General features: G+C 40.8%; 10 protein-coding genes, 1 long non-coding RNA gene and 2 pseudogenes across 19 annotated transcripts; 10 read left to right on the plus strand and 3 right to left on the minus strand.

Moving 5' to 3' along the window:
- The first annotated feature begins 23,128 nt into the window (after positions 1 to 23,128).
- Positions 23,129 to 110,767, plus strand: ptpn13 (protein tyrosine phosphatase non-receptor type 13). Of its 6 annotated transcripts, none has more exons than XM_080418680.1 (49): positions 23,129 to 23,429; positions 33,134 to 33,253; positions 44,751 to 44,917; positions 48,846 to 48,911; positions 52,127 to 52,312; positions 54,102 to 54,189; positions 62,575 to 63,207; positions 75,345 to 75,437; positions 78,733 to 78,832; positions 81,117 to 81,339; positions 81,448 to 81,522; positions 81,935 to 82,109; positions 82,406 to 82,556; positions 83,132 to 83,270; positions 83,660 to 83,812; positions 84,163 to 84,345; positions 84,462 to 84,624; positions 87,351 to 87,828; positions 88,710 to 88,807; positions 89,374 to 89,433; positions 90,983 to 91,072; positions 91,264 to 91,371; positions 91,920 to 92,051; positions 92,315 to 92,892; positions 93,662 to 93,793; positions 95,022 to 95,115; positions 95,652 to 95,737; positions 95,900 to 96,065; positions 96,704 to 96,918; positions 97,227 to 97,325; positions 98,282 to 98,676; positions 100,332 to 100,491; positions 101,160 to 101,315; positions 102,129 to 102,300; positions 103,838 to 104,048; positions 104,269 to 104,354; positions 104,468 to 104,523; positions 105,270 to 105,425; positions 105,558 to 105,723; positions 106,450 to 106,539; positions 106,990 to 107,078; positions 107,326 to 107,381; positions 107,484 to 107,587; positions 107,835 to 107,983; positions 108,086 to 108,176; positions 108,354 to 108,691; positions 109,184 to 109,399; positions 109,516 to 109,578; positions 110,158 to 110,767. In XM_080418680.1, the coding sequence occupies exons 2-49, from the start codon at positions 33,139 to 33,141 to the stop codon at positions 110,233 to 110,235; spliced, it is 7,878 nt and encodes a 2,625-aa protein (XP_080274806.1). In that variant the 5' UTR covers positions 23,129 to 23,429; positions 33,134 to 33,138; the 3' UTR covers positions 110,236 to 110,767. The 6 variants fall into 6 exon arrangements, with proteins under 6 accessions (XP_080274806.1, XP_080274807.1, XP_080274808.1 ...); XM_080418681.1 differs by having other exon boundaries at positions 107,487 to 107,587; XM_080418682.1 differs by having other exon boundaries at positions 93,662 to 93,778.
- Positions 110,768 to 111,491: 724 nt separating this feature from the next.
- LOC308078947 (eukaryotic translation initiation factor 4 gamma 1-like) lies at positions 111,492 to 114,703 on the minus strand (the record flags this gene model as incomplete). Its single annotated transcript, XM_080420288.1, has 2 exons — positions 111,492 to 111,608; positions 112,535 to 114,703. The coding sequence occupies 2 exons, from the start codon at positions 114,701 to 114,703 to the stop codon at positions 111,492 to 111,494; spliced, it is 2,286 nt and encodes a 761-aa protein (XP_080276414.1).
- Positions 114,704 to 116,624: 1,921 nt separating this feature from the next.
- Positions 116,625 to 148,125, plus strand: LOC308078948 (uncharacterized protein; the record flags this gene model as incomplete). The annotated part of the gene is made up of 9 exons (XM_080420289.1): positions 116,625 to 116,714; positions 117,990 to 118,059; positions 118,990 to 119,130; positions 119,833 to 119,982; positions 124,102 to 124,242; positions 124,653 to 124,724; positions 124,908 to 125,057; positions 125,384 to 125,461; positions 147,364 to 148,125. The coding sequence occupies 9 exons, from the start codon at positions 116,625 to 116,627 to the stop codon at positions 147,423 to 147,425; spliced, it is 954 nt and encodes a 317-aa protein (XP_080276415.1). The 3' UTR covers positions 147,426 to 148,125.
- Positions 120,232 to 122,329, plus strand: LOC308077927. Its single transcript, XR_013932472.1, has 5 exons — positions 120,232 to 120,289; positions 120,615 to 121,065; positions 121,369 to 121,504; positions 121,735 to 121,884; positions 122,198 to 122,329. It is a non-coding gene; the product is annotated as an uncharacterized lncRNA (long non-coding RNA).
- LOC308078222 (eukaryotic translation initiation factor 4 gamma 1-like) lies at positions 128,529 to 130,722 on the minus strand (annotated as a pseudogene). The gene has a single exon. The product of its transcript is annotated as a eukaryotic translation initiation factor 4 gamma 1-like (transcript).
- On the plus strand, positions 137,989 to 147,368 carry LOC308078223 (annotated as a pseudogene). The gene is made up of 17 exons (XR_013935042.1): positions 137,989 to 138,078; positions 139,109 to 139,238; positions 139,573 to 139,713; positions 140,129 to 140,200; positions 140,384 to 140,539; positions 140,870 to 141,010; positions 141,438 to 141,509; positions 141,692 to 141,841; positions 142,169 to 142,309; positions 144,043 to 144,114; positions 144,298 to 144,447; positions 144,777 to 144,917; positions 145,345 to 145,416; positions 145,600 to 145,749; positions 146,087 to 146,227; positions 146,802 to 146,951; positions 147,288 to 147,368. The product of XR_013935042.1 is annotated as an uncharacterized misc_RNA (transcript).
- A 2,148-nt stretch (positions 148,126 to 150,273) lies between the features above and the next one.
- LOC308078949 (eukaryotic translation initiation factor 4 gamma 1-like) lies at positions 150,274 to 152,445 on the minus strand (the record flags this gene model as incomplete). Its single annotated transcript, XM_080420290.1, has 1 exon — positions 150,274 to 152,445. The coding sequence occupies one exon, from the start codon at positions 152,443 to 152,445 to the stop codon at positions 150,274 to 150,276; it is 2,172 nt and encodes a 723-aa protein (XP_080276416.1).
- A 2,260-nt stretch (positions 152,446 to 154,705) lies between these two features.
- On the plus strand, positions 154,706 to 164,208 carry sdad1 (SDA1 domain containing 1). Its single transcript, XM_080418975.1, has 22 exons — positions 154,706 to 154,893; positions 155,157 to 155,261; positions 155,408 to 155,506; positions 156,221 to 156,331; positions 156,585 to 156,656; positions 156,980 to 157,080; positions 157,547 to 157,604; positions 157,691 to 157,765; positions 157,888 to 157,989; positions 158,737 to 158,806; positions 158,921 to 159,024; positions 159,688 to 159,745; positions 160,357 to 160,415; positions 160,551 to 160,627; positions 161,162 to 161,259; positions 161,657 to 161,733; positions 161,826 to 161,937; positions 162,458 to 162,549; positions 162,647 to 162,834; positions 163,390 to 163,474; positions 163,733 to 163,894; positions 164,011 to 164,208. Exons 1-22 carry the CDS (start codon positions 154,804 to 154,806, stop codon positions 164,056 to 164,058), a joined length of 2,043 nt encoding a protein of 680 aa, XP_080275101.1. The 5' UTR covers positions 154,706 to 154,803; the 3' UTR covers positions 164,059 to 164,208.
- Positions 164,209 to 165,883: 1,675 nt separating this feature from the next.
- On the plus strand, positions 165,884 to 170,275 carry LOC308078461 (sodium-dependent organic anion transporter-like). The gene is made up of 6 exons (XM_080419633.1): positions 165,884 to 166,158; positions 167,415 to 167,533; positions 168,215 to 168,303; positions 168,444 to 168,619; positions 169,331 to 169,488; positions 169,882 to 170,275. Exons 1-6 carry the CDS (start codon positions 165,902 to 165,904, stop codon positions 170,070 to 170,072), a joined length of 990 nt encoding a protein of 329 aa, XP_080275759.1. The 5' UTR covers positions 165,884 to 165,901; the 3' UTR covers positions 170,073 to 170,275.
- Positions 170,276 to 180,148: 9,873 nt separating this feature from the next.
- Positions 180,149 to 188,921, plus strand: LOC308078950 (transmembrane protein 144-like). Its single transcript, XM_080420291.1, has 12 exons — positions 180,149 to 180,267; positions 183,701 to 183,811; positions 184,691 to 184,858; positions 185,031 to 185,153; positions 185,480 to 185,579; positions 186,122 to 186,233; positions 186,451 to 186,545; positions 187,195 to 187,313; positions 187,428 to 187,547; positions 187,937 to 188,034; positions 188,228 to 188,281; positions 188,692 to 188,921. The coding sequence occupies exons 2-12, from the start codon at positions 183,736 to 183,738 to the stop codon at positions 188,779 to 188,781; spliced, it is 1,155 nt and encodes a 384-aa protein (XP_080276417.1). The 5' UTR covers positions 180,149 to 180,267; positions 183,701 to 183,735; the 3' UTR covers positions 188,782 to 188,921.
- Positions 188,922 to 189,288: 367 nt separating this feature from the next.
- Positions 189,289 to 209,421, plus strand: klhl8 (kelch-like family member 8). Of its 2 annotated transcripts, XM_080420450.1 has the most exons (12): positions 189,289 to 189,389; positions 192,529 to 192,751; positions 194,192 to 194,253; positions 195,109 to 195,274; positions 196,496 to 196,816; positions 197,651 to 197,837; positions 198,665 to 198,808; positions 199,596 to 199,707; positions 200,251 to 200,419; positions 201,616 to 201,775; positions 203,814 to 204,015; positions 205,634 to 209,421. In XM_080420450.1, exons 2-12 carry the CDS (start codon positions 192,551 to 192,553, stop codon positions 205,755 to 205,757), a joined length of 1,848 nt encoding a protein of 615 aa, XP_080276576.1. In that variant the 5' UTR covers positions 189,289 to 189,389; positions 192,529 to 192,550; the 3' UTR covers positions 205,758 to 209,421. The 2 variants fall into 2 exon arrangements, with proteins under 2 accessions (XP_080276576.1, XP_080276577.1); XM_080420451.1 differs by lacking the exon at positions 189,289 to 189,389 and having other exon boundaries at positions 192,680 to 192,751; positions 195,126 to 195,274.
- A 19,844-nt stretch (positions 209,422 to 229,265) lies between these two features.
- LOC308078951 (C-type lectin domain family 17, member A-like) lies at positions 229,266 to 230,471 on the plus strand (the record flags this gene model as incomplete). Its single annotated transcript, XM_080420292.1, has 4 exons — positions 229,266 to 229,336; positions 229,616 to 229,767; positions 230,151 to 230,348; positions 230,461 to 230,471. 4 exons carry the CDS (start codon positions 229,266 to 229,268, stop codon positions 230,469 to 230,471), a joined length of 432 nt encoding a protein of 143 aa, XP_080276418.1.
- A 1,214-nt stretch (positions 230,472 to 231,685) lies between these two features.
- On the plus strand, positions 231,686 to 235,583 carry LOC308078952 (macrophage mannose receptor 1; the record flags this gene model as incomplete). Its single annotated transcript, XM_080420293.1, has 7 exons — positions 231,686 to 231,743; positions 232,396 to 232,565; positions 233,610 to 233,680; positions 233,894 to 233,994; positions 234,360 to 234,476; positions 235,139 to 235,276; positions 235,402 to 235,583. The coding sequence occupies 7 exons, from the start codon at positions 231,686 to 231,688 to the stop codon at positions 235,581 to 235,583; spliced, it is 837 nt and encodes a 278-aa protein (XP_080276419.1).
- Between the last annotated feature and the right edge of the window lie 33,258 nt (positions 235,584 to 268,841).

The raw sequence follows: 268,841 nt of genomic DNA on the forward strand, positions 1-268,841 counted from the left end.
GCATAAATGTATTGTAATGCTAAAAGTCAGTTCCACTCTGCAAGCCTCCAAGAGAATGTTGAACCACAGCTGTGTGTTAGGCACGGCTAACAGTACCGCCACCACATTAGCACAGCTCAATATTTGCTGTTAATCCAGCGGGTCAACATTGACTCCACACACAGCACCATGTGTGGACATAAGATATTGAAACTCCTACATTGCTTGTCTTCCAAGATTATTAACTGGGAATGATTCAAATTACCCCCTGAATCATCTCTGGAGGAATCCCCTCGCCCAGCGGGGTCTCAAATTTGTCCATTTCACAAACAAACAGAAACTAAATGTGATTTATGTCAAATTTGCACTTGCATAATATAATCACAAGAGGGGACGATTATTGGCTTTGTATACCAAACAGAAGTATTTTCTACCATCGTTTGACAAGAGCAACGTTGATGTGTTCTGTACGACACGCAACATAAAGATGTTTTTCTAAACTTGTAGATCAGCTATTTCTGCCATTTTTGATATTTTTTGAAAGTATAAAATGATTAAATGTGTCAGTAATTTCTTTGTATATTTAAGTCATATCTGCCCAGTGCAATTTTTTATTACGAAGCCTAAAAGGCCAAACAGAAATTACGTTTTTATTCATAATGTTCCAATGTTCATGCCAAAAACAATTATTTGTGTGACAATTAAATCGTCAATTTATATTTGTAATCGTGACAGCCCTACCCTACAGGCTGTGCAAGGCCATTCTTTTTTTGGGGGGCTTTTATGCCTTTATTGATAGGATAGTAGTCTGACAGGAAATGGGGAGAGAGATGGGGGGGTGACATGCAGCAAAGGCCGTCGGGATCAGGACTCGAACTTGCAACGCGCTGTCAGGCTACTTTGGAGCCTATAGGTGCCTGGACCACTACACCAGCGGTCCAGGCCGTACAAGGCCATTCTTTGACCAGTAGGGTTCATCCTCCATCACCAGGAAGTTGCAACAATTCCATGACAATCCAACCAGTAGATTAAGATTATCTTGTTTGGACCAAAGTCTGAACGGACCGACCGACCGACCGACCGACCGACCGACCGACCGACCGACCGTCATCACCATCCCTATAGAGCCCTGCTTCTAGCAACCTATCGCTTCAAACATCGGATAAAATTAACCAGTGTGGTAATACAGAATATGATTACAGGGTGTTAATGACCATCTGAAGTCGTATGACATTCTGCTCACACTCTTCTTCATGCTATATATCATCATCATGACATGATCCTCCCATTGACCACAAGGTCATCATGGACATTTACATATCTGAACTTGTAAGGCTGACGTACAACGTGACATGAATACTGATCAAGAACATGAATACGTGGATACTTTTCCTAGAATCCATAGAAAAGTGAATTTGGAGATCAGGAAAGCACCGATTAATGTTCACAGCCATAGATAGGAGGTATTGATGCTGTATATCACCCTATAGATGTTTGATGTTAATACACAATAAAATAAATTAAATGGACTTATTATGGACAAATCCCGCTTCTGAGGGGATGGGGCAAACAGTTAGGAGAGAAAGGCTGATGCCGCATGAGGATCACCACTGTAAGGAATTCAGTGGTGGAAAGTAACTAAGTACATGTACTCAAGTACTGTACTTAAAGGTAGGGTAAGTGATATTTTTTGGTTTAAACAAAAAGTATTTTGTTAAAAGGTTAAAATACTATATTCTGATAGTAATCATTGCTATAGAGTGTTTGTTCAGTAGCAGGAGTCTCCCCGTCTCTCCAGCTCTTTAATTAACAGAAGAAAAAAAAAATCGGTAGGTGTCAAAATCTCAGCCAATCAGGAGAAAGTACCCATTTTTAAGCTTAATTTGTATAGTGTTCCAGTTCCAATTTTGCCTGCTCATTTCTTAGTGTCATCACTTCCAATTTCACTTGTTTAATCTGTATCCTGATTGAGTTCTCTGTCCTGGTTGGATAAAATTGGAACTGAAACTGAAACGAAAATGCATTTTCTGTTTAATAAAGAGGTGGAGAGACAAGGAGACTCCTAATACTGAACAAACACTCTATACTATAGCAATGAGTACTATCAGAATTTAGAGCTATTTAACACTTATTTTAACCAAAGCAAATCACTTACCGTACCTTTAAGTACAATTTTGAGGTATCTTTTTACTTTACTTGAGTATCTCCAAGTAACTTGCAGTACTTCTACTCCACTACATCTCAGAGGCAAATATTGTGCTCTTTATTCCACTACAATTATTTTAAATCTTGAGTTACTAGTTACTTTGTAGATTATGATTGTTAGAAAACATGCATTAACCACTTCAGCCCTATATTTACTTTGGCTATATGAAAATAGCCGATCTACAAGCTTGTAGATCTGCTATTTTCAAAAGATTTTTATACATTTTGAAATGGGACATTCTGCGTAATGAGTACTTTTTGTATGTTTTGATGCCAATACTTTTGTACTTTTACTCAAGTACATTCTTAATACCAGACTTTTACCTGTAACAGAGTATATTTCTACTTGTGGAATTGATACCTTTACTTAAGTAAAACATCTCAGTACTTCTTCCACCACTGAAGGAAATGCACAATGCACGAATGTGTCCATGATCAAAGGTAGGTAGGGAATCAAACCGGTGAATGTGCCGGGTCTTGAACCTGCATTTGTGTTGAGCTAATTGGCAGAGCCGTCAATATCCCTGAAGAGTACAGAGTCATCTTTCATAAAGATCATTCCCAGAGCTCTATGTCTGTTCAGATTCATATCTTTAGTCCAACCGTATGGATAATATTTTTGTAGGGCCTGCTACCTTACATCTGTTTATCCTAATAGATCACAATGTTATGGACTGATGGAATTACACACCGTGAAGCTGGAATAAACGCTGCTACACAGATCATCATCTGCTGCACTAGTCTGAATGCACATTTTAAAGTAGGTTAGGACGACCTAGTAATGACCAAAACACTGTACTGAATGTATATTTGATCTCTGGTATGAGACAGGACATTGTAAAATGCTGTGTTCATCCTCTTTGCACACCAGTAGCATGGTACAATAGACTCATAGCGCGGCACAGAGTGCCGCACTATGAGCTTGTAGATCTGCTATTTTTTTTAAATCGTGAACATTTTAAAAACTTTATACACTAGTGTTGAGTTGTAACTGGTATCATGTTGCTCAGTTATATGTTGGAGTATATCCCCATAGTATAATATAATATCATATCATATAGTATAGTATAATATAATATACTGCATGTGTATACATTATACTAATAAAGTTCAAGCTGTCTGTGGGTTTGTCTACCCGTATTATGTCCACATTTGGACACACACCCATATAAGGAGATGCCCCATGCCAGAACAAATCGTCCTTGTTGACATGCAAAAGTTTCTGTTGTGTGTGACGTCAGAACAGAGCTCGATCAGCGAGAGAGAGGAGGATACAGGATAGGGATAGAGAGAGGGCCAATTCTGGGTACCTAACCCTGACCATGGTGATTGTATGTTGCTTTGCAGATGCATTTTTCAGAACAATAACCCTGCAATGCTGGGCAAGCTGATACGAAATGAAAAGATAAATAACAGATTTTGCAGTGTGCTATTTCTGGAATAGGTACAATCCTAATGTTTTATCAGCTAATTCTCTCCATGTCTCACAAGATACAGAATGAAAAAATAAGTACAGATAGGTACTTTCCCCCCATTTTTTTTAAATCACCTATCTATCACCTTTACAGGATGATTCATTTGAAGCTTTATCACTAAAATAGGGTCTCTACTCAACAAAAGAGCCTGTTCATCATCCAAAGCATTCTGGAGATGTACAACCCAACACCCATTCATCATTCCCCACGCTTCAATCTCATGACAGCGTTATCTTCCCTCCCAAAAGCAGCTTTATTCCCAACTCAACCAGTCCCTGAAGGTGTCTGATCCAGACCCTAATGAATATGCACTAAAATACAGAAGGAAGGCAGAAGGTTTGCCATGAATTAGAGTAGGTATGAATTATATTCACGAATCGATGGCAGTTCTGGTGTTCCTGTGATGTGTGCCAGTGAGGATGACTCTCAGACTGAAGTCCCATTTTAATCAGAGACTTCAGAGTTTTTATCAGCCCATAGCTCAGAATGTGCTCTAAAGACATGTCATAATGATGGAGGTGTGCTATGGACTTGGGGTGGTTTAAATCAAAAGTATGTCCTCACTATAGACCTGAAGTTGATTCAGATTCTGTTTTTGGCAGTGGTGTAAAGTAAAGTGCTGTACTTAAGACCAATTTTGAGGTGCTTTTACTTACGATACTTTATACTTCTACTCCACTACATCTCAGAGACACTTTTTACTCCACAATTATTTGAAAACTTTGGTTACAAGTTATTTTGTTGATTTAGATTATTACAAAACATACATTAACAAATTTTGCCCTATGTTATACTTACTTTGTCTAATTCGAAAATAATAATCTACAAGCTCACAACACTGTCATGCAATGCAGTGAGCTTGTAGATCGGCTATTTTCGACTGTAAGTATAATTTGATGCCAATACTTTTGTTGTTTTACTCAAGTGAAATTCTGAATACAGGACTTTTACTTGTAACAGAGCATTTGTACATATGCTGGTATTGCTAAATTTACTTGAGTAAAAATCTGAGTGCTTCTTCCACCACTGTGTTTTGGAGGGGAACAAAAGGTGACGCAATTCCACTCTACGACAAATGATCAGCAAATTGATGAATCGTCTTGTGATCTGCTTTACCAGGATATTATTAACTGAGATAATTAAAGTACAAAATCATGGCCTATTATGGACTATTGCCCACTTTGCAATTTGAATGTGACCTTGACAGGTGCTTATTGTTTACACCTCTGCCCAGCGAAAACTGCATCAAGACTTAAGCGTGAGAGAGAGAGAGAGAGAGAGAGAGAGAGAGTGAGTAGAAGAATTAGAATGGTATTATTCCGTTACCTCAAATTAAACATTGTACCTTACTTTATAGTCATGACAATGTATTTTAGGGCTTATGGGTTTATGTATAGCCGGTCTGTTTTGGACTAGATAAATAAGAGAATGGGTTTATATGAATCTATTATATTGAGCATGCGTGCAGTGGGGTCATGCTGGTCAAGATGGAATCCGTTCACAGAGAGCAATCATTCAATACCAATAGATTAGCAGCCCTCTATGAATATGTAAAAACAACAAAGTACAGTGATCAGCAGCCTAGAGAGTAACACAAACCATTAAGGACAGCTCAGGCTGTTGCTATTTCCTCCACCAATTTACCAATATTGGTTTTATGTAAATTAAGCAGTATGGTGTAAAGTAACTAACTACATTTACTCAAGTACTGTACTTAAGTACAATTTTGAGATACTTTTACTTTACTGGAGTATTTCCAATTGTCTATACTTTTACTTTACTTATTTTCACAATATTTATGTGTAGAACCGAGTGAAACTAAATGTAATGCCTCTACTCAAATATGATTAATTTGGAGGGTCCCCAGTTCAAATATGATTATTTTTGGGGGTCACGGCCTGAAAAGGTTTGGAACCCCTGTTCTAGACGGCTGTAAGAGCCACGCAGTAAAAAAAATGCTAATTTAGCACTGTTTAATCCATTAAGGCTCGTAAAGCATTTACTAGCATACAGTACACACAACCGCACTTTGTTTACAAAATGAAACCAACGAGTGGATTCATTTGGTTATGGGTGATATTTCATCTCGAGTACATAATAAAAGCGACGATTCATAAAACGCCTGTGATTGTGAGAAGCTGTGCTGAGACCATCCCAAAACCATCCAACTCCACCATTTTAGAATGATGCTTAGGGAGGATTGATGCTTTGGGATGAGAAGTGAAGTTAGTTACATTAAGATGTTTCACAATAAATATATTTCAAACAATGACAGCTATAATTATGTCTCACGTCTCAGGTATAGTGACCTGCAGACCTAGTTTCTTTCCCTCCTAATGCTGATTCAGTCTCATCAAAACACACCAGGTGGCTCGTTTATCCCTCCCTGAACTAAAACCCATGCTGACTATTGTCAGAGTTTAAGTGCTGGTCTGGTTCTCAGCACCATGCCCCACAATGCACATTCATCATTCTGATTACACAGTGTCTAATCAGGACAAGCTGAGTAAATATAAGAAATTACAAATTAGAATACAATAGCCAATCTAAAAGTTCACAATGCGTCGTATCGCTATGCGCTGTGAGTTTGTAATTGGCTATTTTTGCCCCACGACACCATCGTCAACAAAGTATAAAATATGGCTTATGAGAAAAGAGACTGTTTTGGCTAATACAGCTATTTACTATTTAGAGCTACAGCTATTTACTTTTTCTCAAATCCCACCAATCTCTCCTCTCTCTACTTAAGATACAAACTTCTATTAACATTGGCTTAAGGGCGGCCGGCGGGCGGACGGACCTCTGACGTCACGCTCATGTCACCATGAGTCATGACTCAGCCATTACCATAATAAGGAGCTCCCAATGCAGCTACGCCCAAATATGGAGTGTGTTGTCTAACCTCAATGTGTATACTGATGACATCAGGGATCTCCATATATGGGCATAAAAGAGACAAGGACTGACAGATACAGAGATCTCCATATACAAGTATGGGCATTTCAGTCGGTAGTTTATATATGCGATGAGATGCGAGAGTGTGGACTAGTCAACACCGACTCCTGGATCGCTGTCCTCCACTCCCTATATCAAGCATCAGCCTCCGGAGCTCTGCAGTGTTTCTAGCTCCACTGTCACACTGAAGTGGGTCTACAGTACGTAGGTGGGGCGCCTACATGTATTTCCCCTCCAAGTGTTGGCTCCCGGTGTCAGTTTGCTCGTTACCAGTTCCGGGTGCCTGACACAGTGCCCTGCTAGCCTCATCCTTCTCTCTCTGACCTCGTCTGTGACCTGTGCCGTGGAGAGCCTCCGTGGAGGTCCGCGTTTCTGATACAGTCCGCCCATGTGACATCAAGTGTATTAACACACTCTGTCTACAGTATACAGATTGGTTAAAATACATTTTTTGTCACTAAAAAGTTATGGATTGCAGGAATCCCCTGAAACGTGTAAAAGAAAGTGAAGTTAATCAAAATGTCATTATGAAGAATGCCTATATCACCAGCATGAGAGGTCAATCACTGGGATCATTACCCCTCTGCCACACCCCCCATGACTAAATGGGATTTCTTCATAATCTGTCCAGATGGAGGAATTTTTTTTGATATAATCACATTACTAGATCAAATATAAAATTATACTGCCCCCAAATCCTCATTTGGTTTGGAAGGTCATTATAGTGCTTAATTATTCATCACATTATGTAACTCTTGCTAAACTAAAGTAAATCTTTAGAAATGGACGATAGAATTCAGAAAAAAATGAGAAATGTGGAGAAACTGCCATATATATACCAGCAGCATGATACTGAGGTATGCACATCCTCCTATAATTTGACAAACCTCTGTCGTCATGGTGTCATGGTGAGGCCAAAATTGTTCTGCCCGGTTCTCCTCAGTGGCTGGAGCAATTGATCTGAATTTGCACACAGCCATTGACCATTACCATGTGCACCTAACAGCGAAGCCCGTTTTTCCGCTTTCACCAAATCTCAGCTGTTTATTCGCGTTTTTATGTAAAAGAAAGTCGCCATGGTTACTTACGGCGGCTGCCCAGAACTGCGCATGCGTCGAATCTACAGCCCCACTGCGTTACACTGTTGCACACACAGAACGTGCTTCGACCAACCTACGTGTCTCTGTGTGTGTGTGGGGGGGGGGGGGGCATATCCCCCCACGGGTATGGACTAGTGGAATATAACTTTCCTTTATATAAAGGAGCTCATTCATTAAAAGATTGAGGACGCGCTAAATCTTTTATGATGAAATTCAGAAGCCTAAAGACATACTGTTTGTTTATGAAAGTCTGAAAGTTTTAGCAAAATTGTGAAGAGAATGTGCTAAATAAGCTTTGTAATTACTTGTCGAGTCTACAAACAACCACACATAGCCAGAAAGATCAATGGGCACTCAGAAGCCCAAAAAAGAATTAACTATGCTACTGTAAAAGTGATCCATCCATTTTGAAATAATCATGTTAATGCAGGAACAATTTAATATTGCCGGTCCTAACAATTGCATGCCAAAATCTGTATACACTGACAAGTGGTCGTGGATTATGAGGAATATCATTCATTCATCAACCGCTTTCACCCTGGTTGCTCTACTGACGGCATGACATAGGCGAAAATGTAAAAGTGTTAGCTCGTAGATTAGCTATTTTTGAGGCCGATAAATCAGTCTGAAGTGGTTCATTCATTCATTCATTCATTCATTTATTCATTCATTCATTCATTCAAGAACATACTTCAGTCACCCAACCATTCCACTTCCAGAATGTAAAGACAGACACACACACACACACACACACACACACACACACACACACACACACACACACACACACACACACACACACACACACACGCACACGCACACGCACACACACACACCTTTTATAATAACGTCCCAGGATGCATTCACCCATTGATAAGACAACAGCTTTTGTACGGAGTAAAATAAACTGAGCGAGAATGAAGTGAAAAAGATGAAGGACCTTTTAATGGTCCTGGATCAAGTCAAACCCTATTACTAATGGAGAGGCCCATTAATCTTTAAGTGTAGGCCTGCCAGTGCTGAGTAGCATGTCTGTGAGAGAGAGAGAGAGAGAGAGAGAGAGAGAGAGAGAGAGAGAGAGAGAGAGAGAGAGAGAGAGCGAGAGAGAGTGTGAGTGAGTGAGTGAGAGAGTAGAAGGATCTTGGTTACTTGGTTACTTGCTATTCAGATTCTGTCCTTGCTAAAGAGTCTAGGAAGTAAACACCAGGGAAGGGAACAGGACACTGCGTTACACCAGCGCGCTGCAAACACCATGTCATAGCATGGCTGAAATATCACAGTGACCTAAACCAGTTATCCTCTATCTATGACTTTTTTGCATAGTAAAGAATCATTGGGTCCATTGTAGGACATCTGCTGATTAATCTAATTACTGTATATACAATGTACAAGACACAGTACAAACATCTATAATATATTTGATTTATTTTTCCAATCTGTCTCATAATAGAAAACAGTGTGGTAACAGTGCTGCCATTCATTAGCAGCATTCAGGTTTATGACATTCATAAACTGTTAAGTGTGTGCATTCTGCACACATTTAGCAGACTGTCTCTAACACAGTTTGTCGATTAGAATTTTGTCAATATCTTTGTCATTGCCAACCACTCTGGGGTTTGGCAATCAGATGATTAGAGTAGTACCATACTTTACAATACACTATTTCAGCTTTATTAAAATCACTGTAATTTATACTCGTCGTACAATGAAGTATGAATCAGCATGTTACTGTACCCGGCCGCTGAGCATAGCCAGTCAGCTTAGTCTCTGCAAGACAGACAACTCTTCTACAACCTTCAAACGCTACAGAGACTTTGTAACTAGGCCTCCCGAATGACACGAACGGAAGCTGTCAAATGTTTGTAATTTTCGTTCAAATATCTTATATATATATTTTGGAATTTCCATTTCTGCTAAGCAGCAAGCTAGATATTCTTTGACTAATTTGATTTACACAAAGATGTAATTACGCGAAGACAAACCAGACGTGTGTGTGTGTGTGTGTGTGTGTGTGTGTGTGTGTGTGTGTGTGTGTGTGTGTGTGTGTGTGTGTGTGTGTGTGTGTGTGTGTGTGTGTGTGTGTGTGTGTGTGTGTGTGTGTGTGTGTGTGTGTGTGTGTGTGTGTGTGTGTGTGTGTGTGTGTGTGTGAACTACATCCGCTGTAGTTTCTGTTTCTTTGCATTTTCAGCTCTTCCGATGCACAAACTGTTAAGCGGAAAATTATGTGAGCCAACATTCTGTCTTAGTAGACTAATATCAGCTTATTTATCAGCATGTCAATCGATCGTACAAGTCTTACGTAATGTTGTTCTTAGACCGTAAATAAGCTGATAAAGTGCTAGAAGGGTGGAGGGAAAGCACACTCACACTGTCTATTCCAAATGCCTGATATCAATTCTGCAAGCTGCATGTTGTTTTCCTCCTATCTTCTCTGTTCACATCCCTCCAAGCTCTTCTCTCTCTACATGAGTGAGTGACAGACACGCACGCGCACACACACACACACACACACACACACACACACACACACACACACACACACACACACACACACGCACGCGCGCGCGCGCACACGCACACGCACTTGAGGCAGAGGCTAGGCTCAAAGGCAGCCAGCAACACATTATTACATGAATGTCAAAGAATGTCCCCGGCTACATTCTCATTATTTATTTCTTCATTCATTCATCCCTCTCTTCATCCACAGCTCCACACAGAGCCTCTCCCTTTGCCCACCCCCATCCCACACCATCCCACACCATCCCAGGTCCCAGCTTCCACCCCTGACTGCAACAACCCTCTCTCTCTCTCTCCCCTCCCCCCCTCGCTCAGCATTCCATTGTGAGTGCTTGGTTCAGCAGCTCTCCTGCAGTATGCAGCCTTCCCCTTCCACTGAGTGTGCAGTCTGTGAGAGCAGAGCCAACCGCGCCGCACAGCCTCCCATCTGGGCTCAGGGGAGAGGGGAAAGGGAAGGGCTTCATCAAAGCTGTAGGGCCCAGTCAGGAAAAACAACACACATAACACACTGACACTCACAGTTGCTTGCTGCCTCATCTACATGCCTACATGAACCAGAATGGCCGCCATGCACCGAGATCTATTGATTTGTTTTGTTTATGAGTGGAAGAATAACACAAAGCATGACTGTCTTCCTCTGTTCCATCCTTTTGTTTTCCGCTTACAGTAATTAACCCTTTAAGACCGGGAACGCGTCTGCGTTTTAGATTTATTTGGCTATTAAAAAATAGAAGATATACAAGCACCGAGTGCCGCGCTATGAGCTTGTAGATCTGCTATTTTTGAAGAATCGTGAAAATGTGTGCAAATCTTTGAATATATATATTCTTTTAAAGCGAAAATGTTTTACTCAAATATTTGCTTCTGGGGGTCCCTGGAACAAAATATTTTGAGATGGGGTCCGTGGCCAAATACATGGGGGTCCTTGACATGAAAAAGTTGGAGCACCACTGATAATGCAACATTTTATTTAAAAAAATCAGAAAACTGTATTTAGAAGACATTTGTAGAACCGGCCTCGGGTCTAAAAATGGGTTAAAGGATTTGTGAGATGAAAACTTGCTGACATTGCAGTTTCCAGATGGGTTGGATGGTTGACATGCCGTGCACAGTGGCAGAGGAGGAGGATGCTTGGATTCATTTATCTAGTATCTAATCTGCAGCACCTTTTTAATCAACAACAAGTTGAGGAACACAGATTACGCAGTGGGAGTCGCAGGCATGGTGCTGAGACTATTCAGCCCCTTGCTGGCCCTGCTTCTCAAAACAAAGATGCACATTTCTTTATGTTTTGATTGTGTACTAGTGATTTTTGTTTTGCATGATTGCATGTACTCAAACAAATCACAGTAGATAATGCATTCTAAAGCAGTACTACCACAAGGGTAAGGTGCTTTGGTATTCAATCGCTCTTTTACTCATTGGGCTAAAATTCTTATCGGACTGTGGTATGATGACACAGATTACATTTTCCCAATTAACTAAGGAATGGTTAGACATTCATACAACACCCAACACAATTAGTAAGCGCTGTATCACAGCTCGTTCAGATACACTGCAGTAATACAAGGTAGATTAGGATTAATACTCCCCGACTGATAAATCCTTTGATGGCCTCGGATGTCGCTACATTGTTTGACCCTCGGTGACTCTTAATTCTCTTTACAGATGTGCTGCTTTTTGCAAAGGGAGTAGGGACTGAGCTTGATTTTGTATTAGCAGCACAAGCTTAACGTCCAGCCCTCAACTGACTACAGAGGAATGAAAGCCAAACATTCATCGGATCAAATCCATTTATGTAACTATGCGTCTGACTCTATATAGGCTGGGTTTGTCCATCGCAGTAAGCTGACCTAGACTACATTACTATACAGACTGCATTACTATGCAGTCTAGGATAACAGTTGCATGTCGTATGATGCAAGAAATTAATTTAGTTTGCATGCATTTTGAAAGTGCGTATTAACATCATAATGATATGGTAGAGTTTAGGCTATACAGCAAATCAGGCCAAAGATTGTTGTGTAGGATGTTCATAATATGACAATTTCAACAGAACCGAACTTTGAAGGCCAATCGGAATGGAATCTGAAAGATCTGACAGATACATCTTGATCACTTGACCACAGAGATAAAATGTACAGATTTGTGTGAGTTATGGACAGAAAATCTTGTCAGGCGGAAATGGGCGTGGCCTATATAATTAATAGCGTCATGAGCCAAGGAATCCAGAGGATTGTACGATTGTACGCGCTACGGAGAGTTATAGGCCAAAACGGGAAGCGCCACCATGAGGCCAATTTGAAAGATTTAGAGCAGAGACTCTTCCTTGGCCTACTGGGAGTGTGCGTGCAAAGTTTCATGCTGATCAGTCCAACAGTGCCAGAGATTAACTGTTCACAGACACACACACGTGCGCGCGACGGACGGACAGGAGTGAAACTGAAAACATAGTTTCCGGCCTTAGGCAGAAACTGTGGCGGAGACATTGATATTAGGGCAGGATAGTCGAAACTAAGATAAAACACTGTTCTACTGTAAACAGCAATGTTATGAAAAGATGTATCGACGTCCATCATTGATACGTTGGAAAGCACACATGAAAGATAATGAGCCTTATATTAATTACACACACACGCAAGTACGCATGCACGCACACACGCACAGTGTTACAAAATACAAACAATATTACATATATAACAGACCTATAATACAGTATCTATGGACCTGATATGACCTGACCATGATGGAGCTGCTGCTATGGGATTAAAACTAATATTAATGCCATTCCGTTGAAAAGCAGCACTTAAGTTTCCTTGTGTATGAATGAATGCTTTGTAGGTACAGTATACTGTGTGTTAATGCTCCTTTCTCATTCCCTATGATTGCAACCTTCCTTCCCCTGTAATGCTCACAACCTCTCCAATGTGAACGCTAAAGAACACTGTAGCACCAGCTAGTAGCAGAGCATCAACAAAGTTTGGCCTGCTGTATAGGCGTGCAACAGTTAATCAAACTAATGATTTGATCAATTATTTAAAAATAAATGTTAATTTTATAAAATAATCCATAACCCTATTTTGGGCATTATAGGCAAAAAGTCTCCAACATTTCCCCCCAACCATTTGCGGTTAAGTGCATTACTTTCTTTTTACATTTTTTTTTTAAATGTCTGCTTTTTGCCCTTCTCTTCTCCCCAATGTAGTAGTTATGCAAATGGTTTCTCACCTCACACCTCTGTCCTATACTCCTCCCGCCCATCAATCCCTGCTGACAGGTGCCGACTTAGCCCGTAGGAGTACGTTCAGTGACAAATATCACCTGCTCGGCTTCCCTGCTCCCCCAAACACGGGCCAATTGCGTTCCTATATAGACCCTCGACAAAGCCGGATGCACCACAGTGGATTCAAACTCCTAAACTCTGTGGTGTTGGGCGCTACATACAGTGGATTCCTTACAAAAGTGTTAAATGATGCCTCTCTACATATGTGACATTTGACTTATATTCTATTATTCCAGGACCATACATCTGATCTTTGCTTCACTCTATGCATCTATCCCTATTCCTTTCTTTTGGTGCCTACCAGACTGTTCATGGCAGTGCTGTGATTACTATATGAAAGGTAAAAACATATATCAGTGGTGGACAGTACTTAAGTACATTTTTGTTATTTACTTACTTACTTTACTTTCACTCCACTACATTTCAAAGACACATTTTGTACTTTTGACGTGTTTTGACGTGTTTCAAATATAGTGAAAATAGCCGATCTACAAGCTCTTGTAGATCTGCTATTTTCACTATTATTGATATATTTTGAACATTTCTGGAAAATCTTTGACTTTTTCAAAATTGTAATAAAGCAATGCAGTGATTAAAAAAATTGTACTAAACAAGAACTAAGTAAGTATATTTTTTTTAAAGTACTCCAGTACTTTAACTCAAGTGCAAATTTGACACAGCAATTTTCACTTGCAGTTGAGTAATAGGAGTATCTATACTTTGACTCAAGTACTGGGGTTGAGTACTTTGTCCACCACCACTGAATGTCATACAGTTAAGGGTATTCAAAGGACTATGGGGATATTACGGTCAGTGTAATACGTAATAGCTATGGAATGGAGATTGAGAAATGCTATAATATGCCAGGATTCTCAGTCCCTGACCCTGTGTAATCATCCCTCTCTAATGAGCGTCTTGTCATTGCATCCATTATACAGCTGCACAGACATCTATGTTGACACCCAATTGAGGTCTTGATTGTTAGTAAGTAGTGTGAGTTGAAAAGTTGTCGCTGTGTTCCGAGACATTTTTATATAACTTCTCAAACAATTACACAACACATCAATGTTTTACTGCTGCCTATCTACTCTACCGATGAAGTTCCCCTCACTCTTTAAGCAGAACATGGGGGGAAAAATGCATTATTCATGTATTGCGCTGGCTTGCATCCTCCCATTCCATCATTATGCCATTTTACAGGCTGCATCATATTATTTTTGTTATATAACAAAGCATTAATATTGCGATGATTATCCCATAATCCTGATTCCCAGCCAAAACACAGGCCTTTGACTACTGTGAGACAACAACAGTCAACAACAGTCTGATCATTTTCATTGATGATGCTCCATTTGGTAAACAAGCAGCCTACCTCAAAATCAATATCAGTGATCAACAGATGTTTTGTATAAACCTCTGAAGACTAGATAATGTAATTTTTTTGCTGAAATACTTCAACACTTTACCAGGCAGTTAGATTTTTCTGCAACACAACTGATGATAAATTCAGAATGAGGATGGTGTGAATGAAGAGGAGGAGGAGGAGGAGGAGGAGGAGGAGGAGGAGGAGGAGGAGGAGGAGGAGGAGGAAGAGCTAAAACACATATTTGCTCAAGCTTTGTTTTAACTCGTTCAATCCGGGAACGCATCTGGCTATCTTGGCTATTCAAAAATAGCAGATCTACAAGCTCATAGCGTGGCACTCTGTGCCGCGCTGTGAGCTTGTAGATCTGCTATTTTTGAATAGCCCAAAGAAATCTAAGAAATTACACAGATGCGTTCCCGGTCTTAATGGGTCAATTGTCAAGGGTGTTTGTTACTACAGCTTAACAGTTACGGGAGCCTTGCTTCTCAGTCAATTAACACACAAGGTCACAGTTAAAAAGAAAACCTCTCTTTTAACAAAGGGGTTGGTGACAAACACCTTGAAACCCTTCCTGACTTCGTGGCATCACACTCCATAGGTTTATTTATTTGTGAATGACTTTGGGCATAAAGCAATGGTTCTGTGGGGTCTAGGGAGCCCCAGGGGTCCTTGAAGCAGTTCCAGGGGGTCCCCAGCAAAACGAGAAACAGCTTTAACCATGTAGGGCCTAAGCCCTACTTTGTACTTAATCAAAAAATAGAGAAAACAGCCAATTTTGTGAGATTGTCGGTTGGCTATTTATTTCCAAATAGGGATGCCAGACTGAAAGTGGTTTCATTATTGTTTCACTGGCTAGAAGTTAGTTCAATGAGAGAATGTATAAGAATGACTTCTCTCTCTCTCCACCTACAGTTTGACAGCTGTATTCTCTACTAAATCTAATCTAACAACAAACATCTTCTCTGATGGGGGTTTCCCTGGCACAAAATATTTTCAAATGGGGGGCAGCGACCTAATAAGAATTGATTTGGGAGTCCTCGACATGCAAATATTTGAGAACCACTGTCACAGAAAAGTGGTGACAATGTTGAAATTTGCAAACGTGTTTTAATCAGCTAAACAGAACCCAGATGTCGTTCTGTTCAGTGTTCCTGTTCACATACCTGTGCAATCTACATAATGGCTAATGACAAACTGTCCTTCCTATGCATGTTGAGCAGGATTTTGAAAACCAAGCAATTGCCAAAGTCAGACTTGACTCTTCCTTAGCATTTGAATGTCCTGTGGTTGTTCCATATGGTGGTGCATTAGCAGCACTGGGTATTATTAGGCCTATGTAGATCTTATCTGGTCTGCAGTGTGTTAACTTCTACCTCCTTTAAATAATTTTAAAGGCAGCTCCATCCCAAAATCTAGCTTCACTTAGATTTTGATGAGGTTCACAAGAAGACACAGCCTGGCACTTTTTTTCCCTTTCTTTTTTTTCCTCCTTTTTTTATTACCTATAAATCAAGCAAACTTTACTTTTCTTTACAGGCCCATCATGCAGTCTTATCACCAATATTAACCAATGATGCCAATGATGATGAATGATAACTAAATAGATCGGAGTCCTATGCTATATCTACGTTTATGCAATGAGTTAGAGGCTATGTAGGCTACATCTTCCTCTATTTAAGGTGAGATGGGACCGGGAGAAATAAAGACTGCATGATGTTCAAGAAAGATACGCAGCTGACTTGTGACTGTGAGGGGGAGGAGGGAGGAAGAAGACCTTGATGGAAACGATGGCTGCATGTTGTTCCCTTTTTATGGAACAAACTAAAGGGTCGTATGGCTGCTTATGTTTTGGAAGAGCATCACATTCTCCCACTCATCCACTGCTACCTATACAGCAATATGCACATTGCTTATAATAACGCCAGGCTTCATAACATCCTAGGAACATATAGGCCTAAAAAAGCATGATGCAAAATTCAGGGGAGCAGCCAAACGAAAGGTGTTGGGTTTCATTTTGATGAGAAATACTAGAGACAAAAACCAAATTCCCAAAGTGAAATAAATAACTAACACAGCCCTAAAAAATGAAATAAAAATCCAAATCAATGTCTCATCATCATGATGATATTTGATGTCCTGGATGTTTAATGAAACATGTCAGGAAATAGCACACTAATGATAATATAGGCTATTTTATGAATATTCAGCCTTGTCTTTATAGGATGGATAGAGATTGAATAAAGCACTATTCTGTCTGCCGGGTCAAGACAGTTCAACGCCACCCTAAAATGTCCTCACACTGGTCCTTGTTGTTGCAATAACAACATAATCTACTCTACGCGATGGAGTTATCAAAATGGGGGTTATTATTATTGCCGCTGTCCCTTTCAACTGTCAGCCGACTTCATTAACCTTCGTTGTAATCAATATTCATCACCCCACCCTCCTCCAGCCAGAAAGGCTATACCGCATCTAGCTCTGGTCCATAGCGTTAGAAGGAGTTCTCAACGCTATGTTACTTTCCATGCGTTGCCCGCACGCCCCCGGTAGCGCAGCGGCCGCAGCCTCTCGTATGTAGTTAAAATAAAAAGTACACTTTCGCTACTCACCAAAACAAAGTCGGTTTTAAGATGTTGAAAGCCTACTTTCCTTGGTGGGAACACTCGGAGCCCCCCACCTCACGTCTAAAATACACTTTTTGGCCAGAAAATAAAACATTTCACTGGAAGGAAAAAATGTTGTCAATAGAAAAGTCCTATTGACCAGATCTGTAGGGGGTGCAGTGGAGTAACTAAAACATTTTTTCCTTCCGGTGAAATATTTTCTTTTCTGGCCAAAAAGTGTGTTTTAGACGTGAGGTGGGGGGGCTCAGAGTGTTCCCACTAAGTAAAGTAGGCTTTCAACATCTTAAAACCGTCTTTGTTTTGGTGAGAAGCGAAAGTGTATTTTTTATTTTGACTAGAGACGCGAGGCTGCGCAGCCTGCGCTACCGGGGGCGTGCGGGCAACGGCTGGGAAAGTACCATAGCGTTAAGGCGAACTCCCTCTAACGCTATGGACCAGAGCTAGGCTATGTACCGCATCCACGGACCGACCTACCATTCCGTGCCAGCTGGTTATACGATCCGGAGTCCGGTGACAGAGTCCTGCACGTTCAAAACATTCCGACGGGAAACATGTTGGAGGAAAAAAAACACTTGTCTTGTCTTCTTTGAATTTGAAAAAGCAACAAAAAGATGGAGAAGAAACCCGGAAAACAAGTAAAAACGGCGACTAGTACGAAACAAAAACGGATGAGGGGAGAGAGAGGAACCTACGCGATGCTGAATCACTCCCCGCTGCGCTGCTGCTTCTGCTGCTCACACCACCTTGCAACCATTGTGCTGCTGCAAGATGCTGGCGGCGTTGCCAGGTTGTGCAGAAACAAGCAACCAGGTCTAGGGAAAACAAGCCCAAAATCAATCAATCAATCAACTTTATTTGTGTAGACTCAGGGGTCCATTAAGGAAAAAAAATAACAACCAAAAAAAAACTATACAAACAAAAGAAAAGAAGCAACTTAGGCCACATGAGTACTTTAAAGTAAACCTATGCGTCGGCTATTTGAAAATAGCCGATCTACAAGCTCACAACACGTCGTGAATGATGCGATGCGTTGTGAGCTTGTAGATCTGCTGTTTTCAATAAACTCTACTCTTTATCTGCAATAAAACGTGGAATATTTGGAATGTTTTTGAAACAGTCAACACAAATGCTCCCTGGGCAAAAAAACATTTTCATGAAAATATCTAAGAACCACTGGTTTAAATAATAATTAAACATTTTGGAAGCAAGCCTACATAAGCAAGTAGACTTTAGAAACAAGCCCAAAAAACGCAACCCAATATTTACAACCGACTTTACAGAAAAATAAGCCCAAACTCGCTTATAATAAGCCGACATGGCAACACTGGATGCTGGCTGGACCATTGTGGAGCTACTGGAGGAGAGAGGGAGGGAGGGAGGGGGGGTTAGGGAAATATGTTGCCATGGCAACCGAAAAGGGAGCACATTCTGACGTCAAAGCCCTGGGAAGAGGAGGTAGAGATCTGTGTGGATTGGATGGGATGGGAGGGCAGGGAGAAGCCTCTCTCTGATCCTATACACACACCGTCCCGCTGAATGTGAACATGAATGCATTAGTAGCAGTCTTCCAACGTTTTTCAGGCCAAGGACCTGAGAGACAGATGAAGCAGGGACGCCCACTACATATATTGTATAAAATGGTGTCGCAGATTAAACCTTTTCATCTAGATTTCATAGATAGCTTCATAGACTTGTTTGACAGCATCAGTGTTGGTTCATCATGTTAATGTATATATTCAGACATTTAACCACTTAAACCGTCAATACTTACTAAACTTGACCTTTCACTGCTCTTTTTTCCCTCTTTTTACACCAAACCTCTTTGCCGAAAATAGCCGATCTACAAGCTCACAACGCCTTGCAGTGCGAGGCGTTAGCTTGTAGATCTGCTAATTTTGGCCAATGTTCCCCTCAGAATAGGGATGCTAGGATTCAAGGGGTTAATGTAAAAAAACATCCTATCACCCAAAGATTTGGCAGACCCCCTATAGTAGCTCTGAGGACCCCCTTGGGGTCCCGTACCCCCTGTTGAAGACCCCTGGCCTACAGTAGCATTCGCAACCTTCAGTTTCAAGGACCTCCAGTTTGATAGGCTATATGCGTTGGGCCACTGGCTGACCCCCATTTGATACGATTTGATCTCTTGTTTGACCCCAATCTATCTATACTGTGTATAGACCTATATAATCACTATTGCTTTAACTCTGAGAGTGTAAAGGCAGGTGTCTGAGAGTGTAACTCTCAGAGTTACAAGGTCCCTTAGTTTCCTATAGCTGACAATCATTTAGCTAGATGGGCCCCTGGAGGAACTCTCAAGGGCCTCTTGGGGTCCCCGAACCCAATATTGAGAACCACTGCCTTGGCTATACTACCTTTTACATTGTCCATCACAGGAGCAATCCTCAAACGGTAGCCTACGTGCACACACCAGCTAGTCCATTAACACATAGAGAAGAGTCAAATCAAAATGAATCACAGCATAACAAAAATTCACTGACATCAAATGGAAATGTTTATTTTTTATTTTTTTACTTACAACAGAATTGACTGATAAGCAACCTTACCACATCAATAATGTTTTCATTGTGTGCTTGCGATATTAATATTAATATGCATATCAAATCATGTACCACTGCAACTCTGCTGATGACAGAGGGAGGACATGGACTCTCACAACAGAGGGCGAAAGCTCATTCACTCACTACCACGAGCAACTGGTAATAACGTTTATATAATCCACTGAATGCAATGCTGTGTGTTAGCCACTAGATGGCAAAGGCTGAGTAAAAAATGGAAGAATGGGACAGTTACATAGCTGCATGGCACTCCAAGAGGAAGGAAGTACTCAGCAGTGAATTGCTTCCTGACTGCCGGGATGGGAACTTGCCTGACTCCCAAACAACAAAGGCCCTTGATGTGGTTTTGTGGTATGCCTTTAACATGGGCAGTGTGCTTGTGTTCTATTGGGGTTGAACGATGGGGAATTTCCTTATACAGCTTTCCTTTAGATATATAAGTACACTTGTTGTCTAATACAACTTGTTTATTTTCACACCCTGTCTTGTCTGAAAGGAGTAATTGTAAACAGTTCAAATGCTTGTTACTGCAATATTGTAAGATAAATCATAATATCAGCCCTTACTGAGAAAAACCTTAGTATTAGGCGTATTAAAGGCATTAAGGTTAAGTGTGAATAACACTGAAATTCAAAAGACTTAAGCTTCTTGTGTTCTTACATGATCACTGAATAAGAACAGACTAAGTCCACTCATTAGTACTGTGCAAGGAACTCTTATTTATTCATTTATTTATCTATGGGGGCGTCCTTTCAGCAGCAAAATAAGTCTATATACCAGCCTCGGTCACATTGTTCAACAAAAAACAATACATAATACTGCACAGTTTTCTCTACATGTGTAGTACACCACACTGCTCAAGCTCTGTTATGTTTAAGATTCTTACAAGAACTGCAAGGTTGCAGAGCTCACAGCTTAATACTGGAACAAAAACGCTGTGGCCTCCTGCTTGAAAAATAGCCCAGACTTTGCCTCCCAGTCTTAACGTTTCTAACAAAGAAAGTGTAGCAAGGGCTTAACAAAAACTGTCGGACTCGGGTGTATTTCCCCACCAAATTCCATTGTTTGTGGTACAAAACAAAACAAAAATCTCCTCTGAAGTCATAACTTTAGTGAAAACTTGAACAGTGGACTCTATTTAATGCTAGTCACAGCAGACCAAAAACATTTGTGCCACTATAATTATGTCTTGCTATGACCCATGATTATGTGTATGCCAGTGGAATGAAGGGAGGCTAAAGGAGATTGGTGGGGGTGGGAGGTGAGGCATTTGAGGCCATTTGATCAGGGGAGATATTTCATTTCAGGCAGTACTGTTTGTTAACCACATGTGTCATTGTGTCCTACATGACACACAAGGGTCTACATTTCTCAATGGAAGAGTATGTGTCATTTTGACCAGATTGGTAAAATAATTATGCTGTATTCATTAAAATAAGTTCCCGGATTGCAGCTTTAATTTATCCATACACTCTCAGAGTTAAATTAATAACAGTGACAAACTGACTATCTTTTTTTTTACTGTGTAGGACAGGGGTCTTCAACAGGGGGTCCAGGACCCCTAGGGGGTCCGCAGAGTTACTAGGGGGGGGCGCCAAATCTTTGTGTGATAGGATATTTAGTTTTTTACATTAACCACTTGAACCCTAGCATCCCTATTCTGAGGAGAACTTTAGCCAAAAATAGCAGATCTACAAGCTCACAACGCCTTGCAGCGGGAGGTGTTATGAGCTTGTAGATCGGCTATTTTCGGCGAAGTGGTTTATTGGTGTAGACTATAGAGGGGAAAAAAAGAGCGGACCAAAAAAGTGGACAGAAAGGTCAAGTTTACTAAGAATTGACGGTTTAAGAGGTTAAATGTCTGAAAATACACATTATCACAACACTACACAATGACAGTGCTGGCAAACAAGTCTATGATGAAGCTATCTATGAAATCTATGGAAAGGTTTAATCTGCAACACCATTTTCTACAATATGTAGTGGGGGGGGGGTCCCTGCTTCATCTCTCTGTCAGCTAAAGGGGTCCTTGGGCTGTAAAACGTTGAAGACCCCTGGTGTATGATAAATACAGGACCAGGCTCTCTCAGTATTATTTTCCTCCTGGTCGCAGGTTACTATAGAGACGCCACGCCTCTTGTAATACGCTCCTCCCCCAGCAGAGAGCCAATGAACGGTGGTAGCGGGGTGTCTGGTTACTCCCAGTCACCAACGAGTACATTGAACAAGGAGAGGTCATACACGTCACGTTTTAGGCCAGTGGTTTTCAACCCTTTTCATTTCAAGGCAAGGTCCTAGGTCATATTTAATTAAATAATTGATTTTTTGATCAACGTTTGCCTGTTATTTCTCATATGGTACCACATCAATACAACATGGAATTGTGGACAAAATCGTATCCAACGATAAGAAAATATAATATAAAACCAATTTGGTTTGATTTTACACTCTCAAGAGTTAAAGATCTATAAGGGTCCATTTGGTTACCAACTCCATCATTTAGCTGGGGACCACCTGGAACCCCCTCAAGAACCACTGGTGGTCCCCGGACCACTGGTTGAGAACTACTGTTCTTCTAAGCACTGGGAGCTGTCTCCTCGGAGATGAGAAAAGTCTGGGAACGAGGCAAACTGGCGTTATAAGTTTGATGGAATACATTGAAGTCAGTAAGTGAGGACAAGTGCACGAATAAACACATCTTTGAATTTAAAAAAAGGGAGTAAGCTACAAATAATTGGCTACTCTAAATACATTTATTTTAATAAAAAAAAAATATATATATATTAATTAATAATAATATAATATAATAATATTAATTCATAATAATAAAAATAATAAATAATAATACAATATTGTTTACACATGTCCACTTCCAGGTCCAGTTTGCCTCCCATTGCCTAGATAGAACGTGACGTCTACGTGTCCTCTCCTTGTTCAATGGTACTCCCGTCTGCAGTCAGAGATGCAGTCAGACGTTCCAGAGGGAGGGAGCGGGGAGGGAGCGGGGAGGGAGGGGTTAAATGCTACTCAGAAACGCAGCGGTAATGGGAACTTTTGCTGCCAGAGGAGAGTAGCTCGCTGTGTTTAGAGCTCTAAAAACTACTTTTTTATTCAAAACTAAAGACTTTTATTCGGTTTCGCTCGAGCGAATACTAAAAACCATAACAGCTTAAATAGAATATATTCTAAAAACGCTTCCCGGCGTTTGTTTTTAAACAGCCGAATGTGCTCACGAAGAAGGTAAACCTGTTGCCTGTTCCAAGATGTTTCATTGTGGTGGATGGGATGGCGCTGCGCAGCATTCCTCCTCCTAGACGAGCAGCGCTTCTCTGAGAACATTACTTGCCTGGTAAGTTTTGTTTTCGTGCCAAAAAGTGTCAAATAATTAAAGACGAACCACTTAAAGCTCCCTTTAGTTTTTTTTTTGGAAGGAGTTCCATTGAATCTGCTGTTGAAGCGAAACCGCCTGCTGGCTGCCACTTGGTAGGCTATAATGAAAACACACAGACAGACAGACACAGTGCTGCTGTTGCTCTGTTGTTGTAATGTTGATAAACAATGCCTTTAATTATTGGTGTCTTCGTCAGAATTAGAGCTATTATAACGTGCAGAATAAATACTGCAAGCACAGTAGGCATCACAGAATTGACAAAAGCTGATGTAATGTTTTTTTATTTATTTATTATAAAACAGGACAGCAGCTGCAATACAGTTTTCCTAAGTTTTACCAAAGCCGAAATCTTAAATGTAACTTTAAGTAGCAATTGACGTCATACTATTGTATTTGCAGTGTGAGTTAATCAGCCTTCACAATTATGAATATAAAAAATAATTGATGGCAAGTTGGTTAATTTATCAGTAGACTGTGTGTGTGTGTGTGTGTGTGTGTGTGTGTGTGTGTGTGTGTGTGTGTGTGTGGGGGGGGGGGGGGGTGTAAGGTGCCAATTTGGATGACCCCCCCCCTTCTTCTCCATTAACATGGGAAACTGATAAAGTTATTTGGAGCCAAAGGTCATTCAGCTATTGGTCTATTTTTAGTCTATTCAATGCTAGGTGACCATGATGAGATGATGGCAGTGATGAGATGATGGCTGTGACAGACTAAAAAGCACAGGTTTATACTGGACATAATAAATGAGGCATTAGATGTTTTCATCTTCTGGAGTGGCTGCCTGCACTGCGATGAAGACTCTTGTGTGAGTTGGTGAAGAAAGAAAGGGGAGTTGAGGAGGAGTGTGGTTGTGGGTGGAGTTTGGGGGGGTCGGAGTGTGGTTTAGTAAAACCATGCTGTGCATGTCACGGTCCCCATAGCAACCCTGTGATTAGCAGGAATTGGGCGGATGAGGTTGAGACCAAAATGGGAGCTGCAGAGGGCTGTCAGTCCAGAGCTGCTGGGCTGATGGGGTTAGAATAATCCTCGATCTGCCTTTGACTGGCCTGACCCGGGCTGCCCTTGAAAACACAGGGAGACACAGGGATGACACTGACCATCAAGATGTCTCCCTTTTCTATTGGGGGGGGGAGGGGGGGTAGGGATGCCACTATGTGAACGTGATGTTCTTCTCTCTCTTCCCTTTTCAAGATGACTAATCCAAAGAGCGTTCAGTCAAACAGAGACAGGAGCAAGTTCTCCGCGCAGAATATACATTTAAAAGTGAATCGTATTCTTTGTTGAAAAGGCACATTTCAGTAACAACAAGCTTTCATACCGCCAGTCATCTTCTTCAAAAGATAATGCTTTGTGTGTGTTTTGAATTTGAAGAGATTGTTTGCAGGCTGAGGCAGCATTCTATCGTTCTGGGAATAGAGGTTCACTCAGAGTGTGTTGCTGAATTTTCCTGGCAGGAATGACTTCAGGGAGATTTTCACCTCAAATCTGGCACATAAGAATTTCTTTCTTACTGGTTCCTCCTGGCCCAAATGTCTTTGCCAGCTGAGACCACAGCTCTAATGTATGGAGGAAATTAACCAACTCTCTCTCTCTCGTTCTCATATCTTGGAATTATGCTGTTGGAAATAGTCAGTTGGGAGCTTTGCTTTTTCACAGCTGATTGTTTCAGGAGGAGTTGTGGCTCCTTAAAGTTCTCAAGCGATGTTGAGGTCGGAAAAAAAGAGGATTTGGAGAGAGAGCGTGGTATGTGAGTTTCCTATGTCTTTGGTCTCGGAGAGATACAGTACAGAGCGGTGGGCTCTAGAAAGAGGACTGTAGAAAATTAGTTGCGGTAACTTTTCATGGGATGCTCAGCCAAAACGCAATTTCTTTTAGAGCTTGTTTTCAGATCCATTTCATGTCTTAACGGCTGCATCATCATAGAATCGCAGACTTGGGAAGGAAATGTAACGAGTACCATCACGTTTCCAGGATTATTTTTTCTTTAAAGTCCTTGTGACTGTGGCCGAGACTTGGAACACTGAGCAGCAGCAGCCTAAAGCTTTGTTTGTGAAAGAAATCTGTTAGTGCTGCCATGCGTGGGTTGTATGACTGTCTCCCAAGGTCTGTTTTAACATGCACATGTATTGTTTTTTATATTTGTTTCATCATCAAGTAGCCATCTAAATATAGGTATTTTTACTTTTTTTTGCCAGAAGACTGGCTTGGATCTTTTGTCTGTTGTTGCACTTTTGGATTCCCTACCAAAGAGCTCTTTCACACGTATTTGGATTTACACTAAAGAGATTTTCAGTTTTTCTGACGTTCATATCTGGGAACAACAAACAAACCAATTGCAGGAAAATGAAAGGCGTGAACGATGTCTGGTCTTTTGGTCCACTGCTCCCTAAAGCCCGATTTATATCTAGTTGTACAATGGTGTCCCGCGTCGAAAACAGACGATCTACAATCTCAAAAGGCTTTGCACTGCAGACGCGTTGTGAGCTTGTAGATCGGCTATTTTCGGGCGCGGGACACCGGCATGCAACAAAGTATAAATCACGCTTAAGCCCCCTTCAATAATGAGCAGCACCGCACCACAGGCCAATGTGAGACAAGCTGGCCTCCACACCGCAGCAGCATCAGTGTGGATAAAAACATTCCACTGTAGGTCTCTGTTGAAATAACAAGGGCCGCAAAACAATCAGCCTTCACAGCGCCCCGCTCAGCCCATTCTCATGGGTAATGAGCCGGATGGGTAGTAACCCACTTTCACCCTCACTCCTCACTCACGCCTCCCATTGACCAGAGTGGTTAACATGCATTCCTGCATAAACATGTATGACATGCTTATTCATAAATCTTCTAAACTCAGAATGACCTGTAGGGCGGCTGGTGTTGTCCCATCTCACTCGTATAAAAGAAAGACGGCCTACATGGGAATGAATGAGAATCGGGGAAATTAGTCCCAAACTTGGTCAATAGGAAGTTTTATGTCCAGAACTTTGATTGTCAGAATTAAAGATCCACTGTGGTCAGAATATATTAAGCCTACCATTGTAATCTTTTAAAAATGTATATATTATTTACCTCATTTAAAACCTCAGTCAATCAAATCATAACCTATCTGTTCCGCATGGTTCTCCTCAGTGGCTTGAGCAATTGATCTGTACTTGCAAACAGCATTGACCATTAGCATATGCACACAACCACGACGCCTGTTTTTCACTTTCCCAAAACTTTTGCTTTTTTTTTTTTACAATTCTGTTGTAAAACCGGAGATTCAGAGTCCGGGCTATAGGATCTGTCGTCATGGTTACAGCCCTGCAGCCTATGGGATCGTAGCCGCTGGCCTGGCCAGGCCACACAGAGAACGCCACAACACACACACGCTGCCAACTTAACAACAAGGGGTGAAACAGCGAGACTACAGGCCATTCATATGAACTGTCACATTTCCTATATAGCCTCAATTTACAAGCCGGATGCTAGCCCCTTGGTCCACACACACAGACTGTGTTTTAAGAGCGGGAGGGCGCTTTGGATATCATCTTCATAGCACTAGCACGCAGATTGACACGTGCAATGTTCGAATCCAGGTTGTGTTATTAGCACACATGGCTTAGCTCAAACAGCTTAAACATCAACTTCTCATGGTTGTGGGAGAGAGAGCACATCCCCGGGTATGGAATAGTATATAATGTAATTTAAGATGTGATTTCATACGTAATTAGGCTATTGTTTCATACTCTAGGTTTAAGAAACTGAACACCGTTATAGCAAAGGCATCATGTATGTGAGTGAGCGAATGTGTTTGCTTGCAAGTGAGTACACTCAGTAGTGTGTGTGTGTGTGTTGTGTGTGTTGTGTGTGTGTGTGTGTGTGTGTGTGTGTGTGTGTGTGTGTGTGTGTGTGAGAATAGTGTATTGTTGTATTTGTTGTTGCATTGTTTGTATTTGTGTGTGTGTGTGTGAGACTATGTGCATGCATGTGAATGAGTGTAGTCTTTTATTGTATCTACCATTATGTACCTATTGTATGCTTTAGTACTGTATTTATTGTCTATTGTGCACGTTTTACTTCTACTCTACTTACTCTCTGTGCTGCTGTACCCCCCTGAATTCTACCCTGGGGTAAAGTGTTATCATATCCTATAAATCACAATCTACAAACGACACACTAATCACCAAATTCATGGCCGGTAATTTACAGTTTACTTCAAAACTCATTTGGCATACAAAATATTATCCGTAAGAGTTTTTTGTATGTGCGTCAATTGCCTGAAATGTACATGTGTACTTACCAGTCCAAGTATAAAAAAAAATCTGAAATAATAATTCATGAAGAATTATTAGCGTGTTTAATTTTGTGAATTCCCCCAAAAAGCTTCATAACACCTACACATAAATTTGTCATTACACCGTGGCTATTTCTAACTTGAAACTGTGTCAACATTGGATAACACATGGCCACGTTGTTTAATGTAACATTCTAACTGGAAAAGTGCCTACCCAGGGCTGAGTCAGTTGTTGGGTGCAGCCGTCAAGGTCAAGACACGAGGAAGCCGAGATCAAGTGTACACAGATAGACACTTAGACAGACAGACACACACACACGGACGGACAGGGGTGAAAACACTGTCTCACTCTCTACATTCACTTAACCCTTCAACCCATTTAGACCTGAAACCCTGGGGCGGCCATAGCTGAGTGGTTAGTGAGCCCGCCTAGGGAGCCAGAGGCCCTGGTTGCCCCAGGTACTATTCCAGGCCACGCCAGCATATGTGTCGATGAAATGAAATTTGTCCCTGAGCAAGACTCTTAACCCCTAATTGCTCACAGGCCCTCATTGGAAACAAGCCCGCAGTTAAAAGGAATTATCCTTACCCCATTACGTAACTATACCTTTCAAGTTGTTCAGAAAACTTAGGTCAGAATTTAGAAGGTGTTTTTAGAATTGGCCTCGGATCTAAATGGCTTAAGAGTAAGACCTGAGGCCGATTCTACAAATGCCTTCTAAATCAGTAGTTGTCACACTTTCAAGATAAAAAAAAAATAGCATATGTACAAGCTCGCTGTGCTATTTTTGATATAGCCAACACTAATCTAAATGACACGGATGCTTTCCCGGATTTCATGGGTTACGGGAAACGAATCACTAACTCCTAGTCAATTTGACCACATTTTCCTGACACTGTATTTTTAGATTATGCTCATGTTCATGTCTGGAGATGTTTATTACAAAAATGAATAGCCTACACTTTTGACCTCCTCCTCTACAGTGATCACCAGGCTGTCAACATTATGACATGTATGTATTTAACCCCTTGCTATCGTGACCGTAAATACCCTCCCATTGCGAAGCCATGCCGGTGATATGCCCCCAAAAGTGAACATTTCTCACCACCACACTGCAGTAGTACACCACCAGTAGACCATCAGAGAAGCAGCCCTGTGACACACACACACACACACACACACACACACACACACACACACACACACACACACACACACACACACACACACACACACACACACACACACACACACACACACACACACACACACACACACACACACACACACATACACAGAGACGCACGCAGCTATTTAGGCTAGGTGCTGATGGGTTTTTGCCTAGTCAAATGTAATCCTTTAAAACCAGAGCTTCCTATTCCTCCCTTGCATCCCGTCACGGTGGGATTGGGTGGATTTCGACATCATTGTCACCGCAAGCACGGCAGCTGTTGTGTTTTAGGGCCACGCGGTGACAGATGAGGGGTGAACATATCTCGTCTATCCCCATTCCATCATCGCACGGCATTTCATGGTTGATTGACTGCCTGGTTTAAATGGGCACTTTTTTAGTCAGCAAATCACTTGGTAAACATGGGCTATTTTAGCTTATCTTCTAGGGCAGGGGTCTTTTCAGCTCAAGGACCCGCTAGCTGAGAGAGAGATGAAGCAGGGACCCCCTCTATATTATATAAAATTGTGTTTCAGAATAAACTTTTTTTTTTTACTTGGTCAGCTCTTTCCCCCTGTACACCTATTACCTCTTTGCCAAAAAATAGCAGATCTACAAGCTCACGACGCCTCGCAGTGCGAGACGTTGTGAGCTTGTAGATCTGCTATTTTTGGCTAAAGTTCTCCTCAGAATAGGGATGCTAGGGTTCTAGTGGTTAATGTAAAAAAGAAAAAATCATATCGCACAAAGTTTTGGCGGACCCCCTGTAGTAACTCTGAGGACCCCCCTAGGGGTCCCGGACCCACTGTTGAAGACCCCTGTTCTAGGAAGATGAAGGATGAATGCCGAAGCTAAAAATGTTGGATGAATTTCTTGTGTCTACACACTAGGTCAAGTCTTATAGAACAGCCTGCTGTGGGGCCTAATGAGTGAATTCAAAGAGATCTCTCCCTTGGAGCACAGCTTGTTGTGGCATGCCTGTAGTCTGAAGGTGTGTGACGGTGCTCCTGTAAATAAAATCGGGGGCTTCGCCTCCTTTCAGCCAAACAGAACAACAGAATTGAAGCTGCTGTATTATTACTCTTCTCTGCAAGGAGATAATTGCGCTTAGTTTAAACACGTGAGCCCTGTATACTTTATCACGCGACAAATGGCAAAAATAGCTGATCTACATGCTTGTAGATCAGCAAAATAACTGACTTATTGAAAGCAAGTTGAAACGTAATAAACAGTGTTCGTTAGGATGTTTAAAGGAGTAGTTCAACCAAAAAATGACTTATTTTCTATCAACTACACACCCCTTGAAGCATTGAATTCACTGATATTTTTTTGTTTTTGTCGCATTCCTATTAAGCCAATAATTTGATCACCGGCAGTCTCTCCTTTTGAGTCTCCTACCAGATACATTAGCATCTTTCCGCCGGTAATCAAATTATTGGCTTAGGAGTGTGACAAAAACTAAAAAATCTCCATGAATTCAATGCTTCATTGGGCGTGTAATTGATAGAAAATAAGTCATTTTTTTGGTGAACTACTCCTTCAAGTAAGTGGCAAGATGACATTGTAACTTCTTCTAAGGTGACTCCCAAGAGTGATAATCTAGGCTGTCAAACTCATGTAAACAACAGTAATGTCCTCTGTCGTCAGGGATCACATTTGTAATATCTTAGAAGATATAGTCATTTCAAATATCCGGTTAAGTGAACTGATAACAAAAGAAGCACTGTTGGAAGCTGCTGTCTTGACTATAGAAACTAGCTGGAACTTAGAATAAATAATGAGCAGTTACTAAAGAATCTATGAGTACGGTAGTTACTAAAGAATCTATGAGCAGTTACTAAAGAATCAACGGAGTTACTCAAGTAGAATTGTGCAGTGGTGTAAGTACATTTACTTTAAGTACTGTACTACTACTTTAAGTACTGTACTACTACTAAGTAACATTTTTAGGTATCTTTACTTTACTGGAGTATTTCCAATTTTCAGTACTTTTACTTCTACTCCACAACACCTCAGAGGCAAATATTATACTTTTACTCCACTACAATTGTTTGAAAACTTTTAGTTACTAGTTACTTTGTAGATTTGATTATTATTACAAAACATACATTACACACTTCAGCCCTATATACATTTCGGCCATTTGAAAATAGCTGATCTACAAGCTCACAACGCACCGCGTTGCGACACATTGTGAGCTTGTAGATCGGCTATTTTCAAAAGATTTTTTAATACATTTAAACTTTAACTTTTGGTACTCTAACAACTGTACTTTTACTCAAGTCAATTTTGAATTCCGGACTTTTACTTGTAACAGAGTACTTCTACATTGCAGTATTGATACGTTTACTTAAGCAAAACATTCGAGTACTTTTTCCACCACTGGAATTATGCTGTACTGTATGTGTGTGTGTGTGTGTGTGTGTGTGTGTGTGTGTGTGTGTGTGTGTTACTTTGAATGTGTGTGTGTGTGCGCACACACATCATGTGCTTGCACCTCCTCAGCTCCAGAGCATGACTCAGGGCTCACGGCTCAGATGTCAAGGTGGTGGGAGTTGGCCTTAGAACTGACATTGCGAGGATTTTTTTCTTTCTCGGAAATAACTGAATAGTCTTCTTTATCTTCTTTTATTAACAAAGTAGCTTAGCCTAAATGCCTAAGACTTGATAACCAGAATCCCAGTTAGTGATAAATGTTGGTGTGATTGGAGTTTTTGTAACGGTATGCCATTCCTAGGTTATCAGACGGCATACTGTAAGGTTTTTCAGACATCAGGCCCGATAGTGTTGTTGTTGCGAAAATGCTGTACATTTGTTAACCCGATTCAATCCGGCAACGCATCTCAGTCATTTTAGATTTCTTTGGCTATTAAAAAATAGCAGATATACAAGCTCATAGCGCGGCACCGAGTGCCGCGCTACGAGCTTGTATATCTGCTATTTTTTTTAAATCGTGAAAATGTGTGCACATCTTTGAATATATATATATATATATTTATTTTGTTCCAGGGACACTCCAGAAGCAAAGATTTGAGTTCGCTTTAAAAAATACATATTCAAAGATTTGCTCAAATGTTCAAGACTTTTTCAAAAATAGCTGATCTACAGCGCTATGAGCTTGTATATCTGCTATTTTTGCATAGCCAAATTATAAAATATGACAAAAATCTAAAATGACACAGATGTGTTCCCGGATTGAATGGGTTAAAGGTGCAGTAAGTGATATGTAAGTGTTAATATTGTATAATAGTGTCTATATTTAGTTCAGTAACAGGGGTTGGGTCTCTCTGTCTCTCTAGTAAACAGAAAAAGCATTTTCAGGGTTGGTATACCAATTGTATAGCCTGGTAAACACCCCCTCCTTCCGGAAATCTCATGCATTGCATTGCATTTGGTTTCAGGAAGGAGGGTCTGGGATTGCTCACAGAGTAAAGCTGCCCGAACCGCTGCGCATACGAACCAATCAGCGGCTGCTAGGGGCGGGATCATCCAATCACCTGCCTAGCAGCTTGAAAAAATGAAACTCCGTCTGTCATCGATTCTGCGCCCGAAGTCTCAGATGCAAGTACGCTGTGAAACAAAATGTGTGTCGCAAGCTTCTTCCATTTGACTGAGTGAGGTTACCAATTGTATCCAATCAGGAGAGAAAATTCATACAGGATAAAAAAGTTAAATTGGAAGGTTATGACTGACTAGGCAATGTGCCAGACAAAATTGGAACTGGGACACAATCAAATTGAAGCTGATCTTGGGCACTGTGTCCTGATTGGATGAAATTAGCTAGCAACCCATCTGAAAATGTAATATTTTCTCTTTTCTGTTTATCAAAGATCTGGAGAGATGAGGAGAGACCCCGTGTTATTGAACAAACACTGTAACAACGTTTCTTAATTGCCGATTCTTATGAAAGGTCGTTTTGAGTGTTTTTGTTTTTAATGTCCAACAGACAATTATGAGGCATTCTTGAATGTAATGCGTAGTTTATACTGTCCGCCACAACAAATAGGCGCCGCAGATCTACAAGCTTCCGCAAGCTCACATCCGCACATCAGTATTGTGTGAGCTTGTAGATCGGTTTATTCTGATGAAGCTACATCATCGCACGACAAAGTGTAAATCAGGCTTTCAGGGTATGTACTGTAGTACTTCTGTGATGTACTACTACAGATGCTATTATTTTTCATGATTTTCACAATCTCTTCATTTGCACACAGGGAAGATGCACGTGTCCCTGGCAGAAGCTCTGGAGGTGCGAGGGGGTCCGCTGCAGGAGGAGGAGGTCTGGGCGGTCCTCAGCCAGAGCGCAGAGAGCCTCCAAGAGCTCTTTCACAAAGGTATGCACAACTGTTGCCAGGCCAACAATGGACCGTATTCACATGATGGCAGCCATTTTGCTCTGGAAATGAGAAAAAAAAACGGTGTTCCAATGGATCCAATGGAGTTACGAGATTTATTCAAAAGCTCTTGTTATTAATTTTCATTAAATATTTGTGAAACCCACAGACGGACATAAAGGGTGACCAATGATTTAGGAATTGATTTATGAACACATTTAATGAAAAAAAGACCCAAAAGAAAACCTAGGTTTCTACCCGACAGCGATGACATAATATTAATGATATCCCCGTCATATTGCATTCTTATATGGAGTCTCCTGCTCTCCCTCTTTCTCTTGTGGTTGTGAAATTAAATTGCTGAACAAGAATCTGGCTCAGCAGCAGCAACCATGTTGTCCCTCAGGTCAGCAGAACTGGTTACCTAGTGATACGTATGTAGCTCTAGACATCACACAGGGACTAATGGATCTGACACACCACCTCTCTCCATTTGGCCCTGTGTTGTTGTTGTTGTGTAGGGCATTGGTTCTCAAAGTGGGGTCCGGGGACCCCCAGGGGTCCTTGAGGGGGTTCCAAGGGGGTCCCCAGCAAAAGTAGTTAATTTAGCGTCACAATCATTTTAACCATTTATACGTTGGCTATTCAAAAATATTTGAAAAAATGTCTAAAATGTTTGGAAGAATTTGAATTATTGTTGATTTTTTTTAACTCAAATCTTGTCTTCCGTGGGACCCTGGCCGCAAACAATTTTCAGATCTGGGCCTGTGACCAAATACATATCAATTTGCAGGTCCTTGTCACGAAAAACGTTGATAACTATGGTGTAGGGAACGTGAATAAAGGTCATTCAGGCTGTAATGACAAACTCTAACTCTACCTCTCGTTTCTTTCCCCCTTGTTTTTGCTTGTTTGAAAGTTTTTATATGCTTAATTCCTGAAATTCTAACCTTTTCAGAGATGGCTTTTTTAGAGATGTTTATGTGTCAACAATAGCATGTGGTTCAGCCTGTCTCTGGCGGTATGCCACATAATCCTGTTCCCTGTTTAGCTTCCGTGTTGTTATTGGATGAGAGAAGTAACAATTTCAACCCTCCTAAATGCGTTGGTCGCCATCCGTGACGCCTTGATTTATCTTAGCGTGACGCCATGTCGCCATCCACACCCACTCACACTTACAGTATGTGTCATCGGTGTGGTTCTTTTGAATGGACCAGTGTCACCTGACTCTGAATATTTAGACAGGCTATAGGAAAACAATTCAACTCTGTCTTTGGATTCAGAGAGTGACGTGCGAGTTCACTCCGTTTCTGTTGCATCAGCTTGATATAAGATCTCTGTGTATTTCAAGGCAACTGGTTTCTATAGGTAATCTAGTTGTTTTCTATATTGTGGGAAAACATTTCGTCAAGGAAACTTTCCACATCCTGCATTTTGTGAGGCAAAAGGTCCACACTGATTTGTAGGATAACCATTGTTCTGTCTTGTTCTGTCTGAGAGAGAAGTAATCCTTATTCCTTAACCCATTAAAGGTTTCATGACGTTCAGTTTTACCACACATTAAAAGTCTTTGTCATGGTCCTTCAAACGTGTATAGAAAGTTTTAACAAAAAATTCCACTCCATTGATCCATGGCAGGTGTTTTTCTGTCACATTTCTAAAGCCTTTTCAACTGCAATGAAAAAAGAAATCTTTGCCTGCGGGTGTCGCTGCTGAGGGATTTTGCCTGTCAATCTTCGCCTCTGCTCCGCCCCCCCCAAAGGAAAGGATAGGGGATGGGAGGGGCGAGGAGGAGAGTGGGCGGGATTAATCAGCTGTGACCTCACTGCCGAAGGGCCAAGCTCAGATTACTTTTCAGCCTAATTATTCAGAAAACCCCAGACCACAGAGAATCCACTGAATGTTCAAAGTTCCGATTTTTTGGGTGTAATTGAGGTCATAAAACCCCCCAAAAAACATAATAAATAAAAAAAGTGAAAATGAATGTCATAGAACCTTTAAAACCGGGAACGCATCTGTGTAACCACTTTAAACATTATTTTATACTTTGGCTTTTCAAAAATATCAGATATACAAGCTCATTGCGTGGCACCGGGTGCCGCGCTATGAGCCTTGTAGATCTGCTATTTTTGAAAAATGTTGATGTTTTTTTTCAAGTCTTTGAATATATGTATATATATTTAACTCAAATCTTTGCTTCTGGGGCGTACCTGGAAATGGGGGTCCACGGTCAAAATACATATCATTTTGGGGGTCCTTGACATGAAAAAGTTTGAGAACCACTGATTATAGCAACATACCTTTTTTTTCAAAAAACTTTTAGGATTTAGAAGACATTTGTAGAATGTAGATTTGAGTTACAAATGTTCACTTTAAAAACATATATTCAAAGATTTGAAAACGTTTTTTTTTTTTTATTATTTTTTTAATCTACAAGGCCATAGCGCGGCACTCGTTGTCGCACTATGAGCTTGTATACCTGCTATTTTTGAATAGCCAAACTATAAGATAATGGTTAAAGTGGTTAAAATCTAAAATGACAGATGCTTTCCCGGTCTTAATGGATTAACTGTTGTGTGAACTTTGAGGCTAATCAGGGAAGGTGTTGAACAGAATGTGTCAAAGGCATTACCAATACTCAAATGTAATGTAAATAAGCAGACTGCAGCTATGCTGCCTGACAGCCAACCAGAGTAACCTCGATACTGTATTATTGTACAGTCGAAATATTTGACTCATGCGTTGCTAAATAATTGCCCCGTTTGAGATAGCTTGGTTATTGTGGCGTTTGAGTCTTATCTTTCACATGCCTCTTGTGGGGGTTTAGAACTATTTGCTTCCTTTTTTAATGGATTTTGGTGTTCAAGGTATTCACTGTCTTTAGGCAAAATCTTCACGGAGACCTACACCCCGAGATTGGTGTATATTGTGTATTTTTGACATTTGACCCATTTGGACCCGGTACGCCTACACGCTGTTATACCTGTTCAATCCGGGACAGCATCTGTGTCTTTTTAAATGTTAGATGAAGTTTTTCAGAAAACTTAAAGGTTAGGATTTAGAAGACGTTTTTAAAAATCGGCCTCAAGTCTAAATGGGTTAAACGGCAGTGTAAAGAGGAAAGAGGTGTTCTAGAGACGGGATGATATTTTACACAGGTCATGAGACAGTTAAATATAGCAAATTAACTCTCTGCCTGCCTGCCAAAAACGCTTATAAACGTTTTTAAAAATAAAATAAAATAAAAAACAAAATGAAAACATTTCTAAAATTATTATTTATTTTTTCCGTTCTTCACAAAGAACCAGGAGATAACATTTTCCAAAAAGTTGCAGCTCCATTCACTTCAATGTAAAAAAAAAAAAAAAAAAGTCCTATGTTTTACCATGTGCTGCCAGTTTTTGAGTACTATTTTTGAAAAACCCTGGCAGTTTAAGAGTTAAGTAAAAACCTGTAAAAAAAAAATCTGCCTGTATTGACAACGCCAGATTGAAGTGTAAACCGATTGGAATCCACAAGCGTGCAACCATCTAATTTATTAGATGACAGAACTTAGTGACTGCTTTAGCCACCAGGCTTCCCAAAAATGACCATTTCCTCAACATGAAGCACGTTGCTGTCCAGTCATTTTATTCAATGAGACGTATTGTAGCTCACTGTCTGACTCAAAGCTCTTACGCAATAAATGGGAGCATTGAGCATTCATTGTCTTTTGATTTATACCCCAAGCTGTTCTGCTGGACAACGCAGTGTCCAGACTGGGTTCCCAGATAAGGCTTTAATGGTCATGGCTCTGGAGTTAGCATGTTAATCTGGAGACAATGGCTTCTTTATTGTTCACAGATGGGACAGGATTCTCATGGAAGACGTTCAAAGCAACCAAAACCCTCTTATCGTTTAAGGTTCTTCTAATCTACGGATAGCAGCCATCTCAATCTCAGATTGCTCACATTTGAGAAGAAGTCCCTCACGACAACCTTCAATAGTTTCATCTACAAACTCGTAATGCATCGCCATGCGTTGTGAGCTAGTAGATCTGCTATTTTCGCAGAAAGTTGCCCAGGGGTAGGAACGCTAGCGTTCATGTCGTTTTAATTTTCAAACTGTAAACTTGACTGGAAAAAGTTTCATGCCTTCTGATCTGAAAGAGAATTGGGCCAGACGGGACCCAAAAGAATACATAAATCATAAAAAAAATCCTAGTGTTTTGAGATCAGCATGATGCATTTTGTACTAGGAAATAATATATATTAGCAAAGCTGAAATGTATATAAAATGGAGGTTAAATACATGAAATAATGAGCCATCACACTTTCCTCAATACCCATCAAGCGCATGTTCAGGAGGCACATTTGAACTTTACATAACGGAACAGGATTAAATACTAGGAGAAGGCTACTAAGTGTCCTTTAGGGAAAATAATAATCCTTGTTTTGAAATCTGGAAATTGACTACTGTACCCTAGTGCTATGCCAACTCTGTGTTAACCAGGGAACTCATTATTGTGGATGTGTACTTCATTCCTTTTTCATACTTTTAATTCAGAACATTTTCTGTCCAGTAATATCAGGACATCTTAGTTCAACATGTCTAACCTACCGACCCCTCGCTTGAATTGAGGGATTTTGCACGTGCGCAGGCACACACACACACACACACACACACACTGTCTGTCTGTCTGTCTGTCTGTCTTTCTGTCTCAATCATATACTGTATATACAGTACCGTATAGTGCATGACAAATGACATCACGTCACCCAAAAAGAACACACACTTTGTGTACAACTAGACCCAGCAGCAGTTTTGTTTTGTGTCTATACTATTGCATCGATCGTCGTCTCTTCCTTCCGCGTGTGTGTGTGTGTGTGTTTGATGATGCAGCAGTAGCAGGCTTGGCATGAACATAAAGATTGCCACTATCCTGAGAATGTTGGAGCTGGACTCGGGCCAATAGCTCCCAACTGGTTCTACTGCAGACATCCTTGACATACACTCTGACTCTGGACTATGTACTTTCTGCTGAGGTCACAATTTTTGGTAATTAAGGATTCCACTCCAAGGCCTAGTATTTCAGACTCAAAAACCCAAGGTTGAGTCCTTGGAGCATTGCTTTGAAAGTCTTCACTTCAAGGGCCGTTTCCCAATAATGTTGTTTACATGGCATTTAGCATGGTACTGCATTGATTGCGTAGGCCGCTCTGTCAGCTAATATTGTTAACTTATGTTGTTGCGTAGCCATATTGAATAGATTGTGGTCTCTCATGTGCACGGTTTAGGAATGCTGAGTGAAGCTTAAATGTGAAAAGCAGATGTCAGAAGCAGTTCTTTTCATGCAGCTGCTTAACTATGTTAAGGCATTTGTACCTACAGAGTAAATTAACAGAAAAAAAAAGTTTTTAATCATGTAATATCATTTTTTGTGATGCCATTTTAAGTTCTGTGAATATAATTTCTGTTGTCCCGGTCTTACTTATACAACTTCATTTATAGTACGTTTCAAATCCTAATTGATACTTTCAACATCTGTCTTGAGACATGACATAAATGCTATAGCTTCTGCTATATCCAAGCCATTCCCACTCTGTAAAGTCCTCAATGTTAATTTAACTGTTAAAGCTGCAATCCGGAAGTTATTTTCTTAAATAAAATGTTATTTATATGTTACTACAACACAACTAACACAACTGCAGTGGCTGTGTACTGCAGTGGCTGTGTTCCCCTGAAAACATTAAGCCCTGGTGTTTGGTAGGACACCTACTGTGTTGACAAGCAGTACTACCTGAAGCTCATGAGCGCGATATATATACTGTATATCCCCAGGCCGAGCAGGTATTCAGAGATGTAGGATATCATCATGTCTCTCACGTGGGTCAAATCCTGGGTAGGACATGCCACTTACGGAGTGCAGCTTTAAATTTTTTTTTTTTTACTGTGCAATATGACTTGGCAGGCATGCATGTGTGTGGATGACACCCTGTGGGTGTCACATTGTATAAGTATTAGCCTCACACTGTCCAAACACTAATCCACCACCACAACGGTCATGTGTAAATAGCAGCGGTTAGCTACTGTGTTTGTGTAAGAATGATTTGTTTGAATAAGTTATGTCCCGAGTATTTATGATTCCGCAGAGAAATGCCTATCCATCCATAGTCTCCGCTGTAGTCTCCTCTGGTTCCTATGTGAAACCAAGTGCCTTTCTTTCACATGATTTGCCTGTACAGCATGTTTGATCTTAGTATTTCCTTGTCATTCAGCCTGCAAACTAAGATCTTCTATGTTCATTTAAAGCTGTAAACCATAGGTTTTACACCCTTCCCAGTGCCCAGGTTTCAAAACTTGGGTCTCCTCATGCATGAGAAACCTTATTTCTACCGTTCATCCAAGACGCAATCCCCACTTGGCCAGGGGGAGTTATTGCACATACTATGAGCTTCAGGCAGTACTACTTGTAAACTAGTAGGTTGTCCTGCCCGACGACACCAGGGTGAAAGTTCTCAGTGGAAGAGAAGGAGATGTGCTAGTTAAATAACATACTGCTATTTTTCAAAGTGAAGTGAGTTTCATATCGGAGCTTTAATTATTATTTGTTTTAATTATTACTGTGATTATTACTATACTATGATTATGTTTTTCTACATAAATGGCTTTGGTGCAGGTGAATATCATTACATCACCCTCATAGCCAGGGATAAGAGAGCTTCAGATTCATAAGGTTTAAAATAAAAATACAATCGTTTTGTTCATTAAAATAAGTTCAGGATTAATTTAACTCTGAACGTGTACAAATTGAGCCATAATGCTTGCTTTTCTGTGTCGCTGCCTGATTCTCTACTCTGCCCAAAAACTGTTGCACCTCTGCCTCCCTGCCTGCCTCCCTGCCTGTCTTTCTGTTTGTCTGTCTGTCTCTGTAATGCTGGCTTTGGCTTCAGAGATAATGCATCCCGCACATTACAGTTTGTATATCTATTTTTAGAGGACAACTCCCTGGTCTAGGGGGCTGATAGTAAGTCAGAGAGTCCCCTTATAGCATTGGTTCTCAAAGAGGGGTCCTTCCTTGGGGGGGGGGGGGTACCGGTGGGTCCCCCAGCAAAATTAGTTAATAAAGCGTCACAATCATTTGAACCCCTTTATCCATATTTTATACTTTGGCTATTCGAAAATAGCAGATATACAAGCCCATAGCGCTAAGAGCTTGTAGATCTGCTATTTTTTTTAAATCGTGAACATTTGTGCAAATCTTTAAATATATATTGCTTAAAGCGAACATTTGTAACTCAAATCTTTGCTTCTGGGTGGTCCCTGGAACAATATATTTTGAGAAGGGGGTCCGTGGCCAAAATACATATCATTTTGGGGGTCCTTGACATGAAAAAGTTTGAGAACCACTACCCTATAGCAACAAGTTAGTGGGGATTCACATGAGCTTGTTTGGAGCTGACAAATATGCAAACTATAGAGTGCTGTTGTTGGATTTATAAATTATTGATGCAAGGAACAAGTAATTGAAGCAAATAGTCATTCTAAAGATGGGAGTTTGCCCCCAAACCATGGTTGGTTGTTTTAATCACTTAATCGCTATACTTCGTCATATGTTGAACAGTGAAACTAGCCGATCTACAAGCTCGTAGATCAGCTATTTTAGCAATTTTCAAAAATGATGAAAATGTCAGAAAACGTTTGCTTATAAAGACTTTCACAGTAGAGTGGATAATATATTCCATTGCCAAAATGAGGTGTACAGCTTGTACTTTTGTCTACATTTTATTGAGACCTTTCGACATAATTTGAACATCAAAGAGCGATATATATATATTCCCCAACGCTCTGGATGTGCAGTGTGAGTTACGTTTAACAGAATGTGTGTAACCCCATCCTTTTCTTTGGAGTCGGGTCTCCTCAAAAACGTTCACGGTTTTTAAACAGGAAACATTTATTTACTTGGTAAATTCCAGCTTTTGAAAACATTATTTTGGTACCTCAAAACCCCCTTTTTCTGTTCCTCGTTCTGTCCCCGTTTCGGAGTGAAATATCAGTCAAAGAAAGGAATTTTTGCAGAGCTGCTCAAACATTCCTTTGTATATTTTTAAAACGCTCGACTGTAACCATACCACTGACTGTGGCTTCTTAGGAGGAAAAGAGAATGACTCTTGTTTCCCTGTGTATGATCCACTCCTCTCTGTGTCCGATGCCTCTTCTACAGTTATTCTTATGCATGGCTAAAGGAAAGGGACATGTGTTTTTTGTTTACTTCAGTCATCTTAACCCGTTAAGACCGGGAACGCATCTGTGTGTCATTTTTAGATTTCTTTGGCTATTCAAAAATAGCAGATCTACAAGCTTACGAGCTTGCAGATCTGCTATAAAAATCTTGAACATTTGTGCAAATCTTTGAAGATATATTTATATTTAAGGTGAATATTTGTACTCAAATATTTTTTTCCGTGGGGGGGGGGGGGGGACCGCTGTCAAATACATTTTGTAGAATCAGCCTCAGGCCTTTATGGGTTAAATTCCCATAAAGCCTTCGCAAGAAATGTATCTGCTGTGGTTCGACTCGTCTACAGTCACTGTAGTCGTGTGTGTGTGTGTGTGACTGTGTGTCACTTTACAACTAGTCTTATCATGTTGTTAATCTAGAGCTTTGGATTTTGTACATGTAGATTTACTGCACTGCATGCAGCTCAAACCATGCATACAGCAGTAACAACAATGTGTGTCAGGGTTGTGTCTGTTTTTAGAGCAGCTGGAGGTCCTGTTCATTTCAAGGACCTCCCAGTTTGATTTGTATTTAGGCCACAGACCCCCATCTGATCAAATGATTTTTGACTCTGGGACTCTGATCTACACTGTAAAATCCTCAGTGTTAATTTAACTCTGAGTTACAGACACACAAGGGTCCATTCAGTTCCTAACTATAAGTAATTTAGCTGGGGACACAATGACCCGCCTGGAACTGTGTGTGTGTGTGTGTGTGTGTGCGCGCGCTCCCCCTCCCTCCCTCCCTCTTCCTTTCCAGAATTATCTTTTCTTCTATTTTAAAAGAAAGCAAAAAGGAGTCTGAATAACTGGTGATTCAATAACAAATATACATCCAGCCAGGTTTCTAACTTTTGTATCACCCGCAGTAATGATATCTTTATTTATATAGCACCTTTCATACAGCAGCTGGAGGTGAATCAAATGAGGAGAAAACTAAAAACACACCAAAAAAACACAGAATATCTATCAGATTAATCATTGAGATAAGCAAGGCAAAATAAATAGTCTTAAGATCACGCTTAAAAATATCTACTGATTCAGCCATTCTGAAATTGACTGGCAGGGAGTTCCAGAGTTTTAAAAACTAAAAGCTGCCTCTCCATGTCTCTTAGAACTGACATCTCATCTCAGAGGATCTCAGCGACCTACTAGGTTTATACCTAGAGATCAAATCTGACATGTATTTCTGTGCATAACTATGAAGTGATATCCAAGTGAAATCTTCTATTCTAGATGTGACAGGTAGTCAATGCAGAGATCTTAGGACCGGTGTGACGTGTGCTCTGCGCTCTAGTCCTGGTGAGGACTCGAGCTGCAGCATTCTGTATTTCTGCCATTTTTTTCTTTGGCAGACCAGCTAAAAAAAGCATGGATCAGCTTTTCAGTATCAGTCTGACGGAGAAACTGCTGCACCTTAGCAATGTTTCTGGTTATATTTTGGTTATATTCATTACGAGTCTCAAAATTTCAATCTGAGTCGAGTATGACCTACTAGATCTCTGGCCTGGCTCTTGGTGTTAAGAAGAGCAAGGGTTTTTAGGTGTGCAGACAAATTTTCTCTCTGCTCTTTCTCACCAATGACCAATATCTCTGTTTTATCAAGGTTAAGTTGGAGAAAAGTCTGTGACATCCATGTATTTATATCAGTGATAACTTATAGTTATCTGGTGTTACTGAAATGCAGGGGCGGCGTTACGCGGGGGCTTCGGTGGCTATAGCCACCCATGTTTTATCCAAAGCCACCAATAAAAAAAATAATATCATTATTTGATACACGCTAGCATTAAAAAAAAACAATCTGGGGTCTAATAACATCTTTGACATCTGCAGCTTCTGGTGTTAGTTTTTCTGCGTCAATATTTCAGTACTGATTTCAGCATGATTTGACTAGCGAGATATTGTTTTGCAGGCAAAAGATTATATTAAAGGCTCATGCACGAACAGTCACACACACAGATGTACGTACATACACAGACAGACCCTCTTCTAGATGGTTAGCTCCCACAGACCCATGCACACTGTAAAAAGGGTCTTTTAGAACAGATGTGCATCAGAAAGAAACCATAAAGGAACAAAGTACCAGATCGTGTGTGTTGGCTTGAGCTTACAGCATAATCCCAATTGTTCTGCTCGGTATTGAGATCACGATTATTTAACACGATTACTCATTGGCTTTGGAAACGTGCATTTGAACCAATAGTGAATTGTCTTGAACACTTTATTGTTTGGTCACAGTAGACCACTTTAAAGACCATAGACCATTTTAATTTCAATTTATTTAAACAAATTGGTTGTATTGCCTTGTGGTGTAGACACCACAGTCTATCTTACACAATATTTGTTGCTGTTCCACGTCAGACTCGAAACCAAAGTGTTTCCAAACTGAATTGGTTTTACATTTCACGTTCATGACCGAAGGCTCTCTCCCTCATGTTGGCTTGAGCTGAACTAAATAAAAACCTGCCACAGTCTTCAGGGAGGGACAACTACAGTAAGTGCACCCGCGATCGAAAACTCCGCGAGGGTACAGATGGAACCAAATGGACCTGTTATCCATGTATTTGCACCACCTGCCCATAAGCATTTAGCCAAAATATGTTGCTTGAAGTTTAACATATTGCAACTCCGGTGGTTCTAGCCTAGTGATCTCGTGTGTGTGTGTGTGTGTGTGTGTGTGTGTGTGTGTGTGTGTGTGTGTGTGTGTGTGTGTGTGTGTGTGTGTGTGTGTGTGTGTGTGTGTGTGTGTGTGTGTGTGTGTGTGTGTGTGTGTGTGTGTGTGTGTGTGTGTGTGTGTGTGTGTGTGTGTGTGTGTGTGTGTGTGTGTGTGTGTGTGTGTGTGTGTGTGTGTGTGTGTGTGTGTGTGTTTTTCTCTTTCTCCTTTTCTTTTGACCGTTTCTTGATTAAAAAAAAAAAATTTGATTGCCAATGCGCGACCCCAACGGCACGTTCCCGCGACCCCACTTTGGGTCGCGATGCATAGTTTGAGAACCGCTGAACTAAAACAACCCTAACTAGAACTATATCAACCAATAAAACCCTATGTACTTTGTAGGGAAAGTAGCCGATCTACAAAATTATTAAAATGTTGCTATTGCGAATTTGCCGAAAAGAGGGATGCCACGTTTCAAGTGGTTAAGACAATACATTTTGTCTAGTTGTAAAGCTCAACATGATGTGCAGGATTGTGCTTCCAGTCCTGGTACTTAACTGTTTTATGTTTGTGTTCTCTCTCCAGACCCCTCGGCCCTGGGCTTCATCATCTCCCCCTGGTCCCTGCTGCTGATGCCCTCTGGAAATGTCTCCTTCACGGACGAGAACGTCACCCAGCAGGACCTGAGGGCCTTCACGGCTCCAGAGGTCCTGGAGGGGGTCGCCCTGGCCTCCCTCTCTGACATAGAGAAGGTATAGGAGCCAATTCATTGATAGAATGGTCGCTCAGAGTATATAATTGATAGTTGTAGCCCCTAGTTTACATCTAAAGTGTGTGTGTGTGTGTGTGTGTGTTTGTTTTTAAACGAACATTTGTAACTCAAATCTTTGCTTCTGGCGGGGGGGGGGTCCCTGGAACAACATATTTTGAGACTGGGGAGGGGGGGGGGGGGTTCGCATCTGCATCCCAAGGTCCCCCAAAATTATGTTTTTGGCCACGACCCCCATCAAAATATGTTGTTCCGGGGACCCCCCCCCCCAGAAGCCTAAACTTCAGTTAAAAATGTTGTTTCGAAAAATATATGTATTGAAAGATTTGCACAAAATGTTCAAGATTTTTCAAAAATAGCAAATCTACAAGCTTGTATGTTTCAAATATTTTTATTGTGAAGCACAGGATAGGATTATACATTTCTGTTCACATAACATGGATCATGGATTGCTTCCTTTTTTTTCAAAAACAAACAGACATTCAGTATACACAAAATAAACCGGTAAAATGAAAAGAATACACTCAAACTTAAACAAAAAACAAAAGGACCCCCCCGCCTCCCTCCCCCCTCCCCAGAAGTGCTGCCCCAAATTACGTGCGACACGGGTCATCCACAAGGATTAGCCTAATTCAACCTTTAAGAAAGGAGACTAAAGGATTCCAAATCTTTCCAAAATCTTTCAGTTTGTCTTTGAGTATAAATCTGATTCTTTCTAAATGTAAAGATTCTGTCATCTCGTTGAGCCAGAGTTTGATTGTGGGGGCCTCTTTTTTTCTTCCAAAATAAGAGTATAATTTTTTTTGCAGCGATAAGGCCGTATGAGAGCAGGCGCTGTTGAGTTATTTGTAATTTCTTCATCCCTTCTGACAGATCTACAAGCTTGTAGCGCTGCACTCGGTGCCGTGCTGTGATCATGTCACCAGATTAGATCCATGTCACCAGATTAGATAATGTCACCAGATTAGATAATGTCACCAGATTAGATCATGTCACCAGACTTATCTGTAGGCGAAGATCTCTGATCGTCTGGCAATGTGAGACTACACTCTTCCATGTGACTGCTTAGTAGGGCTTAAAGCTTCTGTGATTGGATTTTTGTAAAGCAACAAAGTACATTTACTAAGTAGTACAGCAGTACTTTACAAAGTACTGCACTTAAGTACAATTTTTAGGTACTTTTACTTTACTGGAGTGTTTCCAATTGTCTATACTTTTACTTCTACTCCACTACATCTTGGAGGCAAATATTGTACTTTTACTCCACTACAATTACAAGTCAGGTTAAAAAACTGCTTTTACCTGAAGGCCATTAGACCGCTGAACAAGGAACAACACATACACAAGAATTGTCATCTAAATCAGTTTTCTGAAAAAACTATTGTTGCTATATCAGTGGTTCTCAAACTTTTTCATGTCAAGGACACCCAAAATTAGATGTATTTTTCCGTGGACCCCCATCTCAAAATATTTTGTAATGGGGGACCCCCAGAAGCAAAGATTTGAGTCAAAAATGTTCACAGAAAGATATATATATTCGCACAAATGTTTGGGATTTTTCAAAAATAGCAGATCTACAAGTTCATAACTTGTATATCTGCTATTTTTTAATAGCCAAAGTATAAAATATGGATAAAGTGGTTACACAGATGCGTTCCTGGTTTGAATGGGTTAGAATAGTATGTGCAATACTGTGAAATCTTATGGGTCTAAGGTTTTATTTATAATTTATGCGGAATACTTACAGTCAATTTGAATATACCGGTCTATATATATTTTTGGAAAGTTATGAATGACAATAAAAGGAACTTGAGAACCCCAAGAGAATCAGTTTTCCACCCTTGGCCCTTTTTGGCAGTTTGCTGAGTTCTTTCAGTTTACAGATGAATTATCTATCTTTTACAATACATTTATATATTTTTCTCATAATCAGAGACTGCGGTTGAATACGTGTCATCTTTGATCAGTTCAAAAAGCATTTCTCTGTGCAAACAATTGGGACGGTGAACTATAATATGGGCCGGCTTTAAATTTCCACATTTACCGAATGCGAATGTGCCTTCGGTAGTTTGTGGGGTGCTCTCTGTTCCTGAAAGACCTTGAAGGCTACGTTGCATTCTTTGGCAATCCCTGAGTTATTCTTTCTCCTACCAAGACCTACTTACAGGGGAAGTGATTTCTCTCCCATGCACTCGGTGCAGAATGGCGAGGGAAGGAAAACGGAAAAATGTTTTGGGATTTTAACCCATTCAATCCGGAAACGCATCTGTGTCATTTTAGATTTCTTTGGGCTATTCAAAAATAGCTAGCCCAAGCGGCTAGCAGCTTGGTAACACGCTATGAGCTACAAAAAATGTTGTGCAAATCTTTGAATATATATATATACATTTTTTAAAGCGAACATTTTTAACTCAAATCTTTGCTTCTGAGGATTCTACAAATGTCTTCTAAATCCTAATTATTATTTTTTTAAACTTATGTTGTTGCTATAATATCAGTGGTTCTCAAACTTTTTCATGTCAAGGACCCCCAAAATGATATTTATTTGGCCGCGGACCCCCATCTCAAAATATGAGGTTCCAGGAACCCCCAGAAGCAAAGATTTGAGTTACAAATGTTGGCTTTAAAAATATATTCAAAGATTTGCACAAAGTTTCGAGATTTTTCAAAAATAGCTGATCTACACTACACGTTCATATAGCGCGGCACTCGGTGCCACACTATGAGCTTGTACATGTGCTATTTTTGAATGACCAAAGTATAAAATAATGACTAAAGTGGTTAAAATCTAAAATGGGTTAAGAGAAAAGGTCTGCTTTCAGCTCTCTGAAGCAGATTGAATTGGACGTTCCTTACAATCACAAAAGAGCTTTAAGATGAGACCCATGTTACTTCATCAGCTACGTTAAGGTTCAGAATGGTGTTGCATCACCTACCCCCTAATTTTGTCACCAACTTGACATGCTGACCCCAATCAGCATCAACGTCCAACTAGGGCCGTCACCATTACAAATGGAAGTTGACGATTAATTGTCACACAAAAGGACGATTTAACGATTTTAGTAGTTTTTGGCGTTGAATATTGGAACATATGGAATGCAATTTGTATTTCTGTTTCATAATCACACATTGCACAGGGCAATGGAACATAGATATACAAATAAATTACTGACGCATCTAATAATCTTATAAAATGTTTTTTAAATAGCGGAAATAGCTGATCTACAAGCTTACAACATGTCACAAAGCAGCCTGATCTCCAGAGATCTCCGTAACATTGCACGGATCCAGTGCACTTCATTCCGTGGATAGTCGCCTAGAAACCCCGAAATTGCGTGCATATGTACGGTGAGTCCCACGGTGGGCGTAATCAGTCGCAAGCAGTCCCCACAACAAAATTTACGATTCTGTGCCTATCGGTACATAACTCAAACGGCGCTAAGTAGGCACAGGCGAACGTCACACCGTTCAGGACGGCAACTCGGTCGCCTTAGCTCCCTCGGTGGTCCTTCACGGGGTGACAGTTCGCCTGTGACTGCGCGCCTCCGTCATGGTTTAGTCACAATGGGGGAGATGCAAGGCGGCTATGCACGGAATTTCGGGTTTTTCCGTGTCTATTCACGGAATTTCAAAAACTTCAAAAACGTTCAAAGAGAACGTTTCCTCTGGAGATCGGGTTGCACAAAGTGACGTGTTGTAACCTTGGAGATCAGCTATTTCTGCTATTTTTTGGAAAACCTTTGAAAATGTATGAAATTTTTTCAACATGGAAACGCTTATGACGATTATGCAAAATAATTGCAATTATCTCAAATAATTGCGATTAGGCGATTATGTAATAATTGTGACAGGCCTACATCCAACTGATCTTATGGTGCTTGTTTAACCCCAACTGGTGTTCATTTTCACAGATGCACATGTACTCTCTGGGGATGACTCTGTTCTGGGGAGCCGACTACCAGATCCCTCAAAGCCAGGTACAGTAGATCCACTACAGCAGATCAACCTGTCCTGATATAACACCCATAAGCCGTTACATTATATAATGATATATGTAATGCCTGCGTGATTTTACCGAGCATTACGGGTGGAGAGATAACTTGTACAGTGTGTTCTGGTTATTAATCCTTGTGTAATGGTGAGGCGATGATGAGGGCAATTTACAACGGCTGACAAAATAAGATGTTTCATCATTACATAATTGTAAAATCTTGATTTTCGATTATTGTCTTCGCCAGGCCGAAAGGCATGGCGAGAGAGTATGTTTTACCCTCCGTCCGTCTGTCCGTCCGTGTGTGTGTGTGTGTCCTGTCCGTGTTTTAGCAGCTAATCTCTGGCACCGTTGCCCCGGTCGCTGCGAAACTGTGCACACACACTCCCTGGATGCCAATTCAGAACCTCTGCCTCAACTTTTTCACATGGGCCTGTTATAGCGCCACCTGGAGGCCGATTTGTGCAAAACCCATTTTCTTTACATTACTCCTACAGATTCTATCCAAATGTCATGCAAATCGGTACACAGTATCTCTATAGTCATGTGATCAACACGGATCTGTCCGATTTCCCATAGTCCATCCTCATTGCCTTAAGGTTCGCTTCCAAAATTTGCAGGATTGGTCCGTTTTGAACAAAATGCCTCAAATCATGAACGCAGCTTGCGATTTTCGTGAAATTTCACAAACACATTCCCACTAGGCCAAGGAAGAAATGCCACCCTTTTTCACATTGGCCTGTTATAGCGCCACCAGCAGGTCTAATTTAGCAAAACACATTTTTGGAACAAAATGCCTCAAATCATGAATGCAAGGTCCGATTGCCGTGAATGACCTAAGAATAAATGCCACCCTTTTCACATTGGCCTATTATAGCGCCACCAGGAGGCCACAATAACGTACCTGACCTGGCGGAGACCTGTGCTCCAAGGAGCACTTTTTCTAGTTTTTTTATATATCGTGCAACCCAGATAAAAATATTTAGATAAAAAACCCAAATACATGATGCCCATCCAGGTCTGTCCAGGTCCTAGCTAAGCCAGCTAGCATCTGTACCAGTCTCTGGTTGTGTTTATTAGTATTATAAATATGTTAATTCTTAGCATTTTTCAGACTGGTGACAGTGTTGACGGGCTATGAGTTTCTACCTTGCAAGTTTTGGCCCCATTTCTCCTTGTGTATCTATCTACAAGCAACACAAAAATGTCAGCCAAATCACAAATCATCATGGGACTCCTGAATGAGATTATAGTATGCTAAATCTAAAGGTAAATTTGTCAAACCACCCTGAAAATGTCAGTGCTTTTCATTTCAACCCTTTTTTCAGTTGAAAATACATTGTTTGACATAAGCTTTGGGGCGGCCATGGCTGAGCTGAGCCGGTTCGATCCTCTGCTCACCCAGTTTGTGTCAAAAGCTGAATTCCAATACCCCAAATCTCCGAGCAAAAAGAGGGACGGGTCAGGATTCCATTCATAGTTTGCGCATCATGGCGATTCATTCACTATTTCAGGGATAAATGGCTTTGCACAACAATGTTAACTATAAAGGAACATTGAGGAATTGTCTATTCTTCTATTCTATACCTGCATATTATTCTATGCATGTATATTTTCATCCACGGCTCATGGTTCCAGTGATCCAGCTGTGTGACACGTCATAAGTGATCGTGGAATTTGCCGTCGTTTTCAAAATGACGCTTGAGTGCATTCCGATCCTATGAGGCCAACCGGTCGACCACTCCGTCCTCGCATTTAATCCTCTCCTCCTCGCAGGGGCGGGGCTTAGGCGGTAGGTGCAAGTGGGGGACTCGAGGAGAGTAAACCGAGTGTGAATTTGGAATTCAGCTAAAGTGTTCCTAAACACGGCACTTAAAGGGGAATTTTGGACTAAAGTTTTCTTACCTTTTCTATGACGTTATGATATCTTAGGATGAATGGTACAGTAGAAACATTTCATAACTCCACCCCTGAGCCACCACAGCTTAAAAGGTGCGCGGATAGGCCTTAGGTTAGATCACATATTTTAATAGCTTTTTTTTTCTTTTTTTTTGGTGAGATCTGACGTTCATAGTAACAGAACACTGTCCCAAAAAAAAAAAAAAAAAAAAAAAAACAGAAGTCTCGCTAGACGAGATTGAAATCTCGAGATTTCAATCTCGTCTAGCGAGACTTCTGTTTTTTTTTTTTTTTTTTTTTTTGGTTGCATAGTGTTCTGTCACTATGAACGTCAGATCTCACCAAAAAAATAATTAAAAAAAGCTATTAAAATATGTGATCTAACCTAAGGCCTATCCGCGCACCTTTTAAGCTGTGGCGGCTCAGGGGTGGAGTTATGACATTTTTCTACTGTACCATTCATCCTAAGATATCATAACGTCATAGAAAAGGTAAGAAAACTTTAGTCCAAAATTCTCCTTTAACCCCTAACTGCTCCCTGGGCGTTGTTAAAAATAGTCTGCTGCGTGGCGCCCGCTGGCCTAGCGGTCCAGGCGCATACCACATACGCTGGTAAACCAGCTTGACAGCGTGTCGCGGGTTCGACTCCCGATTCCAACGACCTTTGCTGTGTGTCACCCCCCCCCAGCTCTCTCCCCATTTCCTGTCAGCCTACTGTCCTGTCAAATAAAGGCATAAAAAGCCCTGCTGCTATTAATTAGGGTGGCTAAATGCAGAGGATGAATTTCAGCTTTGTGCAAATGTATTTGACAGAAATTCCCATAACTAAACAGGGCACAATTATTATTATATTGAATAGAGATATGCATGCACATTGTTACATGTACAAACTCAATTCAACCTTACAAACATTACAAAGTTACAGGTGTAAAATGGTGGATGAAATTCTTTCTCATACAAGCTCTGTGGTTAAAGAATGGAGAAAGAAGCAAGGGAAACAAGCAAGGGATAGCAAGAAGTCGGATAGCAAGAAGACCCATTGTCAATTATACATTGTGTGAAATATATATAACTTGATACATGGTCAAAATAGAAATAAAATGGGGCAGAAATGCTTCTTGTGCGAGTAGAGAAACATTTGCAACAGATATAAATAGCAGCAGGTATAGAATCACAGTCTCTTGTGCAGCAGGAGAGAGACATCACTTAGCAGCAGATATCAAACATTTTAAGTGTACTGTATATGTAAGTGATAGTGTATTGATGATTGTGATGTTTTTTTTCTTTTCATGCACAATGCAGCCTATGAAACTAGGTGAGCATCTGAACAGCCTCCTACTCAACATGTGTGACGATGTGACGTTGAGTCGGATGTCGGTGCGTACCGTTCTGGACGTCTGCAGCAAGCACATCAGAAACTCCAGCTGTGAACCCCCTTTCACCTACGTCCGGAAACTGGTTCGTCTGGTACTGGGCAGCCTTTCCCAGGTACAATGCATATACCATTTTGTACTGTGCATGTATTTAGTATGTACGTATAATAATTAATTGTATATTGACCCATTAACTCATTGACTGCCAGTTAAAACATTGTCTACCGTTCCTTTGCCAGCGAAAACGGCAATTTTACTGTACCTCAAAATCATGGAATATTCTCCGTCAACTCCTTCCTCATGGAGACCGGCTCATTACACACACAGGGGTCCGGCAGAATCGGGGGGGAGGGGGGGGAATTGGTTGGTCGCAATCCTCCATTCCAGCGCTATGGCCGTTTGAATGTGGCTTGTTTTTTGAAAAACACTGGATCAGGCCCCAAAAAACATTTAGGATTGAGAAAGATTTTCACAGATTTTCACGATAAAAAAAAAATAGATCTACAAGCTCATTGCGCGGCACTCGGTGCCGTGCTATGAGCTTGTATATCTGAAATTTTTTTGAATGGTCAAAGAAATCTAAAACGACACGGATGCTTTCCCGGTCTTAATGGGTTAATAATTAATAGTAATCTGAAGCCAATGGATCGGGAATCGGCTAATCACATTATATGAATGCTTAATTGCGAACGCAGCGGAAGGAGGCGCGCCGCAAGTGGAGCTTACTATGAAACCGTGCTCGGGTTGTGTCTCTGTATCTCTGTGTGCACTGCCTGTGTGCAGCTCCTCTGAGATAAGTAAATGTCCAATATAGACGTACCATACATCAAATGAAAGGTCTTTGAAAACTGAACACACCTGTCAAGGTTGCGTTTAAGCCCGCCCCTTCCCCCGGAAGCCACGCCCCGGAGAAGGCTCCTAAAAACTCCCCATTGAAACCCCATGTTAAATGAAAAGTGCCCGAATCGCTCCGAAACTTTTTCTAAGTGGGGGTCTACGAACAAATACTTCGGGCTCGGATTTTGGCTCCGCCCCCCGGAAGTGGGTGAAACAGGCACTTCAAACACTTTGTTGAATTGTTCAAAAACATTCAAAGTTTTTTTTTTGTGAATTTGTATTTTTCTAAGATGCTCCTTTTAACGCAGATTTAAAAAAAAAATTATTTTCATTTTTGTATTGCTTACTTTTTTTTAAAATATTTTTTTTTCTTTTTTTTTTTTCGTTCGCTTACCGCGTTCGCGCGTCTTACTTGTTTATACTACATCGTACTGATGAAAGAAGAAATGAGGCTTAATTCAGTTGTTACGCAGGTTCCCATTAAGCACTCAATCTCATACCGTCTCTGAAAGTTACCATATCTGATTTATTTGGCTATTCAAAAATAGCAGATCTACAAGCTCATAGCGCGGCACCGAGTGCCGCGCTATGAGCTTGCAGATCTGCTATTTTTGAAAAATCTTGAATTATTATTTTTTTGATTTTTTTTTCAAAAAACTGTTAAGATTTAGAATTTTTTTCAGAATCGCCTCAGGTCTTAAAGGGTTAAGCTGGTGTGTTGCTCAGGTTTCTGTGCCACGCTGCACGGCATTATCTCAGTAAAGTAGTTTTCAGTGGAGGAGGTCAAACAACCTTTATCTGTCCCATCAAAGCACAATAGGCATATGACAGCACGTATATGAATTCATTTTTCGTAATAGATCATGTCTCAAAACAACCACAACTAAAGACATGATCTCCCCCTCAAGCTAGAAGAGGAAGAATGAGATCCTTAACCGTAGCTTTTGTCAGTATTCTTTCTCCCTTGTTTCCGTCTCTATTCTTCTCTGACCTTTTTGTACTCTGCCTCTTTTATACTCTCTCTCCCACCTCACTTCGTCTTCATTTTTGTCCCCCTTCGTTCTCAGCTGGATGGCCTGCTGACTGACAGAGAGTCTCTGCCAGAGCGAAGTAAGGAGATTCGAGAGAGGCTGCGGGGCAAAGGACTTCCTTCGGGTAAGTCGAGTGCAGCTGACATAACCTTACAATAAAGCCCTTACTGAAACACACTGAAGTGGGTATATTCTCTATTTTCTATTAAAATCCTAAAAGAAATCGGAAAAAAATATTTAAAAAAAAAAAATCACGATTTTTCAAAAATAGCAGATCTACAAGCTCGTAGCGCGGCACTCGGTGCCGCGCTATGAGCTTGTATATCTGCTATTTTTGAATAGCCAAAGAAATCTAAAGTGACACAGATGCGTTCTAGGTCTAAATGGGTTAAGAAGCCATGTTGCAAAGGCTCCCTCTTGGTGTTTTTCAAAACTTTTTGTCTCCTAGAGCAAGGGTTCCCAAACTTTTAAGGCTACGACCCCCCCCCCCCCCTGAACTGGGGACCCCCCACCCTGACAAGCACTTGGAATTGTTACATTTTACATTGTTACATGTTACATTACATTTAGTTTGACTCAGTTCCACAGATAGATATTGAGAAAATAGCCGAACTACAAGCTCACATCATCTTGCACTGCGAGGCGTTGTGAGCTTTCTTACGTAATAATAGCCAATTTGGTTTTAAAAAGGTCTTAAAAGTCATTCAATTGTAACTTTAGAAATGTGCAGTGTGGCTGTATACACTTGTAATGTATGTTGGTTTGTTTACTGTTGAGTGAGAAAACAATGTTGCACATTAAGCTAATTATCTGGGGACCCCCCCCCCCCCCCCAAATAATTTTGAGACCCCCAGTTTGGGAACCGGTGTCCTAGAGCAGGGCTGCACAATGGACAGAGAAATGCATACAAAATAAAACTAAAATAAAAATGTTCACCCGCATAAACGTTTCCATTGTTAGATATGATTTATTATGGAACCGTATCATTGTCTATACCTGTAGGGTTGGTAGATAAAAGTGGAACCTGATCAGGAGAGTTAAGCAACTACATTGCCTTGGGGTGTTTCGTATTGAATGAAATATTGCAAAAATTGATTAATCTTTTCAGCAATAAATTAGCAATCAATCTGTGTCATCCACACACACCCAGCTCTCAAGAGTATAATGTCTTGGCACCCTGCTTGGGGAGGGAAATGGTTAACCTCTCCCGGTTGATTTTCCAAAACTCCACTGATCGTGGCCATTAGCGCAAGTGAAGTGCAGTGGGCATCATGCTTTTTTTTTGGTAACGGGCAGCTTTTTTTTCGGTGTAGAATATACACCATACACCTGATGAAAGAGAGCCTGCGTGGGCTTTATTCTGTTAGAGCAATGTATCACATTTCAACTGCAAATGGTCTGTTTTACGGTCTGAGTGATGAGCGGTAGGACTTATAGTGCATTCAAGACAGCTATCCACAAGTTTCCTAGAGTGTTGCGCGCATCACTTCCTGTCGATTTGATCCCTGATACCTGATCAAATTGTCAGGAAAGTGATGCCCACAACCCCCTAGGAAACTTGTGGATAGGATAACTCTTTACTGAACATATAGCCTGATCCTGATGTACGTAGGTACATGTCAAATATTTATCGCTCAGTCAGAGTGTGTCATTTTCTAAGATTTGATTTTAGTCGAGCTCTTTGCATGTTAACCCATTCAATCCGGGAACGCATCCGTGTTATTTTAGATTTGTTTTGGCTATTCAAAAATAGCAGATATACAAGCTCATAACTCGGCATCGAGTGCCGCGCTATGAGCTTGTAGATCTGCTGTTACATCTGCTATTTCTGCCGTAACAATAATCAAAATCTACAAAGTAACTAGTAACTAAAGTTTTCAAATATTTCTAGTAGAGTGAAAGTATAATATTTGCCTCTGAGATGTAGAGTAGTAAATTTGAAATACTCAAGTGAAGTAAAAATGCCTCAAAATTGTACCTCAGTACTAACGGTACTTGAGTAAATTAGTACTTAGTTACTTTACACCACTGTAAGTATGCACAAGGGAGGAAGTAATTGAGACTATCGTTACAGTAGTTTAGTGTTTCACCAGGTTCAACTAACTCTAACCCTAGCACTGCCTCTGATCAGATCAATGTACAACAGGGTTTGTAAAGCCGTCTTAAATCCGGAGGGAGCAGGAACCCTCTTGGAAATGTTGTATTTTGTTGTTAACTCATTCAGTGCCTGACTTATTTCTGGCAGTTTGGCTCTGAGTGCCAGAGCCAAAATTCATTGAAAAAAAAAAGTGCTTAGGAGCCCAGATACCGCCTTTTTCAGTAAGAAGTTAAACGAGAAGTGAATGGAGCAGAACATTTTCAAATCATCATATCTTGGGTTCTGAACATTTTTTTTCTCTAAAATAAATAAATAAATAAAATAAAAGATTTTTTCTTTTTTTTGGGACGTCTTAGACGTCCAGTGGCACTGAATGAGTTAAGGTTAACCACTTAAATCCTATACACTTTGTTGATCGTAGTCCCCAGGGGTCTTTACTGGACCCCCTCCTCCCCTCTACACCAAATTTCTTTGCCAAAAATAGGCGATCTACAAGCTTACAACACGTTGCAACGTGTTGTAGATCGGCTATTTTTGTCGAATGTTCGCCCCCAGTGTAGGTACACTAGGGCAGTGTTGATTTTGACAGCAAATTTTGATTTACTTTTAGTCATAGTCTTTTGACTATTTAGTTTCAGTCACATTTTAGTCATCTGAAAAGTTGTAGTTTTTGTCAAGTTTTAGTCTACTAAATATCATAAGATTATAGTCGACTAAATATACAGTTGATTTAGTCGACTAAAATGTATTTTGGCTGGCCTTGGTGGTGTCGTAATGGCAGATTTTACACTTGGTTGCATGCTGAAAATAGCAGATCTACAAGCTCGTTGTGAGCTTGTCGATGTGCTATTTTCAGAGCGCAACACCCGAGCGCAACCAAACATAAAATGACATTTTAGTCTGGTTTTTATTTGTTGACGAAATTGTCAATAGTTTTTATTTAGTTTTCGTCAATGAAAAAAAGGTAGTTGACGAACATTTTTTGTCATAGTTTTAGTCGACGAAATCAACACTGCGTCCATGTGGTTAAGCTAGAGAGACTACAAAAGTAATGAGAAGTTACTGCTTTCCACTTGTGTGAACAGGTTACAGGGGGTGTGGTGGCAAACATCAGGGCCCATTTTTCACAGATCAACATGAGCAGCTTTAGTTTAGTAAACAGGATTAGAAGTGTTTGGGATCCTAATACAAGTTACGTTGCTATAGACCATTACTTCTGAGCTGTGAAACAAGAACAGTGTTGTGTGTTGTGCGTCGCGTCCCGTGACAGAAATAACATTTTCTTCTGTTGAGGATAAATCAGGCGTTTAGCTAGGATACAGACCAGGAACATTGTACATGATTGCTAGTACGCTATCTTGGCGTTTTGTCGATGTCAGCACCCAGGGAGAAGCTCTGGCAGACTATAGCGTGGGCCTGTGGACAAGTCAGAACATTACAGAGGGAGTTTTGAAGATAATGCTTCTGTTTGACTCGCCTATTGTTCAGCTAAATTCTGGCCTGGTTTGGTGCTACAGTACCAATGGGTCCGTTTTTTTTTTTTCATGCAATCTGAATGGTTCTTACTTTAGGGTGGAAAAGATACTCACATTGTTTTCTTACCTATTCAATGTAGAAAAACTCTGTTACAAGCAAAAGTTCCGGAATTCAACATTTACCTAAGTAAAAGTACAAAAGTATTGGTATCAAAATGTACTTAAAGTACAAAAAGTAGAAAGTACTCGTCACACAGAATGGCCCATTTCGCAACTTTTCAAATGTATAAAAATCTTTTGAAAATAGCAGATCTACAAGCTCACAATGCGTGTGAGCTTGTAGATCGGCTATTTTCAAATGGCCAAAATGTGTATATAGGGCTCAAGTGGTTAATGTATGTTGATAATTATCCAAATCTACAAAGTAACTTGTAACTAAAGTTTTCAAATAATTGTAGTGGAGTAAAAGTACTGAAAATTGGAAATACTCCAGTACTTGAGTAAATGTACTTAGTAACTTTACACCACTGGTGAGCTGTAGTTTCAGAATTGGTTTATGTATCTATAATTCATGTATTCAGGAATAAGTCGTTGATTCATGCATCTCAATGGCTCTGGAAAATCTCTGCCAGCCTATGTTGTAAAATGGCATATTTTGACAAGTTTTGGCAGACATGTTGCAGCGCTGAGAAACTGAGCTCTTGCCACACCGAACATTGTTATCGTTATATCAAATATTTACATGTCCGTCTCACAATAGACCGTTCCAGCCCAAGGTGTTTGGGTTTCACCAAACAAAACCTCTTGTTTCAGTTGAAAACCATTACCGCAAACCCCAGCCAGCAAGATTTGGCACAAATATATTTACCCAGCGTTTGCTGAGAAAGGCTTTTGTGCCAAAACGCATGATGTTAACCTGTATGCTGCCCGTGCCAGCTAAATAAAAGTGCCTCAGGGTGGGGTTACGCCGAACTTTAATTCTGCCTATGCGGCGGATTCTGCCAATGCTTTTCAATGGGAACGGAGCGGTTTGTTGCCATTCGCGTATTTCCGCGATAGAAAAACGCTAATTTCCCATTGAAAAGCATTGGCAGAATCCGCTGCCATAGGCAGAATTAAAGTTCGCTGTGACCGCACCCTTAAGGATATTTCAGTGAGTGCTGGTATTCTCCTTGATTGTAAAATGATTATTTTCTCTAGACCTTTGCACCCGGTAAGAAATTATCAAATTAAATTTAAAGAAAGTAGTTGTGTTCGCATTCTCTTGCCTCTTTGTACATTTTACCACGCTGGCTGTGAGGCCTTCCTAAACTCAGTCCTGACATCTCCTTCTAGCCAGTGGTAGAAAAAGTACTCAAATGCTTCACTTAAGTAAAAGTATCAATACTGCAATGTAGAAGTACTCGGTTACAAGTAAAAGTCAGGAATTCAAGATTTACTTAAAAGTACAAAAGTATTGGTATCAAAATGTACTTGAAATTTGAAAATGGCAGATCTACAAGCTCACAACGTGTCGCGACACGTTGTGAGCTTGTAGATCGGCTATTTTCAAATAGCCAAGGTATAAAATAGGGCTAAAGTGGTTAATGTATGTTTTATAATGTAATAATTTATATCTGCAAAGTAACTAATAAAAGTACAATATTTGCCTCTGAGGTGTAGTGGAGTAAAAGTAAAAATACCTCAAATCTTTACTTAAGTACAGTACTTGAGTAAATGTACTTAGTTACTTTACACCACTGCATCTAGCTCAGAGCGAGGAGAAAAAAAAATCGGGGGCGGGATATTCTGGACTGTCTGACTTGAAAAAAAGAAACTGAAACTAGACATGAAGCACCACACAGCAACCCAGAGTGGGATTTAATTTAGGAAAATATGACCAAATCTTCCCAGTGGTTTTCGAGAGAACTCTTGGATATTTCTCTCAGGCAATGGGAGAAGGAGAGCAGAACACAAACATGGCCGTCGTTCTGGTTATGTAAGCGGCCCGGCATGGCATTGATTACAGATATACATATTTTGGAATCACCAGTTGAAGCTGCTGGTCTGCTGTTTGTATCAGTCAGTGCTTTGTTTTCCAGGTTGAGCACCAGCCAGCCCTAGGGAAAGTACATGCAAAGAGAGTATTACTCAGTTCTGAAGTGTCTTTCTTTCCTTCCCAAGGAGTGGTTCTTCTCACTTAGTAGTTCAGTGGCTCCAAGCTTTAACCCATTTAGACTGGGGAAGCATCTGTGTCATTTTAAGATTTCTTTGGCTATTCAAAAATAGCAGATATACAAGCTTGTAGATTCTGGGGGAGTCCCTGGAACTAAATATTTTGAGATGGGGGGTCTGTGGCCAAATACACATAATGTTGGGGGTCCTTGACATGGAAAAAGTTTGAGAACCACCACCAGATATAGAAACAAAGTTTTTAAAAAAAAAGACTATTAGGATTTAGAAGACATTTGTAGAATACCCCAGAAGCAAATATTTGAGTTAAAAATGTTTGCTTAAAACATATATTTATTCAAAGATTTGCACACATTTTCACGAAAAAATAAATAAATTGCAGATCTACAAGCTCATAGCGCGGCACTCGGACCCGCGCTATGAGCTTGTATATCTGCTATTTTTGAATAGCCAAAACAATCTAAAAATGACACAGATGCGGTCCCGGTCTCAATGGGCTAATTGTCGCTGGGAGAATTATGTCTTTGTTTCTTCTGTTCGTGCTAGATGTTTTATGCCTCATTGCTACATCTGTCCTGCTTAAGGACAGCAACGTCACAATGCTAATGGTTGTCAAACGTCTGGCAACAATTCAGTCAAAACAGTCGAAAACTGAAATTTAGGTCAGACGTTTTGTTCCGTAACATTTTATTTTTCTGTTTCAATCTATTCCTTCCTGGTCTGTTTCCACTGAGTTCCTGGAAGAGTGAATTTCTTTGATGTCGTGTACATAAAGAACTGACGTGCTTTGTTCTGTAGATTAAAGGACCACGTGCAATGTTTTACAAGCGTCTACCTCCATTCATGAGTCTCTCGCACTCTCGTGGTCTCTCTTCATTTATATCTGTCTCAAGCTTTCTCACTGTCTAGAAAAGGTCATATTGAAGGTGTCTGTCTGTCTGGTGTGTATGTCCACAGCAAAAACAAAATGCTTGGGACATGATGGAGATTTGCGCCTTACTGAGCGCACCTTTCTAGCATATTTTGCTTTGATACACACACATCAGTCTCGTATAGTGGCTGTGGCACAGTGTTTCAAGACGAGATGCCTAGATCATCCTTTATAAATATTATAATTTAGTCCCCTTTTAGTTGTTGTTGGCGTATTTGTCACTCTACATTTGCCCATACACAAAATGTGTCTTCTGCATTTACACATCCTGACTATGAAGCAGTGGACAGTATTAATACATCGCCTCAGTTGGGGTTAAGTGTCTTGCCCAGGGACACTTTGACGCATAGACATGGCGGGGGGGCCAACCGGCGTCCTAACTACCAGATGGCCTCTCTACCCACTCAGCTGCAGACGGCTACGCTGACCTGGCATCCCTATTTTTTGCCATGTAATTATAGGCAAAAATATAAAAAATAAAGACCTGAATAAATACAAATCCTAAAATGTTACAAAAAGCAGATCTATAAGCTCACATGCAACACGTTGTGAGCTTGTAGATCAGCTATTTTTGCTGTGTGTGTGTGAAGTGGCTTAAGTGGTTAATTTGTAATTAGATACACAGTCTGAAGTGCTGACATTAATGCTTGTGATTGTCCAGCGGTTTGTTTACGTTACAAATTGATTTAACTTAATTCAATTTAATTCATTCACTATCAATGGCTGGTTGTTGTGAGGCTCCATCTCTAGTCCAAAGAGGTTGGATAGATGGGAAACTGAACCAGATAATTATTTTAGAAGTCATTTAGAAGTTGGGTTAGCAGCATCTGGGTCGTAAATTGTAATGCAAGGTGATGACATTTTGGCCCCTAGTAATAATACAGTTATGGTACATGTTAGGTGGTTCTCAAAATAAAAGTGCTCTGAGCCCTTTTTCCTCTGTATGTTGGGTCAAGGCTGAAGAGGGGACTGGAGTCCTATCAGCTGTGTGTGACAATGCTGGAATTGCCTAGCCTAGTACCAAAGTCATCTAAGACTGCTAGCATAGGCATGTCTTCTAATCATTAGAAGACATGCCTATGATAACTGCTCTGATGAAAGCCCTTATTGTGTTGCACTGATTTAGTTAAAATCCATGTTTACGGGCATCTGGGTGGCGCGGGGGTAAAGTTCCTTCCCAGTGCCCACCACCGTGGAGACTGGGATTGAAATCCAATTGGGCCGGGCGTTCTGATGAACACAATTGGCCATGTTCGTGTGTGTGGGAAGCCGGGTGGGTAGGGCCTAAGTCGGGGGTGCCTATTTAGCGGGTGGCAAAAGTAAGAATTATAGTGTTCCTCTGCATGTGTTATGAAACAGCTCACTGTCACATGAAAACAAGTTATACTAGAGAAATCACATGGTTGTCTACACCGTCCACAAGACCAACTAGTAAGGATCAGCAGTGAAAGGGACTACACGGGGGAATTGGCATAATGACTAAATTGGGAGAAAAGTGAAAAAAGATATTGATAAAAAAGTCCATGTTTAATACATTTCAAATTGACAAATTGGATCCACTTGTATTTGTAGTTTAAGTTTTTGTTGCGGATGATCACTCAATCGGTTTACTATTATGGGAAATGATTTTGATGAAGTAACTTAGTCTATTTATTTTCCTGCTGAGAACCTGTTAAATGCTGTTAAGTCTGTGCTTTGAGTCAATTATGGATGTCCATGGTTCTATTATGAATGCTTTTAGTTTTTTCTATTTTGTCACAATTCTAAGACACTCAATGATCCGGCAAGTTGAGAACAATGCTCATTATTTTGATATGCTTTCACTCTTCTCAGGGAGAAGTGCCGCACCCAGGGTCCTAGAACGCTACCGGGCTCGGACTCAGGAGCAAGCTTCTTTGAACCGGGGTTTGAGTCGCTCCATGGGTTCGTTGCCCATCCAGGACCTCATGGAGGGGGACGAGGCCGCGGCGGACTCGCAATACTCTCCGACCGACTACAACCCCGGGTCGGAGTTCCCCACGGACCTCTACGCCAAACCCCACACCCACACGCTCCAGCACCAGCACTCCCACACCCATCTGCAAATCCAACATCAACAAAGAGCACGGCCTGTGGAACTAGACCAGAGATCTTTACCCTATCGCAGCGGAGATCTAGGGCCGAGCCAAGCCAAGAAGAATTGGGCCTCCTCTGTGGATTTGGCTTGCATAGACCCCGACGCCCTGCGCTTCGGGGCACTGGAGGACGCGCGTAGGGGCAGCAGTGCCTTGAGCACCCATTCCGTTGGCAGGCAAAAGACATCTACGCAGGCGTCCAGGGCTTCTCGGTACTCTGAGTTTGGTGGACTAAAGAGCAGGAAGCCCCATTACCACTCGGCCCTATCTGTTGGTTCAGCCCTCAACAGCGCTTATGACAAGATCAAGGAGAGACAACGGAAGCTGCAGGTACTAAGGCAGGCGATAGATGGTGAGTACTTCATGAAGTGTTTTCAAGGTGCTCTTAAGAACCTTGTTCGCTGCTCCTTACAGTAGACTGACTGTAACATTACATATTATTTATGGCTCAGACTGTTTTGATTTGAGTTATTATGTGATGTTGATGGTCAGATCTTGTATGTTCATCTCCGGGAGCCTGGCCTGAGAGATCAACACAGAACTTCTTAAAGGGATAGTTCACCCAAAAGATGACTTACTTTGTATCAATTACACACCCCACGAAGCCTTGAATTCATGGAGATTGTTTTAGTTTTTGTTGCATTCCTAAGCCAATAATTTGATGACCGACAGAAAGATGCCAATGTTTCCGGAAGGAGACTCAAAGTTGACAATTTGAGTCTCCTACCGGAGCCACTGCCTGTCATTTTAAATTATTGGCTTAGGAATGTGACAAAAACAAAAAAATCTCCATGAATTCAAGTCTCCATGGGGTGTGTAATCATAGAAAAAAAATCATTTTGGGGGTGAACTATCCCTTTAACTCCTCAGGAACTGGAAGTTTCAATCATATTCATTTGATCCATCCTGACTATTGTCATGTGGTTCACTGGGTTGCAGCGTCGAGTTAGTTTGCCTCCATAAATCAGTGCTAACCTTTTCAAGTATTATTTACATATGTACAGTCTAAACAAAATAGAAGGAACCCACGGCGGTTTGAATGGAAACAGATAGTGTGTGTGTGTGGCGCTGTCAGGTGAGCTTATCTGAGAGGTTAATGTGATACCGGTGTGATAGGACGATGTTGGCACAGAGGCACTCAGTGTTACACGGTAAAATGTGTAAGTTGAACCTCAACAGGTCAATTTGTTACACTCTCAGCGTTAAATTAACACTCTGCATTTTATTGTGTCCATGTGTAATAACTGCTGTGTGGGATGAAAGCTGGCTGCTGTGCTTGAACGAAACACCATCGGTGGAGGCGGTGCAATAATGTTTAGACAGAATGTATGAGTCAGGGGTTGCAAAGTTTCCCAATAGCTGATTCTAATTACAGGTTAGGCTTTATTCTAACCTGCTGCTAACTGTCACACATGCTGTAAGTCTGTCTCTTTCTTTGTGGACACGCACACACACACATATACACATACACTGATTCTACAAAATCTCTTCTAAATCCTAACAGTTTTTTGAAAAGAACTATGTCGGTATATCAGTGGTTCTCAAACCTTTTCATTTTATTTTGTATTTGGCCGCCGACCCCCATCTCAAAATATTTTGTTCCAGCCAGGGACCCCCAGAAGCAAAGATTTGAGTTACTAATGTTGGCTTTAAAATATATATATATTCAAAGAAATGTTCACGATTTTTCAAAAATAGCAGATCTACAAGCTCATAGCACGGCACTCTGTGCCGCACTATGAGCTTGTAGATCTGCTATTTTTGAATAGCAAAAGAAATCTAAAATGACACAGATGCATTCCCGGTCTTAATGGGTTAACCAATTCAACCCTATATATAGTACTTAGTTGACCAGGGTCCTCCAGGGGTCTATAATTGGTCCTCTCCTTTTTTTTCCCCTCTACACCAAATCTCTTCACCGAAAATCTGAGTAATACTAGGGACGCTGGGGTTTATGTAGTTAAGGCACACAAACGCATTATTCAGAGATATTCTCACGCTTTTTAAAACCCCAACATGTGAACCAATAGCTCACCAGCAGCTCCTCCGTCCGCAGTCAAGTAGCCTGTAAGCTACTCTGGAGCGCTTAACTGAATTCTCAGAAAAGTCCTCTTAGGCACAGCCCCGGCTATATGCAACGAGTCACATGTGGAACATAATGTTTACATCCTCAGTTAATATTTTGTACGGTGTCTGCGGGCCATCTGGGGACGGCGTACACGAGAGGAGAGCGCGTTGTTAGATGAATGGCCTCATAAAACTGCTGTCATCCGAACCCTTCTTCTTCTTCTTACTTACTTTTCCTCCTCTCTCTTTCCTCCACACTCCCCAGTCTCCATTTCCTCCTAACCAGTGGTGGAAGAAGTACTACTCAGATATTTTTACTTAAGTAAAAGTAGCAATACCACAATATAAAAATACTCTGTTACAAGTAAAAAGGCCTGTGTTCCAAATGTTACTTGAGTAGAAGTACAAAAGTATTGGCATCAAAAGTAACAAAAGTAAAAGTACTAAAATGTTTGAAAATAGCCGATCTACAAGCTCACAACGCGTCGCGATGCGACCCTTTGTGAGCTTGTAGATCGTCTATTTTCAAATAGCCTATGTATAAAATAGGGCTAAAGTGGTTCATGTATGTTTTATAATATAATAATTTATATCTGCAAGGTAACTAGTAACTAAAGTTTTCAAATAATTGTAGCGGAGTAAAGGTATAATATTTGCCTCTGAGATGTAGTGGAGTAAAAGTATTGGAAATACTCCACTAAAGTAAAAAATACCTCAAAATTGTACTTCCAAGTACAGTAATTGAGTAAATGTACTTAGTTACTTTACACCACTGGTTTGATGAATGGCCTCATAAACTGCTGTCATCCAACCCTTCTTCTTCTTCTTCTTGCTTTTCCTCCTCTCTCCTTCCTCCACACTCCCCAGTCTCTCCATTTCCTCCTATAACTGCACCCTCCCTGCTTTTTTTGGGCAGCTATTTTTAATTCTGACCAACCAAGCCACCAACCCAAGGCATTCCTTTCCCTGACAGTATGGCTTTTCATCCCCAGCAAAGGCCTGCCTTCCTTCTCTCTCTGCCTTTACTTCCCCTCTAACTGATTATAATCAGACGCACTTGGGTTTTCTTTTGTATTTACTATGCGGGTGTGAAGAGGAGAGACGCGCACTGAAGATTCTAGCCCACCAGAGAGAGAGAGAAAGAGTGTGTGTGTGTGTGTGTGTGTGGTATTCAGTGGTGCACTGTACTTAAAGTTGTACAATGCAAAATCACAAATAACGATTTTTAGCAACCTCTGCTGGTCACTACCGTCACTGCATACAATTTCCCTAGTCCTCGATTACCCAGAATTCCATTCGTTTTCACCGGAAGCCGGAAGCGTTTCAAAAAGCGATCTTTTAATTGTTTTATACTATCTACGGATCGTTTCTCTTAGCCAGTGGAGCATTAGTTACCATGAGCTGTGCTTTCTTTTTCTGTTCTTTTTCGATCTCCCAATCCTACATTATCTTAAAATCAGCGTGAGGTTCCTTTTTGTTAATAGCGCGGTAGTTCCTGGCCAAACAGGAAACCGTTGCGGTAGTTCCTGAGGACGTCGGCCACGACGTCATGACGTTGGCCAGGAACGTCATTTTCCCGGGAAAGTCCCCCCCGTACACGTTCAATAGAAAATATATAAATAAAAGGCTTCCGGGGGTGAAATTCACGGAGTGGGTGTTGTGAAACTTTTGCCACTCGCAAAAGATATACAATTTAACTTTAGTTTTGTTGAAAACGTTACCTAGTATTACTTTAAGTAACATTTCAAGTTTTGAAATGTATAAACAGCTTTAGAAAATAGCAGATCTACAAGCTCACAATGCGTCGCATCTGAGCTTGTAGATCGTCTATTTTCAAATGGCCGAAATGTATAATAGGGCTGTAAATCTACAAACTAACTAGTAACTAAAGTTTTCAAATAATTGTAGTGGAGTAAAAGTACAATATTTGCCTCTGTGATGTAGTGGAGTAAAAGTATTGGAAATTGGAAATACTCAAATAAAGTACAAATACCTCAACATTTTACTTAAGTACAGTACTAAGTAAATGTAAATGTTACTTTGTTTCCACCACTGCGTGTGTGTGCGTGTGTGTGTGTGTGTGTGTGTGTGTGTGTGTGTGTGTGTGTGTGTGTGTGTGTGTGTGTGTGTGTGTGTGTGTGTGTGTGTGTGTGAGTGTGAGTGTGTGAGAGAGAGAGAGTGACTCGCCTTGTGGACGAGTGAGTGTGTGTGGAGCCCATCCAATAGTGACTCTCCTTGAAAGGATGCGGGCCCATTGTCTATTATTTCATCGTTTTCAACAGATAAGAAAGCGGACTACATTAACTGTATTTCTGCCAGAGTTATTTCAGATTTTTAGCTGTTGGCTGCCAGAGATTTTTAATTGAAAAACAAAAAGTACTCAGGAGCCGAGATACAGAATTTTTAAGTTTTAAGTTAACAAGGAAGTGGATAGGAGTCTAGATCTTTGATATATCATATCTCCTTGGTCTTTGGGTCTAAAAATAAGAAAAAAACGAAAAAAAAAAAAAAGAAAAAAAAACTTTTTTTTTTTTTTTTTTTTTTTTTAATAGAACGCATTTATGCGTTATTGGCGGCCAAGCGCACTATTTATTAGATCGCATTAATGCGTTAATGGCGGCCAATGAGTTAAGAGACCCCGCTGCTGATGCAAAGGAATGTTCACTTCCATTAAAACAAAAGGGTCTGAATATGATGGCTTGAACCAAAATATTTTCATATTCCGCCCCCAGAGGCTGTCCTGCAACAGTATGAATGGGGCCTAATTGAGCACAGACCATTCGCAGGGCCTCGTAGATGTGTTACTTGGCACAAATATTCTTTCTTCTCTTTTCTCTCTTCACTTTTTTCTGTTCTTTTCTGCAGGAAAATGATGGCGCAGCAGTGGTCAATGCTCTCAGGTTTCCTCCAGCTACACGGTGCCTAAGTTCTTGCTCGCTCCTGTCTTCCTCTCTCTGCCCTGTGTGTGTGTGTGTGCACTGTGCATGTGCATGTTTATACCCTCCCACTCACTCACTCGCCCCCACCCCCACCCCCTCCCCAATCCCCTTTTTTCTTTAGTGCCAAGGTGCCTCAGTCTGTAGAAAGTTTCCTAGCAGACCCTGAAAGTCTGTAATTGGAGTCATGTGTAGCGGATGAGGGAATTCCAAACGTTATTGGACTTTCCGGCGCTTGGCAGCGGGTCATGCGGCTCTGGGGCTGGTTTGGGCCGGAGGAACCGTTTGTGTTGGAATACTGTAGTCCTAACAGAAGGGGGAGGGGCCTAGTATAAAGCACAGCCCCCCAAATGTTCATACTAGTCTTTCTTTTTTTCTGTTTGGTTTAGTTAACTTCAAAGGCCACAGGTATAACAGTAATTGGGTGCTTGCTAACGACCAAGAAGCTTCGCTGGAAGCTTGCGGTCGTGAGCATGAGCGTTTTTTTTTATCAAGCTGAGCAACCCCTGAAGAACTCTTGTCTGCTTCTTCTCATTAACCCATTCAATCCGGGAACGCATCTGTGTCATTTTAGATGTCTTTGGCTATTCAAAAATAGCAGATCTACAAGCTCATAGCGTGGCACCAAGTGCCGCGCTATGAGCTTGTAGATCTGCTATTTTTTTTTTATCCTGAAGATTTGTGCAAATCTTTGAATGTATACATGAATTTTAAAGCTCAACTCAAATCTTTGCTTCTGGGCAATCTTTTTTTTGAAAAAAGTTGCTATAATATCAGTGCTGCTCAAATTTTTTCATGTCAAGGACCTCCCAAAATGATAAATGTGCAGTATTTGAAAATGGTTTTGTTCCAGGGACCCCCAGAAGTAAGGTTTTTAGTTAAAAATGTATATATATTCAAAGATTTGCACACATTTTCACGATTTCTTAAAAAAAAAACAGCCCAAAGAAATCTAAAAATGACACAGATGCGTTCCCGGTCTTAATGGGTTAAAGCTATTTGTCATTCTAAAAGCACAACAACAATGTTCTTCAGCTATTAGTAGATGTACGATTTTTGCAGTGTCGTACAATTTGTTATTTCCCACCCAATCTTCGCTTGAGATGAGTTTTTGTACAAAAGCTACATTGTGTGGAGTTTTGTGCTGAGTCAGGCAAAACACGGCGGAAACATTAAGTTGCAGTAAGCTGTCATTATCCACTTCAGCATATGTTTTGGTGGGAGTTCTTCCTCCTCTCTCTCCCGGAGGCCACCAGACTGTCAATAACTTCAGTGTCTGAGCTTTGTGTCCCCCCTCTCAGCTGGAGCTGCCCTTAGAGGCCAGACTGTCACAGTGGTGGAAAAAAGTACTCACATTATTACTTTAAGTAAAAGTATCAATACTGCACAATATTGAAATAGTCTGTTACAAGTAAAACGTCTGGAAATTCAAAATGTACTTGAGTGAAAGTGCAAAAGTATTGGCATCAAAATGTACTTAAAGTAACAAAAGTAAAAGTACTCATTATGCAGAATGTCCCATTTTCAAATGTATACAAATATTTTGAAAATAGCTGATCTACAAGCTCACAATGCGTCGCATTGTGAGCTTGTAGATCGGCTATTTTCAAATGGCCGAAATGTATATAGGGCTGAAGTGGTTAATGTATGTTTTGTAATAATAATCAAAATCTACAAAGTAACTAGTAACTCAAGTGTTCAAATAATTGTAGTGGAGTAAAAGTACAATATTTGCCTCTGAGATGTAGTGGAGTAGAAGTAAAAGTATTGGAAATTGGAGATGCTCAAGTAAAGTACAACAAATACCTCATAACTTTACTTAAGTAAATGTACTTAGTTACTTTCCACCACTGCAGACTGTTTATCTAATCCTAGAGAGGGAGTAACACCTCATTTATATTTGGTCGCCCGTCATGTCGCACATACCGAAAATAGCCAGTGGTGGAAGAAAGTACTCTGGATTTGTTACCGCAATGTAAAAATACTCTGTTTGTTACAAGTAAAAGTCCTGCATTCAAAAGGACACTTTAAAAAATATTCTTACATTTCTTACAGTACCAAATGTAAACGTTCTCATGATGCAGAATTCATCAGTTAATGTATGTTTTGTGTTCATAATCTAAATCTTCAAATAATTGTAGTGAGAGTTAAAAGTACAATATTACCTCTGAGATATATGTAGTGGAGTAGACGTATAATGTGTACAAAGAAATACTTAAGTAAAGTAAAAATGTACTATATATATATATAATAGCAGCTCTATAAGCTCACAGTGCATCGCATCGTGACAAGTTGTGAGCTTTCAGATCTACTATTTCTGGTGAACGTCACTGGCAGCTATACTGCTACTACTAAGTATATATAAATCAGGCTTAGACAGAGGCATCTCTCCAGAAAATAAACATTGAGAGGAGGAGGAGGAGGAGGAGGAGAAGAGAGCGAGGAACCAAGGGAATGTGATGGAAGAGACAGGATATGTAGAAGGAAATGAGGCATTTGCAATGCATCAGAAAGATCTCTTGTTGTTGTGCTGCTCTGTGGCTCTCCAGAATGAGATGGAGCCAACGTAGAGAGACCACTTGGAAAGCAGTTGGAGTGTTAAATCATTGGATGAGCCCCTGGCTTATTGCTGATGAAGGCTATAGTATAATATAGTAGATGAAACAACTGCTGATAATGACTAACATCCTTCTCTGTACCCTCTCTGTCTGTCTGTCTCTGTCTCTGTCTGTCCCTCTCTATCTCTGTCTGTCTGTCTCTCTCTCTCTCTCTCTCTCTCTCTCTCGCTCTCTGTCTGTCGCTGTCTGTCTGTCTGTCTGTCTGTCTGTCTGTCTGTCTGTCTCTCGCTCTCTCTCTCTCTGCTCCTTTCTCTCTGTCTCTCTCTCTCTCAAGATCTGTGTGTGCGCGCATTTACTGACTATTATGTGGAAGAATAGTTTGCTCAGCAGGAGCGCTGTTGATGCCTTCTCGTGAATTAGCTGTTAATTCGGCCATTAATCCTTTGCCAATTTTACCATTGTCGAGCTGCTGCTTCTGATGTTCTGCTTCCTCCTTGCCAATAATCATATTCACAAACCGACAACAGGCAGGAGTACAACAGACGATCATCTTTACAGTATGTGTGTTCATTTGAACTCTCTCTCTCTCGTTCCCTCCCTCCCTCCCTCCCTCCCTCATTCCTCTCCTCTGTGCCTTAAGGGTAGGCGGTGTAAGCTCATGTTGAAATGTTTATTCCAGGTTAGCATGGTGAGTGTGTGGGTGGTTAGGACTCCTCCCCTGGGGGAACTGGGATTGACCAACAACCAGTGATGACTAAACCAGTGCTTTAGTTCTCCTTCACTGTCATGCACCATTCATTTTACTCCTGCCCTCCCTTCCTTGATTGGCTGACTTGCACGGCAGTTTGATTTAAAAAACAACAACAACAACAATGTTTGATCATCATTCTTTGGGGTGTGTGAGACAGTTAATCGAATTAATGTAATGAAATAATTGCTGTAGTGATGTCTGTGTCATGTAAATATTTCTAATATTTGCTAAACCATAATGTGAATGCTTGTCTTTGTTTCATAATATTTACTGAATAGTTGTATTTTCGTCTGATGGAGTAATATTTCTATTAATTTCCTTCTTAAAATTTACAGTAGCCAGTTTACCCCTTTTTGCTCTCCCAATTTGGTCGTCATAACAATTAAATCTCCTCTCACACATCTGTGTTTGTACCCTACTGGCTCACCTGCCAGTGAGGAGCACCCACCATTAGGGCATAGCGTCTCCTTCCTACGCTAGTGCAGCGACAAAGATCACCCTCCTTTCCACCTGGCTTTCCTCCCCCCCAAACACGGCCAGTTGTTTTTGTATTGAGCTTGGCCAAGCCGGATGCACAGCTGTGGATTCTAACCCTTAGACCATTGGTTCTCAAAGTGGGGTCTGGGGACCCCCAGGGGTTATTGGGGGGGTACCGGGGGGTCCCCAGCAAAATTGGTTAATAAAGTGTCACAATCATTTTGACTCCTTTATCCATATTATATGTAGGTCTGCTATTTTTGAAAAATCGTGAAGATGTGTACAAATTATATATATTCTTTAAAGCGAACATTTTTAAATCTTTGCTTCTGGGGGTCCCTGGCACAACACATTTTCAGGTAGGGGTCCGCGGCCACATATATACATATCAATTTGGGGGTCCTTGGCACGAAAAAGTTTGAGAACCACTGCCCTAGCCTTCGCGGTGTTGGACACGTACTTTAGCCCTGCGCCACCCAAGTGCCCATATTAAGCAGGTTCTGTGATGTGCATTTAACTTGCACAGAATCAGATGGTCTCCACTCAAGAACAAGATCTAGTATTCCTAATACCGGAAATAGCATCTACAAGCTCACAACGCGTCACAGATGTGACGCGTTGTTAGCTTGTATATCTGCTATTTGCGGTGAGCGACACCGTTGTACGATGGAATATAAATTCCCCTTCGCTCATCATGACTCATCTGAGAAGCCATTAGCTGCTGGGTGAAACTGAAACTGAATTGGTTAGGTTTGTCTTTTAGACTGGGGCAGCACATAACCGATCCTCGATGATTGGTGAAAGATGCAGATGTTCCTGACCAAAGCTTATTTTTAGATTCATTCATGTTTTGTATCGGGAAGCTTTCCTGTGTCAAATATTACTCTTAAATAACAGGCAATTGATTTAATTTGATTACATTTAAATGACCCAGTTCTCAACTCCTTCACAAGGTCAAGTGTGTGTGTGTGTGTGTGTGTGTGTGTGTGTGTTTGTATGCATGTGTGTGCATGCAGACATCTGTGCATGTGAATGTGAGTATGAACAAATGTCTCTGTTTCTCTGGACTTACATGTGTGTTGGTGCGCCTACGTTACTTTTTGTGTGTGAAGTTAAAGCACACAGAAAGCACGACTCGTCATCCAGATGAACCATATTTTGGCCGACATTTTGCAAAAAGCACAAAATGTTGTAATCAATTAGAAAAACATGTATTTGTCCATTTATTTGAAAACATTTATAATGATTGTAAGTTAGAAATATATAAAAAATAAACACAAATAACTAAGTATAAAGTTAAATGTTCTTTTAATATTAAGTTTAATATTATTAAACTTAATATTAAAATAACATTTAACTTTAATTATACAATGAACAAGCAAACAAGTAAATACACGTATGAACGGAACTTTTTAAACTGCTATTTTAGTAGTCTAGCAGTTCAGGCAACAAAAATTATATAGATATATTATTATTTTTATACTTTAAAAATGATCTGGGACACATCTGCTGCAGAACTGCTGATAGTTACTAATGTCAAAAAAGAAAATAATGGAGAATTGATCAGCCAAGGCAATATATTGGTCGGGTACTACATATTACCTGTAATACATGTAACACTGTTCATCCAAGGAATTTCTGACTAACAATGACGCCTCAGAGGACTTACTGACGAACAATGACATCTTTCAGGTGACAGCTGACGGGACAAGACCAGTCCTCCTCATTGCTACTGATGACACACATAATGCAGCTTACTTCGGATGTTTACAGAGACGGAATATAAAGGGGTGAAACCAGTTGTTACAAAAGAGCATCTATGAAGCCAAGTCTCTGAGTAATGACTAGGGAATGCCATTTATCCGAGCTATGTAGGTGCGATTCATACTCGGGAGCCGGACTTTCAAGTTCGTTGAACAAGGGAGAAGAAGGCTTGACTTACTTAACCTTTACCCAGTTAAAGGTTGAAATAATTGGTTAATTGCAGTGAAAGTGTTACCGTTCCATTATCATTTTTACACTTGGTTAACCACTTAAAGGAACATTTCACCCATTTTCAACCTTATGTAGAAAGCAATTATAGATAATAATTCAGTCCCATTCAGTTGTTGTTTTTGTGTGTGTGTGGGGGTTGGGTTGGGGCGGGGGGTTTGTCACTGTACTTGTACAAATGTGTGGCATGTGTCCCCTGCATTTAACCCATCCTAACTATTAGGAGCAATGGGAAAGTTCACTTAATACAATGCCCACGGAGCAGTTTAGTGTCTTGCTCAGGGACACTTCGATACATGGACCAGGCCGACATGGGTACGAGCCAGCAACCTTCTGATTACCAAACAGCCGCTCGGGCGGCACAATTAATCTCTATCGCGATCACCATCTTGGCTTCCCACAATGAAACGAAAATGTTCGTTCGATAATTGACATTTAAGATGTGTGCCATAGAACACTCCGCTGCAGTCAAAGTCAAGCACTTCCTAAACTACTGGCTTCAGGGCCTGAATTTCAATGGGGGTTGTCTGGATCTCACACATTCTCACACATTCACAGGGTCTCACACATTCTCACACATTCACAGGGATATTGATAACCTGAATGTGGAAGTACTGGCTTGGAAGTGATGTATTCAGCCTTCCATCCATGCGCTGTCTCTCTCCCTCTCTGTACAAAGCTACGGCCTGCCTCACCCACTGCAGGCTGTTATTTATGCTTCGTTGTACGATGGTGTCGCGCAACCACATTTTGCAGATCTACAAGCTTGCAACGCTTTGTAAGCGTTTAGAGCGACTATTTTCGGCATGTGGCACCTTCGTACGGCGAAGTATATTAAAATGTACAGAGTTGCGCTGTTTACCAGCCGATGTTATAAACGTCAACTTGAACGACGTTGAAGAGTTTTACTCACATCCATGCAGGTACAATGAATGGAGTGGAAGACTTTATGTTTTGCTTATAGGATCAGGACATGCACTGAAGTGAATATAAACCGTGATTAAGTTTTGGTATTTATTCTGAGATGCACAGAATTTAGGTGAATTAGGAGACCAATTTTTTTTTTGATAAAAAACTTAAGTGTACAGTACATTAGCAGGATTGGACAGTAGCAGACCATGAATGAATGTGAAAGCAGAGTTATGTTTATATGACTGCAATAAACTAAACTCAATGAATAAACGTGAAAAATAATCGTGATCTCAAATTATTGATCAAAATAATTGTCTGAGACACGGACCATGTCAACAGAAATGACACCATGTTGAAAAATGGCAAAAAAGTTCATTTACATTTTGTGAACCATTTGGAAAGTTTTCACCTAGAATGTAATGACCGAAAATAGGGATGCCAGGTTGAAAGTGGTTAAATGAACACTTTCAAGTAACGCTTGGTGAATGAGTGGCACCGTCGGGTGAAAAGAAGAGGACTGACGGCACCACATGTATGGAGGAGATATGCTCTTCTATACCCGTTCTAAGATCACCATTTTGGGTCAGCAGCAACAAGGGAACTTCTGTGCAAAAAAAAACAATTCAAGGCATTATTTATTTACTTTTTAAGAAACTTAATGGTTGTCAGAAAATGAAAATAAATAATTGGAAATGGAAATAAGAGTCAGAGCGATCCTATATGAATGAAGTTGTTCTATGATCAAACTGAATTATTTTCCTAACTCATGCACTGCTGTGTGGTTGTCTTTTCTCAGATCCTATCCACGGCCACCAGAGATATCACAGTGACTACAGCTCCTCCAGCGAGAGTCCATCGGTGACGTCTTCTGACCCAGACTACAGACAAGGTACATAACCTAGTGTTTAGATTAGGGTTTATGAGGCATACATCATGTAGCACAGTGTTCTGTTGTACTTCAGATTTTCAGTTTAAATCCATAGCATTTGAGTGAATAAAACGTCGACATAACTGCGGTCGTTGTAGTTGGTCTGCCTGCTTTTCTGTTGAGAAATGTACATCCTATGGTCCTCTTGACAAGAGATATTGCATAAAGGTCAAAATTGCAATATATCCTCTACCCAAAGGGACTTTCTGTTATAGATCAACAGTAGAAATTTTGGCACGTGCGCAGGAGACTCGGGTTCGCACCCCGGGTAGGACATACCGTAAAAGTGATGGATTGCAGGTTTAACCCATTAAAACCAGGAAAGCATAATCTGTGTCATTTTAGATTTTAGCGTTGGCTATTCAAAGATAGGAGATATACAAGCTCACAGCACGTCACTTAGTACCGCACTGCGAGCTTGTACATCTGCTATTTTGGAACATTTAGAAAAATCTTGAAAGAAAAATCAGAAAACTACTGATTTAGAATCGGCTTCAGGTCTTAAAGGGACTACACCATGAATTTGAACTTTTCCTTCTTTTTTTGTGTGTTTTTGGTCTCCCCTACCTCTCTTCTATCCCAAAAAACATCCCAGTTTGAACACTCAGGCTTTCACAGCATATCTGGGGTTTTCTGTAAATTGGTCTCAAAACAGACCAAACTGATTTTCACCCGAACGTGACGTCACGTTGGGTACAATCCCTCCCGTTTTTTCAGTTACAACTAAAAAAAAATTCATGGTGTAGATCATTTAATGGGTTAACCCATTAAGAACGGGAAAGCATCTGTGTCATTTTAGATTTCTTTAGGCTATTCAAAAATAGCAGATCTACAAGCTCATAGCTCGGCACCGAGTGCCGCGTTATGAACCAGGGGGTCCCTGGAACAAAACATTTTGAGATGGGGGTCCGTGGCCAAATGCATATCTAAGAATGTTTTCTAAATGCTAACAGTATGTTGCTATGTCATGGACCCCCAAAATGATATGCATTTGGCCGCAGACCCCCATCTCAAAATATGTTGTTCCAGGGACCCCCAGAAGCACAGTTAAAACGTGTGTATATATATATATATATATTCAAAGATTTGCAAACATTTTCACGATAAAAAAAAAAATAGCAGATCTACAAGCTCACCGAGTGCTGCGCTATGAGCTTGTATTTCTGCTATTTTTGAATAGCCAAAGAAATCTAAAATGACAGAGATGCTTTCCTGGATTGAATGGGTTAAACTGAAAGCAGTGTAGTGAAGTCACAGTAGACTACATTCTCAGAGAAAATACAAATTGGCTTTACTGAGCAGTGACATGTTTTAACTTAGTTTACATGGTTTAATCAGGTCAAGGTGACGGCAAGATAATGTTGTACCAGTTCATTAGAATAATAGCTACTATTGCTATTGCTTGGGATAATAATTGTGTCTATGCATAATCTAGCTGGATGGGGGTTCCGTGATGTACGTTTCACAACTTGGCTAGACTTAGCTAAAGCTGGTCACATAACACTGCTGTAACAGAAAGGATTTAACTGTTATTGATTGTATACAGCAGTGGTTCCCAAACAGTGTGCCGTGAGACAAGTCCACGTGTGCCTTTGGGATTTTGTTACAATCACACATTATTATTATTACAATATATTAAATCATTATCATTACTTTCCAACACAGGGGCAAATTCTCTACTCTATGAAAAAAGAAAAGACTTTAGGGTGTCCTTCATATTGAGATGGTATCAGGATTGGTTTTTATCAATGAGCAGTACATTTTGATTTCCCCAAGTGTATCCCCAAGCGTATTGGTATGCATCAGACTGGGAGGTAGTTACAACTGAACAGGATCAGATGCATGGTATAATAAATTAAGGAATTGCTTTCCCTTATTTACCCAGCAGATGGTTGCTTAGATGGCTCAGATTAGCGCATGGCGGCAGTTGTTAGGGCCTTAAGTGTCTTGTTCAGGGACACTGACACGCTGACCGGGTGAGCCAAGGGTCGAACCAGACGCCTTTCTACTTCCCAGAAGTACCCATTCAGCTACGGCTGCCAATTAACAGCCTTACAAAATGTTATCACAATTACTGGGGCCAAAAACAACGTAGTATAAGCCTGGAGCTATGATGTTATTGACCAATATTGTGAGCTTAATTTACTGTGTGCAGATATTTCTTCCTTATATACATAGCCTATACGACTGCAGTTACAGTATTATACAGGTTTGAGAAAAAAAATTGAGTATAGTACTGAAATAACACTGGTCATAAATAACATAGTACTAAAGAATTGTAACTGGTTTAAGATAAGATAAGACAAACCTTAATTGATCGCCAGGGGGAAATTCAGGTGTCATGTGTGTTTATAGACGGATCTGTAGGGGTGAAAAGTAGGATGTTTTTGTCTATGACGTATGACTCCTTTGGATACGTTTTCAGCCTAATCTGAGCCCCATTGACTTCCACTGTACAATTTAAGTTAAATTACGTTAATAAAATATATGGAGGTACAAAGTCAGTCTAATGTCAGTGTACACAAGAAATCTGGCACTGATCGATCCAGCAATTTGCGAGAATGGCTCCGTCCACACAGAGCGACCCCTCTCATGCTACCTAGCCTCCGACGAGAATAGTAGTATGGCAATATCTGTACATTTTCCTCCTGTCAGTGTAAAGAGGTCGTAGATTTTAAAGCAGATTTATAAATGTGGCATTTTTAAGGCCACTGTTCATTATTGTGAAGCTCATGGACAAAACATGAATGACAAATTTCATTTGACGTGGCTGAACACCTTCAAAACTGCCTAGTAGCCAGGAAAACAACGCTTACAGTAAAAAAATGACTCATGTTTTCTTAAGAAACTTCAAGGCTTTTCACATCCTCAAAGGCAGCCATTCTGACCTTGTGTTTTGTTTCATATATTAAATTAGCATATGATTTGATACTTGTTGGGTGTGGAGCGTGAAGCTGTTTGCATCGTGTCAGACACCAACAGAGGGCTTATCTCTCGAGATAATGCCTACACATTAGTCACTGTTAACCTCTTCTGATCCCATTTCTCATGCGTTGGTGTTGAATACAGTGTCACTTGTCTACATCTTAACTGTGTGTGTGCTGCTCACATTCAGATATGTTCATTTGTAACCACTGCACATGTAATTTTGAGTGTGGTTTTATAGTGTGTGTGTGTGTGTGTGTGTGTGTGTGTGTGTGTGTGTGTGTGTGTGTGCTTGGCTGTAGAACTAACCAGACTGTCCCTTCTCTCACAGTTAAGAAGCCAGAGGAGAACAGGCGGTACAGCTCACAAGTGGCCTTGTCCTCAGATCATGATGTCCTGTCGTTGACGAGCCACAAAACACACAGGCACAGGTAAAACACATATACTCTCTCTGTCTCTCTGTCTCTCTCTCTCTCTCACACACACCACAGTAGCAGGCAGTCTCCCTTGAGTTGTCAGGGAGTTTTGTCATTTACATTCCTGTCCTGTCATGCATGTTGCAGATGCCTGCATGCCCAGCGTCGCATGTCGCATGGCCTAACCTTGCAAACATCTTCATTCAGGTTACTCAGCTGTTAATGTTCAACCGGTCCAGGTAGAACAGGATGAGCTCATTCCCACGGCACAGAACTATCACTATTGCCTGTTTTTGAGTCAGTGGGGGGAAAAATGTCTGTACATTTCTCTATCTCTTACTTATTAACATTTAAACTAATTCATAAATCAACCACTTTCAACCTGGCCTCCCTAATGTCATAATAGGCCGAATTTGTCCAAAATTGTCAAAAGCAATTTTAAAAAGGACTAATCTACAAGTTCACAATGTGTTGCAATGTGACATGTAAGCTTGTAGATCGGCTATTTTCACTATTCTTAATTCTAAGAATAATTAGTCTATTCTTACGACAAAGTATATAGGGCTCAAGTTAGTTAACTTGTTTATGTTAAATGTAGTGTCTGTCTGTAAGTCCTGTAATGTCTGTGTGTCTTTGTCTTGCTTTGTAGCTCTTTTTTGCCCCCTTTTGGTACATTTCAGTACTTCAAGGCAAAGCTCCATTCCAACATGGATAACAGGTGTTTGCTTCTGTTTGCATTAGTGCACAGTTGCATACTGTAGGAGGTTTTATAATTGACTTTGGGTGGGCGTGGCCTGTATTTCCCCACTTGCCTCCATGCACGGTATTGTGCATTTTATTGTTTTATCTTTTTCTTTTGTATTGCCTGTCTGGCCCTTAATACTACTGAGCCAAACATCCCACAGGCCACAGGAGGCCAACAGATCAAGCTGTCCCGTCCGGTTCTTTGGGCCACACACAGCTGGTGTGGCTTGGCAGGGTCCATCACCATGCTTCCCCAATGAGGTCACTCTTAATTCCAAAACCACATTCAACTATCTGTCTCTCTAATCTCTGGCATAACAGAGCAGAAGTGCCTCCTGTTGCTAGGCTTGCCTGTTCCCACCCCCTGCCACTGTCTAAAGAGCAACCTAAAGCTGATTTTTTTTTTACCTCTGGTGTTAAAAGCAAAGACATCATGTATTCTGAAGAAATGTAAGAAGAAACCATGCCAAACACAGCTGAGCACTACCGGAATACACGATGTCAAAAACCATGCAAATCTGGACCAGTCCAGTATAGGCGGGCCAATAAGCACCACACACCAATGACAAACCAGGAAAGACGCAGCTCAACCTATGAGCAGTGCAATCTGCGGAGCACCTCACACCAGACCAGAAAGACATGTATAGATGGACATCTAAAACAATTACAATTACCAGAGGAGGGGTTGTACAGTCTTAACCCATTCAAACCGGGAACACATCTCTAATTTTAGATTTCTTTGGCTATTCAAAAATAGCAGATATACAAGCTCATAGCGCGGCACCGAATCTTGTAGATCTGCTATTTTTGAATAGCCAAAGAAATCTTAAAATGACACAAATGATGTCTTAAAGGTCTTAAAGGGGTAATACTAGTAGAGTGTGAGCCCGGTAAACTTTTAATGTTGATCAGCAGCGTAAGAAGTGTGTTCGAAACTTTGACAAACAGCTCGATTCAGTACTGTTGGCACTAAAGGAGTCAAGAAGTCTCCAAATAATGGGGAAGAGCGACATCATATTTGTTTGCCAAGTAGATATAGTTGTCATTAGTCAAACTTGCACATTGTGTAAGTAGAAAATTGCTGACACGCACTCAACATCAGGAACCAAAGATCCACAGTGATGGTTTCTGCTCACAATACTGATGAGCTGAGATTAATAGATAATCAGAGTGGGCCATTTTACCACTCGCAAACTCTAGACTCAACCACACTAGAGTAGTTTGGTCTGATCAACCAACTGACTATCCATGCTAGCAGGGCTAAAAAGCTTTTCTAATATATCTCTCTATGTCTGATAAAGGCTTACTCCATGCAGAGACATGATTGTAATGCTTAATTTATACTCGTTGTACTACATTGTCACGGGGCGAAAACAGCAGATGTATAAGCTCACCACGCACCACGATGACATACGTTGTGAGCTTGTAGATGGGCTATTTTCAGCTCGCCACACCAGCACGCAACTAACTATAAATCAGACTTAATGTATCATGAGTTCACAGTATGAAAGTAACCCATATATATTACTGCTCTCCATGCTTCTTCTCTTAATAGACAGTATGAGGGGGCTTCAGATGAAGGTGTGGTTGGTGCTGAATTGCTCCTCCAGAGGCAAGAAGAGGAGGTTCAGCGTCTCCAAGTCCACCTGGCCAACAGGTTGTCTAGGGCCAATCTCTACGGTACAGACGACCCCCTAACGCCATTACGCACCTCCATGCTGGACCTCCGGGATCCTCTAAGTACCTCTACGTTACCACATGCCCACCGCAAACCCAAGGTAATAAAAGCAGAAATGATGGGTTTCTATCTAGGTGTGTATGATTGATTGGTAATGAATATGAAATGACTTGAGGGAGTAATTTTGTTGTCTACACACACATTGCAGAACTTCTATGGCCCCGAGTTTGTGAAGATGACCAGTGAGCCGTTTGTCAACTTGGCTGTTCCTTCGTCAATAATGGTGAGAATGTGAATTTATGATTATTTATTTATTTATTTATGATAGTTATGAACCAAATGGACACTTAAATGGATAGATAGTTCACCCCCAAAATGACTTTTTTTCCCTATCGATTAGTCACCCCATGGAGACTTGAATTCATGGATATTTTTTAATAATTTGATCCATGGGGTGACTAATTGATAGAAAAAAAGTTTTGGGTGAACTATCCCTTTTTTAAGGTATTTTTTTAACTCAAAATGAACACGGTGTAGATAGTGGGTCCCAGAGTTAAACTTGTATCAAATGAGGGTCTGTGACCTATAATGCATTTCAAACTGGGGGTTCTTGAAATTGAAGAGGCTGAGAATCACTGTCTTGTAGCTCCCGCTCCCATTTCTCCTCACGCGTTTGTTTTCCTCTCTCTCCTCAGAACAAGCGTGGTAAGGTGGAGGAGGTTCCCAGGAAGGTGGGCGTGGTGCTGCTTAACGGTCAGAAGCTGGAGCTGAGCTGTGACGTGAAGGCCATTTGTAAAGACGTTCTGGACATGGTGGTGGCTCATGTTGGCCTGGTGGAGCACCATCTGTTTGGCCTAGCGTATCTTAAAGGTATAAAAAGTGTCTCTGTGTGTATCAAATATGTGTGTAAATATGGCCTGTTTTGGCCATAGTATATTATTTATTTTTATTAGATTTTGTTTGTTTTCTTAACGAAGCCTAAAAGAAAAAAATATGTAATTTTTATATATACATAGACATACGTACGTACAATGTTCAGTGCCTAAAACACAATTAAATCGTTAATCGCAATTATTTGTGTGACAATTAATCGTCAAGTAAAATATTCTGGATCGTGACCCACTCCTCTTCCTCACTCTGGTCTCCTCGTCTCCCTGCCTCCGTAGATAACGAGTTTTTCTTCGTTGATCCCGACGCCAAACTTTCCAAAGTGGCACCTGAGGGCTGGAAGGATGATCCCAGGAAGAAGAAAGCTGATGTGCCTTTTAACCTGTTCTTACGGATCAAATTCTTTCTGGACGATGTCAACCTCATCCAGTAAGAAAATATGATTTACGATTAGTTGAAATGTCATCATGTGACAAATGACAAAAAAAATGAAAACTCTGTTAACCCATTAAGACCGGGAACTGTGTCACTTTAGATTTCTTTGGCTATTCAAAAATAGCAGATATGCAAGCTCATAGCACGGCACCGAGTGCTGCGCTATGAGCTTGTAGATCTAAAAAAAAAAAAAAAGTGAACATTTGTAACTCAAATCTTTGCCCTGGAACAAAATATTTGACAAATGTTATATTGACAAAATATATATTCAAAGATTATTTTGTGACAATCTTGTTAATACAATTCTACAAAAATAGCAGATCTACTGTACAAGCACACACCTTGACACGTTGTGAACTTGTAGATAAGCTATTTTTGCTACTTTTGCACGACACTTGTCATACAACAAAGTTTGAAATAGGCCATTAATTTATGGAAAAAAAATTGACAAGATGAAATCTGGAGGTACTAGGCTTCTGCCCGACAGGGACGATATTTCGGATTACTTTAATATTGTGGCGCTTTGAATACAAACGCATGAAATGTCTCTTCTGCACCGCTGAAACCAGGCACACCATGACAAAACACCAGTACTACCTTCAGCTGCGGAAGGACGTCTTAGAGGAGAGGATGCGCTGTGACACAGAGAACGCCATGCTCCTGGCATCTCTGGCATTGCAGGCTGAGTTCAGTGACTATCAAGCTGAGGTACTGTTTTTGTACAATAATTCCTCATGTTGGTCAACATCAACTTTATTGTTATTGAGTTTACAGATGTAAAACTTTTGCAGTTTCAAAGGTAGTGATAAGAATAGAGAAAGAAACCAAGTCAAATAAATATCAGAAATACATGCATGGTCAAAGCAGAAAGATTGTGCAAGTAGAAAACACGCAGGATATATAAAATGATATATAGCAGCTGATATCACCGATATCTTCTGCCAAGTGATGTCTCTCACTTGCACAAGAGACTAACATGTTTGCTAGAATTCAAAATAGAGTTGGAGGCAAAGATCTCACTTGTACAAAAGAACAAGACCTGGAATGATACAAGTTTGGGCTTCGTTCTCTGAATGTCATTTTGATGCCCCTTTCAGCTCCATGGGAAGACTTATTTTAGACTAGAACACTACCTACCAGTTTCTGTCCTGGACAAGCTAGACCAGACCACCATGAAGGAGGAGCTGCCCAAACTCCACAGCAACTATTACGGTGCCTCTGAGACCGAGGCAGAGCTTGAATTCCTTAAGGTTTGTAAGTCCAATAAGCAAATTAACAGAATTACTACAGCATAATGAAATGGGTAGAATTGTTGAGGATTTAATGCAGGCAAGTAATAATGACTACTTAATTTGAATATTTTGATTTTGATTACTAATTGTACTATTTAGGAATGCCTAAATATACGTAATTTACGTAATTGTAGTTTTTTAACCATAGTCCATTATTATTACATATATTAGATTATACAGATCTACATGCTCACAAGAAGTCGCATGGCACGCATTGTGATGTTGTAGATCGTCTACTTTCATCATGGAACGCCGTTGACGTATACATTAAAGCATTATTATAGTCCATTATGTTGTTCCTCCTGAAGGTGAGCCAGAGGCTGACAGAATACGGGGTCCACTTCCACCGCGTGCTTCCTGAGAAGAGGTCCCAGACAGGAATCATGCTGGGGGTCTTTTCCAAAGGGGTGCTTATCTTTGAGGTCCTTAACGGAAACCGAAGTCCAGTGCTACGGTTCCCGTGGAGGGAGACGAAGAAGATCTCCTTTACAGTATGTATTTGTGTTGAATATTATAAACGGTCACATTGCCATATATCCCTACATATATAGCAAGTCAATCTGTGAGAAAAAGAAAATATTAAAATCCTGCCCTTGTCCTTCCAAAGAAAAAGAAGATTTGCCTCCAGAACACATCAGATGGGATCAAACACCTTTTCCAGACAGACAGCAATAAGACCTGTCAGTATTTGCTGCAACTCTGCTCCGATCAGCACAAGTTCCACTTGCAGATGAAGGCTCGCCAGAACAACCAGGAGCTGCAGGACCTTGGTATGATTCCTTCGTCCACCTTTTGCCTTACATACACAAAATGTTAGCCTGGGATCCAGCCTGATTCCCTTGGACATTTCCAGACTGAGAAGCGAAGTGAGAAAAAAAATCCGCCGAACGTAGTGAATCAGGCTGGATCCCAGGCTAACAAAATGAACCATCGTCTAAATTTGTTTGACTCACCAAAAAAGTGAAGGAGTTACAAAAAGTTTAAATTTAGTGCATTGTAAAATAATTCCTAGTTTCCGCTACAAAACTGCTTAATTTATTATACATCCCACTAATCAGTTTTAATTGTTTAACGTGGCTTTCATATCTTACATAAAAAGACAAACAAATACAAATTACTGTACTGTAATAACTGAAGCTAGAATGAGTACAACAAGGGAAACAAATCACAAGAATTGTTGGTAACATTTACTTGAATAGGTTTGCACAAGGCCATAGCCATCATGAATATAATTATTTAAATTATTCCAAGCATACCGGTATTGTAAGCAAATTAAAATTAGTATTTATAATTTCATAATTGCATGATAACGTGTATTGATGCTAATAATGTCTTATTAACACATCAGGTGCCAGCATTTTTTCATAACAACTTACGTTGGGTGCCAGCATTCTCCCCATTGACTGCGCTTTGCTGTTTAAAGCTCTAGACTCCACGAGGAGCAAATCCATGTAAAAAAAAACATCCATTCATGTTGCGCGATGACCCTGGCTACAGCCTGGAACGATAACATTTCACTCGCGAGTTACAATGGGGGGGGATCGCGCATCGCGCATGACCGGTTTTCCCCACCGGAAACAGATTCGGAGATATAGGTGTTTTAAAGAAGGAAATAGACAGGAAGTGGATGGCAGCCATGTTTTTTTTTTCCGGTGATCTATCTGGCCTATCCTTCTCAAGATCACAATGGGTACTCCCAGAGCTGCTCTAGCCCCGCCCGTGTGGAGAAAAACGAAAAAAACAAAAAGACATATTTCACGGTCTGGACCGTGTTCGGCACCGGACCGCTACTCTGCGCAAACACGGTTCAGACCGTGTTTGGCACCCGATGTGTTAATAGCCAGGCTTAGGCAAGTGCTAATTGGGATCCATAATAATGTAAAGTAAAGACTTAATACATTATAAAACATAAGTCATGAGGCTGTTAAAACATTTCCATAATGCCTAATATTTGATTTATTGAGGAAAATATGGACGTGTTAGGAGGATGAGGAGAGAGAGAGCTTTCATAGTAGAGAAGGTTTTCCAATGATACATGCAACAGAAGTCCTGAACTGGACAAGAACTCAGTGCACTGTTTACAGCACACTAAGCACTAAGGGACTGAGCCACCAAGGTATGACTATTAAAGCAATAATCGTCAAGAGTCTGGGGTTTACAGTAATTTTAGAACAGCTAAGGGGGTTGTAGGCAAGCCCAGCAGACCTTAGCTGCACTCTCCCTGATTCTGGTTTCTTTCCTCTGTATCATCGAATAAAGGCAAGAAAAGCCCCTGAAATTATCTTAAAAAAGAAATAAGATTAACTTAAAGGTAGGGTAAGTGATTTACTTTTGTTAAAGGGATTGTAGGCGATTCAGAGATAAACAAAGGGAAAAAATCCAGCAGTTCGTTTCCCCGACCACCAGGGGGTGACGCACGGAGGACTTCCATAGAGTAAGCAGACTTCTAAACGGGCCATGCCGAATATAGGTTACTTTATTCGGACACAATTCGCGGAACTGCCCGCCCCTGCCGGTTCTCTGAATTTTAATTTTTAAATAGGCTCTTTCATGACAAATTGACCACATATATGAAGTTAAACAACTAAATTCTATCCAAACGCTTTTTGAAAAGTAAATTATGTGCCTAAAAAACGAAGTTTGAGAGCATTTTAAAACCGAAAGTAAAAAGTTCACACGGACGCGCACGGATGCGCACATGCGTGCGTGAATTTACGCACCGGATACCCGGATGTGTAACCTAAATAGTAGGGAAAATACGGATTTCAGAAAGAGGAGTGTTTTTCAATGCAGGAAAACACCCCAGCATCATTATATAGTGGCTGATAGAGGGGAAAAAATGCAAAATATATATATAGAGGTATTTTTCAAATATAGGCTTAATGTTGCCTACTATACCTTTAAAATAAGTGTTAAATAGCTCTATATTCTGATAGTACTCATTGCTCTAGAGTGTTTTTTTCAGTAAAAGGAGTCTCCCTTGTCTCTCCAGCTCTTTATTAAACAGAAAATGTATTTTCAATACTCTCTCCTGATTGGCTTAAACTTTGTCACCTACCTGAACATGTACTATATTCTGTTTACTAAAGACCTGGAGAGACCCCTGTGACCGAACAAACACTATGTAGCAATGATTACTAACAGAATATAGTACTTTAACTTTTTTAACAAAAACAAAATAAATACAAAAAAATATCACTTACCTTTAAACTAGCTGTAAATTAATCAATATTGAGCATCTGGCACGTTTCTCACCTAAAACTATATTCAGAAACTGTTTTTTGAAAATCAAAATTCATAACAAAATCGGGACATTTTGAAACCATTTGTTTGACACGGTAATGTTGATGTCATGTGGTCACAGCTGTGTGTTTTATAGAGCATTTTACAACGGCTTCAACAGCTCAGCCAGAACCGGAACGATATTATAATCAATGTTTTGTAACCATTCCCAGGTTAAAACATTTATTTCCCCGTTCTTCTTTTTGGTTGGCAGAGAACTGCCCTTTGAGCAACCTCCAGTATTCCCACGAAACAATGAGTTCAGATGCGATGGGACGGACTGTGAGCTCCATCAGCCTGAGCCCTAGCTCCTCTTCTCGCTCCAACCCGGACCACCTGAAGAGGATATCCTACTCCGAGGTGGCCCTCAACAAGGCTCCCTCTGGCCGGCTCATGGTCCAGGATGACCTGGTTTTCCCAGGCTTCACTCCAGGTGCCGGAGTTCTCACGAACCCACGGCTGAAGAGCCGGTCCCACCACAACCTGGGCCAGGTGCCCGAGTCTCCAGAGCATCGAATCGCGTTGCCAGCCTCAGTGGGGGGTTCATATGGTGACCAGTCACACGCTGGACTGAAACAGGACCAGCTCAACCTGCTGGCCTCTCAACAACAACACCATCATCATCATCCTCATCATCATCATCGAGCCAGTTCTGACACAGGATCCATCTCTGTCTCACATCAACAGGACAAGTGAGTGTTTGTTCCGAGCGGTTAGGGTCTTCATCAGGCCGAGAACGTTCTCGTTAACTCAGAAGAGTGTACAAATGAAACTGAATGGCTGGACGTGTAATACGGTGACGTTTTTTTCATGTAATTAATATTAACAAGCAGTAATCGGTATGCCAATCGGTACACATATCTCTATAATCATGTGATTTCCGGCTCACAATGACCTTTACTCCGAGGAGCACTTTTTCTAGTTGTTGTTGTTATTATTATTATATTATTTATCCATAAGGGAAATTTAATTAGTATTTGAACTGAGGCTCGTTGGCATGGCTGATAGTCTGTGTGTCATACAGTAGATGCTAAGCTCATCGTAGAACAGGAGTTACTGAGTGAGCTTGTTGGTTACTATGACTGTACAGCACTTCTGCCGAACTCTACCTCCAGTGCATTACTTTCAGCTTTTAATGGGCCCTCTAGGGGTGTGTGTGTGTGTGTGTGTGTACACTGTCTACTTGTGTATATTTATGTGCATTCTGCAGTGTGCGCGTGCTCTGATGTGTAGCTGGCGGGCCTGCCAGGTCATGTCCGACCCGATCATTAGTGGCATTCAATTCCAAAGTCGGCCAATAATATTCTGTGTGCATAAATTACTGTAAGTAGTTAGAAAATAATTGAGTATGGGTCTGGCATTTTGTAGTGCGTTTCAATTGCATTTAGTAGTAGATGTTTTTAAGACAGCTCTGTGGCATGTTTTGGGCTTCTCTGTGTTTCCCCTATGTCCTACTGTGGGAGAGATGGGATGATAACAAAAAAACATCTTAGTTGGCTTTTTTTTTTTGCTGTGGGAGGAGAAATTTTAGCATTTTAAAGCTAACCTCCATCTCTTCACTATTCCTTCTCAGAGCATTTGGCAGCGTGGCTCATAGCAGTCCAGCGTGGAGGCGCAAGAAGGAGTCTGACTCTTCTTCTATAGAGGATACTGGCCAAGCTTATGTAGTAGGTAAGGTTGTTGACCTGTGTGTACGCTGCAAAATCTTCTGTTTTTATTGGACCCATAAGGGTGTAACTCTGACTGTTATAATTAAAGCTGCAATCCGGAGTTATTCAGTGAATATAATTCTTTTTTTTTACCAGTCTGTATGGTAAAGTATGATGATAAATACAATATAACTTATGCAGTTGTTGGGGGTGGTCCCTCCCTACTCTTCCGGTATTGCCTGAAGCTCAAAGCGCATTATTTCCCCTGCCAAAGCAGGCATTCGAATCCCACGACGAACAATACATATTTATGAATTGCAGCTTTTAATACATTTGTAGTGTGAGATGGATTTATTTTGTTCAATGTGTGCATTTACATTTAATTTTCCACTGGAGTCAACAAATTTAAATCCATACACTCAGTGTACAGTAATTGTTCCAGAGCTATAAGGAGTCAAATCACATCCACCACAAGGTGTCCCACACCGAATATAGCAGATATATCATTTTTTGCTACTTGTCATATGACAAAGTAAAATAAAAATCTGTCTTAAGTGGTTAAACTGTTCTCTTTTGTTCTCTTCCCAGGGGTTAGTATGCACAGCTCCTCTGGCCTCTCTTCAACCCCTGCCTCCTTAACTGTAAATGGTAGGCATGAACAACTACATGTCACCACGTTCTTTGTTTTATGTTTAATGTCATACGCTTCTGTATTTACAGCTCACTTAACCTTGTCCAGTCTATTGAACAGCGTATTGGCCATATAGCATACCTAACTATAGCTAACCGCTACAAATACAACATACAAAGAATGTCTGTCTTGCTCTCCCCCCAGATCAAAGACTAAATCTTTATTATATAACCCAGTGTAGAGTCTCTGCCTGCCTGTGGACTATAATTCTGTCCAGTCTCTCCGTTTAATACCATTATTCTTGGCACAGAACTCATGACCTTTTCTTTTTATCCAGGCTTAGCTCTTCCGTTCAGGGCCATTAGCCAGCAGCGCTAAAGTACATCAACAACACTGCTGGCCTCTGTTTTTTGTATTTAGCCTGACGCTGGGCCTGGGCTGACTTACAGTGTGATATATAGATCTACTAAAAGCTCTCAGGGCCTGTGAAACGCTTTCACTAAAGGCCTACTCTGTGTAATGCAGACTGGACTGTATCCTTGTCTTTCACTGCTCTGAAACTAAAGGTAGTTTAGTTTAGTGGAATTTAGTGGAATACGAGAACGCTCGCCCCCAAAACAGCCTCGCCCCTGGTCAAATCCGGCGACCTCGGAACGGTCGCCACCAGGTATTCCTAAACTATGCCTAAACCCTAACCTTATTCCTAAACGTAACCTCAGTAAAACTATGCCTAAACCTATCCTTATTCCTAAACGTAACCTCAGTAAAACTATGCCTAAACCTAACCTTATTCCTAAACGTAACCTCAGTAAACTATGCCTAAACCTAACCTTATTCCTAAACGTAACCTCAGTAAACTATGCCTAAACCTAACCTTATTCCTAAACGTAACCTCAGTAAACTATGCCTAAACCTAACCTTATTGCTAAACGTAACCTCAGTAAAACTACAGTATGCCTAAACCTAACCTTATTCCTAAACGTAACCTCGGTAAAACTATGCCTAAGCCTAACCTTATTGCTAAACGTAACCTCAGTAAAACTATGCCTAAACCTAACCTTATTCCTAAACGTAACCTCAGTAAACTATGCCTAAACCTAACCTTATTCCTAAACGTAACCTCAGTAAACTATGCATAAACCTAACCTTATTCCTAAACGTAACCTCAGTAAACTATGCCTAAACCTAACCTTATTCCTAAACGTAACCTCCGTAAAACTATGCCTAAACCTAATCTTATTCCTAACCATAACCTCAGTAAAACTATGCCTAAACCTAACCTTATTCCTAACCTTAACCTCAGTAAAACAAATACAAGAATACAAGAACCGCCGGGGCGAGCGGTCCGCGAAAAAAAAACGGGGGCGAGTGTGTTTTGGGGTGAGCCTTTCCGGTTACCATTTAGTGTAGTTTCTGGGAGGGCTGTTAGGAGTAAAGTGTCTTGCTCACTTATATACTGGGTGGACCGATGGGGGGACCAGTGACCTCCTGATTAACATAGACATCCTCTCTACCTCACTAAGCTACGGCAGCCCCCTGATGCTCTCTCTCTTTTGATTCACACAGACTCATTAAAGAAGAAATTGAATGCCTTGCCATCCCCACAGAGAGAAATCACAACTGTAAAGTTGAAAAAAGATGTCAAATATGGTCTGGGTAAGCGGCTAGATCCACGATGTGTACATGTGCCTTAAAATAATGCCTCCTGTCCATTTCACACTATCTATGGCTCAGAGTCAGAGTTGGCACCAACGCTAAACAGAGTTCAAGGCCTTTGTTCCATATCATCATACCCCATGTCAATGTGTTCGAAAGTTAGTTTATTCTTTACATTTTTGTGCCTGTAGGGTTTCAAATTGTAGGAGGTGAGGATTCTGGTCGTATGGACCTAGGCACCATCATCAGTTCTATCACGCCTGGTGGCCCCGCCGATGTCAACGGGTGTCTCAAACCTGGTAGGCCACAGTTCAGTATTATAGTTTAGCATTTTCAAGTATACCCAACTGGTTACAAAATCAGGGATAGATTATATGTTTTATAGATTGATTGATAGTGTATATGTGTAGCTATGATTAATTTGATGTATATTTCTGGTTAGTTTTAGACGGGAGACTGTAAAGAGAGGGGAAGGAGAGGGCAGAGAGAAGGGGGGGAAAACAACGGTCTCCAGCCAGAATCGAACCAGTTGCATTGCAATTACGTGGTTGATGTACTGTCTAAAAAAAAAATGACGCGCATCCTCCGTCTCTTGGTGCTGAGCCAAACAGAATCATGGAAAACAAAGCAAGGGCTCGCAACTCACTTTTGAATGCTCCAAAAATGTATTTACGACAAACAGCAGATATGACGTTTCGACCCTTTTCGGTCTTTTTCAAGTATGTATACTATCTAGTCATCTACCGGTGTGCCCCCCGGTAGATGACTAGGATACGAGGGTTCACGCCGGTAATTGACTAAATAGTGCAAAAAGTGCATCTAGTCAAACATTGTGTGTTTGGTGCAGGTGACCGTCTGATCTCAGTAAATGACGTAAACCTGGAAGGACTCCCTCACGCCGCCACTATAGAGGTCCTCCAGAACTCCCCTGATGACGTCACTCTGGTGGTCTCCCAGCCCAAAGAGAGGCTCTACGAAGGTATAGTAGCAGAGGATGCAGTGCATTTTATTTGGACTTTACAGTGTAGTGACTGGATTAGTTACGAGTAAAACAATTTTTTTTTAATTAATTTTAACTCAAGGTTAAAGTCATCCCTACCAGACATGGTTAGGTGGCCATACTGATGCTAACCTTTTGCTGTGAGAGATCAGTATTTAAAAGGGTGAGGGTGTAAAAGTGTATTTTAATATCTGTTGATTTTGGCTAAATTAACATTATAATTGTTGGCTTTTTTTGGGCAGAATCTCCAGCAGCCTTTCTCCCCTATCAGCCCACGTCTTCGGCGATGGCGCTTCCCTCTGGTCAGAGACACGAACTAGACTTTGAATCCTCATCTGAGGAGCAAGCTGGAACGGGAAGCCCTAGTCCTCCTCTCCACAGCGCCGCCAGCCCCCCGCCGTCGTCCTCCTCCCCGCTCCACCAGCGTACCAGCATCTCCTCCTCCCCGCTCCACCAGCGTACCAGCCTCTCCCCCTCCTCTTTGCTCCACCTGCGTACCAGCCTCAGCTCCCTGGACTCGAGGAAAATCAGTACCGCTGCCAACACCACCACCCAGGTTTCTGCCAACGGAATAATACCCCGGAACACTGTCGAAGCCTCTCCTGATGCGGCCGCCGTTGCCGCACCTGTAGTCCATCAACATACGCCAGAACCACCTAGCCTCGGTCTGGACTCTGCTGCTCCGCCAGCTCTGCCACCCAAAACCAGGAAGGCTAAAGTCCCCGAGGTTCCGAAGGTTTCGGAACACTCTGACTGGGGCGACTCAGACATGGACGAGGAGACTTACTCTAGTAGTCAAGAGAAACTGAAGCTCAAAAAGGTGCGACCCTAGGTAGCATGTCTGTGGGAACATAATCAAGTTCACTGGAGTTAAATTAACACATTCAATCCGGGAACGCATCTCTGGTCATTTTAGATTTCTTTGGCTATTCAAAATCAGCAGATATATATTTTTTAAAGCGAACATTTGTAAAATATTTTGTTCCAGGGACCCCCCAGAAGCAAAGATTTGAGTTACAAATGTTCGCTTTGCACAAATTTTTACAATTTTTCAAAAATAGCAAATCTACAAGCTCATAGCGCAGCACTCGGTGCTGCGCTATGAGCTTGTATATCTGCTATTTTGGAATAGCCAAAGAAACCTGAAAACTACACATGCGTTCCCGGTCTTAATGGGTTAACACTGAGGATTCTTTAAATTTGCACCAAACTTCTGAGCTTTGCTTGTCTGACAAGGTTGCCCGTTAACATGAAATAATATGAAATAGGTCTTTTCATGGTGCAAAGACCAGCCGCAGATCCTCAAAACAGGATCTGAAGCTTGACGTAACTAACTGCCTGCTATCTATGTATAATAACATTTGCTTTGTCGTTGCATTCATGTCAATGCAAGGCAGATTTACGCTACGTTATGCCGCATGTCATGTCATGTCATGTGGATGTATGATCTAATACGTTTCCCACTCCCTCTTATTTCCTTATCTCTCGTTCTCCTTTTCTCTCTCTCTCTCCATCTTCTCTCTCTCTCTGTGTGCATGTCATGGCGGGTGATATCTCCACACACTCATGGCCCTGTTCTCCGTTTACAGGAGTGCATCGTGGAAAGTTTAAGTGGTAATGCCCCAGGGGTCAATAGCCTCCGTCCAGGAGAACTATTTGACATTGAGCTGTCCAAAAAGGACAGTAGCCTGGGCATAAGTGTCACGGTACTGTTCGGCAAGGTTTTAATCCTCTCTTTGTTTTTTTCCCCTTTCCCCCCTTAATTTTGTGTCTATGTATTCATATGTTCTATGTTTGCTGTTGTTTGTGTGGCTTCCTTTTAGCTGTGTGCTGCTACTATCTGATCTTGAAGCTGTGTCTGGCTTTATGTGGGGATAGAACATCACCCCTTTGCATGTCACACTTACTTAACCACTTTAAACCCTGGCGACCCTATTTTGGGCATGCCATAGGCGAAGGTTTTCAAAAATATTTGAAACTTGAAAATGGCAGATCTACAAGCTGAATCTTTTTGAAAATAGCTGACTTACAAGCTCATATTGTGAGCTTGTAGTTCGGCTATACGACACGATGCAACACGTTGTGAGCTTGTCTTTTCGGATACGTTTTTTTTTAAAAAAGAGTTAAAAAATGTATAGGCCTTAAGTGGTTAAGTATTTTGATTTCATTACATCTTGTAGCATGCCATTTTTTCATATCATTTCATTCATTGAATGAAGAATCATTTTAATGTTATGGACTCTTGGAATAAAAGCCCAATAGGATAGTCAATTAAGATTAATCAATTAAATCAAATGTAACTCTAAATGGTAAAGTTGTACAACCAGTACAGTTGCAGCCTGATACCAAAGGCACTTGCTACTTACGTATAACTAGACTAGAGTGATTTGGACCGTGACTGGTACAATTTCTCTCTGAATATGTCACCGGTGGACTTGGCTTCTCTTACCCACAGGGGATATTCCTCTATAATGAATAAAATTGTGTCTACAGACAACGTACTGTATGGCCTGTTGTGAAAAATATTTAAAGTTGGGCAAATACAGTTCGGTCATCTTAGTTAAATCATCATCAAGTAACCATTACATTTGCTTGGTTAACAAAATGTCACTTATTAACACCATCACAGTGAAATGAGAAGTATATGGAACGCTTTTGTGCAAAGATTAAATAGATATTCAATTATGATATAAATACCACATATTAGTTACTGCACTTATTCATGTGATTATTTATAATCTCATAACTGCATATTTATTTGATTTGGGCATAAATGGGATTCCATATATAAGTAGAGATGTGCACTTGCCTCAATAGTTTCATTGAATCATCATTTGTAAATAACACATCACAAAGTCACCCAGTCACCCATCATCACCACCCCATTAAAAATCTAACATAATGAAGCATGGTTGCTCGTTACCCTAAAGCCGCTGTGGTTCTTTCCAGGGGGGAGTCAACACTAGTGTCCGACACGGAGGCATCTACGTGAAGGCAATCATACCGAAAGGAGCTGCTGAGCTGGATGGAAGAATACAGCGGGGTACGAATAAAACTAAATCATGTTTCTCGCAAACAGCCATTCAGAACTTACCCAAATGAGTAGAAAACATCACCGCTGACTACAGTGTCTGTTATTTTATAAAACATATAGTTGATGTATCGGTAGTGCGCAAAACAAGTCTAAAAATGTCAGATTTTGTTGTGAATTTTTGGAGAGATATAGACTATGCAGTTGCTCAATATTGATTCATTTCACATTTACAATGGCGTGCTTACAATATTCACCGTTTGGGACCTCCATGCATTTGAATAGCAACTTCCTTGCTTGTGCAGGCAGTCTTTCTTGTAGAAATTATTCTTGTAGTGAAATTGTTATTAAAAACTGTTTTAATTGGTGATTTTCATGTAACGACTAAGGGGACCTGTAAGGGTCCATTTGAGTTAGATTAACACTAAACATTTGACTGAGTAGCTGCAGTAATGAAAACTAGTAACTGAAAACTACACTATTCTGATGATTGAAGGAAGGGAATGCATCACTGTTGACTTGCAATAATTGTCATCGTCTGTGTCTAGGTGATCGTGTGCTGGCAGTCAATGGAAAGAGTTTGGAGGGAGCAACTCATAAACAAGCGGTGGAGGCACTTAGAGATACTGGACAGGTCAGAAATTACATTTAAACAGAGCAAGTTTTATCAGACGGTACTCAACCTAATCTTTCTCATAATTTATTAGAAAGTACAACAATTCCCATGTTTTAATTAGAAGTTTACTCATGACTCATGTTTCAGAACAGCCAATAATATTATTTTCCCCAATACTAGACTGTTCACTTGCAATTGGAGAAGGGGCAGCTTCCTGCCGACAGTGTTCATGCACCAGTCACCCCTCAGTGCACGCCCCCTTGTGGTGCCAACGAGAGCCAGGCGAAGAACAAAGATGAGCTTCTGGAGCTCAAACCCAAACCAGAGTACGGCTTCATTACAGACGGTGAGGAAATAACATAGTACACAATGCACTTGGAGAAGTCAAGTGTGATTTTACAGTAGGAGGTGACAGCAGTAATCGTGGATGTCATGTTTACATATTCCACAAAGCTCCCACATAGCTTTTGTCCTGAAACTTGACTGAAAGCATATTAGAAGTTGAACGTTTTAGTTCTGTTTGAGTTTCTTAGGGGACACTACGCTCTATTTGGGGCCGGATTAAGGCTTTTTAATGCCCAAACATGTAACAATGTTTCAGAACCACAGACAGGGCTTCATTTTACCACAAAAAAAACACTCTCCAGTACTACTGATCATAAAATACAATAATTACACAATAACAATCAATGAAGGAAAGGACAGCACAGACATTTGCATGTAACATGATGTTACATGATGCATGTAACACTATACAGGCTGTGGTGATTAAGAAAAATCCTTTTGTGAACTTTATGCAGGATTGGTCCTGCCACCAATCCAGATTTTCAGCTTAATTTGTTCCTTTTTTTTGCTAGAATACAAAAGTATGTTGAATTGGCGCCCTCTGAAAATACACATGACAGTAGTCCCAAGAGTATAAACATTGTCATGAGGTATCCACCAACATATTGAAAGCACAGCTAAATAATCTTCTGTCTCCAGACAATGTATTTGAGGTTGGCTTGCTGAAGAACTCTTCAGGACTGGGCTTCAGTTTCTCTCGGGAGGAGAACATACCCGAGGAGCCCCCTGGCTCCAGCATGGTCCGTGTCAAAAAGCTGTTCCCTGGCCAACCAGCGGCAGAGAGCGGCCGCATCAACGTAGGCGACGTCATTCTCCGTGTCAATCAAACGCCCCTCAAAGGCCTCTCACAACATGTAAGTCACGCATCTCCTTGGGTGGCAATCCCAGGGGGGGTTCAACTAACAATGATGCATTTACCCACTTTTCAACCTGCTTTTGGGCATCATTATAGGCGAACATTAAAAAACTAAGATTTGAAATAGCCGATCTACAAGCTCACATTACGGTCCAATGCAACACGCTGTGAACTAACTTGTAGATCAGCTATTTTCATCGTGTCACAAAGTATATGTGGTTTCACATAATAATGATTTGCAAGTTAGAATTGCATGCATGAGTTATTATAACACATACTGTATGCATACTGTATGTGTCTGTCTAGGAGGTGATCTCAGCTTTGCGGGGAACAGGACAGGATGTAACTCTGCTCCTCTGTAGACCAGAACATGGTGTTCTGCCTGAGTTGGATACTTCGGCCCTGGTGAGAATCTACAAGAATAATGTATACATAATGCACTTGTTCCCAAAACAGTGTTACCCACATTGTTCTTCACGAAGCCATAACTTCTACCTTTCTACTGTGCAGAGATTTAAGATTCTCTAACAAAAAAGTATTTTGACTGCTAGTCTACAACGATTTAGTAATTTAGCAGCTCTAGTCAATAATCAACTGGGCAAATAGAAAGTGCAGAGAGAAAGATGGGGGTCCCTGGAACAACATATTTTGGGGGTCCTTGACATGAAAAGGTTTGAGCAAGGAGGCACGGTGGCGCAGTCGGTAGCGCTGTCGCCTCACAGCTAGAAGGTCCTGGGTTCGATTCCCGCCGGGGACGCTGTGGGCGCTGGGGGCGTGTCTTCTCCTCCGCGTCATCAGTGCCCATACCCTTGGTGGGGTTGGCGAAAGGGCCTACTCTGTGTGGAGTTTGCATGTTCTCCCCGTGTCTCCTAGGGTAGTTAATACCCTCACAAAAACATGTAGTAATCCTGGTCGCTATACCGCCTCCCCCATGACAGCCGGGGCGCCTGATGGAGGGGATGGGAACTGGTTGGAATAACGTGTTCCTTCCACGCGCTACGTCCAACCAGGGAAACTCCCCCCTGTCAGGTGACAAGAAGGTCAGTTGGCTCTCATGCCTGAAGGAAGCATAAGCTCGGCCCTGGCCTCCCTACTGTGGGGGACTGGTGTAGTGCTGGTGTAGGGCTGGTGTAGGGCCCAGGATCACTTAGGAAATTGGCACCGGGTGAAAAAAAAATATGGGTTACAAAAATTGCGGGATAAAAAAAAAATGTAAAAAAAAAAAAAAAAAGGTTTGAGCACCACTGATACAGAAACATACGTTTTTCAGAAAACTGTTAGGATTTAGAAGACATTTTGTAGAATTGGAAAACTCAGGCCTTATAATGTGTTAATCTAGATCAAATCTTTTCCTCCAACAGACGCCCATGTGTTCCCCTCGTAAGGAACCGCTCACCCAGGCGGAGTCACCCACCCTGAGTTTGAGCAGGACGGCCTCTCCTTCGGCCAGCGAGGGCGGCGGCACGAGGGCTCTGGGTCCCGTGGAAGAGGCCCTGGAGAGGCTGATGCTGAAGACTCCCGGCGGCCGCCGCAACAGCTACAGCGACAGCACCGACGGCGACGAGGAGGTGGAGGAGGCCTTCAGCCCCAGCGCCCGGGAACACTGCCGACAGACCTGGGACCACAGCATCTACCAGACCCCCAGCAACAACCTGGGCCTGGGCCGCTACGACAGCCCCGGTCAACTGGACGACACCATCCACTCCATGTTCTACGCCACTGACGCGTCCATGACCAGATCTGACCTCACCAGGAGGTAACGTTTAATCAATTACGGCAGGGGTCTTCAACAGGGGGTCCTCAGAGTTACTGCAGGGGGCTGCCAAATCTTTGTGTGATAGGATCATGTTTTTTACATTAACCACTTGAACCCTAGCATCCCTATTCTGAGTGGAACATTAGCTAAAATTAGAAGATCTACAAGCTCACAACGCCTCGCAGCGCGAGGCGTTGTGAGCTTGTAGATCGGCTATTTTTTGCAAAGAGGTTTGGTGTGGAGGTGGGTTAGGCTAAGTATTGACGGTTCAAGTGGTTAAATGTCTGAAAATATGTCTGCAGTACAATTTTAGACAATACGTAGTGGGGGGTCCCTGCTTCATCTCTCTCTCAGCTAAGGGGTCCTTAGCCTGAAAACGTTGAAGACTCCTGAATTACAGCTTTATATAGCAAGAGTTATGGCACCTTGGTTGGTACTTGGAGCGAGAGCAAAGTGTTACTTAATAATTTAGCCACTGATTTTAAAAACAGATCCAGAGTTTAAAGCCGGTTAACCACATGAACCCTAGCGTGTCCTATTCTGGGAATGTCATAAATAGACGGAAGTTCTGTGAAAATAGCAGAGCTTGTACAGAGAATACAGATTTTGGGGTGAAAAGATTCAATAAGACATTTGTTAGATTCATGAGCTGATCGAATCAAATAATTGAACCGTTTTGCAAAATGGATCCGGCCCCGGCCATCAAACCCCAACCTAAATACCCCCGGATTTAATTACAACTGGAATGACTGTCAGATGTGGCATTGGATGGAGGTTCAGACAGTCCTATTTTTACACACTTCCATTTTTAATATATTAATCATATTCAAATGTTATATCCAGATGTGTGCCATTTATCTCAGTTTGAAACTGCATTCTGTAAGATTTACTGTATGTCCTACCCGGGATTCAAAGTCTCCCACGCGAGAGACGACATTTCTACCGCCAAGTTACGACGGAACTCCCGCTTGGGTAAGGAAGTTATTGCACTTGAGCTTCAGGCAGTACTACTCGTCAACCAGTAGGTGTCCTACCCAGACACCAGGTTCTAAAATGTCAAATAGGGGAGACCACCGCCAACCACTGCAGTTGGATGTTATATTGTATAGAGCGTCGCAGTTCCCGCCCACTTCCTGTTTTTTTTGGTGCCGGAAGAAAAAACTCAATGCATTTTTCCATTGACATTTCCAAAAATATTTATATCTATTAATTTAAGCCTCGAATCAAGCCATCATGACATGACATGAATCATGACCATAAACGTTTGATTCTGTGATTTTTTTTTGTGTTGAAAACGGCAAAACAAAGGGTATTTATTAAATATAGTATATCATATAATTAAATATAAAATAAAAAAAAATCACAGAAAAAAACGTTTTATGGTCATGATTCATGTCATCTCGTGATGGCTTGATTCGAGGCTTAAATTACTAGATTTTTGGATATGTCAATGGAAGTTTTTTCTTCCGGCACCAAAAAAAACAGGAAGTGGGCGGGAACTGCGACGCTCTATTAACATACTCTACCATAAAGATTGGTCAAATAATGATTTTATTCCAGGTTGCAGCTTTAAACACAAAGTGGTTTAAAGGTTGACTTTCACATGTGACAGCGTGTTATATAAATGTGTGTTTGTGTGGGTGTTTTGTGGACAGGTGTCCTTCATCTCCCCTGACGGCTGAGCTTGACTCTCCCCCTCAGCCCATGGTGACGTCCCCTGCTGCCCCCAGCCCCGAGCCCCTCCCTCCTCCACTGCCCACACCCCTGAACCTCACCATGCCGGGCAACGGACAGGACATGGACGACTTTGTCCCGGTAAGAACCAGTGGTGGTAAAAGTACTCCCGTTTTTTTACTCAAGTAAAAGTATCAATACTGCAATGTAGAAATACTCTGGTACAAGTAAAAGTCCGGAATTCAATATTTACTTGAGTAAAAGTACAAAAGTATTGGTACCAAAAGTAAAAGTAGTCATTGTGCAGAATGTCCCATTTCAAGTTCAAAATGTAAAAACATATTTTGAAAATAGCCGATCTACAAGCTCACAATGCGTCGCAATGCATTGTGAGCTTGTAGATCAGCTATTTTCAAATGGCCGAAATCTATATAAGGCTGAAGTGGTTAGTGTGTTTTGTAATAATAATCAAGTAACTAAATAATTATAGATGAGTAAAAGCATAATATTTGCCTCTGAGATGTAATGGAGTAGAAGTACTCCAATGAAGTAAAAAATACCTCAAAATTGTACTTAAGTACAGTACTTGAGTACATGTACTTAGTTACTTTACACCACTGCCGGTAAGGACTGAGGAACGGGGAAACTCATGTGGTCGGAAAGCTGGAATTCTAATAATATTTCTGACAGACGTCCAGAAACTAGAGCTTAAGAGATGTGGTTTAAAATATTAAAAGTTGTATCTGTACAAACCATTAGCATCGTTTTAATGTATTCCTATTACTGCTATTGCCCTCTCCTTTGGTCAGGATGTGGAGCTGAGGGTCTCCTTGGTGAAGTCGGAGAAAGGGAGCCTGGGGTTCACCCTGACCAAAGGCAATGATCAAGGCTGCTACATCCATGACATCATTCAGGACCCGGCTAAAGGAGACGGTCGGCTCAGGCCTGGGGACCGAATGATCATGGTAAATAAACCCAAGGATGTTTTTGAGAAACAAGTGTTTTTGTTGAATGGAGCTCGTCAAAATGTGATGAGCTATGAATTGAGCCTTTTTAGCTCTTGCTCCTAACCACTTTAAACATGGCACCCCTTGTTTTGGGCACGTCATTATAGCCACAAATCTTTAAAAGAGATTAGATAAAACATAGTGAAAATAGCCAATTTATAAGCTCACAGCGTGGCACAATGCGACGCATTGTTAGGCCTGTCACAATTATTACATAATCGTCTAATCGTAATTATTTGAGATAATCAGTTATTTTTCATTTTGTCATAAACGTTTCCATGTTGAAAAATATTCACACATTTTCAAATATTAAAAAAGCAGAAATAGCAGATCTACACGCTTACAACGCGTCACTTTGTGACGCATTGTAAGCTTGTAGATCAGCTATTTCTGCTATTTGTAAGTTATTAAATATGTCAATAATTTCTTTGTATATTTCAGTTATTTGTCATATCTGCCCTGTGCATTTTTTTTTATTACGAAGCCTAAGGCTTCATATGTTCCAATGTTCAATGCCAAACACACAATTAAATCGTTAATCGCAATTATTTGAGTGACAATTAATCGTCAACTTAAATTTGTAATCGTGATAGCCCTACGCATTGTGAGCTTGTAGATGGGCAATATTTGCCATTAGGCATATGACGGAGTACAGTATAGGGCTCAAGATCCTGTGCCAGAAAGACTTATATATATATAGATTGTATTGATTTGTGCATATACATTCAAAACCAGGTTGAGTGAATGACTCATCACTTGTTCTCGCTGCAGGTGAACAATTCCGATGTCTCCAACATGGGCCACACTGAGGTGGTCAACTTGGTGCGTGCTGCTCCCCGGGTGGTGGACTTGGTGGTAGGTAGGGTTCTGGAGGCCCCCAAGCCCCCGATAGAAGCCCACCTGCTGCCGGATATCTGCCTCCAGGGGCCCCAAGAAAACCTGGGTAAGGGAAAGTTCATCAGTACGTTTTATTCAGCATTTATTTAACACGTCAGGAAAAATGCGGTAAAGGTGATTATTGCCAGTAGAAGACGTATATTAAGCCCTGTTTATGCTCTCGTGAAGTTTGGAAGGGGAGATGGGCGTTGAGCGGGGCCGTCCGTGCTTTCTACGCGTCTGCTGCATCAAGCCCCATACCTTAGAGCAGGGGTCTTAAACCGTTTTTCAGGCCAAGGACCCCCTAGCTGAGAGAGAGATGAAGCAGGGACCCCCTCTATATTGTATAAAATTGTGTTTCAGATTAAACTTTTTTTTTGTTTTACTTGGTCTGCTCTTTTTCCCCTCTACACCTATACCTCTTTGCCAAAAATAGCCGATCTACAAGCTCACAACGCTTCGCAGAGGTGTATAAATTGGCCTTTAATGTGTTCCTCTAACAACCATTTGACCTGAGCCTACAAGGACATGTATCTGAATTTCCATCTGGTTCTGTGTGTGATGTAAGGACTAGTGGCCAGTGGGAGAGAGTTGTTTTAAAAGCATAACTTTACACACGTGTTTTACAAACGCATGCACACTTTTAAAAACCCTTTTATGAATCTGGTATAAGGGTGTACATGGCCCAAACACTGCCTGTCTATTGTTGTTTCATCTTCCAAGCCTCCTCTGTTGCTCCAGAGCTTTTTCAAAATCACACACATACTGTAATTATTGATTTAATAGTTTTTTTCTCTTTTGTAATTTCCCCATGTGTCTTTTATTACTCTTTGAATCATTTAATAAAAAAGCGCTTTAAAAGGTTTTATACGTAAATATCACTGGACTGGACAGCAATCATTTATTCATTTTGCTTTGATTATGAAATTGTCTTCTTCACACAGACTGCTTATAAAACTAGCCTTTCTTCTGTGAATTGAGTGTCAAAATGCCTTACAGTAATAAGGAATGTCGTTTTGACGAGTCATCATCCAAGATACTGATCTGTAAACAAACCCGAGCCCAGGCTAAAAGAAGATTGACATGGGAAAATACCTTTGTGTTTATAGAAAGATGCCTGTGGAGTGTAGGCTTTCATTTCACACATGTGATTCAGTTCATGACAAACTTCCACAGTATATTCCCAGTTCATAGATACTGTAGCCTTTACTTAGCTTAAAGCAGTTGTCCATCAACATAATGTTAAAGCTAGCCAGTAAACTATTACTGTTCTGGTGCCAAATCTCTTCACCAGAATGTCTTTAAAGTGAAGTCTTCATTAGTCTCTTAACTGTTATTCTTTACGTCATGAGTACATCCACACAAAACGTGAATATTACACGGCTATAATGAGACACATTTTATTGGTAACAAGGTCAATTTTTCACTGCGAAAAAAGGCATCAAGCTCTGTGAATGAGGCATCAACTATATGAATAGTTTATATGAATACTTAACAGCGATTTTCATAACGTTTATTCGCCACGCCCCCGGTGTGTAAAGACCTTTACTCTCCTTTCTGATAAAAATGCAAAACAAAACAAAAGACTCCCTCCTTTTCCTCAGGCTTGATGCTAGACGGTGGCAGTGACAGTGTGTATGGAGTGTTGTTTGTGACGGACATCCAGCCCGGTTCTGTGGCCTCTGAAGAGGGCAGCCTGAGACCGCTGGACATCATCCACTACATCAATGGAGCTCCCACCCTGGACCTGACTCTGTGTGAGAGCACCAGACTGCTGGAGCTCTCTGCCAGTGACCTCACGCTCAAGGCAACACGGTAGTTAAATGACAATACTCATTTGATGCATTGACTATCAGTCCTGTCATTAAAGGGGTGGTAAGAGATATGTTTTTGCTAAAATAAAGTGAAATTTCCCTTTAAAAGTATATAAGGCAAAGACAATAAAGTGAAAGAAGGGTTCCAACATGTGGCTTTAATTTTCTTGGCCAATTTCTGTTTTTAAGTTCTCCTTGATTCCTCTCCTCTTCCTCTCAAGGGACGGAAAGCCAGTTTCCACTGAACAGAAGAGCATCTCTTTTTTCAACAATAACATCAGTCCTAAGGTCTCCAGCAGCCTGAACGGTACGGATCACATCTGAAAAACACTGCTAATGTCTGGCATCATCACCCATAGTGTTCTGACACTGTCACAACATGCAAAATGTATGATGCTACTCTTTTATGATTTGTTTCAGGGTATCTTAAAGGGGGAGATCAAAGAGACAACTGTCTGTCAATTTGTCCTTTAGAGGTAAGCACCACCTTGTAAAATTGGCAAATAACCTTTTGGAAGAGAATACATTTTCTTTATTGTTTTTCAAATGCCTAAGACAAAGGAAAAGAAGGGCCAATAGCTGGATCAAATTGCTCAGTTTATAGGACTATCCTCTAGAAATACTACATCCATTTTCTGACACAAGCTCTTAAAAAATTCATGAAGTGACAACATTACCCAGGTCTGTACTGTGTGTGTGTGTGTGTGTGTGTGTGTGTGTGTGTGTGTAATGTACCTTTTATTGAGCCCTGTCATATTGATTCTCTGCCATTTGAATATTGTGACAGCAATTCTTCTAGCTTTTCCCCTCCTTAACCAAGCACACTTTATTTATCACATGCTTGATTCAAGCATGTGTTTAGCTGAGCACCACATTTTAATCTTTATGCATGTAAATGCAATTTTAAATTTACCACAATGAATATCAAAACATTATGGTTGACTGAATGTTACATAGTATATAGGGCCAATTATTACAAATTAGATTGAGAGCTTGGTTAGAGTTATTACGGACACATACGTACACACACACACACACACACACACACACACACACACACACACACACACACACACACACACACACACACACACACACACACACACACACACACACACACACACACACACAGTAACGTAATGGCTAATGTTTAAACATCTCAAGCTCTCTGATGACAATTAATTGATTAAATGTGTTCTTGTGCCATTATATTAATGTTAAGGAGGAAATCATTAAGCTGGAGCTGGAAAAGCCCCCCTCAGGAGGCCTGGGTTTCTCTGTCATTGGCGGTGAGAGGGGGATTTTTGTCAAGTCTATCACACCAGCGGGAGTGGCTGACGCCTCAGGAAATCTGCAGGTTGGAGACAGACTGCTGAAAGTGAGTTTGTTAAGCCTTTTTTGGGGGGGGGCTGTTTTAGCCAGAAGTTCAACACCTTGCCTCATGTCTTAATGGGTTAAGGGCCTTTGTTTCTCCATCTTAAATACTGTATATATTTCACTGTGTCTGTAGGTGAATGAGGAGGCAATGACGGGCGTGTCCCACACCAAAGCTGTTACCACCATCCGCAAAGCCAAAGGTCTAGTACAGCTCATCGTGTCAAGACCACCGGACCAACATCCTACCACATACCTAGCATACCTACCCATCAACACTGACAAATGCAATGGTAACACAGGTATGAACACATATAACCTGCCCATCATTTCAGACACATGCGATGGCACTACAGATATGAACACACACACCCATAGCATTTAGAAATACTATTACACGTATTCCTTCTCGTATTGTCATATCTACTGGAAATGTTGATTATAAACATTCATACCCTTTGTGAAAGGAGAAACCTTACAATAATGGTACTGTAGCTTTTGATGACTAATGCTGTATTTCTGTTTCTGTTAACCCATTAAAACCAGGAACGCATCTGTTGTAACCACTTAAACCATTATCTTATACTTTGGCTATTCAAAAATAGCGGATATACAAGCTCATAGCGCGGCACTGAGTGCCACACTATGAGCTTGTAGATCTGCTATTTTTTAAACATTTGGTGTTTGTAAACCTCTGAACCGCCGTCTGTTTGCAAGGGCTTGGAAAGAGTCCCATGGTGTGTGTGTGTGTGTGTGTGTGTGTGGGGGGGGGGGGGGGGTCCTTACTCCCCTGTTAGCCAGTGGTGGAAGAAGTCCTCAGAAGAACAAGTAGCCTAATACATATAATTTTGGGGTTCCTTGACATGAAATAGTCTGAGAATCACTGATTATAGCAACATAATACTTTTCAGAAAAGACATATTGTCCATTCGCCTCAGGTCTGAATGGTTTAATGAACAGTGAAGTGACCTTGAGTAACCTTGAAATGCACGTGTGATTGACTCTTTTGTCTTGGTGTTGGTTCTCAGATATCAGTGAGGACAGTGGAGTAAAGACCAAGCCTTTTACTCCCCATGATGGACTGAAGTCTGACAGCCTCCCTATCATACCACCAACAGGTAAAACAATTACACTCGTTCGTCCATGGGAACCTGCAGTTGATTTAACTTCATACTTGAAACCCATTCCTGTTAATGAGAACTGCATGCTGAAAATCTCTTCCTTGTCGGCTTCAAATCCAGCAGAGCTTCCTTTCCGCCTGGTTTATACATAATCACTTACAGTTTTTTGTTTTGATGGACAATTTCACTTGTTTATCCTGTATCCTGTATGAGTTCTCTCTCCTTATTGGATCAAATCTAGCATCCCAACCTGAACATCTTTTTACCAAAGAGGCTCACAAGCTCAGAACGCTATGTTTGGTATAGTATTAAATAGGGTTGATGCATTGATATTTAACTCATGTGCTTCTCGATTATTTAATAATCCAAAACGTAATCAATAGAATAATGGTGGAGAATATGTAATGGATAGTTGCAGCCCTGATGTCTACTTGTTGTGTTGTACAGATTATGAGGTGGGTTCTCCAGAGCCGAGCACAGAGCTGTCAGAGGACACAGATTGTGATGGTTCATCTCTACCTGAGGATTCCCCTGAGGTGATTAATCCATATGACCTGCTTCTGCTTTTCATATGATGAGTAGTACACAGCAAAATCCACTGTTAATTTTATTTTCTGTAAAAATGGAGTGGAATGGCTTTTACACTTGAGTTCAATTAAAACTCAGAATGCTACTGTGTACACTTAATGTATACAGTACAGTACTTCCATCTGTACATATCCGTTCATTGTTTGTTTTTGTTTTTTTGTTTTTTTTATACCTTGTAATCTGATGGAATTACAGAGTTCCCGGAAAGCAGAATGGAAAGAGGAGTGTGTGGATGACCCCCTAAATGAAAAGTAAGCTCTATTTTAATTACATGTTTGTTTTTCTTGTTCTTAAGTTATTTTCTTTCTTTACTGATTATCCTTAACATCCATGTGTTGTTTGTCACTGGATAGCAGCTATCTGCAGATGAGCGCTGGCCAAGCTGAGGACGATGACATCACATGGGGCAGTGATGAGCTGCCCATCGAGAACATGAACTCCAAACAGGGAGAAGATGGTGAGACTTCATATTTGTTCTGCTCATTCTTCTATACATTATCTGCACATATTGTCCAGGTACAAAAAGGCTCAACCAAGAGCAAAGGCCAATATAAAACTCCACCAATTAAACACATATTGCTTCTCAAATTCTCTCCATGAAACGGCATGAAGTTCCTTATCAGGAAGTGCTAAATGTTTTGACACACCCATCATTGAGTGTTGGAGTATCCTTCTCAAAATGCATTTATTTTACCCTTCCCCAGAGGGAGCTATCATCACAGAAGATGAGCTGACCTCCCTGCCCCTGGTCAAGGTGGTTCCTGATGGCCAGTACACGGGGTCCAAACTCAACACTGTGGTCCGGATGATGAGAGGACTTCTGGAGCAAAAGGTCCCTCTACAGGAGTTTGAGGTAATCACTTCTCATTCTACACAAAATTGCCATTGACTTTCTATATAAACTGAATACAGAATCTAATTTGTTGTTTTTGTTTTCTGATCTGCCCTATGACAGAATCTTCAAAATCTTCAGCCACTGGACGACTGTTTAATAGGTCAGACGAAGGAAAACAAAAAGAAGAATCGCTACAAGAACATTGTTCCCTGTAAGCCAATTACAGAATTCCTGCTTTCATTATGTATTACATTAAGACATTTTATCCAAGAGAGTAATCGGTGACTGCCGCCACATTTAAACAACCTCTTTAAATTTTGGTGTATTCAAGGGTGGATAGTATTTCATGTGAGTAAACAGCGTTCTTTGGTTTACTTTTCTTTCACAGTTGATACCACTCGAGTTGTACTTGGAAAGGATGGAGGCTACATCAACGCCAACTTCATCAAGATGCCAGTGAAGGATGAGAACTTCTCCTTCATCGCCTGCCAGGGACCTCTACCTACCACTCTGGGTGACTTCTGGCAGATGGTTTGGGAACAGAAGTCTAATGTAATCGCCATGATGACCCAAGAGGTAGAAGGGGGGAAAGTGAAATGCCAACGTTACTGGCCAGATACACCGAGAACAGCGGAGATGGTGGACGACAGGCTGCAGATCACGTTGGTCAAAGACCAACACTTGGACAACTTTGTCATCCGAATGATTGAGGTCAAAGATATCAAGGTGAAATCAAATTCTGATTTGCTGTTCAGTTTCATATGATATCGAAATGACAATTCATGAATGTTGAATAGCTTTATATTCTGATTGAAATCATTGCTAGAGTGTGTTTTCACAATAACAGGGGTCTCCCTGTCTATCCAGCACTATAGTAAACAGAAAATAAGATCAGGACACCAATGTTATCCAATCAGGAGAGAGAACCCATACAGGACACACGATAAGATATACAAGATATACAAGATATAGGATACAAAATTAAAAAGTGAAATTGAAGTGAGGAAACCAAAATGAGCATACAGAATTGGACCTGGAACACTATACAATTGAAGCTGATAAAATATCTTTGTGTGGTTCTCTCTCCTGATTGGGTCAAATTGGTATCCTGCCCTGAAAATGTATTTTCAGTTTACCAAAGAGCTGGAGTTTACTACTATAGGTGGAGTAGTAAATAAATACTGTATCACTTAACGTTTTAATTGTTCTCCACTCCAGACCAGTGAGGTCCAGCTCATCACTCATCTGAACTACACTGGTTGGCCAGATCATGGAACGCCTTCTCAGCCAGAGCAGCTGCTGACATTCATCTCCTATATGAGGCACATTCACCAATCAGGACCCATCATCACACACTGCAGTGCAGGCATTGGCCGTTCAGGAACGCTCATTTGCATAGACGTGGTCCTGGGCCTCATCAGTAAAGATGCTGATGTAAGTATACCAACTTTTATTTCCATTTGAAATAGGAAGGTCTGTTTTATTTACATAGATGAAAGTTCACTGCATCAGTTTGATTTGTGCTCCGTGTGATTGTGTCTCTTCTGTAGTTTGATATTTCAGATGTTGTGAGGAATATGAGACTTCAGAGACAGGGGATGGTTCAAACCGAGGTGATTTTCTTACACATTTCTTACGCATTTTTAAAGGATCATACCAGCATCAATAAGTGTCATGTATATTATCATACCGGGTAGACTGTTTTCCTGTTAATTGCTTGTTTGCATTTCATTTGCATACGTTTTGTTCACAAATCAATACTTTCTCCAGGGGCTATTTTTTGGCAAGACTGTTAAATAATCCATTCTTTAAAATGCATTAAAAAGCAAGGACAACTTATTTGATGAAAAAGTAGCCGTAATCAAGTCGTAATCAATAATCAGTTGATCTAGTCATAATCAATTGGTTAACCACTTAAGCCCTGTATACTCCTGTACAACAAATAGCAAAAACAGCCGATCTGCAAGCTAACAATGCATTGCGACACGTGAGCTTGTAGATTTGCTGTCGAGTTGAACATTTTCGAAAAAGTTTGCAAACTTTTCACCCATAATGACCCAAAATAGGGTGGTTCACCCAGCCAGACCGCTGGTATGGCCCTTTATGTATTATGCCTTCTAAATTATAATACAATGATATAAAACAATCAGTTTTCACAATATTTTGACTGACATGTATTTTCTTTTTTACAGGAGCAATATATTTTCTGCTATCAAGTGATCTTATATGTGCTAAGATGTCTTCAAGCAGAGGAGAAGATCTCAGGATAGTGGGGACAGTGGATTATATCATGAACTTTCTGAACAGAAAAACTCAAATGGAGGACAGTTGACATGGGCAGATATTGCCAAATCACAATTCCAAGATTCTTTTTTAAATCTCCTTAAACCTTAATTTCTTGAGAGTAAATCCTAGAAGTCTATATATTTTTATGTTTTATGCTTTTTATGTTCTCCCATCTTTGGCTGCTACGTCTCTTAATGCATTTATGAGAACTGTTGATTGTATGTTGTCTTTTCATCTACAACAGAACATAAATATTTTTTCTCCAGATTCTTGGATTATGCTAAAATAATTATGAAAATGATGAATGAATTAATATTTTATGTGGAACAAAATTATACTTATTTTGAGTTTTAAGTATAATTGATGCTGGGACTTGCCTTGACAAAATACTATGACAGTATTTGCTTTGTAAATCTATTATACAGTAATTGTTGACTGCCTTGGGTAATTGATGAAATTAAAAGTGTACATATTCATCTCCTTTAAAATTAAACTGTGGATACGTTTTAAATGTCATTAAGGAAACTTGTCTCTTTTGTAAATATATGAGTAAAACATTTCCATGTCGTCTTGTCACTTCAATTAGATGCAACTTTGTGGCCAACAGAACCAACTATGTACAGTATGTCTCAGAGTAATTTTTGGGTTTCAGTGTGTGATGTAACATCACCAGCAGGGCCCAGCAGAGGACACAGAAAATGAGGGTCCAGTTCACCTCGCCCATCATAGTCTGTCTTCAATACGGCCTCCACTTTTAAGGAAAAGGCCAGATTATAGTATTTGGTCACATGAGTCATTGATTGTAACCTGAACCTACTGTCTGCAGTACTGTAGTCAACCCCAAAAGGGTTTGACTGAACAGATGACAGACTGAACATAACCTTGTCCTTTGAATGTTTCAATGTCTGTATGTCCCTTAGACGGAGAGTAAAGGTCTTAAAATATCTGTGAGTGGATGGATGGAAAAACGTGTGTCTGTGTCAGCTGCTAAGACAATTCTTAGAAAATGTGGATCATAACCAGGGTAAGAGTTTGCAGTGGAGCTTTTAGAACAACGCTATTCCAGCTTTGTTTGTTGAAATGGGGGAATTTAAGAACATGGAGGAACTAGATGGTAAATAATCCACTATAACATTAACAACTGAATGTTTTTGGAGGATAGGTGGAAGTTTATGGGTAAGGAGAACTTACTTTTCCCCCCACATAATGTAGCTTGTAAGACATTGTGATTTATTTATTTTTAGTCTGGTCTCCTTTCTGGTTTCTCCCTGAACCTGAGGTTGATCTTTGCTTGATCAGAGTGGAGAGCTACAGAGGTACCGCCGAGAGCATCCTGACTGACTGCATCACTGCCTGCCTGGTATGGGAACTGGACATCTGGAATCTGCATCTTTTAACTGCCTCATTTTATAGATTTTTCCTTAAACCATGCACCTTATGTACATATGTCATTACGTTACTGCTTCCATTTTACTGCCTCATCCCACTGTTATTAACTATACCACCTTATGTATATATTTCACACATTTTGCCAAGTTTGATATCTGATCTGTTCTTCTGTGTCCTTTTATGCTATGAGAATGACACTTATTCCACAGTGATTTCCATGCTTGATTGTGTGTTTTGTATATTTAATATGATGATCCACCACACACAGTGTAATTAATAAGGAGGAGAATTCTTCCTGAACTCCGTGATTATGTGAGGTAGTGTACTGTAGTGTAGTAAAAGTACTTACGTAAATCTACTTGGTTACTTTCCACCACTGAGTGTGTATGTTACATAACACAATACCTTGCCCTATTTAACACCCTTTATAACTCTGTTTCAACGTGTTTAAAGGGAAGTAATGTGTTACATTACTTCCCTTTAAACACGTTGAAACAGAGACCATACCATGAAATCACCCCAAGATTTCTTATAAGAAATCACCTTAAACATACACATACAAGTACAATGGTCAAACTATTCTATACTGTATGTTAACTATTATTACTATTAATGCTGCTACGATGTCTAACAAAATAATTGTACTCTTTTGAAACTAACACTTAATAAAGAAACCTTAAACCTTGAAGATACATATTACAGACACATTTTTACATTTTAGATAATTTATTATGCATTAAATTGATATAACAAGTAAGTTATGAACGGTACAATATTATATTTCATAAGAATGATTGAGATATTTAATTGATATTTACAAGTAAGTTATATACAGTACATCATTATTTAATGATTGAAAAATGATTGAGGTATTTAATTGATATTTACAAGTACCTTAAGTACATCATTGTTTAAAACCAATGTGTTGACGTTCTTGTCCTCGGGCAGAAAGTCTTTCCAGCTAAGGCCCGCCTCCCTCCACATGTCTCCCAACGTTGCCTGGCTCATTGCTTTGCAGAGTAGAATGAGGATGCGGAGCAACAGGTTTCCAGCCATACCCAGAGGAATGAGAGTCTTGGAGATCTCCTTGAAGAGCTGTCCCATGGGGATACCTCCCTCGCCTACCATGGGAGTGATCAGCTCAGCCAGGTACAGCCAGAAGTGTGGGATGTCTGTAGACATGTCCTCAGCCACATCTAGGATCTCTTGAAGCCCTTTGTAGTACTGCTGTATGGGCATTATGCCAGCCTTGACGAGCTGATGCAGCAGCTGCCCCATGTGGTCTCTGGCGATGGCGCTGCGATCTAGCGTGGACTCCAGGCCATTCCGCACAAACACAAAGAGCAGCTGACCGCTGTTCAGCTCCTGTACACACTGCAGTGCCTCCTTCATGTCGTTGAGGTGGAGGTACTCTTCGATGATGGCTGTGGATTTCTTCTCCACTTCCTCCTCGGTCAAGGCGGGCTTGGTGGGGGTCCGGGAAGGTGGGGGGTTAGGAGCAGCCTCCTGCTTCATGTTCTCTGTTGTGCTCCTGGCATGCACTCTGCTAGGGCTGTTGTCCTGAGCCAATAGTCTGTCTGAGTGAAGAGTGGAGCCTGAAGAGGGTTTCTGCAGATCAGAGAGTCTGTTCAGGGTGCTGGTTGCTGGACGGATACCCAGCTCTGAGCCAGCAGGCTTGACACTGGTTCCAACGCTGCTGCCTTTATAGCCTTTGTTTCCTGGGGCCAGCAGATGGTTGTTAAAGTCAAGAACATGAGTCTTGGTCATTTTGCTGAGTAGTGAAGGGTTGGGTTGGTTGTTGGTGGAGCTGGAGTAGCTGTTCCAGCCCTTGGCCACCCTTCCCTGTCGTGGGGTGTATGAGCCCCGTCCGCCGGGCCGGCCTACACCCAATCTGTCGCCTGAGCCTCTGACTGACTCCTTGGAGATGAGGGTCTGCTGGATCTTCAACTGCTCCATTTGCACCTCCATCTCAGCATCTTTGTGGATCTGCTCGATAGTCTTTGGACCCTGGTCTCCTCTCCTGGGCACCCAGTTATTCTGTTGGAGGTCCAACACATCCTGCAGCATGAAACGGATCCTGGGGGAGGTCTTCCTCTCCTTGACGATCTTCTCCATCTGGCCCATGCAAGGCTTGGCCATCCTAAAGTCCATGTCCTTTCCAATGGTGGAAATAAGTGTACACAGGCACTCCAGGGACTCCTCGTCAGGTGTTATGAGCAGCTTATTGATGATGCACTTGTCCATGGTCGCCGCCGTCATCATCTTGAGCTTGAATAACTCCCCAATGAACTTAATGTTGCCCAGGGAGCACCTCCTGGCCTTGTTTTTGTAATGGTCCAGTTCCTCTTTGCGAAGCTGCTTCTCCTCCCCCTGGGCAGCATCCAGCTCTTTCTGCTTCTTGTCAAACTCTGTCTTGCAGCGGTTGAGCAACAGCCTGCGGAAATCCACGCAGACTCCTGGCTTATCTGCGCTGGGGACCTTGAGCTCCATAAGGCACTGGCACATTTTGGCATAGACCACAGAGAAGCTGGGCTCTGAGATGGCCTTTTCAAAAATGATGTCCATGACTCCCTTAAGCCGGCCCTCCGTGTCGATGGTGAGCTCCCTCACCTGCTTCGTCAGCTGTTGGAACTTCTGGAGGGTTAACTTGTTCAGGATGCCACGCACTCGGTTGAACAGATCCTGGGTCTTGGCCTCCTCTGTGTCGTCGACCTCCTCACGCCTCTGCTGCTTCTTGCCGGAAGGCTTCCAGGCCTCCTTGGCCTTGTTAAGCTGCACGTCGACGGACAGGGAGAAGTGGCGAAGAGGTCTGTCTCTCCAGCCTGTCGTCTCTCCAGTGGAAGGCCTGAAATCAGAGCCACGGTCCATGCCTCCTGGTAGATGCCGGCTGGTGTTTGGCTTTCCCAGGGGCTTCTTGCTGCTGACTCTGTCCAGGATTACATCAGTGATGACTGGCATTCCCTCAGGTTTGATCATGCTGACGTTGATGAACTGTAACTGTAGAAGGAATTCTCTATCATAGTTGATCTTCTCCATGATAATGTCCATCATCACAATCACCATCAAGTAGGAATGAGCTCTCCGTCGCTGCGGTCTGCTTTTTATACGCGACGTTCTTCAACAACAGCGCCAACGACTTAGTTGTCGCACATTGGCTGTTTAATTTTGAAACTAAACAACGCGCGTCCAATGAGCGGTCGCGCGTGCTGTTGTACACAGACACGCCCACCGAGCTGAAGCAACGTCAGAGTTAACGTCAGGTACGGCGTTGCCATGTCGGCTTATTATAAGCGACTTTGGGCTTCTTTTTCTGTAAAGTTGCTTGTAAATATCGGTGGTTGCGGTTTTGTGGGATTGTTTCTAACGTGTTCTCGGTTATTTAGGCTTGTTTCCAATTTTTTTATGTATTTATTTAAACCAGTGGTTCTCAAATATTTTCATGAAAATGTGCCTCAGATTGTGTTTTTTTGCAAAAAACGAATTCCACATTTTCTATAAGACTTCATGGAGTTTTAAACTCAGTCAGTCAGATTCAGTGGTGGAAGAAGTACTCACATTTTTTACTTAAGTAAAAGTATCAATTCTGCAATTTAGAAATAATTTGTTCCAAGCAAAAGTCTGGTATTAAAAATGTACTCGAGTAAAAGTACAAAAGTATTGTTATCAAAATGTGCTTAAAAATTACCAAAAGTGAAAGCAGATCTACTTGTAGAGCTTAATTGTAGATCTGCTATTTTCAAATGGCCGAAATATATGGGCGGAAGTGGTTACTGTATGTTTTGTAATAATAATACAAATCTACAAAGTAACTAGTAACTAAAGTTTTCAAATAATTGTAGTGGAGTAAAAAGTACAATATTTGCTTCTGAGATGTAGTGAGTAAGTAAATTGGAAATACTCCACTAAAGTAAAAAAAAATACCTCAAAATTGTAAGTACAGTACTTGAGTACATGTACGTTACATTACACTAAATTAATGTTTTTGTTTTTTTCTGATGACCCTAATTCAGTTATAACTTTTATATAAATTATTGGGTTGTGAAAACAAAAAAAAACATCAACAAAAAACCCAATATATTATAAACAAACAAAAATGTGGTTTTATTTAGAAAACTGTAGAATATTTTTTCATTATGCATGTAAACATGGCTTGTTGTGCAAAAAAAGGTGAATGTATAAATCGCAGATCAATTATAGAAAACATGATTATTTTCTATATTTGGAGTTCTCTTTCATATCAATTTAGATGGCTAGATAGATACCTTTATTATCCTGCGGATATTTATTGTTATTTAATTTTTTTTTTTTTAAATCAATTTTTATTTATTGACATCTGTAATTAGTTTCACCACCACAGCCAAAGCGGCACCGGTGTGTTTGTCCACATTCACTTGTCTTTCTGTACTTGGAGCAGAGCAGCACCAGTGTTGCCAGGTCTGCTTATTATAAGCGACTTTGGGCTTGTTTTTCTGTATAGTTGCTTATATTGGTTAATTGCGGGGTTTTTTTTGGCTTGTTTCTAAAGTGTAGTTGCTTATTTGGGTTGTTTCCATTTCTTTTTTTCTTTTTCTTTTTTTCAAACCAGTGGTTCTCAAATATTTTCATGAAAATGTTGTGTGCTAGGGAGCATTTGTGTTAGAATGTTTCAAAGGTTTTTGAAAATAGCAGATCTACAAGCTCACAACGCGTCACATCGCGACGTATTGTGAGCTGAGCTTGTAGATCTGCTATTTTCAAATAGGATGTAAGGTTAGGTTTAAAGTGCTCTTGTGGCTGCTTTTGGGCGTTTTCCTAGACCTGGCTGCTTGTTTCCCTTACAAAACCTGGCAACACTGTAGTACGACACCCAGTGCCATCTATAAGAAGGCTCTGACGACACCTAAAACAACATGGCAGCCTCCCTGTGCTGTGAGGCACGACGCGTGAGGATCAGTGGAAAGTTTGGAGACTTTTCTTAAATATACACTTGACTCTGTCCTGAATCATGTCTGGCCGACACAACAACAAACTGCCCAACAACCTGCCCCAGCTGCAGAACCTCATCAAGAGGGATCCACAGTCCTACGTGGAAGAGGTGAGTGTGTGTGTTTGTTTGATTGATTACTTTATTTAGAAGCACAAAGAACCTCTCACTCCGGAGCTGTATAGCGGAGTGAGAGGTTCTTTATGGAGCTAATGGAAGTACAGTTTACAATACAAGGTCAACTCAAATGGATCGGTCATGAAAGCCTCAATGGCTTGTTTCAAATGAGATTAATGGAGACATTAAAAAACAGACAGATAAACACTACTATGCAGAACACCATATAAACAGTTTAAAGGTAAGACAAAAACTAACATGTACAGTAAACAGTTCGGGGGGGGGTTAGGTAATGACTTTTACAGGGGCCACTTTGGAATTGTTTTTGTTTTGTTTGTACATATAGTGTTTTCTCTGTATTTTGTGTTATATGGTTGTTTTTGATATTTGAACTGTTTGGTTGCTACTATATGTCTATGAACTGAATACCAAGGACCTCAATGGAAAGACCGCAAGGGCTTTTTTGGTCGGACCTTTTTATTATTTATAATATTATTATAAAGTATTATAAATGTGATGTGATGTTTAAATTTTTTTGCTTTATAAAATATTAAATCAATCAATTGCAGCCTCCTGAAAGTGTGTTTTTTTTTTTAGGGCAGTTTGATAGTGAGTAGGGTTTTACACTCCACTACTTTTGGTAGGCATTCCACATTTTTGTTGCATAGCAGAAGAACGAGTTCAACCTGTTGTTTGTGCCAAATCTGGGTTGGACATGATCAGTGTAGATGCCTCTGGTGTTGTGATTGGACTTCATTTACGTTTTTGAAGTACTTTTACAGGTACGTGGAATGGGTATCTTAACGTAACTTGTGGTGTATCTTGTAGACCAGGTCCATTGCAAGTTGCTGTACTCTGTCCTCTACCCTGAGCCATCCGACCCTAGCAAAGTGAGCAGGGGTTAGATGAGTTGTAGGTGTAAGGCCAAGGATTAGCCTTACCAGTTTGTTTTGGGATGTCTGGAGCCTTGTTTTTAAGGCCCGAGTGGTGTATGTAGTGGTACCATGCGGTGCATGCATTGCATAGGCGAAGTGACCTTGGATGAGGGCCCCTGTTAGAATCTCAAAGTATGGGGGGGGGGGGGGACAGGGTTCCGTTCAACTCCACCACCTGTTCCCTCCCCTCCAGAGGGGGGACAGGGTTCCGTTCAACTCCACCACCTGTTCCCTCCCCTCCAGATAGGATCGCATAGAACAAGATCGAGATGGAACTAAGAATAGAAATAGGGCGGTAGTTGCCGGGGTCTAATTTGCTTCCTTTTTTGTACAGAGGGGTTACACTCGCTGTTTTGAAATCAAGGGGAGTCCGTCCCTGTTTGCTGGAGAGGTTTACTATGTGGGTGATGATTGGAGCAATCAAGTCTTTGAGAAATTTGGAGGGGATATTGTCGAGGCCAGTGGCCTTGTGTGGTTGAAGTATTCTCAATCTTTCAAACACCTCATCGGTTGTTACCGTGGCGAGTTTAAAATCATCTTTGCATACACCTAGGTTTTTGTAGAATTCTTGGATGTGCTCTACACCAAAACGTCCACAGTGGGAGGGCAGTTTGCTTACCAGTGTTGTGGCTATGGTTGTGAAGATGTTTAAGCGATTTGCCACATCCAGCTTGTCTGTAAATGAGAGTGTTGTCCGATGTAATGTTGAAGTTTGTAAACCTGGTTTTAATTTGTGCTGCAGCCTAGTTGATTGTTAAGCAACTTCCAAAGCTCACATGGTTTGTTTGTGTTTTCTTTTAATTCAATTTCAATTTTATCATCGAGGTAGTTTTTTCTTGCTGATCTGGTCATAGCAGTTACCTTGTTTGTAAGCTTATTGCGCAGTTTTTTTAGATTCACAAGGTGGGCTTTGAGATCATTGTTGAAGCAGTTGGCGAGCTTGGTCCTACATTTATGAAATTCTGAGCACTTTTTGCCTCCGACTTTCATCGCAGTAAGTCTGTCCGAATTCATCCATGGCTCCGAGCGGGTTTTGACCCTGGTGGTTTTCATGGTAGCCGTGCTATTCAAAATTGGAAGTGAATTTGGTGTTGAAGCCTTGCCAAGATTCGTCTACGTGTGTGCTGTTTAGTTTGTCGAACCAGTCCTGTCTGACGAACTAAACAGCACACAAGTAGACTAATCTTGGCATGGCTTCAAATGTATTAGTTGGGTTTAGCTAATGGTGTGTGTTGGCCAGTGGTGATCGCTGATGCACATGAGACTGAAAAGACTGCATAACTAGACCTTATTAATAAAGGAACTAAAGAGATAACATTTACCCATCCTTACAGGTCAGGACATTCAACCAAAGCGTGACCTGACCCGCTTTGTCAAATGGCCTCGCTACATCCGCCTTCAGAGGCAGCGTGCCATCCTGTACAAGCACCTGAAGTTCCCTCCTGCGATCAACCAGTTCACCCAAGCTTTGGGCCGCTAGACAGGTTGGCTGTAAAACTGTTGTGATGGTCTACTCTAGATAGAGGTTAAGCAGTTTTCCAGCTCATTTTATGTAATGTAATGCTGTGCAAATGATGTAAAAATATTTGCTATCTTATGTCAATGATGATGACAAACCACCAAACCACCAAGATTTGATTTGATGCACTGCACTGACAAACCTACATGAACTAGAAATACATTTCTAGTTACAAGCTCGCAACACTTAACGCTGAGCTTCTAGAGCAGCTATTTTTGTTTTTTTTGTAAACATTTAAACATTTAGATAAAGGAAGTAAATGCATAATACTGTATTTACCCATCCTTAACAGGTCAGGACATTCAACCAAAGCGTGACCTGACCCGCTTTGTCAAATGGCCTCGCTACATCTGCCTTCAGAGGCAGCACGCCATCCTGTACAAGCGCCTGAAGGTCCCTTCTGCAATTGAGCAGTTCCCCCAAGACAGGTTAGCTGCAAAACTAAAACTGTTGTGATGGTCTACTCTGGATAGAGGTTAGACCTTTTTCCAGCTCATTTTATGTTATGTAATGCTGTGCAAATTATGTAAAAATATTTGCTATCTTATGTCAATGATGACAAACCACCAAGATTTGATGCACATGAGACTGAAAAGACTGCATAACTAGACCTTATTAATAAAGGAACTAAATGCATGATATTTACCCATCCTTACAGGTCAGGACATTCAACCAAAGTGTGACCTGACCCGCTTTGTCAAATGGCCTCGCTACATCCGCCTTCAGAGGCAGCGCGCCATCCTGTACAAGCGCCTGAAGGTCCCTCCTGCGATCAACCAGTTCACCCAAGCTCTGGACTGCCAGACAGGTTGGCTGCAAAACTAAAACAGTTCTGATGGTCTACTGTACATGGAGGTTAAACAGTTTTCCAGCTAATTTTATGTAATCTAATGCTGTGCAAATGATGTAAAAATATTTGCTATCTTATGTCAATGATGACAAATCACCAAACCACCAAGATTTGATTTGATGCACTGACAAACCTACATAAACTAGAAATGCATTTCTAGTTACAAGCTCAAATGGCCTCGCTACATCTGCCTTCAGAGGCAGCGCACCATCCTGTACAAGCGCCTGAAGGTCCCTCCTGCAATCAAGCAGTTCACCCAAGACAGGTTAGCTGCAAAACTAAAACTGTTGTGATGGTCTACTCTAGATAGAGGTTAGACCGTTTCCCATCTCATTTTATGTAATGTAATGTAATGCTGTGCAAATGATGTAAAAATATTTGCTATCTTATGTCAATGATGATGACAAACCATCAAACCACCAAGATTTGATTTGATGCACTGACAAACCTTCATGAACTGGAAATACATTTCTAGTTACAAGCTCGCAACACTTAACGCTGAGCTTCTAGAGCAGCTATTTTAGTTTTTTTTGTAAACATTTAAATAAAGGAAGTAAATGCATAATACTGTATTTACCCATCCTTAACAGGTCAGGACATTCAACCAAAGCGTGACCTGACCCGCTTTGTCAAATGGCCTCACTACATCTGCCTTCAGAGGCAGCGCGCCATCCTGTACAAGCGCCTGAAGTTCCCTCCTGTGATCAACCAGTTCACCCAAGCTTTGGACCGCTAGACAGGTTAGCTGTAAAACTGTTGTGATGGTCTGTTCTAGATAGAGGTTAAGCAGTTTTCCAGCTCATTTTATGTAATGTAATGCTGTGCAAATGATGTAAAAATATTTGCTATCTTATGTCAATGATGACAAACCACCAAACCACCAAGATTTGATTTGATGCACTGACAAACCTACATAAACTAGAAATACATTTCTAGTTACAAGTTCAAATGGCCTCGCTACATCTGCCTTCAGAGGCAGCGCACCATCCTGTACAAGCGCCTGAAGGTCCCTCCTGCAATCAAGCAGTTCACCCAAGACAGGTTAGCTGCAAAACTAAAACTGTTGTGATGGTCTACTCTAGATAGAGGTTAGACCGTTGCTCATTTTATGTTATGTAATACTGTGCAAATGATGTAAAAATATTTGCGATCTTATGTCAATGATGATGACAAACCACCAAACCACCAAGATTTGATTTGATGCACTGACAAACCTACATGAACTAGAAATACATTTCTAGTTACAAGCTCGCAACACTTAACGCTGAGCTTCTAGAGCAGCTATTTTTGTTTTTTTTGATAAAGGAAGTAAATGCATAATACTGTATTTACCCATCCTTACAGGTCAGGACATTCAACCAAAGCGTGACCTGACCCGCTTTGTCAAATGGCCTCGCTACATCCGCCTTCAGAGGCAGCGCGCCATCCTGTACAAGCGCCTGAAGGTCCCTTCTGCAATTGAGCAGTTCCCCCAAGACAGGTTAGCTGCAAAACTAAAACTGTTGTGATGGTCTACTCTAGATAGAGGTTAGACCGTTTTCCAGCTCATTTTATGTTATGTAATGCTGTGCAAATGATGTAAAAATATTTGCTATCTTATGTCAATGATGACAAACCACCAAGATTTGATGCACATGTGACTGAAAAGACTGCATAACTAGACCTTATTAATAAAGGAACTAAATGCATGATATTTACCCATCCTTACAGGTCAGGACATTCAACCAAAGCGTCACCTGACCCGCTTTGTCAAATGGCCTCGCTACATCCGCCTTCAGAGGCAGCGTGCCATCCTGTACAAGCGCCTGAAGTTCCCTCCTGTGATCAACGAGTTCACCCAAGCTTTGGACCGCTAGACAGGTTAGCTGTAAAACTGTTGTGATGGTCTACTCTAGATAGAGGTTAAGCAGTTTTCCAGCTCATTTTATGTAATGCTGTGCAAATGATGTAAAAATATTTGCTATCTTATGTCAATGATGATGACAAACCACCAAACCACCAAGATTTGATTTGATGCACTGACAAACCTACATGAACTAGAAATACATTTCTAGTTACAAGCTCGCAACACTTAACGCTGAGCTTCTAGAGCAGCTTTTTTTTTTTTTTGTAAACATTTAACATTTTGATAAAGGAAGTAAATGCATAATACTGTATTTACCCATCCTTACAGGTCAGGACATTCAACCAAAGCGTGACCTGACCCGCTTTGTCAAATGGCCTCGCTACATCTGCCTTCAGAGGCAGCGCGCCATCCTGTACAAGTGCCTGAAGGTCCTTTCTGCAATTGAGCAGTTCCCCCAAGACAGGTTAGCTGCAAAACTAAAACTGTTGTGATGGTCTACTCTAGATGGAGGTTAAGCAGTTTTCCAGCTCATTTTATGTAATGTAATGCTGTGCAAATGATGTAAACATATTTGCTATCTTATGTCAATGATGACAAACCACCAAACCACCAAGATTTGATTTGATGCACTGACAAACCTACATGAACTAGAAATACATTTCTAGTTACAAGCTCAAATGGCCTCGCTACATCTGCCTTCAGAGGCAGCGCGCCATCCTGTACAAGCGCCTGAAGGTCCCTCCTGCAATCAAGCAGTTCACCCAAGACAGGTTAGCTGCAAAACTAAAACTGTTGTGATGGTCTACTCTAGATAGAGGTTAGACCGTTTCCCATCTCATTTTATGTAATGTAATGCTGTGCAAATGATGTAAAAATATTTGCTATCTTATGTCAATGATGATGACAAACCACCAAGATTTGATTTGATGCACTGACAAACCTACATGAACTGGAAATACATTTCTAGTTACAAGCTTGCAACGCTGAGCTTCTAGAGCAGCTATTTTAGTTTTTTTTGTAAACATTTAAACATTTTAATAAAGGAAGTAAATGCATAATTCTGTATTTACCCATCCTTACAGGTCAGGACATTCAACCAAAGCGTGACCTGACCCGCTTTGTCAAATGGCCTCGCTACATCTGCCTTCAGAGGCAGCGCGCCATCCTGTACAAGCGCCTGAAGGTCCCTTCTGCAATTGAGCAGTTCACGCAAGACAGGTTAGCTGCAAAACTAAAACTGTTGTGATGGTCTACTCTAGATAGAGGTTAGACCGTTTTCCAGCTCATTTTATGTTATGTAATGCTGTGCAAATGATGTAAAAATATTTGCTATCTTATGTCAATGATGACAAACCACCAAGATTTGATGCACATGAGACTGAAAAGACTGCATAACTAGACCTTATTAATAAAGGAACTAAATGCATGATATTTACCCATCCTTACAGGTCAGGACATTCAACCAAAGTGTGACCTGACCCGCTTTGTCAAATGGCCTCGCTACATCTGCCTTCAGAGGCAGCGTGCCATCCTGTACAAGCGCCTGAAGTTCCCTCCTGTGATCAACCAGTTCACCCAAGCTTTGGACCGCTAGACAGGTTAGCTGTAAAACTGTTGTGATGGTCTGTTCTAGATGGAGGTTAAGCAGTTTTCCAGCTCATTTTATGTAATGCTGTGCAAATGATGTAAACATATTTGATATCTTATGTCAATGATGACAAACCACCAAACCACCAAGATTTGATTTGATGCACTGACAAACCTACATGAACTAGAAATACATTTCTAGTTACAAGCTCAAATGGCCTCGCTACATCTGCCTTCAGAGGCAGCGCGCCATCCTGTACAAGCTTCTGAAGGTCCCTCCTGCAATCAAGCAGTTCACCCAAGACAGGTTAGCTGCAAAACTAAAACTGTTGTGATGGTCTACTCTAGATAGAGGTTAGACCGTTTCCCATCTCATTTTATGTTATTTAATGCTGTGCAAATGATGTACAAATATTTGCTATCTTATGTCAATGATGACAAACCACCAAGATTTGATGCACATGCGACTGACAAACCTACATGAACTAGAAATACATTTCTAGTTACAAGCTCGCAACACTTAATGCTGAGCTTCTAGGTTTTTCTTTTTCAACATTTAAACATTTTAATCTATGACATGCCCGAAATAGGGATGACAGGGTTATAGGGATTAAGTTCTTAAATGCGTCTTGTTTTCACCACAGCAACACGGTTGTTCAAGTTGGCCCACAAGTACAGACCAGAGACTAAGCAGGAGAAGAAGCAGAGGCTGTTGGCCCGTGCTGAGCTGAAGGCCGCAGGAAAGGGAAACACACCGACCAAGAGGCCTCCTGTCCTCCGTGCAGGTGAGATACTGGAACTGAGACTATAAATGATATTGCAAAGGAATGATGGTACCTGCATAAAAGTTCATAACTTCAGGATGTATATGGCTTGCATTGTTGAATGCAAAGACTAGACAACGTATCCTTGTCATTCTGCTTGTCATTGTTGGCAAGCAAATCATTTGGTGGTTTACGCTGTTGACTAGGATTCATGCTGATTACTCCAGTCTTGCACTTTGGATTAACCATATTTCAGTTCAGAGGTGGCCATTTGCAATGATGTTTGAATTTCTTCACCTGAATCCTCCATGTGGATCAAACTACAGGAGCTTTTTAACCCTGAGCAGCGACCACACTCTAATGATAGGCATAATGCATAAGCATGCCATTACATGCAATTCAAATATTCCTTCATATATTCCTTCATTCAGTGGCCAAGAAACATGAGGTGAAGAAGGTGGTCAACCCCCTCTTTGAGAAGCGACCCAAGAACTTTGGCATTGGTAAGTATTATTTGAGATCTTGATGGGTGCTATCTAGTGCAAATGATGTAAAACTATATTTGCTATCTTAAACATGAATGATGACAAACCACCAAGATCAGATGCACATGAGACTGAAAAGACTGCATAAGTAAATATTATTAATAAAGGAACTAATTGTGTAATATTTACCCATCCTTACAGGTCAGGACATTCAACCAAAGCGTGACGTGACCCGCTTTGTCAAATGGCCTCGCTACATCCGCCTTCAGAGGCAGCGCGCCATCCTGTACAAGCGCCTGAAGGTCCCTCCTGCGATCAACCAGTTCATCCAAGCTTTGGACCGCCTGACAGGTTAGCTGCAAAACTAAAACTGTTCTGATGGTCTACTCTAGATAGAGTTTAGACCGTTTCCCATCTCATTTTATGTTATGTAATGCTGTGCAAATGATGTCAAAATATTTGCTATCTTATGTCAATGATGACAAACCACCAAGATTTGATACACAAACCTACATGAACTAGAAATACATTTCTAGTTACAAGCTCGCTGAGCTTCTAGATCAGCTTTTTTTTATATATAAACATTGGAAATGCTTGTTGGCAAGCAAATCATTTCAACTAAATGAACAATTTGTTTAATATCTTTTGACTGATATAAATATATATTTGTTTTACAGGAGCAATATATTTTCTGCTATCAAGTGATCTTATATGTGCTAAGATGTCTTCAAGCAGAGGAGAAGATCTCAGGATAAGTGGGGACAGTGGATGATATCATGAACTTGCTGAACAGAAACTCAAATGGAGGACCGTTGACATGGGCGGATATTGCCAAATCACAAATCCAAGATTTCTTTTTAAATTTCCTTAAACCTTAATTTCTTGAGAGTAAATCCTAGAAGTCTATTTTTATGTTTTATGCTTTTTATGTTCTCCCATCTTAGGCTGCCACGTCTCTTAATGCATTTATGAGAACTGTTGATTGCATTTATGAGAACTGTTGATTGTATGTTGTCTTTTCATCTACAACAGAACATACATATTTTTTCTCTCCAGATTCTTGGATAATGCTAAAATAATTATGAAAATGATTCATATTTTATGTGGAACAAAATTATACTTATGTTGAGTTTTAAGTATAATTGATGCTGGGAGTTGCCTTGACAAAATACTATGACATTATTTTCTTTGTAAATCTATTATACAGTAATTGTTGACTGCCGTGGGTAATTGATTACATTAAAAGTGGATACGTTTTAAATGTCATTAAGTAGACTTGTCTCTTTTGTGTATATATGAGTAAAACATTTCCATGTCGTCTTATCACTTCAATAGATGCAACTGTGTGGCCAACAGAACCAACTTAGGTGCAGAAGCTGACTACAGTGTCTCAGAGCAAAATTTTTGCTCTGAAATTTTGGGGTTTCAGTGTTTGATGTAACATCACCAGCAGGGCCCAGCAGAGGACACAGAAAATTAGGTTTCCAGTTCACCTCACCTCGGCCATCATAGTCTGTCTTCAATACGTCCATCGCTGTCTGGTTCACTGCCTCCACTTTTAAGGAAAAGTCCAGATTATAGCATTTGGCTGCATGAGTCATTGATTGTAACCTGAACCTACTGTCTGCAGTACTGCACTAAAACCCAAAAGGGTTTAAGATAATTCCTTTTAACAGGACGTTCATGAAAGTCCTTGCGGGCTTGTTTCCAATGAGGGCCTGTGAGCAATTAGGGGTTAAGAGTCTTGCTCAGGGACAAATTTAATTTCATCGACTCATATGCTGGCGTGGCCTGGAATCGTACCTGGGGCAACCAGGGCCTCTGGCTCCCTAGGCGGGCTCACTAACCACTCAGCTATGGCCGCCCCAACTGAACAGATGACAGACTGAACATAACTCTTTGTCCTTAGAGTGTTTCAATGTCTGTATGTCCCTTAGACCTCCGTCTAAGGGACATACAGACATGAAGGCAGTAAAGGTCTTAACATTTCTGTGAGTGGATGGATGAAAAACATGTCAGTCAGCTGCTAAGACTATTCTTAGAAAATCTGGACCAGAACCTTAAGGCCCTGTTTGTGGTGGAACTTATATTCTAGCTTTGCTTGTTGAAATGGGGGGGATTTAAGAACAAGGTTGAACTACTGTAGGTGGTACGCCACTATAACATTAACTTAACAGCTGAATGTATTTGGAGGATAGGTGGAAGTTTATGGGTAAGGAGAACTCACTTTTCCCCCACATAATATAGCTTGTAAGACATTGTGATTTTTATTTTGTCTGGTCTCCTGTTCCTTTCTGGTTTCTCACTGAACCTGAGGTTGATCTTTGCTTGATCAGAATGGAGAGCTATGGGTACCACCAAGAGCATCGCTGCCTGCCTGGTATGGGAAATGGATTTCAGGAATCTGCAACTTTTAACTACCTCATTTTATAGATTTTTCTTTAAACCATGCACCTTTTGAACATTACTGATTCCGTTTTACTGCCTCATCCCACTGTTATTAACTATACCACCTTATGTATATATCATGCATCATGTATATATTTCACACATTTTGTCATGTTTGATATCTGATCTATTGTGCCGTTTCCTTTTTATGCCATGAGAATGACATTTATTCCAGTGATTTCCATGCTATGTTGTGGGTTTTATGATGGTCCACACCACACAGTGTAATTAAAAAGGAGAATTCTTCCTGAACTCCATGAAATGTGATTATGTGAGGTACAGTATGTTCAGTGTGGCTTGTATTTTCTATACTGTGTGTGTGTGAGAGACTCAGAGGCTTACTATTCATTCATATGGCATTATTTCAGTGTCTGAGTGATCTCATACATGCATTTCTATGATGGTGTGTGCAAGGGTGGAAAAAGTACTCTTTTGACTTGAGTAAAAGTATCAATACTGCAATATAGAAGCACTCTCTTACAAGTAGAAGTCCGGTATTCATAATGTACTTGAGTAAAAGTACGGCCTCAAAATATACAAAAGTACCAAAAGTAAAAGTGCTCATTATGCAGAATGTCCCATTTCAAGTTTTCAAATGTATAAAAAATCTTTTGAAAATAGCAAATCTACAAGTTCACAATGTGTAGCATTGTGATGCATTGTGAGCTTGTAGATGGGCTATTTTCAAATGGCCAAAATGTATATAGGGTTAATGTATGTTTTTAATAATAATCCAAATCTACAAAGTAACTAGTAACTAGTAACTTCAAATAATTGTAGTGGAGTAAAAGTAATATTTGCCTCTGAGATGTAGTGGAGTAGAAGTAAAAGTACTAAAAATAACATATTGTACTTCAGTACAGTACTCGAGTAAATGTCCTTACTTTACACCACTGTTCCACAATACCTTGCCCTATTTAACACCCTTCATAACACTTAACACACAAGTTACTTCCCTTTAAACACGTTGAAACAGCGATCATACCAAGAAATCACCCCAAGATTTCTTATAAAAAATCACCTTAAACACATTTAAAGTACAATGGTCAAACTATTCTATTCACTGAATATTCTATTGTTGTGCTGTGTTTATAATACTGTATGTTAACTATTATTACTATTAATGCTGCTACAATGTCTAACAAAATAATTGTACTCTTTTGAAACTGTACACAACACTTGACAATAAAGAAACCTTAAACCTTGAAGATGCATATTACAGACACATTTAAACATTTTAGACAATTTATTATGCATGAAATTGATATTTACAAGTAAAAGTTATGAAAGGTACAGTATTATATTTCATAAGAATGATTGAGATATTTAATTGATATTTACAAGTAGGTTATATACGGTACATCATTGAGGTATTTAATTGACATTAACAAGTAAGTTATGTACATCATTGTCTGAAACAAACGTGTTGACGTTTGTATCTTCGGGCAGAAAGTCTTTCCAGCTAAGGCCCGCCTCCCTCCACATGTCTCCCAACGTTGCCTGGCTCATTGCTTTGCAGAGTAGGATGAAGATGCGGAGCAACAGGTTTCCAGCCATACCCAGAGGAATGAGAGTCTTGGAGATCTCCTTGAAGAGCTGTCCCATGGGGATACCTCCCTCGTGGACCATGGGAGCGATCAGCTCAGCCAGGTACAGCCAGAAGTGTGGGATGTCTGTAGACATGTCCACCGCTACATCTAGGATCTCTTGAAGCCCTTTGTAGTACTGCTGTATGGGCATTATGCCAGCCTTGACGAGCTGATGCAGCAGCTGCCCCATGTGGTCTCTGGCGATGGCGCTGCGATCTAGCGTGGACTCCAGGCCATTCCGCACAAACACAAAGAGCAGCTGACCGCTGTTCAGCTCCTGTACACACTGCAGTGCCTCATTCATGTCGTTGAGGTGGAGGTACTCTTGGATGATGGCTGTGGATTTCTTCTCCACTTCCTCCTCGGTCAAGGCGGGCGAGGTGGGTGTCTGGGGAGGTGGGAGGTTAATCGCAGCTTCCTGCTTCATGTTCTCTGTTGTGCTCCTGGCATGCACTCTGCTAGGGCTGTTGTCCTGAGCCAATAGTCTGTCTGAGTGAAGAGAGGAGCCTGAAGAGGGTTGCTGCAGATCAGAGAGTCTGTTCAGGGTGCTGGTGGCTGGACGGATGCCCAGCTCTGAGCCAGAGTCAGCAGGCTTGACACTGATTCCAACGCTGCTGCCTTTATAGCCTTTGTTTCCTGGGGCCAGCAGCTGGTTGTTAATCTCAAGAACACGAGTCTTGGTCATTTTGCTGAGACGTGAAGTATCGATGGGTTGGTTGTTGGTGGAGCTGGAGTAGCTGTTCCAGCCCTTGGCCACCCTTCCCTGTCGTGGGGTGTATGAGCCCCATCCGCCGGGCCGGCCTCCACCCAATCTGTCGCCTGAGCCTCTGATTGACTCCTTGGAGATGAGGGTCTGCTGGACCTTCAACTGCTCCATTTGCACCTCCATCGCAGCATCTTTGTGGATCTGCTCGATGGTCTTGGGACCCTGGTCTCCTCTCCTGGGCACCCAGTTATTCTGTTGGAGGTCCAACACATCCTGCAGCATGAAGCGGATCCTGGGGGAGGTCTTCCTCTCCTTGACGATCTTCTCCATCTGGCCCATGCAAGGCTTGGCCATCTCAAAGTCCATGTCCTTTCCAATGGTGGAAATAAGTGTACACAGGCACTCCAGGGACTCCTCGTCATGTGTTATGAGCAGCTTATTGATGATGCACTTGTCCATGGTCGCGGCCGTCATCATCTTGAGCTTAAATAACTCCCCAATGAACTTAATGTTGCCCAGGGAGCACCTCCTGGCCTTGTTTTTGTAATGGTCCAGTTCCTCCTTGCAGAGCTGCTTCTCCTCCTCCCCCTGGGCAGCATCCAGCTCTTTCTGCTTCTTGTCAAACTCTGTCTTGCAGCAGTTGAGCAACAGCCTGCGGAAATTCACGCAGACTCCTGGCTTATCTGCGCTGGGGACCTTGAGCTCCATAAGGCACTGGCACATTTTGGCATAGACCACAGAGAAGCTGGGCTCTGACTGAGATGGCCTTTTCAAAAATGATGTCCATGACTCCCTTAAGCCGGCCCTCTGTGTCGATGGTGAGCTCCCTCACCTGCTTCGTCAGTTGTTGGAACTTCTGGAGGGTTAACTTGTTCAGGATGCCACGCACTCTGTTGAACAGATCCTGGGTCTTGGCCTCCTCTGTGTCGACCTCCTCACGCCTCTGCTGCTTCTTGCCGGAAGGCTTCCAGGCCTCCTTGGCCTTGTTAAGCTGCACGTCGACGGACAGGGAGAAGTGGCGAAGAGGTCTGTCTCTCCAGCCTGTCTCTCCAGCGGAAGGCCTGAAATCAGAGCCACGGTCCATGCCTCCTGGTAGATGCCGGCTGGTGTTTGGCTTTCCCAGGGGCTTCTTGCTGCTGACTCTGTCTAGGATTACATCAGTGATGACTGGCAAGCCCTCGGGTTTGATCATGCTGACGTTGATGAACTGTAACTGTAGAAGGAATCCTCTATCATAGTTGATCTTCTCCATGATAATGTCCATCATCACCATCACCATCAAGCAGAATGAGCTCTCCGTCGCTGGGGTCTGCCTTTTATACGCGACGTTCTTCAACAACAGCGCCAACGACTTCGTTGTCGCACATTGGCTGTTTCATTTTGAAACTAAACAACGCGCATCCAATGAGCGGTCGCGCGTGCTGTTGTACACAAGCGCGTCCAATCAGCGCGACTTCAGCGAAGGAAATTCGTGACACGCCCACCGAGCTGAAGCAACGTCAGATTTAACGTCAGGTACAGTGTTGCCATGTCGGCTTATTATAAGCGACTTTGAGTTTATTTTTCTGTAAAGTTGCTTGTAAATATTGGTTGTTGTTGTTGTGGGTTGCGGTTTTTGGGCTTGTTTCTAACGTGTACTTGCTTATTTAGGCTTGCTTCCAATTGTTTTTTATTTAAACCAGTTGTTAAGATTTGATGGGATATATGTCCTCACTTGTATATAATACTGTTCCATGTATGATGTGCAATGTTATGCTTGTGCCACAGTGAGGCGTCAGGGTACAAGGTATAGGATGCATGCCTGCCTCCTATAGCCTAATCACATTCTATATGATTACCACCTGTGTGTGGAACCAGTTCATCTTCAGTATCAGTAGTGGAGTCTGCACCGTGAGACTGATGCGTGCAGCCCTCCTAATAAAATACGCCATGCTTGGCTAAATGGAATTACATCTCTTTGTTTTCTCCAAATGCAACGTTAAGCTGCAGAACTAAGCATAACTTAACAGGTTATGGGCCCAGGAGTCGTTCGGAAGAAAAGTTTGTCGGTTTCCACCGTGTAGTCGCGCAACGAACAGCGTGCTAACGGGTTGCTAAGCTAGCAAGGAGAGCAAGCTAGCATCATGGATCAACGAGGAACAAGCAGGTTGCCTCGACTGGCGTTTGACGGAGATGAGACCAAATATGAGATTTGGGAGACAAAAATGTTGGGACATTTTCATTTAATTGGACTAAAACACACGGTCCTGGGAGAACCGAGGACTGACGCTGAAAGAGCGGCAGACGAGAAGAAAAATGCCGACGCGTATGCCGAGATGATTCTACTGTTGGACGACAAGAGCCTCTCATTAATTATGAGGGATGCTGCCGACGATGGAAGAAAGGCTCTAAAAATATTAAGAGAGTATTATGCCGGGAAGGGAAAACCCCGGATAATTAACCTGTACACCATGCTTACATCGCTCCAGAAAGCGGACGACGAAAGTATTATGGACTACATCATCAGAGCAGAAACAGCCATCACTGCACTGCGAAATGCAGGTGAGACGTTGGGAGATGGTCTACTAGTAGCAATGATCTTAAAAGGACTGCCTGTGAGTTTTAAGCCATTCGCAATTCATGTGGCACATACAAATGATAACATCACATTTGCGGAATTCAAGACTAAGCTACGAAGTTTTGAAGAAACAGAGAAGACAAACGCAGCTGAGTCGGGCGACAGTGTGATGAAGACCCAGGGGAGAACCGGGCGGCGACCCGCGAAGACAAACGCACGTGACTGGTGCAAAGAAGACACAGAGATGGTGTGCTTCAAGTGTGGCACAAAAGGTCACCGAGCGAGAGAATGTCGACAGAAGACATGGTGTAGTCGATGCAGAAGCGACACACACAAAGACGCCACATGTAGGCGTAAGGATAAGGACATTAAGGACAAAAGGGATGGCGCGTGCAAAGTCACTGAAGCAGATGACGGCGCCGACTTCGCGTTCAAGATGAGGGACGGGGAGCAGCAGCCGGCGAGCGGCATCCAGGAGAGGGGCCTGATGGTGGACACGGGGGCCACATCACATATAATCACCGATGTGACTCAGTTCAAGGATTTCGACAGCGCGTTCAGACCAGAAAAGCACAGCGTCGAGTTGGCAGACGGCACCCGGTGCAACGGGGTCGCTCAGAGAAGGGGAAATGCTGAGGTTTCCCTAATCGACAGCGGAGGACAGCGACACAAGGCGACGCTGAGAGACGCTTTATTCATACCGTCGTACCCCCAGAGCATCTTCTCAGTAAAGGCGGCGACCACCAGTGGGGCCACGGTTGTCTTTAAAGAAGAGGATGATGCACTGATAACCAGAGACGGTACCAGATTTGACATACATGTATATGGCAAGTTGTATTATTTGCATACTGAGGGTGAGTCTAATGACAAATGTAATGCATGTCATGACATTCAGACATGGCATGAGATATTAGGCCACTGTAATTATGACGATGTTCTTAAATTGCAGAATGTGGTTGAGGGTATGCAGATTAAGGGCAAAGCAGTTAGGCCCGAACATGAGTGTGAGGTGTGTATTCAGGGAAAGTTTGCCCAAACGAGGAATAGAGACCCTGATACCAGAGCAGAGGCTCCCTTGCAGATGGTGCATACAGACCTAGCAGGTCCTGTAGCCACAGAGTCGACAGATGGTTACAAATATGCTCTGTCGTTCACTGACGATTACTCGAGCGTGTTGTTCGTATATTTTCTGAAAAAGAAAAGCGACACAGTACAAGCTACGGAAAAGTTCCTAGCAGATACATCCCCTTATGGGAAAGTGATGTGCATGAGATCCGATAACGGAACAGAGTATACATGCAATGATTTTCAAACACTGATGAGGAAAAACAAAATCAGACATGAAACGTCAGCTCCGTATTCCCCGCACCAGAACGGGACCGCTGAGAGGGGTTGGCGTACTCTTTTTGAGATGGGTAGGTGCATGCTAGTTGAAAGCAAGCTACCAAAACAATTATGGCACTATGCAATACAAACAGCAGCAGTGGTACGCAACAGATGCTTTAACAGGCGTACAGGGCAGACCCCTTACCAGCTGCTGACAGGCAAGAAGGCTAATGTATCTAAAATGCAGAAATTTGGGTCTGTATGCTACACGTACAAACAGGATAAGGCAAAACTGGATTCCAGGTGTGACCAGGGGTGTTTTGTGGGATATGACAAGAACAGCCCGGCGTACTTGGTTTATCATCCAGATACAAATAAAGTGCAAAAGCACAGGCTAGTGAAGTTTGTAAGCAGGGTAGCTATAGAGAAACAGACACAGACAGGTGAGACAGACTCAAATGATAGTTATGACCATATGAGACAGCCTAGGACTAGTGAGACCACGCAGGAGGTCAATAGGAGAGCGGAGAATGCTCAAGAGCCAAGTGTAAGGAGTAGAAATACACACAGTGCTAGTCCAGGTGCAGTTATGAGGCCTAATAATCATAACCAAACACAACAGAGTGTGACAGGTGATGAACTTGAGAGTAGGAGGTATCCAACTAGAGAAAGGAAGAAACCTAGTCACTTAGATGACTTCGTAGATGAAGACAGTGATAGTGATGGGGTTCATACCACAGTAGACTACTGCTACAGAGCAGTATATGGTGTTCCACAGACTTTTGGGGAGGCTATGAGGTCAGCTAACTCAAAAGAGTGGGTAAAAGCCATGGATGAGGAGGTCCACTCATTAAATGAGAACAAGACATTTACCCTGACAACCCTGCCAATAGGCAAGAAAACAGTGGGGGGTAAATGGGTTTACTCCATCAAGAGTGATGTAGAGGGAAGAGACAAGTACAAAGCACGGTTTGTGGCCAAGGGTTACAGCCAGGTAATGGGAATAGACTATGGGGAGACGTTTTCACCAACAGCGAATCTGACGAGTGTAAGGGTGGTGTTACAGAAGGCAGCGCAGGAGGACCTGCTCCTTCACCAGATGGACGTGAAAACAGCGTATTTGCACGCTCCCATAGACTATGATATATACATCAATCCACCAGAGGGTTATGAAGAGAAAGATGATGGTCTAGTGTATAAGCTTGAAAAATCACTTTATGGTCTCAAACAATCAGGGCGCAATTGGAATAGAGTCTTGCACGATTGTTTAACTGAAAATGAGTTCACACAAAATCCAGCCGACCACTGTGTTTATGCCAAAGAGTCAAAAGACAAAAAGGTAATCATAATCATTTGGGTCGATGACTTGATCATTGCAGCCAGCAATGAGAACATTTTGAGAGAGGTGAAAGAGATGCTTGCAGGAAAGTTTAAAATGAAGGATCTAGGAAGACTCAAACATTTTCTGGGTATCGATTTCAACCAATCTGATGGATGTGTAACCATGTCACAGGAGAAGTACACTAATAAGATACTACAGCGTTTTAATATGGAAAACTGTAGAACCAGAGAAACGCCCTGTGAACCAAAACTAGAATATTCTGAGGATGCAGTCAAAATGAATGATGTCAGGATGTACAGGGAGGCTGTAGGAAGCCTTATATATCTAACCACTTGTACCAGACCGGATTTAAGCTTTGTGGTAAGCAGGTTATCACAGTATTTTGCTGAGCCTACAGAAGAGCAGTGGGTTACTGTGAAACATGTTCTAAGATATCTCAAAGGTACTTCTGAGAAAGGGTTAAGTTTCAAAAGAAACAGTGAGAAGCTAGGTATACAGGCCTACAGTGATGCTGACTGGGCGTCTGATGTCAGCGACAGGCGCAGTACCACAGGATACTGTGTGAGTCTTAGTAATAACAGTTCTCTAGTGTCTTGGAAAACTAGAAAACAGCCCACAGTAGCGCTCTCCACATGCGAGGCGGAGTACATGGCACTGGCTTCAACCATTCAGGAGTGTCTATATCTAGAACAGTTACTAGAAGGTATCGATGACTACAAGTACACACAAACTGTAGTACATGAGGACAATCAGGGAACGATTGCTCTCGCCAAAAACCCTGTAAACAGACAGAGGAGTAAGCACGTGGACATAAAGTACCACTTTATCAGATCCACTGTGAGTGAGGGGAGAGTCATTCTGATGTATTGTCCTACAGATGATATGGTTGCTGATATAATGACGAAACCTGTAACTAAATTGAAACTTAAGAAGTTTGGTGCAATTATTTTTGGAGTTTGAAATGTGTAAGAGAGGTCCACATTCATTCTGTATGTTTTTGATTTGTTTTTGTTTAAGATTACAACAACCTGAGAACAAGTGGGGGTGTTAAGATTTGATGGGATATATGTCCTCACTTGTATATAATACTGTTCCATGTATGATGTGCAATGTTATGCTTGTGCCACAGTGAGGCGTCAGGGTACAAGGTATAGGATGCATGCCTGCCTCCTATAGCCTAATCACATTCTATATGATTACCACCTGTGTGTGGAACCAGTTCATCTTCAGTATCAGTAGTGGAGTCTGCACCGTGAGACTGATGCGTGCAGCCCTCCTAATAAAATACGCCATGCTTGGCTAAATGGAATTACATCTCTTTGTTTTCTCCGAATGCAACGTTAAGCTGCAGAACTAAGCATAACTTAACACCAGTGGTTCTCAAATATTTTCATTAACATTTTTTGAGCATTTGTGTTGTTAGAATTTAAAAAACAAATAATAATAATAATATTCCACATTTTATTGCAAGAGTTTTTTTTTTTAAATTGCAGATCTACAAGCTCACAACGTGTCATATAGCGTGATTTTGTAGATCTGCTATTTTCAAACGGCCGACGCCGACGGTTTAAAGAGCTCATGCAAGTTGCTTCTTTTGGTCTTGTTGGCCTAGACATATTTTACTGCATGTGTTCTGATGGACGTTCGATGTCTGTAGGAGAATCCTATTAAATCTACTTGAATTCAACTGAACGCCGTTGGTGTAACGTTACTGTAACATGAAATAAAATAAGAGTTTTAAACTCGCTCGTTAGATTCAGTGGAAGAAGTACGCACATGTTTTACTTTAAGTAAAAGTATCAATACTGCATTACTGCAATGTAGAAATACTTAGTTACAAGAAAAAGTCTGTTATGAAGTCTGTTATTCATATTTACTTGAGTAAAAGTACAAAAGTATTGGCATCAAAATGTACTTAAAGTACCAAAAGTAAAAGAAAATCTACTTTTAAATAGGAAATACTCCACTAAAAGTAGAAAATACCTCAAAATTGTAAGTACAGTACTTGATTACATTTACTTAGTTACATTACACCACTGGTTAAATTAATATAATTGTTTGTGTTTTCTGATGACCCTGAATTATTGGGTTTTGATGATCATGGTTTAAAAACAAACAAAAAAACAGATAAACGGACGGTTTTATTTAGAAAATTGTAGAATAATTTGTCATTATGCATGTAAACAAACTTCGTCAGTTTGGCCTGGCTTGTTATTGTGCCAAAAGGTGAATGTATACAAATCGCAGATCAATTATAGACACTAATCATGAATATTTTCAAGACGACATTTGGATGGAGTTCTCTTTTTATATCAATTTAGATATATGGATAGATAGATACCTTGATTATCCCGAGGATATCTATTAATTTATTTATACTAATTTATTATTAATATTATTTATGTATTTATAATTTATTGGACATTTGGATGGAGTTCTCTTTCATATCAATTTAGATAGATAGATATATAGCTACCTTTATTATCCCGCAGATATGTATTAATTAATTTATAATTATTTATACTAATTTATTTATTATTTATAATGAATTAATTTATATTTATTGGCATCTGTAATTAGTTTCACCACCACAGCCAAAGCCGCACCGTTGTGTTTGTCCACATTCACTTTCCGTACTTCAAACTGAGCAGCACTAGTGTTGCCAGGTCTGCTTATTATAAGCGACTTTGGGCTTGTTTTTCTGTAAAGTTGCTTGTAAATATTGTTAGTTGCGGGTTGCGGTTTATTTTGGGCTTGTTGCTGAAGTGTAGTTGCTTATTTGGGCTTGTTTAAATGTTTTTCATTATTATTTAAACCAGTGGTTCTCCAATATATTCATGAAAATGTTTTGTGCCAGGGAGCATTTGGAAAGATTCCAAAGATTCCACATTTTATTGTAAGAGTTTTTGAAAATAGCAGATCTACAAGCTCACAACACGTCGCATCGTGACACGTTGTTAGCTTTTAGATCTGCTATTTTCAAATATGATTTATATAGGTTTAAAGTTAGCCCTGGTCCAGGGCTAGTTTAATTAAAGTGCTCGTGTGTTGCTTCTTTTGGGCTTGTTTTCCTAGACCTGGCTGCTTGTTTCTCTCACAGAACCTGGCTGCCAACACTGTAGACGCACCACCACACCAAAACAACATGGCAGCCTCCCTGTGAGCCACGCGTGCTTTGGGAATGTGCTGCGTTTGTGTAGAGCTGGTTAAGTCCCGGGAAAGACGCACTGTGTCGCGTGAGGCACGACGCATGAGGATCAGTGGAAAGTTTAGAGACTTTTCTTAAATATACACGTGTAACTCTGTGCTAAATCATGTCTGGCCGACACAACAACAAACTGCCCAACAACCTGCCCCAGCTGCAGAACCTCATCAAGAGGGATCCACAGTCCTACGTGGAAGAGGTGAGTGTTTATTAGGCTGGCTTTAGCTAATGCTGTGTTAGCCAGTGGTGGAAAGAGTACTCACATTTTACACTTAAGTAAAAGTATCAATACTTCAATGTATACGTAATTGACTGGCATCAAAATGTACTTAAGTACTGAAAGTAAAAGTACACATTTTGCCATTTCACAAGTGTATGAAATTTATACAAATCTTTTGAAAATAGCAGATCTACAAGCTCTCAATGCGTTGCATCGCGATGCGTTATGATCTTGTATATCTTGCTATTTTCAAGTGGCTGAAATGTATATAGGGCTGAAGTGGTTAATGTATGTTTTGTAATAATAAAAATTTGGAACTGAGACTATACATTTTATTGCAAAGGAATGATCGTAGGCCTACCTGCATAAAAGTTAATAACTTCAGGATGTATATGGCTTGCATTGTTGAATGCAAAGACTAGACTAGAAAACATATCCTTGTCATTCTGCTTGTCATTGTTGGCAAGCAAATCATTAGGTGGTTTACGCTGTTGACTAGGATTCATGCTGCTTACTCCAGTCTTGCACTTTGCAAATCACGTTGGATTAACCATATTTCAGTTCAGAGGTGGCCATTTGCAATGATGTTTGAATTTCTTCACCTGAATCCTCCATGTGGATCAAACTACAGGAGCTTTTTAACCCTGAGCAGAGACCACACTCTATTGATGGGCATAATGCATAAGCATGCCATTACATGCAATTAAAATATTCCTTCATATATTCCTTCATTCAGTGGCCAAGAAACATGAGGTGAAGAAGGTGGTCAACCCCCTCTTTGAGAAGCGACCCAAGAACTTTGGCATTGGTAAGTATTATTTGAGATCTTGAGGGATGCAATCTAGTGCAAATGATGTAAATAATATTTGCTATCTTAAACATGTATGATGACAAACCACCAAGATCGCTGATGCACATGAGACTGAAAAGACTGCATAACTAAATATTATTAAAGGAACTAAATGCATAATATTTACCCATCCTTACAGGTCAGGACATTCAATGAAAGCGTGACCTGACCCGCTTTGTGAAATGGTCTCGCTACATCCGCCTTCAGAGGCAGCGCGCCATCCTGTACAAGCGCCTGAAGGTCCCTCCTGCGATCAACCAGTTCATCCAAGCTTTGGACCGCCTGACAGGTTAGCTGTAAAACTAAAACTGTTCTGATGGTCTACTCTAGATAGAGGTTAAGCAGTTTTCCAGCTCATTTTATGTAATGTAATGCTGTGCAAATGATGTCAAAATATTTGCTATCTTATGTCAATGATGACAAACCACCAAGATTTGATGCACAAACAAACCTACATGAACTAGAAATACATTTCTAGTTACAAGCTGGCAACACTTAACACTGAGCTTCTAGATCAGCTATTTTTTATTTTTTTGTAAACATTTTAATATATAACATGCCTGAAAAAGGGATGACTGAGTTAAAGGGGTTAAGTTCTTAAATTTGTCTTGTTTTCACCATAGCAACACAGTTGTTCAAGTTGGCCCACAAGTACAGACCAGAGACCAAGCAGGAGAAGAAGCAGAGGCTGCTGGCCCGTGCTGAGCTGAAGGCCGCAGGAAAGGGAGACACACCGACCAAGAGGCCTCCTGTCTTCCGTGCAGGTGAGATACTGGAACTGAGACTATAAGTGATATTGCAAAGGAATGATGCTACCTGCATAAAAGTTAATAACTTCAGTATGCTTATGGCGTGCATTGTTGAATGTAGAGACTAGACTAGAAAACGTATCCTTGTCATTCTGATCATTCAAATCATTTGGTGGTTTACGCTGTTGACTAGGATTAATGCTGCTTACTCCAGTCTTGCACTTTGTAAATCACTTTGGCTTAACCATATTTCAGTTCAGAGGTGGTCATTTGCAATGATGTTTGAATTTCTTCACCTGAATCCTCCATGTGGATCAAACTACAGGAGCTTTTTAACCCTGAGCAGAGACCACACTCTATTGATGGGCATAATGCATAAGCATGCCATTACATGCAATTGAAATATTCCTTCATATATTCCTTCATTCAGTGGCCAAGAAACATGAGGTGAAGAAGGTGGTCAACCCCCTCTTTGAGAAGCGACCCAAGAACTTTGGCATTGGTAAGTATTATTTGAGATCTTGATGGGTGCAATCTAGTGCAAATGATGTAAAACAATATTTGCTATCTTAAACATGAATGATGACAAACCACCAAGATCAGATGCACATGAGACTGAAAAGACTGCATAACTAAATATTATTAATAAAGGAACTAATTGCATAATATTTACCCATCCTTACAGGTCAGGACATTCAACCAAAAGCGTGACGTGACCTGACCCGCTTTGTCAAATGGCCTCGCTACATCCGCCTTCAGAGGCAGCGCGCCATCCTGTACAAGCGCCTGAAGGTCCCTCCTGCGATCAACCAGTTCATCCAAGCTTTGGACCGCCTGACAGGTTAGCTGTAAAACTAGAACTGTTCTGATGGTGTACTCTAGATAGAGGTTAAGCAGTTTTCCAGCTCATTTTATGTAATGTAATGCTGTGCAAATGATGTCAAAATATTTGCTATCTTATGTCAATGATGACAAACCACCAAGATCTGATGCACAAACCTACATGAACTAGAAATACATTTCTAGTCACAAGCTCGCAACACTTAACACTGAGCTTCTAGATCAGCTATTCTTTTATTTTTTGTAAACATTTTAATCTATGACATGCCTGAAAAAGGGATGACTGAGTTAAAGGGGTTAAGTTCTTAAATTTGTCTTGTTTTCACCATAGAAACACAGTTGTTCAAGTTGGCCCACAAGTACAGACCAGAGACCAAGCAGGAGAAGAGGCAGAGGCTGCTGGCCCGTGCTGAGCTGAAGGCTGCAGGAAAGGGAGACACACCGACCAAGAGACCTCCTGTCCTCCGTGCAGGTGAGATACTGGAACTGAGACTATAAATGATATTGCAAAGGAATGATGGTACCTGCATAAAAGTTCATAACTTCAGTATTCTTATGGCTTGCATTGTTAAATGCGAAGACTAGACTAGAAAAAGTATCCTTGTCATTCTGCTTGTCATTGTTGGCAAGCAAATCATTTGGTGGTTTACGCTGTTGACTAGGATTCATGCTGATTACTCCAGTCTTGCACTTTGTAAATCACTTTGGATTAACCATATTTCAGTTCAGAGGTGGCCATTTGCAATGATGTTTGAATTTCTTCACCTGAATCCTCCATGTGGATCAAACTACAGGAGCTTTTTAACCCTGAGCAGAGGCCACACTCTATTGATGGGCATAATGCATAAGCATGCCATTACATGCAATTAAAATATTCCTTCATATATTCCTTCATTCAGTAGCCAAGAAACATGAGGTGAAGAAGGTGGTCAACCCCCTCTTTGAGAAGAGACCCAAGAACTTTGGCATTGGTAAGTATTATTTGAGATCTTGATGGGTGCAATCTAGTGCAAATGATGTAAAACAATATTTGCTATCTTAAACATGAATGATGACAAACCACCAAGATCAGATGCACATGAGACAAAAAGACTGCATAACTAAATATTATTAATAAAGGAACTAATTGCATAATATTAACCCATCCTTACAGGTCAGGACATTCAACCAAAGCGTGACGTGACCCGCTTTGTCAAATGGTCTCGCTACATCCGCCTTCAGAGGCAGTGTGCCATCCTGTACAAGCGCCTGAAGGTCCCTCCTGCGATCAACCAGTTCATCCAAGCTTTGGACCGCCAGACAGGTTAGCTGTAAAACTAAAACTGTTCTGATGGTCTACTCTAGATAGAGGTTAAAGTTTTCCAGCTCATTTTATGTAATGTAATGCTGTGCAAATGATGTCAAAATATTTGCTATCTTATGTCAATGATGACAAACCACCAAGATTTGATGCACAAACCTACATGAACTAGAAATACATTTCTAGTTACAAGCTGGCAACACTTAACGCTGAGCTTCTAGATCAGCTATTTTTATTTTTTTGTAAACATTTTAATCTATGACATGCCTGAAATAGGGAGGATGGAGTTAAAGGGGTTAAGTTCTTAAATGTGTCTTGTTTTCACCATAGCAACACAGTTGTTCAAGTTGGCCCACAAGTACAGACCAGAGACCAAGCAGGAGAAGAGGCAGTGGCTGCTGGCCCGTGCTGAGCTGAAGGCTGTAGAAAAGGGAGACACACCGACCAAGAGACCTCCTGTCCTCCGTGCAGGTGAGATACTGGAACTGAGACTATAAATGATATTGCAAAGGTATGATGGTACCTGCATAAAAGTTCATAACTTCAGTATTCTTATGGCTTGCATTGTTAAATGCGGAGACTAGAAAAAGTATCCTTGTCATTCTGCTTGTCATTGTTGGCAAGCAAATCATTTGGTGGTTTGCGCTGTTGACTAGGATTCATGCTTATTACTCCAGTCTTGCACTTCGTAAATCACTTTGGATTAACCATATTTCAGTTCAGAGGTGGCCATTTGCAATGATGTTTGAATTTCTTCACCTGAATCCTCCATGTGGATCAAACTACAGGAGCTTTTTAACCCTGAGCAGAGACCACACTCTTATGATGGGCATAATGCATAAGCATGCCATTACATGCAATTAAAATATTCCTTCATATATTCCTTCATTCAGTGGCCAAGAATCATGAGGTGAAGAAGGTGATCAACCCCCTCTTTGAGAAGCGACCCAAGAACTTTGGCTTTGGTAAGTGTTATTTGAGATCTTGTTGGGTGCGCTCTAGTGCAAATGATGTAAAATAATATTTGCTATCTTAAACATGAATGATGACAAACCACCAAGATCGCTGATGCACATGAGACTGAAAAGACTGCATAACTAAATATTATTATTAAAGGAACTAATTGCATAATATTTACCCATCCTTACAGGTCAGGACATTCAACCAAAGCGTGACCTGACCCGCTTTGTGAAATGGTCTCGGACTCTCGCTACATCCGCCTTCAGAGGCAGCGCGCCATCCTGTACAAGCACCTGAAGGTCCCTCCTGCGATCAACCAGTTCATCCAAGCTTTGGACCGCCAGACAGGTTAGCTGTAAAACTAAAACTGTTCTGATGGTCTACTCTAGATAGAGGTTAAGCAGTTTTCCAGCTCATTTTATGTAATGTAATGCTGTGCAAATGATGTCAAAATATTTGCTATCTTATGTCAATGATGACAAACCACCAAGATTTGATGCACAAACCTACATGAACTAGAAATACATTTCTAGTTACAAGCTGGCAACACTTAACACTGAGCTTCTAGATCAGCTATTTTTATTTTTTTGTGAACATTTTAATCTATGACATGCCTGAAATAGGGATGACGGAGTTAAAGGGGTTAAGTTCTTAAATGTGTCTTGTTTCACCATAGCAACACAGTTGTTCAAGCTGGCCCACAAGTACAGACCAGAGACCAAGCAGGAGAAGAGGCAGAGGCTGCTGGCCCGTGCTGAGCTGAAGGCTGCAGGAAAGGGAAACACACCGACCAAGAGGCCTCCTGTCCTCCGTGCAGGTGAGATACTGGAACTGAGACTATAAATGATATTGCAAAGGAATGATGGTACCTGCATAAAAGTTCATAACTTCAGTATGCTTATGGCTTGCATTGTTGAATGGGAAGACTAGACTAGAAAAAGTATCCTTGTCATTCTGCTTGTCATTGTTGGCAAGCAAATCATTTGGTGGTTTGCGCTGTTGACTAGGATTCATGCTGATTACTCCAGTCTTGCACTTCGCAAATAACTTTGGATTAACCATATTTCAGTTCAGAGGTGGCCATTTGCAATGATGTTTGAATTTCTTCACCTGAATCCTCCATGTGGATCAAACTACAGGAGCTTTTTAACCCTGAGCAGAGACCACACTCTATTGATGGGCATAATGCATAAGCATGCCATTACATGCAATTAAGATATTCCTTCATATATTCCTTCATTCAGTGGCCAAGAAACATGAGGTGAAGAAGGTGGTCAACCCCCTCTTTGAGAAGCGACCCAAGAACTTTGGCATTGGTAAGTGTTATTTGAGATCTTGATGGGTGCAATCTAGTGCAAATGATGTAAAACAATATTTGCTATCTTAAACATGAATGATGACAAACCACCAAGATCAGATGCACATGAGACTGAAAAGACTGCATAACTAAATGTTATTAATAAAGGAACTAATTGCATAATATTTACCCATCCTTACAGGTCAGGACATTCAACCAAAGCGTGACCTGACCCGCTTTGTCAAATGGCCTCGCTACATCCGCCTTCAGAGGCAGCGCGCCATCCTGTACAAGCGCCTGAAGGTCCCTCCTGCGATCAACCAGTTCATCCAAGCTTTGGACCGCCAGACAGGTTAGCTGTAAAACTAAAACTGTTCTGATGGTCTACTCTAGATAGAGGTTAAGCAGTTTTCCAGCTCATTTTATGCAATGTAATGCTTTGCAAATGATGTCAAAATATTTGCTATCTTATGTCAATGATGACAAACCACCAAGATTTGATGCACAAACCTACATGAACTAGAAATACATTTCTAGTTACAAGCTGGCAACACTTAACACTGAGCTTCTAGATCAGCTATTATTATTTTTTTGTAAACATTTTAATCTATGACATGCCTGAAATAGGGATGACGGAGTTAAAGGGGTTAAGTTCTTAAATGTGTCTTGTTTTCACCATAGCAACACAGTTGTTCAAGTTGGCCCACAAGTACAGACCAGAGACCAAGCAGGAGAAGAAGCAGAGGCTGCTGGCCCGTGCTGAGCTGAAGGCTGCAGGAAAGGGAGACACACCGACCAAGAGACCTCCTGTCCTCCGTGCAGGTAAGATACTGGAACTGAGACTATAAATGATATTGCAAAGGAATGATGGTACCTGCATAAAAGTTCATAACTTCAGTATGCTTTTGGCTTGCATTGTTAAATTCGAAGACTAGACTAGAAAACCTATCCTTGTCATTCTGCTTGTCATTGTTGGCAAGCAAATCATTTGGTGGTTTGCGCTGTTGACTAGGATTCATGCTGCTTACTCCAGTCTTGCACTTCGTAAATCACTTTGGATTAACCATATTTCAGTTCAGAGGTGGTCATTTGCAATGATGTTTGAATTTCTTCACCTGAATCCTCCATGTGGATCAAACTACAGGAGCTTTTTAACCCTGAGCAGAGACCACACTCTATTGATGGGCATAATGCATAAGCATGCCATTACATGCAATTAAAATATTCCTTCATATATTCCTTCATTCAGTGGCCAAGAAACATGAGGTGAAGAAGGTGGTCAACCCCCTCTTTGAGAAGCGACCCAGGAACTTTGGCTTTGGTAAGTGTTATTTGAGATCTTGATGGGTGCAATCTAGTGCAAATGATGTAAAACAATATTTGCTATCTTAAACATGAATGATGACAAACCACCAAGATCAGATGCACATGAGACTGAAAAGACTGCATAACTAAATATTATTAATAAAGGAACTAATTGCATAATATTTACCCATCCTTACAGGTCAGGACATTCAACCAAAGCGTGAAGTGACCCGCTTTGTCAAATGGCCTCGCTACATCTACCTTCAGAGGCAGCGCGCCATCCTGTACAAGCGCCTGAAGGTCCCTCCTGCGATCAACCAGTTCATCCAAGCTTTGGACCGCCTGACAGGTTAGCTGTAAAACTAAAACTGTTCTGATGGTCTACTCTAGATAGAGGTTAACGTTTTCCAGCTCATTTTATGTAATGTAATGCTGTGCAAATGATGTCAAAATATTTGCTATCTTATGTCAATGATGACAAACCACCAAGATTTGATGCACATGCGACTGACAAACCTACATGAACTAGAAATACATTTCTAGTTACAAGCTGGCAACACTTAACACTGAACTTCTAGATCAGCTATTTTTATTTTTTTGTAAACATTTTAATCTATGACATGCCTGAAATAGGGATGACGGAGTTAAAGGGGCTAAGTTCTTAAATGTGTCTTGTTTCACCATAGCAACACAATTGTTCAAGTTGGCCCACAAGTACAGACCAGAGACCAAGCAGGAGAAGAAGCAGAGGCTGCTGGCCCGTGCTGAGCTGAAGGCTGCAGGAAAGGGAGACACACCGACCAAGAGGCCTCCTGTCTTCCGTGCAGGTGAGATACTGGAACTGAGACTATAAGTGATATTGCAAAGGAATGATGCTACCTGCATAAAAGTTAATAACTTCAGTATGCTTATGGCGTGCATTGTTGAATGTAAAGACTAGACTAGAAAACATATCCTTGTCATTCTGCTTGTCATTGTTGGCAAGCAAATCATTTGGTGGTTTACGCTGTTGACTAGGATTAATGCTGCTTACTCCAGTCTTGCACCTTGTAAATCACTTTGGATTAACCATATTTCAGTTCAGAGGTGGTCATTTGCAATGATGTTTGAATTTCTTCACCTGAATCCTCCATGTGGATCAAACTACAGGAGCTTTTTAACCCTGAGCAGAGACCACACTCAATGATGGGCATAATGCATAAGCATGCCATTTCTTGCCATTAAAATATTTCTTATTTGTTTTAATAAGGATGCCAATGGTTTTATAAAATGCTTGTAATTTCTTGGCAAGCAAATCATTTCCACTAACTCAATACTTTTGAGTGGTGGTTCACACTGTTGACTAGGATTCATGCCGCTTACTCACGGAACTAAATGCATAATATTTACCCATCCTTACAGGTCAGAACATTCAACCAAAGCGTGACCTGACCCGCTTTGTCAAATGGCCTCGCTACATCTGCCTTCAGAGGCAGCGCGCCATCCTGTACAAGCGCCTGAAGGTCCCTCCTGTGATCAGCCAGTTCACCCAAGCTCTAGACCGCCAGACAGGTTAGCTGCAAAACAAAAGCTGTTCTGATGGTCTACTGTAGATGGAGGTTAAACAGTGTTCCAGCTAATGTTATGTAATGTAATGCTGTGCAAATTATGTCAAAATATTTGCTATCTTATGTCAATGATGACAAACCACCAAGATTTGATGCACAAACCTACATGAACTAGAAATACATTTCTAGTTACAAGCTCGCTGAGCTTCTAGATCAGCTATTTTTGTAAACATTGGAAATGCTTGTAATTTGTTGGCAAGCAAATCATTCAAACAATTTGTTTATTTGTATATTTGTTTAATATCTTTTGACTGATATAAATATATATATTTTTTTACAGGAGCAATATATTTTCTGCTATCAAGTGATCTTATGTGCTAAGATGTCTTCAAGCAGAGGAGAAGATATCAGGATAGTGGGGACAGTGGATGATATCATGAACTTTCTGAACAGAGAAACTCAAATGGAGGACAGTTGACATGGACAGATATTGCCAAATCACAATTCCAAGATTTATTTTTAAATTTCCTTAAACCTTGATTTCTTGAGAGTAAATTCTAGAAGTCTATATTTTTATGTTTTATGCTTTTTATGTTCTCCCATCTTTGGCTGCCACGTCTCTTAATGCATTTATGAGAACTGTTGATTGTATTTTGTCTTTTCATCTACAACAGAACATGAAGTGTCTTTTCTCTCCAGATTCTTGGATTATGCTAAAATAATTATGAAAATGATTAACAAATTCATATTTTATGTGGAACAAAATTATACTTATTTTGAGTTTTAAGTATAATTGATGCTGGGAGTTGCCTTGACAAAATACTATGACAGTGTTTGCTTTGTAAATCTATTATACAGTAATTGTTGACTGCTGTGCGTAATCGATTAAATTAAAAGTGGATACATTTTAAATGTCAATAAGGAAACTTTTGTAAATATGAGTAAAACATTTCCATGTCGTCTTATCACTTCAATAGATGCAACTGTGTGGCCAACAGAACCAACGTAGGTGCAGAAGCTGACTATGTACAGTATGTCTCAGAGTAATTTGGGGGTTTCAGTGTGTGATGTAACATCACCGGCAGGGCCCAGCAGAGGACACAGAAAATGAGGGTCCAGTTCACCTCACCTCGGCCATCATAGTCTGTCTTCAATACGTCCATCGCTGTCTGGTTGCACCTCACCTCGGCCATCATAGTCTGTCTTCAATACGTCCATCGCTGTCTGGTTCACTGCACCCCGTCAAAGACAACAGTCCAGACACTGCAATGTGTTTCTTCTGTCTCAAAGAACTGGAGGGCTGGGAGCCATATGACGACCCAGAAAAGGAGCATAAAGATCATTCCAAAGGCTGCCACTTCATATCCCTGAAGAAGAAAGTGGAGGAACTGACGGTGGAGGAGTTCTACAAGCTAGAAAAAGAGAGATTGAACTATATCATTATCCAAAAAACTGCTGAAATCAAAAAGTTTGAGGAGAAAGCCCAAGAGACGAGACAAGCAATGCTCAACAAGGCCATGGATGAAGAATGACCAGAGATCAATTGAGTCTAGATCTGTGAGGGCGCTGTATGTGTATTCTGTGTGGTTGTGTTGTATAATTTTTATAATGGTGTTTTTTGTTTTGTTCAATAAAGTTTTGGGGAAGAAACAGTCTAGATCTGTGTGTGAAATGAGGATTGATAAATGATATAGAACATTAATAGAAAAACAGCAACAACATAAACAAACAGTGGCTTCATGGTCTCTTAGACAAAGATTTTCCGCTGTAGCTGAGGTCCATTTTTACCCTCAGATTTTCTTAATTTGTTTTTGTCTTATGTTTATATTCCTCTGGTGTTTATATCATTAAACATGTTCTGACTGTTAAAAAAAAGAAAAGAATGGAGAGCTATGGGTACCACCAAGAGCATCGCTGCCTGCCTGGTATGGGAAATGGAATCTGCAACTTTTAACTGCCTCATTTCATAGATTTTTCCTTAAACCATGCACCTTTTGAACATTACTGCTTCCGTTTTACTGCCTCATCCCACTGTTATTAACTATACCACCTTATGTATATATCATGCATCATGTATATATTTCACACTTCGTCATGTTTGATATCTGATCTATTGTGCCGTTTCCTTTTTATGCTATGAGAATGACATTTATTCCAGTGATTTCAATGCTTGATTGTGGGTTTTATGATGGTCCACCACACAGTGTAATTAAAAAGGAGAATTCTTCCTGAACTCCATGAAATGTGATTATGTGAGGTACAGTAGTCTGTGTTCAGTGTGGCTTGTATTTTCTATACTGTGTGTGTGTGTGTGTGTGTGACTCGGAGGCTTACTATTCATTCATATGGCATTATTTCAGTGTCTGAGTGATCTCATACATGCATTTCTATGATGGTGTGTGCAAGGGTGGAAAAAGTACTCATATTTTTGACTTGAAATCAATACTGCAATATAGAAGCACTCTCTTACAAGTAGAAGTCCGGTATTCATAATGTACTTGAGTAAAAGTACGGCCTCAAAATATACAAAAGTAAAAGTGCTCATTATGCAGAATGTCCCATTTCAAGTTTTCAAATGTATAAAAAATCTTTTTAAAATAGCAGATCTACAAGTTCACAATGTGTAGCTTTGCGATGCATTGTGAGCTTGTAGATCGGCTATTTTCAAATGGCCAAAATGTATATAGGTTTTATGTATGTTTTTAATAATAATCCAAAACTAAAGTGTTCAAATAATTGTAGTGGAGTAAAAGTAATATTTGCCACTGAGATGTAGTGGAGTAGAAGTAAAAGTACTAAAAATAACATTGTACTTCAGTACAGTACTCGAGTAAATGTCCTTACTTTACACCACTGTTCCACAATACCTATTTAACACCCTTTATAACACTAAGTTACTTCCCTTTAAACACGTTGAAACAGCGATCATACCAAGAAATCACCCCAAGATTTCTTATAAAAAAATCACCTTAAACACATTTAAAGTACAATGGTCAAACTATTCTATTCACTGAATATTCTATTGTTGTGCTGTGTTTATAATACTGTTTGTTAACTATTATTACTATTAATGCTGCTACAATGTCTAACAAAATAATTGTACTCTTTTGAAACTGTACACAACACTTGACAATAAAGAAACCTTAAACCTTGAAGATGCATATTACAGACACATTTAAACATTTTAGACAATTTATTATGCATGAAATTGATATTTACAAGTAAAAGTTATGAACGGTACAATATTATATTTCATAAGAATGATTGAGATATTTAATTGATATTTACAAGTAGGTTATATACTGTACGGTACATCATTGAGGTATTTAATTGACATTAACAAGTAAGTTATGTACATCATTGTCTGAAACAAACGTGTTGACGTTTGTGTCTTCGGGCAGATAGTCTTTCCAGCTAAGGCCCGCCTCCCTCCACATGTCTCCCAACGTTGCCTGGCTCATTGCTTTGCAGAGTAGGATGAGGATGCGGAGCAACAGGTTTCCAGCCATACCCAGAGGAATGAGAGTCTTGGAGATCTCCTTGAAGAGCTGTCCCATGGGGATACCTCCCTCGTGGACCATGGGAGCGATCAGCTCAGCCAGGTACAGCCAGAAGTGTGGGATGTCTGTAGACATGTCCTCCGCTACGTCTAGGATCTCTTGAAGCCCTTTGTAGTACTGCTGTATGGGCATTATGCCAGCCTTGACGAGCTGATGCAGCAGCTGCCCCATGTGGTCTCTGGCGATGGCGCTGCGATCTAGCGTGGACTCCAGGCCATTCCGCACAAACACAAAGAGCAGCTTACCGCTGTTCAGCTCCTGTACACACTGCAGTGCCTCCTTCATGTCGTTGAGGTGGAGGTACTCTTGGATGATGGCTGTGGATTTCTTCTCCACTTCCTCCTCGGTCAAGGCGGGCGAGGTGGGTGTCTGGGGAGGTGGGAGGTTAATCGCAGCTTCCTGCTTCATGTTCTCTGTTGTGCTCCTGGCATGCACTCTGCTAGGGCTGTTGTCCTGAGCCAATAGTCTGTCTGAGTGAAGAGAGGAGCCTGAAGAGGGTTGCTGCAGATCAGAGAGTCTGTTCAGGGTGCTGGTGGCTGGACGGATGCCCAGCTCTGAGCCAGAGTCAGCAGGCTTGACAAAGATTCCAACGCTGCTGCCTTTATAGCCTTTGTTTCCTGGGGCCAGCAGCTGGTTGTTAATGTCAAGAACACGAGTCTTGGTCATTTTGCTGAGACGTGAAGTATCGATGGGTTGGTTGTTGGTGGAGCTGGAGTAGCTGTTCCAGCCCTTGGCCACCCTTCCCTGTCGTGGGGTGTATGAGCCCCATCCGCCGGGCCGGCCTCCACCCAATCTGTCGCCTGAGCCTCTGATTGACTCCTTGGAGATGAGGGTCTGCTGGACCTTCAACTGCTCCATTTGCACCTCCATCGCAGCATCTTTGTGGATCTGCTCGATGGTCTTGGGACCCTGGTCTCCTCTCCTGGGCACCCAGTTATTCTGTTGGAGGTCCAACACATCCTGCAGCATGAAGCGGATCCTGGGGGAGGTCTTCCTCTCCTTGACGATCTTCTCCATCTGGCCCATGCAAGGCTTGGCCATCTCAAAGTCCATGTCCTTTCCAATGGTGGAAATAAGTGTACACAGGCACTCCAGGGACTCCTCGTCATGTGTTATGAGCAGCTTATTGATGATGCACTTGTCCATGGTCGCCGGTGTCATCATCTTGAGCTTGAATAACTCCCCAATGAACTTAATGTTGCCCAGGGAGCACCTCCTGGCCTTGTTATTGAATTGGTCCAGTTCCTCTTTGCAAAGCTGCTTCTCCTCCTCCCCCTGGGCAGCATCCAGCTCTTTCTGCTTCTTGTCAAACTCTGTCTTGCAGCGGTTGAGCAACAGCCTGCGGAAATTCACGCAGACTCCTGGCTTATCTGCGCTGGGGACCTTGAGCTCCATAAGGCACTGGCACATTTTGGCATAGACCACAGAGAAGCTGGGCTCTGAGATGGCCTTTTCAAAAATGACGTCCATGACTCCCTTAAGCCGGCCCTCCGTGTCGATGGTGAGCTCCCTCACCTGCTTCGTCAGCTGTTGGAACTTCTGGAGGGTTAACTTGTTCAGGATGCCACGCACTCTGTTGAACAGATCCTGGGTCTTGGCCTCCTCTGTGTCGTCGACCTCCTCACGCCTCTGCTGCTTCTTGCCGGAAGGCTTCCAGGCCTCCTTGGCCTTGTTAAGCTGCACATCGACGGACAGGGAGAAGTGGCGAAGAGGTCTGTCTCTCCAGCCTGTCTCTCCAGTGGAAGGCCTGAAAACAGAGCCACGGTCCATGCCTCCTGGTAGATGCCGGCTGGTGTTTGGCTTTCCCAGGGGCTTCCTGCTGCTGACTCTGTCCAGGATTACATCAGTGATGACTGGTAGGCCCTCGGGTTTGATCATGCTGACGTTGATGAACTGTAACTGTAGAAGGAATCCTCTATCATAGTTGATCTTCTCCATGATAATGTCCATCATCACCATCACCATCAAGCAGAATGAGCTCTCCGTCGCTGGGGTCTGCCTTTTATACACGACGTTCTTCAACAACAGCGCCAACGACTTCGTTGTCGCACATTGGCTGTTTCATTTTGAAAATAAACACCGCGCGTCCAATGAGTGGTCGCGCGTGCTGTTGTACACAAGCGCGTCCAATCAGCGCGACTTCAGCGAAAGAAATTCGTGACACGCCCACTGAGCTGAAGAAACGTCAGAGTTAACGTCAGGTACAGTGTTGCCATGTCGGCTTATCATAAGCGAATTTGGGTTTCTTTTTCTGTAAAGTTGCTTGTAAATATTGGTTGTTGTTGTGGGTTGTGGTTTTTGGGCTTGTTTCTAACGTGTACTTGCTTATTTAGGCTTGCTTCCAATTGTTTTTTATTTAAACCAGACAGTGGTTCTCAAATATTTTCATGCAAATGTTTTGAGAATTTGTGCTTTAGAATGTTTAAAGACAATAAAAAATAAAAATATTCCACATTGTATTGCAAGAGCTTTTTTTTATTGTAGATCTACAAGCTCACACCGCGTCACATCACGTGATTTTGTAGATCTGCTATTTTCAAACGGCCGACGGTTTAAAGAGCTCATGCAAGTTGCTTCTTTTGGGCTTGTTGTCCTAGACCTGATTGCTTATTTCTCTCATAAAATATGGCAACACTGATCAGGTATGGCCATTTAAATACAAATAATAACATATTTTACTGCATGTGTTCTGATGGACGTTCGATGTCTGTAGGAGAATCCTATTAAATCTACTTGAATTCATCAGAACGCCGTTGATGTAACGTTACTGTAACATGAAATCAAATAAGAGTTTTAAACTCGCTCATTAGATTCAGTGGTGGAAGAAGTATGCACATGTTTTTCTTTAAGTAAAAGTATCAATACTGCATTACTGCAATGTAGAAATTCTTCGTTTCAATAAAAAGTCTGTTATGAAGTCTGACTGTTATTCATATTTACTTGAGTAAAAGTACAAAAGTATTGGCATCAAAATGTACTTAAAGTACCAAAAGTTTAAAAAAAAATGAAATACTCCACTAAAAGTAAAAATACCTCAAAATTGTAAGTACAGTACTTGATTACTTGTACTTACACTGCAATTAATATTATTTTTTTGTGTTTTCTGATGACAAAAAAACAGATAAACGGACTGTTTTATTTAGAAAACTTTAGAATAATTTGTCATTATGCAAGTAAACAAACTTCGTCAGTTTGGCCTGGCTTGTTATTGTGCCAAAAGGTGAATGTATACAAATCGCAGATCAATTATACTATAGACACTAATCATGAATATTTTCAAGACGACATTTGGATGGATTTCTCTTTTTATATCAATTTAGATTTATGGATAGATAGATACCTTGATTATCCCGACGATATCTATTCATCTATGTATACTAATTTATTATTAATATTATTTATTTATTTATAATTTATTGGACATTTGGATGGAGTTCTCTTTCATATCAATTTAGATAGATAGATATATAGATAGCTACCTTTATTATCCCACGGATGTGTATTCGTTTATTTATAATTATTTATACTAATTAATTTAATGTATTTATTATTTATAATGAATTAATTTATATTTATTGCCATCTGTAATTAGTTTCACCGCCACAGCCAAAGCGGCACCGTTGTGTTTGTCCACGTTCACTTTCCGTACTTGAAACAGAGCAGCACTAGTGTTGCCAGGTCTGCTTATTATAAGCGACTTTGGGCTTGTTGTTCTGTAAAGTTGCTTGTAAATATTGTTAGTTGCGGGTTGCGGTTTATTTTGGGCTTGTTTCTAAAGTGTAGTTGCTTATTTGGGCTTGTTTAAATGTTTTTCATTATTATTTAAACCAGTGGTTCTCCAATATATTCATGAAAATGTTTTGTGCCAGGGAGCATTTGTGTTGTTAGAATGTTTCAAAAACATTCCAAATATTCCACATTTTATTGTAAGAGTTTTTGAAAATAGCAGATCTACAAGCTCACAACACGTCGCATCGTGACACGTTGTTAGCTTTTAGATCTGCTATTTTCAAATAGGATTTATATAGGTTTAAAGTTAGCCCTGGTCCAGAGCGTTAGTGAGTTCTCTCTAACGCTCTGGACCAGGGCTAGTTTAATTAAAGTGCTCATGTATTGCTTCTTTTGGCCTTTTTTTTCCTAGACCTGGCTGCTTGTTTCTCTCACAGAACCTGGCAACACTGTATCACCACCACACCAAAACAACATGGCAGCCTCCCTGTGAGCCACGACGCATGAGGATCAGTGGAAAGTTTAGAGACTTTTCTTAAATATACACGTGTAACTCTGTGCTAAATCATGTCTGGCCGACACAACAACAAACTGCCCAACAACCTGCCCCAGCTGCAGAACCTCATCAAGAGGGATCCACAGTCCTACGTGGAAGAGGTGAGTGTTTATTAGGCTGGCTTTAGCTAATGCTGTGTTAGCCAGTTGTGGAAAGAGTACTCACATTTTACACTTAAGTAAAAGTGTACTTAAGTACAGTACTTAAGTAAATATACGTTACACCTCTGCTACACACACTTGTGTACTCAGTACTGTTACTGTACCCTATTAAGTGAGTTTGATCTGAAGTGATATTTGTACAAATGTTGTCATGTGGCAGGTTTGACCATTAATCTGTATCTTGATCTCTTCCAATTTCCCAGTTTCTACAACAGTATCGACATTACCAGTCCAATGTTCAGATCTTCAAGTTACAGCCAGACAAGCCCAACAAAGTCCTGTCAGAGCTGGTTATGTTCCTTGCACAGGTGTGTGTGGTAAACTACTGGACTTGGGGGTCTATTCAATTAAAAGCTGTTAGAATCAGTGTGGTGGACTTTCTATCTGTCCTGTGTATGTGTAACACTAACCATTACAGTGGTGGTAGAAATTATAATGCACCTTTGTTTCCCAGGTTGCACACTGCTATCGGGAGCAGCTGTCCACCTTCCCTCAGGATCTGACAGAACTGCTGTTGAATCATCACACAGTCTTGGAGCACGACTTGCGGATGGTGAGACAACATAGGACCCCACAAGTTACAATAACATAACATTTATAGCTATCTGTTAACAACTTAGATCCTCTGTACTTAGTAAGACAGAACTGAGTTGGCACTGTACTTGTTGCGCTGTTTTCGGCCCCTATACACCAATTTATTTTGCCGAAAATAGACGATCTACAACAACTCACAACGTGTCTCGATGCTTGTGGATCGGCTATTTTCTGCGAAGGTTCCCCGGCCCCAAATCAGGGGTGTATTACCGCACGGGTCTACCAGACCCAGGGCCCCAAGAGCTTAGAGGGCCCCTAGCGAGAGCCTTTGCATGAATTGTCACTGTTATTAACTTTGCATTTGTCTAAGGGCTTAGTCATTCATGTAAGTTACAGAACAAGTAAGTAATAGTAACAAAAGTACTACTAAAAACTGAAGGAATAACCTAAATATTTACTTTGTTGATGAACACGAAAGAAACTATCAATCATGATGCCTTAAGTTCATGTTTTATCCAACAGTTTGTTTATATCTACAATCCTGTTTAGATGCAGGTTGTGTTTATATGGTGTTGGTGGTGTTCTTTGTAGCCTATGCATGTGCATTCGGGAAAATATTTATTGTGGTGTTGACTACAGGTCAGTGTAGCTGCCGCGGGGTGGGGGGAGCTTTTACAAGTCTGTGCCCAGGCCCCATTTGTAATGTCTGTATATATCCTGCTTTCTCTGTCAGACCCTCTGCAAAGCGCTGATTCTTCTGAGGAACAAGGACCTCATAAACCCCACTTCCCTGTTGGAGCTCTTCTTTGAGCTGCTGCGATGTCACGACAAGCTTCTCAGACAGGTGAGAGAACCTCTGAACCCTGGATGTGAAAGTAGTATTTTTATTTACCCTTCTGTCTAGAATATTACAACGAGCACCACATTTTAATGGCATGATTATTTTGGGTACCTGTATAAATGGTATTTTTTTGGGGTATGTTTTTGCTAAAATATAGAAACATTAAAAAAAATCCATAGGGACAATTTCCACTGTATTATGCGGTTTCCCTTGTTCCATTTTGACTATTAATGATTCATTTTCTTTGCCTCCACAGACATTATACACACACATTGTCTCAGATATCAAAAACATTAATGCAAAGCATAAAAACAACAAAGTAAACACGGTAAGTAAACACGCACACCTTTTTGTAATAGTAACAGTATTTCGACCTCGTTGTGTCTAATCAAGTTTCGAGAGGTTTATCTGATAAACGAGTACATGCGAGTAAAGTTTTTGGGTCCTCAACATTGTAGCAGAAATAACAATAAGAAAGGTGATGATTAAGAATAGCAACAACAGTAGTTAAACATTTATCATACTGTAGCACACTTTGACTGGCTTGAAGGTGTTGTGTGCATGGTTCCTGCTTCTAAATATTATACTTGCATATAATGTACTTTGAGTGCACTCATATATAACTGATATATATTCATGCATATGTTCCAGACTTTGCAGAATTTCATGTACACCATGCTGAGAGACAGTAACCCTATAGCAGCTAAGATCTCTCTAGATGTGATGGCGGAGCTCTACAAAAGGAACATATGGTGAGCTCCATGTCTTGTATTGCGAGTCGGGATTTAACCCATTAAGACCTGAGGCAGAAAATCTAAAATAGCAGATGTAAAGGCTCGTATATCTGCTATTTTTGAATAGCCAACGCTTTTAAAAGGAGGCCGATGCAAAAGGCTAGTGACAGGTGCGTAGGACAACTAGGAAGGTCCAAATGTTCAGAAAGGGATCTATGATATCAAATGAAAGAAAAAGGTCCCGCCAATGCTAAAATCTTAAAATTACACGGATGCTTTCCCGGTTTAACCACATCACATTAACCCTGGCATCTCTTTTTGGGGCATATCATTATAGAATATAATAGCCGATCTACAAGCTCACAATGCAATGCACTCGGCACTGGGGTACGATGAAGTATAAAATCTGTCTTCCGTGGTAAAATGAGGTATGTAAAGGTGTTACAGAAAGACGCATGAATGACTTATTGTGCTGTGTTTATAGGAATGATGCCAAGACAGTTAATGTTATCACAACAGCGTGCTTCTCCAAGGTTGCAAAGGTAAGTTCTCCTGATGAAAGCAAGTCCTTCCCTTATTCTACTGAATAAGGACTTTAACTGAACGCACAGTGTCTCTTCCTGTGCAGATCCTTGTAGCAGGTTTGAAGTTCTTCCTGGGCAGAGATGCGGAAGAGCAGAAAGACAGTGATGAAGAGTCGGAGGCAAGTAACATGGATGATTCATCAAGTCGTTACTATAATGTGCTCATTATCAAAGCAATATTAATACATTAATTCATGCAAAAAATGTTATTATTGTGTGTATCTTATTGTCTCATCTATAGGACGACGGACCAACTGCCAGAGATCTGATGGTGAGGTACTCTACCGGCAAGAAAAGCTCCAAGAACAAGAAGAAAATGGAAAATGCCATGAAAGTCCTCACGGTAGCTCAGATATTTAGCACAGAGACTTGACTCACATCTTAGGCTTTGTTCAGACTGAAGGGAAATCCGATTTGTTTCTCATTTCCGATCTTTAGGCCTGCCTGTCCCCCCTGTTATTTGCAAGTGATCAGATCAGATATGTGTATTTAGAAATAGTTTCCCGAGCTGCTTTGGTTGCTGTGGTAACAATGTAACAACATAGGCACGAGTAATGCAAGATTTATACTATTGTACGACAAATTAAATTATGCATAAGGCTTCAGCCTACATACAAATCATTGCCTACATACAAAACATTGCAGCCTACAACAAAACGGCAACAGATGGAAGAATAGAGATCTGCCCGTCATGCCGTATCGCTCTAGTCACAGTGCAGAACATCTCTGTCACAGCAGATATGCCGTACTTCAGTCACGGCAGGCATTTCTCCATTTCTTCCAAAATAATACTTGCATTCCATGGTCGTTATATGTCCAGAGTCCAGACTGACACATGTTTAGAAATAAGATTTCAATCGCATTTTGAACCAGCTAAGAATGTGGTTAAAATCTGATGAGCAGAATTCAGTTTCCATGTGTTATTTAGCTGTTCAGACTTGATTAAAACAATCTAGTTCCAATTTGGCTAGGCCAGAAATCTGATGTAGGCTGCCAGTCTGAACATAGCATTGGCAGTTTCTGCTTTCAGTGTTTGCCTATACAAACATATACTTGTATTTTACCATATGCTTATGTATTCCTTTGAAAGAAACACAAGAAGAAGAAGAAAGTAGAAGTGTTCAATTTCTCTGCAATTCACCTGATTCATGATCCTCAAGGTACTGTACTGTATGTTCACTTATCCACACACCCGAAGATTGCTCACGGTCATTGGTGGCAAAATACATAACCCTTACATCTAGCTTACCTCAGAATTATGATTTTGTGTTTAGATTTCTCAGAGAAACTCCTAAAGCATTTGGAAGACTCTAAAGAGCGATTTGAGGTGAAAATCATGATGATGGAGCTCATATCCAGATTGGTCGGAATTCATGAGGTAAGTTATGCAACTATCGGCCAGTTTGGACAGTTCTGGTTTAAAGGTTCACGTCAGAGGACGTGGCGTTATCTATGGCAATGATATAATGAATGTGTAAATGATCAGTTTCTGTATTGTCTGGTGTGAAAAGGACACAGGTGATTATGAGTTTATGCCTATTACTGGTAATTATGTTACCTTAAAATAGTTACAGTTAAATCATCTAAACCTCGGCTGTTTAATTGAGGACCAATAACTAGTTAAATAAATTAGTTAAAAAGTAAAAGGGATCCAAACTGGTGATACAGTTGAACAGCAATATAACTGCACTGAGAAATATGTTTCAAAATGCAAATAAAACATTTAGAAGAAAAGATCGCATTAATCAAATCATTGATAATAATAAAGTTTGAACACATGAAACACTGGATAATTGGTTACAGGTTTGGGTGTAATATTAAAATCAAGGAAAAATATTTCCTTGATTATTATATTGACAAGGTTGAGAAAACGAGGAATGTATTTGTAATGTTATTTTCTAGGCCATTTCAGCAGATGAATCATCACCAGGATAGCAGCATGCTACTGAAAAACACACATGAACAGTTGTCTTCTTGTGAAGCTACATCTTCCTTACATATTTAGCACCAACCTGAACACATTGCTATTTCCCCTCTACAGCTCTTCCTCTTCAATTATTATCCGTTCATCCAGAGGTTTCTCCAGCCCCATCAAAGAGGCAAGTATAAATAATATATATATTCAGTACATTCATGCTGTGTTGACACTAGCGGTGACAAAGCGCCAGGCTGCACGTCAGTTTCAATGGAAGCCAGCGTCATGAAGCTACAAATTGACGCCTGACGCTTGTGTGGCACGCAAAAAAATCTAAGTTGAGGTTCCCTCACCTTTTTTCTGCCCTCCAATGATGCAGTGAAGCATCAAACAATCATGTTTTTGTTTCAGCATTTCCCAACCCTGCTCTCAACACAATTCCTGATCCATTCCGTTAATGGAAGGAAAACTCATTCTAGCTGTTAACCAGTTTCAACCTGTCGTTGTCAGGTTACAGGCGAACATTTTCCACAAATAACAAAAATAGTCTTATCTACAAGCTCAAAGCGCATCGCAACAGCTTTTTTTTGTAGGGCTTAAGCAGTTAACAGTCCCCTGTGCTATTTAACCCTGGCCCTTTCATTTATGCAGTGTGGCTTGAGCAACAACTATGACTCGGCAGCAATGACTGCGCTTGGTCTTTTTGAAGCTTTGTTGTCGCTTGTATGAATGCAGCAGCAGGTGTGAGCATTTTGTACTGATGTAAACATTTGTAAAAATGTATTTCCTTGCCAGATGTGACCAAGATCCTCCTGTGTGCCGCCCAGTCGACCCACCAGCTAGTGCCTCCCGAGGTACAGTAATATCAATATATATACATGGTACACTGTATATACATACAGTACATGCATATGAAAGTCCAACTAACCAAAGTACACTTGGCATAAGCGTTGTAATCTAATGCTGTGAATTAATTTCTACTTCTGCAGACCATCCAACCTGTGATCATGACTATTGCCAACAACTTTGTGACAGAAAGGAACTCTGGCGAGGTGATGACTGTCGGGTAGGTCTGCTTTAATTATCACTAGTCATCAATGGTCTATAGACTAGGGCTGTCCTCAACTAAAGACATTCTTAGTCGACATTTGTCAACTAATCAATTAGTTTATTTAATTGACAAATGTGTTTGCTGCATACAGTCAGAGAACAGAACATTCTAAAGTTAATTTCACAATGGGTATTGGCCTATAGACCGGTTAGAACGTAAGGGTCATCTAGATTTTACAGGAGATGTGCCCATCATTTTTCAAGAAATAATACATTCAGCATGAAAAAGGCATACAAATTTACTAACAAAGATGTGGTGGACTAAGACCAAACTGACTAATTATTTGACTATGAGGGGACAGCACTACTGTCAACAGTGTCTTATTATAACTCTCTAATTGATAAAATGCATTGAAATGGGAAGTGAGAGCAGACACAATTGGCTGTTCTGAAATGCATGAATGCATAACCATAAGCTTTTTTTTATTAACGAGTGCACCTGATGCCAAGCCTTATGACGTGTTATAACATGTGTGACCTGTCTTTGTAGCATCAATGCCATCAAGGAGGTGGTAGCTCGCTGTCCCCTGGCCATCACTGAAGAGCTGCTGCGTGACCTGGTGCTGTACAAGAACCACAAAGACAAGAGTGAGTGGGTCCAATAACTGGCATCATTAGGGTTGGGATCCGGAATCGGGTGGAACCGGATCCAACATTGAAGAAACGGAATCGGTTCCATCACATTTGGAACTGTTAACAGGAACCGGTTTTATCACACTGTCAGAGCTGTCTGCTATACAATTACAATACCGCTTTTATATTTCATATAAAAGCAAAGGTTAAAGCCGCAATCTGTGATTCCTTCACCTGGTTGGCAGTATGTAAACGGCAATAGCAATATTACTAAAACATAACTTTATATATTGTGTTAATTGTTCAGGAAACAGCGCTAGTTTTTTTCTGGGGGGGTGGATTCACAAATCACAAATTTTTCAGTCGTGAGATTTTATCTTGCTTTAATCCATATATTCATTTATTTGTCTAGATGTGATGATGTCTGCCAGAGGACTCATACAGCTTTTCAGAAACCTGAACCCACAGATGCTGCAAAAGAAAGACAGGGTGAGGAAAACTACATTTTATTATTTACAGACTCCCCATACACTCTCTCAACTAATCCTGACTTAAACCGAACTGGTCTCTTTGTTGTCTAGGGGAGACCAACAGAGTCGTCAGCAGAAGCCACGATCCAAGACTATGGACATATGCAAGCTAAAGACTACATCCCCGGAGCGGAGGTCCTGGAAGTGGAGAAGGAAGATGATGGTATGGAGCTGTTCATGATATACTGTATTATGTTAACCCATGAAGACCGGGAAAGGCCTTTTAGATTTTAGCTGAAAAGCATTCTTTTATACTTTGGCTTTTCAAACATGTCAGGTATACAAGCTCATAGTGCGTCACTTCGTGCCACACTACGAGCTTGTAGATTTGCTATTTTTGAAAATTTGTGCAAATCTTTGAATATATATAATTTTTTTTAAAATTACTCAAATTTTCGCTTCTGTGGGGTCCCTGGAACTAAATATTTTGAGATGGGGGGTCCGTGGCCAAATACATATCATTTTGGGGGTCCTTGACATGAAGGTTTTGAGCATCACTGTTATATATGGGGGGGGGGGGAGACACCGAAGGCATGGGTGAACAAGGGAATGTACTGTACCTAGTTGTCTTCGTTGTGGCCCTGGGCCCTTGGATAAAGCCGCTCAATAAATCCGCCATTTACCATTCAACTATATAGGTCTTAAGGTTAAAGGCTGATATATTTTTTTCAAACTTCCAACAGATGGCTGGGAGAGTGCCAGTATAGGTGATGAGGATGAGGATGGTGATTGGGTGGACGTTCATCACTCCTCTGATGAAGACACAGGAGAAATGGTGAGAATGAATGAACACACCGACTAGACAGTATGAGCTCCAACCTGGTCTTAATAGTTGATTCAGAGGATGATGACATTTTGTTTGTCTGCTCTAGGCAGAGAAGCTCCAACTCATACCAGTTGAGGACCGGAATGTTAAAGCGGCAGCAGTCAGTGGCAGCAGGCTCCTCACTCAAGATGATTTCAAGAAGATTCGACTGGCCCAGCTGGCCAAGGAGGTCAACAATGCTCCAGGCAAGGGCCAGAAGAGGGCCCTTGTCCTTGATGACGAGGATGATGCCAGGTTAGTGGCGTATATATAATTTAGATGAACTGTGAAGTTTTATGCATGCATGTATTTTCAGAGGATTTCCTGGCGTTGTGAATTGTTTGTTCTGTAAATATTCAAGAAAGCCGAAAAAGCTGAAATTGCTGTAAGATCACAGTTTACATTGGCTCTTTCCAACTGGTGCTTAAAGCTGCAATCCAGGTTTGAGGGGTGTGTGTGTGTGAGTGTGTGAGTGTGAATAAAACATTATGTAACTGTATGCTGTAACTAACACAACTGCAGTGGTGGTGGTCTACCTGCTCTTCTATTGAGAAATGTAGACCCCGGTAGGACATCTACTGGTTGACAAGTGGTATTGCATGTAAGTCAGAGGGTAATACTTACCTTCCCAGATTTCCTTTTTCAGCTTAGCAGTAGACATGTTGGCACTCACGACTGGGACTGTGGTTCAAATCCCGGCTAGGACATGAATCTTACGGATTGCAGCTTTAACTATGATTTTAATTCCCTAGTGATAATAGGTGAGCTTTCTATGTCTACTTTTTAAAATGTTATGACACACTTTTTCAGAGGGGAGATATTGACTCTGAGGGATATTGAGAAACTACACAAGAAACCAAAACCAGACAAGGAATCGAGACTGGCAACAGCAGTGGTAACTATATATCTATAATGTTTATTATTATTTGTACAATAATTCACGTCAGTGCATAACTGCCCCGTTTAACCAGTTTCAACCTGGCGTCCCTTGTGAGCCAGGTTCTTGTAGTGAGCTTGTAGATCGGCTGATTTCGTAGTATAAATAGGTATATTGGACATAATTGGTTCATTGAAATGCTCATGCATGTGTTATTTGAGATGGGTCTTGTCTGGACAGTAGTAAGCAGTATGTAATGACCTGCCATTTTCTCAGGCTGGGAGAACAGACCGTAAGGAGTTTGCCAAGAAGCATACCAAGCTGAACCCGTTTGCCAGCACCAGCAACAAGGAGAAGAAGAGGAAGAAGAACTTCGGGATGATGAGACACAGCACAACCGTTCGGACCAAGAGCAAGCGCTCCTTCAGAGATAAACAGGTAAGTCAGCAAGAATGTTGTTCTACTCTGCATTTGGCTTTTATCTTCTGGAAACGTACTGCTGGTAATGTTGCTTTGATTGCCAAAACATGTTGTCAACTGTCTTCCTCATCCAGATTGCTCTGCGAGATGCGCTCCTGAAGAAGAAGAGACAGTACAAGTAGGAGATCTGCAGATGGCGAAGATGCCATCAAAGCCAACATTAACACGATCTCATATTTTGCAAGATCTTGGTTGTGTACTTTATAAACATATTAATAGATGTTGTATTGTATTCCTTGCCTTTAAAACTGTGCTGAAATAAATCATTTGACATGTAATGATAATTCATGTATCATTTTATCTCCTATGTCATATAATGGCAAATTCATTTGCAAGCAGAATGTAGAAGTTTCCCTCTGCTGGTATTAGATTTGAGCTATAACCATTATTTTATACTTTGGGTGTCCTCAGAGTTCCAGAGTTAACGTGTTGTGAGCTTGTAGATTACCGTCTATTTCCGGCTATAGTTTGGTGTAGAGGGAAAAACAAGAGAAAAACGGGATCCAGGAATCCAGGATCCAGTAACTCGATGGTTAAAAGGAGGAAACTCCTTTATTAAAACGATCGAGGCAAATGTCAACCTGTTTTGACCTCAAGCGGTCGCCCCGATGAAGACATGTTGCCGTTTGCCCTATTTCAATTAAGGCTGTTGCCTCCTTTTTACCAGCAATGTGGTTGAGGCCCTGATACAAGGAATGTTCGGCTGTTTCAGTACCCCCTCTGAGCTCCACTCAGACCGAGGTCAGAACTTTTGAGTCCCAGGTGCTTACAGAAATGTGTAGCCAAGCTCAACTTCCATAGAATAAGACACGGTAAGTTTGGGGTCATTTGGTTGAACGGTTCTTGAGATGTGCAAAGGACAGACAGACATACACATTCGATTTAAAGATGAGTGACTTGATCTGCATCTGCTTGTTTCAGGTGTGCAAATTATCTTGTGCTTTACAATCTAAGAAGAAACTGAAACCATTTATTTAAAACATCTAATCATCAACATCATAGTGCTCAGATCTATTATCTTGATCTAAAGGTTGTGAATTCAATAGACCTCAGTTGTGGTCCTAACCTAAGAGGTTCCCTTCCCGCCATTAAGGGTGGTTTGTGATGATTCAGTGGAATTACTCGGAAAACAAGATGACACCAGCCAGGCAGTATCACATGACAGGTTCTGACGTTTATTAAACACATACAGAACATGTACATTTGCAGTCAGAGGTGGCTGGAAGATGTGACTCATAATGACTGATTGTGATAGACAATGAGATGACAGACTTTATGCTGGGCAGAGTCCTAAAGGGAAAATAAAATACACACAGTATGTACTGTGCATTATCTATGTGTTATGAGTTGTACTCATACAACAGTGACATCCTGTGTGTTTGGGCCTGCAGTATCTTGCATGCTTGCATAGAATTACTGATGGCAGCTCAGTACAGATACTGGCGGGCAACTAAAGTTTCTTCTTGAGTTGCCTTGAAAACTAGTCTTTGGAACTACTGTTTTGAAGTCAACTCTGAGTAACAGACACTTAAATTAACACTGAGGATTGTTCAGTGTAGATTGGGGTCCCCCACTAGAAATAAAAATCATACAAATGGGGTTCTGTGGCCTAATGCATTTCAAACTGGGGGTCCTTGCAATTAAAAAGGTTGAGAATCACTGCTGTAAGTAATAAACACCAGAAGGGTTAATCCGATTGGTTTCCAGTGGCAACGTGCATTCCACAGGACCAGGCGGAGGGAGTAGAAACATGGCAAGAAGACGTCAGGCTGAAGAATGCAGAGGGAAGCTTGAGCAAGGAGGAGGATCATGTGTTCCCTTTGAGTTCCGTCTTATTATTACATTATTACCCGACTGACCACGATGAACAACAGCAGTGGATCTGTATCAGTAGGGAATGGATCCCTAGTGGACCTCGGGGGAGACGAAGGTCTCCAGAAGGCTCTGAGCGTGGTCCTGACCCTCATGCTGGCCATGGTTGTCTTCTCCCTGGGCTGCACTGTGGAGGTGTCCAAGCTCTGCTTTCACTTGCGCCAGCCATGGGGAATCCTGGTGGGCCTGGTGTGCCAGTTTGGTCTGATGCCCTTGACGGCATATCTGCTAGCCACTGGCTTCAGCGTGCAGCCTGTCCAGGCAGTGGCCATTATCATCATGGGCAGCTGTCCAGGAGGGGTCATCTCAAACATCATCACGTACTGGATGGATGGAGACATGGACCTCAGGTACAGAGGGAACGGCAATGTAGTTGCAAGATGTCTTGTTTTGCTGTGTCAGAATAGGGCTGGGTGTCGATATTATATGGATATTGTGATATGAGACTAGATATTGTCTGGGATTTGGAACATTGTGATATTGTGATATGGCATAATGTGTCTTTTCCTGTTTTTTCATATTTTTCTTTGCTTTTCCTGGCTTTAATCATTTTCCTTCCATAAGTCCTATTTTATACTTTTCAAAAGTTGTTGATTTTCAAAAATGGCACAAATAGATCTACAAGCTCACAACTCATTGTGAGCTTGTGGATCTGCTATTTTTGAAAAATGTCGAATTCAAAAAATATATAAATATGTTTTTCATCACAATATCAATATTGAGGTATTAGGTAAAAACTCATTGTAATATTTAACATTTTCCCATATCGTCCAGCCCTATGTCAGAAACTAGAATCTGTTTAATGTGACACATCTTTACACAGGTCCTGAGGGTCAGCGATAACATGAGTCTTTAGTACTCTATAATGTTCTCTTACCATGTACTAACCTAATGGTCCATAATGGATGTACTGTAATAGAATGAGCAGAGGTGGAACCAGGTGTAATTCAAAAGCATCTATGCCTGTTTAATCCATTAAGACTGGGAAAGCATCTGTGTCATTTTAGATTTTCTTTGGCTGTTTTTGAAAAATCTTGACAATTTGTGCAAATCTTTGAATATATATATTTATTTATTTTAATTAATATTTTTAACTCCAATATTTGCTTCTGGGGGTCCCTGGAACAAACTATTTTAAGGTGGGGGTCCGTGGCCAAATACATATCATTTTGGGGGTCCTTGACATGGAAACAGTTGGAGCATCACTGATATAGCAACCAAACAATTGGCCTCAGACCCCCATCTCAAAATATTTAGTTTCAGGGACCCCCCAGAAGCAAAGATTTGAGTTTAAATGTTTTCTTTAAAAGAATATATATTCAAATATTTGGGGGGGAAAAAAATCAAGATTATTCAAAAATAGCAGATCTACAAGCACTGCCGCGCTATGAGCTTGTATATCTGCTATTTTCGAATGGCCAAAGAAATCTAAAAGGACACAGATGCGTTCGCGGATAGAATGGTTTAATTCAGATATGTGAAGGCAGATCATGTAAGCTCAGTGGGTAACAAATGGATGCAGTCTGTATTTCTCAGGAAATGTGTCCTTTCCTAGCACTATAGGCACCTGTGTTGTTATTGACGTCTTATTCTTCTCTTGCTGTAGTATCACCATGACAAGCTGTTCCACGGTGCTCGGTCTGGGCATGATGCCACTCTGTCTCTATGTTTACACTCATGTCTGGGTGGAGGCAGGACAAATTACAATTCCATATTTGAACATGGGTAGGAAATATGTTCTTTATTCTCCATACTTTTAGTCTAGCCTTCTGGAGTGTCTGTGGTCTCATGGAAGATGTTAACAATGTGACATTCTGTTCTTGTGTCATCCTGTATGTTTTGGTCCTGCAGTATCTTTGATAAAGTAAAGCACAATGCATCACAAGCATATACATCTAATTATTGGAAAAACGTGGCTGTTGTCAGCAGTCAAACAATTAATTAATTAATTAATTTTCAATTAATTAACATGAATAAATTCTACATGGGTTGAGTAGTGACAAGCATGGATCAATATTACTATGTCAAAGGTTTGTGCATCCCTGCATCAACCTATGAACAGCACTGCTGCTAACTGGGCCATCAGAATTATACATTGGAAAGCAATTGTAAGCTGTGATCACTTACTTCTATACTTTTTATCTGCCCTAAATACAAAAAGTTAAAAAACAATTCCCTCCAAAACCATGCCTTGGAACAAACTAACTGTAAATGTGTGTGTGTGTGTGTGTGTGTGTGTGTGTGTGTGTGTATATGTATATGTATATGATATACTTAATACTTGATAACAGCAACTAACTAACTTCTGAAGCTAATTGTGTGAAAATATGGAGTGAAGTATCCTTAAATGTTATCATTTCCGTTTACAGTTCTTGTAAATATATTTTATTGTTGCATTTATCATAGGCATCACTCTTATCACCCTGGTTGCACCTGTGGCCTGTGGTGTTTTTGTCAACTACAAGTGGCCTGAAACAGCAAAAACTATATTGAAGGTATTTTCCATGCCATTCAATCCATACTGCTTTTACCAATTTACTGTATATAACAGTTTTTGTATTTCTCATTGTAATTTGACTGGAGATGAAGGTGGTTTCTGTAATCCTTATTTTTCCCCGAACGTCCCTGCTTTCAGGTGGGGTCTGTGGTTGGAGGTCTTCTGCTGCTGGTGGTGGGTATCGCCAGTGCTCTGCTATATAAAGGTTCCTGGCATGCAGATGCCTCACTCCTCATCATCGGCGCCGTCTTCCCTCTCATTGGCTACAGCGCTGGCTTCATCATCGCCGTCATTCTCAGGCAGCCGTGGCATAGGTGAGAAGGGACAGGTGGTGTACCTGGACAGCCTTATGCAGTGGTTCTCAAACGTTTTCATGTCAAGGACCCGCAAAATTGTATTTAAAGTATTTGGCCACGGACCCCCATCTCAAAATATTTTGTTCCAGGGACCCCCAGAAGCAAAGATTTGAGTTACAAATGTTGGCTTTAAAAAAATATATATATTCAAAGATTTGCGCACATTTTTATGATTTTTCAAAAATAGCAGATCTACAAGCTCAATGCGTGGCACTCGGTGCATCACTGTTTGTCTAATTGCCCTAATTGAGTTATACATCAGGAGAGTTATCCGAAAAATACATCAGTCAGAGAAGAGTAGAGGAGAGCTCAACCCCCCCTTATCTTAGGCCCTTGGCCCGACATTAAGTACAAAGTGGGCTTATTAAAGTGAATCTCTTCTAGTGAAAGCATTTCCTCACATATTTAGGAAACCACAGGTCAGTTTACCCTAAGCATTTTCACAACATCATTATTATGAAACATTTTTTTCCCCATGTCACTATTTAGGACGGCACTGGAGTACAGTTTCAGACCTTGTAGAAAAATCTTAATGGCAACTTTATTGCTACTTTGACGTAAGACCGTGTCACTCGCTAAGAATAATGCTTATCTTCAGCAAGTGACAACGAAGTATAGATTAGGCTATATCGTCTATCTTTAAATAAAAATTCACACTGATGTTTACAGATGTCGGACCATTGCCATGGAGACAGGAGCCCAGAATGTTCAGATCTGTTCCACAGTGCTGCAGCTGTCCTTCCCTCCAGAGCAGCTGGTTCTAATGTTCACCTTTCCCCTCATATATGGGACCTTCCAACTGCTGAATGGCCTGCTGCTGGTCACAGGTGACACTACAAGAAAACACATGAACAAAAACAAAAGTTGTTAATCACATATTAGAGTAAGAAATAACTGAAACCACTTGATCCTTAGCATCCCTATTCGGGGATGAACATTTGCCAAAATAGCAGATCTACAAGCTCACAAGTATTTGGTGTAGAGGGGGGAAAAAGAGCGCACCAAGTGCAATCCTACGATAGCGTAAATTGCCTGGTTGTATGTCTTGTCTTGTTTATTCAATCTCTACCTATCTGATAATAAGTAGCATTTCTATTTGTGATTCAACCCATGGCCAGTTGATCACCCTGTGTAGCTTGGTGGTTCCTTTCCATTTAAACCGTACAGTATATCTCTAACAATCAGCTGACATTGTGGGTTTGTGTTTGTTTTTATTCCAGTGTATCAGATTTACAAACGGACATGCCTGAGGAGATCACCTGATGTCTCTGGACAGGAACTACACAATATGTCCAGAGTGGACGGTGTAGGTGAAACCAACATGGCTTTTGAAAACGATCATCAGCCTGTTTCCACTTCAACACCAAACAAGCTACCCACATCCACACCCACATCAAAGTCAAGCTCATAGCAAAAGATCAGTACATTTTCTCAAGTACTGTACTTAGGTACAATTTTGAGGTATTTTTTACTTTCTTCAGTATTTCCAATTTTCTATACTTTTACTTCTACTCCACTACATCTCAGAGGCAAATATTGTATTTTTTACTCCACTACAATTATTTGACATCTTTAGTTACTTTGCAGATTTAGATTATTATCACAAAACATACATTAACCACATCAGCCCTATATATATTGGCCATTTGAAAATAGCTCACATTGCGTCGCGATGTGATGCATTGTAAGCTTGTAGATCTGATATTTTCAAAATATTTTTTATACATTTTGAACTTGTGAAATGGGACATTCTGCACAATGAGTACTTTTACTTTTGGTACTTTAAGAATATTTAGATGCCAATACTTTTGTACTTTTACTCAAGTACATTTTGTACTTTTTGTATTTTACCCAGTACTGTTTGTTTTAATAAAAGTGTCAACTTCCTATTGATTTTACTATTTAAAGATCCGGATCCGCGGATTCCAATCCGGGTTTTCTTCCTAATAAATATAGCAACAATAACATTTTTATGAAAAAAAAAACAGTACTGGGTTTAGTGATGTTCTATATTGTCTGAATCAACTTTGTTTGCGAAAATAGTGTCTTTGAGAGCTGTTTTACCATACAATATAAGTCAATGAGGAGCATATTTTGGATTAAAATTTCTAATCAATGGAGCAATTCTTTTTTATTTCTTGTCCTCCTTTGGAGTTACATCATGGCAAGGTAACTTACACAACCCAAACCTCTACCCAAGACCTAAATGGTCTCTGTTGCCAGCCCAACAAAAAAAACTCATCTTGTTAAAGCCCAACCTGCCTTTATACCACGTGGATCCTACCAAGACAAATGACCTGTAATTGGTAATACATTTACTCAAACAAAGCTACGTTATGGTTCATGAGTTACTTACACCATTATACAAACCATTATACAAAGACATTTCCGACAATTCAAATACATTTCCCAGGTGCCCATTAATTCAGAGTACTCTTAAACATGGACAAAACACCCCTCCTCTACAATACCTTACATGGTACCTCCCAATCCAATCTGGGAACCCAGAACCAAATGAGAAGGAAAAACAGCGCCCTCTGCTGTTTGTACTAGAGCAGAATCTGTTCTTGAGAGATTACTCCCAATCTAACAGGATTGCCAGTACTGCAGAGGAGAGACAGGTGACAAACAATCATCAACTCACTTACAGTTTCACTTAAATAGAAAAGCTTGAATTGAATAGTCCTTGTGATCTTTACCAATACACAGATGTCCAGATAATATTATGGAAACATGCAATGCCGATTTGGAAGTAACTGTTTGGTAGCATCAGTGATGCTACCAAACAGTTACTTCCAAATCGGCTGATGATGTTGTGCAGCTGTGTGGTGTGGTGTAGTGTGGTGTGGTGTGTGTGGTGTGTGTTGTGTGTGTGTGTGTGTGTGTGTGTGTGTGTGTGTGTGTGTGTGTGTGTGTGTGTGTGTGTGTGTGTGTGTGTGTGTGTGTGTGTGTGTGTGTGTGTGTGTGTGTGTGTGTGTGTGTGGGTGGTTTACTATAATATTCAACAATATGTTAGAATCAATCATATAGTAAACTTATAACTGTTGGGCTGATTATCACAACAGCAGACATTTTGATTGCTTTCCAAAAATCTATTCACTATGATGCTTCGAAAACATCCACTACACACACTTTATTCTACAGTGTATGTACAGTTAAAAGTTTAACTGTCAGTAGGCCTATGTTGTCTAATGTGGATCATAGTCGTACATGATGTGCATAATATCTCCTGGGAAAACATTCTAAACAGTTCAAAATGCCTCTCTTACAATAGTTAACTGAGTTTATGTAACCACAGCCTGCTTGAGATAGAAAAGTAATGCAGCCTTGTAATTCTTACTGTATTTCCAACATGCACTGATGTCATAAAACATTGTGGTTAGAAGTAAGCATGTGGTTGAACTTTGCTTAAGTATTTTTTATATTTCCTTGTATTCAACTGTTTTATTTTCCCTTTTTACTAAACTTGCAGAAGGTTGCTTGCAGGACATCATCTCATGTCATGCTTTCGCATATTATGGAGTAAATGGTTGTTTTCGGTTTTGATCCCAATAAAGTTATTATTTTTTATATCCATATTTAAAGAGTCTTCATTTAAAATATGCAGCTAGATTTGTTATAAATGATTTTGTATCAAAAAAATAAAGGTGATTTTTGGACATGCCTAATTTCTAAAGGTAAATAAACGAACAAATGTGAGTCGTTTAATGAGTCAGTCTTATATTGTCTCAACATGGGTCAATTTAATGATTACATATGTATTGTTAAACTAAGGATGCTAGCAAATGGGCGGTTGATAGAGTGCAAAGATTTGTCACTAAACTCCACATACGATGGAGTTGAATGGCAAACCCTCCACTGAGCCAGTCCTCTGATCACATAAAGGACATTACAATGAACCAGGTCATACCTTTGTTTTGATCATATATAAGCAAGGGCATTGCATACATTTACTACAACAGGGCTAAGACGAGTAGAGGAGGACGACAAGATGAATCGAGGATACATCCTTTATGTAGCTCTTCTGCTGACGGTGTCCTCAGCCCGAGCTAACCTCAACGACTGTAAGTATTATCTACCTCTCTCTCTCTGTGTACTTGTCTCTCCAGTTGTCTATTTCCATTTTTTTTTGTTTATATCTGCTGAAATGTGAATGTCTTTCCTAATGTAAGACTGTGTTGATTATTTAATATAACTAGTCCATACCCGGTGAAGTGAGCAGGCGAAAGTAGTTGCAAACGTGGGGTTATTGCGTGTCCCGTTGCACATACCGTATCCTGGAACCACAGTTCAATGAAGAAGAAAACACTCATAAAATCAGGCTTCCTAAAAAGGCAATCTATGCAGTCTTGCAAGTGACATTTGTGAGAATGAAATGATAGACTAAACGTGTATACTGTAACCAACATTCTCAACATTTCTTATGCCTATCTAATTACTACAGGACAGAGCTTGAGAGCCAGGGTCCATTTGGTCCCTAACTGTCAATCATTTACTTGTAGCTGGGGACCCCATGGAACCCCCTCAAGGACTTCTGGGGGACCCCAAACCCCACATTGAGAACCTGTGGTCTCCCCTGTGTTCTGTGTTCCAGGGTTGATCAGTGATAGAAGGTGGCAACCCGGTTCATCCAACATCTATCTGGCCCAGACAAACACCTCCCAGGCCCAGACAAACACCTCCCAGGCCCAGACAAACACCTCCCAGTCAGCGTATCTTAATGTGGGTTTCCTCTGCATGGGTCTGTCGGTCATTGGCTTCGGAACCACCCTGGTGCCGGTCAAAGGTGTAGACGCCGGAGATGGTGACTGCCTCATACTACATATTATATCTCTGCTGTCGGGCAGAAACCGGCTAACTCCAAAATGTTCATTTTTCAGGAAATGAAAAAAACAAACAAAAAGTGTAGTTAGGAGGTTTTGTTCATCATTGATAAGATTAGCTGAATGGACCGCCAAGCTCACAATGAGGTTGGAGGTCAAAAGGGGGTGGAGCCTGGAGTCAGCAACTTAGCAAGACAAGCTAACTCCATCCCCCCTTTGGTGGGGTTAGCTGGTTTAGCAGAAGGTTTGAGGATCCAATGGAGTTAGCTGGTTTTGTCAGAAGCACTTTTTAATACTTTTCATTGTTTAATATTTGTTTAACCAACACACAGATGTAAAGGGTGTTCAATAGCACTAATTTATGGGGGAAAGTTAGCTGGTTAGCTGGTTTTAGCCAGACAGCAACACATTCTCAATTAAATGATAAAAATCAACAACCATAATTATAACTTCACTTTACTATACCAAAGCAAATCAGCATGTTGTCATTTATATCAATTCCCATTGATTCCTTTCTGCCCTGACAGGTTTGTTCTTCCAGTTTGTGTTTTGCAACACCTTGGCTCTGGAATCTCTCCTGGTGTATGTCATCAGGGGCTGCCCTGACATCTGGGCCTTGAGCATGACCGGAGGTTGCCTCTTTGCCTTAGGTAGGTAATAAGTCTGACTGAATGTCAATCATGTGTAAAAACATTATGTGTTTGTGTGTGTTTGTCCTAAAAACATTATGTGTTTGTGTGTGTTTGTCCTCTGGTGGGTCTTTTTCCTTATTGTCTCCGCCAGGCCGAAAGGCATGGCGAGAGAGTATGTTTTGCCCCCTGTCCGTCCGTCCGTGTGTCCGTCCGTCCGTGTGTCCGTCATTCTGTCATTTTGTGTACAGCTAATCTCCGGCACCGTTGGCTTGATCGCAGCGAAACTGTGCACACACACTCCCTGGATGCCAGAGCAGAACCTCTGCCCCACATTTTTCAAATTAGCCTTTTATAGCGCCACCAGGAGGCCGCTTTTTGCAAAACACATTTCTTGACAGTACTCCTACAGATTTTATCCAAACATCACGCAAATCAGTACACGGTATCTCGATAGTCATGTGATCAACACGGATCTGTCCAATTTTCCATATTTCATCCTGATTGGCTAAGGTTGGCTTCCAAAGTTTGCAGGATTGCTCCGTTTTCAACAAAATGCCTCAAATCATGAACGCAGCTTGCGATTTCCGTGAGATTTCACACGCACATTCCCACTAGGCCGAGGAAGAAATGCCACTTGAAAATGTTCAAATCAGCCTCATGGTGGCGCTATAAATGGACGATTTGTGTTTTTAACTATAACTGCACCGATCTGCATGAAACTTTGCACACACACTCCCTTGGCCAAGGAAAAACAACTGACCTGCATTTTTCACATTTGCCTTTCATAGCGCCACCAGGAGGCCGACTTATGTAAAACACATTTTTTGATATTAAGCCTTCAGAATTTATCCAAATTTCACGCACATCGGTACACTTGATCTCTATAGTCATGTGATCACGATGGATCTTTTAAAATGTTCATATTCCATCCTGATTGGCTAACATTGACATCTAAAGTTTGCAGGAGTGGCCCGTTTTGAACAAAATGCCACAAATCATGAATGCAGCGTCCGATTGTGGTGACACTTTGCACGCACATTCGCACTACATTGAAGAACAAATGCCACCCTTTTAACATTTCCCTATTATAGCGCCACCAGGAGGCCAATTTTGCAACACTTTTCTTTTTTATATTACTCCTACAAATTCAAACATCATGCAAATCGGTACACATATAGTCAAGTGATCAAGATGGTTCCATCCAATTTTTCATATTCCATCCTGATTGGCTAATTCCGAACATTGCTGCCCCACAATAACCTACCTCACCTGGCGGAGACCTGTGCTCCGAGGAGCACTTTTTCTAGTTGTATCTAATTTGTGCCATTATTGCTGTCTTCGTAGCTAATCTGGCCACTGTACCGGTCATAAAGACTATTGGACTTGGAATGGGCTTCCTTATTTGGAATTTGTGCTGTCTGCTCATGGCATGGGCTACTGCAAGGTACAACCATACACTTTTACTCTTAGCTTATTTACTTAATGGTCTCCATATTTTGGGTCATTATAGTTGAAAATATTGCACAACTTTTCAAAGGTTTTACAACAAATTATGATACAGTCGTTCTATATTATCATCACAAGTTTGTGTTCAGCTCTTCATTCACTCATGTCTCTATACACTTTAGATTTGGTTGGTTTGGTCTTGATAAACAAGATGTACCACATTCACTACTCAACTATATTGGAACTGCACTTGCAACAATAAGGTTATGTACTGTATCCAAACGTTTGATTCCTTTTAACAAAGTGCATTCTTATGTGAAATATACAACAAAGATATGTGATTTAAATACAATAATAAAATACAATGTTTATTATTTAAGAATGAAATAATATACATTTTCTTTCCACAAATATCATGTTTTCTCCGTCTCTTTAGTGTGTTGATCCTGTTTTTCATTAAGACGGATGAGGAAATTAGACGTGATGATGGTGATGAGAGGAAACCGCTGCTTCAAAGATGCAGCTCAGGCCAGGTCGACCAGGTCAATTACCTTCACTATTCTTTCATTTGCAGTGCAATTATCATTTATTTAACAACGTTATCTCCACAACAACAGGCCTCTTATAGCATATTGTTATAGAATTTAGAATATATATTCATGGTATGGAACAACAACCAATCGTGTAATAAACAGAGGTACCATAATAATGGTAATGGTCATATTCTGTAGTGGCTGTATTTTTCTCATGTCCATTCAGCTGGGTTCCACAGACCGTGAGTACGTTCAGTCTGTTGATACGAACAGTCACACCAGCTGGACTGACAGACTGAGTCCTGTCAACAAGAAGATCATGTAAGTCTTTTCCTGCACCCATTTATACCCCATTGTATGGCAATGTATAAACTTCCAAAGTTATTTCGGGGGCTTTTTCTGAGCCTCATAGTGGAGTGATAGAAATAATAATTAGTTATATCTATTTCATCCCACGGAGGAAATTCAGTTTTCCACTTGACCCAGCTGAGTGCTTCTCTCTGGGGAGCGTGAGAGGGGGAGCAGTTAGGGGTTAAGACTAAGTGTCTTTGCCGGGGCTCGAACCTGGGGCCTTCTGCTACCCAGGAGGGCTCTCTACCTATTCAGCTATGGCTGATAGGGAGTGACATGGAGCAAGTGGTTTGGGTATAAACTTCTGTCTTAACCTTGTTGACATGCTATGATGATGATGTTGTTGAGGTACGATGAATTAGAAAAATACCTCATCAACATCACTTGTTCTGCATTTGACCTTGACCGCTCGAACTCTACCCAAATGTGAATAATCTATTCAGGGGTAGCCTAGCCTACTGTTATTTTGACACACAGACACACACACACACACACACACACACACACACACACACACAGGCTTGATTGCAAATCACACAGTACATGCATATCCTGTTCCAGCGTTGGGACAAACTGGCATATATTTCAATGCTTTGATTTATTTGTTTGTTTGAAAGCTTTGTCTTTCATTGACTTCTGTGTATAACACCTTTTTTTTTCCCTCAAAGAGGCTGCTCGCTTGCAACTGTGGCTGGGCTATTCAATGGAACTGCTTATACCCCAATAATATACATTAAAAACAACTTTCCTGAAGCTAGCCAGTTAGGTAAGACCAAATTACTGATGTGGAGGTTAATAAGTGTTTTTAAAGACTTGACACATGTCAAATCTGTAAGATATATCAAATATTAAGATGAGAAAATAATAAATATACATGGTTGACATTGCTATGATGGTTTCTGTATCTTCTTTAGATCTGGACTACCTTTTCCCTTACAATACCGGAGTCAGTGCTCTGGCATCCGTAGCATTTATTGGATATTGTTTTGTGATGAAAAATGCCCCTGTTTTACCATCCAAGTGTATATTGCCAGGTAAGTAGTTCATCTTGGTTCACTAATTCAGGTGATGCTCTTAAATTAAACATATTGGTATGTTGGTACGACAAATAGTGAAAATAGCAGATCTTCAAGCTCACAACACTTCACGATGGGGACGATGTGAGCTTGTAGATCTGCTGTTTTTGAAACAATTTTTTGAAAATGGTGACGGTCACTAATAATGACATGCCAGAAATATGTATACCAGGTTGAAAGTGGTTAAGCATAAATTATACATTATACTGTTGCATAACAGTGTCGGTTGCTGAAAATAATACTTTTTTTCAATCAGGAAATGGGACGCATTGCATTATTTTTTACTGTGCAAAGTATGCTATTCGGTTTTAGAAGCCATCTCTTACAATGATCCCCAAACTATAGGCCATAGCATAGCACAATGTGTCCTCTCTGTATTTTCAGCAATCTGTGCAGCATCTATGCAGTTTGCCTCTCAGTGTGCATTTTTCACAGCCTGCCAACGCCTTGGGACAGTCATCACATATTCCATTGGAAACACAGTAAGTTCTGACTATAGAGAGACACCAATTCATGATATTTGCTTCTCTTAAAGCTGCAATCCATAACCATGATATCCTACCAGGATTTCAAACACGGATCCCCCGCCCAAGTGCTGACATTTCTACTGTTGGGCGACAGATTGTTTGAGCAGAGGATGAATTGCGCTTTAACCCTCATGCAATACTTATTTTTGTTACGCTACATTTTTCAGTAGAAGAGCAGGTAGACTAACCTGACTCCGCCAGATGGAAGAAGCTTGCGTCACATTTGTTTCACAGGGAGGCTGTATTGTGTAGTCAATACCGCCCCCATCTGGCGGAGTCAGGTTACAGGTAGACCTGTTCAAACTGAAATTAATATCAAACTTCTGTTTTTGTAGTAAAAAAAAATATATATATATATATATATATATAAAACAATTGCCTCCGTACACCACTCTGACCAAATGCCTACTTCCACAGGGCCCTGCATTAATTTCTCTTATTTGGAGTATATTCTACTTCAAAGAAATAAGGGTAAGTTCTAATGAATGAAATCACAGGTTAACCTCTTCCATGACATTAGGCAAAACCTTTCGAAACATTAAAAAAATTGCAGATCTATAGGCTCACTCACAGCATGCGAGTCAACTTAGCTAGTTACACTATTTTTTGAAAACCTCAACTCTTTCATGGTCCTCCTCCTGACACTCTTTTTGTGTGCATGTATTTTTGCGTACTTATTTGCCTTAGCCTAGGACGTGATTCTGTCATTTGTGATGTTTATTCTCCCTATGACTGTATCTCACTTTACTTCTCTCACTCTGTATCTGTACCTTAACTGTTGTCCTGCCTCTGACGCCTGAGTTTCCGCTGTGGGATTAATAAAGGTCTGTGTCTCTTCTTTGTGTTCATCTGTGTCTACAGGGAGCCAAGAATCTTCTCATCCTTGCAGCTGCTGTCATTACTGTTCTGAGTGCAGTCACACTGATCTCTCTATCAAGGATTGAATTCTGAGATTATATATAGGATTCTGAGATTATACAATTTCTGAACACAAGTCATATTAATCCTGTCTTACATTGCTAGCCCATCCAGGCCAGATCTGATTGTTTTTAATTTATGTTCTTTGTTATGACAAGCATACACAATTCTACATAGTCAGGCTCTGTCATACTATCAGTGTCACTGCCGCCTGCCGGTTCTGTTTTCAGGAGAGTGGCCTTCTAATCCAAACATCTTAATGCAGAACGTTTAAATGTCATTAAAAAATATTATGTATGTGGCCCCTTTTTATAGGTAAATATGAAATAAATATGAAATAAAATATAAAGTATGTAAATCAATTTAAGAAATCCTCCTCCATCTGCCCTTGCCTCAGACCATGTCCTCAGTTTCTTCTGTTCTATCTAAATAAAGCAAAATGTGTGTATTTAATTTAATTCCACTTTGAAGTAGTCTTTTCTATTAATAATTCAACTGCTGTTGCTTGTTACTATTGTGAAACTACAATATAAATATGATTATTTTGGGTGGTCCCCAGTTCAAATATGATTCTTTTGGGGGGTCGTGGCCTGAAAAGGTTGAGAACCCCTGGATTAGGGTATATCGTCTACCCTAACTTAAAATTCACACTGATGTTTACAGATGTCGGACCATTTCCATGGAGACAGGAGCCCAGAATGTTCAGATCTGTTCCACAGTGTTGCATCTGTCCTTTCCTCCAAAGCAGCTGCTTCTAATGTTCACCTTTCCCCTCATATATGGGACCTTCCAACTGCTGGATGGCCTCCTGCTGGTCACAGGTGACACTACAAGAAAACACACAAAAGTTGTTAATGGCATATTAGAGTTAAGAAATAACTGGAACCACTTGATCCTCAGCATCCCTATTTGGGGGATGAACATTTGCCAAAATAGCAGATCTACAAGCTCACAAGTATTTGGTGTAGAGGGGAAAAAAGAGCGCACCAAGTGCAATCCTACGATAGCATAAATTGCCTGGTTGTATACATTAACCTCTTTGAACCTGCCTAGTTTGTGCTTGCTTTCTCGGCTGAATAAGTCTTGTCAGATGATTTGTGGTTTGTCCGAAAGTGTCTTTCCAACTTCCCTTTCTTCATCATCTATTTCTAGAACAGCTGGTTGTTGACGGCACATGACAGGACACTGCTTCAAGTCCTGTTAAGCACCCTAGCTCTTGTCATTATCTAAAGGTAGACATCCTATGCACTAACTGCCTGGTTGTTGAAGACCCTGCGTGTCCCCCTTTGCACTATACAAGGTGAGAATCTCCTTTATCTTACGTCAGTGTGTGTTTTGTTTTATAACAACTTTTTCCTTGCCCAGTGTCTATCACAATGTTATGCCTACAGTATGTCTGTATACAACCTAAGATACTGTTTGTTATGAATGGAAATAGAAAAGCCGTTTAAACTTTCTTAGGTGTGTTAAATGTAGGTGGTGGGTTTCATCCCTGCTGATAAATAATAATACAACTTTGAAAATAGGCTAGCAATTGGTTACATAGGCCACAAATAAAACAATGAGCCTACAGTATGCCTATATCATAAGTTGATACATTTAAATTGTGTTGTGTAATGTTATATTAATGTATTCATAAAGTATTATGACATGCATTGCTGAGGCAGTCTCAGGCTCCCATGGATTCAGGATCTGGCTCTGGGTTAAGGGAGACTTCAATGCTGGTAAAGTGACGGCCTAATCACTGCGGGTGGTACATATATAATCCATTGGAAAAAAACACGGTGGTGTGCAATTTTCACAACCAATGTAAAAAGGGTTTTGTAAAGTTGGCCGAACGGCTAAGGCTCCAAAAAGTTGACAAAGTCCAGAATGTAGTTTGGGTATATTTATTTCTCCCAACAAACACATCAAAAGTCCTGTGCAGTATTTACAGTGAAGGCCTAGGCAAAATTCATAGGTTAACCGAATAAGAATTTAAATAAACTAGAGAAAGTGCTCCTCGGAGCACAAGTCTCCGCCAGGTTAGGTAGATTATTGTGGCCTCCTGGTGGCGCTATAATAGGCCAATATGAAAAGGGTGCCATTTCTTCTTAGGCCTTGCGCGACAATCGGACACTGCATTCATGATTTGAGGCATTTTGATCCAAAAATGTGGTTTGCTAAAATAGACCTGCTGGTGGCGCTATAACAGGCCAATGTGAAAAGGGTGGCATTTCTTCTTAGGCCTTGCACGGCAATCGGACACTGCATTCATGATTTGAGGCATTTTGATCCAAAAATGTGGTTTGCTAAATTAGACCTGCTGGTGGCGCTCTAACAGGCCAATGTGAAAAGGGTGGCATTTCTTCCTCGGCCTAGTGGGAATGTGCGTGCAAAATTTCACGGAAATCGCCCACTGCGTTCATGATTTGAGGAATTTTGTTCAAAAGGGACCTATCCAGCAAACTTTGGAAGCCAATGTTAGCCAAGTAGGATGGAATAATATGAAATATCGGACACATCCATCTTGATCACATGACTATAGAGATACTGTGTACCGATTTGCGTGATCAGAATCTGAAGGAGTAAGAGCAAAAAAAGTGTTTTACAAAACTCAGCCTCCTGGTGGCGCTCTAAAAGGCATATGTGAAAAATGCAGGGAAAAGGTTTTTCCTTGGCCTCTAGGGAGTGTGCGTGCAAAGTTTCACGCAGATCGGTGCAGTTATAGCTAAAAACGTGAATTGGCCTGAGGCTGACCATGAGGCTGATGTGAACGTTTTCAAGTGCCATTTCTTCCTGGGCCAAGTGGGAATCTCTGTGGAAAATTTCACGGAAATCGCATGCTGCGTTCATGATTTGAGGCATTTTGTTCAAAATGAACCAATCCTGCATACTTTGGAAGCCAATTTTAGCCAATCAGGATGGAATATGGAAAATGAGACAGATCCGTGTTGATCACATGGCTATAGAGATACTGTGTACCGATTTGCGTGTTTTTTGGACAAAATCTGTAGGAGTAATAGCAAAAAATGGGTTTTGCAAAAGTCTGCCTCATGGTGGCGCTATGACAGGCTGATCTGAAAAATGTGGGGCAGAGGTTCTGCTGTGGCATCCGGGAGTGTGTGTGCGCAGTTTCACTGCGACAGGGCCAACGGTGGCAGAGATTAGCTGGTCGCAGACAGAAGGACGGACACACACACGGACGGACGGACAGACGGACAAAACATACTCTCTCGCCATGCCTTTCGGCCTGGCGGAGACAATAAAGACATCAAAATGAAGGCTTGAAAAAATGGATAACTGCAGACAAAGAGACAAACTAACTCAGGCGGTGCTACACCAGGCTAAGGCTATATCTAACTAAGGCCCTGCAGCTCTGTCCCCTGGCTGTTGAGTGTTGCCAGCCCAACACAAATTCAACTTGGTACATCCCAACCTGTTCTTTATACTAGGTGGATCCTACCAAGACAAATGACCTGTAATTGGTCATCAATTAACTCAAAGCTACATTATGGTTCATGAGTTACTTACACCATTAGACAAAGGACTTTACCAACAATTCAAATACATTTCCCAGGCGCCCAGTAATTCACAAACTTAAATCTGAGTAGGCTACTCATAAACATGGACAAAACACCCCCTCCTTTACAGTACTTGGCACATCCCAATGTAACAGGATTGCCAGTACTGCAGAGGAGGAGTGACAAACAATCAACTCATTTACACAGTTTCACATAAATAGACAAGCTTAAAACCATTGAATAGTCCTTGTGGTCGGTCTTTACCAATGCACAGAAGTCCAGATGATGCTCTGGAAACACTGATGCTTCCAAACAGTCACTTCCAAATCGGCTGATGATATTAGTTGTTGGACGCAGCTGGACGTGTGTGTGTGTGTGTACTGTCCCTGTATCTATAGGGAACAGGGGTTTACTATAATATTCAACAATATGTTAGAATCAATCACATAGTAAACTTGTAACTGTTGGGCTAATTATCACAATAGCAGACATTTTGATTGCTTTCCAAAAACGATATCTATTCACTATGATGCATTGAAAACAGATACACAACCACTAAACACACTTTATTCTACAGTGTTTGTACAGTTGAATGTTTAACTGTCAGTATGTTGTCTAATGTGAATCATATAGTACATGGTGTGCATATCTCCTGGGAAAACATTCTAAACAGTTCAAAATGCCAGAGTCTAACTGAGTTTATGTAACCACAGCCTGCTTTAGGTAGAGATTAGAAATTGAATGCAGCTTTGTAATTCTTACTGTCTTTCCACCATGCACTGATGTCATAAAACACGGTGGTTGGAAGTAAGCATGTGGTTGAACTTGGCATAAGTATTTTTATATTTCCTTGTATTCAACTGATTTATTTTGCCTTTTTATTAAACTTGCAGAGAGTTGCTTGCAGGACATGTCATGTTTAGTGTTATATTGTCTCAACATGGGTCAATTTAATTATTTCATTTTTATTGTTAAACTCAAGGATGCTAGCAAGTGAAGTCAAAGTAACAATATTGTAAACTGAAGCTGCTTTTTGTCCGGGGATGACCGGTTGATAGAGTGCAAAGGTTTGTCACTAAACTCCACATAATATGATGGAGTTGAGTGGCAAACCTGCCACTGAGCCAGTTCATACAGTTACACTGTACCTTTGCTCTGATCACATAAAGCCAGGTCATACTTCTGTTTTGATCATACTGTATGTAAGGGCATTTCGTACATTTACTACAGCAGGGCTAAGACGAGTAGAGGAGGACAACAACAAGATGAATCGAGGATACATCCTTTATGTAGCTCTTCATCTGCTGACGGTGTCCTCAGCCCAAGCTATCCTCAATGACTGTAAGTATTATCTCCCACTCTGTCTCTCTCTCTCTCTGTCTCTCTTTCTATGTGTACTTGTCTCTCCCAGTTGTCTATTTCCAGTATTTTTTGTTTATATCTTATGAAATGTGAATGTCTTTCCTAATGTAAGACTGTGTTGATTACTTAATATAATGTAATAGTTGAATAACTGTGTGATCAATTATTTCTGTATTTTTGATTAAAAAAACTAAAATCTACAACATACCTGGGTCTTGTGCATTGCACAGTGTGCAATGCACAAGACTGGACATGGAGAAGCTGTTAATATATCATTTCTTGAGAGACTTTATGGGCCAGGACAGTAAACTGAATGGCAGTCATATGACAATTGCAATTACGCTTTGATGCTTTACGTTGCAGATTTCTTTCCAGTTCAGTGCATTACACTGCACATTCCTTGTACTGTATCCTGGAACTACAGTTGAATGAAGAAGAAAACACTGAATACAATTTACAATTTAGGCATTTAGCAGACGCTCTTAATCCAGAGCGATTTACAGTAAGCAAGGACAACACAAAGTAATACATCAAATGCATAGAAATAGTAATCTAATAATAAACGAATACATAAGTAAACCAAGAACCTATCATCAGTCTAACCGTAGAATAACCAAAAATAAATCCATAATCTGTACATTGAAACTATACATACTATAGGATGCCAGTTCAACAATTACCTGGCATCTGTCTACATAACATGCTATCTATCTATATATAAGTTACATTTTAGCCTTTGCATAAGCCTGCAAGGTCGTCAAGGCTAGGGCAAGTGCTATGGGCTAAGGAGTCTGAAGAGGTAAGTCTTCAGATCACAATAAAATCAGGCTTCCTAAAAAGGTGTGTTCTGTGTTCCAGGGTTGATCAGTGATAGAAGGTGGCAACCCGGTGCATCCAACATCTATCAGGCCCAGACAAACACCTCCCAGTCAGGGTTTCTTATTGAGGGTTTCACCTGCCTGGGTCTGTCGGTCATTGCCTTCGGTTCCGCCCTGGTGCCGGTCAAAAGTGTAGATACCGGAGATGGTGACTGCCTCACACTACATAATATATTCTCAATGAAATGATAAAAATCAACAACCATAATTATAACTTCACTTTACCATACCAAAGCAAATCAGCATGTTGTCAATTGTTTATCAATTCCCATTGATTGTTATGTATAAATATGGGTTGTAAATCCTTTCTGCCCTGACAGGTATGTTCTTCCAGTTTGTGTTTTGCAACACTCTGGCTCTGGAATCTCTCGTGGTGTATGTCATCAGGGGCTGCCCTGACATCTGGGCCTTGAGCATGGCCGGAGGTTTCCTCTTTGCCTTAGGTACTGTCTGTCTGTCTGTCTGTCTGTCTGTCTGTCTGTCTGTCTGTCTGTCTGTCTGTCTGTCTGTCTGTCTGTCTGTCTGTCTGTCTGTCTGTCTGTCTGTCTGTCTGTCTGTCTGTCTGTCTGTCTGTCTGTCTGTCTGTCTGTCTGTCTGTCTGTCTGTCTGACTGACATCTTTATTGACAATCATGTGTCAAAACATTGTGTGTGTGTGTGTGTGTGTGTGTGTGTGTGTGTGTGTGTGTGTGTGTGTGTGTGTGTGTGTGTGTGTGTGTGTGTGTGTGATTCTCTTCATCTCCTTTGTGTCATTATTGCTGTCTTCGTAGCTAATCTGGCCACTGTACCGATCATAAAGACTATTGGACTTGGAATGGGCTTCCTTATTTGGTCAGTGTTCTGTCTGCTCATGGCATGGGCTACTGCAAGGTACACTTTTACTCTTATTTACTTAATGGTCTTCATATTTTGGGCACATCATTATAGGTGAAAATACTTTTCACTTTTCAAAGGTTTTACCACAAATGATGATACAGTCATTCTATATTATCATCAGAAGTTTGTGTTCAGCTCTTCATTCACTCATGTCTGTATACACTTTAGATTTGGTTGGTTTGGTATTGATAAACAAGATGTACCAAATTCACTACTCAACTACATTGGAACTGCACTTGCAACAATAAGGTTACTTTCTTTTATTGTTTTTGCTTCTTAACAAAGTCGGTTCCTTCCTTTTTTTTAATGTAAAGCGACTTTGGGTACTTAGAAAAGCTCTATATAAAACTGCGCTATTATTATGTACTGTAACCAAACGTTTGATTCCTTTTAACAAAGTGCATTCTTATGTGAAATATACAACAAAAATATCTGATATAATAAAAATACAATGTTGTTTAATTTGTTATTATTAAAGAATGAAATAATATACATTTTCTTTCCACAAATATCATGTTTTCTCTTCGTCTCTTTAGTGTGTTGATCCTGTTTTTCATTAAGACAGAGGAGGAACAGGAAATTAGATGTGATGAGGATGATGAGGAGAGGAAACCGCTGCTTCACAGCTGCAGCACAGACTCAGACCAGGTCAATTACCTTCACTATTATTTAATTTTCAGTGCAATTGTGATATATTTAACAACGTTATCTCCACAACAACAGGCCTCTTATAGCATATTGTTATAGAATTTAGAATATATATTTGTGGCATGGAACAACAACCAATCGTGTAATAAACAGAGGTACCATAATAATGATAATGGTCATATTCTGTAGTGGCTGTATTTTTCTCATGTCCATTCAGCTGGATTCCACAGACAGTGAGTACGTTCAGTCTGTTGATATGAGCGGTCACACCAGCTGGACTGACAGACTGAGTCCTGTCAACAAGAAGATCATGTAAGTCTTTTCCTGCCCCCATTTATACTACATTGTATGGCAAAGTATAACTTAACTTAAGTTATTTCGGGGGATTTTTTCTGAGCCTTTATTTCACAGTCATAGTGGAATGATAGAAATAATAATTAGTTAGACCTGTATCATCCCACGGAGGAAAATTGACCCAGCTGAGTGCTTCTCTCTGGGGAGCACGAGAGGGGTAGCAGTTAGGGCTTAAGTGTCGTGTTCAGGGACACCTCGACACATTGCCGGGGCTCAAACCTGGGGCCTTCTGCTACCCAGGCGCCCTAACCACTCGGCTATCAGGTCGCCCAACGTATTAACTTCTGTCTTAACCTTGTTGACATGCTATGATGATGATATTGTTGATCTACGATGAATTAGAGAAATACATCATCAGCATCACGTCTACAATTGACCTTGACCGCTCGAACTCACCCACAAGTGAATTATCTATTCAGGGGCAGCTGAGCCTACTGTTATTCTCTCTCTCACTCACGCACCCACGCACACGCACGCCGATTGATTGCAAATCACACAGTACATACATAATTACAGCATTGGGACAAACTGGCATAGATTTCAATACTTTGATTTTATGCGTTTGTCTTTCATTGACTTCTGTATATAACACCTTTTTTCCTCAAAGAGGCTGCTCGCTTGCAACTATGGCTGGGCTATTCTATGGAGGAGCTTATACCCCAATAATATACATTAAAAACAACTCCTTGAAGAATGACACGTCCTTTCCTGAAGCTAGCCAGTTAGGTAAGACCAAAGTACTGATGTGGAGGTTAAATGTTTTTAGAGACTTGACACATGTCAAATCAAATATTAAGATGAGAAAATAACAAATATACATGGTTTCTGTATCTTCTTTAGATCTGGACTACCTTTTCCCTTACACGACTGGAATCAGTGCCCTAACATCCGTAGCATTTGTTGGATATTGTGTTGTGATGAAAAATGCCCCTGTTTTACCATCCAAGTGTATATTGCCAGGTAAGTAGTTCATCTTGGTTCACTAATTCAGGTGATGCTCTTAAATTAAACATATTGGTATGTTGGTACGACAAATAGTGAAAATAGTATATCCTCAAGCTCACAACACTTCACGATGGGGACGATGTGAGCTTGTAGATTTGCTGTTTTTGCAACAAAAACAAAAGATGGATTTGCCAGAAATATGGATACCAGGTTGAAAGTGGTTAAGCCTAAATTATACATTGTTGCATAACAGTGTCGGTCGCTGAAAATAATACATTTTCAATCAGGAAATGGGACGCATTGTTTTTACTGAGCAAAGTATGCTATTCGGTATTAGAAGCCATCTCTTACAATGATCCCCAAACTATAGGCCATAGCACAATATGTCCTCTCTGTATTTTCAGCATTCTGTGCAGCATCTATGCAGTTTGCCGCTCAGTGTTTATTTTTCACAGCCAGCTACTGCCTCGGGACAGTCATCACATATCCCATTGGAACCACAGTAAGTTCTGACTATAGAGAGACACCAATTCATGGTTGCTTGCCTAACCCAAACCAAATATCCCTTTCTTCTTCTTAGTCTTAGCTTATAGTTTTTAGCCTTTTAACGTTTTTCTTTTTTTGCTCCTAATAAAAGTCATAAAAACAATTGCCTCCGTTCGTACACCACTCTGACCAAATGCCTTTTTCCACAGGGCCCTGCATTAATTTCTCTTATTTGGAGTATATTCTACTTCAGAGAAATAAAGGTAAGTTCTAATGAATAAAATCACAGGTTAACCACTTCCATGTCATTTGGCAAAACCTTTCGAAACATTTAAAAAATAGCAGATCTATAGGCTCACAGCATGTGAGTCAGCTAAGCTAGTTACACTATTTTTGAACACTTGTAAAAATATAAAATAAGTGATTAAACTCTTTCGTGGTCCTCCTCCTGACACACTTTTTTTTTATGTAGTTTTGCGTACTTATTTGCCTTAGTCTAGGGTGTGATTCTGTCATTTGTGATGTTTATTCTTCCTATGACTGTATCTCACTTTACTTCTCTCACTCTGTATCTGTACCTTAACTGTTGTCCTGCCTCTGACGCCTGAGTTTCCGCTGTGGGATCAATAATGGTCTATGTAACTCTTCTTGTGTTCATCTGTGTCCTCTACAGGGAACCAAGAATCTTCTCATCCTTGCAGCTGTTATCATAACTGTTCTGAGTGGAGTCACACTGATCTCTCTATCAAGGATAACATTCTGAGATTATATATTGGATTCTGAGATTATACAATTTCTGAACACAAGTCATATTAATCCTGTCTTACATTGCTAGCCCATCCAGGCCAGATCTGATTGTTTTTATTTATGTTCTTTGTTATGACAAGCATACACAATTCTACAGTCAGGCTCTGTCATACTATCAGTGTCACTGCTGCCTGCAGGTTCTGTTTTCAGGAGGCTGGCCTTCTAATCCAAATATCTGAATGCAGAACGTTTAAATGTCATTAAAAATTATTATATGTATGTGGCCCTTTTTATAGGTAAATATGAAATAAAATAAAATATAAATACATTTAAAAAATCCTACTCCCTCTCTGCCCTTGCGTCAGACCATGTCCTCAGTATACTATCTCTTCTCTTCTATTTAAATCAAGCAAAATGTGTGTATTTAATTTAAATCCACTTTGAAGTAATCCTTTCTATTAATAATTCAACTGATGTTGCTTGTTACTATTGTGAAACTACAATACCCACAAAGCATAGCAAATGACAACAAACGTGCCAGTGCCAGAGAGTCTCGTCTCGTTCGGGATCTACGGCTGTGAATGAAAGTGACATTTGTTTTTCATCCTTTGCTGCTGATATGAGGTAACAAATGGCCATGTTTCATTTAGTGAAACGACTTAATATTCCAATTGTAAATGATATTGTTTTCATTTTCAAAACGCGTAATTTATATTCTCGTGTGGGTGGCAGCTATCGTTAGCTAACTAGCTAACTAACGTTCACACGTCTGCTACTAAACTGCTGGGTTTTTAGCAGACGAACACCTGCGTCACATGGCTTTGTAATTAAATGTACGACAGTAACTTGCAAGTGGGTTTAATGTGTTGGCGGATGTTTTCACGTGAGACTTGAGAGAAACAGCAGCGGCTGTGTTGTTTACATTGTAGTGCACTTGGGACTACAACTCCGGTCAATTGGCTCTCCGGGTCTGCACATCCGGTAAGCGCCGGATACGGAAACGCCCTCCTGTACCTGAATGCATTTGTAGGTGGAAATGACCGGATACAGTAAGGCGGGCTCTAGGCCGGATATGGGCACTGAGCAGTAAATAGACACCCGAGGTTTTACAGCCTGGTTCCATATGCAGCAGCACCAGCTTGATGATAAGTTATAACATGCAGCACGCGTGCAAAGAAACTGTTGACGTGTTACATATTTGATGTTGTAATAACAGCTATAATAACCGTATCAATGAATGTTACTATTTAGTTCTCAGTGGTACTTTAAATTGTTCTGGTAATGCACACCACAGCGCGTGGCATTTCACATGCATTGCATATCCCCCTTGTATGCTACACAGTCAAATCAGTGGTGGATAAAGTACTCAAATTTTTTACTTGAGTAAAAGTATCAATACTGCAATGTAGAAACACTCTGTTACGTATTGGTATAAAAATGTACTTTAATGCCAAAAGTAGAAAGTACTCATTATGCATATCTTTATTTTATTATATATATTTTTAATAGCAGATCTACAAGCTCACAATGTGACACATTGCCAGTTGTAGATCGGCTATTTTCAAATGGCCGAAATCATAGTAGGGCTGAAGTGGTTAATGTATGTTTTGTAATAATAATCAAACGAATCTCAGAATCGATCAAATACATCTATGACAGTATTGATCCAAGGCTAGGGAAGATAATGAGCTTATGGGCTTTGGACAGCACTATTTGTCAACCAGTAGGTGTCTTACCCGATGCCTCCAGGGTCTAAATTTCTCAATGGAAGAGTGGGGAGTCCACCTCCATCCACTGCAGGTGTGCTGCTAGTACAGTAGTTATATTGTATATGTTATAACGTTATAAATAACGTTAATTATTGATTAAAATAACTTCTGGATAGCAGCTTTAATTTAACTGAGAGTGTTGTAACCAAATTGACCCATAATATACTATATCTTAGATTATGTTCATGCCGAGGCCACGGTCATGTATTTATGAAGTTGCAAAAGTAGGTTGTTTTGACCGATTGCTCCTCCTGACTGTGCACATCTATTCTGCATATTGTGGCATTTTTGCATGATTAGCGGAATCTCCTCTCCTGTTGTAAGCCAGGCACATAATGAAACACACATACCAGCTGCTTTGCAAAATGAAACATTGTTGGAATTTGCCTTGTTTTTCTGTTAGTACGTTTGAGTCTACTTGCAATTGAGTATTTGTGCTACACAATTATATTACTAATTTGGCTCGATCAAAATCCAATTACATCTGTTGTAAATAGCATCTAACTACTACAGTATAAAGCGTAAGGCATTCTGTATGATAAAATACATTTTCATATTTGAAAAGGTCTATGGTGTCAATAATTAAGGACCGGGATGAATAAATGATATATAACGATACAGATTGATGCTTTTTATTTACTGTGAAAAATAGACCTTGTTTCAAAAATAAATAATGTCACTTTATTGCCACTTAATATTTGTGTTCTATGTGGATGTATTCATGACACCAACAGCAGTGATGAATTAATCACAGGAAATACACACTCCTGGTACTGTATGTAAGGACCTTTTAGTCCTAGCCATAACCCTATGAATTGCCATGCAAATAAATAAATTCCATGACATCACCATTGCATGTTAAATAATATAATTATGAATGATTGCTTCCCTTTTAGTTGTATCTAAACTATTTTGCTCATATGTAGAATTGATGCTCTGCATTTACCCATCCTAACTATTGGGAGCAAGTGGAGCCTAAATATCCTCCCTCCGTATAGCTGAGTGGACTAGTGATGAGGGGGCGATACACTGAGCCTATTCACTGACAGAAATGGAACTTAGGAGAGAGAGACCCTACACACTATCTGTAAGGTGTGGGTGGAGCTGAGCCCCCTAGCTGCTGGCTTTCAGTTGCTCTGTGTGCAAACTCAGCAGTGAGCTACTGTTGCCTGACCTAATTTTTCCCCCCACATTGCATTAATGTACTTTTGAGGGAGTCGATCAGGAAGTGGAACTGAGAGGGAGGTAATTACTGACCAAACTTGTTCAGCTGGTAAATAATCTGTGTGTCCCTTTACTAATACTAATATCCCCTGTGTTTACTGTTTTTGCTGTATTAAGGTCTCTAGAGTTTTGCGTTTTCAGTGCCTCCCTGAGTTGTATTACGTCCACCTAGATTATCTGTGCAGAGTGGGTAAAATGCTGGAAAAGCAAGATAATACTGTTCTTTGCACTGGAAATAAATGCAAACATTTTCAAAAAATGTAATCCTTTTCAAATGTTCAAAAATAATAAATAGCAGACCTACAAGCTCACAATGCGTTGTGGTGCGACGTGTTGTGAGCCTGTGGATCAGCAATTTACGCTATTTGTCTTCATTGTATACTGAAGTATATAGAGCTTAAAGGGATAGTTCACCCAAAAAAGATGAGTCACCCCATTTGTTTTTGTCGCATTCCTAAGACAATAATTTGATAACCAGCGAACCGGTAGGCAGCAGTTCCGGTAGAAGATACAAAGGAGACTCTTTGAGTCTCCTACTGGAACCGCTGCCGGTCATCAAATTATTGGCTTAGGAATGTGACAAAAACAAAAAATATCCATGAATTGGAAGTCTCCATGGGGTGACTAATCGATAGAAAAAGTCATTTTGGGGTGAACTATCCTTTTTTAAGTGGGTAAGTAATCTGCTGCTCACTGTATATGAATATCCCCATGGCCTACTGACATTGGTCATCACTTTTCTAAGATTATTCTCTTGTCTTCCCGTCCAGGTGTTGGGTGCTGTAGACCGCTATGGCACCAGGCGACGTGGTGCCAGACCATGCCAAGCAGCTGAAATCCAAGGAGAAGCGGCTTGGAGGAAGCAGGCCGTCAAAGGGGGACTGTGAGCCCGATGGTTCCTTTGTGTTTGAGGCCCACGAGGCCTGGAAGGACTTCCACAACTCTCTCAGGCAGTTCTACGAGGTCGGAGAGCTGTGTGACGTCACCCTGAAGGTAGGCCCGTCCTTCTGCTCACAGGGAAAGAGACAATTGTTGTGTTACAGCTCAAAGGGTGTCTGAATTAGCTTTTTGATGCATATTTATATGGGACAAACTAAGTACCTGTATGACATTTTATTTATTATACTGTTGTGCCAATAGTCACTATAACGCACACCCTCTCGTTTAATATTGCTTAATTGAAATGTAGTTGACTGGTTGTACGTTTGTGTGTCACATTAACTTAAGTGTGTCACATTAACTTAAGTGTGAGGAGCCCTTGCTTACTTTCATATTGGATTTCTGTGATCCATTGAAGAGGGCTATTAGGGTTATATCTTTCTGACTTTGATATAAAACATTTCCATGGTAACTTTCCATTTTTGGAACATTTGGTAACTTTAGTAATTGATATCATCACGGCATACTGGATCTGATTCATCTATTTCTTTCTTTCTCTTGAATTGTCTATCAAATTCAAATTAATCTGATTCTGTGTTCTGATTTCACAAGTTAGTCCACCTGTTCAGTTGGGAGAACTAATTAGTAAAAAGGACAGGCTTTTATAAATACTTGAAGACATAGTACACCTGTGGCACATCCTAGAATAGAGAAGGAATCACAGAAACATTCACAATCCTACCAGTTTCACTAGCAAGGATGGCATGGTTAAAGGTCATAGCATTATGGGATGACACTTCCAGTCATAACCATAAACATGGTAGATGGGACTCATTGCTGCTTCCACCATCTGGCCTACATTTAGCGCCTTTTATCCAAAGCATTTTTTACAATGTGCATTCAATTCAATTTGATTATAGTGCCAAATCACAAGTTGTTTTAAGGCACTTTACATCATGGATGGATCCCAGGAAAAACTGATTAACTGGTCACATGCATCACCATGTTATATTGGCCAAAAGGGAATGTGGTGCGTGCCAGAAGCACTGCAACACAGACTGCCACCATGGCCAGAGGTCTGTGTCTGCTGTGCACATTTTCTAGTTAAACTATGCGATAATAGAACTTCTGTAATAAAAGAAACAGAGTTGGTAAACGGCTATAAAAAAAGCATCATGTTGAGACTTTGTCTTTAAGAATAATCTGTGGTGAATATGGGTAGGGAAAATTAAATAAAATGAATATATTTATAATTGTTCAGGATAGTATGCCTTGGTAATTTTTCAAAGATTTCATAAAGTTACCTTAAAATATCCTAAAGTTACTGCAAAGCTCCTCCGGACATGACAGTTGGTGGAACCGCCTGACACTGAGCCTGAATTTACATTTCTTTTTCACTCTCATTAAATAAATTATTTATGGGTGTGACTTTGATTCAGGGGCTGGAGCTAGGCTTACAACTCTAACAAGGACACAAAATGATGAAAATGTTCTACACTGTATGTCAACAAGTTAGCAATTAGTTTTCCATATGTTTCTGTCTCTGATTTGTAGGTGGGCAGTAAGCTGATACCATGTCACAAGCTGGTGCTGGCCTGTGTCATCCCTTACTTCAGGTGCATTTCATTTTCATTGTTTAATCACTGTCATGTTTTTATAATGTAGTGGTAATTTTGCAGAAGCTGCACAAAATATTCAGAGGATTTAATTTCTACTTATGAAATGCTTATTCTTCAAAATGGAGTCTTTGTGATCTAGGGCTAGGTATTTTAAAAGCACAATCTTATATGAAGCCCACTGAAGACATAGGTTATCTGTTTTTCAATCCTTTTTTTTTATAATTACATTTTTATTCCACAATTCTGCAGAGATGCATCACATACGTAGATACATTTACTGGTAGATATACCAGCAATATCATATTAGTCAGCTTTCCCCCTGCCTGTTTTTCAATCCTTACAAAGGGTGTGTGTGTGTATTTTTTCATCGGGTATATAGCACGACCTGACAGAAAGTTTTATATATCCTAAGAGCAGGAAGCAAGTTGTATCCGGGCCAACGTGTCTCTCAACACTAGGTACAACAAAACCCAAGGAATGTTTTTTTAATAACCTGTAAATCAGTTAAGTTGAAGTTTGTTTGTGACCATTGTTTCTGTCAGAATATAAACATTCATCAGCAGTGTGGTACGTTTCTTAGTACTAAAGCTATTGGTGAGGCTGTGCGATGCGCGATTAGAAAAGACCGGAATCAACATTTTTATAATGTGTGGATTGAAAAACAGTGAACCTTTTTTTTTAAGACAAAAATATCTTGTAACAGAACTTATTGGAAGCAGTAAGCTTAGGATGTGGTTCTGCTGCATGTTTTGAGTAGCTCTTAAGTTTTCGGAGTCCCATTAGGGCCATGTTCCCTATCAGAGATGTTTGAGTTTTCGTAGTCCTTGTCTGAGAGGCTGTTGGTCCCATCAGGGCCATGTTCCTATCAGAGATGTCAGAAGCCAAGCAGCAGCTGATTGAGATCAAGGACTTTGATGGTGACGCCATCCAGGACCTCGTGCACTTTGCCTACTCCTCTAGACTCACTCTAACGGTCGACAACGTCCAGCCGCTGCTCTACGCTGCCTGCATCCTTCAGGTGACAAAATAGACATGCAAACAAGATTTGTGAGGTGTGTGACACTGTGTCTGTCTCTCTCTATCTCTCTCTACTTTGCCATATGACAAACAAACAGTGGTGAAAAGTACATTTACTCAAGTACTGTACTTAACACATTGGGTGCCAGAGGTTTATTAAAATATTATACGTTGAGTGCCAGCATTTCTTCCATCCACTTGCGTTATACATTTCGTGCTGTGAGAAGCCCTGACGCGGAAGTGCATGTAAACAAAGCGTGCGTGCGAGACGGCGGAGGGTCCCGACTAACGCCTGGAACAATAATATTTCCAACGCGACCCTCCATTGCAGCGTGATCGCCGATCGAAAACGGCTCGTTTCCACCACATTAAAAAGAAATGGAGATATTAAGCTTTTAATCAAGGAGATAACATTGAAAACGCCGACCGGAAGGATTTTTGACATGGAGCCTCATCCAGCCTCTTCTTCTCAGAAACTGCTTGGGTGATGTCAAAGTTTCGTTTTAGCGCCCCACGTGGCCCACATGTATAAAAATAGAATTGGGTCAAAAACGGTCCGGACCGTTTTCGGCACTTCTCGTTTGGACCCTCAAAAACGGTCCGGACCGTTTTTGGCATTCAATGTGTTAAGTACAATTTTGAGGTACTTTTACTTTACTGGAGTATTTCCAATTGTCTATACTTTTACTTCTTATCCACTACACCTCAGAGGCAAATATTGTACTTTTATTCCACTATTATTTGAAAACTTTAATTACTAGTTACTTTGCGGATATACATTATTACGTTATAAAACATACATTAACCACTTAAGCCCTACATTATACCTAGGCTATTTGAAAATAGACGATGTACAAGCTCGTCAATCGCGACGCGTTGTGAGCTTTTACAGTAGGTCTGCTATTTACAAACATTATAGTACTTTTGGTACTTTTAAGTACATTTTCATACAAATACTTTTGTACCTTTACTCAAGTACATTTTGAATTCCGGACATTTACTTCTAACAGAGTACTTCCACATTGCAGTATTGATACTTTTATTTAAGTAAAATATTTTAGTACTTTTTCCACCACTGGAAACAAACAAATACTAATTAATTGTATTAGCTGTGGCCACGTTGCTTACTCGCCCTGCCATCTGCTGTAGCTTTTAATCTGAAGTGGAAAATCAGCCCTAGTGTTTTCATGCCCCGTTCAAATGCTGTCCTGAATCCTTTTAGGTAGAGCTGGTGGCGCGCGCTTGTTGTGAATATATGAAGGCCCACTTCCACCCCACCAACTGCCTGGCGGTGCGCACTTTCGCCGAGAGCCACAACCGCGTGGACCTAATGGACATGGCCGACCGCTACGCCTGCGAGCACTTCTGTGAGGTGGTGCAGTGCGAGGACTTCCCGTCCGTGTCGCCGCAGCACCTACGCACGCTGCTTTCCTCCAGCGACCTCAACATCCACACGGAGACACAAGTGTACAACGCAGCAGTGAAGTGGCTGAGAGCGAACCCACAGCACCACAAGGTCTGGCTGGACCAGATAATGTCTCAGGTTAGAGAAACGTATGTTCGGTAAGGGGGTGTGTGTGTGTGTGTAGGGCTGTCACGATTACAAATTTAAGTTGACAATTAATTGTCAGACAAATAACTGCGATTAACGATTTAATTGTGTTTCATGTCATTGAACATTAGAACAGTATGAATTAAAACTACATTTCTGTTTGGCCTTTTGGGTTTCGTAAGCATGTGTTGATGTACCTTTTTTAATAACGTTATACTTTAAAAAAAACATTAATAGTGGAAATAGCCGAGCTTGTAGATCTGCTATTTCCACTATTTAAAAAAAAAAATTGAAGATTTTTTTACATGGAAACGATTATGACGATCATGCAAAATAATTGTGATTATCTCAAATAATTGCGATTAGACAATTATGTAATAATTGTGACAGGCGTGCGTGCGTGCGTGCACTGGCCTATATGGACCAAATCGAATATCACTATTTTTGACTAAATACCACATCAATATTGTGACGATAATATTGTATTGTGACAAAAACATAATGCAGTATTATTGTTCAAACATTTAAAAAAAATAGCAGATCTACAAGCTATCTTGTGGATCAGTAATTTTTTTAAGGTTTTGGAAGTATAAAATAAGGCGTAGGTGATTTAAAACCAAGAAAAGACACTCATGCAATATCACAATATTACGATCAGAGAGGATATCTAATCTCATATCATGATATTGATATAATATTGATACAGACATAATCGGATCATAGTCAAGTTAGACAGTGTACTGTACGTGCATGTTTATGACTTTATTACTGTATTATGGATGTGCGAGGATAATCACTATTATCCGTTGTCAATTTCCCCTTCAGGTGCGCCTCCCCTTGCTTCCAGTCGACTTCCTGACGGGGACGGTGGCCAAGGAAGAGATGATCAAAGGTGATCTGAACTGTCGGGACCTGCTGGACGAGGCCAGGAACTACCACCTCCACCTCAGCAACAAGGTGGTGCCTGACTTTGAGTATTCCATCCGCACTACACCCAGGAAACACACCGCAGGTAAGGACTCATGAGAAGGAGTTTGGCTTTACTACATTTGATCATCATGGGATCTACAGTATGTAACATTCATTGTGCTAACATTTTGTTATTTAGTTCATGAAGTTATACAACTTCAAAAGTTTTTTTCTTGAGACAAAAACACCTTCTTGGGAATTTGGGTCCTGCATAAAGGTTTTTACCTTTATTTTCCTTTAAATTTATGTAAACATAACAAGCATTTAACCCCTAAAGGGTTTGCACATGGTTTCTTGTATATGGTTTCTTAGCATGTGCAAGCTCTGCAGATAAGCTATCTGCAAATAGCTGCCCTTGCCAGCAATTCTTAGCGTTTTCACTAACCTTTGAAAAATCATAGAATATTTTCCTTCACGAAGATCCATCCGCCGATCGCTTTAAAAGACGTAGCCGAGTCTCGTAGAATCTGAGACAAGAAATTGTTCAAACGCGATAATCCAATCCATAGCAGTTGAATGTGGCTTGTTTTTGCCAAAAAGCAATAGAAGTCTACTGTTCTCTAGAAGTCATAAGATCACTCATAGGTTGGCGAACAGCGCCCTCTAGCGTAAACCATTGAAAACACCACACACTCGTCAACTCGTCATTGGCAGTGTGGACCTCGGGCCAACTGACGAGTGTATTCGTCAGTGGAAGTCAATGAGTTACCTATAGGCTGTAATTTTCTCAATCTGATGCACATATGATTATGAATGAACACACCTAAAGGAGGGGTGGGCTCGGATGTGTGTCATTTTATTTTAGTCTGAAGTGAATCTTGTTTTCTCTTACTGAACCTTCTCTTTGTTTTCTTGGGAATGTCACCTCAGGTGTCCTGTTTTGTGTGGGCGGCCGAGGTGGATCGGGTGACCCATTCCGCAGCATTGAGTGCTACTCCATCACCAAGAACAGCTGGTTCTTTGGCCCCGAGATGAACAGCAGACGACGCCATGTAGGAGTGATATCTGTAGGAGGTGAGAGGAGCTATGGAGACAGACATTTTTTTAAATGACTCGAAATACCGAAATATAGACAGTGGTGGAGAGATGTGTACAAACCTTCTAGAGTGGAGCTGAATTCTGTCTTCTATAGGATGACAATTTATTTTTGACATGATCAGGATCTTATCATTTCAGGATGGAGGATATTCTCAGACAAATGCAATGTGTCTTACTGGTACCCATGCATTATTGCATGGATATATCTACAGGAAATGTAAAAAATGAATGTGTCCATGTAGTCATGTACTGTATAAATTCCTCACCACAAGTGTACCATATGCCTGTTTTGAAAATTCGTAGGTAGGTTCTGTCGACTCCTCGCCTTTGTTTGCAACTGGGCTTCAAACCCTTCCCAAGGAAAAGCACATCCAACGTTTATCCTTGTTTCTAATTTATTTGTCATACCACTATTAATTAATGTATTTATTTATTTAATCATATTGAGTAAAATCTTGTGTATGTCAACATTCTAACATACATTTTCAACATTTACTGCAGATATTTCCAGGTTATTTCATGCCACTGAAGTAACGGTAGCAATTTTATGTTGTTTGTAGAAGAACAACAGTAATCACAAGTACCCTCTAGTGGATGTAAATTACATATTGATCCTTTTATTTCAGACTTTGTAAAATGGCATTCTTATGGAAGTGTCAGTGAGGCTTTTAGATCTGCATGAATTTGAAGTAGCTTCATGAGAATGTGTTTACGATGTCATGGAATGTTGACACATTGTTGAAATGCTGGAATCTTTCCTCAGGGAAGGTGTATGCTGTTGGGGGCCATGATGGAAGTGAACACCTTGGAAACATGGAGATGTTTGACCCCCTCACTAACAAGTGGATGATGAAAGCTTCCATGAACACAAAGAGGTTATTTGGCTAATGGCTAATGCACCATATATATTAAATGTTTAAATTAACAACTTTAGCCATAGTTTATACTTCGTCGTAAAACAGTGTTGGGCGAAAATAGCTGATCTACAAGCTCAGAACGTGTCTCTCCGCTATGCATTGTGAGCTTGTAGATCCACTATTTTTGGTATTTTGGAAAAATATGGAAGAGTTTTCACCTATAATATCATGCCCAAAATGGGGACGCCATTTAGATGCCTTCTAGATCAGTAGTTCTCACACATCAAAAATGTAAAAAAATATAGCAGATGTACAAGCTCGCAAGTGACGCACTTTGAGCTTGTATATCTGCTATTTTTGAATAGCCAACACTAAAATGTAAAATGACACAGATGCTTTCCCGGGTTTAATGGGTCAAGAAGCTGTCAGAAGTGTTAAACATTTTGATTGTGACTATTGTAACGTCGAGCAGAATATCTACCATACTGTATGCCTTGACTGTATTATTGCTTTTGTAATTTTGAGATAATTTGCTGATGTGGTATTTGTTGTGTTTCTTAGAAGGGGCATAGCATTGGCAGCCCTTGGAGGTCCTATATACGCTATTGGCGGTTTGGACGACAATTCCTGCTTCAATGATGTGGAACGTTATGACATTGAAAGCGACCGCTGGAGTGCTGTTGCTCCCATGAACTCACCTAGAGGAGGGGTGGGCTCTGTGGCCTTAGGGGTAAGAAACAACTTCTCTTTATTTATATATACATACTGTATATACATATATACTTGCCCGACATTGCCAGGGTTGTTGTGTTCGTTCAGGTTTTGTTACCTAGCATTACCGGGCTATTGCATGGTTGAAATAGCCCACTCTGCACGGTGGCACAGTCGGTAGTGCTGTCGCCTCACAGCTAGAAGGTCCTGGGTTCGATTCCCACAGGGGACGCTGTGGGCGCTGGGGGCGTGTTCTCTCCTCCGCGTCATCAGTGCCCATACCCTAGGTGGGGTTGGCGAAAGGGCCTTTCTGTGTGGAGTTTGCATGTTCTCCCCGTGTCTCCTAGGGTAGATACCCTCACAAAAACATGCAGTAATCCTGGTCACTATACTGCCTCCCCCTGGCCAGCCGGGGCGCCTGATGGAGGGGAAGGGAACTGGTTGGAATAACGTGTTCCTTCCACGCGCTACGTCCAACCAGGGAAACTCTCCCCTGTCAGGTGACAAGAAGGTCAGTTGGCTCTCATGCATTGAAGGAGGCATGAGCTCGGCCCTGGCCTCCCTAGGTTGGCAGAGGGAAGGTAGTGCCCAGGATTACATAGACAATTGGCACTGGGTGTAAAAAATAGGGTTACAAAATCGCGGGATAAAAATTTAAGTAAAAAAAAAATAAATGAACTAGCCCACTCTCTCTCCCTCCCTCCCTCTCCATCTCCCCAACCCTCTCTCTTTCTCTCTTGCTGATCGAGCTCTGGTCTTAACATCAAATACGACAGAAACGTTGCCCAACAATACTGATCTGCACTGACATCAGGCTCGGTCATGTCCATATTTGGGCACAATCCGCCCACCCACCCGCCACAGACAACTTGAAATGTATATCGTTGATATAGATAGATTTAGATTATCACCCGGGCGTTCATTGTTGCACATGCAGTACAGGTCTCCAGTGAGATTGGAACCAGGGGGCATTGTGATGTGATTATGTGGTCAATGCATCATCCAGTTCCTCCACCCCATCTGCTGATCATCTCCCGGTCTGATGATACAGCCAATCTGCCAAGTAAAATGCCCCTGCTTTACACAGAGGATCATCACCTTTTATTGTTTTATAACCATATCATCAAGCTATCGTGTTTTTATATTTGCTCTAATTGATGTGATTGCAATGTGATTTACTCAGCATTTAACAACTTCAAACTCTCATCCTGCCAGGATCACGTGTATGCTGTGGGGGGAAACGATGGAGTGGCCTCCCTATCTAGTGTGGAGCGGTTCGATCCCCACCTCAACAAGTGGACAGAGGTCAAGGAGATGGGCCAGCGTCGGGCCGGAAACGGAGTCAGCAAACTCAATGGCTGCCTCTATGTAGTGGGTGAGATGAACATACTAACTGAAATGGATAAGAATGTACCACTTGGATTCAAAAACGAGCATGTTAATCACCTGATTCGGATCTCATGCTTTAAGTACATATTCAATATACATATTCAGCTGGATTATTCAGTGCATATATTCTTGTGTTCTGTTTTGCATGGAAACAAATGGGACTTGGCTATAAAGCAAGATTCACAAACGTGTGAAAAGCATTTGAAATACACATGTGAGAGAGACATGTAGGATGTTTAGCAGTTGTGGGAATGTTGACTCAAACTCTATTAAGTATACATAATTATATTCAATATATGCAGCTATTGTCTGTTTGTTCCAGCCCTCACAAAATAGCAAAAATAAGATAATTTTTGCTATTTTCTTTCTTATAGACTTTTTTTTGCTTCTTTTTAACCGCCATGAAAATTTGCCTTTCTTGTAATTTTTAGGAGAAAATTATAGATTTTCATTTATTTATTTATTAGAAACTGTGAAATGTTTAGAAATGTCTTTAGCTCTCCAAAGTAGGGACGCCAGGGTTAATGTGGTTAAGACAGCCAGGTCACATGCCTCCCAGCTCCATGCTGGCTGATTTTTATACTCTAGCTATGTAAGACAAGAATGAGAAAAGTTCAGGTTTTGTAGTCAACTGGTTACTCATTACGGGCAATACAGGAAAAGAGGCTTTTATTGAACCTCCTGCATTTTAGTCATTCAAAGCTCACAACAACTCTGGTTATGGCATTTTGTTTTGTCAGCTTTTATGTTTTACGTACAGTATGAGTAACATTGTGTTGTAATACAATACTACTCCAAGCAACTGAATGTTGTTTATGAACCCATTTTCTGGATAAAATAATGGCTTTGGATATTACTCAGACCCCTTCAAAATTTAGAACAATTTTGTTATGTGACTCAATTTGAAATGGATTGCATTATTGCCACCAATCTGCTTAAATGTATCCATCATAACAAGCAACAACATGATATATATGTATGTATGTATGTATGTAATATTATAAAAAATATAATATTATATATATATATATATATATATAGATTTATATATACTAAAGGTTAACTGAAATATATAATTTACATAAGTATTCAGACTTATTCAGTGTTTTGTAGAAGCGCCTTTGGCAAGTCTTCTTGGGAACGCCTCTTTCAGCTTTACACACCTGGATTTGGACGGTTCCCATTCTTGCGTCTTAAACACTGTCTGATTGAAGAGATGGGGAGTGTCGGTGAACTGTGATTCTTAGGCATGTTAATCAAAGTGTTTATAAAAATCGATCAGTTAGTCAAATGAATACCACTGAGGATTTTACATTGTATATTAGTGTCCCAGAGATAATCAAATGGGATCCATGGCCTAATGCATGTCAACCTTCATGACCAGTGTCCCAGTCCCTGCTGCCCATAACCATCCCCATGGCATGATGTCGCCACCAGCAAGCTCCGTTAGCGAGGTGATGATGTGCAATACCAAGTTGTCACCAGATGTAGCGATAGCTTGGCATTCAGGCATTCAAGAGTTACATTTTTGACCAGAGAATCCTTTTCCTCTCACTCAGAGTGCCTTTATGAAATGGAAGGAATGGAGATCAGAGGAAACCAGGTGCATCAGTTTGGAGTCATCATGGCAAAGTGTCTCAATAGCTTTGTTATTATGGGGTGTTGTGTGTAGATTGTTGACTCTCTAATATAACGCCAAACTGTGTCGAAAGAGTTACGGGGTCTTAATCATTTCCACTAGACATATAGATGACTATTCATATTTATCTCAGAGGGATTTGGATCTCCTGCCCAGTGTAATTAAACCTTCTCTCACATTAAGCTGATCTTACCCGCCATACTTATTTTCTACCCATTCAGGCAGCAATTAGTTACTAATTTCATGTTTAGATTTTTATAATCTTTCGATTCTTCCACTTGCAGTGATGATATTCTATGTCTACTCGTTCCCTCTAACAACACCATTATGTCCTTGCATCGTCTTCACACTTTTCTCCGTGTTTTTGGTCCTTATTCTTCTGAAGGTGGTTTTGATGACAACTCACCGCTGAGCTCCGTGGAGTGTTTTGACCCCCGGCAGCACCGCTGGGAGTACGTGTCAGAACTGACCACTCCACGCGGTGGCGTAGGGGTGGCCACCGTCATGGGCAGGGTGTTTGCTGTCGGAGGACACAACGGAAACATCTACCTGAACACAGTGGAGGCCTTTGAACCGCGCATGAACAGGTGAGGACAACCACGGCTTTGTTCAGAGCAGTGGTGTAAAGTAACTAAGTACATGTACTCAAGTACTGTACTTAGCGTAGAAAAATCGCGTTAGAAATATTATTGTTCCAGGTGATAGTCGGGACCCACCACCATCGTACACGCACCTACAGCGCTAAACAGCGCAGCATAAACGGTAAGAATGCCAGATCTAGATGTACCCTGTTTTAAAAAACCTCTGGCACTAAATGTGTTAAGTGCAATTTTGAGGTACTTTTACTTTACTGGAGCATTTCCAATTTTCAGTACTCCACTACAATTATTTGAAAACTTGAGTTACGAGTTACTTTGTAGATTTGGATTATTATTACAAAACATACATTAACCACTTCAGCCCTATATACATTTAGGCCATTTGAAAAATGCCGATCTACAAGCTCACAATGCCTCACGATGCGACGCATTGTGAGCTTGTAGATCTGCTATTTTCAACATTTGAAAAGTTGTGAAATGGGACATTCTGCATAACGAGTACTTTCTACTTTTGGTACTTTAAGTACATTTTGATACCAATACTTTTGTATTCTTACTCAAGTACATTTTAAATTCCGGACTTCCGGACCAGTGAAGAAGACTACAGGATATGTATGCATTGTTGTTTAGGCTGTAAATTGATTTATGATGGAGAGTTGAGGAGTTCAACTTCAGTTTTATGTTTATTGGGTTTTTACAGCAGAAAAACAGACAGTCATACATAGCGTTAACATTTATGGACACCCCATCCCCCCACCCTCAAGGAGTGCAACTTTATTTTGAGAATTGAACATGAGTGATGTCTAGCCTAGTCTGTGCAGCCGTAAAAAAAACTAAAAACACTCACATTTCTGTGTTGTCACCTGCCAGTGAGGAGCCCCTACCAGGAGAACGTAAAAAGCCTTTGCCCTACTCCTCCCGCCCAACACTCCCCGCTGACAGGTTCCGCCCCCAGCCCGTAGGATTACGTGCAATGACCGATATCACCCTCCCCGCCCGGCTTCCCTCCCCCCAAAACACGGGCCAATTGTGTTCGTATAGACGCCCGACAAAGCCGGATGCACCACGGTGGATTCGAACCCACAACCTCCGTGGTGGTGGGCAGGGACTTTACCACTGCGCCACCTAGGGATGGCCAAATGGATTTTTATTTTTAATTTTAATTTTTTAAGGGCCAAAAAATACATTTTATTTCAAAGGGCCAAGTCTACACAGTTTGTTTTGTGTCTCCAGCAGAGTTTCTAGTGTCTCTATCTCTCTCTGGAAGAGGTTGCACATGAACTCTGCAGCCGCACTGAGGCGCTCCAACACAAACAATACCAATACAAAGACAAGGAAGAAGAATTAAGTGGAAGTTATGTGTGGTTGCAGGTGTAGACTTGGCCAAAAAACTATTAAAAAACATTTTTGGCCATTAAAAAAAATAAAAATTAAAAAATTAAAACGATTAATCGTTAGTCGTTAGTATTAATCGGTGGCCGATTTCTTAACGGTTAACGGTTACCGGTTGGCCATCCCTAGCGCCACCCCGAGTGCCCATAGGACACGGGATTATGTTGTCGTCTTTCCCCTGAGAGCTTTTCCCGTTGCTTGTGTTTTCATCCAGGTGGGAGCTGGTGGGTTCAGTATCCCACTGCCGCGCCGGGGCCGGAGTGGCTGTCTGCGACTCGCACATCAGCCAAATCAGGGATGTCGGCCAGGGCTCCAGCAACGTGGTCAACTGCATGTGACTTGACGCCGCATCTCCCAACGTGACTGCCTTGTCGCCACCTGGATCTGACCTGCCTGGGACCCAACCGACTCACAAGCAAGCACTCAAGCCCAACAAAGGCCCTTATCTATCCCCTTATCCCCTGTTAATATTGTCCACACTGTCACTAAGAGTTAAAGCTGCATTGTGTGATATTCTTGATTATTTTTTATTTTTATTTTTTCAAGGCCTGAAAATAATATGCAATGTATGAAGGTTTCATTGAGACGAAACGCGACCGACCAATATGTGCATGTGCCGGCCCGTCCATGTTGCTTATTTCCTTCCTTTCGTTATTTTGTGTGTGGAAAATGTTGAGTTGCCAATAATGTTTTCCCAATGTAATTGTTATGCCAATGCCGGAATTCACCACACATTTCCTGCATAGTCTACTGGCTCACCTGCCAATGAGGAGCCCCCATCGTGTGGACAAACACACCGTTCTTCATCATATAAACACCCGATTTGTCGAATATACGAAAGCTGTGACAATCTATTTGAACACAATGACTGAACTCGACGGATACAGACACCGTCACGGGCAGACATGAGGTCAAAGCTGAAAAGGTGTGTGCTGTGAGCAGCATGCATGCCAGTGTGGGAAATCCAGGCGTTAAACGTCACCCTAGATCTCCCAAAGTAGTCACAGCCAGGACAACTTGACCTTGAGCATACCCATGCTTTCCACTACTACGTCATGTTGGATTTTCCTGCTCAAGATGACTTCTGGCTGCACTTCAGCTGAATGACCGTTACATAGATTTGTAACTGTGCAATAAGTAATGCCCAGATTAATATAGATAGATATATTTAAATTACCTACCTACTCACTTGACATGACAACTAAGCTGAAACAGCCTCCTGGTAGTAGCTATGTTTGTCTCTCTTTGACTGCCAGTGTGGGGGGTGCTTTTTGTGACAAGGGGTTGAGGGGGGAAGGGGAAGAGCTGGCTTGTTGTGGAAGACAACAGCTTATTAAACTTATTTTTCAGCCATTGATCAGGGTCACGTATCGCACAATGCAGATTTAACCACTTTAACCCTGGCATCCCTATTTTGGGCATGACATTATAGGCAAACTATTTCGTGATCGAGAATTCTTGGAAAATATCAGATCTACAAGGTCTGAACACTTCACAATGCAACACGTTAAGACCTTGTAAATCGTCTGTTTTCGCTTTTTTTTTTTTGAACATGAAAACAAAGTCAAAACATTTATAAAATTGGGCTTAAGTGGTTTAACATAAGTGGATATCAACACTGTTTATTGCTGTTTCACGCCCATAGAGTGGTCAATCTGCACACAGACTGTGGAATATTCTCTTTTTTACTACTATAATGTGCACATCTGACAGACCTGAAGGCTTCTAAGAAAAGGACATGTTTAAAATGATTCTTTATGTTTGTGATATTTGCATTTCAGTGATGTGTTTGTACTGTATTTCCTTTTATTTAGTCACATTGATGTAGTTTAATTTAAGGGAAAATGACCGCTGAGGTTAGAGTGTAATATTGTAAGAGAGGATAAGTAAGGATTCTGCATTCACAGCACTAGTTGCAGTATAAAGCATAAACATGAATTCTATAATAGGCCAGTATGAAAGCTTTTCAATGACTGCTTGAGCCTGTCTGAAGATTGCACTTTTGTGTTTCAGTTGTTTTCGTTATGCTAGGGAGGCTCAACTTAGGAAAAATAAATAAAATTGAAAAGACTTCTGTAGACTAGTCTCTCAAGCCAGACTGTATCTTCCACTCACCAATGATGACGTGCACAGTGTCATTTTAAAATATCTTGACGTATATTAATGTTAAGGTATTTGCTCATTTGGTTTCCAGTAGGTTTATTTGTGTCTGCACAAAACTGGGGTGGGGGGGTGGGGTCGGTACCTCTGTTTAGTTTTCTACTCATTTTCAGAGCTTCTGAGGTACAGTACTGTTTGGCGGAAGCATTTTAAGTTTGTGGGAGCCAACAAATCTGTCTTGAGAGACTCGGATCACTACACTTACACTTTTCTTTGCAGTGTGCCGTGTAGTTGGAACACTAACATTTCCCTAAGTCTACTTGAATTGACGTGTTTGACCTACATTAGATTACAATTTACAATTTAGAAATTTTGCAGATCTTTGTTACATCTCCGTTTTCAAAGTTCCCTTCATTCGCATTTATTTCAGGATACACAAAGACACGGGGAAAGGTATCTGAAGTTTTCTAAACCCTTATCATCAGTAGTTCTAATTGACATTGACTGGATCATATCCCAGCAGTGTTCGCTGGCTGTTGCCTCTTATTGCGTTTGAACAATCCTTCCTGGCTGACTGGAACAGCCAAACAGTCACTGGATGTGTGAGGACTTTGCTGCGTGGGAATGTTAGTGCTGCAGTGCAGGTGCCAAAACGTGCACTGTTTGACTAGAACAATTAAGAGCTGTTGGTGTGCATTGAGATCTGATTTCTCATTCTCCCTAAACGTGAGCTTGTTGTACTGCTCAGGAGCACAACTATAACTCTTTAAAGAATAGGATTCATCAGAGTAATATTCAGCTCTGTGATCCACAGTGAGATCTATCCAAGCTGACAGGGAATGATTTTCATATTCACAGTTTGTGTGAGATGATAGCTGGACTGTCAGAAATACTTCTCAAGAGTGCTCAGATGTGTACACGATTAGACTGAGATTAGACTCTGCCAAATGGTTCAAATATATTTTAATATATTTTAGTATATATATGGAGTTTTGTATCATAAAATAAGTGTATTTGGTGTTGTTCTTTTCTACATTGTGTAATCCATTGCTGTGCACTATTTTCCTAGAATAGATCTGAGGTGGAAGTATATTTTTGTCCTGAATGGAGAATTTGAAGCTATTTTCAGATATCTAGATAATATCTGCATATTTTAGGCATTGCGGTTGAAAATAACTCGTTCACTCTTATGCCTCTGGTATCTCCAAATAATTTAAGTCATTTTAAATTAGTCTGTTAATGTTTTTTCAAAATATGTAATTTTGAAAAACACACCAAGATATGACTTGCATTGTTTACATTTGGAGGTCTGTAGAACAAAGGCAAAAAAAGAAAAACAAGTTATTTCACCCTTTGTGTTCTTCCATAATTAAAGCAGCACTATGTAACTTTCCTCTTCTAGCCCGGACTTGAACCCGGTTTCCTGCATAAGTGCTGACATTTTTGGCATTGAGCTACTAGAGCATGCCTGCTTGCTCAGGGGATAAATGGAATCTTGACCATCGGGTCAGAATTCGTGTCAGATCCTGTGTCTAGGACGGTGGAACATGACCTTTGACACAATCTAAACGTCTCAATAGAAGAGCAGGGAGACAAAATACAACCACCGCAATTGTATAAGTTATATTGTATTAACATACTCTACCGTACAGATCGGACAAAATTACATTTTATGCATTAAAAAAAGGTTCCATAGTGCCGCGTTAATGCTAGTGCAATCTTTCTACTTGATATACCATTTTTACACCAGAATTTATTTGCCAACTTTGATGTGAGAATGTGTAAGTTTTTTGTAAAATTGTTATGCTGTATTTTGTGTTAACCTTTGACTGCTTAAGAGCATGCTATTCATTTCCATTACATTGATATAAAATGGTTTAATAAAGTTAAGTATTGGCCAGATTTTACAATTATTATCATTTTTTAGAAGGTGTGTTACTTTTTTCAAATTTTAGGATCATTTAGGAACCAAAACTAAAAAAGGCGATACGTCCTTCCATGACAGTACCTGTACTGCCTATAGTACTACCTCCTATGATGGTACTACTGCCTACCTTGCCGCCTCCTATGATAGTACTTCTGTGTACATTACCACAGTACCTCCCATGATGGCCCTCAACACTATCACTATCACTAAAATTAAGTCAAAGTAGAAATAACCCTGCAAAATGAGCTGTTGTTCATAGTCTTATTAAAAAGGATTTCTAATGTTGAATGTCTGCTGAGAACTATTATCATTGATTATTTCTACAATATGGTTTTAATTTTGTTTTACATGTTTTGTAACTTAAGTTAAAAAGTAACTATTACAGGCAGAGTTTTGGTTGTATAAACCTTACCGGCATGTGGTTGTTATGAGGACCAGTTGCTGTGTTTGAACTTTGACGCTGAGATTGTAATTGTGTCAAATGTAATTCACACTTTCCTGAGGATGTATTATGGTAATCAAAGATGCTAAAACTCCAGGTATTTATAAAGATTGCATGTGGATCTGGGTTTAGTGACCCCGCCACGGTTCTATTGTAAAAGTGGACATGGCACACATGTCTCTGCTTGGCAGTGCACGTTCCAGTACTTGTTTAAGTCCTTCGTTAACCCCTTTGAGGTTAGATTAGTACAAATAAACAGCCCTATATACTTACAAGTAGCAAAATATCCGATCTACAAGCGCACAACATGTCACAGTGTGAAACATTTTGAGCTTGTAGATCAGCTAATTTAGCTTTTTTTATATACTTTATTGCAGGTTTGTACAAAACATGTAATCCATTTCATCCATAATATCTTACAAACTGTCTTCACTTTCTTTTCTTTTCTTTTTTCCCCACATTCTTTTAATACATATAAACACAAAATAATACAAAGAAAAATGGAAAAGGGAAACAGAGAAGCAAAAGGAAACTAATATAAAACAAATTAGACCATTTAAATTAGGGATAGCTTTCCTGTAGTACTCCTAAATCTACTTTCATGTATTTCTAAGACCCATTTACTAATTTATTTAAAATTAATCTATTTTAGCTATTTTTGAGAAACTAAATTACACATTTTTTTTTTTACACATTTTGAAAAATCAAATCAATCAAAAGCAGAGGCGTGGATTTCACCTCCACCTCCCCCCAGCAAATTCAACCCTGCCTCCGCTATAGAGTTGGTTGTAATTTTTTACCAAGTCAGTCAAGTGATCAAGTGTTTGTCATCTGTGTTTTACTGCTGCTAATCTTTGGACCCTGATCTGATGTTGAAAAGAAGCTACCCAAATGGATGATGCTCAGAACTGTTAACTGGCAGCTTGTATACAACATACACAGGGCCAGTACTCAGGGGACATTAAGGAAAGATACCTACAGTATTAAGATGTATTAGACGTACAGTACAGAGAGGTGGTCGTAGAACGTAATTAACACATTAGGAGATCAGAAAGAATGTCTCTACAACTTCTCATCCTGTATGCTCTTCTTGCTTGTGGTAAGACATCATTTATTTTTTCAATATTATGTTAACACGAACATCCCTATTTTGGGAAAGATTTCCACATTTGTTTTTAAACATTTCAAAAACAGCAAAGATGGCAGATTCCCTGCTCACAACTAGAGCTATTCCTCATGTGATGAAGTATATGTAGGCCTTAAATGGTTAATTCAAAGTACAGGTAAACATTTTGCTTTCATTCCAACATGGGGCCAGAAATGAAAGATGTTTGTACCAGGCTTAGGTATACTTATGCTTGTTAAAATGTCAGATTCTGGGGATGTCTGGGTAGCGTAGAGGTACAACTGCACACCACTACTGTACATGTATCCTTGTTGCTGCACTATTGACTCCTACTGGTTGGTTAGGTAACAGGATAGGTGGGCACTAGGAATATCTGGGCACCTCTATGTAAAATTGGGTATTTTGTCCAAACTGTTACAAAATAAAATATTTGAAAAATGGTCTAAAGTAATTAAGTATACATGATTAGAACATGCTTAAACATTTGACAATTAAGGTCTAATATTTCTACAATTGCTACAAATTGCTACAAAACCTGTAATGTACATCCAGTCATTTTGGTGCATAAACAAGAAGTTGAAGGATGAAATTAAGCCTGATAATGATGTACCGTGCATGTTCAGATCATGTATACTTTACATTACTTAAGACAAATTTTCAAATATTTTAGTTTTTTTTTTTACATTTTGGACAAAATATCCAATTTTACATCGAGGTGCCCAGATGTCCCTAGTGCTCACCTATCCTGTATCCGTTGGGAAGAAGTTTCGAGTTTTTTATATTGGTGTTTTTCAAATTGCATACAAGTTCAATAAGACAAAAGCATACAAAAAGAGTGTATGTTACCCCTTAGGATTTCTTTTAACACAAATCTTCTCTCATGGGGATTGCTGGCACAATATGTTTTCTGATGGGGGTCCGTGGCCAAAACTATGATTATATAACCCTATATTATTCAACATACTGAATCAGGTGATTGGGCCCTACTAATGTCACATCAGGTGACAAAACACTGCGCTTTATGGCACACACACACACACACACACACACACACACACACACACACACACACACACACACACACACACACACACACACACACACACACACACACACACACACACACACCCCACACACACACACACACACACACACACACACACACACACACACACACACACACACACACACCACCTGTATGGTTCTTTAGAGGTTCTCTACTGGTTCTTCAGCTTAGTTTAGGAAATGTTAATGGTATATAGTACAATTTGACAAAGGTGCTATACAGCACCTTTAAGATAGGTGCTACTGTATACAGCGCCAAAAGGTTCCCCCATGATAGCCAAAGAACCAGTTTTAGTGCAATTTAGTACCATTTCTGTTTGTAAAGGCAATCAAACAACAACAAAAAAACAACGGACTTACTATTTATATGATATTTATGAATACATTTAGCTCTGTTTTCTTTCATTCCTGTTTGGAGATGAACCAAACATGGAACCTTTCTGTTACCTGTTACAATGTGCAACTTTGCAAAATGTGATCTTTATGGCATAGTGTCTATAAAAGATGTAGAAGTCAAACATTACATACCACAAACATTAGATTTTTATGTCTGGTATTTGTGAATCTGTCCTGGGACTTTGATCTGAGCAGCATGTGTCCATGTGATGGTTAATGACCGCTTAGCCTTTATTGTTTCATATAAATATTTTTTATCACTTTCACATTATTCTGCTGAAAGGTATATATTGACTTTTGTAATCTATGCAAAGTAACACACATTGCACCCTACTTATGAAACCCAAAGAAATGGTATAATTTTGCAAAGAAAATGCAACAAAGAAACCTTCATTTAAATGATACTTAGGCAACAGCTTAAAGTTTCAACTCAAATAATGATGGAGCATTTGCTGCCCTGTCAAGGGCAAGTCAATATAGGATTTTCACAAAAATCCAAAAGGAGATACAAAATAAATACATTTCATCTTCAAAATGTACCAACATTTGCTAAACTAGCAAGTCTACAAACACGTGTCACTATGTGACGCGTTGTGAGCTTGTAGATCTGATATTCTCGCTATTGTACAATTAAGTAAACAGGAGTAAATCTGCATTTTGATCTGTGTGGCTGGCTCCTGTATGTACAGTAACTGTGATATTATGTTGTTGTATGGTTAAAGTCTACAGTCAATGTCCGCAAGGCTGGCGGCCATGGGACAGCAAATGTTACTTGTTCTCTGTGGATACGAAGTCGTGGGGAGAGGCCCACACCTTCTGTCTGGGGCAAGGAAGTGACCTGATGAGTATCAATGACATACATGAGAGGGTGAGATGACATGATTACTGTACGCTCAAACCTACACACACACATACGTTTGTGTTGCTTTACTTGTGAGGGCATCGAAGTTGTTGTTAATTACTTTACTTTACTTTACTTACTAACTTTTTTGGCCATTTTTAACCGTAACGCTAAAGCTGAAAATAGCAGATCTACATGTTCACAACGCGTCATGCTGCAACATGTTGTGAGTTTGTAGATCTGCGATTTTACTAATTGTAAGCTTAACTCTAGAAATAGATTTTAACCATAAAACAACCATTTCACCTACTATACTTATAACACACACACACACACACACACACACACACACACACACACACACACACACACACACACACACACACACACACACACACACACACACACACACACACATTCACGTACTATACAGATACTCATTATAGACCTCTGGATTTGACTCAAAATGTATCTTTTCACATTGTGTAATTATATACACATTTCTGCTTGATATTTGTAGCAATGGGTGCGGACACAGATTGGAACATCGATCTACTGGGTCGGCCTGAATGATGTCGCTGCAGAAGGTGTTTGGGAGTGGACTGACGGAAGCCCCTATATTCCAATGATAGAGTATGTAGAATATTTTCTTTTATTATTGATTGATTGATTGATTGAATATTTTATTAGGCTTTTTTTTTAAAACAGCACAGTTACATTTAAAATACTTTGTCTAAAAGGTCCGTTCAAAAAAGTCCTTGCGGTCTTGTTTCCATTGAGGTCCTTAGTATTCAATTCATAGTCATATATACTGTAGTGGCACCAACAGTCTGTATTAAAATGTTTATGTGAAAATATGGCTGTAAAAACACTGTCAGTTTAACCATGAGATAATAAGCCATACTTCCTTCAGGTTTTTTGGGGTCTTTACATAACTATACTGTGGTTGTAGAATAAAGCCAGAATACTAAAGTTTCTCTCCTCTCCTCTCCTCTCCTCTCCTCTCCTCTCCTCTCCTCTCCTCTCCTCTCCTCTCCTCTCCTCTCCTCTCCTCTCCTCTCCTCTCAGGTATTGGAGAAGCGGTCAGCCTGATAACTGGGGTGACCCCCCTGGGGAGGACTGTGGTCAGGTACAAGGAGATCTTGGACATTGGAACGATGAAAACTGCAATATCAAGAGACAATACATCTGCAAAATCCGTGACCGTAGGTTCACCAGACATGTTATTGGCAACAATATAAACACATGATACTGCCAAACTATTGAAAAGTGTAAAATTAAAAACAGGAAGGTGATTTGATTATCTTTTATTTCTTTTTAACATTTATTGGTATCTCTCCTCAGCCAATCTTCCCACCACGTGTGACACGGCTAACGGCTGGAGTCAATACTACTCCAACTGTTACAAGCTGAAGTCTGAAACCACAAAGAGTTGGTCAGCAGCCAGATATGACTGTGTGAGGGAAGGAGGAGACCTGGTGTCCATCGCTACAGCTGAAGAAGAAGTGTACGTCATCAGCAGACTGGACCCTTCATACTATGACCTCTGGTTGGGACTTTCCACACTGGTGAGAGTCCTGCTTAAAAGCTGCAGTCCGTACCTTTTATGTCCTATACCCAGGATTCGAACCCCGTACTGGTTTCTTGGATGAGAAACCGAATTCCTACCGTTGGCTACTACTTGTTAACCACTAGGTGTCCTAACGGACATGAGGGGTCACAGTGGAAGAGTAGTAGTGGAAGCTCCAACCACTGCAGATGTAGCCTATTAGTTAAACGTTAATATAGGCCTACATTGGTTATAATATATTTTCTTTTTTTTAAAAATAAGTTTCAGGTTGCAGCTTTAATTTATACTCATGTCATATGATGGTTGAAATGTTTTTTTTGCTGTTGTATTGTAAATGTATTTCTCAAATACATAAGGTGAAAACTTTGTTTTTTTTGACAGAAATGCAACAAGATATCATGTGAGATTGAAGCTGGCAGCACTGCTTTCACCTGGTCTGATTCTTCCGCTGCTGGATTCTTGAACTGGGGGACGGGTGAACCCTCTACAGTGTACGACTGTCATACCATATCTATGTACATTCAGTTAACATGTTGACGTGTGTAAGAATGCTTTAGATATTTCAGTGTAATCTATCGTAATGCATCCAACAGTGATCCAGATGGAGGTTCATGCGCAGCGTTAATCAAAGACTCATCAGATGAGTTCGGGAAGTGGAGGTCTCATTTCTGTCGACAGGAACGTCCTTACATGTGCAAACGAGGACTCAACAGTAAGATATAAGCACAGAACTTTACTAACCCAATCTTTATATTAACCATGCATGCAAATGCTCTAAAATATGACTTATCTTACAATCTTTGTCTGCTCTGCGCCCCTGACTCCTAGCCATCTGCCCTGCTGGTTGGCAGAGCTTTAGTGGCAGCTGTTACTGGTTTGTCAGTAATCCTGACCTCCTCACCAACTTTCATGAGTCTCATAAAACGTGTATCCAACTGGGGGCCAACCTGCTAATTATAAACAGGTAAGGAAGAATTGAATTTACATTTAGGCTGCAATGACTACATTTGCTTCATAAGGTCTTCATGTAGGTATTATTTACCCCAGTCTGTCACACGTCACTACATCTCTTAAGCCATTGCATGAAATAAAAATATTGCTACCATTATTATTATTATTGTTTTTTTTACAGTACTTTTCTTCCCTTTTTCCTCCCAAATTTAGTCATTAGGTCAATTCCCAAGTCCCCTTGTAATGTAGTCCCTTGGCGTGCATACTGACCAGTGGTGGAAAAAGTACTCAAATGTTTTACTTAAGTAAAAGTATCAATACTTCAATGTAGAAGTACTGAATAAAAAATGTACTTGAGTAAAAGTACAAAAGTATCGGTACCAAAATGTACTTAAAGTACCAAAAGTAAAAGTACTAAAATGTTTGAAAATAGCAGATCTACAAGCTCACAACGCGTCACTTTGCGACGCGTTGTGAGCTTGTAGATCGGCTATTTTCAAATAGCCTAGGTATAAAATAGGGCTAAAGTGGTTAATGTATGTTTTATAATATAATAATTTATATCTGCAAGGTAACTAGTAACTAAAGTTTTCAAATAAAAGTAGTGGAGTAAAGGTACAATATTTGGCTCTGAGAAGTAGTGGAGTAGAAGTAAAATTATAGACAATTAGAAATACTCCAGTAAAGTAAAAAGTACCTAAACATTTTACTTAAGTACAGTACTTGATTAAATGTACTTAGTTACTTTACACCACTGATACTGACCCCTATTGTTTGATCTTAGGGAGGGCATAGGCGATCACGTGACGCGTCTCCTCCGACACACGTAGTGCTTCTTTTCACCTGACAGTGCAGAGTTTCACCAGGAGGATGTAATGTGTGAGGAGGATCCCACTGTTCCACCCAGTTCAGCCCCCCCCACCACTGAACAGGCTCCCCAACCAACCAGTAGGAGTCACTATAGTGCAGCAGTGTTGATTTTGACAACAAATTTTGATTTAGTTTTAGTCATAGTCTTTTGAATACAATTCCGTTTCGTTTTTGTCATATTTCAGTCATCTGAAATGTGTTAGTTTTTGTCTAGTTTTAGTTGACTAAATATCATAAGATTTTATGTCGGCTGAATCTACGGTTGATTTAGTCGACTAAAATGTATTTTTAGCGGTGCCTTGATGGCGTCGTAATGGCTGATTTTACACTTGGTTGAATGCTGAAAATAGCCGATCTACAAGCCCACAACGCGTCGCAGCGCGACGCGTTGTGAGCTTGTAGATCTGCTATTTTCAGAGCGCAACACTCGAGTGCAAACAAACATAAAATGACTTGTCTTTTAGTTCTACTGGATCGCTTTTCCACTGGTCCCTTACTAACATTTCAGTCTAGTTTTTATTTGTTGACAAAATTGTCAATATGTTTAGTTTTAGTTTTAGTCATCGTAGCTTTGGTTTTTATTTCGTTTTTATTTCGTTTTCGTCAGTGAAAAAAGTTAGTCGACGAACATTTTTCGTCATAGTTTTAGTCGACGAAATCAACACTGTAGTGCAGGGGCAACAATTACCCTCCTCATCTGACTTCTCACCCTCGAACATTTGTGTTTTCTGGAATGCCCAGCCAAGCCAGATGTACCGCAGAGCATTTGAACGCCTATTCTCTGCGGTGGTGTAGAGCAGTGGTTCCTAAACTGGGGGTGGTGTAGAGCCACAGTACCATTTTTGTCTTCACAGTCTGTGACATTTGTCTTATTCCATGTGTGTAGCATGGAGGAACAGTACTTCATCAATGGATACCTCCCAGATTTCCACCAAGCGGAGATTCCTGACATCTGGATCGGTATATCAGGTACTATGTGGTTCTGCAAGAGTGTTGATAGGATTTGTCATGAGTGTGTTAATTATATATTGTATTTAGGAATACATTGTTTTCTCTATACATTTTCTGTTTTGTCATATCACCAGATCAGGACCAAGATGGGGCATTTAAATGGGTGGACAAGAGTCCGATCACTGTATCCAACTGGGGCTCTGGATGGCCCCAAAACACTCCCAACCAATGGGACTGTGGACAGATCTTTACAGGTTAGCACAATTACGCCTTTTACAACACTTCTGTTACTGTACATAAGGTTCATTATTTCCCCATCACAGCAATATAGATTATTTAGGTAAGAAGTATCTTACCTAACGAAAACTGATGGATAATGGCTGCCATCAGTTTACGGCTTACAGAGGTAAACAAACCAATAATTTGTTTAGTTTTTTAGTTTTTTTGCGGGTAAGCAATACCATTATCCCACACATTTTTTTAAGTTCTGTGGATTTTGATTATTTGCTTTCATAATTATTTTTGTCTCAACCCCTGGAGGACCGGAGTTCGAGGGCGAGAGATTACACTTTCTGTCTGTGGCAGTATTTCTTTTACCAATTATATCGCATTGACAGGCTCCTGCATTTGCAAGACAGAAAGTGCCAGGGTTGACCTGCCTTCTTTGCTTAACTACAGGAAATTACGCGGGAAAATGGGAAACAACCAACTGCTTCAAAAGTCTTGGTTATATTTGTGAGATGACCGGTGGTCAGAATGTGAAACCTACTCAAATTCCTGGTTAGTAAGACTTTCTAAACCACATTTACACCCTCCTCTGTTATACTTTGTCATTTATCAGACATCAATGATATATATGGATTTAATATATATATTTATATCAGCCTATGTAATATTTATTATGTATAAGTAGGACTGTGCACCTTCAAGTAGCCTACCTCAATGTGTGCTATTATTAATTTACATACTTTGCTATTTGTCTTTAACCAAAAACCTTTACTCTTGTGTGCTCTGCTCGTATATAAGAAGAAACACAATACAACGTTTGAATCTTGAATCTTGGAAGGTTCATTTTATCCCAATAAGTCTAGCCTGGAGCAGATGAAAGCTTAAATAACTAAACAAACAAACAAATAAATAAGTAAAATAATTAATATCATAATATTATGTTCCAGGCTCCCACTGTGACCCTGGATACTTGCTGAATGGAGACTTCTGCTACCACTTTGAGACAGAGACGTCACTAAACTGGAACGCTGCCTCAACATACTGCATCAATCAGATGGGAAACCTGGTCAGCTTCCACTCTCAGGAGGACCTCAGCTTCCTGACTGGTGAGTGTCCCAGACCACTGTCAGCAAATATTGAAGGCGTTGGACTAGAGTAGAATAGAATAGAATAGAATACAACTTTATTTATCTTACTTTACTTTATTAATCCCCGAAGGGAAATGAAGAACCACAGCCGCTCTCATCAGCAAATCACATCCAAGGCAATAGATATTAAAGACAAGTGATATATTGTAAAAGAGATTATTATAACACAACAACCACTTACAGGTTGACTTTTAATATTCTATGAGAACTGAACCATCCTGAGAAAGAAAATACTAGCATTATCTTATAAGATAAGATAAGATACATCTCTATTGACCCTGGAGATAAATACAGGTGTATGGATAGGATACAATCTATCAATGGATATTGGATACAGACTATCAACTATGACTATGAGAATGAAAATGAAAATACAGTAGGCCCTATGTACAGTGTCAACAGGCTTTCAACAGTGAATGTATGAATGAATGAATGCGAGAGTGAACACATTTATGAGTGAATAAACTGATATGCCTGCTAAGGATAGCTTTTGAGTACCTTATGTCAAGGTTCTGCAGTGTACATCCTAGTAGTTCAGTCAGTAATAATCCAAAAGAACAGACTCAATGCCAGAGTCAAAGCAGTATTTCCCAAACAACATAACAGACAGTGCAGGTCTTAAGTTCTCTGAAACTGTCTTCTTTTTATAACCATCATTTCTATCTGTGCTGTAGCTCACATGCCAGGTGAAGCCTGGGTCGGCATGAGTGACTCTGTGACGGAAGGGACTTGGATCTACACAGATGGAACCCCAGTTGTAAGTGATACGTGTCATAAACTACAGATATTATGAAGATCAACTCAAATTATCACATCAGTAGCCTAAACAACAAGAGGATTACACAATTATCATACAAGTGTGTGTGCCTTCTGTAAGGTTTCACTGTCCACTGGTTCTAAATTTGGAGTCCTTTGGGGGGGGTTCCAGGGGGTCCCCAGCAACAGAGTACTTCTACATTGCAGTATTGATACTTTTACTTGACCCATTAAGACCTGGAACGCATCTGTGTCACCTTTTAGATTTGAGCTAAAAAGCATTATTTTACACTTTGGCTATTCAAAAATAGCAGATATACAAGCTCATAGCGCGGCACCAAGTGCCGCGCTATGAGCTTGTAGATCTGCTATTTTTGAAAAATCGAGAAAATGTGTGCAAATTAATATATATTTAAAGCGAACGTTTTTAACTCAAATCTTTGCTTCTGGGGGGGTCCCTGGAACAAAATATTTTGAGATGGGGGTCCGCGGCCAAATAGGCCTACATATCATTTTGGGGGGGTCCTTGACATGAAAACGTTTGAGTACCACTGATGTAGAAACATACGTTTTTTCAGAAAACTGTTGGGATTTGGAAGACATTAGCTAAGAATCGCACCCTCAGGTCTTAATGGGTTAAGTAAAAAAAAATTGTACTTTTTCCACCACTGTGTGTATGTACTTCAGGACTTCCTGCCCTGGGCTCCTAACCAACCAGACAACTGGCAGGGCGACGAGGACTGTGCCCAAATTAGAGGGATGTCCCACACTGAACCTGGTACACTCAATGATGACTTCTGTACCGCTACAAAGGAATTCATCTGCAAAAAAGGTTTGGTGCCATGAAATATTGTGTCTGAACGTAAAGTTAATTTTCATCACCTTTTTCATATTTGGTATTTATATTGTCCACAGCGGCTGGGCAAGGTCCTCCACCTCAACCTCCGACCTCTGGGCCAGGTAAGGAGATCAATGCTGCTAATAATTACTCATTATGTACATGCATTATGTATGCATCTATACAGGAAACAACTGTGTGCCAAAACTCATTCTTATTTATATTTATAGTCTTAAATCCTGACACGCACACGCACACACACACACACACACACACACACACACACACACACACACACACACACACACACACACACACACACACACACACACACAATCACACACACACACACACACACACACACACACACACACACACACACACACACACACACACACACACACACACACACACACACACACACACACACACACACACACTGAATTTCAGTTGCGGGATCAATGAGGTCTCTGTCTGTCTGTCTGTCTGTCTGTCTGTCTGTCTGTCTGTCTGTCTGTCTGTCTGTCTGTCTGTCTGTGTAAACAGGATGGAGTGAGAGGTGTGGTTCATGGACAGATGGAACATTCACAGACCACTGCTACCTGTTCAACTTCCTGTCTATGAGGAAGTGGTCTGAAGCACGAGCTGACTGCGTCAACCAGGGAGGAGACCTGGCAAGCATCGAACACCCATTGGAACAAAGCTTCGTCTATTGTAATCCTTCATAGTTTTATGTTGTATTTTATTGTCCCCTCGTGAGAAATTAAGGTGCCTTAGCACCATGCAGACCCTCTGGGTTGGGTAGTATTTTTTTCTGATTTCTTATTTTAGGACCTATGGTACTGTATGTAGGATTATCATATTCCATGCTCTTTTTCTGTCTCCTCCCAGCCATGGCCAAGCTGGCTCCCACAGGGATCTCTTTGTGGCTGGGAGGCCATGACTCTGTCACCGAGAACGGTTTCGAGTGGACTGATGGCTCACCTTTCAGATACATCCACTGGAGTGGAGGTACGGCTGACCAATGAAATGACATAGAAACTCGTAACGTTTGATTTATACTTTGTCATATGGTGCCGTAGTATGTCAAAAATAGCTGTCCTACAAACTCACAATGCTTCACATTGTGACATATTGTGAGTTTGTGTTGGCTATTTATGAGACAAAGTCGTATGAGGGACTATACGTTTCCCTTGCTTTCTCTTTCCTCTCAGGCAACCCGGACGATTATTACGGTGAAGACTGTGTCACCATGTATATTGGCTCCGGCAAATGGAATGATGACAATTGTAACTATAACAGAGGCTACGTCTGCAAGCGAAGAGGTAAGATTTATTAGTGGTATTGTCTTAATTTCCATTTAACGGGCAGAAGCTTGTCTTGTAACACTATTTTTGTTCTTTCAGCAAACACACCTGAGCCTCCACCACCTCATGACGGTACGTATGACGGCCAGCTGTTGGCTGCTTTCACTCCTAGAATGTTTTTGAAACCTGTTGACTGGAGGAGCATAAAATGGCACGTTTTATGTACTAGTGCAGTAACCCTTATTAGAGTATTTAGTGCAGTACACGTTATCAGATATCAGTACTATGTCGTCTGTACTGTGGCATCAGGCATCTCCATATTTGGACAGCACGCATGCACGCACACACGCACGCACACACGCACGCACGCACGCACGCACACACGCACACACACACACACACACACACACACACACACAGATTCCATAGATTGATGCTGTAAGTTACAGTAGATCCCCAGATATACATTGTACTGTAGTGTCTGCTTTAGTGACTCCATATGGTTAATAGTTAATACAATGTGTAATATGTCGACGGTTTGTTGTGTAGGGTTTCAGACTGCACTGGTGTGCCAGGGCTCCACCGCTGTGCTCCACTGTGAAGAGGGAAGTGTCATCAACCTCCAGTCAGCGTTCTATGGACGCAGGAGTGACGACATCTGTCCTCACCTCGATGGATCAGGAGCAGGTACAGGACCCGTCACGGGAAGACCATCACAAATGCTGACAGATGCTGAGAAATTCTGACTGAGACACAGGCTACTGAAGTTTTTCATGAATTTAACAGTGTCTTTAAATTGTCATTAAAGAGTAAACAAACTCGAAACGCAAATCTGTGTTGAGTCTTACATCTGATAGTGAAAATCAGGTTACTGAACTAGGCATCTGCTATTGGCTGGTTTTGTGCCAATTGATGTTGCTCTCTGTTGTATTATAGAGAGTGGCATCACCTGGAACTAACACCAGATGGCCAGTTCAGAATCTCTCTTTTCACCATTAGATGCCAGGTGTTGCAGGTTTTAGTATGAGGTTTGGTAAAATGGTCCAGAGAAAGTCAGTCCTCATATTTGGTGTGTATCAATGCCCTTCTCACTGAGCTGAGATTTTTTTTTTTTTACATAAATGCGCTAAAGACGTAAACCTTCATAAATGCTATTAGCAGCTTTTCTGCATAATTTTAACAAAACAAATGTTCTAACTTTGTAGGAAGTTGCGACGTGGCTGGTATTCTACCTCAATACAGGAAGTCATGTGACAACCGTCAATTCTGCTTTGTGTACGCCCATGCGGATCCGGACCCCTGTCCTACTATTTCCAAATACCTGGAAATGACCTACAGCTGTGAACAGAAAGGTGGGTTTTCCACAGTGGTGGAAAAAGTAAAGTAAACGTCCGGAATTCAAAATTTACTTGAGTAAAAGTAGAAAAGCATTGGTATCAAAATATACTTAAAGTACAAAAGTATAAGTAGTTTTCAAATAATTGAGTAAAAATTATACTCAAGTAAAGTACAAATACCTCAAAACTGTACTTAAGTACAGTACTTGAGTACAGGTACTTAGCTACTTTACACCACTGGTTTTCCAGCATAGTTCCTCCCCACGCAGTCTAATCCCAGCCTGCATGTCTCTTAGAGTTACAAAATATACAACTAAATTCATAAGCTTATGCTTTTCGTGCCGTGCTGCGAGCTTGTACATCTGCTATTTTTGAAAAATAAAAAAATCTTGAGAACTACTGATTTAGAAAGCATTTGTAGAATCGGCCTCAAGGTCTTAACTAACATCAAATCAATCAAACTGCTTTTATTATGCCCTCAAATAAATATATAAAACGTCTAACTCTGAATTCATACCATCAGTTTTGAATGAACTATTATGTGATATAAATATAACAATATTAAGTGTTGGTGTGTTCTCCCAGTGTGTTTGCAGGGCCTAGGTGTGGAGGATGGAAACATCACAGACTCCCAGCTCTCTGCCTCCTCCTCCATGGGTTCCAACCGTCCTAGCAAGGCCCGTTTGAATGGCGATTCCTGCTGGATGCCCTCTGGAAGCCGTATGTACTGTACCAGGCATTCATACAATAAATAAATGCAGCTAATTAACTCTCTCAGTGCCACGCCCCGAGATATCCCGAGTACCCTCCGTGCCAGCACGAGAAATCCCGAGTTTTTACTTTTGACTGTGGTCGCGCTATTCTGTTTATTTTTCATGATCACTTTCGCTTCCTGACTCCTTCAGACTCATTGGGTTCCGGTTTCATGACGCAGATTCCGTTTCCGGTTCTAATTTTTTTCCCGCGGTCATTTTCGGCCAGAATAGGGAAAGTCACGGTTTTTCACACGGTATAAAAAGCGAACGGAGAGGTCCACGTCTACTCTCTTTGGTCTGGGTGACGATCAGTCATCGTAGTCGTGTATCGCATCGTAATTTAGCCCGATCAACGATTGTCGAAAATGTCAACATCCGGTTATGACCGGATATGACGTGAGCCTGTTTGGGAGGGGGCGAGTGAGCCAGCGAGGTCAGCAATGTGTCGATTTGTTGCTCTCTACTGGTAGAACTGTATTATGGGTTTAAAAACCCAATCAGATCATTTATTTGAATGAAAAATTACAAAATAAAAAAATAAAATAAAACGCAAATTGCTGGCACTGGGGGAGTACTTTATGAAAATACTCTTGGCACTGAAAGAGTTAAGAATGGAAAATGTGAATGCAACAATAAATATAACAGCTGAGCTGCTGAGTTGATCTCTATCTCCGAGCTAGGTAGCCCCATCTGTGACCTCAACGCTACAGTATGTGACCGAGTTCTGAGCTACAGCGATGTGTGAGGTCACAGATAGGGCTACGTCATGCATACAGTACATACATACTGTACATCCTATAAGTGCTGTCCTGTCTTCCAGCGACATCAAGCTGGATCCAGGTGAACTTGGGCCAGACCAGGAAAGTGACTGGGATAGTAGTTCAGGGTTGCCCTTCAAACGACCACTGGATCACCAAATTCACCGTCAAGCACAGTATGGACGGAAACATCTGGATCGACTATACAGCTGATGGGGCGGTGAGCTTTCAAAGCAACACTCTCACACACGCTCTGTTGTAATGGAGAGAAAGTGTGTTGTTGAAAAGAAATTTACCACATTTAGGTACATCATTTTTATCTATATGTTTTGTTTGTTTTGTTTTTCCAGTTTTTCCCAGGTTCCACAGACAGGAACACTGTGGAGACCCAGCTCCTTGGTACTCCTGTGTCAGCTAAGTACATCCGGATCTTTCCGTTGGAGTACCAAGGATCGGCAGGCCTTCGCTTTGACATCCTGGGATGCACACCCGACTGTAAGCAGGCCAGGTTTTTATCGTGATAAACAAATGCAAAAATGACACTCTCAGAGTTACAAATAAACAATGGTGGAAAAAGTACTCAAATGTTTTACTTAAGTAAAAGTATCAATACTGCAATGTAGAAGTACTCCGTTACAAGTAAAAGTCTGGAATTCAAAATTTACTTGAGTTAAAGTAAAAAAGGATTGGGATCAAAATGTACTTCAAGTAACTAGTAACTAAAGTTTTCAAATAATTGCAGTGGAGTAAAAGTACAATATTTCCCTCTGAGATGTAGGGGAATAGAAGTAAAAGTATTGAAAATTGGAAATACTCCATTAAAATAAAAATACCTCAAAATTGTACTTAAGTACAGTACTTGAGTACATGTACTTAGTTACTGTATACCACTGCAAATAAATAACACAGTGAGGATTAGATTTTATTTGAAAAATCTATGCTTTCACATACAGTAGAATCTGTGCTTAATCGGCTCTCATGAGTAATAATACATATTTGCTCTCTTTCAATAGATGCGATCACATGTGCTAACAAGCCTAACTTCAACTTTGCCAATGATCGTATGACGTAAGTTATTTAAAGTAATTCGAAACAACAAAAATTTGGCTTTGACATCGTTACATTCCATTGAATATTCCATAAATTTTCTTTTGTATTCTTTATCCTATGATTCTATGGTCTGATGCTGCTGATGATGTGCACACTGTCAGTGTCCACTGTCCAGCAGGATGCGGCAAAGCCAGTTACAATGTGTTTGGAACCATAGTATACCGTGGGGTGAGTTCATATTATCTAACTCTACTAAAATGTGCAATTAAAGGACAACATTCAGCCACTAAATGTCACATTATTACAACACTTCCTTTACATAAGGCTTTCTATTTCCCTGTCACCTACAAGGCAGCAGACGCATCTCCCAATTACAATTTACAATTTAGGTATTTAGCTGACACTCTTATACAGAGCGACTTACAATAATCAAGGTAATCTCATATACATAGAATGCAGAGAGACAGTGTAGTGGCTCAAGAAACGTAAACCAAGAACCTATCATCAGTCTAAACAATATACTATATATCGAAATAGCAATATGCTACACTAGGTAAAAAAGAGGGGAAAAAATTATTTGAATTACATTATTGCCATTGTGGTCAAGACAAAAAAACGAAGTAACGAGTAACAATCTCTCATATCTGTTTTGTGTAACAGGACTCAAACATCTGTGCAGCAGCCATCCATGCAGGGGTGGTTCTAAATGACGTAGGAGGCGACTGCACTCTGCTGAAGAAAGAAGGGCAGGACTTCTATGCCGGCTCTACCCGGAACGGCATCACCTCCAGTCAGTATGTACCAAGTTCTAACTTTAATGGACATGCTGCATGCAATAAGCGCCTTCTCATATTGTTGCGATTCAGAAAGTGCACATAAAAGAAGCTCAAATAAAGAAGAAATCTATTTTCCACAGATTTGATGGAAGCTATTCAGTGTCTTACACGTTTGCGGATGGCGGTGAGTTGAACTGCAAACATGCTTTCGCTTGACCTAATGCTTAAAAGACAAGCATACTTTTTACTTTTACATTTGCTTTTTAAAGCAAAAAGTTTCGAAAAGTTCAGAAAAACGACTTAATTGAGTTAAACTTTAAGCAAAAAGTTTCAATTTGTGAAAATTGAAAACAGTTGTTACAGATTTGTAACAACTGTAAACGGTTCAACCTGCAGAGCTGAGGTGTTCGGGACTTGACTGGTATGAGTTTGGAGACTTCTGCTACCAGCCGTCTGGACAGCAGAAGACATGGGACGACGCCCAGAGGGAATGCAGTCTTTTGGGGGCCAACCTGGTGTCCATCCTCTCCATGACGGAACAGGCCTGGCTGGAGAGCTATCTTTACCTGGGTAAAGGAAATAAAACATTTTGTGGTGCCACCGATAGAAAACTCATTATTTTTTCCCCATAGAGATTTCCAAAAATATTTATATAAATTATTTTAAGCCTGGAACCAAGCCATCCAGGATCCTGGTGAATCAACAGCATATAAACATTTGATTATGTGTCAAAAACGATTTGAATTATTTATTAAATATAGTATATAATATAATTAAATATAAATATTTTCGGAAATCTCTATCGGAGAAGTTAATGGGGTTTATATCGGTGGCACCACAAAATGGCCGCCACTATGCCCTATATAGGATGTGATCTCTCTGATGAGAGATTAGATTAGATAAAAAAAAAAAAAGGGTTGCAACAGTTAATTGAACAAACCAACGTAATCGAAGGAAAACAAATAAGGCAGATTTGTGACATTTGTCGTCTTCACGTTGTTCCCTCCAGCTACAGTTCCAGTGTGGATTGGACTCAATGACAGGCAGTTTGCAGGTCTGTTCAGTTGGAACGACGGTCACCGCGTCACCATGACCTACTGGGCCCCAGGGGAGCCCAACAACCATGACGGCTTCTCTGAGGACTGCGTTGAGATGATCCATGTGGTGAGGATATGATGCTTGTATACTTAGATGATCCATGTGGTGAGGATATGATACTTGTATTACTTAGATGATCCATGTGGTGAGGATATGATACTTGTATTACTTAGATGATCCATGTGGTGAGGATATGATGCTTGTATACTTAGATGATCCATGTGGTGAGGATATGATACTTGTATACTTAGATGATCCATGTGGTGAGGATATGATACTTGTATACTTAGATGATCCATGTGGTGAGGATATGATACTTGTATACTTAGATGATCCATGTGGTGAGGATATGATACTTGTATACTAGATGATCCATGTGGTGAGGATATGATACTACTTGTATACTTAGATGATCCATGTGGTGAGGATATGATACTACTTACTTAGATGATCCATGTGGTGAGGATATGATACTTGTATACTTAGATGATCCATGTGGTGAGGATATCATACTTGTATACTTAGATGATCCATGTGGTGAGGATATCATACTTGTATACTTAGATGATCCATGTGGTGAGGATATCATACTTGTATACTTAGATGATCCATGTGGTGAGGATATGATACTTGTATACTTAGATGATCCATGTGGTGAGGATATGATACTTGTATACTTAGATGATCCATGTGGTGAGGATATGATACTTGTATACTTAGATGATCCATGTGGTGAGGATATGATACTTGTATACTAGATGATCCATGTGGTGAGGATATGATACTTGTATACTTAGATGTAACGCCTGGGATTCTAACCCAGGCAGTGGTGGAAAAAGTTCACAACGCGTCGCATCGCGACGTGTTGTGAGCTTGTAGATCTGCTATTTTCAAATACTTTTGTACTTCTTTTTGGTACTTTAAGTACATTTTGATGCCAATATTTTTGTACTTTTACTCAAGTAAAAGTACAAAAATACTCTGTTACTTGTAACAGAGTACTTCTACTTTGCAGTATTGATTATTTTACTTAAGTAAAACATTAAGTACTTTTTCCACCACTGCTCTTTACTTATAACCATATTTATCTATTTCAGAACGGTAGATGGAACGATGTGTCCTGCACAAAGCTTAACACTTACATCTGCAAAATGCCCAAAGCTCACTACCCACTGCCATCTGTAATACCCACCGTTTATGGATGCCCTGAGGTAATACAAGCATTAAACACACACACACACACACACACACACACACACACACACACACACACACACACACACACACACACACACACACACACACACACACACACACACACACACACACACACACACACACACACACAAAGCACTTTCTAGTGTGAAGACGTGTCTTTATTTCTTAGTGTATTATGCAATTGAATTGCTGTTGTTGATACAGAGAGCACAGCTTTTGATATGATTGAGTCATGACGGTTGTGCTTGTATGGAATAAAATACAGCCTCACTCCTCTTTTATGGATGCAGGGTTGGGATGCGTATGGATACGCCTGCTACTGGATGGAGACAAATGCCATGACCTGGTCCGATGCTAAAACGTTTTGTAAGGAGCAGAAGGATGGCTTCCTTTTGCACATTGGAGATATGTAAGTTTGACAACTACATCATTCATCTAGTAATTTGCAGGGTTATCAATATGGAATACAGTTAAAACAAGTAGCAGATGATATAGATGAGGTTAGACGTAAGGTGCAGCAATAATTGAGGTATTAAAAGAAATGTGTGGCATGTGCATCACAAAAAGGTGTAGCACTAGAACAGTAAGTAACAGATATGGGGCACAGGGCCTTCGTACAAGATAAAGTGTACGCACATTTGATGTACCATCATTAAGTATGGTCTCTTTCATTTGTGTTTCATTGCAGTTACGAGCAGTCCCATTTCACAGTGGACCTGTCGGGGGAGACAGGGATGTGGTGGATTGGTCTTAGCGCCCGTGGCCAGGATGGAGCAGTAGACTACATTTGGGACAATGGTGCACCTCTCTCCTTCAGCCACTGGGACAGAGACCAACCAGGTACAAAGATTCGCACACGCACGCAACATGCACACACGTGCACACACACACACACACACACACACACACACACACACACACACACACACACACACACACACACACACTAGTCCCTAGGGCAGTGGTTCTCAAACCTTTTAATTTCAATGACCCTCATAACTCTGAGAGTATACAAATGGAACCAAATGGACCCTTACGGGTCCATTTGGTTCCATTTGTATACTCTCTGAGTTACTGACCTGTAAGAGTCCATTTGGAACCCCCTCAAGGAACCCTGAGGGTCCCCCGGACCCCACTTTGAGAACCACTGCCCTGGGGGTCCTTGACTTCTTTCAACCCATCTCGCGTTCATTCATTCATTAAATCCCTTATTATTCCTTCAGATACCGGAGAAGGCACCTGTGTGGCCATGACATCGGGTGTGATCGGTGGCTTCTGGGATGACAAGTCATGCACGGAGCAGTTCAAGTTCTTCTGCGAGAAACCAAGGCCTGACATCACCCCGCCCACCAAACCTCCGACTCCGCCTCCTGTGGCGGGCTGCACTGACGGCTGGACGGGCTTACCTGAATTCAGATACTGTTACAGGGTAAAAATATGTTTAAATAAGTGTTAAATAGCTCTATATTCTGATAGCAATCATTGCTATAGAGAGTTTGTGCAGTAACAGGGGGTCTCCCCCTATCTCGCTAGCTCTTTGGTAAACAGAAAATACATTACAGGTCAGGATACCAATTTTATCCAATCAGGAGAGAGAACTCATTCGGGATACAGGATAAACAAGTGAAATTGGACGTGAGAACACAAAACATGAGCGGACAAAATTGGAACTAAAACGTTATAACATTTGTGCTGATAAATTCTCTCTCCTGAGTTCTCTCTCCTGACTAAAATAAAATTGGTATCGGACATTATTTTAATATCCAGTGGTTAAAATGATCTGTTGCCCTGCCCCTGTCTTTATGTGGTCAATGTGTATTGTGACATCTCTGTGTGAACGCCACCACCGCCGATAATAATAATAATAATGATAATACATTGAGCTGAATACAAGCATTAATTACTGTATCTGTGTGGCAGTTGTTCCATAATGTGGATTACTCTCAGAAGAAGAGTTGGGAAGCAGCGCGGGCAGACTGCCTGTCCAGAGGGGCTGACCTGGTCAGCATCCACTTACAGGCGGAAGAAGAGTTCATCTCTCTACACAGCAAGGGAGCCAGCAAGTGGATTGGTCTCCAACTTAATCTTGACGGAGGTTGGTACTATAATAAGTATATATAATAGGCTCTAGATATACTTGGTCAGAATTATATTTATGGAAAGTAAAAAATATATAACCTTCCTTGAGTTTCATAGGAAGGGAATGCACACTCCTATGATGAACAAAATCACATGAAGGACTTGTCCTTTGTTTGGTTAATCATTGCTGATAATTTCCCCCTCTTACCTGCCTTGTAGATCGCCTACTTTTGAATGGCTGAAGAATAAAATAGGGCTTAATTGGTTCATGTAATGGTATTCATCTAAATCTAGAAAGTAACTACCGTAGTAACTCAAGTTTTCAAATTATTGTAGTGGAGTAAAAGTACAATATTTCCCTCTGGGATGTAGTGGAGTAGAATGAATAAATGCACTTAGTTATAACGTGATGAAAAAATGGACATACTAAAGAAATTAAAAGTACCTAAACATTTTGCTAAAGTACAGTACTTGAGTAAACACACTAAGTTACTTTCCACCACTGATCCCAGGTTATGGCTGGAGTGATGGCACGCCTCTGTCTCACACCAACTGGGGCCACGGAGAGCCCAACGACCATGATGGCCGTGAGGGATGTGTGGAGATGGTGAGCAACATCAACGGGTCTCACTCCTACTGGAACGATCTGAACTGTGACGCCCATCAAGACTGGATCTGCATGATCGCCAAGGGACAAACACCCATCCTTCCCCCGGTGCCGCCACCACCTGTCCCAGGTGAGTGCCCTTAGATGGATAGATACAGTAGACCACTGTTTCCCAAACCCCTCTTTGGGTTGTGGACCAATGTTTATGGGTTGCGAGTTTCCTACATTAAAAAAAATAAAAAAAATAATTTCAAAAGATAAAAAAAAGTTGAAACAAAATAATCACAACTTTAATAAATAAAATGTAAAAATCTAATAATTTCCACAAATAAATTAAAACTTCTTCAACAGCAGACTTGAATAGCAGATTTACAAGCTCATAACGCGGCACAAAGTGACGCGTTGTGAACTTATAGCATCCCCGGCAAAAATGTCTAATTTCTCTTTTGGGTCTTGAGCTAAAACGTTTCGGAACCACTGCAACAGACAGACAGACAGACAGACAGACAGACAGACAGACAGACAGACAGACAGACAGACAGACAGACAGACAGATACTGTAGATTCATACAGTATATATAGATATTGTACTGTAGATGTAAGATAATAAGTGGTATATTATAATTTTGTAATGCTTGGTAATTGCTTCGTACAACATAATACATTCAGCCATGTTAACATTCCCTCGTCACTATAAATTGCTCTCAAGGCTCGCACATAACAATGACATCATAGATGTACTGTGTGTGATGACACGCGTTTTATTTTCTCCTGAATCTCAGCTCCTGACTGTGGAACCAACCCAGGCTGGAGGAAGAACAACAACATCTGCTACTACTACAATGACACCGACATAGTGGACCTCTACACCGCTATCCAGCGCTGTTACGCTGAGAAGGCCTTGCTCGTCTCCATCCTGAGTCGAGATGAGCAAGCATATGTTAACACCATGGTACGCACACTGCACGCTACTAACACACAACCCTAATCTGATATTTTTGAGACATTTTGCTGGAGACAAGGTCGTTGGTAGGGTATGTTGACACTGTCCACCTGTTATGAAGAAAAAACACTGCCACCCTAGACACCCTAGCGTTTTTGTTTTAGTTTTCTGCTGCAAAATGAAAGACACGACACCCTCCGTCCCCGTTATGGGACTTATCACAACCTCCTCCAGGAGCTCCGTCTGGACGTACAGTAGCTCGTTTTACTTACTTACTTCAGGCTATTGCTTATAGTGGCAATTTGAAGACCTGTTGTGGATGGTGACCGGCAGCGGTTCCGGTAGGAGACACAGAGAGTCTCCTTTGTGTCTCCTACCGGAACCGCTGCCTACCGGTCCGCTGGTCATCAAATTATTATATAATTATATGCGACAAAAAAATAAAAATATCCATTAATTCAAGTCTCCATGGGGTGACTAATCGATAGAAAAAAATATTTTATTTGGGTGAACTGTCCCTTTACCAATGAGGACAATTTGTCCTCATTGGTCAGCTGATAAAAAGCAGCCCATGCCATATACGTATATATTTCTCAAAAAATTAAACTATTCTTAATTTCTGAAAGCGCTCCACTCAGCCCCCCAAAGCGCACTGACCAGCGCCTTTTAAAGCCTTTCTGTAATTTCTCATAAGGTTTAATGTCAACAAGTATTTTACCATTTAAACCCTACACAGTATATATACAGTACAGTACTTAGTTGACCGTGATCCTCCAGGGCTGTGTACTAGATAGGTTAGCATTCCCTCTACACACCAAGGCTCTTCACCGAAAATAGCCTATCTACAAGCTTGTATTGCATCATGTCATGTGACCTGAGCTTGTAGCTCTGCTATTTTCACCCCAGAAAAGGGAAGCTACGTTTTTAAAGGAGGACAGTGTGAACATGCCCAGAGACCGATTTTATTCAATCAATTGCCCATACACCTTTCAGTATTTCATAGCACGATATATAATTACATGTTATGATTGAAATATGGTGTTGGTTTTCCAGGTGGGGACAGGCCAGGTCTCTGCAGCGTGGATTGGAATGGTATTGTTTGGTATTACAGGTGGACAATACCAGTACGTCGTTTCCATTGCTTTAACACTCTTTATTGTGTTAAATATTGTATTTATAATTGTATGTTTATTATGGGATATTTGATCTGTTAACTCTAAAGCTCTGTTTTGAATGGTGCTATATAAAACTATTTTTATTATTAGTAGCTGTATTTTCTTTACATATTACTATTATTACTATGATAAATAATGAGTTTATAAGTATTATAACCTCAGGTGGATGGACGGGTCTCCTATGATCTATTCTCACTGGGGTGCAGGCGAGCCCAACAATGCTCACGGGGAGGAGTTCTGTATATCCATGAACAGAAATCAAGGTACTAACATCCTGTGTGTCAATTCATGCATTAACTTTCATTTAGAATCACTGAAGGACTTCCTTTTTTCTCCTCACACTGAGTGGTTCACACTTAAAAGACACAGTTGTACGACAAAAATAGCAGATCTACAAGTTCACAATGCCTCGTATTGTAAGCTTGTAAATCTGCTATTCCCTGCGCAACACTGGCATACAACATATTATTTTGTGGGGCATTTTTATGCCTTTATTTGACAGTGATAAAAAGTTAAAACATTTAAATTCATTTGAAAAATCTTAAAAATCACCTGACCCAAAATACGGACGACAGGGTTAATGCATTGCCATCGATGTTCATTCTATTGTACGTTTTTGTGTCTTCAGGAGGGTGGAATGATATGAACTGTGGCATACCAGCAGGGTATGTGTGCAAGAAGTTCCCTGGAGACATCCACACCCCTCCTCCACCTACACAGCCTTGGGAAGGCAACTGTCCCGCAGGTAACAAGCACATCATGCGCGCACACACACACACACACACACACACACACACACACACACACACACACACACACACACACACACACACACACACACACACACACACACACACACACACACACACACACACACACACACACACACACACACACACACACACATGATTCTGTCATTTATTTGTATTCATTTTACAATCGGTACGATTTACTGTATGTCCAACCCGGGATTTTAACCCGGGTTGCCCAATGCGAGTGGGGATTTATACTGCTAAGCGAAGACAGAAAGCTTGTTTGGGCAGAGGAGATATTAAGCTTTGAGTTTCATGCAAAACCTCTTGTCATCCAGTAGTGGTCCAACCCTACCGTACCTACATGAACTAAATGTCTCAATAGAAGCTGCAATCACTGCAGTTGTGTTAGTTATATTATATTAACATACTGTATACTTTAAGTTACGTTTTATTGATTTACAAAAAGTTATGGATTGCAGATTTAAGTGTTCAGCAATCAAATTGATCAATCAATCAAATCAATGCAGCTCAATCTGCAGCTCTCCAAAATGTGACATCTACAGTATGTCTTGTGAAACATTGCAGTCTGAGTTCTTACCTTTAAATAAATAAATAAATAAATGCTTTTGTCTTTCTTTCTTTGTGATTGCAGGCTGGATGCGTTTCAACAATAAATGTTTCCTGTTCAGAGGACAAAAAGATGACATTAAAGCCAACTGGTCCTATGCTCGCTCGTTGTGCAAGGCACAGGCAGGAGATCTGGCAGTAATTGACAACCAATATGAAAATGGTAAGGCGATCAGGGAGAGCGTTAATTAATCCCTTAATTAATAGAGGTTGAAAGCGGATCAGTGGGGTCAGTTTATGTGGGCATCTGTGGGGTAACTTGTGTAATTTTCCTCTCTTCTTCAATAGACTTTGTGACCAGCTATCTCAGAGACTTGCAACTCCCAGCATGGATTGGCCTGTCAGATGTTTTGGTGGAGAACCAGTATGGATGGTGTGACGGTATCAGTCCAGTGCTGTACACCAACTGGAACAAGAATGAGCCCAACAATGTGGGAGGGACGGTGAGAATTCTATTCGGTCTATTATAGCAGTGGTTCTCAACCTGTGGGTCGGGACCCCCAGGGGGGTTCCCACATGATTTTGTGGGGGTTCCCCAGATGACAGTGAAAGTGACAATTTTAGGACTTTTAGGACTTTTTTAATACCTCAAAAAAGGAAGAGAAAAGAAGTCCTTTACTGCATCAAAAGTAATCAACAAACTATACTATAAAAACTGATCAAACATTGGCCAAATAGTAAGATTATATAAGACAAAACTTTAGAAAATTGTGGATCTACAAGCTCACAACGCCTCGCAACGCAAGGCTTTGTGAGCTTGTAGATCTGCTATTTTCACAATATTTATCTGTGGAACCGAGTCAAACTAAATGTAATGCCGGCAAGGCCTACATTCCAAGACAGTGCTTGTCAGGGTGGGGGTCCCCAGTTCAAATATGATTATTTTGGGGGGTCACAGCCTGAAAAGGTTGAGAACCACTGTATTATAGAACTTGACCTTAGTCAAGTCAAGTTCTATAAAACAATATGTGTGCTGGATTATCTTTCTACCTAAATGTCTTCAAGTTGTGTTTTTGCTCCTCAACAGGAAGACTGTGTGTCGATGACCCATAGCCACCTGGTGAGCGGGAAGTGGAATGATGATGCCTGTCATGTGGAGAGGAGCTTTGTGTGTTCCAGGATGAAATGTCAGTACTGCTCACTATCTTACAGCTTCTCTCAGGGCTACTGTTACTGCTCAATATCTAGTGGTGGAAAAAGTACTAAAATGTTTGACTCAAGTAAAAGTATCAATACTGCAATGTAGAAATACTCTGTTACAAGTAAAAGTCCAGAATTCAAAATTTACTTGGGTAAAAGTACAAACGTATTGGTATCTACAAGCTCACAAAGCGTCGCATCGCGAGCTTGCGATCGGCTATTTCCAAATGGCCGAAATGTACAGTATATAGGGCTGAAGTGGGTAGTGGAGTAAAAGTATAATATTTACCTCTGAGGTGTATTGGATTAGAAGTAAAAGTACAGAAAATTGGAAATACTCCAGTAAAGTCAAAATACCTCAACATTTTATTTAAGGACAGTACTTCAGTAAATGTACTTAGTTACTTTACACCTCTGTCAATATCTCAATACCTTTTTTTCATTTTGTCTAGGTCAAAGCCTGTGTGTGTGTGTGTGTGTGTGTGTGTGTGTGTGTGTGTGTGTGTGTGTGTGTGTGTGTGTGTGTGTGTGTGTGTGTGTGTGTGTGTGTGTGTGTGTGTGTGTGTGTGTGTGTGTGTGTGTGTGTGTGTGTGCGTGCGTGCGTGCGCGCATGATGTGCTCGTTACCTGCGTGTGAATACATTTTCATAACTGATAAACTTCCATTGAGGTCCTGATGATAACATTCTCTGTGTTCTTTCTACCTTGTGATGATGTACCAGCTAGCAGTGTAAACCCTCCACCCCCGACCAAGACACCCTGCTCGGGTGAATACATCTCCTGGTACAACAACTGCTACCTCCTGGTGACGGAACCAGCAACATGGGAGGCAGCTCAGGCAGCGTGTGAGCAGCGGGGCGGCAATCTGGCCAGCATTGACATGAGCTACGAACAGGCGTTCGTATCTGGAGTGGTCCTGCAGGGCAAGGCTGATGCCTGGATTGGCCTCAGGCGCGGGGTAATTAATTTAAAGGGATATTTCACTTTCAAAAAAATGTTGGGTCATTTTATCGTCTACTCAGGCTTTTGTAAGCCCCCCAGACAGTTTTTAAGTTGCTTCATTCAGTATTTAGATATTTGATATTAATTTTATCAGACACGCCCTCTTCCTATACAAAGCCATTATAACTTCAAACTCCATTTTTAACATCTTAGATTCATCAAAAACACCCGTCCTTGGTTCTGGTGAACCATCCTGCAATCCTAATACGTGAGGGGGCCGTGTTTTTTAAATAACGTTTTTAATTTATTGACATTTTTTTTAAATTGTATTTAAAAAAATTTAACTTAAAAACTGTCCGGGATGCTCCCAAAAGCCTGAGAAGATGATAAAATGACCCAATTAAAAAGAAAAGTGAAATAATTGTAAAGTAATTGTTGTGTTTTAGAGGTTTTAAAGTTTACTGAATCTTGAAAACTGCCCTCGTAGGGTCTTCGTGTTTTAGTCACACCCAGGGCCTTCGGGTCACTTTGACCCGAAGGCCCTGGGTGAAAATGTTAATTTTCATGAAAATGTTCATTTTCATGAAAATGTTAATTTTCATGAAAATGTTAATTTTCATGAAAATGTTAATTTTCATGAAAATGTTCATTTTCATGAAAATGTTCATTTTCATGAAAATGTTCATTTTCATGAAAATGATCATTTTCATTTTCATATCACATGTTTAGTACAGTAAATAAGGCAAATAGAAGAAGTTTCATAGATAAATTTTTTTTTTTACATACTTTTAATTCATGTTGAAAATGTTAAACCGGGTTAAAAGGACCCGAGGACCCTACGAGGGTTTCAACACTGTGATTTTACTGTGGGGTGGCTGTGGCTGAGTGGGTAGAGACATATGATCTTGTTGCCAAGATAGATCCATTCCAAGCATCGCCACTAGTCTAAGTGGGCATGGTCACCCCTTGTGAACGTCCGATCTCGCGAATGTCTTATGATCAGTGTTGCTAGCATCTCATGAGAGTGTATCACTGACACAGACAGGTGATACAAACAGTGATAATTTCCTCTTGATTTGTCTGTCTAAAAAATACAATCGTAGTGTCAGATCGTTCGTGGCTATGCAGCTTGTAACGACCAGGTTATTATTAATTAATTAATTAATTTAATTTTAATTCCTTTTAACAGGACGTTCATGAAAGTCCTTGCGGGCTTGTTTCCAATGAGGGCCTGTGAGCAATTAGGGGTTAAGAGTCTTGCTCAGGGACAAATTTCATTTCATCGACACATATGCTGGCCTGGCCTGGAATCGTACCTGGGGCAACCAGGGCTTCTGGCTCCCTAGGCTCACTAACCACTCAGCTATGACCGTTATGTATATTTACTTCAGTGACTGTGTGGCAAAAGAATCAGTCATAATCTGTGCTCATGGTCACTTCTCCATTGCAATTAAGAGACTGACACACCTGACAAGCCATCTGCTAGGTACAGTAATTTCTATTTTTATAAGGATTTTACTGTGTATCTTGCATTGTAGGTGGACACTAGTTTTCCTTACACGTGGACTGATGGGTGGCCAGTGTTTTATACGCACTGGGGCCCAGGGGAGCCCAGCACTAACATAGGTGAAGGCTGTGTGAGCATGCATGGAGATCTATTCGTCCATGGGACGTGGAATGACACCAAATGTGAGGAGACCAAGCCCTACATCTGCAAAATCTCTTCTGGTAAGATATAGAGTGAATTCTGACCAGAATTTAATTGAACATTCCAATTTTTTGATTAGGAGGCATAATGTTTGTTTTTGTTTGTTTACATCTCTTTGACCTAAAAATAGATGACATTAACCATTTAACCACTGTATAGGGCATAGCAGTAGTGCCACAGATAGAAAACCCATTTTCCCCATATGAGATTTCTAATATTTATATAAATTATTTAAAGCCTGGAACCAAGCCATCCAGGCTCCTGGTGAATCATGACCATAAAACATTTGATTCTGTGTAAAACATTAACATAAATATTTAATTATATTATATACTATATTTAATAAATACCCTCTCTTTTGCAGTTTTCAACAAAAAAAATGACACAGAATCAAATATATAAATAAGAGCCTCGATGGCTTGGTTCCAGGCTTAAAATAATTTAAATAAATATTTTCTGGGAAAATGAATGGGTTTTCTATCTGTGGCACCACAAAATGGCCACCACTGCTATGCCCTGTAGGCTCCGTCGCACAATGGATAGCAAAAATGGCCTATATCTACAAGCTCACAATGTGTCGCCATGCGATAAGTTGTGCTATTGTAGATTTTTGCTATATTTTTGGACATTTTTGAACATTTTTGAACATTTAAAATAACAAAATATATTATACTCAGTATATGTCAATATTTGCAGTATATGTCAATATATAATATAATGACCTAGGGCCGCCAGGGTGGAAAGTGGTTAATAATGCATGGTGGTTGGTTGTTCTCAGACCAGCCTCCACCAACTCCTGCCCCTGGAGATGGGAAGTGTCTGCACCACTGGACACCTTACGGACGCCATTGTTACCGAGTGTTCAACGAGAAGGCGGGCTCTTCCTGGCCTGACGCCCGCTACCAGTGTGAGAAATGGAAAGGGGAACTGGTCTCCATTCACAGCAGAGCTGAGATGGAGTTCATGAGAACCATGAACAACAGCAAATATCACCACGTGTGGATCGGTCTCACCAGGGACAACAACTGTGAGTAGAGAGATTGATGCTGTAGCAGGGATATACCTGTGACTTCTTTGGTCATACTATGATCATGATAATGTGCTTTAATAACAAGTTAGATAAAATACAGTCATAAGGAAGCTAGGAACTCGGGATCCACATAGAAATGGCTCCAACATGTGGATCTCAGACTTCATGTGGCCAAACTGTGACATCGGTGACCCCTTTACCCCCCTTTACCCAATTTTGCTTGGAAAACTGCAAGAAAACTGCAAGAGAAAACCATAGCTGTTATATGATGCTATGAATGAACGATTACCCACTTTGTGAAGAGTATCACAAGAAATGGTGTGAAATAGTTGCGATTGGTGTCTCCTGAGCAGATGTATTCTAAACTGTGGCAAAAGTCCAGTTTGAATGTAAATACTTTCAAATAATGTGCAAAAAAGTATGGTTTCCTATTCATTAACACTTTTGCTAGCCATGTTCTTGATTTAATTTGTTTTAACATTGTACAGCAAGATCAGCAGGTTCACACAAAGTCTTTCCGTTCTCTAATCATTAACAGTAACAGTAAAATGTCTTCCATTTTCCACTTTCTCTCACATGGCCATTGTACTACTGCCACGTCACCACTTGAGAAACACTGGTCTGTGACGTATCTATGACCTTATGACTCAAGATGTGTCCAAGATGTGTGTCCAGACTCAGAGTGGCTCTATAGTGGAACTGCCTCTGAATCTGGATCTTTACTGTCAGCCATTATGTCCAGTGTACACTGTGGTGGTCGAGTGGACACTTTATTGAAGGACAAGTCAACATCGTAAAAGTGAAAATTACACCCTTATTATGGACAGATTACTGCTAACTTTGTCATCACACATTATATTACATGAAAGTGTTATTTTGGAAAATGAGGACACATCAATTGTGATTGACGTGTACTAACATCTCTAGATCATGGTTGAATCCACCCCTCTAAATGAATAACGGTTCTAATGCATTCTTTTCCTAGTTGGCTGGGCCTGGACAGACAGCACATCTCTAGCGTACCTGAACTGGGCTCCTGGTGAGCCCAATTTGGCTTTTCATCCCGGGGAGATAGCAGAGGAGAACTGTGTGGAGATGTACGCCGACGGACGCTGGAATGACAACAACTGCCTGCAGAAGAGAGGTTTTGCCTGTCGCCATCGTCAGTGTAAGAGTCTGCTTATTTTTCATATAGCCAAGCAGGGGACTTTGGATTGATCCTGTAAACAGCAGTTTCAAGCTTTGATTTTCTACTAATTTGAACTACAGGGATTCCAACTACTGCTGCAACTATTGACTATCTTTCTTATTGATTATGTTATCGATTCCTTTTTCGATTAATCTAAAAACCGAGAAGCACAGGCTTTTTTAAATAATAAAAATGATTATCAACGATTCAATGAATCAGAATTTGAATACTTTTGTTCTATAGGTGTTGTGCAAAACGAAAATAGGCTACCTACAAGGTCACAATGCATAGCAGAGCTTGTAGATCTGCTGTTTTCACTATTCTTTATTAGAAACCGACATTTATTATAATCTATTAAATTGCTTTGTTTGATTAACTCATTGTGGGAAATCGTGGGAGTGTACATAATACAATTGACTATGGAATATGCAACATGGGTTAAACTTGCTTTTCAAACTTGTTTCAGACTATACAACAGATGAAGGCGGTGAAATCGTCATCCCCACTGATCCATCTCCAATCAACAGTAAGTTGTTACGTATATTTTATGCTGGTGCTTTCTAGGAACTGTAGCCATCACGTGCACATCAAATTCAGGTGCCAGGTTAAAAACAGGCCTAGAACCATAATACTCAGACTAAATACACCTATATTTATATGTTTTATTTTTTATTCTTGACATTTCAACATGAATTGGGTCTTCATTAGGTCTGGGTTGAAACATCATCAATTTAAATAATAATTGTAATAATAAATACATAATTGAACGTGTAATTTGGAGTACAGTGTGCAGGTTATGTGTCTCTTTATACTACATCTACAATTGTTTGATTATTGAAATTATACAGTAAATCTTGACTCAACCCTATTGGTTTAAAGCTGCAATCCCAACATTTTTGGTGAATAAAATGTTATTTTGACCAATCTGCCTGCTATAGTATGTTACTACAATGGAACTAACACACCTGCAGTGATGGTACTGTAGTTGGCCTACCTGGTCTTCTACTGAGAAATGTATATCCTGTGGTCGGATAGGAGACCTATTGGTTGACAAGTGGTATTGCGTGAAGCTCAGAACGGAATAGCCCTAAGTGGGCTTTCCGTAATTGGCTCAGCAGTAGAAATTTCGGCGCTCGCGCGACATGGAGGTTATGGATTGCAGCTTTAACGTGCAGCTGATTTGACAACAATCTGACTCAGTATAGCCGTGCTCATACACTCTCTGTCCTGTTTGTATAGATAGTGGTGTGATAGCTGGGGCTGTGATTGGAGCCGTCGTATGTATCTCCTTGATACTTGGACTGCTATACTACCTCCACACTAAAGGAATTAAACTGCCTACCATTAGCCTACCATCGAGGACACCCAATAAGGTTGATGTTGATGTGGTAAGTGAACCACACTCATACTGACATTCCTTCATGTAAAAAAGACATCAGAATTTTCAATAGCAAAAAGAAAACTGCAAATCTACAAGCTGACGTATTGTGATCTTTTGGATGGGCTATTTTTTGCTATATTAAACCCTGTCAGGTATATTTTTGGCTATATTAAACTGATGATGATGAGAACGCTGATTTTGTAGGTTGTTTTCCAGTCCAGGTTAAAAGCTACAGCAGGCTATAACCACAGGGGCAACCACACCCACTTGTGTACCATTTGTTTACCATTTTGTTCTTAGTGGCGAAGCGTGGGATAATGTATCTTATCCTAAAATAAGGATCTCTGACTGTAGTCCCGGATTTCCAGAAGGTGGCATATACCTGTTTTCTGTCATTTTCCTATAGATTAATTTGAATGGCTCAGCAGCAGATTTGAACTAGAATCACATGTGAAGGTGTGATGTGTTTCAGGTTCAAAGCCGCTGCCGAGCCAATCAAACTAAGCTATGGGAAAATAAACTGGAACAGGAAATGGGTGTGCTGTACTGTACCTTCTGAAAACCTGGGACTATAGTTATGCACAGAGACTATTCCAATTGAGAAGTGGAGTTACTGCACCCACTTAGGAGACTTGTTTTGTACTAGTGGGCTTGTCTTCGTAAATTAATGATGTTTGCCAGTGGTGTGCTACACCCATTATTAATTGTATTAGCATTCTTACTACAGCTGCATTGCTAACCTGCCATGTTTTTAATCTGTTGTAGTTTTTAATCTGAAAAGGAAAACAAACTACACAATTAGGGCGCGCCCCCACCAAGAGTTGGCTGGCTGCTGTTTGCAGAATCTGCCAATGCATTGTCAATGCAAATGCGTTGATTCACGCAAGAGCAGATTTTTCCGCCTCTCGCGCAGACCTTGCGTTTATCTGCTCTCCGCGACTAAGCATAAAACTGCTGGAGGCAGGCGCTGATTTTCTCCCTCTGTCCAATCGGGTGAGTCGAAGGCGGACTGTCTCAAGACTCAGGAAGCAACATGGTGCTCAAGGCATCAGGCGTAGGCTCCTGAAAGTGAGTGACAGGCGCGACACTCCCGTTTTTTAGAATCCGCTGGCTGCAAAAAACTGTGGCCGCGCACAACCTGCGTTTATCAGCGGCCAGCCAACTCTTGCGCGCCCCCACCAAGAGTTGGCTGGCCGCTGATTGCAGAATCTGCCAATGCATTGTCAATGCAAATGCGTGGATTCCTGGTCTTGCGGATTTTTTCCAAGAATCCACGCATTTGCATTGACAATGCATTGGCAGATTCTGCAATCAGCGGCCAGCCAACTCTTGGTGGGGGCGCGCCCTTAGGGTGCGGTCACCTATGCCTATGTGGTGGATTCTGCCAATGCTTTTCAATGGGAACAGAGCGTTTTTTGGGGGCGGAAATCCACGAATGGCAACAAATCACTCCGTTAATTCCCATTGAAAAGCATTGGCAGAATCCGCCGCATTGGTAGAATCAAAGTTCGGTGTGACCCATAGCGTAGCATTTCATGCCCTTTAAGTGGTCAAATACCAAACTATGACACTATTCTCCACATTGGTGGGAATATTGTTTAATATATCGATCTAGAAGATCACAACACAACACAACATGGTGCACTTTGTGTTTACGTATTCTGTGTAAATGTTCAAAGAATAATAATAGGTGTCATTCTTCTCTTTCAGCCTGCTTTCAACAACCCCAACTTTGGAGGAGAATCCGATACTTAAACCCTCAATCAACTTTTGTATATTGGTTTAATCTTATTTCAAAATTGTCAGATTTTTTTTAGATATACATCATGAGAGACAAATAATGTTTTGTACTACCAATTAACATGATGAAGTGGTTTGGATGTTCAATGTTTCACTAAGGTTGAGCTTAAATTAAGCCATGCTTATGTTGTATATAGTATTACCTTGGTAATAAAACTAAGATAAAGCCTTCCACATGTTGGACAGTCTGTGTGGTATTTTATATTGGTAAAATGGGACCTGCGAATATCTCATACCTTGTTGCATGTGAATTATTGTACTTTGCAGTTTTTGTATACATGACAGAAAAGTTTAATAGAATCTGCATACTCTTTTTTTCCCCAATCATTTATTTTTAGATTTTTTTGGTTTACATTTAGACAACAGACTACAACAACCACAGACTACAACAACAGACTACAACAGACTCAGACCTACATACAAAACAGTGTGCGTACAGAAAATCATGAGCGTAAGACAGAAAAATAAGAACGATAAAACAAAAGGTAAAAATAAAAAAATATCAAGTGGTAAAGCTTCAGAAGTAGGGGAGTATAGTTATGGGGGGGGGGGGGGGGGCAGAAATCCCTATCACAGATCCCACCACCCGATGAGGAAAGGACAGCAATTTGCAGCGAGGAGAGCCCCACGCCCCTGCAGCCCCCCACCCTGGACTGGCGCTGTCAGAATCTTCGTCCCACACCATCGGACACAAGTCTTATGTCCAATGCTATGGGACGGGGTAACGCCACCCCACGGCGGAACCGACAGAAGCGACAGGGCACCCCGCCACCCCAGTCCTCCCACATCCGACCAGTGAGACAGGCCAAGGATCTGCGGGGTCCTCCGTATGTGTGTGTGCAAATGAGGGTGGGATGTCTCTTATTACTTCATCAAAGCAACCTAAATAAATATCTTGAACCGGTCTGAATCAATGACTCTCTTCCATGAAGTTCAGCAAGGGGGACCATACCTCCGAAAACACCTCTGCCTTATCCTGCATTTCATATTTAAGCCTCTCCAGAGGTAGCAGAGACATTATTTGGGTCATCCACATATGTTCATTTGGGATATTATCGGTCTTCCATAAAATTAGAATACATTTCTTGCCAAAAATCTAAATACATCAAACAATTTCCTATGTGGAGAGCTCATGATTACGTTTAGGTCAACTCCTAAAAGATACAAAAGAGGAGATTTCCTCAGTTTGGATTTAAAATCTGCATACTCTTAATACATTGAAAATAAGTAATTAAAGCACTGCAGAAAAGCATTCTTCTTCAGAGTAAATGACTTAAGATGAGTTTGCAATAACCATTATTCACTTTAATGAGAAATTAAACGATTTACATATTTTACAAACAAAACAAATGTTACATTTATAAGCATCAGTGTACTTTTTTTAACCATTAAATCAATAAGTATACACACAAAGTACAGCCTTATAGGGGGGGTTACGTTTACTTCTCTGTTTCCTGAGAGGTAAACATGGGGGGTTTGTACCTTTATCAAATCTTTCAGTGAAGAGTGTGCAAGCAGGCGCGCGGGAAGTCCTTAATACCTAGGGGGGCTGTGCGTCGGGGGGGACTCCTCGCGCCCACGATTTTTTGGGGGTTTTCTGTGTTTTTCCCCACACAAAAAGGCAGAAAGACAGTGTAAACACCAGGTTGAAGTTCATCCATGACCGTAACAGACTGCTATGATCCATAAAATATATATATATTATAAAAAATAAAATAAAATAAAATTTTTTTTTTTTTTCTTCCCATCACCAGGGGGGCTGCTCCCATCACCAGGGGGGCTGCAGCCCCCATAGCCCCCCCCTTCCCGCGCCACTGTGTGCAAGAGAACAGATCAAACATAAATCATGTTGGTGTTGAAGTGGTTAAGACCTGTGCCTTACTAACAGTAGGTACTAAGTATGAAACCAGCAAGGATTTCTTTTCACAACTTTTACCTGGCTCTTGTACCTTTATTGAATCTTTCAGTGAAGAGAACATCTCAGGTATGAACAATAGTGGAGCAGTGGGTAAGATACAGGGCCAGCAGCCAGAAGGACATTTTTATCTGACTCTTGTGGTCTGTATCTAATCTTTCACTGAAGAGTGCGCAAGAGAACAGATAAAGTATGAATCATGGCGGTGCAGTGGTTAAGATACAGGACTTTCAGTCAGAATGTTCTTTGTTTGAAACCAGCAAGAACATTTTCCAAGTTTTACCTGGCTCTTGTAACCCTTTCACTGAAAAGCGCATAATAGTTTTCCCCAAGTTTGTACTTGCATTAACACAAGCAGAACCTTTTGTTGTTGCTTTTTTTTTTCTCCATGTTTTACCTGGCTCTTGTAACCTTATCTTTCACTGAAAACTGCATAATAAAACTGTAAAAACAATAATCTTAGCAGAGCCGTGGTTAACATACATGCCTTGCATGCAGAAGGATCTGTGTTCAAGACCAGCAAGGAATTAATTCCAACTTTTACATGGCTCTTTCACCGTTATCTAATATTTCAATGAAGAACGTAAAATTGAACAGAATAAATATAAATTACAGTGGTGCAGTGGTTAAGATACAGATCTCGTGACCAGAAGGCCGTTGGTTCAATTCCAATATGGAAATTTCTCAAACTTTCACCTGACCTCTGCACCTTTATCTAATCTTTCAGTGAAAACCGCGCAAGAGAACAAACCAAGTAAGAACCATGGTGGTGCAGCGGTGAAGATACAAGACTTACACAGAAAAGGTCCTTGGTTCAAACCCTTCAATGAACATTTTTCCAAGTTTGTACCCGGCTCTCGTACCTGTACCTCAAATTTTTCACTTAATATGCAAGTGAACAATATTAGTAGTTTTACCTGGCTCTTGTAACCAAATTTTCAGTGAAAAAATCTTAATAGAACAGACCATATATTAATCACAATGGAGCAGTGGTTAAGATACAGGCCTTGCCCACACAAGGTTCTGAGTTCAAATCCAGCAAGGACATCTTTCCAACTTTTACCTGGCGCTTTTACCTTTATCTAATCTTTCAATAAATACGACGCAAATGAACAGAGTGAGTAAGAACCACTGTGGTGTGGTGGTTTAGATACAGGACTTGTAACCAGAAGGTTCCAGGTTCAAAACCAGCCAGAATTTTTTTTCCTACTTTCACCTGACCTCTGCACCTTTATCTAATCTTTCAGTGAAAACCACGCAAGAGAACAAACCAAGTCAGAACCATGGTGGTGCAGCGGTGAAGATACAAGACTTACTCACAAAAGGTCCTTGGTTCAAACCCATCAATGAACATTTTTCCAAGTTTGTACCCGGCTCTCGTACCTGTACCTCAACTTTTTCACTTAATATGCAAGTGAACAATATTAGTAGTTTTACCTGGCTCTTGTAACCACATTTTCAGTGAAAAAATCTTAATAGAACAGACCATATATTAATCACAATGGAGCTGTGGTTAAGATACAGGCCTTGCACACACAAGGTTCTGAGTTCAAATCCAGCAAGGACATCTTTCCAACTTTTACCTGGTGCTTTTACCTTTATCTAATCTTTCAATAAATACGACGCAAATGAACAGAGTGAGTAAGAATCACTGTGGTGTGGTGGTTTAGATACAGGGCTTGCAACCAGAAGGTTCCAGGTTCAAAACCAGCCAGATTTTTTTTTCCTACTTTCACCTGACCTCTGCACCTTTATCTAATCTTTCAGTGAAAACCGCGCAAGAGAACAAACCAAGTAAGAACCATGGTGGTGCAGCGGTGAAGATACAAGACTTACACACAAAAGGTCCTTGGTTCAAACCCATCAATGAACATTTTTCCAAGTTTGTACCCGGCTCTCGTACCTGTACCTCAACTTTTTCACTTAATATGCAAGTGAACAATATTAGTAGTTTTACCTGGCTCTTGTAACCACATTTTCAGTGAAAAAATCTTAATAGAACAGACCATATATTAATCACAATGGAGCTGTGGTTAAGATACAGGCCTTGCACACACAAGGTTCTGAGTTCAAATCCAGCAAGGACATCTTTCCAACTTTTACCTGGTGCTTTTACCTTTATCTAATCTTTCAATAAATACGACGCAAATGAACAGAGTGAGTAAGAATCACTGTGGTGTGGTGGTTTAGATACAGGGCTTGCAACCAGAAGGTTCCAGGTTCAAAACCAGCCAGATTTTTTTTTCCTACTTTCACCTGACCTCTGCACCTTTATCTAATCTTTCAGTGAAAACCGCGCAAGAGAACAAACCAAGTAAGAACCATGGTGGTGCAGCGGTGAAGATACAAGACTTACACACAAAAGGTCCTTGGTTCAAACCCATCAATGAACATTTTTCCAAGTTTGTACCCGGCTCTCGTACCTGTACCTCAACTTTTTCACTTAATATGCAAGTGAACAATATTAGTAGTTTTACCTGGCTCTTGTAACCAAATTTTCAGTGAAAAAATCATAATAGAACAGACCATATATTAATCACAATGGAGCAGTGGTTAAGATACAGGCCTTGCACACACAAGGTTCTGAGTTCATATCCAGCAAGGACATCTTTCCAACTTTTACCTGGTGCTTTTACCTTTATCTAATCTTTCAATAAATATGACGCAAATGAACAGAGTGAGTAAGAACCACTGTGGTGTGGTGGTTTAGATACAGGACTTGTAACCAGAAGGTTCCTAGTTCAAAACCAGCCAGAATCTTTTTTCCAACTTTTACCTGACTCTGCACCTTTATCTAGTCTTTCAGTGAAGACTGTGCAAGAGAACAAACCAAGTAAGAACCATGGTGGTGCAGCGGTGAAGATACAAGACTCACACAAAAAAGGTCCTTGGTTCAAACCCATCAATGACGTTTTCCCAAGTTTGTACCCGGCTCTCGTACCTGTACCTCCAATTTTTTACTTAATATGCAAGAGAACAAGATCAGTATGAACCACTGTAGTGTAGTGGTTAAGATACAGGGCTTGCATCCAAAAGATTCCTGATTCAAATCCAGCATGATTTTTTTCCAACTTTTACCTGACACTTTTTCCAAGTTTGTACCTGCATTACCACAAGCAGAACCTTTTGTTATTGCTTTTTCTTCTTCTTTCTTTCTTTTTTTTCACCCAAGTTTTACCTGGCTCTTGTAACCAAATTTACAGTGAAAAATGCATAATAGAACAGACTATGTATAAATCTCAATGGAGCAGTGGTTAAGTTACAGGCCTTGCACACAGAAGGTTCTAAGTTCAAGACCTGCAAGGAACTCCTCCCAACTTTTACGTGGCTCTTTCACCTTTATCTAATCTTTCAAACAAGAAGATAAGATTGAACAGAACAAGTATAAAAATTACAGTGGTGCAGTGATTAAGATATAGAGCTTGCAACCAGAAGGTTGCTGGTTCAATTCCAACATAGACATTTTTCAAACTTTCACCTGACCTCTGCACCTTTATCTAATCTTTCAGTGAAGACTGTGGCAGAGAACAAACCAAGTAATAACCATGGTGTTGCAGCGGTGAAGATACAAGACTTACAAACAGAAGATCCTTGGTTCAAACCCAACAATGACATTTTTCCAAGTTTGTACCCGGCTCTCGTACCTGTACCTCAAATTTTTTACTTAATATGCAAGAGAACGAAATTAGCATGAACTACTGTAGTGCAGAGGTTAAGATACAGGGCTTGCAACTAGAAGATACATGGTTCAAATCCAGCGTGATTTTTTCCCCAACTTTTACCTGATTCTTTTTCCAAGTTTGTACCTGCATTACCACAAGCAGAACCTTTTGTTATTGTATTTTTTTTCTTCTTTCTTTCTTTCTCTTTTTTTCACCCAAGTTTTACCTGGCTATTGTAACCAAATTTCCAGTGAAAACCGCATAATAGAACAAATTGTGCATTAATCACAGTGGAGCAGTGGTTAAGATATTGGCCTTGCACACAGAAGGTCCTGAGTTCAAATCCAGCAAGGACATCTTTCCAATTTTTACCTGGCGCTTTTACCTTTATCTAATCTTTCAATGAAGACCACGCAAGTGAACAAATTAAGTGAGTTCCACTTTGGTGCAGTGGTTTAGATACAGGACTTGCAACCAGAAGGTTCCATGTTCAAAACCAACCAGGACATTTTTCCAACTTTTACCTGACTCTTGCACCTTTATCTAATCTTTCAGTGAAACCCACGCAACTGAACAGAATAGGTAAGAACCTCTGTGGTGCAGTGGTTAAGCTACAGGGCTTATAACCAGAAGGTTTCAGGTTCAAATCCAGCCAGAACATATGTACAAGTTTTACCTGACTCTTGCACCTTTATCTAATCTTTCAGTGAAGAGCGTGCAAGAGAACGGCTAAAGTATGAACCACGGTGGTGCAGTGGTGAAGATACAGGACTAACACACAGAAGGTTCTCAGTTCAAATCCAGCAATTACATTTTTCCAAGTTTGTATCTGGCTCTTGTACATGTACCTCTAATCCTTCACCTAACAGCGTGCAAGAGAACAGATTAAGTATGAACCACCGTGGTGCAGTGGTTAAGATAAACGCCTCGGAGTGCAAAGACTGTGAGTTCAAAGCCCACAGATGATGAAAGATGATATCAGAGAAACTCCGAAAGATGGTGAAAGAGAAACTCCGAAAGATGGTGAAAGAGAAACCCCGAAAGATGGTAAAAGAGAAACCCCAGAAGATGGTGAAAGATAAACTCCGAAAGATGGTGAAAGACCAAGTTCCGAACATGGTGACAGAAGTCATCAGAATGCAATGCCTCGATACAAACGAGATTCCAAAAGCAACGCCTCGAAATGAACGAGATTCCCAAAGCAACGCCTCGAAATGAACGAGATTCCCAAAGTAACGCCTCGAAATGAACGAGATTCCCAAAGCAACGCCTCGGAATGAACGGCTCAAGGTGCTGGAGATGAAAGGAGGCAGAGAGTTGAGTAAGGAAAAGGGGGAAAAAAACTTTTATTAAAAAAAAATAATCTTTTTTTATTTAATTTAATTTTAAGCCCCTGTACAACAAAAAACTAAAATAGCTATAACCAGGATTCAAACCCCCAACCTTCTGCATATGAGTCCTGTGCTTTACCTTCACACCACCAGGCCTTTAACACCAATCAAAGATTTTAGGTCATATTTGAGGTTGAAGGAAGAGCTGGCAGGTCAAAAGGTACAAATATTCAAATGTTTAAATATTTTCATATTAATAGATTTATTAATGTGGTGTTTCGTTTTTTCATCATATTTTAAATAATGTGATTATTAGTTTTAGATTACCACAATTATTGAAGTTATTTTCTAATCAAACACATTAGCTGTTGGGTTTTTTACATTAATTTATTCTTTACATTAAAATAATTAGTGGCTATAAGGTTGTCAGACAACCTTATAGCCACTATATTACACCCATACGTAAACTTCTCTCTGATTATCTGAAATGAGTTTAACAGAAATATATATATATCACTCATGGCATGCAGCATATCACCTTAATGAACAATTATAAGCTGAGCCACATAGTTATCAACTACATTCTGTTTTTAACTGATTTTAGACAGCATTCTGCCTGTTTGACTTGAAATTTACATTGAATTGATGTCAACCACTTCCATTCAATGTCTTTGTTACAACATAAAAACCTCATGTTTATACTATGCTATGTTCAATATAACCATCAATACAGTAAAAAAAACTCATGTCATAGGACACTACATAGTATTCCATGACAACATACTGTAATATAATACTGTCAAAAAACATGAACATGAACCTAACTAACCCTATGTTGTCAAAAACCATGAAAAGGTGGGTTTTGATTTCAAGACATCTTTATTGACACATATGCATATCAATAAACATCCGTCAAAATAATTTCCATTGTGGTCCTTTTTTGTAGTGTGTGTGTGTGTGTGTGTGTGTGTGTGTGTGTGTGTGTGTGTGTGTGTGTGTGTGTGTGTGTGTGTGTGTGCGTGCGTGCGTGTCTGTTGGGAGGAGAGTAGATATAATTATTACAGAAAAATAAATAAACTAGAAAATGTGCTCCTCGGAGCACAAGTCTCCGCCAGCAGACTATAGCAATTATATTATCATAGCAATAACTAATGAGATACAGTAGAGTAAAAGATATATACTGTAGTTAAATAAAAAGGTGTATGTTAAAGAAATATTTATTTAAAAAAAAATGATTTAAAAATCATTTTTTGTGGGATCAATTCAACTCTAGTCCTCTTCTGTGTTACTGTTGTAGATGAGTATGCTTTCTTAGCTTTGGCCTTCTGCGCCTTTGCTTGACCAATGTCAGGTGTTCTCAAAGGGACACACACATGCACGGACGGGTGATTTGGACTAGAAGATACTGTTCCAATCAAGACTGATTGATCCTGTCTTACCTCGCTTCAAAAGCGTAAACGGCTTTTTGAAGTGACACACCTTTTTATTATAGGATTGTATTTCGTCATGCGTCCCTCTAGCCAATCAGAGACATTGATGTCAACATATTGACACGTATTAAGAGTTCGGCTTTGTTGTGGGATCATTTCAACTCTAGTCCTCTTCTACGTTACAATTGTAGATGAGTATGCTTTCTTAGCTTTGGCCTTCTGCGCCTTTGCTTGACCAATGTTAGGTGTTCTCAGAGGGAAACACACACGCACAGACGGGTGACTTGGACTTACTGAAGGTACTGTTCCAATCAAGTCTGATTGATCCTGTTTTACCTCACTTCAAAAAGTAAGGACTTTTTTTTTTTTTTTTTTTTTGAAGTGACACACCTATTTATAGAATTTTATTTCGTCACGCGTCCCTCTAGCCAATCAGAGGCATTGGTGTCAACAAATTGACACGTGTCACGTGGAGCTTGCCCAATGTTAGCTTGGCTAACAATGTTTGCTCACACAAAGCGAAAACATATTCTCCACCTTCGGCGGAGACAATAATACATTAATTAAACTTTAACTAAAATAACATTAATAATATGGGTGTCTTGTCCTTTGATAACACTCAGAAAGGGTGTGGTGTTAGGGTGGTGTCAGGGTATATTCTTGTGCTAGGGTTAAATTCTTACCCTCTGGTAGCATTCAACCAGGGTGTGCATGGTCTATAGAAGGTGGAGTTCTCTGCATCAGGATCCTGATCAACTCCCTCAAAATGGATCCACACTGAGGTCAAACACAAAGGTCATAGGTCACAAACCGATGCACACAGTGATATTTATAATCCATTCATTTCACTGTTGCTCTTTTACAACAGTAAAATAATGATCAGATCCTACTAGTAGAGGTCCACGCGCACCCTCTTATTTATTTTTCTAGTAGTAAAGTGGTCTCCTTTTTACAATAGGCGGAAATTACATATTTGTACTGCATGCAAAAAACTGCATGGTTCTTGCCCACAACTGCATGAGATTGGCATAAATGTGACATGTCTGTACAGGGGAGGCTTGTAGGTATACATGTAACCCATTTCAATTCACTTATATCGAGGTGGACCATTTGGAAAATAGTGATGGCCAATTTTCCCTCGCCAAAATGTTGTCTAACTTTGAATCATTAGATATCTAGCCCCCTTACCGACAAGGTATCATGACAAGGCCCCATGACATGGTCCTATTGGAAACCTGAGGTTGTCTAGAATCAAATGGTATCTCTATCTTTGGGCTACGTCTAAATTTCAGCGTGCCACAGTCTCCGAAAGACAGTCTCGCCGGCGTTTCAGCCAGCAATCCTGCAGGTCTCATAGGGGTAATAAAACATTGAAAAAAACACACTTTGGACCACTTTTTTTCTTGGGATCATCAAAATCCCTATATTAGAGGTCCTATGGATGCAAAAATCAAAACTAAAAAAATCACACCCAGTGTGAAGTGGGCGGCGGTGTGGTCGTCACAGTGATGGAAGCACACTTTAAAAAAAAGTTTTTTTTTTTTAAAGTGCATAGTCCTATTTATAGGTTATCAATTTCATCATGTGTCTCGCTAGCCAATCACAGTGCTGAATAGAGTCAGCCAATAGAGTCAGCCAATCACAGTACATAGGGGTGTACTAATGCTAGGGGTGTACTAATTATGAGCCAATCACAGTACAGCGAAGGGTGTACTAATGAGGTGTCCCAACCCCACTTATAGGGGCGGCTACACTGCCCAAAAATACCTCAAAGTTACTTAACACCACTGGTGGAAACCTTGTATGTCACCACACCGTTACTTTTCAGTAACACACTCTTTTATACGATGATGTAAGGGCAGTGTCTCTCAAAGTGGGGTCCGGGGACCCCCAGGGATCCTTGGGAGGGTTCCAGGGGGTCCCCAACAAAATTGTGGATCTGCTATTTTTCAAAAGTCTTGAAAAAATTATTAGATAACACAAATCTAGTATGGGGGTCCTTGGCACATTTTCAGATGGGGGTCCGCCGCAGCAAAATACATATTAATGTGGGGGTCCTTGACATGAAAGTTCAAGAGACACTGATGTAGGGGCATTCGTTTACGGAAAATAAATACAACTAGAAAATGTGCTCCTCGGAGCACAGGTCTCCGCCAGTACTGTTCCTGATTAATCCTGTCTTACCTATTTATATTACATATTGTCACGTGTCACTTGACCAATGTTATCTTGGCTGATGGAAGCTCACTTCAAAGAATATATTTGGTTTTTTGAAGCACATTTGCTATTTATAGGTTTCTATGTCATCATGCGTCTCGCTAGCCAATCAGAGCATTGGTGACAACAATATTGTCATGTGTCACGTGAAGCTTGACCAATGTTAGCTTGGCTGAGACGGGGGGACACACGGAAGGTCAAGAACGAAAACATACTCCCTACCTCTGGCGGAGACAACTAGCCAATCAGAGCATTGGTGACAACAATATTGTCACGTGTCACGTGAAACTTGACCAATGTTAGCTTGGCTGAGACGGGGGGGACACGGAAGGACAAGAACGAAAACATACTCCCTACCTCTGGCGGAGACAAAAAGGTCAAATATGGAGATAGATTTCTGTCCGACAGGGACAATAAACTGTTGTGGTGTGAATACCCAGGGCTTTAACCCATTAACACCGGGAACGCATCTGTGTGCCATGTTTAGATTTGTTTGCCTATTCAAAAATAGCAGATCTACAAGCGTGTAGATCTACTATTTTTGAAAATTCGTGAAAATGTGTGCAAATCTTTGAATATATATATATTTTTTATGTGATCCTTTTTTACTCAAATCTTTGCGTCACTGGAACAACATATTTTGAGATGGGGGTCCGCGACCAAATACATGATCTAAAAATGCTTTCTAAATCCTAACATGTTTCTATGGGTGCGTTCGAAAATACAGCACTGAGCGCACTGGCCAATACAAACTAATAGGCGAGTGTGCTCCGGTGTGTAATTTTTGAACGCACCCTATATCAGTGGTGCTCCAACTTTTTCATGTCAAGGACCACTCAAAATGATATTTTGTCCACGGATCCCCATCTCAAAACATTTTGTTCCAGGGACCCCCCAGAAGCAAATATTGAGAGTTATAAATGGTCACTTTAAAAAAAAAAAATATATATATATATATATATTCAAAGATTTGCACACATTTTCAAGATTTTTCTAAACATTTCCAAACATGAATAATTCCATAACGAGTCAACCGCAGCTAAAAACCCGAGCGTATATGCGTTGTGCTAGATCGTGTATTTTAATCACTATAACTAGAGGTTTGGGCCGCTTCGCGGCCCTCACATCTAGGCCCCATCAGCTACATCACAGCTACGTTGCACCAGTGATCCAACTGATATGGCCATATATGGAGATGCGCTGTAGGGTGGGGTCCTAGCGGCAAGGATGCTGCGGCCAAAGAGAAGGAAAGATGCTGTGGCTAAAATGTTAAAATGTAGTTTTATATTAACTGTACAATGTGTAAGTACATTGAAGGCGGGGAAAGAAGCCTAAGTATTAGCCAGAGCACTGATCAATAGTCTGTGGCAAGTTTGGAGGCAAATGGAGTGATCGTGTGCTGACCAACCCCGGACGTACTTTTGGAGGTAAATTATAGTAGTAGGATTCTCCCTCCTGTCAGAGGAGTCATTCACTCACACACACAGATAGTGTGTCTTTATCACAATATGCCCAAATATGGATTACTGATGTCATAGTACTGACAAAATTCAGATCATGGATTTAGCTCAAATAGACATTTAGGTTGAATAACGTCATTAGCTATTCCATATAATGATGTCATCACGCAATGATATCACAACATCATTATTACATCAGATTTAATTGTCCTTTTAAATGTCGTTATTGTAGTTTCTAACACAACACCATTCAGCAACTTCTGGAAATTGCCCTGCCTTCTCACAACCTTTCTGTAAATTATTTGCACTGATTCACAGTGGTGCTGGTGTGTGAAATGTTTCACTGGACGATACATCTGAAAGGACATGATAATGACTCCCCAGCTGTTGTGGTAGTTGGACACAAGGTGTACTCATTTGAAGGAAACTATTTTAAGAAGAACAGTGGTCAGATGGAAGTCCACATCTTTAACACAGTGTCTCTGCGCTGGAGGAAGTTGCCCCCATGGACAAATGGAAGAGGAGAAGGTCCCCCTGATGTTCCCTCCAGGCGCGTGGGCCACACAGCTGTACTTATAGCAGATTGCGTCTACATCTGGGGAGGGTGTCCTTACTGCAACCTGCTCTATGGATTTGATGTCGACTCCCACAGATGGTTCAAGCCCGAGATCTCTGGAACCGTTCCAGAGGTGAGGTACTACCACGCAGCCTGTGTCTTGGAGAAGGTCATGTATATCTGTGGAGGATCCGTCAACCGGACAGGATACTCTAATGACATGTACAAGTTGGACACCAACACAATGGTCTGGGCTTTAATTAACACCAGAGGAACTCCACCACCTGTTTCATATTGTCACTCTGCCACCTTCATCGGGACAAAGATGTTTGTATTTTGGGGCTGTGCATGGGACGAGGGAGTCGCATTAAACATCAGAGTGTTTGACACAGAGACCAACAACTGGCTGAACACACCTCCTGCACAGCCTCTCCCAGAAGGACGCTGGGGTCATTCAGCCTTTGCCTACAATGGAGAGCTGTACATATATGCTGGCAACAACAACAAAAAATACTTAAATGATGTGTGGAAATTCAACCCAGTGACCTTCACCTGGAATAAGGTTGAAGTCAAGGGAAACGTCCCTTCTCAGATGTATTATGGTACATGTTGCATGGTGGGAGATCGTATTATACTCTTTAATTGCAAATTAAACAATCATCTCTCTGATGGTCTGTACATCTTAGATTTAAGTCCAACACTGAAGACATTATGCCAATTAGTAGTTATTCAGTATGGTGTGGAGCAGTCAGAACTCCCTCACGACATCAGGTGGGAACTGGCAGCCATGACTAAAAACCACTAGAAAGGTTCACATGCTCAGTGGAGCGCACATCTCTGCCAGTACAATATTTGCCTCAAAATTGTTCTTAACACATTGATTGCCTAGATCGCATACGCGTTCTTTCATTTTTGGGGGAAAATTCCACAAGGGGCGACCTAACACAGCTTTGGAATGATCGATCGTCTCTCAGAGAAGAAAAATGTGGATGTGACATCATTCCAAAAAACGTCACTTCCACCCACCCCAATGATGGGATTTTCAGAAAAACAGCTGTAACTCAGTTTCTTTTTTTTTCCATTGAAAGCCACCCGTTTTCAGCGGACCAAAGCTCCAAAATGGGGGATTGCGGTTGGAAACTTGTCGTTCGCATGGATACACAGATCCTTCCGTCTGCTCACAGGAAACTTTTTTCGTGTTTTTTTTACACAATGTCGGTTCCACGGCGTTTCAAATGTCATCGGATATAGGTAGTTATACGCCGGCACGGGGATAGAAAACTATGTTTAATATCTTGGCAATCAATGTGTTAAGTACAGTACTTGAGTAAATACACTTAGTTACTTTACACCACTGGTGAAAACCTTGTATGTCCACCACACCGTTACTTTTCAGTAACACACTCTTTTATGCGATGATGTAAGGGCAGTGTTTCTCAAAGTGGGGTCCCCAGGGGTCCTTGGGAGGGTTCCAGGGGGTCCCCAGCAACATTTTGGAGTGGCTATTTTCCAAAAGTCTTGAAAAAAATCACACCCAGTGTGAAGTGGGCGGTGTGGTCACAGTGGTCATCACAGTGATGGAAGTTCACTTAAAGAAAAGTAATATGGTGGACCAACCATTGTACACCCCTAACTTAAAAAAAAACATAAATGTGTTTTTTTTAAGTGCATAGTCCTATTTATAGGGCTATGCACATGTGTCATGTGTTTCACTAGCCAATCACAGTCCTGAATAGACTGTGATTGGCCAATCACGGTGCAGGGTTAGGGGGGGTACAATGGTGGCCAATCACAGCGCAGGGTTGGGGGGGTACAATGGGTGGGGGGGGGGGTACAATGGTGGCCAATCACAATGCAGCGAATGTCGATGTCCAAACCTCACATATAGGGGCGGTTTCACCGCCCAAAAATTAGAGGGTGCGCGTGGACCCCTCCTAGGGCCTCTACTATACAGCCATAGACAGAGAAGCCAGAACGTCGCACTGGGGCCTGTGGGGAAGGTTATTATAGTTTAGCGTCCACCTGTGGTATGTTGGGTCAACTACGGCCCATTGTAAGTGATTCAGAATTCACCTCTAATGTACAACTGTGTTCAAAGAAGTTAACAAGTAACACTAAGTGTGTGTACACACACACACACACACACACACACACACACACACACACACACACACACACACACACACACACACACACACACACACACACACACACACACACACACACACACACACACACACACACATTTAATGCGTATACCCACACATGCGCGTGGTTGTGGGTATACGCTAGCGCGTTTTCAATGGATGAAATGGTTAGTAGACAGTATACACATTTTCCCCAAAACGACGTATACAGCGTAACACGGTAGAACACACCACTGATCACAATCATCCAATAGGAATAAGGAGTAAGGATCAAATCCTAGAGTCGTATAAGTGAGTCGCTCTTATCCAGAGCGACTCACATTAGACATAGAATGCGGAGAGACAGTGTAGTGCCTCAGTAAACTAGGATCACAGGTAAACCAAGAACCTATAGCATTAGTCTAAACCATGGGTCTTCAACAGGGGGTCCGGGGCCAAAAGGGGTCCTCAGAGTTACTACAGGGGGGCCACCAAATCTTTGTGCGATAGTAAATTCATCTTTTTTACATGAACCCTTTTAGACCCGAGGCCGATTTTAAAAACGCCTTCTAAATCCTAACCTACATTTTCATTAAATCTTCTATTTCCCCCCCCCAAAAAAACTACATCCTGTTGCTATATACATACTGTAGCAACATCTAAAATGACACAGATGCTTTGGCGGTTTTAATGGGTGAACCACTTGAACCCTATAGGATCCCTACTCTGGTGGAAACATTCACCGTAAAATAGCCGATCTACATGCTCACAACGCATCGCAGAGATTTGGTGTAGAGGGAAAATGAACAGAACCAAGTACAGAGACAAAGGTCAAGTTTTCTAAGTATTGAGGGTTTAAGTGGTTAAATGTCTGAAAATACACATTAACATGAATGCAACACAACACTGATGACAGTGCTGTCAAACAAGTCTATGAAGCTAACTATTTGATCTGCGACACAATTGTATCTGTACATTGAAACTATAGGATACCAGGTAAACAATGAACCTAGTATCTGTCTAAATAACATGTTATCGATATATTACATTTTTAACATTTTGGTCAAGAAAAACAAGCCTAAGTAACAAACACATGAGAACAAATGACCATGGTCGTCATATCTAGGTCAGTCGCTAGCATCAATGGAGCAGAATGTGGAAGGGTCTCACGCTCTTTTCTCCTCCAGGCTAGTGTGTTAGTCCAGTGGTTCTCAACCTTAGTTCTCAGGCTGTGACCCCCCAAAATAATCATATTTGAACTGGGGACCCCACCACCCTGATAAGCATTTGGAATTGTAGGAATTGAGGCATGACATTTAGTTTGACTCGGTTCCACAGATAAATAGTTTGAGAACCACTGTGTTAGTCGACCAGCCACAGCCCACTTTGTAGTTACTAATGTCAGCTGGTTATGGTGGAAATACTGAGTGAAGGAGTATGGGGAGAGTGAAGTGCTAAGGGCTGACGTCCAGTCTGAAGAGGTGAGTCTTCAGATTACGACGGAACATTGGGAGTGAGTCTGCAGTTCTAACTGCAATGAGGAGTTCATTCCTGGGTAGGGAAGGAGTTCAAAAGTTATAGAGTGTAAACCTACAGGCTCGAGTGGCCGCTGCAATGTTTGCCTTGAATGAGAGCTGACTGTCCAGGACAACACCAACAGAAGCCACCAGGGAGTTTGTCTATGGAAATAGTGAGATCCTACATGGGGCAGGACTTACCCGGGAAGAAGAGAACCTTGGTCTTGTCTGGGTTCAGCTTAAGGTGGTGAGAAGACAAGACATCCACTGTGAGATGTCAGCCAGACATGCAGCGATACACTCTTCAACCTGAGTGGCAGGGGTGGAGAGAGAAACAGAGTGTTTACAACTGTTAATTGTCCTACAAATAACGATTAACAATTTAAAATTGTCTTTTTTCTGTGAACATTGGAATATATAAATTACCGGTACATTCATTTTGTTTAGCTTTAAGGCTTTGTAAACAAAAATTGCATAATTATGGCAAATAACTTAAATATACAAAGAAATGAATGATACCATAATCAAAATAAATAATATACTATGGCCAAAATAGGCCATATTTAATAATTAAAATATTAACATATTCATAATCTTGTTTTTTTATTGTATCTTTTTTTTAGTTTTTTTAAGTAGTGGAAATAGTCGATCTACAAGCTCACAACGTGTCGCATTGCGATGTGTTGTGAGCTTATAGATCAGCTATTTCCACTACTTTGGAAAATGTTTGAAAATATAGGAGCATTTTGCCAAATGGAAACGATTATATCATAATTGTGACAGGCCTGTCACTGACATTTCAATCACAGATGAAAAAGAGAAAGAAGCAGTGGATCACTCTGCTTTCATTTCTAAATGATTCTAACATGAAGGACCCATCCATTCCAAAGGAACATTTTGTACAGTTTCACAGCTTCACAAGCCACATTTGTTTGTCCTGAAGGCTTGTTGGAGTTTATTTGAAATCCTCAATGAAAGTATTGTCTGTACTCAGTTCCTTTGAACTGAAAACTTTAGACAGCTGCTGCAAGATGAGTGGTGTGCTGGAGAACCCAGTACCCCACCTGTCTGTCTGTGTGCTAGAGAACCCAGTACCCCACCTGTCTGTCTGTGTGCTAGTGAACCCAGTACCCCACCTGTCTGTCTGTGTGCTAGAGAACCCAATGCACCTGGATCCTCTGGTATGCAGTGACAGGTCCTGAGCACCTCTACTGCAACAGCTTTGGTAGCAGGTCCTGTAGCACACTATCCAAAACACCACATCACTATTAAAGGTCATAGTCCTAGAATGGCTTGATAATACATTCATTCCATGTATTCCATATACAAAGCCATAGATCACTCTAGTCCTATGCCCTCCTGTGTCAACTAAATGTATCACAGCCTTCTAGGGCTATAAAGGTCCTATACTTTAACTAAATGTCCATGTCATTACAGTTCTCAGATAGCTCCATACTCACTCAGAAACGTGTTGAAATGTCTCATACTCTCTTCTCCTCCAGGCTAGTGTGTTAGTTGACCAGCCACAGCCCAACTTATTATTATTTTCAGCTGGTGCTGATATATCCACACTGATATTAATCCCTAGCTCTTCTTTTACCAGATTATTGAATGTATAAACATCTCTGTTTTCACTTGTTTCTCAGACTGTCTTCCTTCCTGCTTTTTTTTAGTCCCACCCCCTGTCAGAACCTGCTTTGTTGACTAGTGTTGATTGACACCTGGATGCCCAATGACATTGCTTCCATGAGCTTGGTATAAATGTAACATGTATCTGACCAAGTAGCTGCATGTCTGCCCCCTAGTGGGCCTGGTGCTTAAGCCAACTGGTTAGTGCAGCTGTCAGTAAAACTTCAAACCTAAATTCAAAACCCCATTTGAACACTTGTCTTTGATTGTCTTATATATTATAATAATATATAAGACTAATAAGAAGAATATTAGATATTAGAAGAAAAGTTAACAAGCAGCTTGTCGAATAAATCTGGAATCATTTCTCACTTATGGGGTCGGTGGCACAAAATATCTTCAGATGGGGGTTTGTGCGTGGTCAAATACATATCAATTTGGGGGTCCTTGACATTAAAAAGTGTGAGAACCACTGCCCTATATACTTCCTCAGACGGTGGGTCATATTTTAATCCATATTTCCTCACATCCACATGATGTGTGTGACCCCCATGTCAGTGACCCCAGTGACCTTGAACCTGGGCTGAACGCACAGCAAAGTCAAAACACTGCATGTTGCTTTGGTCTACCTGCACTACATATATATCGTCTCTGTCGGGATGGAAACCTCATATGTTCAAAACTGTTAGTTTTCAGGATTTTGTAGATCTGATAACTTTAAGTGACGCTGTTGTATGATCAAGTAGGGCGGACACTGCTTTGCTGCCATAGGGATATTTGAAATAGAATAGGCCGGTGGCAGGTACACAGTACACAGGTTACTGCGAGAGTGGCAAAACGGAAGAATTTAGGACACAGTTTTAATTATTCACAGGAGTAAAGAAGTATCATTATCACTGCCTACGCACCTCTGCATCGTTGCTGGCCAAAGTCACCATCACACACTGAGACCCAAGACTGATTATACTTCACCTCCACTCTGTCTGAACACACACTAGTCCCAGTGTGTGTGAGAGAGAGAGAGAGAGAGAGAGAGAGAGAGAGAGAGAGAGAGAGAGAGAGAGAGAGAGAGAGAGAGAGAGAGAGACAGAGAGAGTCATATTCTATTTCTTAAAGGTACTTAAAGCAAAACAGACACAAAATGATGTAGGTATCAACACGCGCTGGTTCTTTTCTTGAGAAGATCAAACTATTTTTTTTAAAAAACATTATATTTTCCTCTCCAAAGTACTCCTAAAACACCATCTGAAAGGTTGACAATTTTTTTTTGTAAGTAGAAATATATCCGGGTCTTGCAGGGTTAAGGAAGAGTTTGAGGTTTGACAGTGTGCATATAAGTCAATAAAAGACCAGCAGGTCTTTTACATCTCGAGCACAAAGAATACACTTGAACAGACAATTAAAAAGAGTTGGAATTTGAATGCTCTGACACAGAGCCACTCTCTACATACAGTAAACTGAAATAAAACTACTGTATATGCATCTTTTACATTCAAACATTCTTTGTTCTTAGATCAGTCTAAATAATGAATTGTTGCTGTCGGGCAGAAACCTCTTATCTCCATATTTTTACCTTTTGTGTTTTTTTTCGTCCTTTTACGTCATACTACAGTGTCACACAAAAGTATCAAAAGATATCCGATCTACAAGCCCAAAACCTGTTGCATCGTGATGCATTTCGAGCTTGTTGAACGGCTATTTTTTGCCATTTTTCAATTTGAATTCTGAAAAGCAACAGTTTTGGACATATGAGGTTTCCACCCGGCAGCAACGAAATCCTGGACTCCTGGATTCACGAACACCACTCGACAGAGAAAATGTGCATGAGCAGAAAACATGTGTGGCTCATGTCTATATATGTGTGGCTCATGTCTATTGAAGAAATATCTATTTTTAAGCCTTTATCTGATTATTTCACACTCTAAACTCAGTGAGGATCATCACACCAGAAAAAAACAAACAACCCTACTCCATGTATTAACAACAGCTGATGACATTAAATGATATTCACACCCGCTCTTTTCAGAGCCAGCCAGGACATACAGCCTTGCCGGCTCTTATCACGCACCACATGTTGGAGTTCTCAGATGGTCCTGGAATCGATGTCCAACTTGTACACCAACTTTCCACTGAATTTACTGACGTGTCCAGTGTTAGTTTATGAGGTGGGTGAGTACTTAAGGTGGCTACACTACACCACCACACCTTCAGGGGGACACGGGTTCAGAATGAAGAGCTGTGTGGCTGTGCTTGTCTTACTGTGCAGCCTGTCTGAGGCTGCATGGGCTCAGGGAGAGAGTGGTGGACGGGTCAATGAGAGAGAGAGCCATGTTGAAGCACCGGGTACCTTCTTCTCACTGTCTGACCACGTATGGGCTGAACTGAGGGAGCTGAGAGGCCTGGTGGTAGAGCAGAGAGCCGAGCTGAAGGAGCTGAGAGACGTGGCGGTGGAACAGCGAGAGAGGCTGAGGAGCACGGAGGAAGAGGCCAAGGAGCAGAGGATCTTGCTGACGGGTCTTCGGGTGGAGCTGAGCATCACCAAACATGAGATAGACGTTATGGTCAAAGAAAATGCAGGTTAGGGATGGTATAAAGCGGCTATACGTGCTTGTTTGTTGCAAAACTAGACTTTAAAATGTTTGAAGGAGTTTGTAATTTTGTTTGTAATGGTATATACAGGCTGAAATGGTTTCTAATGTTTCACAGTTTAACATACAATAAGTGTCTCTCTGTGATATTCTTCAGAAATGGCTGCCAAAGTGAATGCCGGCGAGAACCAGCTCTTGAAGATGGAAAGTGAAGGTAATTTGAGCAGAAGGATACTCAGGCCATGCAGGATGGAAATGATAATGACGATAATTCATTTGAGGTCAGATGATAAATACTGTTTTGATCATATCATTTACTACAAAATGGAAAGGAAGGAAGGCCAGTACAGCCCAATCATTAAAAAACACCATAAATGTGCTTTTCAGGTGGTGCTGGTAACTTTAAGGTAGCCAGCCACTGTCTGTTTTGTTAGATCCTTGAAAACGCACTGTTTGATCCTTATAATCCACATGGGAAAGCTTACAGTCACGAGTATTGATGATGATTGACTTAACCCATAAAGACCTGGGACGCATCTGTGTCATTTTTAGATTTGAGCTAAACAGCATTTTTTTGCACTTTGGCTATTCAAAAATAGCAGATCTACAAGCTCATAGCGCGGCACCGAGTGCCGCGCTACGAGCTTGTAGATCTGCTATTTTTGAAAAATCAAGAAAATGTGTGCAAATCTTTGAATATATATATTTTTAAACCGAACATTTTTAACTCAAATCTTTGCTTCTGGGGGTCCCTGGAACAAAATATTTTGAGATGGGGGTCCGCGGCCAAATACATATACATTTTGGGCTCCTTTACATGAAAAAGTTTGAGCACCACTGATATAGAAACACATGTTTTTTTCAGAATACTGTTGGGATTTAGAAGACGTTTTGTAGAATCGGCCTCAGGTCTTAATTTAATACTAATGCTGTGCTTATTCCAGCCCACCTTGCTCAGCTGTCCTCCATAGGAACCAGACACCCTGCCAGTGAGAACCTGCCACTGCAGGAGGTGCTGACCTTTTCTAACCTTTTCCTCAAAGGTAAAACCATGTCACTATACCATAACATTTCCAAAAACGACCCAAAAAGATAAAAAAATATTAGAAAAATGTTCAACGTTTTCAAAAAAGGGAAAGAAAATCGCAGATCTGCAAGCTCACAGCGCATCACACTGTGACATGCTGTTTTCGCTATTTGTCCTATGATGAAATATTTAGGGGCTTAATTCATTAATGGAATAATTTATGCTTTTACAATGACATAAACAAAGCCATTTTATGATGCTCCATGTGTTCACAGACACAGAAAAAAAGGTGGCCTTCTCTGCTGGTCTGACCAACTCTGGGGACGTGGGACCGTTTGATTCTGACACCACGGTGGTCTATAAGAGGGTCTTCATTAACATGTACATGTCATACAATCCATCTACAGGTACGTGGGCTGGGGGTTACTGTAAGCTAATGTCAATGACCTTTACACCAGGGGGCTTCAACACGGGGTCAGGGACCCCTAAAAGGACCTCAGAGATACTGCTGGGGGTGGGGGGCACCAAATCTTTGTGTGCTATTCACCTGTTTCCTAGGCTGTGTGTTTTCCACTTCCTGTCGATTTCATTGGATATCATTGGTCATCTGACCACTTTCATTGGATTTCATTGGATCAAATCGACAGGAAGTGGAAAACACACAGCCTAGGAAACAGGTGAATAGAGCGTGCCAAAAATCCTGAAGGGGGCGTCAACAAGTGTCTTTTGGTAGCAGCGGACATCTTTGAGGGGTAAAAACCAGGTTGACTTAACATTGCCCAATGCCACGCCCAATGCCACGGCCCCCGTGGTGACGACACGTTGGCACGCTCTATAGGAACCTTTTTTATTTGTACATGAACCCTACAATAGCATCCCTATTCTTGGTGTGTGTGTGTGTGTGTGTGTGTGTGTGTGTGTGTGTGCGTGCGTGCGTGCGTGCGTGCGTGCGTGCGTGCGTGCGTGCGTGCGTGCGTGCATGTGTTCTCCAGGCATCTTCAAAGCACCGACGGGAGGCATCTATCAGTTCAGATATTCGGCGGCTTACATCGGAACGAAGAACCAATGCCTCCAGATGTACAAGAACGACCAGAGTCTGGTCCATGACTGCATGCCCGGTCCTGCTGGTCAGCTCATGACCGTCTCTAACGGCTTCACGGTGGAGCTGGACCGCGGCGACACCGTCTACATGCGTCTGCCTGCCGACTGGAAGCTCTACGATACCAGAAGCCATCAGAACATGTTCAGTGGTGAACTGCTCTTCACCGGCTACTGAACAACACACACACACACAGCTGTGACATTGTTTATTGATGTTTTTGGTGTCTTATAATCCTGTAAAGGATGGGTCTTATGACAATACATGAAAATACAAATTACTTCATTCATTCACAGCTACTGTTGGCATTTTACTTACAACCTCTTGAAACCCCAGCATCCATATTGTGGTGGGGGGAACATTATCCAAAAATTACAGATCTACAAGCCCACAATGCGTTGCGTTGACTAGGTTGCGTTGTGGGCTTGTAGATCTGCTATTTTTGGCGAAGAGATGTGGTATAGAGAGGGGGGGAAAGCAGTCCAAGTAAGTAGGGCCTACAGAGCCAACTCAGGTCCAATTTACTAGGGTTTTCAAACGTTTTTAATACTCGAGACCCAAAACAGAAATGTGGTGTCTCATCACGGGGCCTTACACAAATACATTATGAGTTAATCACTTAAGTACGGTGGCACTTTAAGCTGCTCTATGTAACTTTCCTCTTCTACCCCGGATTTGAACCCGGTTTCCTGCACAAGTGCTGCCATTTTTACCATTGAGCTAATGAAGCCTGCCTGCTTGCTCAGGGGATAAATTGTATCTTGACCATGACTGTTGTTGGCTCTTAGATGTGTTCACCGTCACTGTCATCAGGCGTTGTTTAGCCCCTGGTTTAAACCAGTTGTTCCCAAACTGGGGGTCGGGTCCCAAAATTATTTTGGGGGTCCCCAAATGATTAGCTCAATGTGAAACATTGTTTTCTCACTCAACAGTAAACAAACCAACATACAGTATAAGTGTATACAGGGTATCTTAATGACTTTTAATACCAAATTGTCAAATATTATAATATACTAAGAAAGAGGCAAGCATTGTGAAAATAGCCGATCTACAAGCCCACAACGCAATGTTTTTTCTCTTATGTTTTGGTCGATGGGTTCGCAGATTGAACTTAATGTAATGCCTACAATTCCAAGTGCTTGTCAGGATGGGCTATACCACCACACTACTATTTGCATTGGATGATCATGCTCAGAACATAACGCTATAGTCCCCATGGCAAAATGTAAAGAGCAAAATGGCTCCGACAGTCATCTGTGTACAGAATACGAATAAGTGGTGAGAGGACACACCCTGAGGTGCAGAGCTCACCTGACATGCTCTCATTAACCCTTCACCCTCTGGATTCTGTCTTGGATCCATCCAACCAACCAAACTACAGTCAACACCAAAGGAGTTTAGACAAACAGTTTATCTACAAACAAACAGACGTGGTGGAATGCCGTTGAAAGCTGATGAAAAATCCACAAACAGCTTGGCACGATATTCACTAACCTCCAGGTGTTTGCATAGATGATAATGCAAGGTGGCAGTATAGCATCCTGTTCGCCCCACCTGGCCCTATATGCAAACTGAAACACAACCAGTCAGACTTGTCCATGTAATAATACAATTATAAATCTATATACACTGTATACTGTACGTATTTGTCTTCCATTATAATATTATTATTTTGTCAATGTGCAATGAAAGAACTGACTGTACTGATAAGACCCAATTATTGAAATCTCAAACACGGAATAGACTTGGACCATGTTGATACAGCCAGTATCAAGCCCAAAGAACACCATTCAGAACAGAATAGAACATGACGGCCACGTCCATTGAGTTTAATGGAGAAGTGGTGCCCTGTTGCTGATACAGCCAGTATGCAGCGAATAGACTTGGACCATGTACAGTAGGACACTCTTTCCCAAACAGTGGGTTGGGAGGGACCCATGTTTGGGTCAGGGACCAACTTTTATGGGTCGGGAGTAAATATC

Source organism: Gymnoscopelus braueri, assembly GCF_963280865.1.
Source record: "Gymnoscopelus braueri genome assembly, chromosome: 22".
Taxonomy (NCBI): domain Eukaryota; kingdom Metazoa; phylum Chordata; class Actinopteri; order Myctophiformes; family Myctophidae; genus Gymnoscopelus; species Gymnoscopelus braueri.

What these genes read in the sequence shown, in the direction of transcription:
- ptpn13 (XM_080418680.1), top strand. Translation starts at nt 33,139, where the DNA reads ATGCACGTGTCCCTGGCAGAAGCTCTGGAGGTGCGAGGGGGTCCGCTG. An exon ending in CCCTCTCTGACATAGAGAAG is followed by an intron (nt 44,918 to 48,845) that starts GTATAGGAGCCA and finishes TCATTTTCACAG; the next exon opens with ATGCACATGTACTCTCTGGG. An exon ending in TGCCTCCTTAACTGTAAATG is followed by an intron (nt 89,434 to 90,982) that starts GTAGGCATGAAC and finishes TGATTCACACAG; the next exon opens with ACTCATTAAAGAAGAAATTG.
- LOC308078461 (XM_080419633.1), top strand. Translation starts at nt 165,902, where the DNA reads ATGCTGGCCATGGTTGTCTTCTCCCTGGGCTGCACTGTGGAGGTGTCC. An exon ending in CAGCAAAAACTATATTGAAG is followed by an intron (nt 168,304 to 168,443) that starts GTATTTTCCATG and finishes CCCTGCTTTCAG; the next exon opens with GTGGGGTCTGTGGTTGGAGG. An exon ending in TGGCCTGCTGCTGGTCACAG is followed by an intron (nt 169,489 to 169,881) that starts GTGACACTACAA and finishes TTTTTATTCCAG; the next exon opens with TGTATCAGATTTACAAACGG.
- sdad1 (XM_080418975.1), top strand. Translation starts at nt 154,804, where the DNA reads ATGTCTGGCCGACACAACAACAAACTGCCCAACAACCTGCCCCAGCTG. An exon ending in CACAGTCCTACGTGGAAGAG is followed by an intron (nt 154,894 to 155,156) that starts GTGAGTGTTTAT and finishes CCAATTTCCCAG; the next exon opens with TTTCTACAACAGTATCGACA. An exon ending in ATGAAGACACAGGAGAAATG is followed by an intron (nt 162,550 to 162,646) that starts GTGAGAATGAAT and finishes TGTCTGCTCTAG; the next exon opens with GCAGAGAAGCTCCAACTCAT.
- klhl8 (XM_080420450.1), top strand. Translation starts at nt 192,551, where the DNA reads ATGGCACCAGGCGACGTGGTGCCAGACCATGCCAAGCAGCTGAAATCC. An exon ending in TGGCTGCCTCTATGTAGTGG is followed by an intron (nt 201,776 to 203,813) that starts GTGAGATGAACA and finishes ATTCTTCTGAAG; the next exon opens with GTGGTTTTGATGACAACTCA. An exon ending in TTTGAACCGCGCATGAACAG is followed by an intron (nt 204,016 to 205,633) that starts GTGAGGACAACC and finishes GTTTTCATCCAG; the next exon opens with GTGGGAGCTGGTGGGTTCAG.
- LOC308078950 (XM_080420291.1), top strand. Translation starts at nt 183,736, where the DNA reads ATGAATCGAGGATACATCCTTTATGTAGCTCTTCATCTGCTGACGGTG. An exon ending in AGGTTTCCTCTTTGCCTTAG is followed by an intron (nt 185,154 to 185,479) that starts GTACTGTCTGTC and finishes CTGTCTTCGTAG; the next exon opens with CTAATCTGGCCACTGTACCG. An exon ending in TCCTGAAGCTAGCCAGTTAG is followed by an intron (nt 187,314 to 187,427) that starts GTAAGACCAAAG and finishes TATCTTCTTTAG; the next exon opens with ATCTGGACTACCTTTTCCCT.